At 41.7% G+C, this 254,830-nt stretch overlaps 4 protein-coding genes, 2 long non-coding RNA genes and 2 other non-coding genes across 17 annotated transcripts; 6 read left to right on the top strand and 2 right to left on the bottom strand.

Annotated features, from left to right (window-relative positions):
• Positions 1–106,858: 106,858 nt before the first annotated feature.
• LOC144060178 (uncharacterized) lies at positions 106,859–202,343 on the bottom strand. 3 transcript variants are annotated; one of them, XR_013295865.1, is made up of 6 exons: positions 202,227–202,342; positions 181,406–181,529; positions 180,870–180,980; positions 158,255–158,402; positions 130,637–130,742; positions 106,859–107,059 (listed from the first exon to the last, which is right to left on the bottom strand). It is a non-coding gene; the product is annotated as an uncharacterized LOC144060178 (long non-coding RNA). The 3 variants fall into 3 exon arrangements; XR_013295863.1 differs by lacking the exon at positions 181,406–181,529 and having other exon boundaries at positions 202,227–202,343; XR_013295864.1 differs by lacking the exons at positions 106,859–107,059; positions 181,406–181,529 and adding an exon at positions 124,493–125,232 and having other exon boundaries at positions 202,227–202,343.
• Positions 114,079–215,010, top strand: tmeff2a (transmembrane protein with EGF-like and two follistatin-like domains 2a). The gene is made up of 10 exons (XM_077579427.1): positions 114,079–114,808; positions 124,695–124,804; positions 146,878–147,007; positions 160,783–160,809; positions 189,246–189,342; positions 202,242–202,390; positions 208,457–208,504; positions 209,548–209,656; positions 213,375–213,533; positions 214,526–215,010. The coding sequence occupies exons 1-10, from the start codon at positions 114,628–114,630 to the stop codon at positions 214,620–214,622; spliced, it is 1,107 nt and encodes a 368-aa protein (XP_077435553.1). The 5' UTR covers positions 114,079–114,627; the 3' UTR covers positions 214,623–215,010.
• Positions 210,224–237,968, bottom strand: LOC144060177 (uncharacterized). Of its 4 annotated transcripts, none has more exons than XR_013295862.1 (7): positions 237,671–237,968; positions 235,542–235,606; positions 230,515–230,628; positions 227,879–227,951; positions 217,160–217,309; positions 211,111–211,232; positions 210,224–210,510 (listed from the first exon to the last, which is right to left on the bottom strand). It is a non-coding gene; the product is annotated as an uncharacterized LOC144060177 (long non-coding RNA). The 4 variants fall into 4 exon arrangements; XR_013295860.1 differs by having other exon boundaries at positions 230,524–230,628; XR_013295859.1 differs by lacking the exon at positions 217,160–217,309 and having other exon boundaries at positions 223,405–227,951; positions 230,524–230,628.
• Positions 216,273–216,354, top strand: trnas-aga (transfer RNA serine (anticodon AGA)). Its single transcript has one exon. It is a non-coding gene; the product is annotated as a tRNA-Ser (tRNA).
• On the top strand, positions 221,152–236,774 carry cavin2a (caveolae associated protein 2a). Its single transcript, XM_077579426.1, has 2 exons — positions 221,152–221,888; positions 233,597–236,774. The coding sequence occupies exons 1-2, from the start codon at positions 221,334–221,336 to the stop codon at positions 234,410–234,412; spliced, it is 1,371 nt and encodes a 456-aa protein (XP_077435552.1). The 5' UTR covers positions 221,152–221,333; the 3' UTR covers positions 234,413–236,774.
• On the top strand, positions 237,963–238,044 carry trnas-cga (transfer RNA serine (anticodon CGA)). Its single transcript has one exon. It is a non-coding gene; the product is annotated as a tRNA-Ser (tRNA).
• Positions 238,045–238,386: 342 nt separating this feature from the next.
• On the top strand, positions 238,387–242,552 carry LOC144060816 (SOSS complex subunit B2-like). Of its 2 annotated transcripts, XM_077580672.1 has the most exons (7): positions 238,387–239,044; positions 239,149–239,264; positions 240,293–240,431; positions 240,527–240,598; positions 241,059–241,140; positions 241,387–241,456; positions 241,740–242,552. In XM_077580672.1, the coding sequence occupies exons 2-7, from the start codon at positions 239,171–239,173 to the stop codon at positions 241,946–241,948; spliced, it is 666 nt and encodes a 221-aa protein (XP_077436798.1). In that variant the 5' UTR covers positions 238,387–239,044; positions 239,149–239,170; the 3' UTR covers positions 241,949–242,552. The 2 variants fall into 2 exon arrangements, with proteins under 2 accessions (XP_077436798.1, XP_077436797.1); XM_077580671.1 differs by having other exon boundaries at positions 238,387–239,264.
• Positions 242,553–243,221: 669 nt separating this feature from the next.
• Positions 243,222–247,612, top strand: cxcr1 (chemokine (C-X-C motif) receptor 1). Of its 4 annotated transcripts, none has more exons than XM_077580056.1 (4): positions 243,222–243,493; positions 244,545–244,587; positions 244,674–244,841; positions 245,690–247,612. In XM_077580056.1, the coding sequence occupies exons 3-4, from the start codon at positions 244,835–244,837 to the stop codon at positions 246,760–246,762; spliced, it is 1,080 nt and encodes a 359-aa protein (XP_077436182.1). In that variant the 5' UTR covers positions 243,222–243,493; positions 244,545–244,587; positions 244,674–244,834; the 3' UTR covers positions 246,763–247,612. The 4 variants fall into 4 exon arrangements, with proteins under 4 accessions (XP_077436182.1, XP_077436183.1, XP_077436180.1 ...); XM_077580055.1 differs by lacking the exon at positions 243,222–243,493 and adding an exon at positions 244,102–244,121; XM_077580054.1 differs by lacking the exon at positions 243,222–243,493 and having other exon boundaries at positions 243,667–244,587.
• Positions 247,613–254,830: the final 7,218 nt, after the last annotated feature.

Here is a 254,830-nt window from a genome sequence, read left to right as displayed (position 1 = left end):
TTATTTTATTAAAAAACAAAAAACAAAACAAAAATCAAATTTGACTTATAACAACCTCTCAGAACCTATTGTGTTTGTAAATTGAGGACTACCTGTATACAGTATCACACATGGTTTCATGGCACAACACAGAAATAACACATAATAAGTCAAATTGCAGCCATTAATGGCTAAACCTCTGGCAACAAAAGTGAGTGCACCCCTAGGTGAAATGTCCACATTGAGCACAGTTAGTCATTTTCCCCTCCGCAGTGTCATGTGACTCATTTGTGTTACAAAGTCTCAAGTGTGACTAGGGAGCAAAATCTTGACACTTTGGCTAGTTTCACTTAGGGGTGCACTGTACTCACTTTTGTTGCCAGACTAAGAGTGCAGTGAACATCTTTTTTAAGTACTTTGTTTTTACACAAGTATTTGCACTTCTACTTTAAGTAGAGTAACGAGTACCTTTGTCACCTCTGCCTAACTCTTCATATTCCCGGGATAAGAGATAAAAACCCGAGCGCTGGCTTTTTCCAAACGAGAAGAGGCCGCCAGCGTTGACGACGAGGCACACGAGACAGAACATGGAAAGCGTGAGCTGCGCGGAAAAGGTGAATTTCAGCCCTCAAAGTGTTTACATAATCACAAGATGACTTCAACAGATTTTTATTTCTGACCTTATTAAAAAAAAAGTTCAAGCGCGGCCCGGGGACCTTGTGCAGCTGGCGCACTCGGCTTTTTACGGCTCGTGCGCAACAACACAAGACTTGAATTTTCATGCACGTCCACGCCGGCCTCAGATAATCTGACAGCCTCCTCCAAGAAAGCCCTCCAACGACATCTGATGCCAACCACTCACACGCGCACACTTTTCTGCTGCAAACGATCAAAGTTGCCGGGAGAAAAGGAATTCATACGGAACTAAAAGATGCTGCTGACGCACAAAATAACTCAATTGGAAGCATCGAGTTGAAATTGAAGAGCCCAAAACATGCTTATTAACTCATTCACTGAAGCAACCATTTTCACTGAAGCAACCCCCTTCACTCACGGCCGTTTTACTGGATTTGGACTGATTTTCATCTTATCAGCAGGCCTGATAACGATCCCCATCTTTAGCATCAGGTGCGTTGGCGGGCGGAAACATCTCAAACCTGAAAATAGCATTTAAAACAAAAAGTTACACAGTTGTAAATACATTGAAATTTATTTAAATACATTTGAAATACTGTACTTGCAAATAATTTTAAACTATGTATTAAATACATTCAAACATATTTGCAAATACATTTAAATGTACGTACGTTCAAATGTATTTGCAACAAAACATATAAATACATTCTATTTTAAGTATCACCATGCTCCCAAAGACGTATTTATACGTTTAAAAAATTAAATAAAATAAAAAATGTTTTTTTTGTTTAATGCTATAGCAACAGAATGCTTCGATGCAGGTTCTGACCTGAAGAGGACACTTACATCAAGGGTAGTTATTACAAAAACGGCCAGCAGGTGGCAGCAGAGTATAAGAGATCAACCAGGGCCATGTTGCAAAAAAGCTGTTTTCCCCAGTTTTCACAAGATTTGTGAACAATGAAGAAACTTAGCTATATTCTAATGCTCATTGCTGCAAAATGGAAACAGATAGAAATGTAGAAGAAAGAAGAGACTCAGATCTTTCTTTTGGTAAATTCTATGTTTTTATAACAATAGAACACAATATTCTGTGGGCCTTGCAAAATCAGTCCAAATCCAATAAACCAGTCAGGAGCGAAGGGGGTTGCTTCAGTGAAAAGGGCTGCTAGTGAATGAGTTAAATATGTTTGAACGTACTTGCAATTATGTTGAAACGTTTTTGCAAATATGTTTACATTTATTTGCAACTATGTTTAAAGTTTATTTGCCAGTAAAAAAAAAAAAAAAAAAGCCCTCCACAAACGAAGGCAATCGTGTATAAAAAAAATTGTTGTCATCGCTTTGCCAGCACTTCACCTCTGTTTACAAAGAGCCTGTTGAACAGTGCGATGACTCATCGTTTAACTCCATCCCTAATGTGAGCAAATGCGTTGCGACAAACAGAACTGCGAGTTCAACTGGCATCAAGAGAAGAAGCAAAGTGAGGGCCGCGAGCGACGACGTATTCGTCCTTCAGCGCCATCAGTTGAGACGTTTCATGATGCGCTGAGGACTCGCCAACGGTGCGTATAATCCAGCTCGTCTGCGTAGCAAGACTGAAATCCCAGCGTGTCCGCGTGGCGCGATGATCGTTTATAGCAGAGATGTTGCAGGCCGCGTCTCATTAAATATTCATGGCGGATCGTTGGACATTCATATGCTGTCAGACTGTGAGCTCCCTCCACTCAGCCATTTGTTCAATCTTTGAACAGAAGGTCAAAACTCCCAAATAACAGCCAGCAGATGTGATTACCGTGCGCGCGTGGCTCACGTCGAGCTCGTATTCGCATTTTAGCATTTGAAGTGCTGCGCGCTTTTCATCTCCGCTGTGAACCCTCGCCGATATGCGCTTTGCTCATCAGACACTCGACGGCTACTATTATTTTATTTTCATTAATGCCCTAAGATGTCGATTAGGAAATTAGTCATAACTGTTCATTAAATATTTTTCAAGTGATGCATGCCAGGAAGAAGCTAGGTTTATTAGCTTGATAGTGGAAGCGATGGAGATGTGTGTGTTTTCCCCCCACAATCAAAATTAATAGCCAATCATTCTCTTAAACAGTTACATTTTAACCATTGTGTTGTAAAATGACATTGAAATGAGAATACAGATTTTGGCAGGTCCGGGTATCGATTCCAATTTCCTCAATCGATTCGATTTTGATTCACAGGAGTTCAGTTCGATTCGATTGGCTTCACTTCAGTCCGATATCGATTTTTTATTATGGAACATCAATTCTTCTTAAATGTCAAGGACATGATCAAAACTCCACAAATATTAAGTTCCAAAGTAAATTTTGCAGTAACTTGTCAAAGGATTTAGTTTATTAAGGAAAGTAAAACGTGATGAGATGAAAATATTTTCATAATTCTAATTCAATAATTGTAAATAGAAATGTAAAATATTCGGAATTGTCTTAAAGTGCGGTTGTTCATAAATGAATGAAAATACTTTTAAATTCACATGAACCCTAAATTTAAGGAAAACAGTGATACAAAAAAAAATAATAAATAAAAATCGGCCTTTAAAATTCTATTTTCAGTTAGTTTCTAGCAGCTAGTTTCTAGCAGCTAGTTTCTAGCAGCTAGTTTCTAGCAGCTAGTTTCTAGCAGCTAGTTTCTAGCAGCTAGTTTCTAGCAGCTAGTTTCTAGCAGCTAGTTTCTAGCAGCTAGTTTCTAGCAGCTAGTTTCTAGCAGCTAGTTTCTAGCAGCTAGTTTCTAGCAGCTAGTTTCTAGCAGCTAGTTTCTAGCAGCTAGTTTCTAGCAGCTAGTTGCTAGCAGCTAGTTGCTAGCAGCTAGACTGACGACAGCTGGCAGACCACTTTTCCAAACCAGTTTGGAAGACAAAGACGAATGGTGGCCATCAATTACCACCAACAGTGAAAAAGCGTAAGTAATGGAGGGCATTTGCCTAAACAGCGAGTCATGCAATATAGAAAAGGCACTTGGAAACAATGATGATTGACAAGCTAACACAACACGGCAGCTTGCGCAATTCCGCGGTTCTTCTAAATCAAACTATTAAGTGTTCAACTTGCGAAGATTTTGCTCAAGCTGCAGGCTCGCGCCTCTAAAAATAAACTTAATTAGACAAAGGATGTTAAGCACACAATTGCAACTGCAAAAAAAAAAAAAAAGCACACATAAAAGAAGGCCTTGTGCATTTAACATGAAAGAGTTTGCAAAAACAAACCCCCCAGGTTCTTTTTTAACACTCGCCAGTCGTCTGCTTGGAAACAAGTTGATGTTGACCCACATTGCTTATGAGATAAATCACTTTCCTTCAGCACCAATTTGGGCCTGCAGACCCGAGGCCGGTCGCAGCCTCCACAAGAGATTGACCGCATGTAGGCCAGAACCTTTGAGCATCTCTCTTGCCTGTCGAGGTCGCAGAAGACCAGCACAGATGGAAGAAAAAAAGAAAAAAGAAAAAAAAAAACACTTTCTGCTTTTGGACCGATGGCGAGTCCAAGCTTTGTTACTATGACGACCAGGGACCGAGTCCTTTGCGACGCCAGCAGCTTCTCCTGTGTGCAAGGAAAGTGAATGCCCCAAAAGACAATGCTATGGAGCTCCGAGAGTGACATTGGAGGGGGGGGGGGGGTGCTAATTTGCATTCCCTCGCAATGATTGCGAGATAACACAAAATTTTAATGCAAGGTGATGCTTTTTTTTTTTTTTTTTTTTAACGAGTTGATGAACTTCCGGGTCATCTTCGGTGTGACCAAAAGCGACGAAGATGGAGCGTCTACAGCAGTGGAAAAGCTTCATTGAATTTTATTTTGAAAATGTGCATATCTATGCTATGGTGCCGTGCGTTCGAGTATCCAAACGGACCCGGAAGTACATAAAGGCGTCAAAATAAAGAAATAAAAAAGGCGTCCACTCGCAATTTTTTTAGATTCAATACTCAAAATATTGCGAGGGAACGCAAATAATTTTTCTCCCCCTACCATGTCACCTTAGGGGCTCCGTAAGAAGCAACATTGGATATAAAAAGTCTACACACCCCTGTTCAAATGTCAGTCTTGTGATATAAGAAAATGAGAAAAAAAAAAGGAATCCCGTCATTGTGACGAAAACAACTCAAATGGGGAAAAACAAATTAAAAATCAACAAAAGAGATAATGTGGTTGCACAAGTGTACACACCCTTTTATAATTGAAGACATTTCTGTGTTCAGAATTAAAGTGGTAGTTCTGGCACATACAGGGAGTACTAGCTGCGGAATGTTGGGTTTGCACACATTCAAACCCATATTAAATGGAAATCAGCACACACCTGCCACCTGTTAAGTGCCTGTGATTAACCCCAAATAAAGTTCAGATGTTCTAGTAGGCTATTCCTGACATATTTGCAGCCACATCGTGCAGAGAAAATCTTGGGTCTTTTTCAAATTGATGAGCCCTATTTGTAAAATTCCCACCGTGGCGTTGAGAAAGAAAGCAGCAGCCTCTCTTAGCGTTTTCTCCACTTGTCACACGCCGCACACACACGCACACACACGACATACACGCACACGCACGCGAGCACCATATTGGCAGCAGGTCCTCTCTGCCCACCACTTGCAATGCGGCTCAACAATAACAGATGCGTGTCCTCACATTCCACATTCATTATTTCAAGTGATTCACACAACAGCGGCACGAATAGACAATTGTGACGATTGGCACATAGCAAGCAAAAAAAAAATAAGAATAATAAAAAGTGCCAGCGATCGTTGATTGTGGCGCCGCTCAGCTTTTTGCCTTGAGGACGGAATGACATTTGGAAGCGTGGCCGCCTTCCTTCTGCCAGCGGAGTTATTAAGTGCCACTTTTGGAGACGGGCCGTTTGCTCGGAAAGGCCGTCGAATTTGCGCCAGATCGGGAAAGCAAATACTTCGAATTCGGACTTTCTTGCAGACTCGAGTCAGACTTAAGTTGCTCATTTTGGGAATTGGGACTTGCTTGGCTAAAACTGACCAACGGTACAGTTTGACTGAGTCTGTGTTGATTCTCAAATATGCTCTGACACCATATTTATAATTTCACTCAGCCGAAAATGTACACTTTTAAAACTGCTGGGCCAAAAACAACCCACTATGGGTGAAAAATCCAATTGATGGCAATAACCCAAGTTATTGGATTGGTCCAGTTTTCAACCCAGCAGGTGTTCACCCTTAAAACTCAACAAATAAGCCAATTTTAGTATACATAAAAAAAAAAAAAAAAGGACCAACTCGCTACGTCAATGTGACCCAACTTTTTGGGTTGTTTTCTATCAAAATAACCCAATTTATCAGGTTGTTTTGTCCAAAAAAAATAGTCGTTTAGGACAAAACAACCCAAAAAGTTGGGCCAAATTGACCCAAGTATCGGGCTGGTCCAAATTTTGACTGAAATTGTGTTACATTTGACCCAACATTTTTTTTTACAGTGTACCGCTTATCAGATGCCAGATTTGTTCAGCCAACAAGGATCACTGCAGCTCTGCTTACCTCTTTTGGTTTTGACAGGATAACAGACCATTAAAACAAAAAGTCACATTTCCATATTTAAGTAAGGATGTCTCTATATTATTGAAAATTTGACTTGCTTTTTAAGATCAAAAGTGAAAAAAGTGAAGAAAAAAAACTATTTGGCTCAATTTTAAGCGAGCGCTACAATTGAAACTGCCTGTGTGACTGCCGGTTGCATCATTCCGGCATTATCTCGCAGATATTTAAGATGATGATTGTGACGTCTGCGAGAACACGAACAATCTCACAGATTGTATTTGCAACCGATTAAACGGTTCGTTTGGTTTATCTGGTAAGGAGCTTCCGTGGTTTGATGGAACATTGTGTTGATTTGCTCAAAATTCGAACCCCAGACTTCAGAACTTGTTCACTGTACTGCCGCCATTGAAAAACAATATATATATATATATATATATATAAATATTTACCTTCAAAAAGTCTTGAGTTGCTTTCATTCAGGCTGCTAAGCTCTACTTTCATATCTTTTCAACTTTGGATGCTTGCTTGCTTGAAACTGACAGGCAGAAAAAAAGACTTCAACAAATGGTTGTATGTGACACGCCCAATTATGGTCAACAGCACATTTTCAATGAAAAATCAGCTGCTCGCTGGCGTCTCTGATTGAAGTCGGCAAAGCAGCCATCTTTTATGGAAATGGGGCAAAGTTGATTGTGACCCGCGGGCCCCGTTTGTCAGCGGCCCTTCGTCACGTTCTGCCAGTTTGATTGGACGCGTCACACCAGGGCTGTGCACACTATTGATTTTTTAAACCAGACAAATGGCCCAAATATTTTGTAAAAAAAATAAGAAAAAGAAATGTGTACATAAAATGTGTCATATCGTAAGCTAATACAAATTTCATTAGAATGAATGAAGTGCATTTCTCAGACAGGCGTGCAAAAGGGTCTTGCCCAGCTTGTAAAACACTATAATGACAAACAGATGCCTGTAGATGGCGACGTTGAGATGAGGATTGATTAGGGGGCACGTCCAGTGTGAGGAAGGGAAAATCCAACACGGTGGAAGTCAGACAAGTTTAGAGCAAGCTCACACTTAATGTCTGCTATAAATAAGCGTATGGTGAGAAAAGATGTTCATGGAGTGAATGACGAACACGCTGTAAAAAAAAAAAAAAAGCCACTGACATTCAACTCGAGCCATCCAATGAGTATACGTCATGACACTGCTTTTTTTTTTTTTGTTGCCCTCAAAAGGTTAAAAATGTTAACATCAAAGCCACACTTTTTTTCACACAAAGCTTTTTTATTTCTTTCTGCATTTTGGTCAGAAACTACAATAACAATGAATCGGCCTAAAGAGTTCCGTGCTACACTTCCAGAGTACTTGCCAATAAACTATTTCTACATTTCAGAAAGAAATCCCCCCTCATTGAAACGCAGCCTACTTTGCAGCCCCTTTTCAATTTCAACGATGAGTTTAAAGAGGCCGGAAAAGCGAATTGACTTTCAGTTAAGGTCAAGAGCGTAAATGAAACGAAACATGACCCAAATAAGGACAGCCAAACATTCTGATGAGAAGGACAGGGCAAATCCATGAAAAGTCGTTTTTTTGGGGGTCTAAATTATCATCTCAAGTGAGGCACACATCAAGGTGAACCAGAGTTCAATCTGATGGCGAATCAAAGCAGGATGTCAGTCGGGGGAGTTTTTGCTCGCCTTCCTTGGCAGCCACTTGCATGAATAACATCCCTCACATGATTAGTGGATTCGCTCGAAATTTAGTATGCTGGGGAAAAAAAGCAGCATTTTACACAAATGACAGTTACTATATATTCATTTATTTATTTAAAATATTGATTTTAAAATGCACAGGTACAAAATAAGGGATGTTCAATACCTGATACCAGAGCGAATACTCAACTCTTGAGTAGTCAGCGATACCAATACCACCAGTACTTTTGATACATTAAATAAAAGAATAAAATAAAATGAAAAATTATTTCAAAGATAAAACATATTTCTCCCCCTTGTTGCCGATTTCAGCCGATATCGAGAGTACCGATATCTTGAAATAAGGCCGGGTATCGGCCCGATACGATACCTGACCTCCGTACTCACTCATCCCTATTATGGGTGCGCCAAAGAAGTAATTGAGAAGTGTTGGGCTAAATCCACATCATATGGTTTATGGACGCCATTTTGTCAAGCAGGGTCCCCGTTGTCGTTGTTTATTTCATGTTTAAAAGACATGAATCAAGTTTTTAACTTTCGTTGGCACGTTATTCCAAACCTAAGAGCCCTACTAGGTTTCTATTCAATCAGCATTTCTTGAATGTATTCCGGACCCAAGCCATTATCTTACACATATTTAGCTCCAGATTGCCTTGCGCACAACGCTATCCCTTTTTCCAGTTGTTAAAATTCAAAATATTCGATTTTCCCCGAGACCAAAGTGATGACGCACGCCGCAGTCTCCGTCTCCGTGTTTACAGGTTAACTTTGTGATTAAATGCGAGCCCGCTGCGGATGAGTGTGTCCTAGTTTTTGGGCAGCGGAACATTTTTAAAGCAGCACAACATGCGGCTTCAGTGGGAGAGCTTTCACGCTGTGTCTGCCTCTCACCTTTTTAAATGAAAGGAAATGAGACTTCCATTACTGTCTGCGGCAGCACCTGCTGCTCACGCAATCGCTGTAATCCAAAGATGTCAACAACTGACACCTCAATCACGTTCACCATCTCCCTGGGAAAATTGCCCCGTCCACCTCAGGAAAGCGACAAGAAAGCTGTTTTTGGCTCAGCTATTTTTCACCGGCTTAATGCTTAGGTGCATTCGGGGCCCCGCCGAGTGCGTTACGCCCGTTAGACAGATTTGATGCTATTAGAAGATGGCCCATAATTAGAATATCGACTCTGAAGTGGAGGTGGCAGCTTTTCAAATATCTTCCAAACGAAACCTCAGTCAGTATTATAGAAAAATGCTTGCCTTGAGGCAGCAGTGCTTTTGGGGTCGCCGCAGCTCGAGCTAAAATTAAATAAATAAATACATAAAAAATAAACACATTTTTTACTTATATATACAATTATAAATAAATATAAATATACACAGGTGGCAAATTCAGGTCCAGAAAGTAAAAACCCTGCCACAGTTTGGCTTTAGCCCCTAATGCTAGCTAGCTAGCTCCCTAGCAGGTATCTGAATAGATGACTGGATAGCCGATGAACTTTTGAAGCTGCGAGGCCGCCATATTGCTCCACCCAAGAAACATTTCTCGGCATACATTGACCTTATCAATTTTTTTTACTTATATATACAATTATAAATAAATATAAATATACACAGGTGGCAAATTCAGGTCCAGAAAGTAAAAACCCTGCCACAGTTTGGCTTTAGCCCCTAATGCTAGCTAGCTAGCTAGCTCCCTAGCAGGTATCTGAATAGATGACTGGATAGCCGATGAACTTTTGAAGCTGCGAGGCCGCCATATTGCTCCACCCAAGAAACATTTCTCGGCATACATTGACATGATCAAAATTGGAGGACATTTGAGGCAGTACTTAGTAGAAACAGCAGATGTTTTACATTTGTTAAACATAAACAAGAGGACTTCAGCCATTTTACAACTTGCCTTAAACACGTCTATAAATGATATGTTTAATGATGTTTACAGGAGGTAACCTGCTGTATATATATTTTTTTAAATTAAATAATTATAACTGTAATTCAACAAAATATGCCAAATCTAATACTTGGGTCTAAGGAACGGAGCGATAAAAGAGAAAGGGGGTATTCGAAACAGAATTATTATTATTTTTTACTTGTTAAAAAATAGTGACCACCCCGCCACAAGCCCCCGAACCCCGCCCCTATATCAACTGCCTACGAGCTGATTATGTCTAATGTGTACGTATACCGTATAGTTTATAAAGTAGTCTGCTCACGAGATGGGAGGAGCAAGATGACCGCCCTGCCGCTTCAACGGCTTGCACGGTTAATTTAATTACATTAAATTGACATAGTTAATTAATGTAACATTTCATTTTTTTCTCATGACATTAAAAATTTTTTTAAAAAAAGAGTTTGTTATTTTAACTTTATTTCATCACCTTGGAGGACGACCAGGGATGCATGAATGGAAATGGAGCACTCCGAACTGCTGTTAGACGTTCCTTTTGGAAACGTATTCGCCGGTTCTTAATAATTCATTAACGCTAATGCAAACTGCTGATAAATGGTACTATGGCTAATTCATTATTATTTTAATATGAGCTGAAATTGAATAGATGTGTATAATTTGGGGAGTGTTCTATTTTCAGTTTCAATGCTTTGGCCAGTGAGGAAAATTCCGTGGGCATTAAAGATGTTAATAGGAAATGGAAAAGTGAGCCCCCCCCCCCCCCCCCACCAATCTTTCTACATTTCAGGATCAAATATAGACTCACTGAGAGTCATTTGTATTATTTTCTGATACATGAGGTGCAATTACCATCTCTCTCGCCTTGAGCTTACAGGTCTCCAAAGTAAATGATATTGATTCAAAACTCATCAAGTGCAAGAAATCCCCCCCGCCCGCCCGCCATCACGTTTTTATCCGGCTAATCCTTGAAATCATCATCATCCAACGTTGACGTTTGCGTAATTTAGCGTCGCGTATATCATCTTATGATGAGGATTCATCCGGAAAAATTAACAAGTAGGAGCTTGTCGAAATATTAGCTCTGGAATTGACACACAAAATGGCTGCTACAAAGCAATATGGCCGACTTCCTCTGCAATTTCAGTCATGATTCCTTGAGAGATTTTTATTTTTTTATGTCAACTTCTGAACCAATGACAAGACCAGGAATTCACTCACAAAATGGCTGCTTCAAACCAAAATGGCCGACCTTCTGTTCAATTCTGGGCTTGAGCATCCTGTAATGTTTATCTAATTTATTGTTGATGGGTAAACTGGAGGGCTGATTTTGAAATGGCTGCTTCAGACAAAATGGCAGACTTTCTTTTCAATTTGGAGTACGGGTTTGCGAGAGTTTTTTTCGTGTGTGACTTTTTTTCCTCTCCAACTTTGGATCTGAATTGTAATACGAGACCTGGAATTCCCTCAAAATGGTGGACTTCCATTTGAATTCCAGCCACGGTTCTCTTTTCCAATCCATCCAAGGTGAGCTTGTTTGGACGTGTGTTGCATCTGTTGTTGTCCAACACGGGTCTTGCTCCCATTTGGTTGCGCTCCCTCAGTGCTTCCAGATGTTTCCGTCTGCCACAGTGATCAGTCGGCGGTGATCGATCGGCCGCAAACCTTCATTCCTTTAGCACGGCAGACTTCCTGACAGGAAGTAGCAGGAAAACACGGGAGTTATTAATGGCATTAATTAAGACTCTGTGCCGATGGAATAAAAGTCTCATTAATGTCATTACTAACTCCAATGTTTTCCTGCTACTTTACGGCAAATGACTGCAAAAAATGTCATCAACTACCTGTACTACACATCGCTTGATGTTGCTTGTCTTAATTGTGATAAAAATGTGTTTTGGAGTACTTAAAGGGACCAAAAAAATGTGTCTGAACATTCTGGACTGCATTACGGTTTGCCAGCTTAAGCATCTCAAATTCTTTAAAAATTCAGCCCATGCCATAAAACACAAAACTTTTAAGAAGTCAACTCTACAAAATGAGAGCGTGACTAAATGCCACGTGTGTGACAGATTAAATCGGCGTCTCCTACTAGCAGACGTGTAAAGATGCAATAAGTGCTTGCACCTCGTTTAATATGCCTCCTTTGTTAAACTGGAAGAGGTGGTGACCAGGATATGGAGGGTCCGAGAATTTTTCCTACCTTTTGTTTTGGTTCTTGCAGAGTGCAACTCCCCAAGAGTGGGTAAGGGGGTACCAATATTTTTTTTTTCAGCAGCCCTAACTGTCAGAGGTGGCAAATTCAGGTTCACAATGTAAAAACCCTGCCACAGTTTGGCTTTAATCCACTGTGCTAGCTAGCTAGCAGGTAAACAATCACCCGGGGAGCTAGCTGGGTAGCGCGTAAGCTAGCACCTGGGGATAAAGCCAAACTGTGGTAAGGTTTTGACTTTCTGGACCTGGATTTGCCACCTCTGATGACTGCTGTATAGAAATGCGTGACCAGCTCCTGTAGCAGGCTATCGTTGTTTGCTAATGCATAACAGGTGGTTAATATAGATATTTTTCAGGTAAGAGATTTCACAGGAAAAAAAACACAAGTAGCTGAATTTACAAACAGTGACTCATGAGGCGGTTGGATTCAACATGGCGTGATTCCGACAAATATAGAAGAGTTGCATGGCAGCAGAATGCTTCATCTTCGTATCTATAAGTGACAGTTAGCAGCCTTTGGCCCATCCTTAGTTACGTACGGTTCCGGTTAATTGGGGCCTGTGTGCAGTTCACCCGTCGAGCCTCTCGGCGTCTCCGAGCCTATAGCCAGGTGCGGGGGCAAGAATATCGCTCACGCATTAGGGAGCAGGACGGGGACATGATGCATGTCGACGAGGCAGAAAACACACGGTAGTCGCTAGCAATGCCGAGCGGCTCAGTCGGGCTCCGTCAAGTGAAGCAAAAACAACTTGACAACCTGTAGATATTTATAGCAGGGGAGATGATGTCAAAGTCCACCCGCAGTCCAAGAGCCTCGGTGGCCTCTGTGTTAAACTCGGGCTAATTAAGATGATGCTTGTCGCTTTGGATCACCTTCTTAGTTCTTTTGTCTCAGGGAGCTGCTGCGGTATTCAAGGGTGACGGATTGTCACGCTTCAGCGCAGTCGTGACAAGTGACGAGGAGGATGACGGAATGCTGCTGGAATAGCAGTCGGAGAGCAAAGACCTTCTAGCAAGTGTTCTCATCTTCCAACCTCCCCACAATATTGTGATAATTATCGTATCGTGATGTTTGGAAATCGTTACAACCCAACCGAGAAGGTGCCTCTACATTTTGTGCCACGGTTTTGTTACATAGAAGAATAAGGTGGAACCAAAAGTAGAGAAGCAGGATTGTTGCCCCCCCCCAATGTTCACATAAAAACAAAACAAAACCCAAAAAACACCAAATTAATGAATCCCCCCCCCCATTTCGATAATTCGATAATGTATGCCGAGAAACATTTCTTGGGTGGAGCAATATGGCGGCCTCGCAGCTTCAAAAGTCTATCGGCTATCCAGTCATCTATTCAGATACCTGCTAGGGAGCTAGCTATCTAGCATTAGGGGCTAAAGCCAAACCGTGTGTCCAAAAGAAAACGCTGAGGACGTTTAACAGCTGTAATGTATATGCCAAGTCTGGAGTGGCGCTGTAGCGCAGCCACAGGGACTTAACGGAAAGCGTAGAAGAAGAATCTGCGAAGAAGGCCAACCACTGATCTGAACAGCCGACTTTTGAAGCCGCGAGGCCGCCATATTACTCCTCCCAAGAAACGTTTCTCGGCATACGATCCTATACATTTACAGTTTAGATATATATACATATATATGTATATACGTATCTACTTGCGAGATGGGAGTAGTAAGATGGCCGCCTTTTCGCTTCAACGGTTTGCACGGGCACGTATGGGCTATCGGCTGTCCATACAGATTAGTGAGACAAACACAGGAGAATTGACAATGGTGGGTGATTCAAGTACAACAACAATCACGCAAAATATTTTGCTGCAAAACAACTACGACGCGGCTAACCGCTATTGTTGACAGACTGGCGTCACACGAGAATTGGAGCATACGTCATCAAACTGGAGGAGTATCTCGCTGAGGGTGTCAACATTGGAACATACGGGGCATGTTTTTGAACTCCACCCTGGAGCCCGGGTTCCAAAAGTGATCGGTTTGAAGCTCCGAAACGGCGCTGCAGTGTAGACGGGGCTTATGTACAAACATACTGATGAGCTAACGAGGCACACCTGGCCAAGCAGTGACTGGGAGGGAGCTTATTGGTCGACACAAGGAGCAGGCTGGGAAGAACAGGTGAAAATGAAATCTTAACGATTAGACACAACATGAAAAAAAGGAGATTTAAAAACATGAAATAAAATAAAATCTCATTAAAAAAAAAAAGTCAATAAAAAAAAACTGCAGCAGACAAAATTCAGGTGAAACGCATCTGTGTGAAATAAAAGTGTGAAAAAATTGGTCTTGAAATGAAGCGAAGAAGCAAAGTATTGCCGTTTTTGAGCAAGGGAAGAAGAAGAAGAAAAAAAAATGCCAACAGTGGACTTTTAATAGCGACTCCCATCGGGACGCTGTGACAAGCTGTCAAAACAACTCTCTTGATACGGGACGCTGGCTTAAAAGTTTGGAAAGTCGGACTTTTTGAGTGCCGTGAATACTTTAATCGAGATTTTGAAGGCAAATCGGAGTGCTACTTGTCTTTTTCTTAGTTTAAATGTTTGAAGTGTTTCTCTTTTACCAGCAGACAGAACGTAGAAAGGGTTTCTTTTGCAAAGTGATCTTGTTGAATGAACAAGCATGACAGAATTCTTATTATCAGATGGAATTTGCTGAATTTAACCTTTTTTGTCCTAAGGCAATTGAGAACAGATTCTCATTTCAACGCTGACCTGGCTGCAGACAGAAACAAAAATACAAATAAATACATCTACGCACTGTACATATACACAAAACATAAAGAATTATTTTTCGTGTTTCTAGGACGGGTTGTGACTGTGAAGACAAATTCCTTGTGGATTTTTGGCCAGTAAATCAGATCGTGATGGCATTTGTGCAGATGAATGATTTTTTTTCTAGGCTGCAAAGGAAGCCACACGAACGCGCCAGTGTTCCCGCCTCAGTTTTTACGGGCAAGCTATAGAAGAGCATCCCGCAGAGACGGCCGTCACAGATGGTTGCTTTAACAGCAGGTGAGTCAATTCCTCAAAGCAAACAGGCCAAACGTCATGTTCGGGCCACCATGTTTAAAACATCACTTTTTAGACACATGTACTTCTGTTTGTCACGCTCGGTGGCTTTTCAGGAAAATCGGCATTGCCTAATGACATATAACATAAAAGACTAATCCATCTAACCACTGACAATATTTATTATATCAGAATTGGTTTGATTTTTTTTTTTCAATGAACACATTGAAGATTAAATTCTCTTTTTTATTTTTTATATTTAGGGTTGTTTATTGTAATGTGTTATCATATAAGTAATTGAAATGCAATTGAAAGTAATGACGTGTGTAATGCAAAAATAAATAATTTTATTTTCATTTTTTTTAAATAATATATATATATATTTTTTTTTTACAGGAGAGCTCAGTATTGTTCATTCGATTTGACATCATCATTGCTCTCCTTTTTTTAAATTTTATTTTATTATTTTTTTTAAATAATAAATTAACTAGCATACAACATTTTCTAATTTAAAAAAAATGATGTACAAAAGCGTAATGTTGTGCAATGTACAAAAAAGTATTTTTTTTGGCCTTTGTTTTGTTTTATTGTATTTTCTAACACAAATATATATATATATACATATATATATTGATAATGTATATAATAATAATTTTTTTATTCAGCTCAAACCTGATTTAAATGAAGATCACGCGTGTGTGTGCCAAGCCCGTCTCCGTCTCCCCGGCACAATTGCATCAGGTAAGGCATCCAGGCTAAAAGCCACCATGGCCCCCCCACTGATTGGCTGCCATGTAGATTTTTCTTCCGTAATGAACAAAGCGTCTCTGAACGCACACTAAAGGTTGAGACAACAAGAACTGTTGAAAGCAAACTTATGATGACATTACTCATTTGCCTGGCGAGCGCTTCAGTATGACTTCCACTGCGCCTCAGAAATGAGAGCACAGGACAGGGCAGACACAAAAGGGGCACGAGGCGGTTGGGGGGGGGGGGGGTTGCTTTGACTCGCGCGAGCGGAATAACAAACAGCCTCCCGGAAGAGAGTAAGTCGAACGTGAAGGGCAGAGTGAATTAGAGTTAAGATAAAGACAAGTGGGAGCTACTCTGCAATTGTACAAATGTTCCCGTCCGTCAGTGGCACAAGTAAGTAAAAACAACACACGTCTCCTGGAGACGCTTGACAAATGGGCGGGACAAGACAAATCTAAGTGGATTGTCTGCAGTGACGGAGCGCCATCGTTGAAGGCTACTCGCCATCCATTTTACGAAACTTGTTCAGGGTCGCCAAGATCCGGAGCTCAATCTCTGTTGGCTTTGGGCTAAAAGATAAACTACACCCTGGACTGGTCGCCTGTTAATCACAGGGCTACATTAATAATTCAGATTGAAAACAAAGCCTTGAATGTGTACGCTGAGTTTCAGAAAAAGACGACACTGACATGATTTTAGCAGGGTGTAAGCTAGAAGCTGACATTTTTCCAGGAATCTCACGGGTCCCGGAATTTCCTTTAATCACGGGATTGGGACGGGACAGAATAAAAACTTCACAGGAGCAGACGGCTGCGGGATGAATTGAATATCCGTTCAGGAAAAAACCTTGGACAGATACAAACCTGTGCAGCCATTTGTGTTTTTCTTTCCATACGCTGTTTTTATTATTATTATTATTTTTTTTTTATGATGCAGTTGACCTCCATAATGAGAGCGGTTCAGGAGCGGGAGTAATTCTGAATGTGAGCGGGACGGGAGTCGTTTTCACCAGGAGTGCAATGGGACAGGATTTTTGCTGTGGGAGTGCTACAGGAGTGAAAATCCACAAAAAAAACAGAAAACTAGTCAATGGAATCACCAGGCAGGCTAACAATTATTTTGTCTTCTACTGCCACGCTTGCTTTCTATTTTCTGGCATTGTGGACGCCACGTGGCACTGTGCTGCCTATTACTGGTCATTCTCGGTACTGCGACAGACATCTGCTTTTGACAGACCTCCCATTGGTGGAAAAAAAAAAACGAAGATAGAAAAAAAAAAATCACTCAGGGCCACTAAAACTTAAAAACTGTTCATAACAAGTACAAACATTTGGAAAGAAATGAGAGCAAAAGTACTAGGAAGGAAAACAAAGCTTGTGAAAGGTGTAACGCAAGACCCCTAAAACAACTTTTACGCATCACTAACAACCTCCAGAAGCAAAACACTCATTAGAGACAGAATAGGAAGGCCAGGCTGTAATTTAAGGCTTTGGGAGTCGTCTTCTTAGTCTTGCTCTGTTTGTTTTGTCGAGAAAGCTTAATTGTGCCGGAGACAGCTGCAAATATATTATCCTACTGTACAAAACTACAACTCCACGTAAACTACAATTGACAAACAAGCTGTTTGATCTTTTCAAAACTAATTAGGACATACTAAAACGAAGCAATCAAGGCCACCACATGCTGACCTTTTGGGTGATTTTCGAGTCACTTGGAAATGCAGATGGAGGTCGACTGACGGTTTGCAAAAATGAAAAATGTTGAAGCCAACGGGAACGGCGCTGACATTCAGTCTTCCGGTGGGAGAAAATAGGACGTTGCAAAATAGAAAGCTTTTAGCATATTGTAAATACACATTCACTGATGCAGTATTTTCTAACATCCTACTCGGCCACAATACATTTTCAGTATTTTAAATGCATCATGTAAAGAAGATATTTATAATTGATCTGACTTTTGACATTTGATTCTTAGTCAAAAAGGACCAAAAACTGCATAAATGAATGAATAAATAAATAAATGACTAAAAGTGAAAATAAAAATGGATATAATATAATATATATATAATATAAATGGAAATAAAAACAATTAGTTATTGATTGATATTTAATTCTATTTATTTTTGTATTTATTTTTACATTTATTTTTAGAATCTCGTTTTTTATTTTTCTATTTACTTATATACATAATTAATTTTTTATTTCCATTTATATATTTTTGTATTTATTTTTATATTTATTTTTAGAATCTCGTTTTTTATTTTTCTATTTACTTATATACATAATTAATCTTTTATTTCCATTTATATATTTTTGTATTTATTTTTATATTTATTTTTAGAATCTCGTTTTTTATTTTTCTATTTACTTATATACATAATTTATTTTTTATTTCCATTTATATATTTTTGTATTTATTTTTACATTCATTTTTAGAATCTCGTTTTTTATTTTTCTATTTACTTATATACATAATTTATTTTTTATTTCCATTTATATATTTTTGTATTGAATTTTTAATTCTATTTTTTCATAGGTTTTTATTTTCGCTTTTAATCATTCATTTATTTATTCATTTATTTTAAATGTTGTCACTTTTGGTCCTCCGTAGTTACAAGCATTGCGTTGTCTCCCCGGCGCCCCCACAGAAAAATTTCTGGCTATGCCCCACCACCCTCTACAATAAACACAGTCCTCGCATCAAGAGCAGATAACTGAAAAATCCATTTATGTACAGTAGCAAAGTAGTTGCAACCACTGCATATACATTTTCAGCAAGTTTGTCCGCATGAATGAACAAGTCATATGAAGACTATTAAAGCCTCTCTCGGAGGGTTGCGCGTTATCTTGAAGCTGATTAGCGCCTGGCTCAGTTAGCTCAGAGTTGTCAAGTGGAGCAAACGAGCGCCTGAGATGCAGAAACGAATTAAGAGCTGGCAACAAACAGCGTCAGATTAATTGGAGATCCCATTCAAGTGTATGAAGAACAATCGTGATGTACAAAAAATTACCCTCAGACCCTTTGACACAATTGAAGAAACTGCAAAAGCGTTTACAGAATTTTTTAACATGTTCAAAAAAAATGTGCTCGACCATTAAAACTTTTGCCGATCATCTGACGAAAAAACAATATCCGCTACCCTCACAAACGTACGCCGCTCAGTGGGATACGGCTTTTAAGTGCGTTCTTGTTCTTTTCCTCTACTTGAGCTACATAATACAGTTTAGAATAAAAAAAAACCATCAGCATTACTTTGTGCTCACCGACAACCTCGGCTAATATGTTGGTTGTTATCTGATGATTGACAGCAAAGGTGTCATTTTCACTGAACTGAGGCTGATTAATGCATGTGCTTGGAAAAGGTGTGTTTAAATGACTCATTCAACTAGGAACGAACACGCACACACACAGACATTTTCAGACTTTAAATACACCCAGGCAGCCTACAGCCAAGTGTGAACAGATGGATATACAGTATATCATTTGCAATAACTACCATGAAAGTTTTCAAATACGGACTTGAGCACCAAACAACCCGATGCAACAATTCATTTAGCTCTTGAAATAAATGGGACAATAAAATTGCCATTGAAAAGTAAAAGCTTTACTTCAGCACTTTAACTATTAGCTTCTTTAATGGACATTATTACGACACTTGATTACAAAAGCTAATTGGCGCTTTTAAAGCCTTCCGGGTGTATCCAGAGTAACAATGGCGGTAAAGCCATTAAAGCCAGATTCACCTTAATTGTCACTTGCATAATTTGTGGTGAGCGGATCCCAAAAGAAACGAGCTCTCCCTCCTTTAAGGGCTCTTTTTTTGTGACGCAAATCCAGCGCTTGGTGTGTCTTTACGAAGAGGCGGGGGTTTGCAATTTCATAGACGTGCACCAGCTGGCGTATTTAAAAAAAAAAGAGAAAAAGTCAAAGTCTGGCATGGAGACGTCTCTGTGCGCAAAAGAACGCGGCAATCTGGTCGTCATGGTGACGGGTGTGGCAACAGACCACATAAGTGGGTACCCTCATTAAATCAAAATTTCATAGAAAATCACTGTAGTTGTAAGTTGAATGTTAATATCGACATGAACAAAAGCTATCGGCCATGCGAAGGAACTGCTGCACTTTGTAACACAACAACATCACAACATAACTGACATTGGGCTGAAAAAAAAGTTCACGGAAATACAGAGAATGGAAACACAAAGACGTTTTATGTTGAAAATTGAGATTGAAAACCCAATTTTTCGAAAACTGAGGATCTGCTGCCTGTACGCACTATGTATTATTTTTTATTTTTTTTTTCCGCAGACTTCATTATTGCATCCATGAAGTCCATCAAGGTTCACCTCAATTCACGGCCACAACTCAAACATTATTAGTTTCCTGCTGTCTATCTTAAGGTCATTGCAGGCAGCTGAGCATTAATCAAGCAATTCCACAGAATTGTCATCCGGATCTAATGAGATCAGCAGCATTGTATTAAACTGCTCGTCAGGGCATGCGAGCAAATCGAATGCATTGTTATGTTGGAGCCTCATGTAAAGACGGGGACGTCTTTCAAAAGTCATTTTACAACATCAACGCACTGCGCTTTGTATATTTTTTGTGCAGTATAACGTGACCTTGTTTCATTGTGTTCCACTTGAGGGCAATTGTTATTTTTCTCCAACTTGTGAGAACATCCTGTGACATGATGGAAAATCACAAAAAAACCTGTTCAACGGGCATGAGTAGAACCAATCGGGCAGATGGAACGGACGGGCGGGCTACCGACAGCAACACGATTACGAAACGCTCATGCTCCCAATGTAGCAGCCGTGGCTAGCTAACGTTAGCTTGTTTACGGTGCTAGCTTAATGGGGTTAGCGCAGCTTGCGTATTTGTTGACGCTGTGACTATTTATCACGTGCTTTTAAAATGACATTAAGACTGACGGTGTTTGAGACTCAAGCTGCACGTCAGTGTTTGAGGTTGACTCTGAATATCGACCAATGGTCTAACCTCCTCATAAATCACATTTTAATGGAAAAAATATCTGCCTCAAATAAAAACCAAATATCAAAATTTATAGAAACATGGTCTACGTATATAGAATTTTTTAACCTAATTCTGGTTACTTAAATTCTGTCTGTTAGCGAGAGCCACCACATCGTGATAACTTACATTGATGTTTCTGCATTTGGCAATTTATTATTATATTATATTATTAGTATTGGGATTTTTTTTAATGGGCTTTAGGTGAACTGATGAATACACACACACTCGCACGCATGCACGCACACACACACGCACATACACATACTCACCCACATACAAAAAAAAAAATATATATATATATATATATATATGTGTGTATATTTATATATATGTATATATATTTAAAAAAATAATAATAAAAAAAAAACATTTATTAAATTTTTTAAATTTATTTGTTTTTTTAAAAAAGGAGAGCAATGATGATGTCAAATCGAATGAACAATACTGAGCTCTCCTGGAAAAAAAAAAAAAAAAAGACTGACGGTGTTTTGAGACTCAAGCTGCACGTCAGTGTTTGAGGTGCGGGATGATGATTGCATTGAGGCTAAAAACTCCCTCTATGGAACACTCGGTACTTTTACTCTTTTCAGTCTTTTTTTTTTTCACAAGTATCTGTATGTTGAATTCAATATGGATTATAAGTACTTTTGCCATTGTCATGGTTTAATTGAGGACCCTTTGCAGCATTCACAGTTGGAACATCGAGTTTCAGCTTGTCAGCAGCACAAACTCCATCATTAGCTTCTTTTCAATAGAAAGGTCAAGGGTATTAATGGGCATTGCTCCCAAAATATGATTTTTATCACTCTTAACAAGCAGGCAAATTTTTTTTTTCATCCGATAAGAAACGCAATCTGGAAAGCCCAGAATTGGATCCAATGAAGGAGTTGCCAGGATGGCCGCGATAAGCAGTTGGACAAATGCACACAATGTACCATGTTATTACCTCCATAATGGCTACGAAGCTCATCAGCGCTATCACATTTGTTTCTGCCAGGCCACACGGCGAGATAACGTGACTCCTTAATGAATCCCCCGTGCCATGTACTTCACTCCAAATCCTCCTTTACGGTTTTCAGTTTCCGCCCGCGCCGGCAAATTGAATTATTACGCAGGAGATATGGTCAGGGTGACTTTAAAAAGCCTAGCGAGTTTGCTACTTGTCAGGAAGTACTTTCTGAAAAGTTGTCAGACTTGCACAAAACTGCTCTGGGGTTACTAATTAAAAGTGCGATGGAAGTCGGCGTGATGACGGCATTCGGCATCATTTTGCTTTCCCGTGTTGAGACTTGACACAACCACATTTTGAATTCCGGAAAAAGTTGTGCCAAGCACTTGGAAAGCCAAAACGGCGCCTGTCAAGATTTCAACATTGGTCACCTGCTTAATGAGTCAACAAGGTTGTCAAGTCAGATTAACGGTAGGTCATCTTTCATCCCGCGATTGGGGAACTTCAGGTCGTTACAGCAAAGTGAGCAGTCGACGCTCACAAGGATAAGATTAAAAACGTTTGTTTACAATGTACAACTGTTTGAAATTTTTAGTAAATTGACTTTCATCAATGAATCTGGTGTAGTATTTTCCCAACCTACTCAGAGCATTGACTCGATTGCAACTGGACTGTTGTGATTTTGCCTCTCATCTACATTGTGGACGGAGGAGAGTGACGGTTTATTTCACTTGTGCTCTTTACTGTATTTGAAGGTCAATTTGAAGTTACTGCGATTCGAGTTTGGCTTGTAGCATAGTTTCTGTCGTACCGTGATAAGTGTTGAAATTGGTGTGCGTTATATCAATAAAGTTGTCGTTATCGCACAGGTTTCAGTACTGCACGTAACATTTTTAACCTCACAAGCCAGATTGATAATTGTGAGTCACTCGAGGGAGTTCTTCACAATCTGGTATTTCACTCGGCAGACCCGTTCGGGAAAGGCGGGACTTGCTGTACAATACTTGGAGCTGATTGGACGATGCGGCATCTTTGCACGTTTGTTTTGACCAATCTAGGCAATGGATGAAACTTCCGTCTCGTTTTAGGGAGGGGGGAGTGGGGAAGCACGGATATGTTGACCAGATAAAAATGCACGCAGCGCCTCTCGCTGTTCAAATTCAACAAGGAAACGGTGAGTAAATCTGCGAAAACAAAACCAATTGCAGCATCCACTCGTCTGTCTTATTGGTTCCGTCCTGCCCTAAATAACGCCGGTTTGGTCAGACCTCACAAAGGTCAGTGGGAGCGGTACAAGATGTATTCTGAGTTTGTGAACTCACAAATAGCGCGAGAATTCAGCTCGCTGGCAAGGTTATAACATTTTGGAGACAGAGATTTGGGCTGCCCTCGTCCCTCGTGGTGCTGCTGGTATGAATATTTTAAGATTAGCTAGGATAGAAATAGCCCAAGCTAACTAGGCTAACTGCTATTCTCATCTACAAGCAGCTAATTTTTGTACTCTTGGCCCTTTCGCTTTGGACAAATTCAGCAGAAATATGTACATTTGTGAATATTGAACGGCACTGTAATAGGGAACGCAATAAAGCGCTGTTTAAAGCGGTAATTGCAAACGTTCTTGATACTCGCCCTTTATCGACTTCTCAAGTGTCTCAATCTCATTGTTGTCAGTAATTCAGAGATCACAGACATTCACCTCCGTCGGCGTGCCGATGACCGTCATCACCTCCGTTTGTGGCGCTATTACCGCCTGTCAGGGAAACCGGGCCGGGCCGGGCCGGGGGGGGGGCCGTGGCGGCTGGCGCACAATCGTTGCCTAATTGCTTTATCGGAGACTTTTGTCTAAAGGCTTGAAAATTGAGTTTGAGTGTCAGGCAAGCGAGGGGGGTGGAATCATAAATTGAAAGGGATAAGGGAAGAGAGATTCAATTTGCACACAGCCCTTGTCAGAAAAGCTTACTTGAGCGGCTGCTCGGTGTCCAGATGAGACAAGTGAAAGAAAAGGAGATAACAACGTTACAACAGGAACAAACACATCTCCGTCTAAAAGGGCCTGCTGACGAGAGTAATCGAATCGCCGCCGCTGGCATGTCTCAACAGCACGCAGATGCCGGCTCCCAAACGGATGCTAGCGCCCGTCACCGTGGTTACGCCACATCAAACTTTGATTCAAATTGAGGTTTCAACAGTTTGAAGTCAAATCGATAACTTTTTGACGGTATTACCGTATTCATTTTTTTCCCTTCATTTGAATGCCTCCATGGTAACATTCACTGCATTTTTTTTCCTTTCATAAAATTCTCAATTGGTGCTTTTATTATCCATCATCCATACTTGAGTGCAATGAGTTCTTCCCTGTGACCGTGATTGTTGAAGAGGGCATCAAGACTCCGGGATGCCCCGTACCGCTGCACAGAACGCGTCTTCAGCAAGGCTGAACCGTCCTTCAAGTAAGTCTTTAATGCTTGCTTTAGAGGGGGGGGGGGGGGGGGGGTTGGGTCCTCCTGTTCAGCGTCCATAAAAAGCGCTGAGTGGCTTTTTACAGGTACTTGCTGGAGGTGCTCGGATATTTTCACACATTTACGCAGTCGGGATGGAAATAGTGCGCGGCCCGGTTGTCATTTATATCAGCCGGTGAGTGCACTTCCACCCGTCCTCACCAATTCGTCGGCGATTACTTGACAGCAGCGATGCTTCCTGACATTTTTGCCTCAGCTAATCTGAGCCTCACTGCCTCTCTTTACATTATATACAGTACATGGGCTGGCCACATGTGGATATGTTTTTGCTTAACCAATTGGCTATTAAAAAAAATCAAAATGCAGAGTAATGTAAGATGACCGTGTTGTAGCATTTTTACAGTTGTAACTATTAATACGTATACAATTTAGTGCTGTCAAAGGTAAAACGTTAAGTAATTAATTAATGACAAAAACAAGGTCGCATTAGTCATGTATTAACACAGATTAATCACGTTATTCATTTGGACCGCAAATGATCCTTTAGCTGACAGCGTATGGTTACGTTCAAGGTAGCACAGGTTGCATTTAAGCAATAAATCTAAAACTAAAACTACATGAATTTAAGTAAAGCCTTTAATAAATGACATTCAGAATTTTTTTGGGGGCAAACTATTGGGTCATTTTTTTTTTTTCCTTTTTAAATGATGCGAGTAATTAACTGATTAGAAAATGAGGAGGAAGCGCGTGCGCAGTGGATCCAAATCTTTGAAGACGTCCTCATAATATTGAATATCGAAAAAACACATAACAGGCGCTCTTTAAATTTGGCGGGAAAACTGTTGCCCAAAAAAAAAAAGCCTTTTTAATGAAGCGATTAATCGTGATTAATCAAAAATGATAACGTGATTAATCTGATTAAAACAGCTCCAATACAATTATGAAGATTTTGGGCTGGCCTACAAAAAGTGGTGGGTTATCTATTTAGTATAATTTATTAAAAAATTTTGTTCCATTTATTTTATTTTTTACAGTTTTTTCCTTCACGTCAATTTTTTTTTCCCCAAGCAAAATCTGACTTGAGCCGCTCGATGAGGAGAAAATTTCACCCCAAAAATTTACTTGTGATCGATTCAATTCCCTCACAAGGAAATGACTTCCATCAATGAAAAGATTCAAGAATGTTTTCCATAGAGGAAGAAAGTGTGTCGGTTTGCTTCTCGTATGAAGACGTCCAATCTGTACAAACGGCTCAATCAATAATCAATGGAATCCTTCCTCAATAAGTAATGATCCTCTGACACTCAACCTTTTTTCTTTTCCTTGAGACTAAAAGATTCCTTCTGCTTTTAACAGCTGGCTCCCAGAAAAGGAGCGCAAGGTGAGAGCCGGTGGGCTCGTCATCCTCTTTGACATTCAAGAGCTTGCAGACGGCCACGTTCCCTTCACACTTATTCTTCACTGACAGCTCGGACTGACAAGTATGATTCTTAAAGTGGCCTGACCTTTGCCACTCGGACACTTCTAACACCGGCAGAAATAACCACCGGCACAGAAAGGTGCTCATTTATTGATGCCGTCCCTTCTTGTGTGATGCTTTTGTTTAATCAATGCAAATGTGATTCTTGGCGACGCGTTGCTCGCCATCTTTCTCGCAATGCCATAAGCCGGTCGGACGGGATCGCTTGTTGTCGTGTCGGATAAGCGTCAGCCGCTGGATTTGAAATTAGGCGAGCCTGTCACATTCAGCCATTTTTAACATTTAAACTGCAGACGTGAATGGACACTCGCACTCGCCAACACACAATCATTTCCCAGGAGGAATTTGTCAAAGTATCAGCCCTGGAATTTTTCGGGCACGGGACCTTGAGGCTTTTTTTGTGCATCCCAATATGATAGACATGCCCACCCATTTTCACCCAAAAACGTATAAATACGTTCTATTTTAAATATTACCATGGTTCCAAATACGTTTTTCATGTTTTTTTTATGCTAGGGCATACAGAAGGCATCGATGCAGCCTCTGAACTGAAGAGAACGCTTAAAGCAATGGTAGTTATTACAAAAATGGCCAGCAGGTGACTGGAGAGTATAAGAGATCAACCAGGTCCATGTTGCAAAAAGCTAATTTACCCACAGTTTTAAACATATATGTGAATAATGATGAAACTTAGCTATATTCTGATGGTAATTGCTGCAAAACATATAATAATATATATATATATATATATATATATATATATATATATATATAATATATACATATAAATATACGTTTTTTTTTCCTAATGAAAGAAGAGACTCTAATCTTTCTTTTGGTAGGTTTCATGTTTTTATAGCAATAGAACACAATATTCTGTGGGCCTTGCAAAATCAGGCAAAATCCAGCAAAACAGCCAGGAGCGAAGGAGGTTGCTTCAGTGAAAAATGTTTTTTTTTTTTTTTTACATTTTAAGGGTAATTCTGTGCATTTTTATTTCTGTGAGCAAAAAAAAAGAAGAGGAAAATCAACGATACCCACTTGCGACTGTATACGACTGTATCGTAATTTGAGTTTCACATTTGCTTGCGGCCTCCTGATGGATCCCCTCACCCCAGTGAGTAACGAGGTTCGGGTGAGAGGCCCCTGACGAGTAATTATTTTCATTTGGATGACAGCGCGGGCTTGCTCCGTACTCGGCTCGGCCCATTGTGACAGCTCGCTATCTTGCGCCGACGGTAATGGGCGTCAGGTTCTCATTATATGCGCCGGCGGTGGCACGACGGCAAGACAGCCTGGAAATAACCGGAACATTTCGCTATCCCCGCGTCAACGCTGGAGAAGTGCAAAATAAATAAAGTTCACCGCTGGTCAGGAAAAGTTTACTGTGCCGGGTTTGGAATCATTTGACAACACGGATTAGCAAGTGGAATTAGATGAAGAAGTGTCGTATCGACGGAAGCTGCCTTTGTTGATTTGTCAAAGTCTGCGGCCTTTGAGAGAACAAAATCAGTCAGTCGGTCCCCAAGCTACAACTTGCACGGGTCCAAAAACAATGTCTACTATTTCTTTCATTCCTCTTAATGTTATTTTTTCGTCTCCCTGAATTCAATCCTAACCTCCGAAATCCAGCAAGCTCTTTCTTCGCATTCAAACCCTTTTTCTTCTTCTGCTGCTGCTGCTGCTTCCCCGCTGTTGTCGGCAAAACCGGCTGGCACGCCACCAGTTAGCAGCTAATGGGCCCCGGACATTTATGGCTTACTCGACGGCCCCGTGGCAACTAAGGTAGCATGTAAAAAATAAAAAATGCCATTAAGCTAATGCAAATTCTGCCGGAGGGCGGCGAAGAATGCCCTGACACTTTTCATTGGCATCATTATCGGCGGCGCGGCGCATGTCGTGAGGGAAGGCAGAAGCTCTTTCATGCAACCGGAGCCTTTCCACAGGACCCGGTAATGGCTTGCGAGTGGGAGGTGTGGCCTACTCGCGCCTTGACGTCTCTTTCACGTTGTCACGGAAAACACGGCTGGAATATCAAATCATGACGTTGGACTGTGTGCTACGATTGCTGCCGTTGGAAATGAAAACAAGCGAGAGAGGCAGCAGTTCATTGATCAATCTACAACTAATCAATTATGAAATTGTCAATTATCAACAAACATTTTGGTAATTGATTCATCATTTAGAGCCATTGTGTCTTTGTTTCTGAAAAGTGAAACAATTGAGGAACTTTGATTGGAAAATGCACTTTTTTCACCTATTTAATATACGATAACCGGCACCGTCACCGGCACCGTCATGGTACCGTACGCTAAACGGCAGAAATGGACAAATATTTCCTTACCTGCTGCACATCCTGTAAGAAAATGGAAGACTTTAGCAGCACTCCGTTGAAATGATACGCATCCCTGAATTGCTGGCTGCTCATTTGTTACTGCTTGAATTGCAGCTTTGCATCTCATCAATTATCCAGCGGCGGGAAATGTCACAATAATAAGCATTGTCTGACTGCCGGAACAAGACTTTGTCATTACTTTCCAGCGGCGTGCTTATCATGCCATGCATTAGTCACAAAGCATCTCACGTGAAGGTCTTTGTTTATTAATTCCTTTTTTTTTTACACATCACACGAACAGGTTCAAGCAATGCAATCAATAATGTTAAAAAAAATTAAATAGAAATGTGAAACTTGTCATTCTTCACGAGCTAAATGTCATCAGCTCAAAAAGACATGGACGAATAATGACTATAAAAGTTCCATGTTGGGCACCAAATGGTAAATGTTTGATTCACGCTTCATTAGCTTCTTCTGTTCTGGTTGCGATTTTGTGAGTTTATCCGGCGACCCGTCGCCCGGCGTCCCAAAGTCATCAATGGCGAGCAAACGACATAAAACGCTTTGAATGGGTGGCGTGCAGTCGCCGAGTGCGCACGGCAGAGCAGATGGAGCGCGGCAGATGATACGTCGACGGCCACGCGAGACCCGACTTGGACCCGGGCTCAAAGTCAACACAACTGCGCTTCCAAATGGAACATTTGATTGCGCCTGCGAAAGCTTTTGGTGTGTTGTACGAAAACCCCAGACATGACACAAGGGGATTTTTTTTTTTTAAATACAGAAATGTAACTTGAAAACAAAATGCTAATTTGTGGCCACAAAATACCGTTTAGGTTCTGCTTTGCTGGCCCGAACACTGTCAGAAGCGTAAAGATGCATTTACAACGCGCTCAAAACGTTGATCTTTTATTTCCACAAGTCTTTTGTCATCATTTCATTGTTTGCATCTTGGTTGTGCAGCTTCCAGTCATTGGCGGGTTACAGTTTTTTTTGGGTGTGTTTTTTTTGTCCAATGAGATTTGAGCTTTTGTGTTGCCATTAGGGATATAACAAAAAAACAATTGGAATCAGAAAATGGTTTTCCTACCGCATGAATCGAGAATTGTATCAAATCGTCTTATGTGAAAGTGTTGCAGCACATATAAAACAGTTTGACGTTGCGGATGTTTTGTTGTTGCTTTTTTTAATTGAATGAACTTTGGAGAGCTTTTACATGTAGTTGCATATGAACAAATATGAAAAAAGCTGCAGCTCTACCATATTCAATCGAATCACAATCCCACTGAATCAAACTAAACGGAATCGTTGCATTTTTAAAATCGGTACGGGTACATCCTTGAATAGTATCATACCCAAAGTATCGAGAATTGCATCGAACTCTGTTGTCTGATTGGTTTAGCTAAGTAGTGTGCTGTGTTTATCGCTCTCATTGGCCCATCTTTAAAGGGACACCATCAATTATTATCGTCAAGAAAAACGGAACTTTATGAGGCTAGATCAAGCATTGGTGTGGCTGACCCGCTTTGTTTCAACCTTGAATTGGAATTTTTTGGGGCACTTTCAAAGTAGCTTAAGCAGACGTACGGGAGCAAAACAATGCGATGTGCTGTGTCTGCATCAGCAACAGTGGCAAAATATATTTTATATTTTATTGAAACTTATTGTATTGATACATATGGATTGTCAATTGCTATATTGTAGTGTCGAGGTTTGGAGTTTTTTTTGGAGGCAATGTACAGTATATCGGAACGCTTGATTCAAAGGATGCTCAAGGTGGGTTACAGGTGTCATATCAAAGCGATTCTTTCATGCTTTTTGATCAAATATTGATGAAGATAATTCCTTTTCATTCATTAGTTAACTGTTGATTCCGTCGTGTTGACACAAGCGCTGATAAAATATCCAGCAGGCTGCGACTCAGCTTTGCACGGATCGCTTTCCAGCTGAAAAAGTAATTAAGGGAAGAATAATTTGGCTGATTTGAATGCTTATCATCAAGAGCCAGGTCAACAAATCCCGTTTTTTTGCATATGCTCACGGGCTTCCTCTGAGGACTTGAAGTTTTGAAGGCAATAATTCAAATATCTTCTTTTTTTCTGTAGGAAGCTCTTCATTGTAATTGTAATTTCGGCATTTCAGCTTGCGGAATCAGAGCCCAAAAAAAGTACAAATACTGCCAACTAAGAGTGTAGCAATTAAAGCATTAATGGACTTCAGTAAATCCATGATCCAACTCACCGTCACAAGACTGGACACAAAACTTACAGGAATACCCCTGGAATACTCAAAAGGAACTTTGCCAAATAAAAATAGTCACTATGTGCACTTCTAAACGTCAAGCGCATTTTTGTTATTTGAGCGTTCAAACCAAAATAGGAATGAAACAACATCCGTTCATCAATTTTCAACACCACATGTCCTGTTCAGGGTCGCAGAGCAGAAAGGAATGTAATCAAATTTGATAAATGACTGTAAAATTATTATTTTTTTCTCCTCAAATCGGGACAAGTACAGGACAAAAGCTGCTTTTCAAGGCTGTTTTGTACACGGGTGCATATTATTCACAGGATTTTACTGTGATCGACATTTATATATTCAATCTTTATTCATCGTCGTCAGCCGACTTGCACTGCTTCCACCAAAAACACAAACAGAAATAAGCAAATTTATAAATACACCGGCAATGTTGGCAACGTTGCCATATGGATGTTATATTGAGCAACTTTGGTCGCTTTTCAAAAAGGGACATGTTAACTCTTTGACTGCCATGGACGTTAAAAGGCGTCAAGTAAAAACCTATGGAGGGCCGCCAATGACGTTAAAAGACGTCATCCAATTTTTAATTATTATTTTTTTTTTTGGAAACGGGTGGAGGAAAGCCTTGGCCAGCTGTGGTGAAAGTTTCAAGCAGATCTAGTTAGCCTAATGACTATTTTTGGCCCCTAGATGGCAGCAATGACTCTTGTTTGACAAGATTGGGTAGGCGTCAGTAGAAGACGTGAGGCGGAGCTAGAGGGGACAATGGCTGGGGAAGGGAAGAGAACATGGCGACCGGTTGCAAGCAGCTCAGGCTCGAGCCGTTTTTTTTCAAAGACGAAAAGCATCGACCAACGCTAAAGAGCACATTGATGACGACGATGATCATCATCGATGATGATGATGATGGTGACTCCAAGGTTGACGCTGAAGTTGCAAGCGTTGACGCGGCGGCTATGACGACGTCATAAAGGTTCACCGGCTAGCGATGCTAACGCCGGAAAACGCGGAGCACAACTGAGCACGCTCAGGCGGACGCTCAGGCGGACGTTCAATCGGACGACGAAGAGTGCCCCGAGTCCAATGCATATTCATCGGAGGAGTGGGTACAGTCTGCTACTTGCTATTCCCCGGAAAAAAAGGCCGTCAAAAAAGTGTAACGTCTGCACGCGAAACGGACAATCGAAGTGAAACGTATCTGTTGTGCAAATCCTGCTGCGTCTCCTTGCACGCATGGGAGCGTTACAAAAAGAAAAACTGTATTTGAAACATCCACATAATTGTAAATAGTACCACAGTTGCACACATTTGTAAATAGTTTGCGAAATTGTTTTGTCAAATTGTTACACTGTTGAATGGAAATAAACGTATTTTGCAATCTAAAAACACTTTTTCATTGTTGGTGAAAGCGTTTTACAGAAGTAAAGCACTATTTAGGTGTTTGTGGCATCATTCATGGACAAAAAGAAGTGTAGAATTCACTAGAGTGCATGAAATAACATCGTTTCACAAAAAGCTCTTTTTCTCCGCTTTTTGTTTCAAAACAGAGCATTTGGGTGAAACTAACCATTTTCTATTGTTGATTACTGAAGAATAAGGTAGAAACAAACTTTTTTTCTGCTGAAAGATGAGAGTTCAATCTTTCATTTGGTAGTATGTGTGTTTCCATAGTCCAAACACAACATTTTCTGTGGACCTTGAAAGATCAGTCAAAATGCTTAAATGGGCTGGCACTGGCGACGTCCCGTTTCTGAAAACGTCCGGCAGTCAAAGAGTTAAAAGATGCGGTGACCATTTAAACGTTGCAAAAGCATTTATTCACGTTGGAACTTTGGAAAAAAGTTTGTCCGAAGAAAGAGTTCTGTTTGCCCAACAAGTTTGCATAAGCGGGCTTCGTGGCGAGTAATATTTGTCTGATCTGATTGTCGTCACTTATTTGACTGCTCACTAGTTTCCGTATCCGTGTCGCACAGCAGTTGATCAGCTCCCCTGCCGGCCCTCGTTTCTGCTCCATCAATTCTTAAGTAATGACCAAGCTCTGCCATTTGTTTCATAGCTACTAAGCCTTCCATCGGTGAGCCTTCCCTCCTTGCGTGCTGATAAATATGTATGAATATTTATTTATTTTGTGCGTAGAATGAAATGGTCCAGATCGCTGTATCGGCGTCAACAAAACCTTTGAAAGGCCATCAAGTTTTCTTTTGGCTGCATTAAGGAAAGGATGATTCAATGGAGGAAAAAAGAAAGATGTTCTGAGCTTTGATGCTACACACTTGGAGCTTCAAAGCGCAACGTATACGCGGCCTGCCGATGGAAAAACGTGGCGAGAACGTGATAATGAATGCAGTGTGGGTTGAGCTTTCCATCCGCCTTTTGACTCTTGCCAGCGTTTCCTCCTCCGCTTCAAATGAACTCTTTCTCACATCTTATTGCTTTGATTTCACCACCTCTTTAAAAATAAGAAACCTAAAAAATAACAAATAAAATCACATCTTTCCTGGTCAATGGCTCACCATTGGTTGAACAATCAGGTGACTCTCCGAGACCAAAGCAAAGATGCCGAAGCGTTATTGCAGTCAGCAGCTGGACGCGATCCTGATACATATTTACTGTAATTTATGAGCGGCCATAACATGGCCATAAAAGTTTAGTAGTGTCAGTTGTGCGTGGCCCCGCAAATGGCTTCTGCATTATCCTGTAGCGACAGTATGACAATTATTGGTTTGGCACGGCTGCGATTGACTGCTAATCGCTCGCCTCCTAAATCTATGAAAAATATCTCATAAAAGTTTCAGAAATGACATAAATCTACTAGAAAACTCTGTATCAAATTAAGTACTCTCGAAAAGTTACTTTAATTCATAAAGTTAACTCAACCTAAAAGTTACTTTCCTAAAGCGCCTGAAATACACCCGAAAAATGACACAAACTATTACTAAATACTGAAATACTATCTAAATGTTAATTTAGTGGTCCTAAATCTACTGAAATAATTCCGAAAAGTTGCATAAACATCCCCAAATCAACGGAAATGCTCCCTAATTCTAATGCAACATTCAGAAATCAATCAAATCACGGCCTAAATTATATCAATAAATACGCCTCGATCGAGTAAATCTTACTACTAAATCTACTCAAACGCTATCTAAAAGGTAATGAAACGTGCCTATGCTTCTTAGAAACTTAAAAGCTCCTAAAGCTACTGAAATGCTCCCTCAAAAAGGTTCAAGTACGACTCAGGTCAAATGGCAAAGCCCGGCTTTCAAAGCATTTCATTTATTAAAAAAATAATAATTATGTAAGTAGATTGGATTTATGGTTATTTAAGCTTTAGAGGTTAGGGCAGCAGTTAGTGTGGTTATGGGTGCTTGTTTTGTTTTTTGTTTATTGCGTAAACAATGGATGCTATCCAGATTTGTATTTTTCGGGGGAGAAAAAAGAACGGGCAAAAACAGTGATGGCAAAAAAAAACAACAACAAAAGAAAACTACCTTAAACGTAATCAAATTCTCATAAAGCTACCAAAATACTCCCTAAAAGTAAAAATAGTAAATACTACTTCATTTACTGATATACTCCCAAAACAACTACCAAAATGCAGCCCAAGACGACACCATAATGGCTCCTAAATCTACTGTAACACTCCGTCGAATTTCACATATGGAAAGAAGCCCGAAGTCTGCTGACGTCCTCTCGAAGCTGACGGCAATAAAATGGAAGGATGACTTCCAATCGCAAATCAGAGTTTGTCTTTCTCAGATGACTGCTTCATTATCTCCGTTCATTTTCTTGCCCGGTAAATAATTGACATGACTGAACATGACTTCATGGAAAGGCGCATCCACAGCACGTGTTCATTTGCGCGCGGCGTCACATCCAAACGCCATCTGAACATCAAATAAGAAGAACGAATATGTGCAGGTACTTAAACGGAGCCCATCTGCGCCAAAAGCAATCCAGCAGATTACTGCATACCGAAAAGTCATTAGGATCCTCATCTCGGCATAAATTCAAGTCGGATTGCGGGGGCACCCCTCGGGCGGACTTAGATTACACGGGACCTCCGTCCTGTGAAATCCCCAAACCAATATCCCGTTCTAATTCGAGGTCTGGCAATGCGAGATCGACATTCTCCGAGCGTGACGCCTCTCGCGTAACCTTTCCGTGCTGATAATTAGAAACTAAGATGCTGTAGGAGAACAAAGCAAATTGCCAAAAAGGGGCACAGCGTGGCTGTACATGACTTTTCAAATTACAATAAGACATTTAACAAGCTCTGCGTGCGGGATGATGGAAGCATAATTATAGCACACATTATGCAGATTTCTGTTTGATACTGGCATGTTTAATAATGACATTTTACATCAGAGGATGTTGGCTGCATAACATTTTACAACTGGAGTATAAAATGATTCTGCCCTGGAATCCGCTCAAATTGATGCTATAAATCAAAATGGCCGACCTGCTGTTCAATGTCAGGCATGGGTCCATGAAAGTTTTTGTTTTTTCATACTATGTTTGAAATGTCCACCCAATTTCATGTCCATCAGTGAAACTGGTGCCTGGTAATGATATTTACCTTTTTTTTTTTTTTTTAACAAAATACAATCACTGGAAATCATTTAAAATGGCTGCTTGAAACCAAAATATCCGTCTGTTTCAGGCATGGGACCTTCATCCTTTTTCATGCATTCCGTTATATCCACCCAATTCCATTTACAAGTATACTGTATTTTTGAAACTGGTGTTCGGGGTGTATTTATTTATTTTTAACCCTATAAGAGCCCAGGAATCCACACAAAATGGCTGTCTCAAACAAAAACGTGTGCCTACCCGTTCAATTACAGTCGCGGGTCTTTGAGACTTTTGCATGCAGAATGGTATGTCCTTGACAGAATGGTATGCCCAATTCCAAGTATATTGGTGAAACTAGTGTTTGCCCCCCCCCAACATGCTAGTAATGTATGAGCCCAAGAAATCACCCAAAATGGTCGCCTCAACCAAAATGAGTGATTTGCTGTTCAATTTCAGGCATGGGTCCTTGAGACATTTTCATGCGTATTGATGATGATGATGCTAATAGTTGACACAACAGATTCAGGGTCACTCAGGAGCACTTCATTTAAAAACAACAACAACGCAGCGTTGGCGGTCATGTGATCGCAAAGTCTGGAATCGCAATTCCAATCCAAAAACGATCAATCGTTCAGCCCTAGTATTAACAAACAACCGTCAGTCACTTATCACATGGCTTAGCCCCCGTTAGCCCCTCAAGCTAACCTTTCCTCTGTTGAAATTCTTTTGACCAATTAGAGAAGCGAGTGACGTCACATGGTGCGTTGTGACACATTTTGGTACACGACAATTTGTGACGTCTGTCATTTGTTGCGAACATTTCTGCGTGTCTATCCGAGCGATTGTCACTACAGGAAGTGCTTTAGCGTTTCATCTGCGTCTGTAAGCGCAACATAGCACAGCTTAGTTGGAGACTTGGTGGGGAATGTGACTGCAAAGCCCAGACCCCCCTCTGTTCTTCAGCCTTGATCTCGGTTCTGGCACCACAAACTGGCGGTTTGTGTCAATGTGAAGCGATGTAAGCGGCAAGAAAGTAGTCAAAAAGACGAAGGCAGCCGGTTAGCAACTTGTAGGCAAAAACTTCAAATGAATCCTAATCTACACTTTTTATTTGCTGTACACAATTAAATGTGTCCTCTTATTTTCTGTCCACGTCCTCCTTTCGTGCATTCTCGATCCTCCCCTGCCAGTCCTTACCATTGACTTTCTAGTGACAGTCTTTCATCCTTTAATTCCGCTGGGGAAAAGGTAAAGCATCAAAGCACAGCATGGCGGAAGCTTTGTTTCTCTGTGTTCTCATTCATTCGCGTATAATCATCCACAGTGACAGCGGCGATGATTTCTAATTTTTTCCGTCATTCCTTTGACAGCACAGGAATAGCCGCAAATGCAAATTCAAAAGCCCGTCTTTGTTGCGCGGCGAACTCCTTCGTCTTTTAGCATCTTTCTCATCTCCATCGCGACCAAAATGAATGAGGGGGCTGGAATCTTTGCAGCATGAAGAGATGAAGCGAATCCCTTTTAATTGCCGTGATTAGAGCGGAGCAAACGGTTGGCAATAGAGGGCAGTGGAACACAACCAGCCACTTTCAAAGTTAGAAAAAGGAAAATCTGCCCCAGACCGTCCAGTTTTGACAGTCAACACAAATTGTGGATCCGTGCTCCGAATTGAACAGGAAGTCAGCCATTTTGTCATACTTTTGAATAAAATGGAAAGTAGTCCCACCGATTGGTGGATGTAGATCATAGCAGGGCACACAAAAAAGTCTAAACAAAAAATCCCTGCCTGAAATGGAACAGGAAGATGGTCATTTTGGTTTGAAGCAGCCATTTTAAGGGAATTCCAGATCTCATACTTGTTCATAAAATGGAAACCAGTTTCACTGATCGTAAATACATTGGGTGGAAGTGTCTATCATAGCAGGCCATACAAAAAAAAAATCCATGCCTGAAATTGAACACGAAGATGGACATTTTGGTTTGAAGCAGCCATTTCAGTCCAACGAGGGAAATTGTCCAGATGAGCCCCAGTCAGACCAATGCGGGTATGCTAGCTAGATGGGCTACGCTAAATTGCTCATCGTGAAAGTACGCATTCATCACTGCTTGCTGATTAAAGGTTACATTTACAATCAATACATTGGAGATTCTGAAAATGGATGGAGGCTGCTTTTTAAATTTCATTTCTTGTTTGCCCACAAAAGTCATTTGATCATAATGAATATTGGTTGCCATGTTATTAATGTTGGATCCACAAAGTGCGGTCAAAGAAAGAAACAGTCCCGTCCCCCCCCCCCCCCCCCCCTGAATCACTCACTATGCATGAGAGGTAAAATGTGACACCTGCTGGCATAACTTTCTGCTCGGGCTCCCCCAGGACCATCAATCAGCGTCAGACAGCCGATGCATCAAGGTGCCCTAACAGTCCAACCCTCTCGTGACACAAAAGGCTGATGTGGGCGGATCACGTATCTCGCCGCGACGTCTTTGTTTCAGCCGCCAATATTCTCCTTCAAATTGCTCACTTGTGTGTGGTTGTCCTTTTATAGCAGTTTAAAAATATTCTCAGTCAGGAACGGCTGCAAGACGGCGGCTGCGTGGATGTTGACAACTTTCACCGAGAAAAGTGTGCTTGGTGTCAGTCATAGTTCAATAAAAGATACTTGTATTTTTTTGTTTTTATTTTTTCTTAGTACAACACATCATTTAGTCCTACCCCTGAGATGAAAGTATTAATACATAACCAGTGAAAACAAATTATTGTTGTCATTATTTTAGGAGGGTGTCAAAAAGATACATTTAAAAAAGAAAATGTCATAAAATTGATGATGATTATAATAATGCATTCAATGAAGTCATTTCTACATTGATTCAATGCACGCTGTTATTCATATTCATGAAGGAAATACTGTTTTAGGCATCCACGGACTTTGCGAATGTGTCTGCCTGCCCCCGCTTCAAATCCACCAAAATCCTGTTACAGCACCTGCGCCACAACTTAGACCTACTCCGAGCTGGTCTAAGGTGTAGTCTATTTTCAGTCGGCACGTCTGCAAAATTTCGAACTACACTTACACCGGCATGAATATCAAGATGCTCCAGTTTCTGATTGAACAAAAAAAATATCCACATGAAAACGCTAAAATAAGAATAAATACGAAAACAGAGCCCTTTGACTTCAATATCATAATACTTCAATTGTTTTTTTCTTGAAAAAAAAATACACTTTCGTTAACCTAAATAGGACTTAATTCTCAGAAAGACACCATTTTTTTCTTCTAAAAGCTATGAATCTGTTGTTGTAACATTGCAACTTGGTTTCCTGGAAAATAACTACTTGCCGTTTGATGTTATTGTTGTGTGCTATCAAAGTGGCAAAAAATAAATAAATTAAATTAAATATAAAAAAAAACCCTCCTTGGCGTTGTATACAATATACATTTTCTTTCAAAATGTATGCACGCGATTCAATTCTAATTAAATAAATGTTTGACGGTAATATAGGAAAAATAGGCGAGCAAAAGGGAGGTGGAAAAATGAACATGGGCTGAGATAGAAGTCAACGAGTGTGTTTTCCATCAGCGTCAACCTTGCCAAGCAATTTGGGCCTCCATTTCAGAGGCCTAATGGGAGATGGACAGTGATGGACAGCGCGTGTAGGTTACTTATTAATCTGCTGGAGGCAATTGGAGAACCTCTATCGACCTGCACTTAATTAAATAAGGCTTTTTCCGAAACGGCATTATTCTCCCTCAACTCACTCTGCGCTCCCCCCCCCCCACCCATCCCCAATCCCCATCCTGGCATGCTCTTTGGGATTAGAGCACAAAATATAAGTCAGTGCGAAATGATGATGGATATTTGCCACACGTGAACTAAGTGAGCCAATCTGTGAGCGAGGACTGATAAACCATCAGTCTTTTTTGCAAGAAGGCTTTCGGGAAATGAGGACTAAAGCACGATTAGCATTTCCACAATGCTAAGCAGCCGATGTTGCGTTCCTAGCCGGCAATTAAAGATCGTCTTGATTAATTAAAATGACATATGCATGAATATTAGACGTAGGCTAAGATGATTTATGACGGGCGGCACTGATGATTTAGTGGTTTCATTTGCCTGACTTCCCTACAGGTAGCGTGGGGTCACTTCCTGCTTAGTTACAGTACAAATGGCTGCCTGTGATTGGATGGCGTGGTGATGAACCAATTGACCCGGGTAACATCTTAAATGGTTAGTAATGCGGTAAAACATTTGTATTATCGGTAATACCGTATTTGGCGTACAGGTAAGTAATAGGGACCAAACCCTAGCCTGGCAAGAAAGTGGGTCAGGACAGGCGTCCATTAACGGCGAAAACAGGCTGGCCAGTCAAATTGGTCAGCTTTGTGAGCAACGTCACGCTGTTCGAATATCAAAACTGAGTGACTCATGACACCACGAATCTTCAAGCTTTCCCCGCAACAATCACATAAGTCACTCACTATAATGTCTCTCTTCGGCCATGTTGGATTTTTACTCCGTCTCCGCAAAAAAACAAAACAAAAAAAGACTTCAACGAGTGGCTTTTCTGACGTCACGTCCGCTCTTCGCTCATTGGTTCATTCCGCTGTCTGTTAGCTGAGGTTTGCCCCGCCTCAGAAATGCGACTGACAGGGCGGTTGACTCACTCGCGGCTTTGCCAGGAACTAAGTCTGGATTTCCAGGCTAACCAAACCCTATTGGAAGTGTTGGTATGACATTTTCATCTTGTTTCAGGGCAAAGTCTACCTTTTGCCAGTCATCTGATCAGACCGGCTCCAGCTTCCAAAATCTGGAGCCGTTTTTTTTTTTTCCCACCATGTGGAGTTTCAACCAAAACCACTCAAAAGCTGCCTTGTGAGTCTACAGAAAGCGATGCTATCACTGACTCAGAGCACAAAATGATAAATGGGAGCGCTGGTCCAAATGTTCTTTATTTGCTGCCTCTCTCATAAGCCTGATTACTCCATGTCAAGAGCTATGGGCTTTCTTTGCCTTTTTCTAAGGCCACAGTGTAGACAGGCAATTTGTTTCTTCTTGGTCACTACACTATGTGACTTCACATCAGGGACGCACATGTATTTTATTTACACCATTTCTACGGTCCGTCCGTCCGTCTTCTTCCGCTTATCCGGGGTGGGGTCGCGGGGGCAGCAGCTTTAGCAGGGAAGCCCAGACTTCCCTCTCCCCAGCCACTTCAGCCAGCTCATCCGACGGGACCCCAAGGCGTTCCCAGGACAGCCGAGAGACATAGTCTCTCCAGCGTGTCCTGGGTCGTCCCCGGGGCCTCCTGCCGGTAGGACATGCCCGGAACACCTCCCCAGGGAAGCGTCCAGGAGGCATCCGAACCAGATGCCCGAGCCACCTCAACTGGTTCCTCTCAACGTGGAGGAGCAGCGACTCGACGCTGAGTCCCTCTCGGATGACCGAGCTTCTCACCCTATCTCTAAGGGAGAGCCCATTTCTACGGTGTCGCTAAATTACTGTAAAATAACTCAAACGTTGACTGTTTTCAAGACACGTTTTGCAGTGTTACAATAAGACATGCATTCATTTATATTTGCAGAAAATAAGTCGTAATGTTATGTGGAAAAATATTTGATTTGTTAGGCATGGGCAAGTAGTGGTCCCAGGCCTGTTTACATGCGGCGATGAACCGGATTCAAGTGCACCACTTGGTGGAAACCATCGTTGGGATGTCACGGCCACCAATTTCTCCTTCTGCATGGCCGACGTGCAATGAGACTTTTTTCATGTCTTGCGGGTTAACAAATTCCTTCATCATGGTTTTGTGAATGAAGTGATATTGCAAAAAGTGCTTTGACTACCTCGAGGGTCAACAATAAAAATAAAAAAGTCCATTTCAAGTAGTAATGTGGCGGTTGACTTCCAAAACCAGTTGTGTATTGTGTAAGCATGTCGGCGTATCTGGGGCGGAAAGACCACCCGATAATAACAGGAGATGCTGAAAGCAAGACACCCCCCCCCGCCCCCCGCCTCCTCCCATCACTATCGCCATTGACACCACTAACGAATTCCTTTGGGTGCGAGAGGCTCACTCAACCTCTCACTCCGTGGATCCATTACCTCCACATTAACTATGCAAGACAAGGAACGTCGAGGGAATATACTCTGTTATGTTTTTACTATTACTTGGATACAGACTACTCATAGGTATATTCAGTCTTCAGGTGAAATTTCAGGATGAAACTTAAAATGCATTCAACTAATTTTCAGCTCAAGAAGAGACACATACTCTGCATAAGTGTGGAAAAAAAAAACACTCAATTTGAGCGTGAGGAGTCTTAACCTATCCGACTTCCAACTTGTTAGTTTTTCCTCTCCCTCGTAATTGACGTGACGGACTGAGATTCTCCGCCTAACGAACTCAATTTTCTACTTAAAAGCTGTGCTGATCTCATATCCACAGTGATGCAACACTGCCATCTACTGGTATCTTTGAGTCATTCTAGTGGTTTAAAAACCTAAATTTGACAGAAAAACTGTGCAAAAAAAAAACTAAGTACTGTCGGAGGCTTTAAATTTGGATCCCAATTGACAAACATAACCGTCTTACAGACGTGAGTTAACTCTTTGACTGCCAAAAACGTTAAATAACGTTTAGTAAAATCCTATGGGGGAGTGTCAAAGACGTTAAAAGACGTTTTTTTTTTTCAAAACAGAGGTGAAACTAACCATTTTCTATTGTTGATTACTGAAAAACGGAATAAGGTAGAAACAAACTTTTTTTTCTGATGAAAGATGAGAGTCCAAACTTTCATTTGGTAGTATGTGTGTTTCCATAGTCCAAACACAACATTTTCTGTGGACCTTGAAAGATCAGTCAAAAATGCTTAAATCGGCTGGCACCCACGGCATCCCTTTTCTGAAAACGTCTGGCAGTCAAAGAGTTAATATTGGCATTTATAAACTTTTTGAGTGCCAAGGGATTCCATTTCTCAATATTTTTACCAGGACTTGGTCACTGTCCAACACTAATAGCGATTTACTGTATTTTGGAAGGTGTGCAAACATACGTAACACATAATGCAACATTTAGTGATGGGACATGTGTGTAATGTAGATGTGGAAATATTAATATCCGGAGCCTGGGCAATATTAGTCACACCCAGGCCGTCGCCGTTCTATCAAAATCCAACAGAGCATTTGAGATGTTATGCAATGAAATGGGAGATGCTGACGTAATGCAATAAAGGCATTAGTGGACCATTAGAGGGGCATTTCCTGGCTTGGGAGGGCCACACAGAGCCTTGTTTAGCCTGATACAGAGCCACCCGGTTAACTTTTATTTATGGCATCAAGATGTCAAAGCACTTAGAGGCGCAATAGCACTCGGCCCTGAAAGCAGCTGTCCAATCGGAATCCTCCAGGGCTCCGTTTTAGGGCTTGGTCCTGTCTCCCCCCCCCCCCCCCCCCCCGTTTCATAGCCTTTCAACAAAGGATAGAAAGAAGTTAAGATAGTTTACTAACGTTTTGTTACAGGAGTACGTTTGGTGAATTGATTGACAACTGATGTCATTTAAGGCATTTAGGCGGGTGCAATTATTGGACGATAAACTTGCAAATTTTGCAAGTAGGGTTGCGGTGGTCACTTGAACTGAGTAGCAAATTGGCCGTTGAATGCCGAATCGGAATTTTCCCATTTGAGTCAGAATGCGTCATAGCATGTTTGAGGCAATCCGGGATGTACGTGCGCAGAAGCTACATATGCGCTACATTTGAGAGGATGCCTGGAAATACTTGTTGTGAAGCAATAGTTGGCCGTCTACTCTGTCTTCAGGAAGACGCGGTAACCACTCAGACACCGTTTCTGTCCTCCAATAACTGATTGTTATCAGGCTTGTGCAGAGCTCGCTGATGAGCTGATTATAAGAATCAGGTGCGTTGGAGAACAGAAACGACTCGGCAGGTTTGGGGAAGCCTGAAAAGAAGACGCTGATGACGTCTAACGGCTGTAATGTATACGCCAAGTCTGGAGTGGCGCTGTAGCGCAGCCACGGGGAGTTAACGGAAAGCGTAGAAGAAGAATCAGCCAGGAAGACAAACACTTTTCTTCCTAACTTGAAAACAACACGAAAAAGACAAACACAGGAGACGTGACGATGGCGAGTGATTCAAGTACAACACCGCTTGTTGAACGTAGGAATAAAGAAGCAAAAATATTTTGCTGCAAAAGCATACGCAAGCCAAGGAGGCAGCGCAAAACGACGACTATCCGCCATTGTTGTTGACCGACTGACAGTTCGCACGCAGTCAATTCTTTCTGTCCCTTTTGAGTTTTGTTTTTCTCCTCATCATGCCATCCTAAACTCCCCCATCGATGCCGATGCTAAATGTCCTCTAGCCAAAATCACTGACCCTCTGATTCGTACGCGTGAAGCTGATCCGTGTGTACACCCCAGGCCATATCGAACACTTACTAAAACACACATCACCGTGCTCAAATGTCACCGTCCTAAGCAGGGTCCTGTCAATACCTTACTGACCTTTCCCTGTGTTTACTTTTGTAGAATATCAGGCGAGATCTCGTTGCAGCCCGGTGGAAGGAAATACAGCGCGTACAGCAAGCAGGGGAGGTGCGAATATGACAAGTAGCCTGGGCAGAAAGCTACTTTCAACTCGAGTCAGACAATGAATGTCTCTCCATTGGCAGCTTTGGGGACACATGTTTAGTTTTGCTGTCTTTATGAAGCATTTCTATTGTTTTAAGTTCATTTGGGTTTGGCTTAGCAACTTAAGCAGAAGACGAGAGAGACCAAAAATTGCGTGAAAACGAAGTGGAGAAACGAGTGTACAGACGCTCCCCTACTTACAAACATTCGTGTTACGAACAACGGTACATACGAACATGTCTGCGCGCATGTCAAAAAATGTTCGGAAAGAGATGCTGTAAGTTAGATTTTGTATTGCGCACCTTTTTCCGAGTACTGTAGTGCTTCTTTCCGCCGCTAATACCGCCGCTTGGCGCTGTGAGAGCTCACCCAGCATTGGAGGCTCAGCAACGTGTCGAGGAGGAGGAAGAAGAAGAAACGCCCGTCGCTCATAGATAAAGCCATCGCACTCTTCCAGCAGCAAGACCCAAATATTGAACGTTGCACAAAGGTTGCAAATCAATCGAATGATGCCATGCAGTGCTACCGCATCATTTATGATGAAAAAAGAAGAAAACTGTGCAATCGTCGTTAGATCGCTTCTTTCGGCCAGTTTCTAGTAAATCCTCCAAGGAAGATACTCATCAACCCTCATCTTCTTCTCCGCGACCCTCAACTTCTTCCTACATTGAAGTTACGGAGGAGGAAGTAACTTTTGAAGCCCATTCCAGCGACGACGAAGAACCTCTCATGATATAAAATCCTCCTCTTCCTCCTCCTCCATCAAATCCTTAAGCATCGAGTACATCTTCCAAAAGTAAGTTAAACTTCATTTTATTTATCTTATTACGTACATGTACATACTGTGTGTGTCTCTCGCTCTCTCTCTCTCTAACATACGTAGTACAGTACTGTACGTATTCTCTTTAAACATAAATTATAATACAAAATATGGCACTGAAGCAACTTACGAACAAATTCACCTTACGAACGATCGCTCGGAACGTAACTCGTTCGTAAGTTGGGGAGCGTCTGTATTCAAGTTAGGCGTGCTTATCGGGTGGCAACGCAAGATGGCCGCCAGTGGCTTCGCTTATTCTTACGGTGAGTAGGCGGCATTAGCAGTCCAGGTTCTCATATCTGTCCGTGAATGGAGAAGACGTAAAAGGTAGGTTGCGCTGCTGTTCACCACCCGCTGGGACGCAAACCGTAAAGTTATATAAGAGTGTGTTTGATGTCTCAATCACGTACTTGATGAGATCAAAAGTTGCTCTGTCTTTTCACCAGCGCGAACAGGTTGGCAGACAGATTGCCTCGGGCCACATAGTAGCACGTTTTATTTTGTAATCCTCATAAATTGCTTTTAATGCTCCAAAGTACCCTTTAAATTAAGATGAATCTCATTCGACATGAGGGACTTTTCACTCAGTAAGCGGTTTCAACACTTAAAAAAAAAAAAATGCAGATTAAATGCTGGAAAAGTCTAAATTAAAGATGTTAATTCTGCAATTGAAAAGCACATTAAGTTTCAGACGAGAACACCAACGAAGGAGGAGCAAAGGATCAGAAGAAACAAGTTAGGATCAAGTAGTAAGACAAAGTTCCGTGCAAAGCGAACCGTCATCAACGATGACTCCTGATCTTTACCTTTTGAATCCTCGTTCAGACGCCGACCACGATTCCTTATTTGAGGTTCCGTAGAGTTGACATCCCTCCCCCGCGCAAAAGACTTCCAAACATGGCCTGCGACCAAATGACCTTATTGCACATGAATGTGGTCAAAACCAAATCCAAAGATAAACTCGGAGAGGAACTGAGGGGGGAGGACGCGAAACAAGTCTGTTGCTTGAAATGACATTTCAAAAAAAAAAAAAGTGCCTTTTACTGAAGAGAGGCTTTTGGCTTTTGTCTGTCTGACTCCTGTACCAGGAAGGCTTGGTTGTTAGAGTGCTGCAGTGACGTTTTATCCTCCAACTCTACAGCCAGAGTGTTTTCTGTCACACCCCTGACCGATTGGCTCTTCGTCCCAAAGGGCTCCGTTTGGTCAGCCTTTGGCTGCTGCGGTGATTTCAAACTTTTCTATTTATGAACGATGAAAAGCTGTTATTTGCACCCTTTCTCAGTTTCACACTTTGATACAATCCTGTCATGTTGAGCTACAATTTCTTGAACTTGACGGCGTTTCATCTGTTCTGACGTACGCTGTCAACTGTGAGGCTTCAGATGGCTTGCCAGATCATGTTTGGAAATACTGTAAATAATAAATGATACATAATATCGACTCCAAATCAGGACGTACTTGCTCACTTTTGGCTGTCGTAGCAAAGGGGCTAAAAGAACCGAGCATAATCCATTTTAGACTAAGGCTGTAACAAAATGCCAAAGGGTACAAAATCATGAACACTCTCCGGATGCACTGTAGGAATAACTTTTGAAAAGTAGGACACAAAAATACTTTTGTTCTCTTGCTTCCCAATTTCTCACAGGAGCCATTTTTCTTTACACGCACCCGACAATGCGACGCCGAAGTTCCAGCAAGGTAGGAATATCCTTTTCTGGTTAATTGAGAGCGACTGACGCTGGAGAAAGCGTGACAGACAAGATTAAGCGGCAAACACCGGCAGAGACGACGACGAAAATGTTGCTCGCTGTCCACATGTGCAGGAAATCGAGAGGAAAATCTGGATCGGTGCTAATATGAAGGATCCCCTGAATTAAAATGAGCCTCATTTCACATTTGGTGACTTGAAGAAGACTGAAACTGAGGCAGTTTTATGTGTTTGTTCACATTTGTTCCAACAAAATGGCCGTCCATGGTGAGTAGGAAAACAATCAGCTGCTCCCAAGATTGCTGCTTTGTTGTCCTAAAAGCGGTCAAAACAACACAGGTGACCTTCAGGATGACTTCTTTAAGACTTGACATTTAGCAAATGTTAAAGATTTGACATTCAATGTCACACTTGTGTGCCCCCACTTTTGTGTCTGAAAGACTTTAGTCATTAGCGAACTGCTTTAAAAGTGGAAGATTGTGTCACGATAACGTTGAAAAAGTCAACAGCGGTCCGAACAAAAAGCTTTTGCTGAACATGGAAACACGCTTTCATTCATTTTCCATCAGAAAAGAATTTCATTGGCGATGACCAGAAATGGTCATGAACAAAAATGACGGTTGGACATCCAAGAAGACGTTGTTGCCCTCTAGTAGGGACTTGCGACGACATAATCTCTAACTTCATTTAATAACAGAAATGAGAAGTAAGAGCTCGAAAGCGCAAGTGAAAGTAACGGCTAAAAGGTTCTGGGAAGTTCATTCGGAGCGCAAAGTTCCATTTCACATTCTGCCTTTTATGCCAGTTCATCGCGACGGCTCTCACCTTCTCGTGCCCTTCATGCCTGGGAAGACGTTACGTGCGCGTCCCCGGTGAGCGCCGAGTTACTGTAAGTGGACGAAGCCCCGCCGAGATTTGCTTCCGTCTCCATTTGAATGCAAATCAAGTCCGAGTGCTGGCATTCAAGTTGAATATCAACCGGCGGTCCGACACCTGGCGCGGCCTCGTTGCTCGCCTGCACTGCGTCAAGCACAAGATACTTGACCCTGATCGTTGCCGCCGCTAATTAGTGACAATTTGCCTCCACTTTCCTCATTGTTAAAAGTGCCGTTAAGTGCTGGCGGCGGCCTGCGAAGGGCGAGCTGCAAACTCAATTCATTTATTTTTACGATCAAAGACGTAATTAAATCGCAGATCATCCCCAAAAAGCGAAAGGCACGCTAAACGCTCAAAGCAATTAAACAAAAAAAAAAAAAACCGATGAGACGCCGGGGATTTTTTAGAAAGGACCTTCAACTGTTGATTAAAAATGCTGGGGGGAAAAAATAGACGATTTTTATATATTTTATTTGCTTTGAATGGATAAAGAGAAATATACTAGATGGGAATTTACAATCGGGAATTGAAATGGCGTTCGTGGCTAAACGAGTAAATTCAATTCCAAATCCTGTCCTGTCATTTCTAGCTTGCATCCCCCGAGATCTGTGCCGGTACTTTACATTTTGAAAATATAACTGGCACAAGTCATTTTCAAAACCCTGCAAAACGTTTTATTTGTAAAGAAAATGTAACAAATAAAAAGACATCAAGTGCGTCAACAAGTTCACTCGCAAACATGTTCTCGTGAAGTGATTAGCGTTTCATATTTTGCAAAATTCCCCCAGCTGAGTTTCTCCTGGAACGTTTCCAGAAGGCTTTTTGGAAATGGACCAGAAATGCTCCACGCTTTGGAACCCGACTAATACTCGTCTGTGCTTCCCTGTTTGCAATCTGAACCAATTAGGAGAAAACGTGCACCCAGCAGACACCGTAAATGAGGGTCTTCGTTCCCGCAGGATTCCGCGCAACATATTTTGAAGCCGTTTGGACCAAAGTTCTCCAGGAGATATCTGACGGGCTTCACCTATCTGGGAAGCCATCCAAGCGCTCGGAGATTCTTCTTCTTCTGCCAATGTTGCATCTCCAGTCATTCAACGGACTCCCTTCAAAGCATTTGTTCACTATATATATATATATATGTTACAGAGTCATGTATCTTTTTTTGTTTTGTCTTTTTAACACCAAATCTGTTTTGAGGAATCAAGGTTGAGAAAGTGGAAAAGAGCAGCAAGTGGAATCGGTCCCTTTACGATGCCACTTAAGTGGCCCCTGACAAGAATGTCTTGGCGAGCCGTGGGGGCAGACACGGAGCGATCCATTTTCACCCTGAGAGCCTCGGGCCTCTTTCGGGACCAAAAGTGACATGAAAACAGAGAGGCTCGGTATTGCAACACTTTGGAAATGGCTCTGGGTGACGAGAGTATTGACATCACTCCCCAATAACAACACAACCTTACACACCTTTTCCGATCCGCTCTTGTGTGTGTGTGTCTTTGGTGGCTGCGATCGCCATCCAACCGACCAAGAGTTGTCTGACATTACCGATGACATTTGATGAAATTGACACTTGATGACATTGAAAAGGAGAAGACGGAGAGTGGACGATAATACTATACAATGCCCGGTTTGTCCCGGGATTCATCCTAAAAAAATCGGAGAGAAAAAAAGGTGCTTTGCAAAGAGTTGTGTTCAGATACGAGCAGCAGTCGTCGCGTTACCACGCGGATAACTTTAAACGCGTCATCCCGCAAATCAACTGTTAGGGCCGCTGCACGCTGTGCGATGCTTCCGAATGCGATTATGACCCGAGCATCGCAAACAAATAACAGTTGGCCACTCGGCCCCACGACATTGGGCCATTCAACATACACGCGTGTTCTGAGGATCCTCATTCAATGAATCGATTTGATTTGTTTGAACAGGTCAAAAGCAAACGGTTGCATTTTTTAGTCATTCAATCAGTAATTTCATAACAATTCAAAATTTTAAAAAATAAAATAAAAAAAATAGGTACTGTACTGTAAAAAAAAAAAAAAAAAACCCGAGTGTGACATTGATTTGTGTTGGTCATCTTTCTGCCACTAGATGGCATAATTGCGTTTGTAAGACCATGGTGACAGCTCAGTGCATTTTTTTTCTTCATATCAAGAGCTGACTAATTTTTAACATAAAGTATTTCGTGAAATTCTGCACATTTACCCCCCCCCCCACAAATATATGCATTGTTATTTCATTTATTACTGCTAAATTGTGTGTTCTAGTGACTCCTTTGAATGCTGGAAGTTCTCAGACGCGGCAATGACTGTAAAGTGACACGGCTTTACGGCAAGCCTCACCCCGGGATTGCGCCGCATGCGAAAAGATGAAGTGTCAGACAAGGAAGACACGTGTTGCTACAGAAAGAGGACGTGAGTGAGAATAAAGACAAAAAAAAAGGATTTACAGAAAGGTGGTGCTTGTTCACATTGTACACGCCTCATCTCTATTTTCACCACAAGCTTCACTACTTCATCCAAAGACACATTTCAAACTGTAAATATGATTAAGTATCGCAAAACACAATATGTTGTCTTTCTGTTGCTTGCCGACGTGCACTGGGCAGCTGCGTCTCGACTTGAAACCAGAAAACTGAGATTTATTTGCCCGTGTGAAAGCTTTTGATCGGCTATAATTTGCGTCATATTCATATTTTGAATCATTGCATAACCAGTGGCCAAGACTAAGCCACTGTGAAACGACACATATTTTGCCAGCGAACGGCCTTTATTACAGACTCGAGGTCCAGGAATAAACAGGCAAGATGCAGAAAATCATCCGTGATGACCGGCGCAATCAATCGGGTTTTCATTGGAGGGCGGCACATATTCTAAATGTAACAGCTGATGTGATGCAAACATTGCTGCGGGGTCCGCTGCTGACCAATCACCCGCTTGGAGGTCAGCAGCAGACGTATTCCGTCTGCGAGGCACGGCAGGCGGAATCGGCGAACGTAGCGGCGGAATCGGCGAACGTAGCGGCGGTTCGACGCCTCGGGCCGCGTTTAAGTAAATCGCAGCCATCTGCTGAATTCACAAAGGTTGTTTTTTTCTCTCTTGGAAAGCAAGGAATCACAATTTGGCAAAGTGTGGCGGCGCATCGCTGGCAAACATGCGAGACTTTCTGCATCTCCGCGTGTGGGCGCTTCACAACGACGGCCGCGTGACATCGACGTTGCTTTTCTGTCAAAACATTTGATTTTTTTTTCAAGTCAACGGTTCAATCTTTGGCACTTTGCTACGTTCCTAAATACATTTGGCTTCGGGATGCGGCTCAATGTTGTCAGAGGGAAAAGTGTAGCAGAATGTGCAGCATATTTCAATACGCAGAATGTGTGCAAACAAAATACTCTGGTTTCAGGCATGCTCACCCACACACACTCGCACCCCCGCGCACATGCAAATGAAGCCTTTGCTCAAAAATGCCTTTGGAAGTGGCATAGCAACAGCAAAATGTTTTCGGATGATGATGATGATGATGATGTTACACATTGATTACTTTGCTTTTGTGTGCCGCTGGTGGCGTTCCCGTCAGCCGCCAATTGCTTATCTTCAATGCAAAGCGACGCCAAAAAGCATCAAGCGCAAATCCTTCCGCGCAATGAAAAGCCCGCTCTCGGAACGTGTTGAAATAAGCCAACGTGTGTCGTTCGAAACGAGCTCAATGATGCCAAAAGGTTGTTCTCGCTTGCACTCAGTCAACTAACTCTCCCGTGACGGATGAAGACATTTTAAGACTCGACCGAGTGCCTTAGAGCCAAAAATAGTGTACACACGTGAGTTTCTGTACAAAGCCAAGCTTGTTTTTCATCCAGCCGTCCAGTTTCGACAGCGCGTGTCCTCATTACGGTCGCAGGTCAGCTGGAATCGATCCGTCTGAATTTGTCACATGAGGTGTGGACGTACGAACCAAACGCAGACAAAGACAGTCTTCACATCCAAAAATACAAAATAACAACACAGAGCAGGGATCAGAACAGCTTACATGGAAGGGCGGGGAGGGGGAGGGGGGGGGGGGGGCTAGGAAACCTCCACATGTTGAGAGAAACCTTGAGAGAAGCTTGACAAAAGTGTCCCTGAGAAACTCAAGCTAGGGAAAGGAGCAATTCCATACGATAGAATAAAGGCCTATATGATCAAATACCAAATAAGAGCGACTGTTACAGGACCATAGCAACTGAAATCATCATCACAAGGAACATAGCAACTGCAAAATAAGAGTGACGAGACAAAAAAAGCATGACAAACAACAACACGATGACATCATGACCCAACCCAAAACAAAGCCATAACTGAATGTGGGTGCGAGGTTCTTAAGATTTTAGATTTTTTATTCCGCCTTGTTCACAAACAGTGCGTTTGACACACAAATCTGTGATTTTTCAATATGTTCTCACATGAATCTGTTTGACTACATTTGGAACCGCCTCAAACTATGCTAACGTACAAAAATAATCGTCTCTTTACCAAGACATGCAAATATTGAAACTACAATAACGTAGAAAGCGGCCAGCAGCTAACGGCTTGACTAAATAAAATGGACGCGGCCGTCTTCATTTCTCCAACAACAAAATGGGAGTGCGGCGTTCACTCGTTCATTGCAAGAATTTGACACATGCTGAACTTGTACACAGACAAAGAAAATGTCTTTTTCTAAGTTCACCATTGATGAAATCATCGTTTCCACTTTATTTATTTATTTATTTTTTTTTCTCTGAGAGCTCAGTATTGTTCATTCGGTAATTTGACCGATTTGACATGACATCATCATTGCTCTCTTTTTTTTTTTTGTATGTGAGTGAGTATGAGTATGTGCGCGTGCGTGTGCGTATTCATTAGTTCACCTAAAACCTATTAAAAAAATCCCATACCGTTCACCTAAACCGAACACTTCCAGCCAGAGTCGTGAGGCCGTCACGAGACCCGAGGAAGGACCAAAGAAAGGAAAGTGAAATCCAGCACCGACCAGACACCAGGCCACCAACCCGAGTCCTTCACCAACCCCAGAAACATCCAAATTCCAACAAATCAGGGAGACCTCAAGAGACTGAGGAAAAGAAGGAAGGACGGACGAAGCAGATTCCACTTTCCACTTTCCCGTAAAATCTCACCTTCGGTAGATTAAGACAAATTCCCACGATAGTGAGTCACGCGTCCAACGCACCTGTTGGTGATTTGGCAGGCTTTTTTTTTTTTTGCCATTTAAAAATGTCACAAATGTGGAAAAACAAGCACAGCATTTGTTATCTTAACATCACGAACTCAAAAAGAGTCCACTTTTCCTTCGATGGCGACGTTTCATTGTTGTCCGGATTATGAAACGTTCTCCCGTTGTGAAATTTCCCATCGGCGGCGTGAATGTGTGAACGCTTGTTTTTGTCTTGCTGCCCCGCGATTGGCTGGCGGCCACTCCAGACCCGACACGGCATCTGAAACGAATCATCTCGTCCACTGGGCTTTGCCTTCGATGCGTGGCGGGTCGAAATTTCCCAGCAAACTGAAAAAAAAACGGGTCGGCGCTGTGAAAACACAGCAGTTACAATAAAACATGCTTTCTTTGTCCAAAGTGTTTGCAGATCGCGTTACATTCAAATTCTTTATTAAGTAGTGTGCATCCAAACAAGGTTTTTTTTTTTTTTTTTTTTCTCCCCGGACAGCGATGATGCGCGTGTGAGCAATTTTTACGGTGGCTGTGAAACGGCCTCATTAAAAGTACATGATGCAATTGAGATCCGATGTTTGTAAGAGGCCACATTAGCGTCGCCACGAGGGAGCCATCCATTGTCGGGCCGCGTGGCGCGTGTGGCAGGAACACAAAGTGGCGCCGGCACATGAAGCGCGCGCATCGACGGCCGCTTCATCATTCGCCTCCTGCGCGATTAACATTCACATTTTTCAGCGTTGCTCCTCCGCACAGATTTTGCAAATTAACAGATCAAAGGGCAGACTTGTGAAATCCCAGCTTAACCTGTGGGCTGTTTGCAACCTTTTCCTTTTTTTTTTTTTTTTCCTTTTCCATGAGGGCAAATGCTCTTTTCGTTTTTTTTTTTTTTGAAAGCACTAATATGCATAATTTCTCCTTAAAATAACAGCTTTAATGTTTTTCGGGGAGGTTTGTTTGGGGCTCCAGTTGCTTAAAAACTTGGCTGCTCATCAAAACGTGCAAAAGGTTGCCAACTAAGTCATGTGGATAAAATCTCTTTATGGGTGTAAAAAAAAAATACAAATGAAGGTGAATTCACCAAAGCCCAAAAGTAAACTGGATGTCAGCCATTTTATGTGAATTCCCGAAAGAAAAGAAAAAAAAAAAATCAGCCCCCAACATCCATCGCACGAATTGCCAAGAAGTTGATGGAAGATTCTCGTCTCAAAAAGTCTGAAGGAGGAAGATTCATACCCGAGATGGAAAAGGATATCAACCATCTTGGTCCCACTCGAAAAACAGTTGGGCCAAAATTAACCCAAAATGGCTCAAAAAGCGACAGACCCAACTTTTTTGAGTTATTTAATTAACCCCAAAATGTTGGGTCAAATGAAGAATCCACAAATCAACCCTAGGTTAAATGAATAACCAAATGCAAAACACCCACCAAAATTGGGTTGATTTCTGGGTTATTCATTCAATTTGACCCAACTGTTTTGAGCGTTGAACGCCAAATTATGAATCTTTTTTTTTTTCTCCTGCCAAATGTGGGTGTCGTTTGGCAGCTTCCCCGTTAAAAAAAAAGAGATGCGACGACTCCTTCAGCTTTAATTGTTCTTGGAGTCGGTGCACTCTTTGTCATCTTGAGTTTGCTGTGATCTCACACGATGCGGGAGATATTCGAAGACGAGCAGCCCGGGCCAGCGTCGGCCGCCGCTCGTCCATCAAAGCAAAACGACTCAAAGTCCAAAAGAAGAAGAAAGGCTGGCGCCAAAGTCGGGCCATCAGTCAGCGGCCGCATTTGTTTACAACCGCGCTGCCAGAACACCCGCTATGCCTTCTCATCATCTCACACACACACGCACACGCACACACACACACACACACACGCACACACACACACACGCACACACACACACACACACTCTTGCATCTTCCCTTTTGAAAGTGCGCTGGCACGGAGACCATAGAGTGCCTCGTTGTCAGCCAGCAATACATACACATCACCAGAAATCGATGGAAGGGTGAAGAGGGGGATTTATTATGATGATTTTATTTCTTTGGGGTTCGGGCGTGAAACGATCGTGGCTTCTGGCGTGGCCACTCGAAGTGCCTCGTTGTTGCGGCGTGGAAAAGTCCTGTGACAAAACGGTGCATGCCGGCCACAAGAGGATTTACACGGATGTATTTTCAGTATTCAGACATGTACAGTATTGATTTTTCCAGGTGTTGTTCCTGCTAATTGAATGTCTGATGAGCAGGACGCACTTCAGCGGCTTCATTTCTTATGATTTTCTAGCCTCATCCTAAAAATTCAAAAAAGGAATTTATATTGTAAATTAGACATGAAATAATTTTGATAATAGTTTCTTTATTTTCTCAGTTTAAATTTTAAAATCCCCCCCCCCCCCTTTAAAAAAAACACCCCATGTCGCTACTTTACATATCATCTCAATTAATCAAGACTTCAAGCACCATCGACTGACCCGCTTTCTGTTTGCATCATTTTTAAATTGAGCCGTCATTTCTTAAGAAATGTAATGAAAGATCGTTGTTTTCAAAACGCTGGCGTCGGGACAAAAACCGTGTACTTCTGAATCTGTCACTTTTCAAGACACCCCAAAAACGGCGTTTTTGTTCAACCATTAACTTTGCATCAAAGACAACACGCCATTTGGTTATGTATTTCTGGACTAAAGTCTTAGAAAAACTTTCCGCTATTTTGGACTGTAGGATACCTTTATCTCCAAACTTGTGTTTGCTAGGTGACCTAACAACAACTGACTTACCACATAAACAATTTCAATCTACACTCGTAGCCCTTACTATCGCAAAAAAAACAATTCTTGTTAACTGGAAAAATAAACAAACTCTGAATATCGACCAATGGTCTAACCTCCTCATAAATCACATTTTAATGGAAAAAAATATCTGCCTCAAATAAAAACCAAATATCAAAATTTATAGAAACATGGTCAACGTATATAGAATTTTTTAACCTAATTCCGGTTACTTAATTCTGTCTGTTAGCGAGAGCCACTACATCGTGATAACTTACATTGATGTTTCTGCATCTGGCAATTTATTATTATATTATATTATTAGTATGGGATTTTTTTTTAATGGGCTTTAGGTGAACTGATGAATACACACACACTCACACGCATGCACGCACACACACACGCACATACACATACTTACCCACATACAACAAAAAAAAATAAAAAAAAAATATATATATGTGTGTATATGTATATATATGCATATATATTTAAAAATAATAATAATAATAATAATAAAACATTTATTAATTTTTTTAAATTTATTAGTTTTTTTAAAAAAAGGAGAGCAATGATGATGTCAAATCGAATGAACAATACTGAGCTCTCCTGGAAAGAAAAAAACAAAACAAAAAAAACACGCCATTTGCAACACTTTAGATTGGGCGATCATTTGTAAAAAATGAAACCCACACTTGGACTGAACCAACAGTCGCCGAGAGATTTTTGAAAAAATATGAAATTTGCCAAATTGTGACTTATGAGGTTTTGGCCCGATGTCAGCAAAATGTAATGAAGACTAGCAGGAAAGCGATTTGAATCGGAAAATCGGTTTTGATTGACAAGATGTGAGTGGATTGAACCGAGTTGTCTTTATATGCGATGCACAAGTCAAGATGACTGAACAACATACTTAAGTACAGTAAGCAAGTATTTGTACTTAGTTACTTGGCATGACTTTCGACCTGCCGGCATTTCCGTTGGTAGCCTCAACTTGTGTTGCGCAAGCTGGAAGGCCAGCGCTGCTCTTTGTTGAGCTCAACGTGACGTGAGCGGCCAAACGCTGCCGGCCATCCACTCCTCGACTCCGCCTCTTCGCTCGCATTACTGCCCACTCGCGCCACATCCTTTCTTCTTTGTGTGTGTGTGTGTGTTCGCACAAGTGTGCGTAGACAAACTCCCGTCATTGTTGCTGGCCGAGTTACCCGAAAAATGCGTTTGCAAATGTGCTATTTGATGTTTGTGCGAGACAATCAAAAGCCTCTTTTATTAGCTGCACCTGTGGTGAGCGCAGCTTGCAATTTTGGCAAACGGGCTCGTGTTTGCCGCAACATATGTGTGATCTTGCCGCTTGGTTATTGTCTCCCAGCAAAAATTGCGATTCTTCTCCGAGCCGTTTGTGTGGCGACGCCCGCCGTCGATAAAAGAGGACCAATCAATGAAATGGTGATTTTTTTTGTTCATGTATTCCGTTTGGCTTTGATTTGCTGAATCCATTGACATTCTCACATAATGGAGCTGAATGTGAAATGAGGAGAAAGGCAAGAAAGGCGAGAAGTCTTCGGTTGCGACCTGTTTTTGATTTCTGTTTATTTTTCGAGATGGGGGGGGGGGGGTCGTGAAGACGAGGGAAGTCTTTCAAGCAACAGCAAAGTCTCCCGGCGGGGCCTGCGGGCTTTCAGGGGAGCCGCTGGCATTTCCAGATGCTTACCAAGACAAACAAGACTGGGATTCACCACCTTGCAATCATTTCTTTTCTTTTTGTTTTGCGGCGCCACCTTTACGTTTGCGGTTTGCCGCATTTTTGATTTATTGATTCTACCTTCACCTTCATGAACCGCTTTGTATTGTGCAAAACAAACTCATGGCTGAGAATGCAGCATTTTTCTCATGATTGCAAAAAATGCTTCCGCCTGTTATTTACTCGCGCGTTCATTCATTGCCGGTCGTTTCAACAACATTTTGACGGAACTTTCAAGAACCGCAGAATCGTGTTCTGGCACCGAAACCTACCAAAAGAAAGGTTACGTTCTCTTACCAGAAAAAAAAAAAGATTTCTAGATTTGATTCTCTTTAGTACAAAAGCATAGAACTGCCAATGTGGAGCGTTTTCGAACATGTACGTTTTTTTGTGCATCCAATGGAACCGAATCTGTCCACTTTGAAATACATCGAGATACGTATTGAATCGTCATTTATTGGCGAGCGATATCGTGGAAGGAAAAGGCACGTTTACCGTACTGACAAGTTCATTCAAATGTAAAATGACAACAAAAAAGTCACCGCATCTCGCGCTCTCGAGCCGAAACCAAATGGAATCAAATCGTAATTCCACTCAGACAAACCGAATCGAAGCGTTCCACTTTCAAATCCAACCGCCATTGAATCATTTTGCCCGCCACGTATTGGAAACTTTTGTGGAGGGATGGATGCACGCCACTACTATATTTTTTAAATAAGTTTGAATGTTCTTGCAAATACGCTTAAATGCACTCATTTGCAATTATTTTATTTTATTATATTTGATTATGAGAGAAATACCAACCCAAGATCACCTTTTTTTTTTAATACTTAATTTATGAACATATTTGTATAAAGTAGGCCAAAAGCCCCAAAAAGCTTCTTCTTTTTTTTCTTTTTTTTCTTTTTAGCACGTAGAGTCGTCTAAAAGCGGCTTCCCCAGACAACAAAGCATTTTCCAAAGCAAGTCTTTTCTTGACCATGTTGACATTTTTACAAGACTCCCGTCAGTAACGCAGGCGGTGTCGTGATTAATCGGCGCACGCCAAACACTATAAGACCGAAAACTGTTCAATGTGTTTTTGTGGGGTCTATTACAGAGAGAACATGTGTCAAGATTTGGAAAAATGAAACCCTTTTACGTGGCAAGCGGGTCTCAGTCGCCGCGTGACTCTAAAGCGAGCTCGGACGAAGCCTGGAGGGCGAACGGAAATCCAAACCCAATTTGTGCCATGTAAAACATTCATGGCTGATATGAAATTGTATTTGTCTGCTTGATTTAAATAGGGGAGGGGCTGCATTGGTGGGGTGGGGGAGGGGGGAGGGGGGGTTAATCTGATAGCATAATCAGAGGTGGACAGCTTCCAGGCCTTGACAACCGGCAAGCTGTCTTTACAGCTGGAGATGAAGACCACCAGTGAAATGGGAAACGGCTGAAAATGAAGTGTGTGTGTGTGTGTGTGTGTGAGTGTGTGAGTGTGTGTGTGTGTTTGACAGTTTGGTCAGCGAGAGATAAGGCCTCAAGGACGACAAGATGAAGCCAGATGTGTGCAAAGTGCGTTGACTGACAGCCTGAGGGACGAGTTTTCACTTTTCATCCGTCCATTTGAAGTCGCGTTAGCCCAAAAAATGGGGAATTTCTTCACTTCACTTCATGCCAGCGATAAGAAAAATAAATAAATAAATAAATAAATCGTACCGAGATGGGAAATCTGATGAGCCATACATCTGTGGCCGGTAAACTCAAAAATAGATTACGATATGGCGACACGTCATGACATACTGTATAACACCTTTTATTAAGAATAAAAAAGTCAAAATAAAAAATAAACAAATAAATTCTCCCAATCTTCAATTTGTGCTCTATGTATCATATAAATCTTGACATCCCTGCATGAATAAGCTTTTTAAATGCATATTTTTACATCCAATTTTCAGAGAACAAAAGTTTATTTAAAAAAAATAATATAGACCTTTTTTTTAAAGAATCAAGTAGTATTATAAAAATAATATTGAAATAAGTGTGTTCAAATGACTTATTTATCTTGACAAAAAATATTCTTGTACATTTTATCCCTGAAGATTTAGATTTTGTTCTCCTAGTTACATTTTTCTTCTCAGTCTTTTGACTCAACATGAAACTCATCATTATTTGAATGTTTTATGACATCTGCTGTATTTTGTCTTATTAATTTATTGTTTTAACCGTCTTTGTTGTTGTACGACTGGTTTTTATTTCATGTACAGCACTTTTTATTTAGCAATGCTTGTTTGAAAGCACAAAGCATAAAGTTGAGTTGAGTTCTTTTGCACTAAACAGATTTGATAACTGCTTTTTTTCCTCATAAACAGACGCACGTGCGCCTGTCATAAAAACGGAGTTCGTGCCAGGTCAAGTCAAGTTGACCATGTTTGGGAATTTGCCAGACTGTGCCGAGCCCTTCTGAGACAATAGAGTGGATAAAAGCAGGTCTAAGTTGTGGCGCAGATGATGATAAAATGACAAGAGATGGCAACGGTCCCAAAATGTTTGTTAGCAAGCTGTGGTGATGTTGTGCAATCGTCGCCGAGCACAAGCGGCGGCTGATGTCGAGGACGTCCCCCAACACCCGCCTGGGAGCGCCCCGGTCCATCCACCAAGCATGTCTTTGGTTTTCCCCTGCCTCCGACATGCCCCTCCTTTTCCTTCTTATTACATGACCGGCTCCAAAACAGATGGCAGAAAGGAAATTGTGGAGAAAGAATTTCAGGGGTGAGCGAGCGAGAGCGAGCGAGGAAGAAAGCCGCCGGGACGTGACTTCACGGGGGAAGAAAGGAAGGTAGATGCAAGCCGGGGGTAGGTGGGGGGGGGGGGGTGCTGCGGGGGTTCTCCCTTGGCACGCAGCAGCTGTCTGCTGCTGCGACTCACTTGAAACTGTGACTGTTTATGAACAACATCATCCATGCAGGAACCCGGATTGCATTGATTTCAAGTCTCGTAACCTAACGCGCTTTTAGAAGATGCTTTTTTTTGTGCGCAACTGCTGTAATCATCTCAAGAGAATCGCAGACAATGTCGAACTCAACGGTGAACTTTTGCCTTGATACGCTTTGCTCAAATCAAACTCACGTGACTGCAAACAGAAGTTTGGCAAATGAGCGCCACAGACATGCTAACCAACGAACGGCTGGACATCGCACGTCGTCACAGGCAGGAAAAGTCCTGACCAAAAACAACGACAGAGACAAAAACACGTTCATTGTTATTATTGCACACTTCTGAAAAGAAGAATATTGCAGTTGCTATTTTCCTTAATAAATTAAATCTCGCCTCCGATAGTAAAACGGAGTTTCTCTACCCATGACTTGGAGCCAAGTTGGGTGAAGATCTGACATTTTCAAGCAACTACAAGGAAGCAGCATTATGTTTGCGTTCATAAAAATTCTAAATCTGAATTTTTCAAGAAATTCTCATCATCTATTCATGGCAAAATATGATCAATGCAGCAAATGTGGGATGAGTGCCACTCGTGCGTACGTGGAGTTTAAAAATAGCATTTTTTTTTTTTAATTCGGAACATTTCATTTCAAATACTTTTAATTTGAATGAATATCTAATTTCAAAAAATGTGGTGCCATATGTGGTCCTTTCCTGCAGGTGTTGCCTACAGGTGTTGGCCACTCAGGGAGGTCTACGCTTTCTTTTCTTTTTCTTTTTTTTTAAATGAAACATCTGCTGCTCATGTGGAATTTCACAAAACAGCAGCATGAGAGGCACCAAAATCAAACCACTGGGACTTAATTAGCAACAATACCTTGTGACTTCAACAGCATTTTCATCAGCTTGTGCTGGCAGGAGCAAAATAACGAAACGGTGATGTCAGCACATGTATGTTGAAAGTTCACAACTTCACGTGGATGCAGTCGGCGGGTTCCGCGCACGCGTCCTGGCCGTTTGCATCATGAAATACATTTGGTCAAATTTGGAACGCGTTGAATTTTTCTGACTATTAAAAGTGTCGATGGTGAGCCATCAAAAGGACGGAAACTTGTGCGCTCTTGCAACCTTTTGCCATTCCTGGGCCAACTTTCTACTGTCTTGAAGTTGATGTAGAAAAAAGTGACCTTGTGGGAAGGGGGACTTGTGGAGCAAGAGGTCAAGAAACGTGCTGCGCTAAAAGTCAAGAAGCACAAAGAAGAAAAAAACAAAAAAAAAATCATAAAAAACGCAGACTGAAGACTGCAAGTTTGTTTGCCCTGGCAGCTTCCCGTAATTGACCCTCAGCCAGAGGATGTCACTCACAGCACAACGACTTCTCGCCGGCACTCATGACAGTTGCAGTCTGGCTTCCTAGTAATTAACAATGTCACTCTACCAGTATATACTGTCAAGACTTTCAAAATGTTTGTGAGCAATAGACAGACTACGGCTGAAAACAACAAAATCTTGTTGCTTGTGGTTACACCGCCGAAGGGGTTTAGTATTTTTCTCAATGTATTAAACAACAAAAATAAACCAGGAATCAAAATGAATCAAGAAGAACAAAAGGATCATAAGACAGAGAAGATCACAAGACATAGACTGGACGGACCGAACGTCAACATCATCAGGTGTGGAGGAGACTCTTCAAGTTATGTGGGAAATATTTGCTTATTTAGCAAAACATCATGGCTAGCCTGCTAGCTCACGTTAGCGCTACAGCAGGCTAGCCACTTTAGCGTCAAAACGATCGAGCTACCCTTTGTGTGAATTTCCACCACCTCCATTTTTAAATCAACTATGTTGCCATTCTGTGTCCCTCCCTTGCACACGTAAAAGCTTCTTTTCGTCTGACACGTCACACATTCCAACTGCTGGGGTCACCGATGTTCCTGGACCACCAGGGCTCTGCAAATTCATTTGCCATCGAGTCATCTCTTTGACATGTTGTCAACTATTAACTCTTTTTTTTTGGAATCAAGAGCCAAAACGTGGCCTATTAAGTGCTCCATTTGTTTAAATGTATTCTAGATGTAAAAGTTCTTAAAAGCTTGTCACAAAGAATCCTTCTTCATCATCACCCTTCCATCTTTTCTCTCATTCTGTGGGAGGGGCGGGGCCTAACCAAGCCACTACTGTATATACTTTACTATGTGTACAATTTAAAAACAGTAATAACGTACAAGTGTATGCAAAACTATTCCTGCGCAAAAGTTACTTAGTTGTTTACAACGTAGCAAGAACAAAAGAACAATGTTGAATAGCTCAACACATTAACATATGTTGCACTTCCTTTTAAAAAGTAGCATTCTGTTGAAAGTTTCCACACTCTAAATGTCAAATCCAATGGCTGTTGAATAATAATTTTAGACCTTTTTACTAACACAAAGATTCACTTTTTGTTCTCTGCATAATCATCAGTTGATAATGATTTTTTTTTTGGCTGCATTCTGAGTGAGTAAAAAGAAAAAAAAAAATCCTTTTGTGTATTTGTTGTTTTATCAATTCCTCATCACGCGGCGTATTCGGCGCCGTAGCCAGTGCGGCCAAATTAAAGGCAAACGTATTATAAATTCCTGTCACTTCCTCCCTGATTGGTGAGGAAATTGCAAACAAACTCCCAAAGTGCATATTTACCTGCCGCCGCCGTGACAGGTGCTCATAAATCACACTTATCTCCCGCCGGTGGGCGGCACACATTGCTTTTGTCCTTTACACAATGATGGCCTCCCCCCAATGATGGCTGCAGACAGCAGGATATGCGAGGGAAGGTGGCCGCTGGGGGCCGAGACACGTCACTCACTGCATTCCACACGCACACACATTGCACAGCTGCTGCAAACTCGCAACATCGTCCCACCTGTCTGCGCTCATCCAACGCACATTTGGACAATCCTGCTTATTTTCCTTCCTCAATGCCTTTGTTGGTCCTGTCACGACGGGATTGCGGCGGTGTTGAGCTGCGGCTCCAGCAGAGGCAGTAAATGAAAAAGCAAGGAAGTGCGTTTGCGTAGAGTGCTTCGCTTGATAACGTGATGCGGCTTTGAGCAATCGAGGTGGAAATTCCGTGGGAACGTCACAATGCACGTCTTGCACTCAACATTGTGGCATAAAAGATGGGTACAAATAGAAGTACGGAAGCGTATTGCATTCACTTGAAAAAAAAAAAGTCCTGTTTTTCTGACTAATTTTTTTGGGGGAGCGTTGTTTTTTTGAATATATATATATTTTTTTTTACAAATTTTTTTTCCCTGTTTTTCTGATTTTTTTTTTGACAGAAAAAAAAATCTGTAAAACTGAAAAAAATATTCAGAAAAACAAAAAGAAAAAAATACTCAAAAATACAAAGCAACCCAAAAAATAAGTCAGAAAAACAGAGAAAAATAATAGAAATAATAGAAATAACAGAAAAAAAAATTATTTAAAAAAACAGGGGAAAAAAATATTCCAAAAAACAACGCTTCCCCCAAAAAAATTGTCAGAAAAACAGGACTTTTTATTTTCAAGTGAATGCAATACGCTTCCGTATAGAAGGACTGATTCAAGTAAAAAAAAAAAAAAAAACAGACTGTAATTGAGTTTGAAGATAAAAATGATTAATTTTTTTACTCTCAGTTATATATTCCAAATTATTAACCAAAACAATTCGTACCACTATCAGGCCTCTGTTCTCACAATAATGCAGTGGACAGACACTAATGAATGTTTTTCCGAGTATGTGGCAAATAGACGTACAAATATGTCGCCATCTTGTGTAAGAAAAAGAAAAACAGCACCAGACACACAAATACAGTTTTTTTCATGTAGAATTGGAAATAATTTTGTCATATAAGATAAGGCATGACTCCTTCTTGTGATTTAGTGAAGAGGTCAGCCCGTAGATTATTCAGAAGCTCCAAAATTGTATTGCTAAATAGATGAAATGTCAAAAGAATAGTTTTTTTTTCCTGCCATTTCAACAATGTCAACATAACATGCCCACCGGCTCTCGTTTTGCCTGCACTACGTTGGCACTATCAATCAACCAACCAAATTGCACATGCAAGACAAAATTTTGAGAGAAAAAAAAAGAAACATTTTGTGTGTTCCACAGACATAATCCTCGGTGGGCTCGCGAGGAGATCAGCTTTCACTTCTGACTGCACGCACGATCCAGTCAAAGACCCTGTAAACGGCTCTTACAGGAAAATTGCCGTTGGAAAGGTAGCAAGAAGGTGTCGTGCTTTTGATCATCCACTTCATAGTGCTTTGATTGTAAGGAATTACGCGTCCTTTGCTTTTAAGCCAGCATGTGGGAGGTACTCTTCACGATGACACCCTGAGTTGCACTTATGCAAATTGGATCATACTTCATAATAAATAAATAAATAAAAAACACCTGAAGATGTCTATTTCGGTCTCCTTGGATTTTGAATAGTGTCGCTCTACTTCCCTTGTCAAATGGTTGTGGTAGCTAGGCCTTTGTCATAGTTAGGTATCACAAATGTAGAGTATTATTATTATTATTAGTCAGTTAAACGATCAATAAATCAATAGTAGACTGTAAACCTGACATCCAGTCCAGATCTGGATTGGGATCCTGGGTCCTTTCTAATGAATCCAGAGCGACATTGTAGAGTGGGCTGCAGCCTTCTGGTTAATGTTTACGGCTCATTGGAGTATCCTGTAAATATATATACAGTATGTACATGAAAAAATATCAACCAATCGTGTGCTTTGTTGCAAACGTCTCCTACGTGATATGCCAGTCAAGAGGTTTTTGAACTCTAAGGCACATTTTCGGTATGTGTGTTTTTTTTTTCTACAACTCTCGCAGGATCTCTTGACTTTACTTGTCAGCAGAAACTTTGCTCTAAACACCAACACAACGATACTGAAATGAAACAAACAAGACGTGTTTTAACTAAAAAATAACCTTCAACTTTAATTTGAGGTATTTAAATCCCGATGAGATAAAATTGCAGGAATTTTCAGACAACAGGGGCCGGCTAGCCGCATGCTAGCCGCATGCTAGCCGCATGCTAGCCGCATGCTAGCCGCATAAATCTTCGGGTTCAGCAAAGTTAAGCAAAGGGCTGCAAATCTTTATCAAACTAATCCTTTAGTAAAGTTATACCTCAAACTTGAGTGCAATGTGTGGCGCAAGTGAAACATCGTCGTCAATTTGTCTTTCTTTCGCTAACACTTAAATGCTGAATTGTTTTCCTCAACCTGCAATCTTTCATACAAGACATATTTGTCATTCTCTACACATAGACTGGATTTCCCGTCAGCCCTCGGCCCTCGTTAGGGTTCCATTTTTTTCTTACAGCATCTTCCTCCTGTGGCTGTGACCTTTGCCCCCGTTTTCCCAGCAGTGGTGACGCTGATGGCTGACCTGATGAGGTTTGGGTCTCTCACGGCTGACTGCGTGCGTCCTCACAGATGTGTCCTTTGCTGTCCTGCTGCATATGACACGAACCTCCACCGTCGACTGATGTCGCACACGGGTTTGCTCGGATGACCCCCATTTCCGGCTATGCTTCATTTGATTGTTTCTCCTTCTTGAGTCAGACGCGGCTTCATTACTCTGCAGTGGCTAACAGAGCTACCCATTTATTTTCCGGACAACTTTTTGACTTTTATTCTCTAAATCTGAAAGCTAATATGAACTTTCTACTCCTTACTTTGTCAAGATAGACTTTCATCTTCACGTAGTTTCATTCTTTTGCTCTGCCCCGGTTGTCGTGGTAACAGAATCTGTTCTCGCTATTGGCCCAACAAAAAATCCGTTGGCGTGGCCAATCAGTCACTTGCAAGAAATGATGGTCTAAGTATTTTTTTTTTTAAAGCAAGATGACCAAACCCAAGAACAATTGGAAGGTGATGACGTTTGTGCTTTTTATCGACTCTAAAACTAAAACGTGGTAAGTCACTCCAACAAAAGAAGCAATCATGAAAAAAAAAGACACTAATGAGATCTGCTCCTATCCCACCCAAAGTTGAACTTTGATGTGATATTAGCATTTGCCTGTGGTGGCGCGCGAGCGTAATCTGATGAATTGAGAAGATTTGCAACTCAGCTGAGAAGTAAACATCCATTGGCGTCAACACAAGACTACTTAAAAACCAGATTATCTCACAAAATATCCTTTTGGATTATGATTTACACATCAAGCCCAAGGTCATCTCGGGCCAGTAATCGTCGACTATAAATGATTTAATGTTGAACAAATGCAAGGGTACCTGCGTTGAATAATCTCTGTAACAAAACAGGCTAACTGTAGCTCCGCCCCTATTTGCAAAGCAAGATGTATTACTTCACCAAAGCTCTTTAGAGCAATTATTGTCTTATTTTCCGGATAGCCACGATATTTTAGGCCGTTTCAGAAAATAGTTAAAAACACAAGAAAGTGAGTTTGGAATTAGGAAACCAAGAAAATGCCAAAGTGCTTTACAAATACTGGAACTACGCTGGTGCCTTGACTTAACTGATTCTGTTGCCATGCTCGTATGTTCGAAATGCTCGTATCTTGAATCATCGAAAGAGTTGACGCTACATAAATGAAACAACAACATGAAAACAGAACAAAATCCAATCAAAACAAAGTCAACAAAAACACGGCTCATGACATAAATGTCAACATTAAGCGGCAGTAAACAGTTGAAACGGCTCGTTTAGAAAAAATAAAATGCTGTTTGTTGTGACGTGTGCTGCCGCCATCTAACGTTAACTTGCTAGCTGGTTAAAGTACTGACTGGCGCGTTATAGACGGTTGCAAATGGGAAATCTACAAGAGGTAGAAAGGTGGCCTTTTTGGAAAATAGAAGACGTGGCGTGATTTGGAAAAAAAGAAGTAGCGTGGCTGCGAAGCCTGTTGGCCGCCAGTAGATTCTGTGTAAGAGGGCGGAATTAAATTGCTCGCACAATTGCAACGCCCTCATCTTTTTCCCTCTGTTGTCTCCTCTGGAGCAGGCAAGACAAGCAGCCGGCAGCAGAAGCGCAAGGTAACCTTTCTCTAATTGATGTCTGCGTGCGCCCGGCGCGGCGGGTTGCCGGCTGGCGGGGGAGTCGGCAGGCGCCCGGGCTGAAGCTTGCGGCTGCGTTTGACATGGATGGGGGGGGGGGGGGGGGTGAAACCATACTGCGGCGCCACCTCAATCACTTGTTCGTGGAATCGACACATTGCTATGTATAGATGTGGGATTAACACCTTACAGTAGTCATCAATCCATTTGAAAACAAAAGGTTGAGGTTCTAGTTTGCCTGGCGCTCCTTCACCATTCGTCAATGTCATGTAATGGCGGCAATAGTACAAGGTGGAGGTGGCTTGGGATGGTCGAGGCCAGAGGTGGGGAGAGTAGCCGCAAAATGTACTCAAGTACAGTACGAAGTATTCAGTGAAAAACTACAAGCAGTGATTAGCTTGAATTGAAACTATAAATTTGTTTACAAGAACCTTCTTTGTTTGTACTTACAAAAACAGCACAAAGGCTCACGGGTGGAGATGACATCACTGTTTTCGTTGTTATTGTCACAAATATTTGTCGCTCCATTCCAAACAGTCCAGTATTTTGCACAAAAAAAAGGAAACGATGGATAAAAATAAAAGTAGCAAGCGGAATGCAGCTCAGTGTCAGGAAGTGCAAACAACAAAATACGTTGCGGTAAAACTAATCGGACAAATTCTTTAATTGCATGTAACGGCAGAGGGTGGCTGTTCCGTCAGTACTGATGGACTGCGCGTCAGTCTGTCACACGTTCTTCTGAGAAATGATCAATAATAAGAAACTTAAAAAAATTCAAAATAAAGACGGACTAAGCACTGACGGAAGTGTTTTTTTGTCTGTCACTAGCATTGTCACTAACCGGGTCAAGTCAGGACGGACCTCTCCGTCCGTTACTGCCGAATGGCCGTTTTGTTGACAGACTGACGGAATGCTCAGCTTTGTCGGTCGGTCCTAGAATAGTTGTGAGGAAGTGATAAAGAAAGTGCGCTTGAAATCAAACGACGGAAGGGTGCCAAATTGCCCACCTCTGTGTAACGGCGTAAATATAACACGTTACGACCTGCTGCAGTCACAAGACTTGACTTGGGTCGGACCGTAGTGCTTGATTTGAAGATTTAGGACTTGCTTGGAGGGAGCACCAAGATTTTATCATTTGGATTTAAGGAATACATTTTGGACAAAATTGTGGAAAACAACCGATTCTTAACAATTAAATGGTAAACGGACTGCACTGGTTGTGTTGATGAAATCTGTCCACAGCGACAAATAAAGTTTTGTGAAAAGAATCAGAGTGCTTTATAGTGTGGAAAACTATTTACAACCACCACTTAAGGTCACCAGATCAACTAACACTTAGCTTTCCCTTCTACTGCTACTACTCGTATTTTTAGGAAGTCCTTGAAAAAGTATCTCCTGTAAGAGAAAAATGATTTGGAAGCGTCGTCCTCGCGTGCAAGAAGCGACTCTTCAAACCAATAACAATGATGACCTTCATTCTTTAGAAATGTGTAATAAGTTTAATTAGGTATCGATGGTTTTCCTTTCTGTTTACGCAAATGACCATCAAGCAAAGTATTCTGCCACCGAACAATATACCGAGACCCGACGACACCATATTGCGAGAGTAAATCTGATCACGCGGCCGTGCGTAATTATCCGGGAACAAAAGCGCCATCATTTGTCCTCAGATCCTCAAGCGTCCGTTTGATTTTCCGACAGCGGCCGACGCCGGCAACAAACAACAAACAGCTTCCCGGGATGCTCATTACCTGTTCAATGATCTCATAAATGTCACGCGCCGCGGCTTTTGCTCTTCTTTATGTGACATCTGCAGGTAGCGCCGACTGCCCGCATTTAATCGTAACGTAACCCCCTCAGGTCCTATTAAACCCGCGGCCGACGGGCGCTAAAAATAACTGCCCTGGTAGCAACTGAAATGGGGAATTGCGGCAAATTGGAAATTTGTTTCATGGGTTCATGCAAAAAGCACAAGACATGAAACAAATGATGAGCAAATCAATACGAATGTCACACAAAGAACAAAAGACAAATATCTCGATTGATGGAGTGCAAAACAATTCACAGATGAAAGGATTTTAAAATCCAGCAATTTGATTCGGTTCATTAACCCCCCCTCCCCAAAAAATCGGATTCAAATCAGTTTTTGTTGCACTCTTGTAATTTGAAACCATCCACGAGGAATCCAGCCAGAACTGGGCGGTCGCCGAGGGCGGCATCTAGTGGAGGGGGAGCCAAATTAAAGGGGGGGGGGGTGAATTTTTGTCTTTTTTTTAAATGTTGGGTCATTGTGGACAGTCATCCAGCAGGTGAAAGCAAACAAGATGGCCTCTCCTCAGGCACGGGTCCAAACCGAGTCCAGTCTATCTTCAAACCCGCTGCCCGAGGCTCTCGCATGGTCTGCCTTTGATAAGGTGATAATTGTTGCGCTGCGTAGCCCGAAGGCGTTTAGTCCTCGTCTGACACGTTTCGTCTTTCGTTCTTTTTTGTTGGATTCTTGCAAATATCGCTTTGACAAGGTTGTGACTTAACAGATAAGAAAGAACTTCCAACAAACACACATTTTGTTTGTACATATAAAGCCAAAAAACAAAACCGTATTTCACTACAATACTCTGCTGTGATTTTCAACTCTTTGAGGGATTAGAAAAAGCTTTTCCTCCCACACATTTGGGTCAAAATAAAAATAACTTTCAAGTCAAGATTATCATGAGAGCAAAAATAAATAAATACATAAAAATCTTCGCATTTCTCAACATTTTCATTCTTTGTCTTTTGAAGTCGTGTACGCGCATCATCGGGCCAATTTCACTTCTGATGCAAGTTAGAGAAGGCCCGATTATCGGATGTCCCTTAACGATCATCCTGACCGATTGTCCTGTGGTGTGTGTGTGCAAAATGTGTGCATCTTAAGCGTTTCCACCCCAAAATGGTGCCAAAAGCTGTAAATATGAAACCTTTTCAATATTATGCCGGTGAGCGTGTGGAGCGACGCATTTCCCAGATTTCTTCTTCTTTGTATTTGCTCCTGTCTGGATGCCCTGTTGCACCATGCTGCCCCTCACAGGTCAGTCTTGGTAGCACGACAGACATGTTGCTGCTCAACTGGAGTTCTTCTGTGTGGTGTGTGAAATTTACAAGACGTGTTTATTTTCCGGTTACAGAGACTTAAAAATCCGAACTGTGCATTTGGACCTTGAGCAAAAATCCATGCCGGGACTTACAAGGCAGTCGCGGCTTAAGTGCGAAAGTCAGATTGAGCTGTTGTGAAAAGTGGCGAGCAGATGTGGCCTGTGATAGCGACACATCAGCAGCGTTGTCTTTCTCCGCAGCGACACTATTGGATTCTCGAATGCCGGCAGAAAGAAAAAAAAACAACAACTCATTGCCTGACCTTTATCGACGCGTTTGGAGGAGACGCCGACCAGCGTGCGCAGTCCCTCGTTACAAGCGCATAATTATCGCGAATTGATCGGCCTCCCTTGGCTTTTTCTCTCCCTTGATGTGGACCAAAGCGTCGAGAGTGACGCCTGTCGCGCAAAGCAACGGCAGACGGTTTTATTAGCCGTGTTGTGCCGCCGGAGAGCAGAGGGAAGGTGAAAAAAAGAAGAAGAAAGAGATCGATTGTAATTCACACAGCTGAGATGTCAATCACAAGCCATATTGATTGGCTTTATTAGAATATCAGTGGCTTGGCTCGTATGGATTTTGTTTTGTTGTCATTGTTTTGGAGGGGAACTCGTCTAACACGTACAATAAAGATACTGCTATAAAAAAATAAACGTTAAATAACGTTTAGTAAAATCCTATGGAGTGCCAAAGACGTTAAAAGACGTTTTTTCAAAACAGAGGTGAAACTAACCATTTTCTATTGTTGATTACTGAAAAACGGAATAAGGTAGAAACAAACTTTTTTTTTCTGATGAAAGATGAGAGTCCAATCTTTCATTTGGTAGTATGTGTGTTTCCATAGTCCAAACACATACTTTTCTGTGGACCTTGAAAGATCAGTCAAAAATGCTTAAATCGGTTGGCACCCACGGCATTCCTTTTCTGAAAACGTCTGGCAGTCAAAGAGTTAAGATATCAATGGGCAGCTCAGTGAACTAGCGGGCAGCAGTGATCACATTATTATTATATTTTTTTTGAGCATGCGCAAATGAGACTTTTTCATTTTTGCAATTGGCCTATTAATTAAAACCCCTCAGCCGTTATTGTGACCACTTTTGGGCTTTTTGTTGGTTCTGACAAAGCCCTTTCAAAATAAAATACTGCCCACGGGTTAAAACGTTGAACAATTAAAGCACGAAACAAAAGTTTATTTGTCATTTTTATGATTTATTATTATGTCTGCAGTGCATGATCTCCGTTCAGCATTTTTTCCTCATGTCACCAAGTATGCGTGTGCGCAAGTCAATAACCCGTTCCATCGCATTTAAATACTTTTAAATGTATTTACAAATTTGAACATATTTGCCAGTCTAAAATGTTTAAGCCACATTAGTCGTTCCACGCCTCCGTAATTGAGAGAATGCAAGTGGAAACACTTAATTTTTAACGAGTTGCTTTAATATTGTGCTTTTGTTTTTTTTTTGTTTTTTTTCCTTATCATAAAAGGTGCCAGTCATTATTTGTTCAAATTACATAACAGCACACTAAATAAGGACGCACTTGAAATTTGGCAGGATTGTTGGCAACACTCTTGTGTTCAAGATTTTTCTTTTCACTTGAAAGGGACTTTAAGTTATTGATATTGGCAATTTGAAAAAAAAAAAAAAAAACATTAAGAAGGATTAAAAAGTGCTCCAAATGTTCTCTCATCTTGTTTTCGTGCTTTATCTTATCGCCTCATGAACGACGAAGCAAGTTAATTGCAAGGCTCAGCGACGGGAACGCCGCGTGCGCGCCAGCTGCTACCAAAAGATTGAAACGCCGCCTTGAAGTTGGCGTCGCGACACGTCTTTATCAAACGACTCCCTCAAATGGCGACATTGATGTCTCAAATCGGCAATTTTTCCCATCAGCCCTTTGACCCGCTCGCCCGCGGTTCAAACGGCCTCTGACCTCGCCTCTTATAATTTCATGGCGGCTGTCACACGCCGGCTGACTTGGGGTCAAATTGTCGCTTTGGTGCAGAAATGGGAGTCGAATGAGCCGAAAGTGAGTGCGTTGCGTCGCCGAACGATCGATCGATCAAGGCCCGAGCGCGTGAACGCGCCTGATGAGCCGTGACGACTCGTTCGCGTGGAGCTTTTTATTGTTGCCAGCGCAGATGCGGACGGACCCAAACGGGGCGCTTAACCCAACGCGCATCCTTCAACACGTACTTATTTCGCTTTTTTTTTTTCTTTCTCTTTCTCTCTTCTTTAACCGTTGTGAAGCAGGAGTGGCAAACTAAATTTGTACATTTTACAAAATGGGATTAGGGATTAGGATTGGATCATAAATTAGGGATGGTTCCTTAGCGGAAGGTATTATTTTAAAAAATACATACATATTACATTTCCGGTCCTAAATCAGTGGAGTTGATTTGTTTTTATGAGATGCTACGATGTGTGATCATTTTTCAGCAGCAACAATTTCCATGCGACATAAAAGTGGAATAAAGCTTTATCACCAGATGTTGAACAAACAGTTGAGGTGGAATGTGAGTCATAAAAGCGAAACTTGAAAACAGCTGTTAAGAGTGCGGCGCCGTCACACTTTAGTGAGTGTGATTTCAAAATTCCTCACCATGGTAACGGTTCCCATAGCAACGTGTCATACACTATTTGAGCATCGTTGTTACGGTTGTTGCACTGATATTACAATATTATGCTCATGTTTTCTGTTGACTTCTCATTCCGCGTTGATGATGTGCGCGGTCTCGTTTAAGGTTATGGCTTCGATGTTGACGATATTGTTGACCTCAATTGGTTCGCCGACAACAATTGCCTTCGCACAAAGATTTTTTGCAAATACTTCCTCAAGGACATTCGATGATGTGCAGTTGAGAAATGTTGTTGTCATCGTGTCTTTGACTGCAATTAGATATCAAAATGTAATTAAAGCTGCAAGCGGTGATGAACGGGCCCCGAGCTCCGACCTTGGAAAGCTGATTTATTGGACTTTTGTGCTTTATGGTGACTCATCAAAATTCTCTGCCCACGAGCAATGGCGGGAACTCATCATCTGTCTCGTGTGAGCTTGGAATTTGCTTGCAATGCGACACAATCTTGAGTACAACAAGTTTGTCTTTGAACCCGAGTTGGAATAGTTTGGGGATTTTCATTTTGAGTTTTGGTTTTTACATTTTGTTAGTTTTAATTAGTTTTCAGTTGTGGTTCTGTTGCTTTTTATTAGAAAATGCTTAGTTTTAGTTTAGTTTTATTTTTTTTGTGCAATATTTAATGGTAAAATGAAAAAAAAGTAGCACATTTCTGACCTAGCGTTGCATTTTGGCTGAGTTAAATAAAAAAAAAAAATCAGGCGAGCTGAGACATCGGAGCCAAAAGTCAAGCAGGCAAAATTGTGGCGCGTGAACGAGGTCGTCTGAAGGTGCTTTTCTATTGGCTGCTGCTCGATGACGTCACTTCTGTGCGACTAAAACGAAGGACATTTTTACCATAGTTATAATTAGTTTTGTAAGCATAAAATGTACTGTATGTTTCAGTTAGTTTTCTTTTTTTTTTTAAAGCATTTTCGTTTTTATTTTATTTCAGTAACGGAATCGTTTTTTGAATTTTAGTGTTAGTTTTTTCATTAACTAAAATAACCTTGGCCTCAACACCCTAAAAATGTCCCCTTCAAAACAAAAACATATTTTCAGGCATGGCTTCTTGAGACTTTGTTGTGGGTCTTCTCATGATACTCGTCTACCAAATTATGTTGAAGTGAAACTGCGTTGGGAGTTTAGTTAAAAAATAAACCAGATTTATCTTTCATGGCATTAAACTTTGCTGCCACACGTAACGTGTCAAGTATTTGAGGCTAACATTTGTGAGCAATCATAAAAATCTCTCGGTCATGTTTTTGTGTCATCTTCAGCCGAGGTCGGCCATTTTGGCCACTTTCTGTGAACGGTGGCGTTTGTCACGCCGGAGTGCTTTCAGCGGCCGATCCGAGTTCCTCAGGTACTCGCTGAAGCAGCTCATTATCTGCCGTTAGCTTCTTCTTCCTGTGCTACGCCGCGTCCTTGGAGACTCGCCTAGTACGGATAATCCGAGGGTGATAATGAGCTCGCTCGGCGCTCGCTCGGCCCTTGGACACGGTGTTTAGGAAGACATCAATTCAACGGAAACCGCAACAGGAAGTGACAACTTCTTTTACAGTGTGGCTTTTTCAGACTTTTTTCCTACGTCTATTCATGCCGGACCAAATTTCATGTTGACAAGGAAAACTGCATTCGGAGGATGAATTTTCTTTAAGTACCAAGAGTCACAAGTGAGATTATTTCTTTAATGTCACAACCGATTAAACTCTTTCACTGCCATTGACGGAACTATTCACTGAATGGAATCCAACCATTTACGGCTACCGTCGAATATTTGACGAAGATCTCGCCCAGCTTGTCCATGAAATTGAGGTTTGCTAACCAGTCTAATGACTAACAGATGCTGGTCGGTGGCAGAAATGCAACGGAAAAATGCGTAATATATGGAATAGAAGAGAAACAGCTGGCCAAATCTGCGGAAAAAAAGAATACACAGAAGAAAAACAAAAACCTTGAATTTGGCATTTGAAAGTGGTTCCTGTGAAACTGTGAATGAAGGCTGATATTCTGACACGCCTTGAACATATTTGATTCGGCCTCTTTGGCACGCATAATTAGCTGACTTTGAGCTTGGCTGCTGTATTCTCTGTGATCTCTCCTCTAGCTATGCCCTTTCTTATCTTTGACACACTTACTAGTTGAATCCAGTTATGACCATGGCGTTATATGGGCTAGGCAAAGTCCCCCCCCCCCAAAAAATTTTTTTTTAAAATAAAATAAAATTCATAGCATTAGGTTTGCTGAGTGGGATGCAAGGCAAGATGGCGACCGCACATACAAATAGTTCTGGCACTCAAAAGACGAAGATTCGTAGCAAACATAACATCCTTTCAAATATTCGGGTGAGAAAAAGGGTAACCCAGGGGTCCTACTCAGGTTTTTAAAACCCCAAATAAGAGCCAAATATTGCCAGTATTTGTGTTCTGAAACCAATCCTAGTCAGTCATGCAAATATTGTGACGCCTGTTTGACGGCGACGCGAACGTTCGGATGAAATTTGGCATGTTGAACGCTTTCAGGTTGGGAGACGGAAGGCTGATGCGGCGCGTCTGATGAAGACGGCGGGTAAGCATCACCTCCACCCGCGTCTTCCTTCGACACCGCAAAAGCTCATTACGGAAACAAATGCGCTACACTTCTTTTCAATGAAGGCCGTATCATTGGCAGCAGATGATCCCATGAAAGCTCCCATCAGTCCAATTAAAATGCTTCCAGCCTTGTTTTTGCCGGCCTAATCACACAACCATTATTGCTTTTTTGTAGCTTTATTATTATTATTATTTTTTTGCTGAGTACTTGCCTGTCCCATTAATGTGTAAATCTTTAATCTCTCTATGGTTATTGCTGTTTTCAGAGTGCTTTATTTCAAGCTCGTGTACAGGGACTGACAGTTTTATAACCCAATAGCAATTCCCGCAAAAAGAATCACGGGCACCAAATATTGGCATAAACAATGTAAAAGATGATAAATAGCGCTGATCTTGGAGTTATTATTTTCTCAAATCTGTTCACTGCTACTTGATTGCCTTTGTATCAGAGGGGGAAACTTTAGGAAGCAAAATCTTCTTTGTTTACTTTCTAGGAGCCACAACTTCGAAATGTGAAATATCATATCGATATGTAGGATAGTATTTGTGAACTACCGTCGATTAGAAGACAAAATGAACGTTGCGGCGGCAATGAACGGGATCTCACACCCTCATTTTTTTATGGCCAATCCTCAAAACGATCATCATATATGTCATGTATACGACGTACGACGCTTTTGGGTTAATCCAATGTGACCCCCCCTGAAATATAATGCATTGCAATTATTGAATTCATTATTAATCCCCCTTTTCTGTGGCGTTATGTGGGTCGAAACATCACACGTAATGAAAAAAAATGGCATGATTTCTTTAGATTTTGCTTTCAGTGTGAATGTTGGCGCTGCCGTCTCAGTGAATCCATTTGCAATGAATCTTCCTGCATTATGCTTGATTACATAATGCAATCCAATAAACTCATATGAAGTTGTTGGCTACGGCAGGAGTGTGTAAACGGATATAAAATGGGAGTCATGGCAGACGAGGAGGAATATATTATTTCAATTATTCTATGGCTCTTTTATCCAAGTTGATGTTTCGCTACACATCTCTCGATTGTAAGAAATACATCACAGCCCTTAAACAGGAAAAAAGTTTCTTATCGTCATCAATGCTGCCTTCCTAAATGTGCTGCGATGATTATGCTTTTATGGTGGTCACAAATCCTGGCAGACCAAAACTCAAAAGAAGTCCAGAAGCAAGCGAGGTGCAAGGTAACACAGGGAATACATTCGCAATAAAAATGACACGTCAGCAATATTGAACCAACAAAGTCTGACTAAAACCGGGGAAATAAATACAAGCAGACTGACGAGACAACGAGATGCACCTGGACAAGCAAGGAAGCCGATTGGTCGAAACCAGGAAGAGGGCTGACGAGGACGGCTGGAAACGGAAACCTAACGAGCAAGACGAGGGACGCAGATAAAACATCCAAAAAACATGAAACAAACTTAAAAGGAATGAAAACAATGTCAACGAATGCATTTTTGCCGTTGAATGTGTGTGGTCGTTTTCTTTTCCAGTATGAAGAAAAAGATGATAAAATGCAGTGCAAAAAACCTCCATGGCCGCTTGACTTTGTGTCTCCTCAGGGCCGTCGCCTCCTGCTGTCGCGTCCCCTCATTATACCGCATCCGCCGCGTACATTTGCTCATGAAAATACATTGTTCACTTCTCCTTCCACAAAATGCAGGCGGGATTTGAATAAAACATGATTTTAGTGGCACGTTGCCGCCGACAATTCCATCGGAACGGGGAGGAGAAGAAAGTGCCTCCTACTGTTTGTGTAGACCATCTGGGGCGGCTCTTTGCCTCAAGTGGCAATGGCTCGAATCTATACGGACACCGGTGCGAGACCAAGAATATTTTACAATATATTGAAAATCTCAGCATTCCCGCAACCAAAAGGCATTAAAAAAGGGGTTTCTCACAATTATCCTTGATTTGTCAGATAGAAAGTGTCAAAACAAATCAAGAAATTGCAGACTGGCAAATGAAGATGAGAGTAAACGCCGTCGACCTTGAATGCACGAGTTGGCTGACAATTCAGTTGTGAATATTCGTACACTTTGCAGAATCCAATTCTATAAACTGCCACAAATAATCAAGATAAATCACATACACAAGCTGCCTGCTAGCAAAGTTGACCCTGCTGCGTCTGAATTTATTCTGCAAAAAGGAATGCAGTTGAGTGAAGTGAATTTAGAAGGATTTACATGATTTGGTCTGAAAGAAGGTTCACGGGCTGGTCAACTGCGGCGGGTTTCTCGCATCCTCTGCGGCTTGATTAAGAAATCGCAGCAACTGCATCGGCGCTCCAGTGATTAATATTCAGTGACCCGCCTTTCGCAAAAACAAACATGAAAGCTGACGGTTTGATTTAAACAGCATCTGCAGTTGTAATTACTGCTCTAAATCCAAGTTGCCGTCACAATCAGATTGTGATGTTTTCAGTCCTCTTGACAACAAATCAGCCCATCCTGCCACTGAACCTTGATGACAAGAGCGAGGCCCGAGACCTGCCATTGATGAGGTGGCCAGCGGGGCCATCGGGTCAAAGTGGGGGGCGACAGCAGCAGGCCGTAACCTTCGCTGGCTTTTTTTAAAAGCTTGATTACATTTAATCCCCCACTCGGAGAAGAAAACTTTTCGCTCCATCAGGCTGACGACGTCGGGGCACCGGAGGTGGAACTTCACTTTTACTTCTGGGAAGGTCACAGAAAACAAAAACTTTCTCCGACTTGTAGGAAAATCTGCTTTGGTCTTCAAGTCTGATTGTCGGGATTTTCATGTTGACAATAATTTTGGTTAAGGATGTTCGATACTTTTCTCATTTCTAGCTAGGGATCGTAAAACGGCCAAACAAGCGTGGCTGATGGTATGTTGTGTGATTCCTTTATTAGTGTAATCTCTTTATTCTAAGTCGAGCAAATGCAATATGAATTTACGTGTATAACAGAGCGTATGGTGTTCCACTGGGTTCAATTCTAGGGCTTCTGCTGTTTTCATTGTATGTGTTGCCGCTTGGTTCCAGGGTTGTTTTAAGGTGCTTTATAAATATAGAGCAGAGTTGACTGATGGAAGCCAGCGTCCTAACTGCATAATTTGAAAACCAAGTTGAGCATTTTGGCAACCGTAAGGAACACTTCCTAAAGCAGCATGATGGGGAATACAAGAACACACTTCCTAAATTCAAGGTGAAGAGAGCCAGATTCGCTTAAAAGGCTACACTCCCTGTTCATTTTGTTCACAAGGAAACTCTATACCTATGTCTTGAATTTGGAAAAATAAATACATTCTTTTTTTTTTTTAATTAATTGAAGAAGGTTTCAATGAATGCGTTTAGGAAACGAGCGGGGTTCAGTCCCTCCAACAAGGCTAAGAACCACTGCTGTAAAGTGAAAACAAATGTCTTGTAAAGTTGCCATATCACAAAAAAAAGTGTCAACAAACCCTGCTAAATTTGAATAATTAAAAAAAAAATCACCAATCATATAAAATCATGAAAAATCCCGCTTTGTCTCCACTCTTCAACGTCATGGGCGTGTCCACCGAAAGCACTGAAAACATGCCCCGTTCAACTGCCAATAAAATATTGCTAGTCCGAAAGAAAAAAAAAGACACATCGCTCTCGCATATGTCTCCACATGACGTACGCACACTCGCTGCTGACAATGAGGCGCTCTAAAACCACCACACCAGTCGTGGATAGGCTCCAACACAAAATCAACCCAGAGAAGTAAAAGTAGTACAGAGAATGGATAATGTATTTAGAAACACATTTCTGAATTCTCTTTACATGAGAGTAGTAATAATTATATTGCGGAAATAACACTACGATGAACCGTGAATGAATGTTTACAGTAATAAATGACTTACTTCGTTTTTTTTTTTAAATTTTTTTAAAGGATGTGAGTTGAATATTCAATCGTCATTCAAAAGCGATGCTTTTGGAAAAACGGTCGGCTATAAAATTAGAATAGTTGGAAATGTAATTAAGGGAACAACTGGTGGGGCTTTTCAAAGGTCATATTAATTACAAGAACAACCTGAGGGAAAACGACGGCGGGTCAGCCGTGCACACAAATGAACACGCTCGCAGACTGCCAAAGCCGCCAATTGAGGACCCGGTCTGCATCATTAAACAGTCAGCAAGCGCATTTTCGTTCGGGGTTCAACCTTATTTCCCTGACAGCTGTTTATTAAAAAAGACATTTGACTAATTGGCATAGCTAGCTTAGTATTTATCTGTTTGAGTCGTTCCGCTGATGTGAGGAGAATCCAACTTCGTCTTGCCGGCATTACGAGCCCGCTGGTGATTATTGCTCTTGCTGTCATAGAAGGAGGATCAATAGAAAGGAGAGAGTCATCAATACCGGCGTTTACCTGCCAAGCCGCTCATTACGATGCTCCCCTTGCTGGTGATGCTCACCTAAAATTTAACCCGGAGCCCCCGCATGGAGAATTAACACACTTCCCGCAGACAGGTATTGAACGCCACGCAAATCCAATCAAAGTGACTTTTAATCCATCTATTTGATCTGCCGTTTGTCCTCATCGGGGTTGCAGGGCTGCTGCAGCCTATCACGGCTGACCTTTAGTGAGGGGAGCAGGATCAACATGGACCCGTTGCCAGTCAACATATGTTTTTAATTAAAAAAAATGTATCAATAAAAGACAATAAAAGTTTCTACCAGTGTTTTGGCACGCATGCGATTTTTTAAATTTAGTTTTTAACAAACACTCAGTGTTATTATAGTTAGTTTTTATTTTGTTTTTTAAATTTGGTTTTAATTAGTTTCAAGATTCATTTTTTTTTAATGTGGATTACTTGTGTGCAATATTTAATAAACGCCGTAATAAAATAAAAAGTAACACATTTCTTACCTAGCGTTGCATTTCGGGTTGAGTTGAATGAAAAATCAGGCGAGCCGAGACATTGGAGCCAAAAGTCAAGCAGGCAAAATGCTGGCCTTCCTCGGAGCGAGGTCATCTGAAGGTGCTTTTCTATTGGCTGCTGCTAGATGACCTCACTTCTGTGCGACACACTTTCAAGCCTCCTTATTCCGGTTAATATCAAAATAAATACGCTTGAAATCACATTCAATATCATTCCCAAAGGCTCATGCATTAAATGAATTACCAAAGACTAAAACGAAGGACATTTTTGCTTTCAGTTCGTTTTGTAAACAGAAAATGTAGTTTCAGTTAGTTTTCGTTTTCATTTTATTTCATTAGCGAAATCGTTAGTTTTCGTCATTTAAAATAATCTTGTCTCTCACATGGCTGAAGTAACTAAAAACTGTGGCGATCCTCAAAGGGGGTGATTTTAAATGAAATATTAAAGAAATTAAACTTTTTACAATTCTGTTTGGCAAAATGTGATGGCTCATAAAAAAAAAATTCAGAATAGCCTGATCAGAAGCATAACTCTTTGACTGCCAAAAACGTTAAATAATGTTTAGTAAAATCCTATGGAGGAGTGCCAAAGACGTTAAAAGACGTTTTTTTCAAAACAGAGGTGAAACTAACCATTTTCTATTGTTGATTACTGAAAAACGGAATAAGGTAGAAACAAACTTTTTTTTCTGATGAAAGATGGGAGTCCAATCTTTCATTTGGTAGTATGTGTGTTTCCATAGTCCAAACACATCATTTTCTGTGGACCTTGAAAGATCAGTCAAAAATGCTTAAATCGGCTGGCACCCACGGCATCCATTTTATGAAAACGTCTGGCAGTCAAAGAGTTAATGTTAAAAAATGAAATAGCCTAATAAAAAAATATAAATTGATTGTTAAAATTAATAAAGCGACCATGAGGAAAATGTTTGTGTTAATTGTAGATGTATCTGTGACTTCTTTTTCATACCTCACACTGTGCCTCAGCATTTTGTTCTTTAATAATGTTGCAACATTTCAACTTCAGGAAATGAAATCAATCTTAAACCAAGAGTTTCTTTGAAATTGACCATGAATGTCTTGACAAAGTGCAGGAGATTCAAACCCAGAATCTCTCCGTTCTGAGGCAGACTCGCTAACCACTAGTCCCAATATTTCTACATTGAAAGACTAGTTTGTGGTTAATGGTAGAATCCGCGATCAAGCGTGTGGTGTGAAATTTTCAAAGGCCAACTGTGTCACATGACTTGACACAGTGATTGGCTGAAATAAGTGTAGCATAACGAGTCAAAGGGCCGGATTAATAATATACAAGGTGGCATCTGCCCTCTCCTTGAGCACGGCGACGGTGGTAATGATCAACAGGATTGATGGGCCCCCAGGATCTCATTTTGATTGCATATAATGAATCACGCGCTATCGGCGCTATTGTTGTGCTATAATGAAGAGCTGGACTGTAAATGCGCAGGCAGGCCGCGGCGCCCTCGCAGATTAATAGATCACAGCCAGCTCGACTCCATTTTCAAAGTCGTAATGAGCTGTCACGTTCGTCCGGCCGCCGCACGCAAAGTGTTATAGCGGAACTTGCTGTGTGTGTGTTTAATGCGTGGGGAGTCTGACGACGCTGACGAGAGGAAGAGTGACAGTCAACGGCCATCTGGAGGTTAAAATCATTTAATGAGCGCTATTGATAATAATTAGACCAGCAGCAGGCTCTCCGGTGCTGTAAGTAATGGATTGCCTAATAGTTTTCCTTTCCTTGTTCAAGAAACATCTGTCAACATTTAGCTGCCGTTTGGCTCAAATTTGACGTTTTACAGCAAGAAAAGAAACACCCTCCATTTTGTCAGTCTTCACCCTGAAAGTTGGGGACTTGGTGACCCCAAAATACATAAAAATGAAAAATAGTCAATGTCATTCTTTTGTTTAACTCCAACAACGTTTCTGTACATTCAATTTGTATGTGCTGGAAACAGTCCCAACAACGTTCGGTTTCCATCCAATTGTTTCAAAAATTTTAAGTGAATTGACTGAAAATGCGCAAAACGGACATGCGACTTGCGCCCGTTTTCATCTGTTCTTCTTTTCCGAATATTGAGAGGGGACTCCGCCGCTGTAGGAGACGGTATACACCATGAACTCTGCTCCCAAAAACGTATAAATATGTTCTAGTTTAAATGTTGTGTCCCAAAGATGCATTTATATGTTTTTTAAATATCCGGTCAAAACGCACGACTTGTATCTGGTCTTGCCAGCGGTTATTCGCAAAACCAAATTTAGCATTTTCCGATACGCTTCAAAATCCACCCCCTCTAAGCGTATCAACTTTTTGAGCGAATTGTGGGCGCTTTTTCTAATTTCTGCCGTTTCCATTCAGTTTTATATTTGCATTTCTTGAAAATTCCAATAGAAAAGGGTGGATGGAAACCCAACTAGTTTCCACAACAAAGAAACAAGTTCCCGTAGAAGCTTGCGCCTGCTGGCTCTTGTGTGGGAAGCTAAAAACGGAAAAATACCACAAGAATAATCATAGATACGAAATAAGTCATATTGCGTCGGCATCTGCATCAAAGCCTTCCGTATGCTCTAGCATAAAAAAAAACTACGTCTTTGGGAGCATGGTAATATTTAAAATAGAACGTATTTATATGATTTTTGGAGCAAATAAGTGAAGGAATTAACTGTTGAACTCCTTCCTATTGAATTTCATATTCTCATCTACATCGAATCCCTTTCAGGCCTCTGTTTTTGTCATACCAGAACGAGAGCTACTTCCTGCTTCCGTATCGAAGTATCATGGGAAATGTAGTCCTACTAGCCTAATGCTGCGGTCCGACCGAACGCGAGCTGAGCATTTCTGGCAGCGCAAGCTAAATGACGCCGTTAGCTAACAATAGATGCCGGGTTGGAGGTGTGAAAAATACAAGGAGAAAAGCAGTGGCCTTAAGATTGAACCTTGTGGAACAAAGGATGGACCGGTTTCATAGGAAATGGTTGGATGGATGTTATTGTCAAAGGTTGTGAAGGATAGCTAAAAAAACGGATCTGCATCATTCCATTTTCACCACAAAGAAAGGGGAGGGGTCAAGGTGTTGAAGCCCCCCCCCCACTCAAAGTCTGACTCCTTGGCTTATCCATGAAGCGGATTGTATTTGACTTGAGCCCCTCGATGTGGTGTCTTTCTCCTTGACCGTTTCATCGCGTCCCCTTGACCCCCCCCCGTCTCTGCCCTTAATGTTTGCTCATTAATGAAATGACTTCAAAGGATATTTGACATTAGTTTGCGTCTCTGGATTTGGTCCTGAGTGCCATTCGTGCATTTGGACGCTGCCTCTTCATCACACTCAGGTGAAAGTAGAAGTACTGATTCGGAAATGTACAAAAGTGGAAATGAATTTTCGACTGTGAATTACACACAACACCCGTTTTGGATACCCAATGAAAAACTTCTGTGTCCTCAAAGTGGTTCTGTGACCACCTGAAATGATTTGGGCTGAAGCTACAAGGATGAAAACGATGTCCTCCAAAGTAGACGGGCGACGACCATCATGACATTTGAAAGTAAGATTGAAACAGACAGCAAAGACGGAGGACGGCCCCCCGTTAAGGAGTGCGTCGTCTTGTGGTGACTGTGCTGTGTTCCGTGTTGAACAATCGGAAGCTCTTTAAGCATTGATCGTCCTCAAGACATCTGGCAGTGGGTGGAAACGGTACTCATTGTCGTTTGCGTATTTCCACATCTGGAAGCAAACGGTCAGTTTGTTGTTGTTGTTTTTTGAGGGTGTGTGTGATTAAAATGGCTGCAATTTGTACATGTAAATACATGCACTTAAGTATTATAGAGATTTTCCCTGATGGATTTTGATGAGAAGCCAAGGGACAACTCGCCTTTCCCCCCTCATCCGTCATACAACGCAATTAATTGACTCGATGCTTAATTTCTTCTTATTGCATCAGCATGAAATACGACGACGATTCTTACATCAAACTCGGCTATCGTTGCTATTAAATTGGGCGCCGGGTACCAAAATTCCAATTACGCATTCCTTGTTTTCACCCTGATCAAGACGGAATCATTTCACCTGCCACAAAACGTGTTTACAAAGCAATGGCATCATTTTGACACGTGCTAAAGTCTCATGAAATTGAACGGGAAGTTCGACATTTTGGTTTGAAGAAAGAGTTGCTGAGGCTTGCACTTTGAACTCCTACAAGGGAATTTGTACAAAATGAGCCTCAGTTGGAAGCAGGCAGGAGGAAAATAAATTGACGAATAGATTACACAAAATTTGTCAAAAAAAACAAACATGAGTGATGTAACATGCTATAATTAGTAGTGCCTTGAGATACAAGTGATCTGACTTACGAGTGTTTCAAGATGAGCCAAGATTGAGCGCATACTTACAGTATATGAATGAATCGATTTGTGTTTTTGGGCTCTTTCTGTAATGCCCTAAAATGCCACCAAAGCCTGAAATATTAGAAAAGTAGTAATTGGTGTCACGGATGGATGTTAAAACTGTTATAAAAATCTTCGTATGTCAGACTTGGCCTGACTTGGTTTTAAGTTTGACATCTACGATATGTGGTTGCTTTGGCCATAAAAGGCGAAAGGCTTGTGCATCGAATTTTGGTATCTTGATGAAAGCGACGTCTCCTGAAAAATATCTGAGTAAGACAAAACACATTCCATTTATTTTTGGAGAAACTCTTGAGACTTTTAGGAACCGGAATTATGCAGGGTTTGGGCTGACTGAAATGTAAATGATCAACTCTTACCAATACTGGAAAAGCAGCGGGAGACTTGCAGGTGAGCAAACGTTCCTGAATTTCTGTTTAACGTTAAGTGGAGCCAAGCGTCTATTGGCTCCCGTTTCATTTTTAGCAGACGGGAGATGCAGGCCAAAGGATGAGTTCAAGTGGTGAGCTAAAGTTAGTCCTGTTCCAGCGTGGCGTAGGACCATCAAAAGGGTCCTCCAGAACCATCTATAAATACCATTTTAGCAGACTGCTTTGTGTTCCAAATGAGTGTAGGCAGCTGCGCGGGAAAAAAACGAAAAATGTCTTCTATCCCCTTACAGCGAATTTGCATGTCAAAGCGCGGCGTGTTTTGATATCATTAGAGTGTTTGAAGTAGGCGAGTGTGACAGGATTATTTGATAAACAAATCAATGGGACTTTAAATCTGATGTCAAGTATTCCTGAGTTTTGTTGGTCTTAAGTGTCGCTTGCAGTGAGAATTTGCATCACAACAGCCGGCCTCACAAAGCTCAAACAAAAGCGCTGATTAGAATTCCGCTGGCAGGAGCCAATTTAGCCAGCGATCATGCTGTATAAAATCAACACTTCATGCAGGATTCATCAGGCGGCGTCGCTAAAGCCGTTGAGTCGCCGTGCTGGAATTCAATATGATTGTAGGAGGGATTACAACGTGACGGGAAGAATACGGATGCTCCGATGGTCCCGTATGCACACAATGCAATATTTCACATCATTCAACAACGCGACACATTCACACACTTGCTTGGAAATTCTGCATTGGAAGCGCTACGCTGTGAAACATACGGGGAGTCGGCCATTTTGAGTGGGAAGGGGACGTTTTCATGGATTTCCACAAGTCCCACCTGAATCCGAACGCCAACAATTTTAAAGCAGGTAGATTAGATTGGGGTTCTTCAAGTTTTGGGGTCTAGCTAAGGACCACTGCTTACTGTAGACATGGGTAAGGTCTCGGGTCACCAGATGTCTCCACAGTCCCGCTTTTGAGCCCTGTGCCGGAGGTCCAGTCTCATTGTTTTGTCACACTTTTACGCAGGTCCCGTCCCAGCGTCCTTTATTTTAATTTTTTTTGTAAATGTCCAGTTGTTATAGTTATATAAACCAATGAACTAATTCACTCGCAGCCCTTTTCACTGAAGCAACCCCCTTCACTCCCTGCTGTTGTCCTGGATTTTGAATGATTTAGCAAGGCCCACAGAATATTGTGTTCTATTGCTATCAAAACATGAAACCTACCAAAAGAAAGATTAGAGTCACTTCTTTCATCAGGAAAAAAAAAGTCTATTTTTATCTGTTTCCGTTTTGCAGCAATTAGCATTAGAATATAACTAAGTTTCATCATTATTCACAAACTTGTTGAAAACACTGTCAAAAAGAGCTCTTATACTCTGCTGCCACCTGTTGGCCGTTTTTGTAATAACTACCATTGCTTCGTGCCTTTTTTTTTCCAGTTCAGAGGCTGCATCAAAGCCTTCCGTATGCTCTAGCATAAAAAAAACTACGTCTTTGGGAGCATGGTAATATTTAAAATAGAACGTATTTATACGATATTTGGAGCAAATAAGTGAAGGAATTAACAGTTGAACTCCTTCCTACTGACTTTCATATTCTCATCTACATCGAATCCCTTTCAGGCCTCTGTTTTTGTCATACCAGAACGAGAGCTACTTCCTGCTTCCGTATCTAAGTATCATGGGAAATGTAGTCCTACTAGCCTAACGCTGCGGTCTGACCGAACGCGAGCTGAGCATTTCTGGCAGCGCAAGCTAAATGACGCCGTTAGCTAACAATGGATGCCGGCTTGGAGCAAAAAACTTTGGATGATGGTGAGTGCATTGCATTGCAAGACGGCATCTAACATTAGCTAAAGTAATAAGACAACCGCCAGTCACGAGATTGACCAGCGATTGAATTAGTTAGAAATAGTCCCTGGTGAGAATTTATTGTATGCGTATATGATTTTCGGCAAAAATCTGAAATTCTTCCAAAATGTCAATTTCAAGTTCAGGAAAATCCTCCGAACGAACACTGAACACGAGTTTAACAAACCATGACCGTCTCCGTAACATTACCTGACAGGAATGTGTATACCGTAATGATAAGGGGAATGGCGGGGTTGGGGGTGCGGGGGTCAACCTGCAGGTGATAGCGCGGCAATAAAATGATTGGAAAATTTGTAGCCGCGGAGGAGTGGAGATTGAGAGCGGCTGGAGTCCCGGCGGGGAACAGTTGGAGGAAGCTGATTGGAGGCAAGGTCGGAAGGCGTGCGGAGTCGTTCGGGGGCCGCAGGACACCGCGGGACGCAGCGGGACACCGCAGGGTTCGTGAGGGAATGAGAGCACCAGTGGAAAACAGTCTTGGTGTTCTCAAATCTAAATGTTCCGTATACTGTTCAAAAGGTTGGCATCACTTACAAATGTCCTTTTTCAAAGCACTGTTTTTTTTTTTGTTTTTTTTTTCAATGGAGGTAACACGGGCTCGATGTGAGAAAAACTCTTCGCAGAGGACAAATCATATATGCCAGTGTTATTTCGGTATATCGCTATTTCGTGGTTCACCTTTCATGGCCTCGCCGAATTTCATTTGAGAACATAACTTTACATATCGCAGGCTCACCTTTCGCTATTTTGTTGCTTTTCTTGCTAGTTTTCTTCCTTCTAAGTCTGACAAGTCACAAAAAAATGTGGATTTCAGTTTTTTTGTTGGGGCGATTCTTTCACAAAAAACAAGACAATGAACGTAAGAGCTTGTCACCGCAAATATGACGTCGCCCCAAGGTTGGTTTGTTTGGAAATAGGCTGCGAGCGCGCTGCTTCGCTCAGACCCTTCACAAACTCAGAACATTGTTCAAATGTTTCGTTGGGTTCTTGACAGCGCCGCAAAATCAACAACAATAAGCATGTTTGCAAATAGCGAGGATGGGCAACGTGCGACTCGCCGCCGGGCAAACGTGAGCAAGCAAAGTGTGCGTCAGGCACAGATGAGACAGATGGGCCGAGTTGGACGGCAGCCACGGAAGGGCCCGCAGGTGAGGGAGCCGCCCGCGTGCAGCGCGAGAGGCGGCCCTCCGCTAATTGACGGCTGTAGAACAAATTTGTACGCCGAGGCTGGAGGTGCTCGCATCGGGGACGTGACCGGCGCAAAACCTCGTACACGTTTCTGACTATGAAGACCTGACGTTCCTGATGTGCTCTGTCAGGCATTAACGTTCTCTCACAAATGTTCTGTCACTTGCGCTGGTCATGGCCGTGAGCGAGAGCGAGCTGACTTTTGATGAGAGAAGAACCTGGATTGGTCGCCAGTCAATCATTTCCAGCAACTATTCATGCTCAAATTCACATTATGGACAATTTTGCCTTTCATGAGGCTAACTTTTCTGGATTCAATCCCAGCTGATCTTTTTGTTGTATAGTTGCATGGCTTCTCCATACCATGACAACGAGGCGCTCTAAAGTGGCCACGCCGCTGCAATGTTAGACTTTTTGAAAAACATTGCATCTCCTCGCTATAGGACTAGGACTGGGTATTGATTCTAATTTCCTCAATCGATCCCGTTTCAATTCACAAGAGTTCAGTTCGATTCAATTTAAATTTTTTCCCCAATTCAATCTGATTCACTTCAATTCAATCCAATATTAATTAATTATGGCACATCAATTCTTATCGAATCGAATCTAATTCAATAATTGTAAAAATAAATTTAAAAAAATCTGAATTGTCTAAGTGCAATGAGTCAAGTCTTTCATAAATGTAAGAAAATTCTTGTAAATTCATGAGAACGGTAAATTTTAAGCAAACAGTAAGATCCCCCCAAAAAATTTGGGCCTTTAAATTTTTATTTTCCTAAGAATTTAGGGGGGGAAAAAGAGATATATAAAAAAATCGATTTGATTATTTGATTATTTTTTTTCTTAACCCCGCCCTATATAGTACATTTTCTCTGTGTGATAGGTGCACACGCATGGCAAGGACAACAAGGCACTCTAAAGCAGCCATACCAGTCAACAGGCATTTTCGGGCAGTATGCAGATCACAATTGTGCCAGATAACCGCTGATGCGAACAAGGCACTCAAGATGGTGGGCGAGGAGCAATTTATGGCTCATTTAAGCCACACCCCCTGAAAAATTCTGAAAAACTATAAATATTTGCAAACAAGTATGATATTTCGAAACAAACCTCTAAATTCACTTCACAGCGCCAATCTTAACCCCCCCCCTGCAGGAATGTGACGCTCGAAAAAGCGCTTTGACCTTTGAGTGTATCGAGCAGGCGGCCGGCCGGGTTCGACGTTCGTGACGGAAGGTTGCAAAAGGCAGGCCGAGCGCCTCGTTCTCATGTTGCGCTCGTGGCTTTTTACGCTCCAACGGAGGGTGTGGAATCCGGCCACACAAGGCGCATCCATCATTCTCGCCTCCATCATCATCATCATCTTCATCATCATCATCATCATCCACGCTGTCGCCCAAAGGGGAGAAGACGTTCTCAATGCAATTTGAAAATGTCTGTCAGCTCGTCTTGTGCGCCGATGCTCGCTCGCTCGCTCGCTCGCTCGCTGTGTGCTCCAAGTAAAGATATTTGAAATCATTGGATCACAAATTCTAACTAACGAATGTATCAACCAGTAATATTGTTGTGGCCAAAGTGGACAGATTTGGGGTGTTTTTTTCCACAAATTACCGTAAACCAATTTCTTTGGTTGTTTTCTCAAAAACAACCCAATTTTTGCTTATTTTATGCAAAATAACCCAGAAGGTTGGCTCAAATTAACCCAACTCGTGGATATTTCCATTATTGAACCAAATTGTGTTGTTTTTGACTGAACTGTTTTTAGAAAATAAAAAATATTCTTACCCAATCCGGGTAAAAAAGTGACTGATCCACGACTTGGGTCAATTTCACCCAACTTTCTTAAACATTTTAACCAAATGTTGGGGTTGTTTTACATTACACAAGCCCCATTTTGGGGGTTTGTTGGGTCAGATTAACCCAAGTAGCGGGTCGGTCCACTTTTGATTGGGTTACTTTTTGGACCCGACTGTTTTTTTAGCATGAATGGCAGCAATTTTGTCAGAGCAAGAAATGTTTGTGGTCGTCTTGTTGGAAAGGTGCTTTTGGGGAAAAGTGCTGAGTTACGGCCCAAGTGATTCCAGATAAGGAGCACTTTCAAAGAAGAGTGTGGCCATCCCTCGCGGGCTGATTGCCAATAAACTGAGAAGAGAGCACGGAAAGGCGCAAGCACAATTATTTTGACGTGACTCTACAAAGATCGCTCGTAAGCGGTCCGTCCGTTGCAGTATTTAGAAGCACAACAAACGTCGTGATCCGCCTTCTTGTGTTTTTACCGATTCGGCATCCGCGCCGCTCTCATGAATCCCGTTCCACATCGGCCCGCGTTCATAATGTGCCGAAAAGAGTAACCACGGACATTTCAGGGCTAATTAAATGGATATTAGCCACAGAAATCGCTTACATTTCCCCCCCGAGAAGACCATTATCGTCTCGCAGCTGATCAATAGGCAATTTATAATAAACCAACAAGTGCGAGCAGAGAGGAGGCCAAGCCGGGAGATAAGGAGTCGGCGAAATGTAAATGTGAACAAGAAGAGAAGGAGAGGCTGCAAATTTGGTGGTGATTTTTTATTTTTTTTTGAAGAGCCCGAAGCTCCGGCAAGGCGGGCACGCGTAATATATTGGCTCCCTGAAAACAAGCTTGCGAAAAAAAGGGCTGTCAGAGGAGAGCGCCTCCGGAGGGCTGATTACACGCTCGTCTCCACACCTGAGCCTCCCCCGAGTCGCCAGCGGCAGCACGCACAAATCTACAATATTTAGTACGGCCCTCCTTTATGGCGGGGGGGCTACGTTGCGGACCGCCTTCACAATACATGAAATCAACAAAAGTAGCGAGCAAGTACGGATTGTATTATTTCCAGCCCTTTTAAAGACGCGCGCATATACTTGTACTGCCGGAATTCTTTTTGTCGGCTTCCGGTTGGCAAGCTGACTTTGTACATTTTGTGGGCGTGCCAAGGCGTGCTTGGCTTGTTGAGGGATGCGGAAGTGAGTGAATGAAGACCTGCAAGTGGCTGGCTGTTAATTAGCGTTAGCATTAGCCACTGTGTGTGTAGCGCGTCGGTGTCAATGACAGGTCGGCTAACCATGTGCGCATTTTGTTTGGAGTTTGGAGTCTGAATCGTAGCAAAATCCCACCACACGGCAAATCATTCATAATATGAATACTTCTGACATTTTGTTCATCTTTGCTGTGAGAACACGCAGCGTTCACTTGCTCATTTGACAACCGACCAATTTTTAGAGGCTACTAAAGTTTTTTTTTTTTTTTTCTGGAGAGCTCAGTATTGTTCATTCGGTAATTTTAACAATTTGACATGTCATCATCATTGCTCTAATTTTTTTCCCCTTTTTTTTTTCTAGGCTAGAGGCTACTAAAGTTGATAAAAATGAGCGAGTTTAAAGTAGCATAATTAAGACAAGAACATTTTGTTGTTGTAGAAACCCTTGGGAGTATGTGAGCAATGATGGCACCTTTGATGACAAATGAAAACTGTAGCGGCATCCATCTTGTCAGCCTGAAATTCTCCAACAGGTGTTGGCACGAATGTAAAAAGCGGCCACAAGACTTGTTGTTGGTAAACGCCGCCGTCTTCTGCCGCTGCACATTTTGTTCACCTTTTATCATCATTTCCTTCACCCGCTTCTCAGCTTACGTGAATTCAACTTTAATGAAGCAAATACTTCCAGCCGACACGATAGCGCGCGCGCACGTACGCACACGCGCGCGCGCTATCTGTTCCGGTGTTGGAAATGTTCTCTGAAGTTTATTCTCCTGGAAAGCAATTATATCAGAGCAGCAAATTAGCCAGCACTCGGGGCTGGGGCGCTCATCACCAGGGGAGAAGAAGAGGCCATTACAGAACTCTGGGCTGATAATAGCGCCAACGTATTTCGCAGGAATGCGCAGACCATTCCTTCATCTCTCGTTATGACTGCAGCAGGTATTATCTTAGATAATCATCGTATGGCCCTCATCAATTGTCCTTTAAGAAATAGATATGTTATTCTCTTCTGTTATTGTTTCGGGTGTTTAAGCATGTTCGAATGTGCCTTATGATAAATGAAAATATTAAAGGAATACATCTTGTCCGTGAAATTTCGTTTCATAAACACTGTATTGGCTAAAAGATCTCTGTAGGTGGCAGCGTTGAATCGTTGGGATTTGAGATGAGCTCAGCAACAACAATATTAGCATCAAAGTCATTTGTTAGCATCGACCAACGCAGTCGCTTCTACCAATATGGATGTGTTCGTTTTTAACATATATCAAATCGCATCAAGTTAGCTTCTAAAACATTAGCAAGTTAGCTTCCAAGAATACCGGAAGATCAATAAGGCTAGTGTTTTCCACCAATATTATCATTAGCATTAGCTGCTCGGTATTCATTTGGCTGCTGCTAGCTGCAAATACTTTTAGTTAGCTGCTAGCATTCATTTAGCTGCTGTTTGTTATGATTGTATGATTGATAATGTTTTAATGAGTTGAGTTGAGAAGCTTGTTCTCCCCATTTTATGGTCAGAAACGTGTGTTTATTTTAAATGTATTTATTTTCCGTATTTATTTTACTTATTGTATTTTAGTATTTTTGTTTTTATTCTTATAGTTGGTTTTACAATATTTAATGAGTATGATAGTGTGCAGATGTCAATGTACAGCACTTTGGAAACGCTTGTTTATAAAAAAAAAATTATATCTATTATACATTTATATTTATAAAATGTGGATTTTAGAGTGCCTTGTTGTCTGCCATGAGTGCAGTTACGTGTAGGCATAACAAAGATGCTAGACAAAGTAGCATCTATTTTTCCATGTTGTAATAAAAGTATTTGATTGACAGTTGTGAGTGGGCGTGGTTTCAGCACATTTAGCGGCTTGATTTTTTCACGGTTTTCAAGCCTGATTTTTATAGAACTGCTGATATTTGAATCCTTCAAATTCGGCAGGTTGGATACCAACGCTATTATCTGCGGCATGTCCAGTGTAGTAGACATTTATTTTCACTTTTCAGGGACTTTGAATACTTCGAGGGCATCCGACATGCAAGCAAGAGTGGAAGTCCATTCCAAGTTTTGAGTTAATCACACACGACAATTTAATCAATGACGATATACGGCTACATTTAGCCCCACTCACCTTTTCTTCGTCTACTGCGTCACCATAAAAGGAACATTTCCTTGGGGTGTTGAAAAGCTGGAAGCTTTGTAACAAAGTTTGGAAAATCATAAAAGAAAGTTTGTTCAATTACACTCAAAGGTTACCTGAATTTAGCCTTTAATGAGGTTATAAAGTAGCTGACTGTAATCACTCGCAGTATCTTGCAAAAAAAAAAAAAAGATGAGTTGAATTTTTGCTCTTGACTTTTGCCTTTTTTGAATATTTGATTTTGGTCCCAGAGAGGAAATACATCAATCCATTGTGACGCCCGACTGAATATTTCTGTGAAAGCAAAAGTGGACGGAAGGAGCCCTTTGCTTCATCAAGCGTCATCTGATGGTACTCGCGGCAACGTGAACGTTGAACGCTTTCAATTATCCTGGTCTTTGTTGTTGCATGTTGATCATGTTATTCCAAGTGAATGATGGCTTTTAATGCAATGAACGCCGACCCGGTGCTGCTGTTTAAAAAGGAGCCGCTATTAAGCGACTCCACTTTTTAAAAAACTGATTTTTTTATGAAAAAGCAAGCCGAGTGATCCTTTCAATTACGATTTCAATTATGCAACGAGTGTTAGCCGGAACGCGACGCGTTGCACAACACGCTGCCGTTAATGGGTCGCGGATGTTTGATCACATTTGTGTTTTGTCTTCATATTCAAGCTGCTTGGCAAAGTTAACGACCTGCTAATATGCGCGTTTTGGATTCCATCTGTGAACGCTGCCACCACATCATGAGGCTGGGACATTGGGATTTTCTGGGGATGTTGCAGAAATGATCATTTGAAATGCACGGCTGTTATTTCAGAAGTGTGCATCAAGCGGGTCGCCTTTTGCAAATTGCAGATGATAGTAATGAAAAGAATAAACTTTTTTTTATTTTTTTTTTATTAAACATATTTAACTGCTTGGTCTGAAATCATTATCCGCCAATTGCCCTAAAACATTTCAATCCCGCTTTTTACTAATATAGCGAGGTCGGAGTGGTCAAGCTCTTATGCTTATCAGTTGCCTGCGTTTTGTTGCGACTAATATTTATTAATGCTTCAACAAATACATCAGTCACAAAAAAAAAAAAATGCATATATATATATATAATTTTACCCGAATATTTTTTTTTCTAGCTTTTTTGGTTATTCGTTGTATTCTGTTGTTCTGTTCTGGTGCTACGGACCCGAGCAAACTACGTTGTCATCGTTTATTTGAGGATATCCGCAGCTCGTCTTCACAATTCTCGCTACTGAGTGAGATCTTGTCGGGGTCGACGGGCTTCAATTTATGACGTCACAACAATCGCACCCCGGCTGTCAAAGCCCCGCAAGGCGTCACACACGCGCCCGCAGTCGACCAAAAAACGACCAAAAGCGTCGAAAAGCCAAAAAAGGGGAAAATCAAAGAGGTTTTTCAATCAAGTAAATCAAATCACGTTATCTGTTACCGTTACAACAAAGCTACCGCATATCAGCAAAACAGTTAAGGTATTATTCCTTTCAAAATAAGACAAATACCCCAAAGTAGTGAAAAGATCAGCTCAAAAATGGAACCTGTGAAGAGAAAAAGGAAGACAGCTTCAATTTTTTTTGAAACCTGAGCTATCTTCTAACTGTCATGAGAAAACAGCCCACATCTGTCTGATGCAGTCCAGTTATTTTTCAGGGAACTCAAATAAAATGTGAAGCACACCAATCGATAGTGTTGCTTCTTCTCCTCCACTCGCTTCTCTCTCTCTCTCTTTTTTTCTCTCTCTCTCCCTCCTTCAAGGCACTTTTAAATGTAGGCGAAGTCTCACATAAACCGTCGCTTGAAAGTCAGTCAAACCTTGCTGGAGGCAAAGAAGCTGTCGGAGTGTTTGGCAAAAAGGTGAGCAGATATTACGTTCCTCTCTGAGACTAAAAAAAAACAAAACAAAATAAAAACAATATATCGCAAAAGTTCTTGAAGGTTTTCGGTTTTCATTGAGACGCCGTTTTGTGTATTTGTTTGCAATCGACTCCCCCCCCCCCCCCCCCGTCCTCCTCAATGGTGGAGTGGCATCACATGACCGGCCTAAGTGCCGCAGCGCCTCGAACAAAGTGGAGCATTGTGTACAAAAAAATCAAAAATACATCAACAAACTGCAGCTGGGCTTGAAGAATACGAAGCAAATCATTATTATTTGTTCAAAAGCGTACACGACTGCTATTTTCCCTCTCTTTCTTTTTTTGGGGGAATTCACTACAACAACAAATGGATTGTGCGGACAAGAAGGTCTTTGTAAGCAACTCATTGCCTCGCTAAATATAAAAGACACGTTCTGTATCATGCAAGTGGGCGGCCGCTGGTGGTCTTCAAACCACTAATTGCCCGTGAATTACGTGTTGGACTTTTTAAAAACATTCTTTGACAACAACGCCGGCTGCCCGTTCATTCAGTCCAAAAGTGTCAGGGGAGAAAATGTGAAAGGATTTGAGTTGTCGTTTGATATGTTCCCGGCGTGTGTGTGCGTGTGTGTGGACTGACGAAGGCAATCATTTCCCTTTTAAACTTGAACAAGCTCGCTGTGTCGACTTGAAACTTGAGTGAGTCACGAGGTACTTTCTTCTCCCGCAGGCCACTTTGGATTTCATATAATGTCGCAGCACAATCAGCCAAGTCATTAACCGGAATAAAGACGGCCAAATATACTTTGTCCTCACGTAAATGTGACATTTTTTTAGTTACAACGGAAATAGTTGATGCTTAGCAAATTCCAGGTCGTAAACCATCCAAACAAATGACTTTTGCAAAGGAATTTAAGATGGCGTTGACGTCCCTGAAAAGTTACATAGTAAAATTGCATCTGATCTCGATCATAAAAGTCGAGCTTTGTGAAACCAAAGAGGCAGGAAATACCTTAAAAGAAATACTCTTTAGTCCGCGTTGCGTTTCCGCATTTAGAAATCCTCGTCGGTCGCCTTCACTTGTGAAGGTGTCAGAAAAGTCAAAGGAGGACCTTTTGACATTCTTCACATTCAGCCTCGAATCACATGCTGTTTAGCGCAAAAAAAAAAAAAAAAACTAATTACATTTGGAATCCAATTATGGGAGTGGTAATGAAATTTCCAAATGGGGAAACTTGTAATCTGCTCATTGAGGTATTTAATTACGAGTGGGTCTGTGCATTGGAGATACGTTGCACCTTTTTCAATAGGTGTGATGTTTCTTGTAGGTAAATTACACTTGCGCAGTTTTTCACTTTTCTTTTTATGTGGTCATGTTTGCAAAAGATATATATATATATATATATATATATCCCCTAATATATATATATATATATTAGGGGTGTGAATTGCCTAGTACCTGGCGATTCAATTTGTATCACGATTCATAGGTCACGATTCGATTCGGTAACGATTAATCCGGATACGAATCTATAAATTGATTATTGCGATTTTTTTTTCTTCTCAAATTTAGAAATGTCTAATCAGTAAACTTGTACATGTAAGATTTATATGAAAATGTATTCATCTGAAAATTCAGGCTTGTAACTGAGCCAAACAGGTTGCAGTCTGTTTCATGTTTGAACAGCACTGAAATCAAATATTAAGGCTTAACGTTCCATTAATATAACAATTCTTCCATGCTTAATTAATGTGTGAATCCTAACCCTAAGTAAGACGCTTTGTTGAATATTCCCATAAAAAATTGATGTTTAAAAATCGATTCGGCCGCATAGCGAATCGATTCGAGAATTGCGCGCTGTAATATCGCAATATATTGCCGAATCGATTTTTTCTAACACCCCTAATGTATATATATATATATGCAAAAATGTATTGAAAATAAATGTTGATGTCTTTTAAACTTAAGAGCGGGCCCATTTGACCTCAACCGTGCATACAACAGGAAAGTAAAGCACGACCTCATCATCCTTTTGAGCCTCTTTGCCAAAGCCGCATTCAGTTCCAGTTTTTAATTACCGTCCTCTTCCCCAATGGCGAGCCAAATCACGGCGCGAGCCGAATGAAGTGGGCCTAACCTATTAGTGGGCCGTGCTGCTGGAGCAAACGCCATTAGCAGCCGCTTCGTTGCAACAGGAGGCCTGGAGGTCCGCGTGATCGCTCGCTCACAGATGAGAAGATTTAAGAAGCATTTCAGCTCCTGAGCCAAACCATACAATCATTACCTTAAAGGAGGCCGAGGAAAATGATGTAGCCGCCGTGTCCTCGGGGGCCACAATTGAATTGCTCCGGCTGAGACGTTGCCGGAAATTTAAATCAAGCTGACAAAACGGCTAACGTGTTAGTTTGCTTACGGGCAGGAATGATTGGGAAGCTTTTGTTTATTACCGCGTAATGATGCAATCCAGATCCAGCTGCGCATTTTCCAATTGCTAACAAACATGCTAATAGGCCCACCTCTCTTCCAGTTGATATCATTATATCATTCAGTCCAGTAAAAAAGCACAAATTATAGTAATAAATGGATTTAAACCACACGTTTACAAACGTAAGCATCTTAATCTGAGCGTGTTTTAAGCGTTAAAAGTCGAACGAACGCCAGCACTTGTTGACCATAAACAAACATTTCATTCACAAAAGAAGACTGAGCTGGATGTTGAGGTGAGGGTCTGTGCGGGAATGGAAAATACATTCCAGCTTGAAGAAGTCAATATTTTTTAAGTATATGGATGGACGGGAAAAGCCGCTAAAGAAAATGATGACGAAGCAAATGCGTTTATCAGCGTCAAACTGCATTCTTCTTTTTCCTATTGAATCAAAATGGAGAGAAAAACAAAATAACATAATAGTCTAGCTTTGCCTCTTGTTATTCTAAGGAAAATGTGTAAATATTACTGTGGTTATGTTGCTGGTAACCGTCTTGATGGCGGAACCCGAGTAGTGAACACAAACAACATATTTCGCAAGTCGCTGTATTTGCAATTTTTTCAAACTTGATGTCCAACATGTCCTCCTTTAGCCACAATTTTTGTACAAAAAAAAACATACAACATTTCCCAAAATGAGGTCAAATATTCTTTCAAACCTTGATTGTAGCCTAAATCGTTTTTGCGATTCTTCAGAATGTGATATCAATCTATCGATTGATGGCCGATTAGCAAGGATCTTTTGTCGCCGCGTCTTCCGGACGATTGGTTCTCGATCGATCAATCTGCCGTAACGACGGGCGCGTGCTTGCTCCTAGCATGCGCACTTTGAGCGCTTGTAGCATGTAAGCTAACCTAAAAGCTAACCTAAAAACCTTTAAGGTTCCCCATTTAACCACCTGACCTGTAGCAGTTAGCAATTAGCAGTTAGCACGAAGCCACTCTTTCTTGTTGAAAAATCCAAAAGCTAAATGATCATCGTCACCATCTAGCGACCAGAGGCCAAAGTTGGAATCGAACCCGGTGCATGTCAGGTGAGACATGGACAGAAAGTGAAGGCACCAAACAGTCTGTTGCCAGATTTAGTTTGTGGCGTCGTCGGTTGTGATGTGCAAAACAAACAAAAGGCAAACGTGTCACATTTTGAATGCGGGCGTCTCCTTTCAGCGTTTACACTCACTAAATCGCTCGTGTAAAAATAAATGTATCACACATTTGCTCACGCATCCTAAGCCAATTAGCGCCTTTGCGATCAACATGTGAGGTAAGCATGAAAGCATCGAGTGAGGAAATGATTTGGGAGGGGGCCGTCCGTCTCCCCGGAAGGGTCTCGCAGTCAACTTCAATTCTCAGCCAAGTTGTTCAGAAGCCATGACATGAGTCAGGTGTGCTTTTTTTTTTCCCTCCCCTTTCTTGCCTTTAATCATTTATTCAGCTTGGCTTTTCTGATCTGATGCGGTGATATTTATAGGTCCCGAACCAGCATCTCTGGATTGGATTCAAAGCTATGACTTCCCTGAGAAATCAAATCCGGGAGAAGCTATTTCAGCGATGACATCAAAAAAAAAAAAGGCAGACATTTGCAGGCTCCTGAAATGATTTTCCTGTTTACATCGTGACTTTCACATGCAGCATTGTCAAGCATTGAGTTGCGACGCAGCCATCTTGGGAAGTGCGGATTGACAAACATCACCAAAAAAGGCTGCTGCATAAAAGTAACCGTTAAAGTAACTGTGGGAAGAAGAAAAAACACCGCTCAGTGGGTGAGAGGGGGAGGGCGGGGGGGGGCAGCCCATTAATTGACTGAGCTTCCAGAAATGTCAGAGGAAGGACTCGCTGGCCTAACCTTTGGACAAGAAAAAGGCCAGCGACGTGTCATTTCTACTGAATGCAGCAATTACTTGAAAACATTTTGGAATCGCGTGTTTAATGATTGCTTTAATTGGGGACGTGCATTCGTCGACGCCACGTAAAGTGAGTGTGCGCATTTACTTTACTTTACTTTGTGCGCTCTACACACATCAAACCTTTTCTTCAAAAAACTCAACAGATGTTAAAAATACAGATTTTCAAACGTAAACGGGGGAAACGCTTCAAGTCAAAGTCAAGTCTTCGGGCCGACTACTGGTTTGACGTCGTACCGTGGTTTCAAAAAGTCCGTTTCAATACCTGCCATTGCTGACTGCCATCGGTAACGGTGAGGGGACTTCCAAGCAGGGCAAAATAGGATTGGCGGCTTGCAGGAGTGCAGTTTGACCTTAATGGTCTCCATTTCGCTTGCTCTCCTCCTCCTCAGTGAGCAGAGAGGGGAGGGGTGGGAAGTTACGAGATGAATCTGTGCACACGGGGATATCATCTTTCTCTTTTGAATAATGTGGATTGTCCTTTTAAAAAAAAAAAAAAAAAGTGCCAGCGGGTACTAGTTAGGACAACATGAGTAGCTCATGAGTCTGTTCTAAAAATAGCCCACCAGTAATAGGACACTGTGACTTACTAAGAAGAATTAAAACCGAAGAAAAAAAAAGTTTTTATTCATTTAAACGTAACACGGTACACATTTCTTCTGTACCAAATATTCTATATTTTATTGAACGACAAAGTAGATTGTGTTGAATGGGAAAAGACAATCTTATTATTTACCCAAATATTTCAAAAAAGGTCATTTCAGAGCTGCCATTTTAATACCGTGCTACGTTAATATTTTTACGGCGATGTTTTTGATCCTGATTATCATCCCGCCAGAAGGTAAGATCAGCCCAAGCCTCGTCAAATATTTGGTACGTTTTAGCCAAGCAAGTCCTAAAAATGGCCACGACGGCTTTTTCTTGTTCTTTTCTCAACATACTTTTCACAGGACATCCTGCGGGAAACTCGCAAATGTCGCGTCCTATCGGAACCAATCGTATGGCTGTTTGATTAATGTTCAAGTTGTGTTTATTTATTGATTCTTTGCCTCCATGCTTGCCCGATACGACGTGGCCGTGTCTGCCCCGCTTTGGAACCAGAGACACGATGTAATGATGACAAAGAAAAAGGATGAACGAATGAGTGAAGAGTGCGGAGGTTGTGTTATCCGATGTACGCAGGCGGCGCACAGCAAACAGATCGGATTCATTTGTTTGCTCGACTGCCTCGTTTTACAACAACGCAACAATCATTTATTAAATGAACGGCCTCCTTTTTTTTTGGGGGGCCGTTTCATCAGAGAACAGCCACGGCAGAGAAGGCCGAGCAAAGACGTTACGAATAAGCAAAGGAAGAAATTTCAATGTGAAGAGTAAATAGAGAGAAAAATAGCTGACGATTGTTTCATTTAGTCAAAAAGATGGAAAAACTCGATTGCAGTCGACTTAAAGTCATGGTATCATGCCAATGATAATCGTTTGCTCTTCCGGGACGTTGATGAACGAGGAACATCTGCACCTCACCCATTCGTCTTCCTCCCCAACATTCAGTGACGGACGGCCCGACCCCGTGCACAACTCGTCAAATAACGGCCATGTTGAAGCACCCCAAATCAATTACCAGGACATGCTAATTGCCTTTCGTAAGGACAAGCAGAAAAGGGGAACTTTCATGCTTTGAAAGGACCATTTGGTTAAGGACGGCGTTTCAGCCGTGACGCCAAATTACTGCTGTACATTTCCAGAGATTCTCTGGCGGGCTTATATCCACCCCCCCCCCCACCCCCAAAAGGAATTGCAAACACAAAAGAGTTCAAACGCAAAAGTGAGCCACAAAAGCTGAATCAAGGAAACTGGACTGTTCTTTTGTGTTGAATAGATTTCACATGTCAGCCAAAAGGCTTCTTCAGCTCGAAAATTGCGGCGTGAATTGTTTATACCTCAGTGGGTGTCTTCCTTGGGGCTGATCAACAATCGGGTGCTGCGGTTTAGTCAATTGACCGTCCTGCATACCAATCGGATGTTGACTCCATTTGGGGCAAAACGGCTCAAGTTGGGGCCGCTGGTCCCGTTGAATGAGGTGGTCGTTGGGAGAGAGACGTCCGGACATTGTTACAGGCAGAAGATCGTGAGGCCTCAAACCTCGGCCTTTTAGACCGATTATCGGTGCCGATATTCAGCATTATGACGGATATCAGCATCGGCCATTTTGAAGAATCTTACGGCCGATAACAGATCCATTTTTAAAAAAATGTTCAAAAAAAAAAAAAGTCTGAACTAATAATTACAATTTTCAGATATGCTTCTGAAGCGGTTAGAAAAAACCCTCTTCAAGCTTCTGTTTTAGTTTGAAATTAAAACAAAAGATCAGTCAAATTGGAATACTACCTTAAACATTGTTCAATAAACATGTTTAAAATAAATAATAGATAAGAGCTAGAGTTTGTATTTTTTTTTTTCATGCTAATATTTTCATCTTTAGTGAAAAATAAATATCAGCTTTAAATATCGGTTATCGGCATCCTTGACTACTAATAATCGGCATCGGCCCTGAAATCAACCACATGAGCGTTCCTCCCTACCAGAATTTGGACGAAGTTGCCCTTGAAAGAATGTTGCTTCTTCAAAGACAGAATACTGACTTGGCTCTGCCCGTAAGAGACACCCAGAATGTTTGTGATCTTGTATTCCGTCTTCAGGCCTTCCTCCGTCCGCCGATTCCTCCGCATTCCCTTCCTACCTTTCTTGCTTATTCTGGCGTCACCCGGCACGCGATTGTTGTCGCTGCCCCCCGATGACCGCCCTGGCATTTCTGGTGATATTTTATTATGACATGCATCCACTTGGAGCAATAATGCATGACATTTTTCTCATCGCTCATTTTTGTTGCTTGATGCCGCACACTAATCGATTCATCCTATAGCTGATCCATCAAGGGCTTGACATTTACAAATACAAGTCTACACAATGCCGCGCTGTAAAAGTGGTGGACAGAAGGTTTATGGAAAAACAACAATGCACTAAATAAATGTCAGGAGGGAGAGAACGAGCCCAGTGGAGGGCGCACATAGCCCAGACTTTCTGTACTTGAGATATGAGTGGCCTGCTTTACCAGGATGTTTTGCTTTGACTTGTGAGCATTCATTTGGCTTAAGTGAAGCGTATTGTGGCTCTGAACACAAGTCAATGGATAGCGAATGCAAACGCAATGTATGGAAGGTAGTTTTGATTTGTTTTGTGTGCGATTTTGTTTTGCTTTTTAATTCGCTAACTTCAGGCTAATCAGCACCAATCAATGAAACAACAGCAGTGTGGGAGCACTTTGCCTCCGAGGAATAATGCAAGCAAGCGGAAGCTTCGAATTGATACGCCGATTGCCACGGAGGTGCCGGAGGTCCGCTTCACATGAACTCACACTTCCTTTTTGATTGCTCGCTGCCACTAAATGACAGACGTCGTAAATGTTACCATTTGAGGTCCTGTGGATATAAAGACAGAACGGTCGCCATTGTTGCGCAATGGCCTTGTTTGGAATATATTAAGATGTGGTGAAACACTTGAGCGTTGGATGTGTGTGTGTGTGTGTGTAAAATGCGTATTTGCACATTGAAGCGCAAAAGCCATATGCGACGGAATGCCTGCTGTCACACTTGTCGCTTGTTGTGGGCGGATGGATGACTCACTGCTACTTCACACAACGGCGCACACTTTGTTGTTTTTCATATGCTGGCTATCGTTAGAATAAGCATTTATACGAAGCAACAAAGAATTTCTACGGCCAATCAAACAGAAGGTGAAACTCTGGAATGCATGCCCGACTCCAATCAGACGAAGCGACATGCTTCAAGCCTGCGGAGCATGTTGGACGAAGTTCCGAAATGGATTTATTTATGGAGCACTTTAAATCAACCCTTGCTGCATATAAAGCGCTGTAACTGGAGTACGCATTTGTCATACGGTAAAAAGAGTTCAAAACAATAAATGAATAACAGGAAAATAGAGAGAGAGAGAGAAAAGCAAGGGCCCCAAAACGGAACCCTGAGGAACACCGTACGACAGTGGGGCAGAGCGACACTCGGGGCAACAAACGCTAACACAAAAAGTTCTGTCACAAATGCAAAGAAAAAAGCAAGGGCCCCAAAACTGAACCTTGTGGAACACCCCAGGAAAATGGGGCTGAGCGGGACTCGGAGTAACGAAGGCTAACACAAAAAAGGTTCTGTTTGCCACGTAAGATCTAAACCACTCTCGCGCTTCCGTTTTGTTGTTCCGTTAGCAACGTTACTGTGACGCCGCATGTGCACGCTCAGCGACATTTTTATTAGCACGGGTTGTGCTACAAAATGGCGCACGATGCTCTCACGGCGAGGCAAACAGCGCCATCATTCAAGACCAACCAGTCGGTCATGTTGGAGTTCTTAAAACATTTGCAAATGAAGCGGCTTCCTGCCACTGTCAGATTCAGAGAAATGAATCCGTTGCTAACAAGCTAATTTGATGCTCGTAATGTCTTATTTACTGGACTGACAAAATCAAGCCTTGCCGGACTACAAGTTCATTTGAAAGGCAGTTGCACACATTGTCACTGGCAAACCAAAAACAAAAAAACAAAAATATTGCACCGGTTGATTGATTGATTTTAAAATCATGTTCTGGCTTTTTTGGTGGCGGGCCGAACATTTGGGATGTGAATAGCACAAGTCCTCCAACACGATGCGACCATATTTGGTCATTTTGCCATGCATGGAAATGTCCAACTCGAGCGGAAGCCATGACAGTTTCCTTCTGCACATGACGTCAATTCCAAAAACACTTTTGGGAATTCATCGTCATTCTGGGATGGGATCGTAACGGTTGAGGCTCCAGAAAGAAAAAGGAAAAGAAAAAAAAAGGAAGAGGCTCGGGGAGGTTGTGGGATGTTTGACGATACAAAACATGTAGTCAACACTAAAACAATTACGGGCCTGTGAGCTCAGTCAGATAGACGACCCGGGTTTGAGTCCCAGTAACTCCCGTTATGGTTCAGTTGACTATTTATTTTTGCTATCTACATGGCCGACAGGGGGCGCTAAACTACAACACATAACAATTTCAAAATGACCTAAAATGAGGTCGTATTTTGTCGGAGGACTGTTTCGAATACCACCGCTATTAACATAAACAATTTGGCAAAATAATTTACAGAAACGCAATCTCACAATGAGTTGCAGAGAAAGATTTTCATTTCTCACGTTTGAATTAAGAGCATTTTTACTAACGCAAGAAACATGCTTAAGTCTTTCTCTTCCTCCTTAAAACTCCAAAGCTCGTCACTGCGACAGCATTTGCAGCACTCTTTAAACGCTCGTATTTCACGATCAGCCACTTAGTAAATATTTCAGGCTTCCTTTTACTTTGCGATGTTTGACTGATCGCTGCTCAAAATTTTTTTCCCCTCAACTGCATGATCTACTGAATTTTTCAACACGCGAGGATCATTCTTCCGTGTTTTTTCGCGGCAAAAGTGGGATGGCTTGACTGTAAGTGCCGCCTTGCAAGCTGACTTTCGCCGGCACCGCAGGCGATCACCCTCGGGGTAAATCTATTAGTTCCCACGTGTGGGTAGGAAGGGGGGTGGGGGGGGGCACTTCATTCCTTCCAGCATCCGTTCAGCTGGAAGCACTTTTTCTACGTTTCATTGACTTGTGCAGCAAAAGGGTTGAACAATATTTTTTTTTTTTGGGGGGGGTGGACGACTCGTGAAGCTACAAGCTCTGGTTAAGGAGATACATGCCTATGCAACGATTCAACATTTTGAACACTTTGAACATGTGATTGCCATTACATGCTCATTGTAGGCTTTCTTATTGGAAAATCTGTGGGAAAACATGCTTGATAATCGATAAATGTGAAATTGTTTCCAGCCATTTTGCTTAGCTTAGAATCATCCACATGCTTTGATTTCGGTGTAACTACAGTCAGTAGTAAATCGTTTAGAAATGATACACAATTGTATAAAATATAAGAGTCGAATTATTATTCTATTGAAATATTATTATTATTATTACGAAAATAATGCTGCCGTGTACAGTAGTTGAAAGTGAAGCAGCCTCTGTAGTGTGTCGCATTGAACTGATCAGAAGGCAAGAAGTGGCTTTTATTTTCAAAATTCTTTTTTTTTTCCTCTCGTGATATTGTGTACTTTTTGATCATTAGGTTTTGTTCAATCATTATACAAAATTAAAAACTAGCATGTGCTATTTCGTCCTTTCTCACATGGAACTCGTTGAGGATCAAATTCCTTACATTTTGAAACGATACGACTAAACTAAACCCTCTTGTGAGCGGATATCATATTGTCTTCAGGCTCAGTAACATTAGATAAGGAACTTGGCGGATTTTTTTTTTGGGGGGGGGGGGCATGAGTGCAGGACTTTGAAGTTACACAACAGACGAAAAACAAGCACTTTGAAAGTACAGCAGCTCCTCAAGCGGGGCAAAAACTCCTCCGCACATGAGGCAGGAATCTTATGAGTGCTTCCACAAGTGCCTCTGAGTGATTACTCAAGTACTCAAAGTTTGCTGATTAAACGGCCGTGTATTATACGCAGAGGAGGGCAGTGCGTTTCGGACCCGTGACCTCATCTACCTCTCCGCAGCACCATCCTGCCATAAAATACTGTCGAACAATTCGACATAGCCTCAAAGTCCAGTTTCTCTTGAAAATGAATTTGGAATCAGATCCAAGACTGTGTTTCCATATAAATCCAACTTTAGTCCACATTTGAACTCATTCACTGCCATTGACGGTGATAGATATTATAACATTTTTAATTTTTCATTTCATATATTAACCATTGTTACACATTATTAACATTTTAATTCCTTATATTAACCTTGTCGAGATGTTGTGTCCTGTGCAGAGCAGATGGTGTTGATTTCGGTATAATCTGACCTTAAGCTGGGACATACTATTTAGTCTAAAAAAGTTCCTTCTCAGCGTTTTGTGCGAAAACACATTTGGTCCTTGAGAACAGAATCTGTTTCGAACACGCACTCCTGACTCTGTTTTCGCCATCGCTCATGGAAAAGTACCCAGAGAGTATGTTTTGTCTACAAATGAAAGAGAGGCGGTCGGTTTTAACTATAAGAAGCCATTTTACACGCGGAAGACACACATTTCGACGCTCTGAATCCCACCTGTTTAAGTGATGAATTAGAGGCTGTTTGAGTGTCCAGAGATCTCTGTTAGATTAAAAATCATTTTTGCAAAGGTGTTTTTTCTTACATTAAATCTGTCTTCAAATTTTGGAACACGCAAAGAGGAAATTTATTTTCATTCCTCAACAACGGCTATAGACGTCATAAATTCATTTGAATTATTTCTATTAGCTTAACATTTTTTTCCACTTTTTTTCCACCAACAAGAGTATGAAAACCTAGAAAAAAAAATTCGGGTACATTTAGAACAGATATAAAATTTGTGATTAATCGTAAGTTAACTAGTGAAGTCATGTGATTAATTACGATTAAAAAATGTAATCAGCTGACACCCCTAATTTTTAATAATCATTTTTTTATATATGTAAATCAATAAAATTATTGTAATATTTTTTTTAATTATTTATTTTATTTATTTAAAGAAAAGGTTATTAAAAATTAGGGGCATCAGGCGATTACCATTTTTAATCGTAATTAATCGCATGACTTTACTACTATTAACTCACGATTAATCACAAATTTTATATCTGTTCTAATACAAAAAAAAATCGAGGTTTTCATACTCTTGCTAACAAAAGTGGGAAAAATGTTAATAGAAATAGTTCAAATGATTTTTTGTTGTCTATAGCCGTCAATGGCAGTAAATGAGTTAAGTTCAACCTGGTCCAGCTTCCAAATCCTTTTGCGACGCCGCAGTCAGGCCACATTCTTCAGACTCTTTTTCAGAAATGACAACTCACAAGACTGACGTGCTTGTGTAATTTCCCACTTGACGGCGAGGACAGCATCTCCAGAGGCCAACTACGACACACAAGCAATTAAAAAGTCAGCAGCTCCATAACGTGCCCGCTTTCAAAAGTTCTCCATTACACCACATCGGACTCGTGTCGGAGCGAGAACTATTTGCAACACTTACTTGATATGTTGTAGCGTGTTGTGCTGGCTTATATCTCATTATTTCCCAGCCATTAAATACAGTCAAATAGAACAATCTTGTTTGTTGACTAAACGCGATTTGTTGGCTACACGGAGCCAGTAAATTGTAAAACTCCTTTTGAAGCAGACAATAGAAGAAAATAGTTCTCCGCCCGGCTGGCCTTGATCTTCCCAGCACAGAAATGCTTTCATTGTAAATAAATGCTGCACATGAACACACAAATAGTTCACGATAATAGAATGAAATTTGAGAATCCAGAATGCTCTGTACCCTTTTTAGGTAAACATCGTTTGATCTTTTCGAAACTGTTCGGCGTCGTCTTGATCTCATGATGTCAAAGTGTTAAGAGCACGATGACGAGGATTGCTTTCATCTCAATTCGAATTGAACCAGGATTTTACTTTTTAAGGTGGATTATTGGGGGGGATATTATACACAGGATTTTACGGTATGACTAGTATAGCAATTGGTGTCAAGGAAGTACATTTGTGAGTGGGCGTTATTGACAGTTTTCACCAAACTGTGGATTTTATTTTTAAAAATGAAATCATCGGTATTATAAAGGGAGTCCTTAAGTTACGGATGAGTTCTGTTCCTACGCTGATGATGTAACCCGAATTTCTACCTAAGTCGGCGTTCACCGTTACAGTCGATACAGGGAGTCCTCAAGTTACGGCGGAGTTGCGTTCCTACGCTGTCGATGTCAACCGAATTTCAACATAAGTCTAGCAGAGTTCACCGTTGAAGTCGATATTTACATTAAAATACTTTGTACAGTCATTTTAAACAACATATTTGCGCTACCCGCAAGAGCCGGAACCGATATTTTGTGTTTCCGCACAGACGGACGAGGGAGACGGGAGAGGCACGGGCGTCATAAAGTGGAAACGTCTGAGGTTGCGTACGTCTCGAGGGCTCCCTCGATTGTTTATTGTAATTGTTAACAAATAGTTTGTAATATATTTAAGATCAAACTCAAATTCGGCACGATTACTGTGTAAACATTTTTAGTGGGGTGTCAATTACTTGCAATTTTTGCTGCGTGGAATTAACAGTATCACACTATTATAATATTTTTCAATATTACGGGACAAGCTTGGAAGTCGCCGTGCGGGAGGCTAACGGCTTGCTCTCAAACACTTGCCCATCAATTATTGACCAAACTAATCAGGCAGCAGGTCACATATGCCAACATATGTTCAAACTCGGGCACGCGCGCCAACGTTTTGTCTTCGACGCATGCTGCCAATCAACACATGGTACTCATGCACACACATGTTCTACGTGCACTCTAACCTTTCAACTTTTGGCCATTAGTGATAAATGCCAGGAAATGGTTCCCGTGACACAGGACAGACGTTTATATATTTTTTTATTTTTTTATTTTTTTTTGATGATGATTTATGAATGCATTAGTGAAATGATGAGGTAGAAAATCAATGGTGAGATACGTGATAGGGGCTTGAGTGTTACGCCAGAATGTTCTCTCAGGAGACGGTGTACATTTCAGCAAGTCCGAAATGTAATTAGCCTTTTGCCTGGGGTCAGGCTAGGTTGGGGTCCAGCCCCGCCCACACTTTGCACGCTTCGTCATGTCAATCATGCAAAAAAGTCACAAACTGGAAGAACGGATGGCAAACTTACAGTTGGGCAGAAAAGTCAACATTTTCTTGTTGTTCGCACTTTTTGAAATATTCCGACGTCGCGCGTCAAGCGCTAACGTCCGGATGGCGCAGCAGACCGACGGGAACGTCTTCTTGTAAAGTTTGCAAAAACATACAAATGACAAGTCACCGGTCCACTTGGGACACACATTCCGATTCATTTCTACTTCCAGGATTGTGTTACTAGGAAAGAAAAACAACGTGTGCTGAATGAAAACAAGATGTTATATCCGTACGCGGGTTCAAGCGCGGGTGCGACAAACGTGGGAGATTGCAACCGCGACGTACCCCAAAGTCTGCCGTCAAACAAATCAAAAGGGAGCTGAAAAATATCAATCTGTCTTGACAAGACTTCTACCTGCTAAATATATTCACTAAGCAAAGCCCGCAAGCGTTTCTTGAAAAGGAGAAATGACGGCAATTTCGTTCACAAATGCTTTTTTGATGCGGACTTATTGACTTTTTTACTTACATCAGTTTCTTGAGATATTTTCATTTTTGTTTTTAATTTTGACCTCTAAAAGCTTGTCCAAGATGGATTGGATCATGTGTTGTGATTTATAAATAGTACGTTCCAGAAAAAAAAATTCTGCCTGTTGCCGAACCAAACGTTTCACGAACGTAACTCACCGAGCGCCGAAGGTTTGCAAGCGTTTGTGAACCTAGTGAAGGTTGTTTTTACATCAGGGTTCGTTCAAGGTTGGAAAAGGTCACAAAATCGTTTGCAAACAGTTTTCTGTTGTTGCCAAGAAAATTTTGAACATGTTCAAAGAGTTTTGCCACAAACATGTTCCAAATTTCTTGCCGACTTTTGTATTTCACAAAACGGCCAGTCCGTTTCCAGGCCGGTCTGACCTGTCACAAATCGTAACATTCCCAACAAAACCACATAAACAACACGAAGCTTATTTCCGGTGAAAATAACGCCGCTTGCCTGTCTTTGCCTTTTCACCGTTTTGTTTTATTGATCTTGCCACGACTGGACTTTGGCCGTTTGTCTACAACCGCGAGCAGCTTTGCTTCAACAATGAGAACAAGGAACAGAAATGTTGTCAATCGTTAACCAAAACAAAAAAACAAACGAGGATAAAAGCCGCACTAATTAGCATTTTGTCTTGTGTGAATGACTTTAGTATTTATGAAGGTATCGAGTTGCGTCTGCCGGGAAGCAGCGCGGCTGTTCATGCGCTCACTTCATCTGTGTCAAGCGCATACAAACTTTTTAGCCGCTTCACAAACTAAGCAGCAGCTGCACTTGCGCGAGGGTTCGGGTCAGGTCTAGTGGAGATAATGATCACATTTAGATTGCAAGGTATGCGTTGGCAAAGCGGACCTGTGTAGGAGCCGGGTCACGCAAAGTTGCCATTGTTTGTGTTTTTGGACTCGCTATTATTTGGCTGTGGCTATTCTGACCTCAAGTCAAGAAAACAAAAATCATGTTAAGAATGCTGTTGATGAATACACCATGACTCATCCATCTGTTTTCTCCAAGTTTTTGTTTGTGTTCAGGGATTCTGGTCACTCTGTCGGAAAATTAAGCAAGTTTGCTTGTGTTGAAGAATTAAACGACCCAAAAACGATTGTCTATATAACATGGGTTTAAGGATTGTGTCCATGCGAGATGCATGTGTTGATGCTTTATGATCCTTTCTGTTTTAGGTGTTTTGTCTCCATCTTGTAGCATCTATATGCAATTACAAACCCCATCCAGAGGGTGGCGTCAATTATTTGTGGATTTACACTGTCAATTAAACTCCTTCACTCTCAGCCATTTTCACTGAAGCAACCCCCTTCGCTCCCGGCTGTTTTACTTGGCCCAAAGAATACTGTGTTATTATAAAAACATGGACGCTACTAAAAGAAAGATTAGAGTCTCTTCATTCATCAGGGAAAAAAAAGTATATTTGTATGTGTTTCCGTTTTGCATTTTCATCATCATTCACAAACCTGCTTAAAACTGTGGGGAAAAGAGCTTTTTGCAACATGGCCCTGGTTGATCTCTTATACTCTGCTGTCACATGCTGGACATTTATTGTAATAACTATTAGTACTTTAAGCGACCTCTTCAGGTCAGAGGCTAAATCAAAGCCTTCTGTATACCCTAGCATAACAACCCCCCCACCCCCTCCATAAAAACTGTATAAATACATTTTTGGGACCATGGCAATATTTATAATAGAAGGTTTTTATACGGGGAGCAAATGACTTAAGAAATAAGAAAAACAATTGATTGATCATATTTTGTCATTGTTGTTCGTATTACGCCACAAAGAACAAAATAATTTTGAGCCTTGTGTCCCTATTTCGTTTTAATAGCCTACCTGGTTTACTGCCCTATGGGAGTCATTTTGTACTAAGAACACTTTTTCAAACCTGACCCAAAATGGCCTTCAATGGAGCAAATACAAGACTCGGTAAAATAATAGGTACGAGTTATGTTAAACACACACAACAAGGAAAAGCATTGTGCATAAACGTGTGTGTGTGTGTGACACTTGTCTGCCGCGGATGGAACGCTACGACCCCCCCCCCCCCCCCCCCCCTGTTGCTGCCATAAATGACGACGGGCCGTTTTTGTGAAATCACCTGTGAGAAGCCAACATGAGTCAAAAGGCTCATTTGTTGACGGCCCACTTGCACTTTTCTTAGTTGGCATCATGAGGTTAAGTGTCTTTTAGCTGTGACGGGCCTGAACACACAAGCCCTTTGTGTCTTTTATGTAAGGGCTTGCACATGCGCATGGCGGATCATTTCCTCAGTTAGAAAATAAAATAAATAATTGCTCGCAGATGGATTTTGGACTCAACCTATTTTTTATTTGTGCTGTCAGCTTTTTAGGGCTTTGCTGGTCAAAAGCACGTTATTAGCCACATCCTGTCCTTCGTGACAGCAGTCGATTCTGTCCTCCCCGCCCAAAAAACACGGCCGCTACTATTTTTCAATCGAATCACGAATGGCACACGTGTTGTTTCAAAGTAAGCCAATTATGCGAGGCCACGCTGGATGAATGGATTTCAACAGCCATTTTTTTGTGGGTTATTTTTCCAAAAAATGCCCCTCGGCCGCTTATAATGGCAGTCGGCGCGTTTTGTTTCTTAGTGGTCATCCCTTGACATAAACAGCTGCCACCCATCAAGGCCTGATGAAGGGATCCTTCAAGCTCAAACTGCGATTGGCACAAAGACAACATCGAATGGGAGGGATCTAAAAAAAAAAAAAGTTTTTTTTTTTTTAAAATCATGCTTTAAAAAAAAAACATTTTTTTTTAAAATCACGCTTTAGAAAAAAAAAAGATTTTTTTTTTAAATCACGCTTTTATTGTCTTGTTTTTTGTTAAATCAGAAACAACAAAATAGAAGGGGGTGCAACAAAAATCAGTTTCAATTGGAAAATCATCTTTTGATTTAGTGCATCGAATTGAACCATATCGAGATGCATATCTTTGTCTGTCTAATTGTAGAGCGATATCGGAGAAGGAAATTGCACATTTACAATACGGACAACTTGTGTAAAATGCAACGAAAAAGTCACCGTATCGCCCTCTCCAACTGAGCTGTACCATATCCAATGTAACCCGGGGGGGGAAATGACATAAAACTCATTGAAAATAAAAGTAATAAACGTTTGATTTCAGAAACTGCCATTTGCATTTTGCAGCAGCTACAGTTTTTTTTAAAATTGATGTGAAAATGATGGACTTGCCAGTTTTTGAACCAAATCATTTCCTTGAAGTCGTCTGCTTTTGCAATGAAGTGACATCTTTGTCATAATTTGACTCAATCCCCTAAAATGGAGAGGTCGGCTTTTGTTTTTAAACTCTTCACACAAAAAAAACAACAACAACAAAACACATAACTTCAAATAAAAAACAAAACAAAGCAAAGATGTTGGTTTGCTGTTTCTTTGGTTTACAGACAGCTCAAGCTTTTGTGAAGGTTATTGAAGGTCAAGAAAGTAAAAAAAAAACCTCCCTCCAATCATGGTCAAAATATGTTTCATGCTTCTGTTCAGCAAATGTTTACCCTGATGATGTCTCAATGATGTTTCCCCTCCGAGCAATTTGTGGTTGCGCTTCCAGTTTGAGAAAAAGATACAACAAAAGCGTCTTTTTGTTTGTGTGCGCCATGAGGAATCAGCTGCAAAGTCTGGCAAACCTTTGAAATATCAAAAAGGAGCAACAAGACGCTGCTGAGAGAAAAGTTCACCATTTGGATTTGCACGAAATCTTCAGTGGCCTGCGATTGGACTGGCAACCGACCCAGGGACCCTCGCCTGGCAAATGTTGTCCGCTTTCCACTGGGGGGCGCTGATGAGACATTTTCTCTACATCATGCATGCTCCACCAATGCCCAGATGAGTACAAAGAGCCCCGACTGTTTTACTGTGACTGCACCTATCAGCTTTTGTCTTCCCTTGATAGTGGAGTGTGTGAACCCGCATACTCCACAGTTTCTTTGGGGTTGACGTCACGCGCCTTCCCACGGAGTAGCGGACATGACACTTAAAATCGCGCACGCGCTCGCGCGCGCACCGTGAACGAGCCTGACACAGATGCTGCATTTACACTTTGGGCCAGAGGTGGCAGCCACGAGTAAAAAGGTGACAAACTACAAAAGATCCTTTAAAACAGCTAGGTCAAAATTAACGCAATTTGGTGACAAATTTAACCCACCCACTACTTGACAACTACTTTCTGGGGGGTTTGTGCAAAACAAACCTTTTTTTTGTGTGTGTGTGTGTGTGTGCGTGTATAAAATAATCCCAGAACTTGTGTTGTTTGAAACAAAACAATCTAAAGTTTGGCCAAATAGACCCAAGTAGCAGCTCGGTCCAATTTTTGACCAAAATTGGGTTCTTTTTGACCAAGTAGTTTTAAGGATTGTATGGGTTTAAGAAATTAACATTTTTGACTTTGTAGGAGCCACTACAGATGTTTTTTTTTCTTCTTCTTGATGTGATTGTCATGTTGTGGAACCTTCAAATAGAAACATGTTCATCAAGATACTGCTGGAAACTAATCATGTCCGTCTATGACTCCCTCAAACTTGAATATGATATCTATTTGTTAAAAATGACTGTTATTACCACCCACATTGTCCACGTGATGAGAGAGAGAGAGAGAGAGAGAGAGAGAGAGAGAGAGAGAGAGAGAAAGAGAGAGAGAGAGAGAGAGAGAGAGAAAGAGAGAGAGAGAGAGAGACAGAGAAAGAGAGAGAGCTGCAATATTGAGCCACCAAACTCCGAACGCATGCACCCAGGCAGCATCCAGGCAGGACAGCAGCGTTTTTCTTCCACCCGTGGATTTTATTGTTATTATGATTATGACATTACTGCGTTGGGATTCTCGCCTCTGAATTGCGTCGCCTCTTTTATTTGTGTGGGTTCGATCTCCTCCACCCACCTCTCCTCCCCCCGACCCTCATTTCCCGCGAGCATCAACCTTCCTCGGATAACTTTTCCATCCTGAAGCGAACCTCCCCGATCCATTCCCCCGTCGCAGGTGGTTGATCTCTGGGCAACAAAAAAAAAAAAAGGAAAGAAAGAAAGAAAGAAAAGAAGGGTCTCTTTGATGGGGCGCGCGGCATCGTTTGGAAAATGCTCCGCAGTCGGCGTGTGAGCGCCCCGCGGAAGCAGCCGGGTTCGGAGTGGCCGTCGTCGGCGCGCGTCTCTCGGCGGTGCCGCCGCCGAAGCGACAGCGACAGCGGCCAGTGAGCGGCCAGTGAGCGGCGGCGGCGGCGGCGGCGGCGGCGGCGGCGGCGGCGGCGGCGATGGAGGCTCCTCCGGCCGCGGTGGCGCAGCTCGGGCGGCCGCGTCGCTGGAGCGGCGTCACCGGAGGCTGGTTTCGGATCACGCTGCTCTCCTTCCTCGCCACTTTGCCGGTGGAGCAACTGCGCGCCTTCCCGTCTTCCCTCAGCGACTGCCAGACGCCCACCGGCTGGAACTGCTCGGGTGAGGTTCGGCGCATACATTACAAGTTGGGGGTGCGAATAGACGGGCTGGGGATGTGCATCATGCATCCTGGCGTTTGGGAAAGGCGCATGCATGATGCTTTAGTTGGGGATGGGAGAGACATCATGTCTTGCATTTGTCTGCCGTCATTTCACACTGCTCTTTTGTTGTGGGTCAAATTGACCCGGAAAAATGTCTTGGTGATTTCATTTCTGAGATTTTCGGAGCTTTTGATGGGCGTATGGAGGACGGTGGGTTCATACATAGCCTACTGATGTTTTCTTTTCTTCCCTATTGATTAAAAAATGCTGGTCACATACAGCCTACCTATAAGAGCATTTTTAGTGTATGCAAACAATTAATAAAAGGGGGTCACATTGACTCATGAGCATTTTTGTTGTAGCCTATCAAAAGAAACAACTGTTAAAAGCATGAAAGAAAAAAATTAACAGTGGGTCAAATTGAGCCCTGAACGCTGTTGGTGTAGTAACGTCACCAATTAGCAAACGGTCACATTGATCCATTCACATTTTTGTTGTGCAAAACAAACCCATTTACTGGGTCACATTGACCCATAAGAAACAAATATAAAGTATGGAGAAATAAAGTAACAGTGGGTCAAATTGACCCATGAGCATTTTTGCTGTATTAAATTATCAATTAGCAACAGGTCACATTGATCCATTGTGGGTCAGTCACAATGACCCATCATTTTTTTTCTCTGTGCAAAAGAAACAAATTAATTGTGTCAAACTGACCTATTAGCATGCTGTTTAAAATAATACTAGCATTGGGTCACATTGACCCATAAGCATTTTTTTGGGTGTAGCCCTATTAAGAAACTAGAGTATGGAAAGACATTAACAATGGGTCAAACTGACCCATGAATATTTTGGAGTATTAAAGTAACCATTTAGGCACAGGTCACATTGACCCATTGACATTTTTGCTGTATAGAAGAAATAGCAGTGGGTCACAATGACCCGTGAAAATGTTTACTGTGCAAAATAATCAAATTAACTGGGTCACAATGACCCATGAGCATTTTTGTTGTAACCTAGCAAACAAACTAGTGTACAGGAACACACTAACAGCGGGTCAAATTGACCCATGAGCATTTTGGGAAGCATTTAGGCACAGGTCACATTGACATTTTTGCTGTATGGAACAAATAGCAGTGGGTCACATTGACCCATGAGCATATTTGCTGTATGAAATAAATAACTGGCAGTGGGTCACATTGACCCGTGAGTATTTTTGGTTTATTTAAGTAACAAATTAGCAACATGTCGCATTGACCCAAGAGCATTTTTTTCCCGTACGCAAGAAACAAATTAAGAGCGGGTCACATCGACCCATGAGCATTTTTAGCCTAGCACTATTCCAGTGTGCTTGGAGAGTAATAATTTGCAGGCGGCGCGCGGTTGTATATTTCCCCTGTTGGCCGTCCGAGTCTGGCCGAAGCCTTAAAATAGCCCCCGGCCAATTACACGCCACGCCACTATTGATATTATAGCTCATAAGTGGCGCACGTCAATATGAGTGGATGACTTGCAGCCAGAATCGGAACATTTCCTTCTCCCCCGTGCAGGACTGATTGTTATCCCAGCGCATGAGTGCTGGACATCCAAGTGCAAAAGCTCGTAATTGGATCTGGAAAGTGAGGAAGGATGCTGGGAGATCAAATAGCAGATGTGCCCATTTGAGAACGAGATGAGCAGTTCCTTTTTTTTTTAATCATTTTCGGTGAAGAAAGTTTCTTTTCTTACACGGCTTGTCCTCATCAGCACACAGATTTTTTTTTTCTTTTTCTGCCGATTGTGATCAGTGCTAATGATTTGTGGGTAATGAGTGTCGATAATGCTGCACATCCTGCCCAAATGCACGCTTGCCACCCTCCTCACTTCCTTTCACACTCTCGTGTGCATTGAGACAAAAGCTTTTATCCGACACGCCTTGCGCAGGCTTAAGTGCAGACGCTGGGAACAAAGCGTGCGTTGGTTCGCTCCCTCGCATCGGGTGCAGGCAGAAGAGTTCATTAAATGAATCAAAATGCATTGTGGTAAAATTACCGAATGATCAATTCTGAGCTCGCCAGAAAAATAAAAAAAATAAAAAATAAAAAATAAAAAAATAAAATTCCATTGTGCTGCATTTTAAATGCATTTTTAAATATAAAATAAAAAAACAAAAAAACTTTGAGTGGCGCTCATCTGTCTTGCTTCTGATTGGGCCTCATTTGGGTAAATTCCCAAGTATGATTCAGCCAATCCAAAATGGACGGACGACTTCCTGTTCAATTTCAAACATGGGTCCTTGAGACTTTTTCATACATTTTGTCATAACATGACAGATGCCCACACAATTTCGTGTTGATTAAAAGAACCGGTTAAAGCCCTTTTCGCACTGCACTTATTCAGCGTGAAAGAGTCACGCAGCAAAACAGCGGCCAGCGTGCCCATTTTGGAAAGTGCTGACGTAGCATACCAGGAAGTAAAAACAGAGATTTTGCTGCTGGCACCTCGACAAGTTGTAGCTTTGACTTTTCTCATTGTAAGGAGGACGAGGAGACAAGCAGCAGAGAAAAATAGGCAAATTAAAAACAAAATCATGCTACTAGTTTATATATAAATCTGGAAAAAAAAGCCCCAAAATGGAATGACTTCACCAGCTCCTCCCCCTATTGGAGGCGCTTGTCTGACGTCACACCGCCAACCGCTCTTCATTCCAACAGTTCGAGACGCCAAGCATTCAAATATTTAGCATTCAGCATTCAGCGTTCCCACGCAATTCATAAAGCACATGGATTATCTTCGTATTTAATCATCCACCGCCATCCAACCATCCAACCTGAACTGCTCATGCTAAGACATTTGCAAAATTCTGCCTTCAGCGACTCGTTTCCAGCATCAATTAATTCCTTCCACTTGGCAGCAGAAACGAGCCGACGCATTCTGGCTTGTAAACATTTCAGTTGTTGGAAAAGTCCGTCTCTTTTGTGAAACTCGTCGCGAGCAAGAGCAAAGGGGCGAGGAGCGCTTTTTTGGAGTGTACGCCTTCCAACACCAATTACTCGATTGGGCTCTCCTTTTGGATCCGACTCTGGAGATGTTGTGCGACTCTTGCAGCAAAATGCTCCAATATGTCCACAAGCTGGTCATTAACTGTGGACCACTGCGCGGCGCTGGTCGTTTAGCGCATGGATTCATTAGCGCCGTCTCGCAAAACAGCTGCCTTCTGCTGCTACAATCAATGCTAATGAGTGTGGCGAGAACGGGCGGAAATATGAAAACTTGCCGGTTGCTTTCAATCACTTGTTTGAAGAGTGTCACGTGAGTTGCTGGTGCGTGACATACGCCAAGCATCGTTCTCTCTCTCTCTTACTCCCTCATGCTTCCGCCATGTTGGCCATTTTTTGATAGCACTACATTAGGGTCCCATCGAAACAATAAGCAGAAGAATATTCTCCAAAACGATTTCACAGCCTTGCACGATTGATTTCTAACCACCCCACTTAAGCTCATTCGCTCGCAGCCTTTCACGCTGCCAGCCTTATCCGGTGACATCACAACTTACTTTATTCAACCGAAGCAACGTCTCAAAGCAAAGTGAACCGAATAACCGTACACGTGACAATGGCTGCCATCGGCTGGCATCCAGTCCAGGGTCCCGAAGCCAGCTGGGATAGGCTCCAGCACCCCCCCGCCATCCTTGTGAGGAAAAGCGGTTAAGAAAATGGATGGATGGCATTTTTAGAAACCCAAAAGATAACTTGTTTTCTGTTTAATTGATCTTGCCTAACTACTGGAAATTCCAAAACACGCACCAAATATGGGTTTGAAGAACATTGGACATGTCATTGGACAGTAACGATGACGGTGATGATATATAATTTGCTGCCATGTTATTAGGGGGAAAAAAAATGTTCAGTTCATAGGAGAGGTCAAAAAAGGAAGTCTGGCTTTGCTGCTTGTTGGCCTTTCATCATTCATTTACTGCACTTAATAATTTATCAGCGCAATGCTGAAACGTCGCTTGTGAAATTCCAGGTAGGTCGGCGGAAGATGCATTTGGCTGACAAGCGCTCTCTTTTAGACAAGTAAGTGCTTCTCTTGCCATCTTAATCGTCGGCATATAAACATCGGCGTTTGAATATTTGATGTTTGTCGGCTTGTTTTCTTGAATTATTCAACTTACGGTAACTTCCTCCCGCGGCGGGGAGGTGGGGAGCGTAAATTTGCCGGCCTCATGACGCAGCAACCGGCAGCTGATTAGAAAAAAAAGGCCAACAATGATTTGGCGCTTGTTTAAGTGCTACTTAAAATGGACACCTGCTGTTGCACAACCACGGCAACTAATCACCAACAATGGTCTCATTTGTGTCACCACTGGAGTTGCTCGTACCTGACAAATGAAAGCATAAAACTTTACAACTTTGCCAATTGAAAATGCCTTTTTAAGCCGCATGCATACAGTAAGTAACAAGCTCATTTGAAATGAGAGGAAGCTTTCAATGCTAGAATTCAGATTGTGTTCACTTTGACTTGGTGGATAATGGAACCAAAAAATTGCTATTTGCAAAAGTACTGGGACACAGGCCAGTAAATACAATGATTGAGATGAGATGAGTTTTGTTGCAAAAAGGTAGATATGTCATTTTAATCCAAGTTTTCATTTTTACTTTCAAAACTTTTTCATTCAATTATTTTACAAGTAGAGAGAAAAAAATGCTTTTTTAAGGGTCATTTTGGAGGGTCGTGTTAAACACGGGTGCAGGCTGTAGTCACGGAATTTGACGTTAGTTTGTTTGAAAAGTAATAAACACAGTGATCCCATTTTTGGGTATCATTTTGTGCAGTGCACTATTTGAAAGATTGTCTTCGCGTTCCCCCTGCAAAGTGATGGATAACACAAGCCGAACCCACGTCAAGCTTCACACAGCAACCAGTTTTGTGCTCCCGTGAGGTCATCGTTGATTTCACGCTCCGCTAGCGTAGCTCATATGTCTCTGTCTTCACATTCTTCAGCGTCCTCCTGTATTTGAATGAAACGCGAGACGCGCAACCTGACACCTCTCATGTTGTTTTTCTGCCGCTTACAAATTGCTGCCACCTTTTTTGTACTCCCAAGGAAACGATGAACCGGACTTTATGCCGGCAACCGCGCAAAACTGATGTGAGAGATAAGACGTACTCGAGAGATATCAATTTGTTTGTGAACTTTTATTTGCACATATTAGCTGAATTTGAAAACATTCACCGATTTGGGGTTTATATATACTTAAATAATATAACCACCGTATTTTTACCATATAACCGTACCATACCATATATATATATATACAACCCGTTTTTTTTTTGTTAAAGTGTATCCTTGGCGCCTGTGCCGTGCTATTTTTTTGTAACTACTTTAGTGGCAAACAAGACAAACTCTCAACCCTAAAGCGCCTTCTATCACCTGACCCAAACCCGGAACTTTACTAAATTCAACCATCCATGGACTTTACCCTCTGCTGCGGACATGTTGTACTGCATGCATCTAACTGAAATATGTGAAGGATATCTTTTGACCACAACTTTTGAACCCAGTGGCCTCGACACACCAACGGTGACGCCCCAATTTCAAGGCTCCTGAAAATGCTGGACGAATGCCGTGTTTAAACTAGTGGGGCCGCACACTGTAGAATATATTATTGTCAAGATTTTTTATTTGATTTGACTTCCCTCGCCAGTCAATTACAGGGCGCTTTTTGACTTACACATCGGTTAAATGAGAATACAATCAATGTTTTTCCTAATTTGTAGTCAAGAAGTATGCGTGCATTCAGTAAGCTGTTACCAAAATCAACGATTTTGTCATCATTTCCTACTCACAATATTCCCCCAGCCAGAGTTTTTACACACGGCGGTGAAATCAATGCAATTGCCGTAGCACATTTGGAGTTGTTGACGTGCGCGCCCCGCGCGGCAGTCGAGCCTCCCTTACTGCGTTGATGAATCACATTTGATTATGAAGTGGATGCGCTTGCCAGGCGATGTATAATCATGTAAGGGAAGGCCCGGGTGGCAGCAGGCTGCCGCGCTGTGCGCGCAACATCAAACCCTTTGACAGGTACAATAACTAAACGCGAGGCTACAGCATTAGGGAAGAAGACTGATGCTCAGCATCGGAGATTTTGCGGGCCCTTTCCGCAAATGCGTGTTCTGTATAGGACGGAGTTGCCGAGTCTTTATTGAGCCAAGTCCCGCCACCAAACCAAAAAGCTACAAAAAGTACACGCGATCCACTGTTCATTGTGGACGTTACATTCAGGACCCACCGGCAATTGTTGTTTTACAGAGAGACTATAAGAGAAAACATTTTTTAAAACGATTGTACGCAAACCCATTTCTAACAATAAAAAAATGTTTAGAAAAAATGTTTTTTTTTGTCTGGTTTTGGTTTTACTGTACCTTCGGAAGTTTGTTTTTTATTCCAACCTCCCCGCCAGGTGCAACCTGGGTATTAATGGAAAATAAAAAAAAGACCCAATAAATCCATACTATAAGGCTGCAGCTATTGAATATACAGCATTTTAATAATTCAGTATCCTATTAAAAATTCTATCAAATAATCAAGTATTCGAATAAAATGTACAGGACTGCATTTCCTATGATTCTTAGAAACAAAAGCAGAAAGTACTTCTAGTGCCGGTCAATGCGAGACCCACGACTCAAAAAAACAAGACTGTCCCACCCAAATGAGACATCTGGTCACCCTAAACAAGAGAAAATAAGATTATTAACCGTTTACTTTTTTTAGCTTTTTTATTGAGCATCGCAGCAAGCTTGTCTTGAAAACATCAGCAAGTACGATTCGTTAGTCTCAGCGGGCGGCCATGTTGGGTTGTGGGACGAAATGACGTAAGAACCACAGTCCCGCTTTTGTCTGCTCATTTAAGTAAGCGTCATTTGTTAAAAATAAAAGAGGCAGTTAACTGCAACTGTCAGGCTGTTAGCATTAAAGCGCACACACACACATGACGAGCGCTCCCTTGCTAGCTGTTAGCAGCTAGCTGTTACTTTTACATCGTTTTGTAAAGGAGTTGAATCAATGCCGCTACTTTTGCCAGATTATTATTTTTTTCAACACAAGCATCCGTGCTCTAAGTACAGTAGTAAGTGTGAGTACATTTGCAGCCACTGCTCAAATGTGGTTATTTATTTGATTAAAAAAAAATTTGTATTAGCGCTGCCCAATTGTTTAGTAGCATTTCCACGCAGCCAACCAGCTGATGGCCCTTAATAGTGGACATCATGCGTCTACTTTTTGAGATGTCCTCCATGGGTCCTCAATGAGTTGAGAGCTTGGTCTCGTCCCAGACACTCCAAGCACCTCTTAAGTCTGCGCTCTTGACTCAGCGACTATATTTGCTCCGAGAGCTCGCACTTTATGGTCATTTACGGCCCTGGCAAATTGCAGGTTGATTTCACCATCGGTCTGCCCTGCTGCGCGTTTATGACTGCTTGGTTGTCATGAGTAGGAGTTTTTTTTTTTTTTTTTTTTTTTTTTTCAAGTGGTGTGAGCCGCGGTTATAGTAGAAGGAGGCACAGAGGACTCTTAATATCTATTGTCCAAAGAAATCTCTAAAAAGAAAATGGCTGATCACCATATTACTTGTTAGCCGGCCCGCATCAATGTTCCCGTGAGCTGCGACGGATCTCAAGCAGCTGCAATTATAAAGCTTAAATTGCTGTGTTGTATATCTTGGCAAATATTGTATTTACATAGGATTTAAATTCATTATCAGAACAATGCGTTAATGTATCGTAAGCAATCATGAATGATGGTCAATTTATATGACTTAGAGTCAATGGACACATTTGAGCTGACTATTTCAGCTTTTATTTCGCGCATCTACATCAGATACAAATAGCACTGTTTGGAAGGAAACTTTATTTAAATTTTTTACAAAGATTCAATTTATTAAAGTCTGTGAAGTGAAAATAAATCACCACGCCCAACTTTCAATCGAATATCACTTCTGCAAGCCGTAAAAAAAAAATTGCTGTTAAGTCGTCAAGCATCTTTCTTGTGCCTTCACATGGTGGCATGCAAAAAAAAAAAAAAAAAAAAAAAGCCGCTTGAAGAGTTCCCACTGGAGTTTGTTGCTGATATCATTAAGAGTCGTTTTATGGTCTTTCTTGAAAGTTGAATGTTTCTGCTGCTTTTACTTAAAGTACTTTGTGTTTTCTCGTGGACCTCCCAAATGGTCAATGGCCAATATTTGTGCATTGGCCTTTTGAGAATTCTTGGTTGCCTGCAAAAAAAAAAAAAAAAGTTCCTATTGCTTCACTGACTCAATAACTGAAGAATTCCAAACCTCCTCTGGCACATGAATTGGCCACTGGCGTCCTCCTGTCTCTAGATTTAGACGACAGCGTCATAAAAACGCTTGGCGGTGTTCTGTGTTGTTGATGTTTGCGTCCATATTATACAAACGTCGTTCAAACTGCAAGTATGGAAATTGACCATTGATGTGGTTTGATTTTTGTTCGTGTCTTCGAATATGTTTACAGTATGTCAAAAAAAAAACGTGCTTTCAAAGTATGTGAGAAGGTCATTTTATGGCTTAAACTAAACATTTCTATCTGTAAAGTATGTTGTAAAATAATCAATACTATAATGCATTTGCTTTTTGGCAGCCATTTGTGAATTCACGTTCAAATTTATAGATGCGAGTGGAACGACTTTTCCACTCTTCCATTTACAACCTGTTTCTGAACTGGAGCTGTCTTGTCGTCTAATTGAAACGCGCAGACAACATGCAAAGAGCGCAATCTCATTTCAACGATATCTCCCAAAAAGCGCAGCATAAACAAACACGGTTTCATCTCCTTTCTGCAGGAACGACGCGACATCTCAGGAGGATCGCGACAATCCCTTTAGGTTCTCATCAAGCCAATATTAATCAAACAAACGCACACAATATAGATAATGGATTTGCTTTTGAAGTACAAAAGCAAAAGTAATTACAACATGGCTTTTTCTCGGAAGGATTTTCTGACGAGCTTCTGTAAAGCGGCAGTGCATCATATCCCGTATCTCTTGTAGCCATTATTTGCTGCTTGAACAATAGTGCTCGCACCCACGCGCGCACACGCACGCATACAAAATCCGTGTGAGAGCAATCAGTCCAGGTCGTCCAATCGCCTCAAGCTCTCGAGCTCATGCAGTCTGACTCGGACTCGTGTTGCTCTTTGATTTGATTCGAGATGCTTTGATGGAGTCTTTCGAGATTTGCCGTGGCCGCGTGAATCACATTTTTACCCCCCCCCCCACCCCCACCCGAGACTGCTGCCCCCAACTCAGTTTTGTTGTATGCAAGCAAACACAAAGTATTTAATAAGGATTCATCTGAAAAATATGACAAGATATTTTATTTGAATTCTGTGACCCCCACGATAATGGCTGACGTTTTCATATTTTTTTTTTACATTTATGTACTTTACAGTAGTTGTACACATGTAACATTGGTTTCATTATTTATTGCAGTACACATAAATCTATAGGCTACAATAACTTTGTATGTTGACATTCATCAGACCACAAATTGTGAAAATCCATTATATATTTTTTTAAGTTAATCGGCTGATTTATCGATACTTTTTCTGTCTAGCTCAAAAAAAAATCCCTATCCCTCATGTCAAGTACAGAAAAATACTAAAATAGCCACCAAAGCTCAGCAAAGTCAGAAGAGGCCAGTCAATGTGATTTTTTTTTTCTTCTGCATACGCCAGTTGTAAGACCAAACTCGAGTCTTGGGATATGAAGCAGAATTTGTAGCGCTTAATAGCAAAAGGAAGTTACGCTTACGCTTGCTTCTCGTTGAATTTGATCTTTCCAGGTTTTGATGACCGAGACACGGACCTGTTTTTGTGCGACACCAACACGTGCAAGTTTGACGCCGAGTGCCTACGAATTGGGAACATGGTGACTTGCATTTGTGACTTCAAGGTAAGATCCCGAAACAAGCCTGCTACTATTTTCTTTGGCTTACTTTTTCCCTTTTTGGAGGGACCAGCAGCATGTTTTGCCACTTTGTTATGTCTTCAGTGGTCAATCTATATATTTTTTTCGGGGTGATTCATGCTAAAATTCTGCTAAAACCGTATGAAACTCCCAATGAGTTGAGTTGTGTCTCATGGGGGGGATCGTTCATCTACGTAAGGGAAGTGCTGCCATGTTGGGCCAAATCGTCATCGGCTGCAGACCGGAAGGAAGTGATGTCACAGATGCTGTTGCGTCTGGCCCCGCTGCTCTTAAATTGTGACGGCTGACATGATTGTTGAGGCTGATGGATTTAATCATTCCATCCCATGTGCTGAGATGGAAAACACGCGTCGGCCATCAGAGGAAGAGTAAAAGCGTTGGACATCAACTTCCTGATGCAAATGAAATACACAAAACAAATGCAGATTGACTCACAATTCTACAAATGCTTGTAGATGACGACATTTGTCATTACTGTCCGTCTTGTGTCTATATTTAATAAGTGTAAGTGCGTCTTACACGGGTGCGCCGGTAACACGACCCCCTCCGTTCAATCATTTGACCCGCTGATTTATGTTATCAAAAGTCCTGCAACAGTCTTCAATATTTTACATACACTCCCCCTTGTTATCTAACGTGGCCCGTCCGTCCACTTTAAAAATCAGAGTATTCGGAAGCCGCACGCCGCATATAAATCGAATTTGGTGCGATTCAAACAACAGAAAGAAGAAAAAAAAATCAATCTTTCTGAGCTGAGCCTGTGAGTTGGGAGTACCGCGACCTGAAATCAGCCGGATCGAAAGCCATCGTCCCGATTGGAAATAATTAGCCCTCGGAAAGCAAAGCGCGGGTTTTAAATGAGGCCCGTTTATGGCTTCTTGTGAACCCCCGTGTCGCCGCCACGGACCGCCGTACTCTGCCGCAGTCGTAAACAACCTTGACACTGATGAGGCCGAAGACTGAAAGGAGCTCGTTAATAACATAAATCCTAGAAACGGTGCTATTCTTGATAATGGCTCGTACTTAACTTTATGACCAGAACTATAAAAAAAAAAAAAAAAAGTCAGCAAGCTCGTCGCTGAGTATTGATTGGCACAACGTTTGCATTTGAGACATGCAATGCATGCCTTGATATGAATGAAGACGCCAAGTTCTGTTGATGTGACACATTTTCTCATCTTGTTTTTTTTTTTGTTCATTATCCGCACGTCAGTACGACGAGGCACGTCGACACCCCGTTGGTCACCTGCTTTCTATCGCGCTTTCATATTTGAGATCAAAGATCGAAATGAGATGAGCACTGGAGAAGAATGACATTACAGCGCCATTTGTCTTCAGGTGGTCTCAGGCAATCAGCAGACCGTACGAGAATGTAGAAGTTAAAACCACCGCTTCATGGAAAACACAAGTGGATATCTTTATTCTTTACATCAAATCATGTGGGACCTTTTTTTTCTTTTCTTTTTTTTTGCTAGCCAGTGTTGGAAATAATCAGCATGGCATATAAATAGGTCCAGGCTGTATTTCCTCAAGTCAACACTTTACTCACAACTGTCAGATAAAATATTCCATTCCAGCTACTGCAGAGATGAAACGGTAGGAAGATTTCAAACTAGGATTACCGTGAACCAAAATGATCACGTTATCGGTATCAGTGAGACACAAATCATTTTGAATATGCATAAACGTTTTGCACATTCAGACTTGGAAATGGCAGCAATTGAAATGAATTTCCCTGCATGCCAGGTCCCAAGTTAGTCATGTGACAATGCTCTCTTTCTTATTGGTCACAAGAAGGTTAACAGGTTGGTAGTTAGTTGTTCGGACTGGCGGCTGATAAATTGCAATCGACCAAAAGTGCTGTCAACTGACTTTGTGCGAGAGGCGGAGTTCAAGCTTGGCGGATTTGATCTTCGGCTATCCTACTGAAAATGATATCAAATAATCCAGTATTGGGAATAAAATAAAATATATCTATAATTTTTTGCTTGTTTAAAGAACAATTATAAATACAGAACCAAAAACACATCTCCACTTAACTCATTCACTGCCATCAATTCATTTAACTATTTCTATTAGTTTCACATTTTTTTCTCCATTTTTGTTAGCAAGAGAATGAAAACCTAGAGTTTTTTTTATTGTACATTTAGAACAGATATAAAAAATTGTGATTAATCGTGAGTTAATTAGTGAAGTCATGCATTACAATTAAACATTTTAATAGCCTGATGCCACTAATTTTAAATATTTTTTTCTTTTCTTTTTTAATCTTTTATTTTTTATTAACTAGTGAAGTCATGTGATTAATTACAATTAAATCCTTTAATCGCATGACGCCCCTAATTTTCTTTTTATTTTTTTATTTTTTTAAATATTTTCTTTTTTAAAAAAAATTATAAAAATTAACTAGTGAAGTCATGTGATTAATTACAATTAAAACTTTTAATCGCATGACGCCCCTAATTTTTTTTATATTTTTTTCTTTTTTTTTTATATTTTCTTTTTTAAAAATTTTATAAAAATTAACTAGTGAAGACATGCGATTAACTACAACTAGAAATTTTAATCGCCTGACGCCCCTAATTTTTAATAATCTTTTTTTTTATACCTTTTTTTTTAAAGAAAATAAAAGATTATTAAAAATTAGGGGCATCAGGCGATTACATTTTTTAATCGTAATTAATTGCATGACTTCACTAGTTAACTCATGATCAATTTAAAAAATGATATCTGTTCTAAATGCACAATATTTTTTTCTGAAGGTTTTCATACTCTTGTCAACAAAAGTAGAAAAAAATGTTAAACTAATAGAAACGGTTCAAATGAATTTTTGACGTCTATAGCCGTCAATGGCAGTGAATGAGTTAATAATGACCAATTGGGTTTCATTTGTAGATAATCAGATTTTTTTTTACATTTTAATTTGCTTAGTAGCTCACTGTTAATAAGATTTTAGACAAATCCCTCACCATAAAGTGACGTCATAAGTACAGAAGTAATAATAATAATAATAATAATACATCATATTTATATGGCACTTATTTGTATATATTTGTATTTTTTAAGGCAACGGCAACTCTGTCAGCTCAGCTTGCACGGGGCACTTGCTTAGCGGCTAGCTGCTAGCCGCTAACGCTGAAGCCGCTAATAAACACTGGCAACAGATGCCATAGTCAAGTCAGCTATTAATTACTCGGGGACTTGTTGTCCCCCAACATGTACACAGTAGAAAAGCAACCATTCGCATCTACGGACAGGCATGAGTCTTCGGTTAAACGAGTTAAGACATTTTCAGAAATGAATTGAATTGAGAAAAGCAGGGAGAGAACTGACAAATTCCATATGGGAAGGGACCTTCCGACTTGGATGTCGTTTGACAGTACCGACCACTAATTGGAAAATTGAGCCGGCTACAACACGGCAAAAATAACGAATACAAAGAGGAGCCGCTGCCAGAGTCGTTTACTCTCAGAGACGCTAAACACACTATTAACTAGAATAAAACAATCCGCGCAATGCTAACCATTTCATATTTTATCCATGAGCCGTTTCATCCCTAATATCTACTATTAGCTTGTTCCATATTGTGAATTAATCTATGGATGCGTGTGGCCCTTTTCTTTTTGCAAGAACAAATTGAGAGGACGAGACATGCGAGGGAGTCGCTGAGGAGAAAGTGAGTTTGATGTGCCGCAATCAATGGAGGTCATTCACTGCAAAGATGAATTCGATTCACCTCGCACGGATTCCCACCACACTTTCTCCCCCTCCAGTCAAACCGCGATCTTGTGTCCTCTTAATTTGGGGGTTCTCAAACTTTCAGGGTCCACGCAAACCTTACAGACGTCAAATGTTTCCATGTACCGCTCACAATGCTAATAATACGAATCAAACGTAACACGTGACGAGTTCAAAGACAAAAGCAGATGATCTCCATTTTATGTGATTTCCGGGTCAAAGCTAATCATTTGTTATTTAGGGCATTATACATTCATCGAGAATAAGCAATTCAAAGGTTAGTTTTGATGTTTAAAAGTCTTTCAATGAGGTCCTTGGTGTTATTTTGCAAAAGCAGAAAATTCCAAGAAAATGTTGACCTTTCTGTAACATTACACTGAAATGGTGACTACAAGTATTAAATGAGCATTTTATTCAGGTGAGTCTACTAAAAGTAAACTACCGTCTGTTGACTCACCTTTCATTTATAGTCATCCTTAATCGTAACCCTTCAAAGTCACTCTTCTATCTTCTCTGTATTAAAATACGTTTGGCGCTTGTCGTTTTCAATAAAGTTGACTTAAAAAAGAAGTCATACTCTTTATAAGAAAGACGACATATTTTGTTGGAATAAAAAGGTCATCCTAATCTTATGAGAAACTTGCATTTTTCAATTAACATGAAGTTGCATTATTACGATGTCAGTCAAATTTGAACAAGAGACTTAAAAAAAATACAGCTTTATTCTCGTAAGATGCCATTATCCGTTTAAATTTTTTTTTTTTTATTGATGTCAGGATTTCCTATTTTGGGTGGTGATGATGATACATCCCAAACATTGGTGAGCATTTCAAATGCCCAAAGGTAGGGAGGACCCTTTAATTCTGAGAATTCACATTCCAGTTGTTTTTAAAACAGTCACTGGGAAATTGTCTTTTTTTTTTAGGTTTTATTTGTACATGAAAAATAATGAAGTTATCAAATTAATTCTGGACAAAATGTTAACGTTTCACTGCTGAAAATGGCTCAATAAATCAAGTATCCCTTTAAACAGGAAGTGAAGGAGGCAACTTGAAGATCATGTAGAAAAAAGCGCGGCCACATGTAATGAAAAGTTAAAGACGACCAAGAGTGGCAAAGAACGAAATATTGGACTATAATGAACTGAATTATGTTTGTTTGTGTACGTTTAAATTGCTAGTAAACGAGGACAAGCTTTTAACAAGTACATTTCCAATGTTTGCTGCACGGAACAATGAATGCTCTTTTTTTTTTATGCATATGCTGAGTGTTTTTGTACATTTCCACAAACGAGCACATTCCCTAAATTTGAATGGCATACATGCATGCATGCGACGCTTTGGCTGCTGGGCAGATTAGCCCATTTTAATTTATGTAAACCCTCTCGACTTTGCAGTCAGGGAAAGTTGAATGGGAGCTTCTTTTAAACATGGCTGCGCGTGTGCTGGCTGACATCCGAATACGCGTTGGGCTTCTTAATCTGCACCGGGCTGAGCCACGCTTGCGTTTCCACAGATCTACGAGATAACGCAATGTTTTGGGGCGCATGTGTTGTTCCGCTGTGGCCGCCATTTCCCTCTGAGGTCTCAAATTATTTCCTGAAAGCTTTGTAACGTTGGGCTCGCGAGGGCCGAAGCTCTCTGCACTTCAAAGAGCTCATGTTGCTTGACGCGATGTTGACGGTGCGAGCGGAAGGCCAGCATGTCCTTCATATTTCATTGAACAAAGGCGTCGAGGGAAAAAAAAAAAAAAACTTGACTACGTATGATGCACAAAAGCTCACAATATTAAAAAACAAAACAAGAAAGAAATCCGCACAAAGCCGGTGGGTTTATGACACCTCATTTGAAATAATAAAACAGCTCCTATTAAAGCGTTTCACACAAGCCGAGCTGATGGGGAGAGCAGCTTCTGACGCAGACCTCACTCCATACATTTGCATTCATTTATCATCTTTTTATCGGGACTGAGTGTTTGTGTAGCGGCAAATTTACGACCTGGGTTAGGCCCGTAAAAATGTCTCGGCACGGAACGGCGAGGAGCCTGGCAAACACTCACCTCGGATGACTTTGTGTTGCTTTGACACCGTACAGCTTGAGGAAGTGTTGCTTGAAAGTGGCAGATCTTTGCCCAGCCGAGCTGCCGAGTCAGGGGCGGAGACACTCTGTGGGGGAGCAGTTGTTTTGTAAGTTCAGCTAATTGTGACACCACAATGGGGAGAAATTCAGACGCAGCGGCTACGTTTACATGCAGTCAATATTCAGGTTGAGGTCAACATTTCGTTTTCTGCAACATTCGGAATAATCTGTTTATGCGCGAGCGGACAAGTTACTCCCTCCCGTATGCATATCGATACCCGATGTAAAGGGTGATGATGTCCTGGTCATTGTGAGAAATAAGCGGAAAACAAAAGGATCTTCCCACTTTATGGGAAACATTTAAAAAGTCTATATTTCATATATATGTCTAACAGCCTTGGCGATATGATCTTGTTTCATAACAAAGCTTAGTCACATCTGAAATCCTCCTTCCAAATGAAACAACCATTCGTTAAACAACATTTTCTTTTCACACTGCTCTGTTATGTTGAACTTCCTAAAAAAGATCACCAACGATAGAATTAAAAAGAATGTAAATAATTAAAACAAGTTTTGCTTGAATTCATTGGACATGGGGACAGTATACGACACGCATACGGATATTCTTCGACAACCCGAGACGGTCGCACCTCTTCAGCGAGCCGCAGCATGTTGCTCATTCTTCAAAAAGGAAGTATCTGTGTGAAGCTTCAGCGTTTGTGTTCAAATATCCAAACCTTAAAGAGTGATGCTCTGCGACATCCACGCTATTTGTTAGCATGTCAACGACGTTCTGCGTTGTTAGCGTTATGCTAAACGGACTTGTGGCTGTTTTAAATACATGTATAGGTAATTATCTTTGTTTGATGCTTACTTTGAGAGTAAACTTCAAGTGGGAGGGGCAACTGGCAGTTTGAAGCAACTTGTTTTTCTTTTCTTTCTTTTTTCCCCCCCCAGATGAATTACTCACAAGCTGCCAAACTGTTGCCTGTTGTGAGGCGACTTGATTTGACTCCACTTCCACCATGGAGCGCTTGTTTCTAAAATTCTTACTCACAAGTCAAAGCAATAATCATCCCAAAGAGGTTTTTATCTCGACTCACTCTTAAGTCTGCTTGTGTCTCAAGGCAGCGCTGTAATTAAAATCAAGAATCAAGTTATGTAAAACCGGTTTTGTTTTCAACATCGTGTGTTCATTTATTAAGCTTCAAGGAGCTCATCAGCAGTTTAATTAGCTTTCGTTAGAATATGTTCATACAGGCAATAAAAAAACAATTTTCCATAATATGTCCCTTCATCTTAATCTTTGCTACAACAACATTCAAAGTCAAGAATGAGGACTGTAAAAGCCTGTTTGTTTTGTCTTTGACATCCCACAATCATTTTAAAAACGCCTCAAGAAGCTAATCAAGTGTTGTTTTATTGGATTTAGTTGACTACGCAGAACATGATTGAACAAAGCAAGTGAATGCATTTGAGAGGCGTTGAGTCGACTCATAAATCACGGTGTACTGTTTGTCGAGGCGAGATGAGTGGTCAGCGCAGTGAGTCGTTTCTCATCAGCGGAGGCCTTCTGGCAGATCGCTGTCTTCTCACTGCTTCCTCCCGCTGTTGATTGTACAATTATCATTACTTGGCTCTTTGATTAAACCCTTTCTCCCGTGATTAATCCATTCTATAAATTACTCGGTGAAAATTCCACTCCGGAGCCAAACAAGCAAGTCAGGATCTAGAATCAGCAAACACATCAGTTCTGTGTGGAATTTTTTTTTTTTCAAGGATTAAGTTGCCAAAAGCTTTTGGTTTTTTGAGATACAAGCTGCCGTTTGGCCATTTTTTTTACTTTGACCTGTGACCAATAATTTGAAATGCAAGCATTCGATGGTGGCTGTGTACTCAACTCACTTCACACAAGCAGCAGTTTGGCACAAATTGTTCAAAAACAAGCTTGAAGCGTTTTCCCCCCCCCCCCCACTTACAGTTGAAGTTTACTCCTATCAAACTAAACGGAAAAGAGAAAGAATTACCGGTTGCCTATACACACACAAAAGAGTCCCAAGAACCCATGCAAACTGAACAGGAAGTCGGCCATTTTTGTTTGAGGCAGACATTTAGGGTGAATCCCAGGTTGTGGTTGTGCACTTATTCTTTGAACTCTTATTAGGTAATGCACCCAAATGAGCCTCCACCAGAAGCAGGTGCCCTAGACAGATGGCCAACGCTAAATCCTAATACATTTTTGCCGACGCCATCTAATGTGGGCGGAGCATGGCAACAAAGTCAGATCATTTAGATAGATCGAAGATTGGCCAGGAAAAACAGGTGCGTGAGGTCCCTGTTCATCACTGCTTGCCTTGCGGCTTTCATTCTAATTATTGTCCAGTGATGGATCGAGCCGACGACAAAGACGGAGAAGGTGGAGAAAATTGCGCCTCTCCTGAAAGATCCAGCAAGTGTGTCAGCTCCTCGGTGACTCTGAGCCAGGCTGTCAGACACCATTACAGAAAAGCTCGTCTCCCGTGACTTGGCCGGGGAGATTCCGTAGGGACGAGCGGCCCGGGTCCTAATCAAGAGAAGACTGCCAAAGCCGTCAAACGGCAAAGGCGCATGCCAGACAACCTCCTACCGTCTGTCTCCCCCATTACTCCCAACCTGTCTTTTCCTCCGCCTCACTCGAACAAACGGCTCATCCTTGCCGGTCTCTGGTGCTCGTCTGCTGCGACTTTGTCTTTGCAACCGTTGTGATCAGTGTTTGGAAACAAGACGCCATCGAGTAAGAGTTTGTCACTTAGCCGGACAACACTTCCAATTCCTCTGTCGAGGGAATAGGGCTTGGCTTAAGCTCCACGACGGGATCCATTGAGGCACAGTGTTTGTCTTTTTTGGTTGATGTGCGCTGTATAACAAAGTCAGAAATAATTGGAACTGAAAGAAGAGTGAGATGAATATTGTTGCTGACCATTGTGTCAAAAAGAATTCCCTTGGTGGGGCATAATTTGTTTCCCGCTGGGAAGAAGGCTGAAGGCCAAGCCTCAGAAATACCGCTATTACAACTTTTATTTAAGAAACATGAACATTTTCCATTTCTTGCCAAAGCACTTCAAAACAAGAAGAAGCATTGAAAGAGAGCAAATTTACGCCAAGGCAGTCTAGTGTTCTCCTTAATACCCGTAATATCCATAATCCTGTTGACAGGAAGGAAAAGCTAACACTTTTTTCCCACCATGTTTAATTGATTTTGCCCTGTTTAATGGTCTATTTGTAGGCCAGCACATGTGTACATTCATCCATGTCCTCATTAGGGTCACAAGCGAGCTGGAGACGATCCCAGCTGACTTTGGAAAGAAAAGCAGGATACAACCTGGAATGGTTGCCAGCCAATCGCGGGGCACACATAGAAAAAACATATTTCATACTCACATTGGACTATTCTTCAAGAGAGGTCAATTAACGAGGACCAAATTAGGACCGGAATTGAGGCAGACCTAAGCCAAAATACAACAACACTAGTGCCAGTCTAGGAACAGGCTAGGACCCGACTGGTGCCACACTCAGAACCGACTCGAACCTGAATCTAATCGTACTAGTGCCAGTCTAGACGCAGACTAGTACCAAACTATAACCAATGTAGAACCAGACTAGTACAAGACTAGAAGAAACTAGTTCCAAGCGAGGACCTGGCTAGGACTGGATAAGAACAAGTTAGGACCAGACTAGGAACAGAGAAGAATCAGACAAAGGCCAGTCAAGTATTAGGCAATGACCATACTAATCTATTATTCATTTCCTGAACCACTTATCCTCAAACCAGATTAACACTAGATTGGTGCAAGAGTAGAACCAGAATAGTTAGAAACTACAAATCAGATTAGAATTTGGCTATAGGACCAGGTTAGAACAAAAATTGTGCAGACTAGAATGAGACACGTACCAGACTAGAACAAGTCTGCAGCCACAGTAGTACCGGACGGATCATTGGCTTTATTGATTTCACTTAACATGTAACTAAATGAAGTCTTGCCATGCATGTTTTGGCATACGGGAGGATCTGAACACCAAACCTTAGACTGAGAGGCAGACGTTCTAATTACGAGCTCGTCGCGCTGCATTGTTGTTTGTCAGTGCTTTCATGGAGCTCACATAGACATGCACCAGTTCCTGCAATCCATCTGAAGCTCAGACTGTCCTAACAGCTCATTTAGACCGCAGTGACTGCTCCCCACCTAAATTACACATCCAGACGGCCACCTTCCTTCTTTATGCATATCTGCCCGTCCATCACATTTTGTCTTACTGGATCATGTACTTAAAGAACTTCCCTAACTTTTTTAGCTATTGGCGAGTTGGTGGTGTACCCCCTCTGGCTTTCCTTCCATAAAGGTGATTTTCACAGTTGACGACGGTCTGACCTTTCTGATGTGAAATGTCCTCCATATTCGTTTCTAAATGAAGACATTGTGTTAAACATTGAACACAATTTCTTCGGTTATGGCCGAAATGAATTCTGTGAGGTCGTGGTGTCCTTGCTAGCCTGATAGGCCAGATGGTTAGTTCCATAAAACAGTTTCACAAATCGGCTGAGGAAAGAACTGAGAGGAGCTCTTTTAATAAGGACGATGGTTTGTTTTGGAAATTTATATTTGAAGCCAATTAGAAAAACAAATGAAAAGCCAAATAAACAGTTATTTGTTTTCAGTGGAAATCATTAGTAGCACAGATCCATTAGCTGCTGCCTCATAACTTCCTGGACCAATTTTTACAAATCCAGCTGCATTGCAAAGTTTGTGTCCTTGAACTTTAATCAGTTTTAAATGGACATTATTTCGAGGTTAATGGAGTACCTCGAAGGCTTTTACAAGACTGAGACAGATGGACATCCAGTCTTAAAAAAAAAATAAAACACCTCTGGCTACAGCTGTGGCCAAACTGGAGGTGTGTTGAAATGTGAGCATTACGATCCTCGTGAATGGAGGATTTACTGCTTGCTTCATGCGTTATACTGCACATAGTTACCTAATACACGGGGGAGTGAGTTAAAATTAATGACGGTAGAAAGGTGGAGATCATCTCAACTCAACTCAGAAGGAATGTCATTTGGTATTTCTTTAAGGTTGCCAGGGCAGAAGAAATAATCAGTGGGGATGCAGATTTTTGATTGGAATTACACTGCACGGTTCAAGTGACACAATTCAGATTTTTCTACTTCCAAGTGGAGCAGTTGACGTGGCCTCTTCCAAATTTCCATACAATGTGAATTGTAATTTGAACTTTTGCTGGTTATTTCATGTGTTTGGTATATGTCATCACAACTGTACCAAATGTATCACCTGAAAAAAAAAAAACAGGATTGGATGAAATTAGAATTAGACACTTGGACCTGCAGTGGAATTCCAGCCTATGTGGGAATGACTGAATTTCGGAGGTGGGAATTCTGTCCGTACTGACGGATAGTACATCAGTCCATTACTGATAGCCACCCATTTTGCTGGCAAATGATGTAAAACTTCGGAAAAAAACTGCTGGACTAAGCACTGACGGAAGCGGGTTTTTGTCTGTCACCGGAATCGTCACTAAGTACTGACGGACGTTCTCAGTCAGTCACTGATGGACTCCCATTTCGCTGTCGACCAATGCCAAGTTCAGTCCGAATCTGAAGTATCGCGACGCGCTGTGGTAAATGGTGGTCGTGTTATTACTTTGGCTGCTAAATGCTGTTTTGGTTGAAACGTCACCAGCTGAACAAGTCAACTGTACTCACCAAATACGCCAACTTCCTCCCTCCCCATTTTCTAAGTCTTTCCTTTCGTTTATTTTTTACATTGTCGCAGCCGGTAAAGGAAGCTGGCTGTGTTGTATACCTAGCGATGGCGGAAGCGCGGTGAAAATAACAGTGGCGGACTGACAATGACACATTTGGTCGGCTACAAATAATGACGGACTGACGATGACGGGCAGGTGGTCCGGCCGCCGGCAAATGACAAATGATAGACCGGCAAAAATTACTGACGCGCCCACCTCTGCTGTATTGATAGTTCAAACGGAGCGAAGGGTCAAAGCCGAACTCCAAAAAGCCTCCCGAGCAGCCAATCGGCCATGCGCCAATCAGAGGCCTCTAGGACACGAGGGTCCATCTCATGTCTTGAGCCACAGGTGATCTCTGCCACCACCAGAAGCCCAGAGACGTCTTTGTGTCAGCGTTGATAAAGCCGCAGCTTTGATAAGTGCGATGAGGCGTAAGTGAAGCTTGTGCCTCGGGGGGGTGTCCGGCCAACTCAAGAGGACTCGTAGCGTGGAATAGCAAACGGCGTCGTTGAGAAGGAGCACACCGAGGGGCTCATCAGAAGTAGAACGTGCTGGGGCGGTGCCGCCTCCAATCCTCCGAGGCCAGCCCCAGTTTTATGGAGATATTTATTATTGATAGAGGTGGATGATAGCCATGGGAGGAATTGCATAATCTCGAGCCGCCTAATGGCTCCAGGAAATGGATCAGGCTGTCAGTCAGGCTGCTGTGTGCATAAGGAACATGTGTGAGTGAATCTCTGTGTATGTGTTTGGCTGAAGCTTGTGAAATGATACAGTTCTGGCAGCAACAGATGGAGCCAGTCACTCAACAGTGCTTGATATGCCACTCGGCTCATTATTTAGTGTAAAAATATGAATGTGATCGTGTTTGTGAAGAACTCAAAGGATGTTAAGGGCCACGGTTGTCCTCCCAGGAAGGGAAAAGTAAATGTCATTGGCGTCGTGCGCGAAGAGGAGGCTCGAGTGCAATTGTGCTTTCGGTCAAACGGTCAAAACGGAGATTTGATAGCCTTTATGGCTCAAATTTCTATTCCTCCAGATTGTGTTTTATCACACCCAAAAGTATTTGTTTAACAGTATATGTCAGTCCTTCTTCTCTAACTGGAGTCAAGTGACTACATCCTGGACTGGTCGCCAGTGATAGTTTAAACCAGTTCGATTTCCCCCCCCCCTTTGGCCACTTAAAGAATAACAGGAGGCAAGCGTAACTTGCAAATTCTTCAACTTTCATTTATCAAACACACTCAGCCAGTTGTTGCGGGGCAGGTTTCGAGAGTGGTCGTCTCCCAGCATGAAGGTTGTAGGTTCGATCCCCAACCCTTGTGGCCATGTTAAAGTGTCCTTGAGCAAGATACTGAACCCACAGTTGCTCTTTATGCTGCATCATTAGTAGGTAAAATCAGCGGTCCTTTTCCAATATGAAGAACACAGAAAACGGTCTTGTGTACTCGCCAAATACAGAGAAGTCTTCCTATGAACACACTCGAGAATGATCTTCCTAAGAAGCTATGCGTACTTGTTAATTTCCCCTCGGGAGTCCTCATCAACCAAAAGTTCGGATTATGAGGGCATTTTTGGAAAGAAAATTCTAACCCTGTAAGAGCTCCCTGGACGAAAGAACTTTATGAAAAGCAGTTCTCGGGTGCAAAGGGGTCCCACAGCGTGAGTATTTATGCAACACACGACGCAATTAATTTCCAAGTGAAAAGATGAGCGCACACTGAACTGAAACATGAAATGACATCCTCTTGGCCAGCTTCATTAAAAGGCAACCGGTTGGAGTTCATCTCATCCCCGTGTGTGTTCTTTCCGTCTCAAAGATCCATTTCAAGGAAGCATCCAAAGGTCACTTGGGGTCTTTGTGTACCGCTTAGGGATCAGTGCCTTCCCATCCTCTCCAAAGAGTTTTTTTCTGCAACGTCGGGAAATGCCAAAGTTGTTGAAATTCTTTCTATATGCCACACATGCTGATGCAGCGATAGCAGTGCAGCCGAGCATTTCATTCCCCCCGTTTTATGTCAGGGTAAAGCCTGGGAAGCTTGAGCGGGAAAGTTCCCAAGAGTGTCCTTCAGCTGAATAAAATCTCTTTTCAGCAGTTCTGAGCCACTGGCTCTTCATGTGTAGGAGGATCGCGAGCTGGCACACATGCACAATGAGATGTAGACCAGTTTTGTTTTCAATCCACCTTTTATTTTCTTTTGGAGCTTTTGCTCGTGTCACTTTGGACGTTTGAATTCGCGTTAGCATTTAGCGACATTTGCATCTCACCTGAGCTATCAGACGGAAATAAAGAGGTTATTATGTAGTGAAAAGTTGATGAAAATGAAACTGAAGCACGTATGGGTTTGTCGATCGGGGTGTAGACTTTCGCTCTCATTCCGTGTATTTTTGAGAGGCTTCGCGTTAAAAAGCATTCGCCGCATATGCGGAAGCACTTGGCGAAAGGTGGGCGTCTTCAACGACGGGAAGTGACGGAGACGTCGATTGTTAGTGGCTGAAGCACACGGCGTAGCAGGCCATCATAATGAAATCCGAATGATAACGACATTTATTGGAATACGCCTTTTGAATAACACAACAAAAGTCCTCGTTTCTGGTTTCATGGACTGTCTTGTGTTTTGTTCAGCATCTCGTCTCCCCGCCGCGTCTAAAATTCCCCCCCAGTTTGAAGCCAAAAGCTTGGCTCCACAGCAAAGTTTGCGCAAATGCGCCACTCGCTGTCGGCGCCTCGCCCCACCGTTGCCGGGATAATTATGGATGTGTGCTAATGAGCTCCGAGTCTCCAGCAGCTTGTTGTTTGAGGCGCATACCCACAGATTAGTCAAACATGGGAGTCATGTGAACGTCTTGCGGGCGCGTGGCTGTTTATTAGAAGAAGTCCAGACTGTTGTGATCTTCCTGATTGGATGGATATTTGTGTGCTCACAGCAGCGTTGTGGTTGCGACGCTTTGCTTGCTAAGACGGCTGCTCTGCATTGGTTGTAAAAGCGCTCTGTCATCAAAATCCTTTGAATTTGCCGTGCAACTGGCTGGCGACCATTCCAGGGTGTGCACGGCCTCTTGCTGTCAAGTCAGCTGGGATTGGCTCCAACTCATCCACGACACTAAGAAGAAGCTATAGAAAAATGGACGGCTAGATGGATTGAATGAGCTCCAAATTGTGAAAACAATTGGCAGGAAAATTGCTTGCCTGGCTGGCTTTGTCCTTCCATGATACACAAAATGTAGTGGCAATGTTTTCCTCAAATCACTATGTTCAATCGATTTGTAATAACAAGGCTCGGATTAACATCGGTTTCACATCGCAGTTTGCAGGTATTTTGCGCCTCCTTTATTACCTTTCGTTTACTTTTGCGGTAGCGCTGTTAACTTTTGAGTTTTGAGGGCTCCTGTTCCAAATCTGAAATAAGCACTTTTTGCTTTCTTAAATGAGCTCAAATGCTTATATCTTTACAGTTGCTAGGCTAACAGCAAGATAGCTTAACTCTTTGACTGCCAGACGTTTTCAGAAAAGGGATGCCGTGGGTGCCAGCCGATTTAAGCATTTTTGACTGATCTTTCAAGGTCCACAGAAAATTATTTGTTTGTTTGGACTATGGAAACACACATACTACCAAATGAAAGATTGGACTCTCATCTTTCATCAAAAAAAAAAAAAAGTTTGTTTCTACCTTATTCCGTTTTTCAGTAATCAACAATAGAAAATGGTTAGTTTCACCTCTGTTTTGAAAAAAAAAAAACCCGTCTTTTAACGTCTTTGGCACTCCTCCATAGGATTTTACTAAACGTTATTTAACGTTTTTGGCAGTCAAAGAGTTTTAATGAGAACAAAAACACACAAGTAGGAAGAATAAGAACGTTTGGGGGTTTAAAACCTTGAAAGTCGGCCAATTGTTGGAGGGAGGTTCGGTTGGACGGGCGGCTAACTGATTCGTGTTCTAGCTTACCGAGTCGGATATGTTGTCATGTTTGCTTTTGCAGCCGTTTCGCTGAGCTCCAACCTCCCAAATGCGCACACTGCTTGGCTCCGCCACACATGGTCACGCTCCCATTTTACGGTGTTGTTCTTTCTTGCTATACCAAAATTCCCTAAATGCCAAAATGATGTTGATCAAAATAATGTTTGCAGAACTTTAGCCTGAAATGAAGCAGGAAGTCAGCCATTTTGGTCTGAAGCAACCATCCCTCATCTACTTTGTTAAAAAGGTACAAACAAAACCAAAAAAAAACAAAGCGCTCCAGACACCAGTTCACTGATTAACATGAAATTGGGTGGACATGTCCATCATAACAGAATGCATAAAAACATCTGAGAATGAACAGCAGCTCAGCCTGTTTATGGCCAATTGCAGCTTTATTTCCCATTCCTAATAGCACTTCGGGTTTTACCTTCATCTCTCTTAATCCAGCGTTTACTCCCTTGTGATTTTCCTTTTGCATTCATTTTACACATAACTGATTTTTTTTCCCCCCTCCTTTCTTCAGTCCTGTCAGGCTGGTGGTTGGTCAGAAACACAAGAACCGCATCAGTGATGGGTCCGGTAACATCTTTGTTATGGTGATTGTCACTTGTCATACGAGTGAATTTGATGCTTTGGTTGGATCCGTGTGCATTGTATGAAGAGAAACGACAGGTCTTGGGCACAATCAATTCTCTGAATATTCCCCATGCCAACTTGTTAAGGGAAGGTAGACCCACAGCAGCCCCTGCAGGAGACTTGATGAAGAATTCAAATGACATAATTCATGCAAAAGGATCCGACATGGAGTATGAGCGTGCCTCAAGGATATACAACAAAGCGCAGCATAGCCTCGCTAGTGACGCCAGCAGCTGAGTTCATGCATCTTCTTCACCTGCCATGTTCTTCGAGAAGTAGCCATGCGCTTGGCCGGGTTTTGTCACGGCAAAAGTGCGGATCGATGTGCATGTGTGTGACTTGTGCGGTTCCTAAGCCAGCAGGCACATAAGGCCGTGCCATATGGCCCAGGCCAATAACCCCCACTTCCCTGTCTGGAGAGAATTATGGAAGATCAAATTCTCCTGCCCTCTGTTGATCGCCCCCCCCCCCCCCCCCCCCCGCCATCTAATTCCCCACAACATCGCTGAAGAAGTGCAACATCACTGCATGCAAAAATTGTGTAAGCCAAAGTTAAATTGCAATCTGGTGTTGTGTGAATGTGGAATGTGCTATGTTAACTCTTTGACTGCCAAAAACGTTAAATAACGTTTAGTAAAATCCTATGGAGGAGTGCCAAAGACGTTAAAATACGTTTTTTTCTCAAAACAGGTGAAACTAACCATTTTCTATTGTTGATTACTGAAAAACGGAATAAGGTAGAAACAAACTTTTTTTTCTGATGAAAGATGAGAGTCCAATCTTTCATTTGGTAGTATGTGTGTTTCCATAGTCCAAACACATAATTTTTTGTGGACCTTGAAAGATCAGTCAAAAATGCTTAAATCGGCTGGCACCCACGGCATCCCTTTTCTGAAAACGTCTGGCAGTCAAAGAGTTAAGTATGCCTTAGTAGTAATAGTGGTAATATAAATATTTTCTTTAAGATTAAAATTCCACATGATGATTATCATGACCAAAGTGATCACAATTGTTAGTAAGGCAATGCAGCCTTGTTGTTATTTATCAAATTAATCAATAGTTATTGATAATCGATGAATCTTTTAGATTGTTTTACTTTACAACATTTTTTTTTGCATATTACAATTTGTTATGAACCAAACCACCAACTGAATAGTAATCAGTTTATTTTTGTGTAATTTCTGCAGTCATTTTGAAAAAAAAATTGTTTAAATAAAAGGGACTGATATCACAACTTTTTTTTATCCAATTAATCAATTAATCAACAAAATAATAAACAGAGTAATTGATTATTGAAATAATTGTTAGAGCCCAAATTAAAAGTACCTTTAAAAGCATTCACAAACAAAAGAGTTACAGACATTTTAAGAATGACATGACTTATGAGTTTGTTTGTTTTTCATCGATTTTTTTGCTTTGACTTGCGAGTACAGAATTGAGACACCAGCGCTGTATTGTGACCGTGAACTCAATTTGTTTCGCTGTTATAAATGAGGGTTCAAAAATAACTCTATTATGCTACAAGAATGCTACGGTTAAAATCAGGTTAAGTAAAGAGCAGGATGGTTGATCTGATTGTCCTACGGTCGCATCAGTCAAAAAAGACGTGCTACATCAATATGCTATCGTCATTCTGTAAAACCAAATGGATGGAAACAACTTGAGGTAAAAAAAAATATATATAGGCTGACATTTCTTTGAAAGGGTGATTTGGTGATTGAACATCCAGGGTCTGTCGCATCCATTCTGCGCTGATCAGATCACATACGAGACTCAAGTCAACTCCAAAGTGCTCGCTTGACAAGCAGCCGTTGTCTCGTTCTTGAAACCATTTGGGAGAAGCGTGTGGAGAACCTTCCCATCACAAAACTCTCATTTTAACCATAAAGGCTATCAGATGACGAGACTGAAAGAAATCAATGTTCTGTAAGCCATCAAGAAAAATGCAGCAATCAAAGACTCCAGCGCTTCTGACACACACTATTACACGGACACCTTTGTTTCTATTTTCGTATTGTTTGCAGATACTACAGTGGGGCCCGTTTGCAGAACACAGACAAGGAGAACAAAGCCCGGGATGGGAACAAAGGGCAGCCTAATGAATACTGTGATAACAAGGTCAATGGTATTTGCGAGAATTGGCGGAGAGCAGGGCAAGGGCACGCGTGCAGGCACACTTTTGTCTATGGCGGGAGAGTGCGAGATGGGCAGAGCTGGCGGGAATTTGCATATACGTACGACAACAATACCAGATCGGACTGAGCCAGCAGCATTCGGGGCAATCAACACAAGTGAATAACAAAAAAAAAAAAAAAAAAAAAAACAGCCCGAAAGAATGCAGATCACAGATTCACATCATGAGTGAAAACGATTATAACCCTAACCCTAACCCTAACCCTAACCCTAACCCTAACCCTAACCCTAACCCTAAACCCTAACCCTAACCCTAACCCTAACCCTAAATGAAATGAAGTTATCTGTATTACGATGATATTGTTAAATGATTGTGTTGTAAAAGTGAAGTCACTTCACTCATCCCTCAGAGTCTCTGGCCAAAGCCACGGCTCGCACTTACGTGTGCTAAAGGTAGCGTCGACGTTAGCCGCAGCTGCTTACGATCAGAATACGGAACCATAAAGAAGGTACGCACGAAAGTACTTTATTAAAATAAAGCGAGTAAGAATAATAAACAACAGCAACAAAAGGTTGATGCGGAAAACAATCGGCAGCCAAACCGAAACATTTAAGTAAAGTAAAGGAATGTTACGTAACCTGTATTTTTTGGTGAGGGACGTCTCTGGACACGGTAAACAACATGTCAGAGTGCGGCTCACACATGAGCAAGCCTCCGCCTGAAACGATATCACGGCACTTCTCCTTGGGCACGTTGCGAGCCAAATCCCAGCGTAGATCAAGGGATGAGGCGGCGGCGGGGGGGGATTTATAGAAATATCTCTTTTGCAAACGAAGACGGTGTTAAAAGACTGGCGCGGGGTTGTGTTGGGCATCTTTCCCCGGCGTTGCATCACGCCTGGCATAAGCGCCGGTCTCGAGGTTAAGAGCGTCCCGAGCCAGATGGGCGAGCGAGCGCGTGAGCCGGCGGAGGTGGGCAAGCGAGGCCCGCTCTAAGCTCTTCCCAGCGTCTTTGTGGGCTTGCCACGTCTTTCGTTCTTCTGCGCTCTCCTTTTGAGCCCAATCGCGATCTGGTTCTGTGGCCCCGTTTCTTCATCTTCGCGATGTTCTGTTTTTTGTTCCCCCTGCATGCCTCGGGCCTCCTGGTGCTTTATTTATCGTGCCAAGTTGGTTGAGCCAGATTCTCTTTCACTCTTTCTTTCTGGCCTCCTGTAGCACACATTTGATATTCCCTTTTACTTTCATTGGCCTCCGTTCTTCTGCCTCGCTTCCCTCTGACTTTGCTCCCCTCAGCCCAATTTTGCTCGGCGTTTCTTTTTTACGTTGTACTTGTCTCCCCTCCAGCCGGGCGCCTTCCTGCATCCAGTGGCTTTGATCAGACGCAAGTGTGTTGTTTGGCTTTCCCTCCTTCCACTCCTCCCACTGCTTTTAGAGTCTTTTGTTGTGCAGTTCATCTCGTCTTTTCCTGCCACCGCGCCGCTTGAAAACCGTGTTCGCAATTGATCGTTATGATGCTCCGGGGGTTTTGAATCGATGCTTATGTTTGCCTTTCCCCTTCGTGTCCCCGTCGTGTGCACGCAAGCGGGTTTATTTGTGTGATGGCTAATCTGATCTATAGTATATGCCAACCATTGACTTTCTGCAAAATAATGCAATTCAGACTGTAAAATATGTCATGTATTTAGAATTTGGATGTGATGTATTTAGGGTTTAAAATGATGAACCGTATCACCGTTTTGAGTTGTAATGACCGTTTATATTATATTTAGCATCTCCGAGACTAAACGGCTGTTGCTGGCTCGTCTTTGTATTCTGTAGAGGTGGGAATAAGTCACGAGCAAGTCCCAAGTCGCTGCGTGTGTGTGTGTGTGTGTGTGTGTGTGAAGGGGGAGGGTCCTCCACTGAATTTTAAGCAAGTGAGCCAAGTCATTACTTGAGTTGAGCAGGTCAAAAGTCAAGACGTACAATTTTGCTTAGTTACGACATATATTCACACGCTCACCAATTCGCACCCACTATGTTTAGATGCCGTCAATATTCGGGCTGAGGTAAAAATTCCGGGGTGTGAAACATTTGGGATAACCCGTTTACATGCATGAACCGACAGCTACGCCCGTATCGGAATACTGTACTCCCATCTAGAACGTGCCGCACGGACAAAGTCATGGCACAAATAGACGCCATTTCCGCTTCTTACTTTCTACCGTCAGTAAAATTCACTATGTTTGCATATCTCTGAATGTGCATTTCCGGTGGGCCTCAAGTGGACTGACCTCTATGGTTGGGTGGCATTTCATTGAAAGGAAACAAAATATCAGGAAACCATTTTCTTTCCAAATTATGTTCGGAAAAAACTCGACAGTATTTCAGTGTCCAAAAGTCCAGAACAAATCTTTTTACTAGCCAAATTATAATCCGGGGAGAAAAAGACAAGACAATTTAGCCCCAAGATAACAGATTTCAGGTCAATACCTCGGAGGTTTAACAGACCCGAAAGTGACGAAAAAGACAATCCAGAGCCTCATTCCTGTGGGGACCCTCCAATGAGTCTTCATCTTCCAGCGACGTCACAGCCAGAGAGTTTAATTCACTGTGATATTCTTCAGTGCGTTACATTTAATCATGCCACGGCCCCTGACCGTGAAGTTGCATTTTTCTCTTAAACCGCTGATAACCATTCTAATCCTGGGAAACGGCCTGGAATATTTTTCTGCTGACTGATCACGTTTGCTATTTATGCAGCATTGCCGTGTCAGATCAATATCAAATCATATTAATATCTTGCCTGTGAGAATTTTCCACCCACATATAAAATAGGAAAAACAAAACAGAGATGTAGAACGGTGCCATCAATCATATGAAAAATCTCAAGTTTCCACGGAGGCAACAGCCCGTGTGGGGAAATGAAAGGAACGATCTCCTATATAGCGAGTCACTTAACCTAAAACTGCTCCAGTGGAGCAACGTTAGGAGAATGAGATACTGACATAACTGCCCGCTTCACTGCGTCTATACTGTCCAGTTCTGTCCTGTCCTATTTGCTACGTCCCGTGTCCCTGCCCTATCGGATGTCGTGCTATCTGGCTCGACTATTCCTGTCCTGTCCTCACCCGCCCAGTCCTGCCTCATCCTATGTTGTGTCCCTTCTTCACGAGATTACTCAATACTTCAGTTCTGTCCGATACCATTATGTCCTGTCCTGTATTTGCTGCTCATTGCACCATTTCCTCACGAAAAAAAAATTCATTTAATTAAGCCAGGCCTCACTCAATAAGATCTGCATGTTCTAACCCTTCGGCCCCCGTTGAAAACAGTGTTGGAAAGGGGACAGCTGATCTGCAACATTTTTGTTTTAGAATCTTTGCTTGCTTAAAAGAATAAGAGCTGACGGACCATGTGATATGTGCAAACCTTCAAACTAACTAACAAATGTTGTGTCTTGTGACCCTCAAGTAGCCTTTAAGAACTCTTGTATGTTCTAATTGAATCCATTGCAAGAGCTGTATTAAAAGTTGCCTTTTAAAAAGACAACAAACGCCAAATTTTGTGCTGCTTGACAGTATGTGCACAAATTTTGCTAGTCTGCTCAAGTCATGCTCCTTTCTGTTTACCTCTTTTTGTTGTGAAATTAAGATGACCTTATCAGGCCTACGACATCATTTCTCGTTTTTTTGTCCTGTCCCTCCAGTGCAACAACGACTATGCTGCAGTTTGCGGCTCCAACAATCAAAACTACCAGAATGAGTGTTATCTGCGGAGAGACGCCTGCAAGCAACAGTCTGAAATACTTATTCTGTCGGAGGGTGCCTGTCCTGTGGGTAAGTACAGTTATAGTAGTTTTACGGCTCGTTCAGTTCATGTAAGCAAGAAGTCCAACATACGGACACGATCGTACAATTCGCCAACGCATCTCATGACGTGCCAAAATAAGCCCGTTGAAGTTTGAAAAAGCAAGCATGCCGAAAAGACAAAGAACAGGACATTTTGCTGACAAGAACCAAGTGAAAACATACAGCTGACCTATGCAGAAACAATGAGACCATGAGAACTTTGTTTGTGACCAGCGTATTGCATTCTAATTTGAATTCTGCATAGTCCTTGAAGGCTACGAGGCCAAATAAAATCACCATAGCTCAGACTCCGGCAAATGAAAATAATCATCCTTAGTGTAACTTTGTAGAAAATCACAACCTGAGTCCGTTTCCACTTGGAGTGAAAACGGGAAATTAGCCCTCAAGTAGCAGAGCCTCACGCAAGAGTGGCTAACACCACAAGTCGACTAAACATTCTTTAAAAGCTTGAATACATTATAGCCAACTTGAATTAAGGTCGCTTGCTTGAAATCATATCCCTAATAATTGCACGTTGTGAAAATTGAAATTAATCCGTTTGTGTATTCAGCAACCTGATTGAAAACAAACTGTTTTAATTGAAAATGTGTTATTCTGTCATTTATACTTCCAGATTTGTAATATAGATGAATGCTTTTTTGAAAAGTCCCACCACTATCAAATATTTCATTGTCATACATTTGTAGTTAATTCCGTGAGACCTTGTAGGCATGAAAAATAACTTTTGGTTGCTAATGCTCATAAAACGTGGGAAAAGTACAGCAGGTTGATTGATGGCTCTGAGAAGATTCCAAGATAATGACGGCAACATGTATGTGTTAATTGGATTGCAGTCGACAGTTCCATTTAATTGAACACGCTTAAAAAGACTGAAAGTGCCATTAGACCTCCTTGAAAGCTTACGCATACAATTCGGCCATTCACTCGTTTTCAAGTTTCCCCGTGTTGAAGGCTGTTTTAGAATATCTTGACTGATGTTTCAAGACCTAAATACTTTTTTGTTCTCTGACAACATAAACACCTGCCAAAACAAAGTCAACTCTCTACGTTACCAGGAAAAAAAGGAAGTTTGTTTTCAAGCTTTTTCTATTTATCACTAATCAGCAGTCAGAAAATAGGATGGTGTGAAAGGTTGTTTGTGACCTGTGATTGGCTGTCGACCAGTTTGGGGTGTAAACCAGCGCCCGCCCAAAGTCACCTGGGATAGGCTCCAGCACCCTTACAACTCTGGTGAAAAGAAAAGGTATGGAGAAAAAAATGCATGAGGCGGTTGTGCAAATTGAAACAATTTGCCCTGAGAAATCCTTTGCAACTGGAAGATCCCTGGTCTAGAATATAAATTCCCTGCAATTAGTTGGTGACCAGTCCAGGGTTTAAGTTACCTCCCACCCAAAAGTTTGCTGGGATAAGCTAAGCTAGGAATGTAAGAGGTACAGAAAATGGACGGATGGTATTGGCCAGCCATTAACTCATTCACTGCCATTGACAGCTATAGACGTAAAAAATTCATTTGAACTATTTTTATGAGGTTAACATTTTTTTCCATTTTTGTTAACGAGAGTATGAAAGCCTAGAATTTTTAGAATATATTTTTTTTGTACAATTAGAACAGATATAATATATATATAATATATATATATATGTGTGTATATGTGTATATATATATATATATATATATATATATATATATATGTGTGTGTATATGTGTATATATACATATGTATATGTATTTAAAAAAAAAAAAAAAAAAACATTAAATTTTTTTAATTGATTTGTTGGATTTAAAAAAAAAAAAAAAAAAAAGGAGCGCAATGATGATGTCAAATCGAATGAACAATACTGAGCTCTCCTGTAAAAAAAAAAAAAAAAAAAAAAAGAACAGATATAAAATTTGTGATTAATCGTGAGTTAACTAGTGAAGTCATGCGATTAATTACGATTACAAATGTGCCCCTGATGCCCCTAATTTTTAATAATTTTTTCTTAAAAAAAAAAGAAGCATTTATTTATTTATTTATTTTTAATAGTGTTTTTTTTTAAAGAAAAGATTATTAAAAAATTAGGGGCGTCGGGCAATTACAATTTTTAAACGTAATTAATCGCATGACTTTACTAGTTAACTCACGATTAATCACAAATTGTATATCTGTTCTAATACAAAACAATTCTATGTTTTCATACTTTTGTTAACAAAAGTGGGACAAAATGTTAAACTAATAGAAATAGTTCAAATGAATTTTTGACGTCTATCGCCGTCAATGGCAGTGAATGAGTTAATATATCCCCATTTTATGTTCCAATGTTTGGCAAACGCTCAACTTGGCAAAAAGGAGAATAAAAAAAACACAAACAATTTGCTGAGATCATTGCAAAGCATTATCTAATTAAGGCTCTTCGGGATTCTGGATGTAGGCTTGGCCTTGGGATGAAACCCCGATTTGCCATTGGTGGGTATAAACCCCGGTGGTACGTCTCAACGCTGGTTTCACGCTTGGAACGCAATCCCTCAAGTACGCAGTCCATCCTCTTGAATATGCCAGCGCTTTGCTGTAAAATGAGTCCATCGGCTGACAAAGCGACGGCGGCCGCTTCTGAGGCACACGTGAGTCACTGCCGAAGCTTCCGCCGTTGCTGCCGACGTAAAGTGTGCGTGTGCTGACACGGATGGGTCAGTAACAAGGAAGCGGGTTAACAGGTCCCGAGGAAACGACTATCGAGGGAGGGGGGGAAGCCGCCTTTGAGCTCCTAATGCAGTGTTGAACAATCATGTTTTTATGGGTCAGCGGCGGAACAAACAGCCTTTGACTGTATCTCCAGGCGCACCGTCGGGTCTGGCGTTACACGTAGACGCGCATGGCATTTCAATAAGGACGCCGGGGAGGAATGACTTGCCTCAAAGAAGGTTATTTCCAGTCTAATCAAAGCAGTTCATAAAAGTGGGCACAAAGCTGAAATGTATCACGATATGTTCTCGTTCCTAATGTGATTGATAACATCAGATTACTCAGTGGAGTCCAGCGAAATCAAAGAACAACGTGCGAGTTCGTGGGCAGATGTCAGCTATTACTTTACTGGGCCAAACGTTTACAATGATTCCAAATTCTTTTACGAAATGTCGCTGCGAGCCGCCGTAAAAGGCCCTCGCAACCCTGCCTACATTGGGGTACTGGCACATTGGGGTACTAGCACACTTTGGGTTACGGACACATAGGAGAAAAGAACCTTCCAAAATATGGGCAGAACTTTTTGCCAGGCCTTGTGTGTGTGTGCAACGTTTACACCCTCAATAATGCAACACTTTTCTTTGCAAGCAGCGCATCGCCACGGCAACAGTGTGCAAAGAAATAAAAAGCTTTCAATACCTTTAAGTCTTAAAGATTTTTGGGGATGAAACACCCAAAGATTGAAAGCCAACAGATACATTTCTGAGGAGGTGAACATATAATAGGGCAAAAATTATGCCAAATTTTAAAAATAAAATCAAGGGCAGGGTTCACCAATTGTCGCGGTCCGGAGTCCTGCAGGTTTTAGATGTTTTTGCCCACTAGCACACCTGATTCATATAATCAGCTCATCAGCATGCCTGATAACGATCTTGATCTTTAGCATCAGGTGTGTTGGTAGGCGAAAACATCTAAACCTGCAGGAATCCGGACCCCGAGGACCAGAATCTGTGAACACTGGTTTAGGGTTTGACTTGTTTGCAGGTCTTGGGTAGTTTCATATGTCTGTAAGACTTCCATAGCTCAAAACCTGAATTCACAGATTCACTTGACAAATATATTTGACGGGAACAGTAAATAAATGGCCGGATTCCAGTTGGCAATTTTAACATCCAAGTTAGTCAATACGTTGATAACAACATGACCGAGCAACAAATTCTGTTCTTGTTGATTTAAATCCTAAAAATAAAAAATAAAAATAATGATTTGACTGGTTCTTAACTCATTCACTGCCATTGACGGCGATAGACGTCAAAAATTCATTTGAACTATTTCTATTAGTTTTGTTAACAAGAGTAGGAAAACCTTTTTTTTTTTTATTGTACATATAGAACAGATATAAAATGTGTGATTAATTGTGAGTATACTAGTAAAGTCATGCAATTAATTACGATTAAAAATAAATAAATTTTAATTGTAATTAATTGCATGACTTCAATAGTTAACTCACAATTAATCACATATTTTATATCTGTTCTAATAGAACAATAAAAAAATATTAGGTTTTCATACTCTTGTTAACAAAAGTGGAAAAAAAATGTTAAACTAATAGAAATAGATCAAATGAATTTTTGACGTCTATAGCCGTCAATGGCAGTGAATGAGTTAATAAGCTTAATAACAGCACAATTCCTCAGCAGATTGCAATATATCCAAATGCGACACCTCTGCTATGGATCGTAATCACTGTCTGGGTCATTAGAAGATAATATTGCTGACAAATTTGGCTCCTGAGGCTTAATTTCCTGTTGGCATCCATCACATCCGTTAATAGCTCACCATTCGAAGGCATTCTCAAGATGCTTGAAATGTGATTGTTTGAAGAGACCCACAAGGACAAGTTTTATCTTGCTCGATTGTGATTATAAATGTGTGGAATTCCTACCACAAGCTCCTTATGTCAGCGAGTGTTAAACACAAGTCGCTGATGTGGAAAAGCCTGGCAGACAGTTCACACTTGCACAAGTCGGCCCCCCCCCCCTCACGACTCGGCCATTCAGTCAGCACGGCCGGCTTAACCAAATGTGGAATATGTTAAAGTCACTCCAACGGCAGCACATTACGCCGGCTAACCGTGCGGCTTATCCACTTTCCCGCACCTGTGCTGCGCCGAAGCCTTCCGTGTTTGCTCTGTTTCTTTTCCTCCCCCTCAATTCTCGCCGGCCTCCTTTCCCATTGCCTTCATCTAAAATCCCATTAGTGGCAGCAGTGCAGAATGGAATGGATGGATGTCAGCTCGACAGTGCCAATACTTGTTTACAGGCTTTGCTGGGAAATATCATGAAAGCCTCGTCCCCAGCCGCTTGTATCGAGATACCTGAATATACAGCGTGGATGTTGATGTGTGATTTTTTTGTGTGTGTGTGTGTGTGCGCATATGTCCATGTAGCTTCAGTAGTCCATAATTGGCTGTTTCACTGATTGATAGTTGTAACTGCAAACAGGAGCCCAAGCAGATATAACTAGTTTCCATACATACGCATTGATTGATTCGCTTGATACATCCATTTCTAAATATAAGACTACTAATATTGCTTTTTAGAGCATTTTTTATGTATCACTATGTACGGAAATACGCACTACCTTTGGTACGAGCGTGTTTAACTGCATTGCGGCCATTCAGAATATCGGACAGACTTTCGGTCATTATAGGTGATTTTATCACCGGTTTTCAGTCGGCGCATGCACTAAACACATAAATGTGCCGATTGCACCAGAGCAATCTAAACAAGCGGTTTAATTTTAAAATGGAACGATTCGAATCGGATTACGATTTGATTCAATATGGTATGGTTCAGTTCGACCGCGTATGATGCGATTCCTTTTTTTGTTGTCATTTTACATACATTGAAATAAACTTGTCAGTACAGTAAAATTGTCATTTCTAAGACATATCTCACCAAGAAAAGATGATTCGATATGTATCTCAATATATTTCAAAGTGGAACTGGAGAGTGTGTGTGTGTGTGTGTTCAAGACCTGAAAGTTTATGAAAGGCAGCCCGTGTGCCCGGACTGCATTGTAAAATCATGAATGCCGTGACTGCATCATTGCATTATGTCGTATGTTACGTAGTGCAACGTAGTCTCATATAGTACACAAAGTCATAAATATGTATTGAGGTGTCCATGTAATATGTCTCTGGAGCCCAATTGAAAAGTCATTTTCTTGCAATGCACAGTCGGACCAACTCTGTGCACCGGAGGTAAAACATACATGGAAATGATGGCGGGTTCACATTGCAATGCATATATGAAAGAAAACATGGGCAAGCACAGTTATTATTTTTTTTTCAAAAATATGTTCCACCATTTTAGCAAATGTATGTCAAATTGAATGGGAGGCTGCCGTGCACAATGGAAGCAGACAGCAGTATAATGAGTACCAGACTTTCTCATTTGTGTCACGGAAATAATCAAAATTTCATTGTAAAAGCCTCCAACAGCTTTTTCCCCCCTGCAAACATGCGTATTTGTTGATAGTGTTAACATTGTTAACATTTTTAATTCTTTATTTTATATTTTAACCATGTTGAATTTAGTTATGGATGTGTAGAGCAGGTGAAAATAATGTTAAACTCAATATAACTCGACCTTAACCTATCTGTTATCTTGTTTCGTCTAAATTCCCTTTCCCTGGTCCTGCTTGAGAAAGTGCAAGCTGGCATATTGAGATTCTGTTTTGGGAAGAAAGTTCAATCTGACATATTGAGATTCTGTTTTGGGAAGAAAGTGCAAGCTGGCATACTGAGAACCTGTTTTGTCTAAATGTGAAAGATCAACATAGCATACTGTGAGAATGTAATCTGATTTTCGTATTTGATGGGAGGAGAAGAGGCGTTTTTCTGTACAAACTGATTGTAATAAAGGGCTGTGTCTCCTCGGGGGAGGGACACACATTCTTGGATGACACTGCTTTGGTGATATTCAATTGTGTGACCAGAGATCTCTGTAATAAATCAATCCTTGCAAGGACCCTCTTCACAAGAATCTCATCTTTGATTTATTTGAACACGCAAAAGTTTATCATTTATAAATTAAGCCTTCAATAGGTAACTTTTTCTTAGTGGAAACGTTTGGCAATTCCTCAGTTTCTATTCAAAGCAACTGCATTGGTACATATTCTACTTTGTTTGAAAAGGAATGGTCGTGACATGAGCGTGTACCGTCAGCTCCATCAAGATCGGGTCGGTCACCTGAATACTCTCAAACTAAATCTGCAGTTTGTTTCATTTCAAATCCATTGTGGTGTTGTTCAGCGCCAAATAGATGAGAATTGTGTCCATGTCCCAATATTTATGGACCCGACTCCGTTTGGGAGATCCTTTCTTTCTCCAAATCATCTCACCAGTCATTATTTAGGCTGGCCTCTGTACTTGGTGGGGAAATTCCCGCCTGGCCTTCCTATTCGTCTTGCAAATGAGTCTCTTGTTGTAGCATCTGCACTTCACGCCCTCTGGAGATTGTTGCGGATGTCTTAAACAGTCGTTTCAGTGTCTTTCTTTACAACGCTCAAATTGTTTGGCTGGTCAGCTGCTGTTTTCCTTGGCCGACATCTGTTACTTAGTACACCAGTGGGGTCTAGTTCTTCTTCAAGACATTGTTGTGTTGTGGTTTGTGCAACACCTCCAATTGATTTTTCCACATTTGGTTGTTTTGCGAGCAGCTTGGTGAGCTAGCGGTTCGCACGTCTGCCTCACAGTCGAGAGATTCTAAATTTGAAATCACAACACCCCTGTGTGGAGTTTGTGTGGTCTTCCCTTGCTTGCGTAGGTTTTCTCAGGGTACTCCCGCTTTCTCCCACATCAAAGACATACGCTTTTAGAATTGTTTCGTTGAGTGTGTACCTTTTATGAGAATATAGCCCAATTTATCCCAGAGCATAAAAGGCATCTTTTCGAGATGAGAAAGAAATATTTCAAAAATAACGTATGATTATCCAGTGGTGTGCACGTCGGTTAAAATTCATCCTTCGTCAGCGGCCAGCCAGCCTGTCAGTCAGCTGGTCACTCCCCGTCATTGTTATTTTAACCGCGCTACCGTCATCACTAAATTAAAGTTCGCCACCGCTATTTACGACCCTCAGTAGAAACTGTTTACAAGGATAACAGCACACAATTGTATTTATTAAGAAACAGTTTGCACCAATTTACACACAAAATTATAAATTCTTAAATCATTATTGCTTTTCTCCAAACTGCCCTTCAAGTTATGGACGGTTCGGGTGACGGCCAAAAATCACTTTTGCCTGTTCTTATACCATCAAACGTCAGTCCACCAATCGTTACTGATCGTTACTGACTGCCTGTTGGTACTGACTGTCTGTCCCACCACTGATCACTTCACCTAATCCTAACCCTAACCCATCTTTTCCAGACGAGAAGATATATTATTTCAAAAATAAAGTTGCATAAGTATTATAGAGTATTTCCAATAAGGCTATATTGGATATAGATATTTGTTGAGGGCTGAACCGGTGAGAACTCTGACGCGTGTTGTAGCACTAAAAAAAATAAAAATAAAAAATGCCCGGTCGTGTGGTCAAAAACTATTTAATTCAATAAAGTCCAATCCTTTCCAATTATGTCCAAAAGGCAACGGCCACGTCAAAAAACTGTTTGCCTCCAAGGTTCACACACACCTGACGCTCATCACCCTGGGCTTCATTTAATTATTTCCTGGGGGCACAAACAGGTCTCCAACGCATAAAATTGGTCTGGTTCTAAAAGATTGTAAAATAACAGTTTAAGTACCATGAAACAAAACATTATAGTTAATTGGAAAAGTCACCGTTCTTTAGATTGTCCCGCAGCTGCTGCTCTTTGGCTTCTCTCCCACCAAACGGGAATGATGTCAAGGCAGGCAGCTTATATAGCGTCTAACTGGTGATTAGTTGATTGAAAACAGGTGCTGTTTGGCATGGTGTGTTCAGGTACCGGTGGGAGTGTGGGAAAAAAAACACTACTGAGGCAAAAAGTGTTCTTAACCCTGGTTACACCACCATGCGGTCAAACCCAGGAAAGGAAAAACAAAGAACACTGTAATATGGCTCCAACAAGTACGATTATCCAGTGGTTTGCACGTCAGTAAACATTCATCCTTCGCCAGCAGTCGAAATAACCGCGCTACCGTCATCACTAAATTACAGCTCGTCACCGCTTTGGACCCTCAGTAAAAACTGTTTACAAAGATAACAGCACACAATTGTATTTATTTATAAACAGTTTGGACCAATTTACACACAAAATATTAATTCTTATATTATTATTGCTCCTCCTCTCCAAACTGCCCCTCAAGTTAGTGACGGTTCAGGTGACGGCCAAAAATCGCTTTTGCCTGTGCTTACACCATTAGCGCCCGTCGGTACTGATTGTCTGCCCACCACTGTGATTATGTGTCAAAAATGCATTTATTCCCTCGTTAATTTTCTTCAGCAAGATCTTTCATCCTGACAGACAAACGAAATCCTTGTTTTACAAGGAATGCAACTTTTGCAACAATTTTTTAAACTCATTCAGTGCCAGCCATTTTCAGATCGTACATTACCCTACCATGTAAATAACAACGTACCTGGCTGGGATTCAATGTCTGGAGATTCTTAACTCTTTGACTGCCAGACGTTTTCAAAAACGGGTTGTCGCCAGTGCCAGCCGATTTAAGCATTTTGAGTGATCTTTCAAGGTCCAAAGAAAATGTTGTGTTTGGACTATGGAAACACACATCCAACCAAATGAAAGATTGGACTCTCATCTTTCATCAGAAAAAAAAAGTTTGTTTCTACCTTATTCTGTTCTTCAGTAATCAACAATAGAAAATGGTTACTTTCACCGAAATTCTCTGTTTTGAAACAAAAAACGGAGAAAAAGAGCTTTTTGTGAAACGATGTTATTTCATGCACTCTAGTGAATTGTACACTTCTTTTTGTCCATGAATGATGCCACAAACACCTAAATAGTGCTTTACTTCTGTAAAACGCTTTCACCAACAATGAAAAAGTGTTTTTTGATTGCAAAATGCGTTTATTTCCATTCAACAGTGTAACAATTTGACAAAACAATTTCGCAAACTATTTACAAATGTGTGCAACTGTGGTACTACTTACAATTATGTGGATGTTTCAAATACAGTTTTTCTTTTTGTAACGCTCTCCTGCGTGCAAGGAGACGCCAGGACTCGCACACAGTTTACTTTCACTTTCGCATTGGTCCGTTTTGCGTGCAAACGTTACACTTTCTTGACGGCCTTTTTTTCCGGGGAATAAAAAGCAAGTAGCAGACTGTACACACTTCCTCCGATGAATATGCATTGGACTCGGGGCACTCTCCGTCGTCCGATCGAACGTCCGCCTGTGCGTGCTCGGTTGCGCTCCGCGTTACGACACCGTCATAGCCGCCGCGTCAGCGGTTCCAATTTCGCCGTCAAGCTCGGATTCACCATCATCATCATCGTCATCAATGTACTCTTTTAGCGTTGGTCGATGCCTTTCGTCTTGTAAGTGTAGAGCTGCTTGCAAACGCTCGCCATTGCCCGTTCCCTCCTCCATCTAGCTCCATCTAACGTCTTCTACTGCCGCGTCAATGCTTTCCAACCACGGAGTCACCCTCATCTTCATCATCGATGATGATCATCGTCATCAACAATGTGTTCTTTTAGCGATGCTTTTGGTCTTTGAAAAAAACGTCTCGGGCGTGAGCTCCTCGCGACCGGCCGCCATTTTTCCTTTGTTTTCCATTCTGATCTCCTGCTCAACGCTCTAGCTCCGCCTCTACTGACGCCCACCCAATCTTGTCAAAAGAGAGTCATCGCTGCTCTCTAGGGGCCAAAAATAGTCATTAGGCTCACGAGACCTGCTTAAAACTTTCAGGAGAGCTCCGCAAGCCTTCCCAGCACCCGTTTCAAAAAAAAAAAAAAAAAAAAAATGGGAGGACGTCTTTTAACGTCTTTGGCGCTCCTCCGTAGGTTTTTGCAGAACGTCATTTAACGTCTTTGGCAGTAAAAGAGTTAAAAGACATGGAAATACAACTGTGGCATTGAAGAAGTTCACTTATACAATATAAATATGGAAAATGATTTTGCAGACTCTTGGGCAGTTTGTCAAAATGAAGACGTCACCCGTCAAGCTCTTCACGTCAGGCGAAACGTTGTACTCCACTGCTTTGACACGCTGCAGTTGATCTGCAGTTCTATAAGCCCGCCCGCCCGCCCGCCCGCCACCGTTTGCACGGAGCTGACACAATATCCTCCAAGGGTCCTCCGAGACGCGGCACACGGTCCCCGGCCTTGCACTTTACGCCGCAGCTCGCATTACAGTGGCTGTGCCTCAAAGTGCTCATCAGTGTCCCTTTCACAGCCATACAGTTTTGTGCTCAAAGTGTTTTCAGGGGGCTTTAGTGAGATTTAGTGCTAAGAAGTCATGGAGAGAGAGAGAGAGAGAGAGAGAGAGAGAGAGTAGTTGACTGACTAAAACATTGAGTGGACACAACGAGACTTACCAGGGGGAGGCCACAAAAGGTCCACAGTTGGAGGTGTTGTTATCAGTCAAGCTCTGAAGATGCTCGTGAGCGCAACCGCATCTCACTATTATCCTCTTAGCTCTCATGCTCGGCCTGTTTCTTTTCAAGTCCGGCCTCCATCTTGGATCTGTTGTACAGATATATCAGTCACACACTTCATCCTCATCATTTACTAGCCCGAAGTAGAAGTTCAGGGTCAATCTGGACTAATGGGACCACATGAGTTTTTCTTCATTGTTCCCAAGTCGAGTCTTTATGCTCTTCGGAAAGTGGAATCCTTTTGTCCCATTAGTCTCACTAACTGATTTTCTTCGGTCAGTGAGTCACAACCACTGTGTTGTGGCCAAGTAGTGAGAGATCATTAATTTTCCAGTTTCACTTGATTGGGCTGAAAAGAATGTATTTACTACAACTAATGCATTCGGTCAACGATGCTTTAGTGGTACAATTACAGTCATCGATGCAGCACGGTGTGTGTTCGGTTCCCACACAGCGGCCGTGTAAATGTGAGCGTCTTCACATTTTGGCGGTATGACAATGTTGAGCAAAGTCTTGCAGTTTCATAGAATCATGAGATTGCAATTATAGCGTGAAAATGTATCTTTGGAAATGTTTGGGTGAATAATTGTTTTCATTGCCATAAGCCTAACCCAAACATCAGAGAATATTTCGTGCATTAGTAAATGGAAAAAGTAAATAAATAATAGATTTTTTTCCCGATCAGAATCAAAATGCAGGACAGCAGTAAAAGGTCTTAAAAAAAACAACAAAAAAAACAATTATACTGCTGGTGAAAAGTTTGATCGGTTTTGAAACTGTGACATCTTAAAACCACGGTATACATTGAAACCGATAACCGGTCATGCCTAGTCTCTGTATGTGTGCCCCGGGACTGACTGGTGACCAGTCGAGGGTTGAAGTGGTCCACATATCACCCCGAGTCACCTGAGACGGGTTCCAGTTCACCCGTAACCCTGAACAAGATAAGCAAACAAATAATGTGTCTTTTGTTCAGCAGTAGTTAACCTATTTCCATTCATACAGAAAAGGTCGAAAGCCACGGATTCCTCTCAGTACATCATCAGCTTTATGTTCAACTCAACAGGCTACATTTCACGCCGAGGAAGAGTAAATTGAGACAAGATCATCATTATCTCAGTAGATTCAATAAAGGTTGTGACACTGTTGTAGGCAACACAGTATAATCTCAATCTCTCCCGTCGTCTTCTTTGTCACTTCCTTATTGTGGAGTAATAATGCACTGATGCTTCACAGCCATCCTTCCTGATTTTAATGATGTGTTTTATCCCCTTTGTCATTCTTGTTGTTTTGATGCAAGCAAATTGTGACGATGGCATCTGTCTTCTTGTTTTGGAAGTAAGACGCAATTCCCGAAATTTAGTTTGGGGTAATTTGATTACAGCCGACAGATCGTTGCAGTCACTAAAATTCAAGCAAGACTTTTTTTTTCCTTGCCTTGTACTCCGTCTGAATTCCTTAGCATGTTGCAGTGAGGTGGCGAACACATCAAATGAAATGATGCAACTTTGCCCAAACGTTAAAATGGAATCGGAGTTTATGACATGTGCCTGGGAAAACTACTTTACAGCATACCTTACGTCAAACGAACCGAGATCCTGCAGGTTTGCTTGCTACTGCTCAGTCAGGAGAAGCATGTAAGATAAAACGCATAGTAACATATACAAGTAGAGTAACTATATAGCATATACATGAAAATCATACTAACAGAGTATGTTAAATTTGGATAATATCCACAATGCTATTTCTTTGCCTTTGAATTATTTTCAACATAGAGTGCTGAGGTTTCATTCTTACTTTTGACATCTTTACAATAAATGTTTTCAAAATGATATTATGTCTGTTTTTGTTTGTTGTTTTGTTTCCGTATTGCATGAAAATTCATTTTAGCTGTTAACAATTTATAAAGTGTTGTTGATTTTATTTTATTTTTTTCCAAATGAAAGATCTTACAATGTTTTTTGTATGTGTAACTAGATTTTTTTTTTTTGGGGGGGGGGGGGGGTACATCCATTACATTAAAGAAATACTAATGTAATATAAACCTAGTAGGTCTCTGAGGTCTGCAGACTCAGGTCAACTAATGAATCCCGGGTGTTCAAAGCAAACACGGTGAAGCGGCATTTAGCTGTTATGCTGCACGCAAATGAAATAAGCTGTCAGCTCCGAGTGTAAATGCTTTTAATTCCAGGTTCAAAACCATACTCGTTTCCCGTACCCTTGATTAAGGTGTTTCAAAGCATTTTGAAAATCATGTTCTCCAAAATCTTGAGCTTGCACTTAAATAAAGGTGCTTTCCTTTATGTGACTAATATTGTGATCACACCAATAATTTTAAAGATTTTTTTCAAATGTTCATATTCTTTCATAATTAACTCACTTAATTGCTTCTATAGAAGAGTTCTGATATTTTCTTGAAAATGACGTGGGTCTGCTTACTAACTCGTGTCGTTTGTCTTCACTTACAGAAGCTGGCTCGGGATCAGGAGATGATGGTAAGATTGCTCATGCCTTTATTCTCCCACTGCTCTAATCCCACACACACATTTTTTTTTTTTTTTTTTTTAACAAGTGTCTTGCTCTGTGCTCACTGCTCACTGAAGCTATAGTTCATACAGCCGAGTTGCACTTACGGCCCCCAGCAGCATGTAAACCACCACTGTAAACGGTAAATCACATGCATTTATAAAGTGTTGAACTGGGACAGTTTTTAACATCCCTTTTTGCTGTAAAGCTTTCAACTCGACAACTCTAACTACTGGTGAATAACGTCTATATCGCTCTTCAAAATTGTATGCCAGGGGATCGGAAACCAGCTTGGGGTCAACAGAATCATTTCTTTTTTTAAGTGCAAATTTACATATGGGGACCAATAAAACAAATATAATAACTCCTCCCTGCATTAGCTTTGGGCTAATTAAAATATATGATTGTGATGTAGCATCACATTAATGGGATTGTGCGGGTTGTGGTATTCATGGTGAGCAGGGAGTGAAAGCACGAGTGACTTGAACTTTTCAAACAATTGAATGTCTGGTAGATTGCTTACATTCAAAGTTCTGCATTTGTCATTGGCCACCAAAAAATGAGCTCAAAAGATGTCATTGGGAAAATGATGAGGCATTTGCCGATGGTGTCAAATAATTTGTTGATGATTAAGTCTGATTAAGTCTTCGTCATTTCAGAAGGGTAACTAATCATCTGAAAGCCTCGCTTATTACTAATGTGCCATTCAACTAAAGCCCTCGATTTGTTGGCTAATCGACAAAAAAAAAAAAAAAAAAAAAAAAGAGCGAGCTGCTCCTGAAGTCGAAGTTGGCCGCGCACAGTCAATCATCGAGCCCACCTGTCTGCGTGTTTGCACGTGTGCATATATTTGCGCTTGTCCATCTCTTGCTGCCCCTTCTGTGTGTTTACGATTCCTTCATTATGTGCCGAAGCGCTTTCGTTGGCGCCTCGGCGAGCGTATGAGGCCGAGATTGGAAAAGAGATTATGACCCTCCCTCCCCAAAAAAAAGACGGCTGATGAAAGAGTAGAAATGAAACTAGTGCTTGATCAACCAGGAAAAGAGAGAGGAGAGAGCATTGACAAGAAAGAGCACAGGGCGGCTTGTCGTGGACAAAAGCAAATGGCCTGAGGAAAATGGCAAAAATAGATAACAGAAGTGAGGAAACAGGCAGCGAGAGATGAGGAAGAGAAGCGGGAGACAGCGATAAGAAAGCGAAGTGAGGCAACGGCAGATAACCGAGGACAAGACAATGTGGCCTCGGAACACAATACGTACATTTGTTATTCTGTACAGTACTTGCTGGAGATGCATCCGGCGGAGATGCGCGACAGTCGTGCGGCGAATGAAAATAATTCCCTTTGCTGCCCTTTTCATATCTACCCGAGAAATGAAGTTGCTTGTGATGTTAAGAAAATAGCCTGTAAAGTGATTTTTTATTTCAATTCAAGACATAAGTGGAGGGATTACTGGTGAACAGCGAGAGTTGCCTTTTCAGCGAATCTGGCTCTCTTCACCTCAAATTCAGAACGCGTTCGTGCTCCTGTGTTCCCATCTCAACGCAGTTTGAGGAAATGTTCCTTTCGGACGCCATTGCTATTTCCGTTTATTGCTATTGCCGAGCAATGTGAAACTACCATAAAGAAAGCAAAGGTAAGCCTCGTAGCGTTCCTAAAGAAACAACATGCGATGGGGAGAGTCAACCTCCCTCGCGCCGTGCTCTCGTCATTCAAGAGTTTTGATCGTCCCTTTAGGAACGCTACGGCGGCTTAACTTGCTTTCTTTATAGTCGTTTCACATTGCTCGGCAGAGAGCGAGCTGCCATTAGACGTCGCTACGCACTGAATGCGTTGCGACGTAAATAACAATGGCAGCGTGCGTTCAACTGGAAATGATTTTTGAAAAATAATTCTTATAGTTATGTTAGTTACAACCAAATAAATAATGTAGAGAAAATTAAAACAACCACGACTTCTTAAGATGGAACCCAATGAAAACAGCAGAGGCCCCAGAATTGAACCCTGTGGAACACCGTACGTTCCGTTATACATGTGTATTCATATTCCACATATTTGTCTGACCACTTTCTTTCTTTTTTTTTGCTTGACATAGTATGACAGGTTACAATAATAAAGAAATCACATGACGTACAGCCCAGCTCATCAAATTCTCTGCAGCACAAATAGGCCAAGCAAAGTAGAATGATCACCTGCAGCCAATGATCATCACAAAATCATTTGAGTCAGGTGTGTGTCTTATTGACCTCCACCAAACCTCTGCGGTTCGACCAAACCCAGGTTAAGGTACAGCACTTGGGGGCCTGGCATGAGTCATAAAGGTGAGAAAGGTAGAAACTCCAAGATGGCAAGTTCAAGAGTTTGAGTTTGCCAGTGAAATAGAAGCCAATCTTTAGTCCCAAAAGTGAATTTAGGTGCGGATGCGTTGAGATGGCAAAGGTGCGAAAGGAGATCAGAGCCGCTGTTGTTTTATGTGCGGGGTGAGAAGGTGGAGAAGGTTAAAGAAAGCGCTTGTAAAAAAGCGGGCAGGGCTGGCGCTGAAGAAAGCAACATGAACGGGCCATCCAAGGATAAAATCAAACGCATTTTAACGGCCAATGATAAATCTGCACGCATAAAGATCTGGTCAGCTGCGTAGCTGCCATGTTTATTGGCTGGATGCTTTATGTGTGTGTGTGTGTGTGTGTGTGTGTGTGTGTGTGTCCAAAGTGCAAGCAACACGTACACAATGCACAACACATTCATGCTTGCGAGCGTGCACGCTGCTTTGTGTTTGGTATGTTTTTTTTAATCGGATCTAGAGGAACATAAGTCAGCTGTGCAGGGAAATGGCCTTAAGCCGTGTGTCTGGTCACATGATCCCTTTAGTAAGCATCAGACATTTGTCCAAATCAAATTTTTTGTCCCAGTCTATTTTAAGGAAGTGGCTGAAAGGCCATTGCTAATAGCTCGCTAATACACTTTTTTTTATTGCTTGGCGCTTGAGATTCAATGACGTCAGATTTTTCGTATTCGACATTATTAAAGCGATGAATGTTGACTCGACATCGACTAATCGATGATGCAATTTATACAAAAGCTCCCTGAATGACTCTGGCGATTAATCGTCTTCATGTTAGGAACGCCGTGGCGGCGTGGTCAAGTCGACTATTTGGTTCAAACCCTACATTGCACATGCAGACTATCCCAACTACATCTATTTTCAGTGATGGGAGGATGTTTTTTTTTTTATTATTTTTTTACATGATCGTAAATAACCATCATTTTGAATATGAAATCATTTTTAGTCTGAAGTCTCGGACCCTGAGCCCGTTTCTTTGGCAGGACTTCACTGGCTCTTCATACATTCACTTTTGTTTCAGAAAGTAAAAAGCATGCTCTATTGGGTTTAGATCAGATCACTGACTTGACCATTGAAAAATCCTTGGCAATTTATTATTATATTATATTATTAGTATGGGATTTTTTTTAATGGGCTTTAGGTGAACTGATGAATACACACACGCTCGCACGCACGCACGCACACACACACACACACGCACATACACACACTCACCCACATACAAAAAAAAAATATATATATATATATACATATATATATGTGTATATGTATATATATATTTGTATATATATTTAAAAAAAAAACATTCATTAAATTTTTTTAATTTAAAAAAAAAAAAAAAGGAGAGCAATGATGATGTCAAATCGAATGAACAATACTGAGCTCTCCTGAGGAAAAAAAAAAGGAAGAAAAATCCTTCCGTTTTCTATAGTGCTGGTTTTCATCAGTGTTGCAGGTGTGCTGGAGCCTATCCCACCTGACTGCGGGTTACACTCTGGACTGGTCGACAACCTAAATCATTCAAATTCACACGTAAGGACAACTTAGTTTAACTCTTTGACTGCCAAAAACGTTAAATAACGTTTAGTAAAATCCTATGGAGGAGTGCCAAAGACGTTAAAAGACGTTTTTTTTTTCAAAACAGAGGTGAAACTAACCATTTTCTATTGTTGATTACTGAAAAACGGAATAAGGTAGAAACAAACTTTTTTTTCTGATGAAAGATGAGAGTCCAATCTTTCATTTGGTAGTATGTGTGTTTCCATAGTCCAAACACATAATTTTCTGTGGACCTTGAAAGATCAGTCAAAAATGCTTAAATCGGCTGGCACCCACGGCATCCCTTTTCTGAAAACGTCTGGCAGTCAAAGAGTTAAGAGTCTTGAATGAACTAAAGATGGCCACCACGTACGGGGAGATCATGCAAACTCAACAAAGGAAGCCCTAAGTTACATTTCAAGGTTTGAACTTCTCAACCGTGAGGCGTTTGATGCTAACAACAATTCCACCATACGGCTGGCCAATCAGTGGATGATGGCAGAGTTCTTTCTTGGGGAATGCAAGTGAAAACACATCAACAGAAGTCAGGAATGTCGTTGAGAAAATTGATGTGCCAGAGTCAAAATGTACAGTAAAAAAAGATTTGGTTTTGAGAAGCCAGAAAAACACCCCCAATGTACTGGAATCCTATTCGCTGAAATTTCAATCCAAATGTCGGGCAGCAAAAAAACTCAAAAGCCAAATGAAGTCAAATGAGTGGTTATGGTTCAGGTGCAGTGGATAGTTTAGCGTTAGCGATTGTATTGATGGGTTGACAGATGGTCGGCTGTGACTAACAACTAGTGAATGTCATCGACGAGCTACCCGTCCACCCACCTAACATCGAACCACCAACCTTTCAGCCATCCACCGTGTAAAAAAATCCCTCTATTTGTCATCAGAAGTCAAACAACACCAACAATTCTTCCCACCCACCAAACCTTCTGCAACACCCGCCACTGATTCATAGCGGTGACTTCTTGGCAAGTTCCGCCTACTTGTTCATCTTGTAACTTGTGCAAGCGAACGTTCAATAACTCTTGCTTTCAGTCAGTCCACTTGCTTTCAAGATGATATATTTTCTTTCATTTGTTGGATCCATTGTACATGTTCATCACTTGAACTCACATGCAGAGCCGTCTTGACTATGTGGAACTTTCAATTCAACTGTGCACTAATCAATTCGTCATCTGATAAAATAAAGTCGAAAAAAAATCTGACGGTTTAAAGATCCGTATATAAAGGAATATAATTCATCACTAATAGTGTGCCACTGTTGTGTCCTGGGCTTTACGTGATCCACTGTAAAAAATTTACATAACAGTCCGTCCTAGGGGGAATTTCTTTTCTCTTTTTTTTCTTTTTTAGACTGCAGCCAAGAGGTGAAAAAAATAAAATGGGGCAACCGAGACTCTGGCAATTCAGCAGGATGTAAAAACAGGATTGCGGTTTATACCCAAAGTCACATTCAAAAAGGGAACTACGGCCTTAATGCATTCATTTGCTTCACTTAAACTGAACGGATCTCCCTTTGGTTGTTTGTGCCTTTTCAAGTGAAATATGTTGCGAAAATCCTTGCGTCCCCAATCGAAGGGAGGTGCGAGGCAGCAGGTAACGAGTGCCTTTGAATCCCGCCGTGCCGTCGGAGGGCTGCTGGCACTCAAGTGACCTATTTCACGGCACTCTTTCCAACGCTAACTCTTATCTAAATGAAGCAATTTGTCAAGGTCAAAACAGTGTCCAATAACTTATCATAGCCATTTTCTGTCTGAAAGGGACTTTCATTAATCTGTTAAGAACAGGACAAGAGCAGGGTAATTACTCTTATTTATTACATCTCCTGAATGGCTGTCACTCTTTTGCGCCTTTTTAATTGTTTCTCATTCGAGGCTAATCTCTACATTGACGACAAACATGATTACAATGTCTATCACGTGGGCAACATCAAGCGTGCAAAGTCAGCACGCGCCGCCTGTTGTTTTCACCTTTTCTCTTCTTTAAAGGTTGACTAATAAAAAGATAAACAGTAGACCTAATTGAAATACAATAGCATGATTGGGGTAATTAATCTAATGATCAGAACCCTCCGACATTATGGATCTGCAAGCACTTCATTTATTTGAATTAATTAACTGTGCTGCACTTGTCAATCCAATAGAAATTGATCGCGCTTTGTTGGGGTGCGCGGCAGTGCGGGGAAATGAGCCGACTGTACGTTGGCACACTTCAAGTCTTTTGCCGGCTCAAGAGCATCAGCCGTTTTCGGACCATTTTTTTTCAACAATTATTTTTGTATTCGCCCACATTTTTACAATATTTTTCGCAATGAGCCCAGATTGTGGTAACGAGCATTTTCACTGGTGGATGCAGCACTTCATACACTACACTGTGCAGCATGTGGTACATGGCAAGGATATTTTAGTTAACGGAAACTAACAAAAAAAACTAAAACTAACTAATTATAGCAAAAACGTCCTTCGTTTCAGCCCTTGTTATTTAATTTATTACATGAACCTTTGGGGATGATTTTAAAGACGTTTGAAAGTGTGTCACACAGAGGTGATGTCATCTAGCAGCAGCCAATGGATAATAATAATACGTAATATGTCGCCTTTCACAATTATTCATGCTGTACTGCACTGACAGTTTTTAAGAGTTCAGGAGAGACGGTGACCTCATTTATCTTGTCTGACTGTGAAACTATTGGAGCAAGAATAGATTAGGAAAGAAATATCTGGATGACCTACGGTTCCTCTGATGATTGTTTCGTCCCATGACGGCCCCCAAAACCCCCTCCGACCACACGCCCACTCCCCACGCACCACCATTCCCGCTGCGATGGCTTCTACAATAACGAGTCGCTGCCCCAGTCACCTTGCTATTGCCATGGTAACCAAGTTAGAGGTTTATGGAAGTGAGTAATCTTGCCACTTTGTGGCCTCACGATAAGGTTCACCACTGCCAGGCCACCCACTTGTCTGTGTGTATTTACGTGTGTGTCCTATTTGGTCATTTGATGCCACGTGTCTTCTAACGCACGCACGCACAGAACCTGAATCTTGCCAATATGTTCCGCCCTAATAGGCAGGTGAAAGCCGAAGGGCAGATCGGCTCCCAGCCTCATTTCGAAAGCCTGAGCCTCACTGAAGTTGACATTCTGTGCCGATATCCGCAAGTTTAAAGAGGAGCTCCACCGTACTGATGGGAGCAGTTTGGGATGGCGAGGGGAAAAGTTGTATTTCTTCAAAGTTGTTGTTTTTCTTTTCTTTTACCCTGTGTTAGTTTACAGTGAAGAAAATGACCGCTTTTGCCATATCTCCTTTTCTTGTCAAGGCCGAGGAAACTGTGGAAGGATGTTTACGGTGAAATTGCTGCTCATTTTATGTTCTTGGAACCAGTGGGAGTGCATTTGCTTTAGTGCTTTTTGTATTGTTCATATGTTAGCCACAGCTATTAGCAAGTGTGTGTGGGGACCAGGGTTATAATAGTTTGGGAATTTTCATTTTAGTTCGTTTTTATTTCGTTTCGTTTTTTTAAATGTACTTAGTTTGAATTAGTTTTCAAGGTGGTTCTGTTCATTTTTATTAGTTTTTTTTTTATGCTCAGTTTTAGTTTAGTTTTAGTTGTTTTTGTAATGTGTATTACTTGTGCGCAATATTTAATACAGACCATGGTAAAATGAAAAAAAGTAACACATTTCTTACATAGCGTTGCATTTTGGCTGAAAAATCAGGGGTCCATTTCACAAAGCATGTTCAACAAGCACCGAGACTGAACCCTGAACAGCTAGTTGACATGCCCTGAGATAGGAAACTCTGCGTTTTCCGTTCCAGGACAGCTGATTTGAGGTAGTTATATCAACGCAGAGTAGTTTCGCCTGGCGTTGCCACTACACTAAAAAGTCCACATGTTGAAAATTGTTCCCAAGTTGAAGTGAATGAGATGAAAACTCGGAAAAACAGGAATTTAAGGCCCAATCCCATGACTTCCTCTTCATAAAAAAAATCCCTCTAGGAATTGGGAACGTACTATGGCTATCCAATCCGCTACGTCTTTACCTCGAGCAGCCGCAGCTGCATGCCGGTTGTGACGCAACGGACGAGACAATAGCGAGCGTTTACCAAAACACACAACTGTGCCAATTTCTGCCAAAGTATAGAACATTCGATAAAACCATCATTACTAATGACATTCAATAAATATTAGTACACTTACATTTACGCGTCTCCTGCATTTAGTTATTTCCTTTTATTTATTTATTTTATTTTTATTTTTTTGCATTTAGTTATTTCCTTTTATTTATTTATTTTATTTTTATTTTTTTGCATTTAGTTATTTCCTTTTATTTATTTATTTTATTTTTATTTTTTTGCATTTAGTTATTTCCTGGTGTCGCCATTGCTTCTGCCTGTGTTACCGAGGGGGTGTGACTGTAGTAAGGGAGAACCTAAGGAGGTCGGGATCTATCTTCGTAAAAAGGGACCTGCAGCCCTCATCTCTAACCCTCCCCCGCTACATTTTACGGAGAATTGGGAAACTCCGTTGTCCGCGTGAACGCGCATTTATAAAGGGGAGGGACAAGAGGATGGGTAAGAAGGGGCAGTATTGGGATTGGGCCTAAATGTTGGAAATGAATGAGGAACGTTGGGGTAAAAAATGTAGAATTATATGGAATGTACCCAGTAATTGGTTGTGGTGATGCGGGTTCGCTCCTCTGTGTCGAGAGAAATGTTGCCGTCTTTTACTTGCAATTACAGCACCTACCCCCGGTATATTTTATTTTTGTCTGTATGGTTTGTGTGCCTATGAAAGCCCTGGAAATGTGTCAGCAAGGTTAAATGAAAAGGTTGGAAATACCTTTCATAGTTGGAAAGTCATGGAATCGTTTAGTTATGTGGCCCTCAAACACAGAAGTTGGCCCACCCTCTGATGGATCAGGTTTAATGCGAGCCCTATAGATTCTATAGAGTAGGCATTAAAGCCGATCCCCCTCACAGAGCATACGTTCATGTGAAAGGTTTGGCAGATAAGCCTTTATTTTGGCTCGGGGATAATGTTGTAATCTGGACCGAGGGGGTTGGGATCTGAGAGTGAAATCATAAGATCCCTTCATCTATACATGCTCGCTCCCTCTCGGCGGGGACGCATCCAATCATGCCGCTCTGAAATTATTATTAGCATTTCCATCGCCTCGTTGGAGCGGGCGCTCAGCGGGCCTCGCAATGAAATGAATGCAGACACTAGCCGGCGTGAGAAGGGAATCGAAGTGCATCAGAGCTATGAGTGGAGCTGGATGAAGAGCGGGACGGTGAGCCTGATGAGAACGGCGGGGTCACCTTTGGGCCAGACCTCCATCTCACCGGCATTAGGGATTTTATCGTCAGATATATATTTTTGTCATCTTGAAAATAATGCGGCAGAGGTGAGGTGGGAAAGATTGCTTTGCCCCGCAGAAAGAAGGACGGGGCTGACGAATATTGGCCGCGAGAGATGGGAGGATATGACCTTTTGCTGTAATGGCAGGATTTGACTGGGATTTAGAGAGGGAGCGCGGGAAATGCCTGGCCACTTAAGGTTTTTAGACATGCTACGTGTGTGTGTGTGTGTGTGTGGGCAGTTGTTATGTGGGGCTTCGCAAAACTTACAGGGGAGACAATTTGCAAAGGAGCCCCTCATAATATTAAATAAATACACAGTAAATGCTGCAGAGTAAATTTGACTCTATACAGACTCAGTTTTAGAGTAGGCAAATATTTACACTTGGATGAGAGTAAAATAAAGAATTGAAAATAAATAAAAGGCTTGAGAAACAAACTCACAACCTTTAGCTTGGGAGCCTGCCACACATCTCCAAGAGACATTGTTTTTAGAAGTCAGGAAGATTCCAGCTGACACGAGCGATATACTAACACACAGCAAGAGCCTGTGCGGCTCAGGCAGTAGATCAGCAGTTTCCCAAGCTGAAGGTCGTAAGTTCACTCCTCAACCCTTGAGTGACTTGTATTTATTTTTTTCAATTCTTTATTTTACTCTCTTCAGGGATGTGATTTGACCAAAGTGAAATTATCTGAAAATTTAGCCGGGGGTCTGGGGGCCGCTGGCACCCAGCTAGGTCCAGGGCAGTGCCCTGGTGGGGGGACACGGGGGGCAAAGCCCCCTGGAGCTCATGGGTTTTCCGTGTTTTTAAGTACTTTCAATGCACTCACATGACAAAGAAATAGACAAAACAACAGCATAAATTTTCAATGTATATTGAACTATCCCATATAAAATGGCAGTTTTAGTCAACTCAAAATCAGTCACATTCAAAAACATTGGACTGCCTTTGCTTTTAAAAACTATCACTGAGAATATCATCATATCTAACTAATGTGATTACTAAGTTAACACATAAATAATGTTGAAGAGTTCAAATTTCATGACCAAATGAAAATAACTCATATTAGAGCATACCACAAATGTCTTTGTTATAGCAGAAGATGTTATCTGTCGGAGTCATGTGCATACACGATGAACTACAACAAAAAAAAACAAAAAAAAAAATTTTTTTTTTTGGGGGGGAAATAAAAAAAGCGGAATTCCACGAATTAGCGGAAAAATCACATCTCTGTCTCTTCTAAGTGTAAATATTACTGTAAAACTGAGTCAGAATTTACAGTGCAGCTAAATTAATTAACATTCCTACCATGTTGTCTGTGTCAGGTGGAAACCTACTAGGTACAAAATTGGTCAAATTCCGATTTTTTTTGCATTGGTAGTCCCCACGTAGGTCCGTTATTTATATTTTACAAAGTGACCGCACCGCTCCAATCCTTTTATTCTGGAATCTATGCCTTCATACTCTGAAAAATAGGACAATATCCGCCTTTTGTTCTCAAAATAATCATATTTAGAGTAGTCCCAATTCGTTCACGTGATCGGAAATCTGGGCCGATCACGTGATTTTCAGCTGATCAGTATCAGTTTTTGAATTTTCTGAATTTCTTACGTCAAGAATAAAACATTTTGCTGACTTTATTTGACAAACTGCTGACTTACAGCCATATAAAGAGTTATCAACCTTATACCTTTATTCAAATTTGCTAATTAAGCTAATTAAGACGATTTGGGTGTGTTCTTTTTGTCTTTATAATTAATGCATTGCCAAGGTATCGGATCGAAACTCAGCATCGACTCAGACTTGGACTTAGATGTAAATATTGTGATGGTGACATCTTTTATATATAAAAAAAAAGGAAAACTTTTTTAATGTCGTACATGACAAGGTTTAATTTAACCACTTTTCAAATGCTACAAAATCACGTGGCAGTCGTTCTTGTTTTGTTTTCTTTCTATGACCTAAATGCTCTCGACTGGCTCTGAATCAGCTTGAAACAGGCCCGTGTTTTTCTTACTTCAAGTGCATATGAGCTTTTCTCTTTGGAGACGTTTCTCTTAAGGGACGTTCAACAGCGTTGCGCTCAATGTGTGCTCAAACATCTGAAGGCTGTATATTTACGGCTTTCAATACTCATCGGAGTGGCTTGAATTTTTAATGTCACAAGAATATGTGTGGTTAGAATATGAGAGCGTAGAGCTCTCACTTCTCAATGGGATTTGTAGTAGAAAGGCAGTCGAATGAAATGGGAGGGTTGTGAGTTTACTCGAACAAACAAGTAACCCAAGGTCATCTCAAAATCATGCTAACAAATGCAACAACAACAATCAAGAGATGGAAGAGAAAAGAATATGAAACTATTAAAAGCTAAATGCCCTCCAGCGGGATCAGGGATTTTCCTGATTAATATTTATGCGAAGGCGTTTAACGTCATTTTTACAGAACTTGACCAGTGATGAAATTAGCAACAAGAAATCTTTTTGGAATTAATTAAAGAAGCGAATATTAATGCTAATTTTGATGGAAAACATCAGCAAAGTCCCCTCTCAATATTTCAGTAAATTTGCTTTAAAAATTCCAAACATTTGGAAGGAGACCCGACTAATGTTTCTTCTATATGCGCCCTGCGTTTGACTAGCGACCAGTCTTTTTGGAAATTCTTGTTCACATCAGTCCTCATTTCCCCCTGTTGTGGTTTCTGTGCAAGTGAATAGATATGATGTCCTCGGAGTTGAACTTGTTTATACTGAGAAGAAAACAGTCGAGGAAGCAAGCAAAGGAAGAGGCAATGCTCCTGCAGTGAAAGCTTACTCTGCCGGTTGGGGGGAGCACAAACAAACAAGGACAGCTGACTGTTTTTTTTTTTATTGTGTTTGATTTTTCCCTTCCTGCTCCTGTGCACGGACTTTAAAAAGCACAAGTTTAGTGTGTTTTACTTTTGACTTAACAGACTCCATCAGCTGCTTCAACTATCACAAGAGCTGCAGGAAATGGAAAATCATTATTGGCCTTCCATTTTGGCTGCGTGCTTCATTTCTCTGTTGGAAAATTGCCATTGCTCATTTTTCTCGTCCACAGCCTTGAGGAACAGAAAGATTTGTTCCAAGAGCAGTCTTGTCTAATGAAGTGGCAGAATGCAGTCAGAGGTTTTTATTCAGGGCCTAATATGGAACTTCAGCACTTCCATAACGCAAATCTGCAAAGAGATTGATCTTCGACCCGACACAATGTTGACCTCCGGGATTGCTCTTCTGAAAAGACAAAAGACGGCTGGTATCCGGCTTGAGATGGAAATACGTTCGGTATACCATTGACTAAAGGGATCAAAATGATCAGTAATTGGTATTATGGCAATATGTTTTGTGTTGTTGTTTTTTTTAACATTGTAAACAGCAGCAAACAAAATCATTTCTGGTTTACAAGAATGTAAACAGGAAGGTTTGCTGTGCAAAAAAAAAAAAAAAAGATATGAAAATAAAACCGCAGAAATAAACACAATGTGGAATACAATTATCTTTCTTTGATCACAAAAAAAATATCTGGACAACAGGTCACAAACAGATCGCCGAGCGCAATTGCGATATTTAAACGGCCCTTACACAGTAGAAGCAAATGACGTATTGTGACACTTTTGACTGTGACTAGCATACAAAAGCTCTCAGAAAATCCTGCCTAAAAGTTGTTGTGCGGTTCCATGTTTTTCCCACGCACCCTGGATGTCGGAGAAAATGTGAGAAGGCAGTGAAAGAGTGGAACCGTGCGGTTCAAAATGGAGGCTAACCAAGACCACAGTGTAGTGAACGCTTCCTTTGTCCAATTCTTTTCAAGAGCTCGCATTCGCTGACCGCCATTTTGACTTGCGATGCGCCGTGTGATGTAAGCTCGTAGCTTGACGGCTGGATAACCTCTTCGATCGCATAACGCCTGTTGATGGTTCTTGGGTTATTCCGTGCCGTATCAGCCAGTGGGTTTGAAAAGCAGATTTCGATTTAAATGAAACTCGGTAGACTTCTTGATCGTTACGACGCAACACAAAATCTCAAATTTTAACAAACTTTTTCATGAGTAAAACTTAAAAGTCTTAGGGAGGATTTTTTGTTTGTTTAGCAGCAATAAGGAGTAAAAAGTATAACCACCCTCAGATAATGTTAGGACAAGGAGCTGCAGTCAATCGTCTGTTGTTTCCTTTCAAGAGTCAAGACGCTAAACGGGAAATGCTTAATGCAACCACTATACACAGCAAACATCCGATTTTTCCTTTCGCAATGGGATGCAACATTATGCACAATATTAAAGAGTAGTGCTATTCTTATATATTTTTAATCACATTGCAAACATTGTTTTGGGGGTCTTGGGGGGAGGCTGTGAGGGATTAATGATTCATTTTGATGGGGAAAGATGACCACAGAATGAATTGAATTCAACGTATCTCAAGGCACCATTTGTGACAAATGCACTTTGCTGTCAAGTCAAGTCAATGGGGAGTTTTAATGCTGTTAAGGAAGCAAAATGTGGCGAATCCGAATGTGACTCCGGATCACAACAAATAAGTAGGGAATCCTTTGGCGCGTACGAAATGCATGGAGTAAAAGTTACCCAAAAAAACAACATGTTTATCTTGCGCCCTCCAGCTTTCCGTCCTTGCACCCTGCCCGCCGTTTGTGTGCACAGGATTTGCCAGCAGCTCCCCTGCTCGCGTCCTCCTCCTTGCTTTGAGCTGAAATCCCGCCGCCATTCATCCAGCGTGGGGTGGTCCGAGGCGCCTCTCCAGCACTCAGTGGCGTGAGATTGGCCCCCTCGGGCTGGCGGCGAGATAAAGTGTGGCATGGAGAGGCTTAAGCCAGCAACCGGCTGACGGCAGTCAAGTTGGGAGCGCATGGCTGTGGCTCACAGGTGGACATTTTCGTAGAATGCATGCGTAGTGGAGCAAGCAGGTGACGGGGACAGAAGGTGCGAGGGCTTGCCAAATTGTGTGTTTGTTGACGGAGAGTGAGCACGTCTTGGAGGGCGTTAAGGAGAATCTGTTCAAAGACTTTTTAACTCCGGTGAAATTCCTTTTCTTTCCCCCCCAATTATAATGCACCTCTATTGCGAGTGGGAAGGAATTGAGCCCTGTCGTGAATTATGAAAAACGAGAGTGACGAACTAACCGCAATTCTTTTTCGTAATGGGCTATATTAATTTTGGCAAGAACCACAGATTCGACTGACTTTTGTTTTGGGTGATGAAAATGATGGTTGCCACTCGTTTTGTTACATGTGTAAGCGCCATAAGGATGCACATGGAAATATTTTCCCAGGTCGTGTGTGGGGTTGCTTACCATGACGGCGTATTAGGCCCCGTATAAATCTATATATATTTTTTTAGAGGACGGGTTCATATTTTGAGAAGAAAAAAATTCAGAAACTTACGAGAAATACATGCAGCGTAGCTATCGTCTAATGTGAGGATTCGTCGGTGGTTAGTGGAACACTGTTTATAAAATGAAAAGGCAGGATTGAGATTCATTCTTAATTTAAACTTTACTCGTCATACACAGCAGCTTAACTCTTTGACTGCCAAAACCGCTAAATAACGTTTAGTAAAACCCTATGGATGAGTGCCAAAGACGTTAAAAGACGTTTTTTTTTTTTTTCAAAACAGAGGTGAAACTAACCATTTTCTATTGTTGATTACTGAAAAACGGAATAAGGTAGAAACAAACTTTTTTTTTTTGATGAAAGATGAGAGTCCAATCTTTCATTTGGTAGTATGTGTGTTTCCATAGTCCAAACACATAATTTTCTGTGGACCTTGAAAGATCAGTCAAAAATGCTTAAATCGGCTGGCACCCACGGCATCCCTTTTCTGAAAACGTCTGGCAGTCAAAGAGTTAAGCAACAACACTTCCTGATCCCCTATGAGCTGACGAAACACTAACCAATCAGAAGCTAGCATACTTTAGGTAAATGCAAGTGAATGACGGAGAGCAGCAGATTCGACACATCAACTTAGCTACTTGTACAAAAAAAAAAAAAAAAGTTAACTTAAATGCTTGATCCTCAGGGTGTGGACCTTTGCAAAGCTTTGTCTTTGTTACTGGCAGCACGCAACACTTCAAAGTGTGAATGCTTAACATGATAAAGTTAAAGCCATTACTATCTCTTTATTTGAAAACCCGAACAAAAAGTATTGCAACAAACATCCGAGTGGTACGCTACAAGTTTTTTTTTCTTTATAAAGTGGCAGATTTGCAAGTTTCTTTCTAGAATATTGCTCCCGCCCTCTAAATATATATATATATATATATTTATACGTGGCCCTAATACGCCATCGTAGCTTACACTTTGAAAATGGGTTAAGATGTTAGAAGTTGTTGTGTGTGTACCAGCTTTGTTTACGGTGAGATTTTAGGGATTTTCTGAATATGTTGAATATAAAAAGTAGCACCCATGTTTTCTAATATTGCCAAACATACTGTCGTCTACTGGCCACATGATTGCTTCGGGTAGTTAGAATTCAGTGCTAGCTGCTGTAAAAATAAAGCAACATTTTCTCCATTGCTAGTGAATGGCTATTCAAACCGTCTGCTTGCTCAATAATCGAGTGTAAAAGCATATATTAAAAAAATAAATAAATGGGTAAAGTGGAAAAAACTCTGAAACGAAAAATCAATTCAAATCACTTTCTTTGTCAAAATGTCCTTCAAGATTCAGTTCATCTTTCGTTTTTGTAATATGACATCACTGTGACTGTAAAAATGGTTTTTCATCTGACTTGAGGCTTTCTATTGGTGCTAGCATGTAATTTCCTGCTGGAGGATTTGCGTAGCGTCATTCTGTTTTGTGTGAGACGGTTTCGCCACCACAAATTCATGTAACCTCGTTGAGTTTGTCTTCATGTCATTTGCCATCGGCTCAAATGCAGACCTGCCCGTTCTCGTGCGTGATAGACTCCGACGTTCATTACATTTATAGGACCGAAAGATAATCCCTAATATTGTGAAAAAGGCTGTGCTGGCAAGTCTGTGGTTGTCGTTATTATCGGAAAGATCCATTCCATCACGAGGACACAAATCTTAATCAGCTCTTGCGCATTTGCACAAGACATTTAAAAAGTCATTTCAGACCCTTTTTTTCTCTCTTTTTTATTGTTGCCATGAATCCGATGCTACTTTAATGCAGCAATAAGAAACACTAGAATGTGATCTTTTTTTTTTATTTGCGGCGCAGCGCAGGCCACGGCTGTCAACTTGAGGTATGTACCGAGGACAGTCAAGTGGCTCGCAGCCATACTTGCCATTTAGCTCTTTCCAATTGATATCCTTCACCAGGCGATTACTTATTCATTTTGTCATTATTCCACACCCTTCAACCAGCTGCAAAAAGGTGACCTAGTCACAACTTCCTGTGAAAATGCCCTGCGCTACGTATTCAGCTAGCACAAACCACAGCATTGTATACGAATTGTGTCGACAATAATTGGTGACCTCATTGTGCGGCGTAAATCACCTGCAACATTATCATAACGACTCGAAACGTCACACAGTGGATTTAAATATGTATTCATTGTGCTCGTGACACACTCAACAGGGTATGTGGTCATGGAAAAGGGGCTTTATTGAACCGTCATCGATGAGATGTATTGCACTCACGATTAATTGACATAGTTAATAATAGCGTTAACAATGAGATATTCTGTAAACCAGCGGCGCTCAAGTTGGGTCCCCGAGAGCCCCTATCCAGCCTGTTTGCCTTGTTTCCCTCCTGCAGCACAGCTGAATCTAATGATCAGCTCATCAGCAAGCTTTGCAGAAGCCTGATAACGATCCTGATCATGAATCAGGGTTTTTTTGTTTTTTTTGTTTTTTTTCATAATTGGATTACTTTTGATCCAACTGTTTTTAGAGTGAAGGAAGTCAAAAATGTGGATAAACGATTAAGTGCTGGGAAGTTTTTATATTTCATCCCCGTAAAGAGCTTTCCGGTTGCCTTTTTCTAACATCGAGGAATTCTGACGATTTCTACCGATGGTATGGATGAATATTGCTTCTCGCGCATGCGCAGAAGCTATGTAGCAGTTAGCGTCATGGATGGTTTGTTGCAGTGTATATTTCTGTCATTTTGCCAGAGAGTTAAATTCCTCACCGTAATCGGTTATATTGCTCTCCCTGTTCTATTGTACACTTGTACCCAGTGTCCTGACAATATACTTTGCTAGAACACAGCTGGCAGAACGCATGATCTTGAGTACGATCTTGTGAATTAGCCAAGTACGGTCTTCCTAATATCATAATCGAGAACATTCTTCCGAGTCTCTTTGTAAATTGCTGCGTCGTTGTTAACATCCCAGCCCGACTGATGTATTTCCGCGATAGCAACACCAAATACATCTTGGGGTATTTTCGTAGCCGAGCATTGACAAGTATCCTACCGATGCATTCTTGGTTTAAGCTAGCACCATCCGGGTACTTCACACGTTTGCTTTATATATACTTTCAATTGGAACAGGACTTGGGCCGCAACTATGATGTTTCACGAGGTCACAAGGACAAAAGAATGGACAAGAATGCATCTGGAGAAACGACTTTGGGCCGGAAGTGATTTGGGTTGAATTGGTTAACACTAAATGATGTGTTCTTGTTTAATCATCACTAGATTTAGCTCCATACCTTTGAGATGTGCACATTAGTTTTGTAAAGCCAAGGCTTAAGATATGTTCGACATTGCTTCCAAGGTACCCAGTCAAAGGTGTACAAGATAGATAAATATAGAACGGAGAATGTTTGTTACCCTGTGCACATTTCAGCATATGCTCGGCATTGATTGGGATGGAGATTTCTCAGGAAATCGACCAAGACTAGCGAGTGCCAGCTCACAGGGAAAATGAATTGAATTTCAAATGCACTGACGGAAGATAGGAAATACAAAACTAACCCATCTTTTTCCACTCTTTGTCTGTAATGCCTGTCTAATGACTGACTAGTCATTTTTCGGATTCATGTAAATACACAAAAAGTACGACATGGCTTAAAACCAATAAATAACTCAGCCACAGGGTCATTACCAAGTTCTCAAAAACTGCCATTACTCGCTCTCACTTTGAAGGTGTAGTCATGAAAGTTTTCTTCTTTTTTCTTCAACGCAACATGCTCGCCTTTCCCGGCACTCTGGCTGACTGTAGATACGTGCCTGAATTGAAGGGCAGCCGCCGAGCCATTCAGGCGAAAAGAGAAACATAATGCAGAGACTAATCCTCGCAAAGCTGGGAAAAAGGTTTTTAAAGCCATAATTCCTTCCTTTTAATCCATTCAGCAAGGGTTTGACCCGGGCTTGAAGACCCCGTACACAGGCTGGTTAGCAGCTCCTCGCTCACTATCATGTTTCTCTTAACCTGGCAGCGGCTGGGCCCAAACTATGGTAGGATTTGCCGAGAGACTTTGGATCATTGTGGATCATCATTATCACATCGTTTACATGGTTGTGGGTACGATGCGAAGCCAACTGAGGATTCAAGTGACTGTATTGCTGACTGTATTACCACAATCTGAATAATCACAATCACAGATAATTGATGTGTCATATTTTGCTCATCTGGATCAATGGCTGACAACTCAAAGATGAAGTGGCCACATTTTCAAAAGCAAGGGACTTTTTAAACTGTTTGTTATTTTACTAAACTTGTACAGGGGCCAACACCCAGCCGCTGAAGGCAATCCCAAGCTTAGATATAAAAAAAAAAAAATGGATTGGCTGTGTCAAGAAGGGCATCCGGCATTAAAAGAAAAAAACGGTGCCAAACAAATCATGTGAGTGACTCAGCCTGGCGCCACCATGATGGAGCTAGCCCAAAGTCGCAAGCAAACTTGTACGGTGGGTCCTCGATTTACTGTTTGGACATCTGCTCGTGCAGAAGGCTTCATGATATCTGTGAAGGTAAACCTCGTCATATCGGGTTTCAAAGGCCATATAAACACATGCAAAAATACGAATATGCTCTGGTTTGGATTTTTAAGAACCCGAATAAGGCCCCTGGTTCATCCCTTTTTCAACCTGAATACTTGGGTCACATAAACGCATATGGAGCTGTCTCCATTGAGGAGAACGTTGGTTTGTGTTCTGTGAATGCTCCACAAAAGGAATCTTGGTCGACAATACAGGAAGTACTTGTATGCCTGGCAGCCATCTTAACGTTGCCACTGGCTCAGCGAGGCTAACTTGAATACATTGATTTACCGGCGGCATTTTCACATTATTTTCTGTCAAAAAAAATGCCATAAATGCGTCTTCATAAGTGTGCATTTGGCACGCGACCCACTGGAAATACACAAGCAGAGGCGAAACATGGCGATGCAGCACAGCAGCACACGTTTGGAGCAAGAAGGAAACTCACTCATTTTTTGTGTGGCGAGTGACATCATGAATATAATGTGTTTTATTGACCATAGAAAATAAATGCGAAAATAAATCAGGATATGTATACGGGAGTAAATCTGTCCGTTGGGCCATGTTATCCCGAATGTTTCATGAAAGGGAATTTTGACCTTAACCCGAATATTGACTGCATGTAAACATAGACATGATCCTCATTCGCATATTCGGAAATAATGCCAAGGACTATCACAGAAGGAGGAAATACGGTATGCTTGCTATTATAGTTTTCCGTATTCATATACAGGAAGTCCTCGAGCTACGTCGTTTTGACTTTACGGCGCCCATGCCTCATATCCTTTTTTCGTTGATTTCCGACAGTAATCACGACATTTGAAAGACATTATTTATAGTTGTGTTGTTACCTTTAGCAACGGACGTCCATCGAGCAGGTCGGCTCGCCATCAGGCGCGTCACATTTCCATGTTTACGTTTGAATTGGCTCCGCTCCGCCGTCCGTCAGCTTGCATGAATGTCTGTGCGGAAACACAAAATATTGGTTACGGCTTTTCCGGGTCGCGCAAATATGTTTTTTAAAATGACTATACAAAGTATTTTGATGTAAATACGGTGAAATCCGACTTAAGTCGAAATTCGGGTTACATTGCCAGCGAAGGAACGTATCTCCGCCGCCGCAACTTGAGGACTCCCTGTACTGCACTGTAAACAAATTCATCTATTGGTTATCAATACTTCCGAAATGAGGTCTTTTCACCTCCACTTTCAGCTTTTCTTGACACTGAAAAGCTGCTTCATTTATTAGGTTTCAATGTCAGGCCTGTGCACTAAATTGTCCGCATGGTGATTTAAAAAAAAAAAAAAAAAGTTATTTATTTTTATATCCAGCACACACCAAGTCCCGATGATATCATTATTTATGTCAGTCGTTATTCTTTAGTACCTAATTCATTTTGCCATTTGCGTCACTGGAACAACTGCCCTTGGCTCACTTTTTGGACGAGGCCGCCTTCTCCTCATTTAGCCCGGCGGCTGACAAATGACTTTGTGAGCAGTGATATGGTCTCCTGCAGGAACAAAAAGAATAGAAATTGAATCCTGGTCTCTCGCAGCAGTCTCATCTGTCATCTTTTTCAATATTGATATATATTATAGATTCCCCCCCCCTTCAGTTGTGTTGTGTTCTCTTGCCCTGTGGGATCCGCCGCTTGGGGGCACTGACCTGTTGATCGTGTCACTTTGATTGATGGGCAGCATTGTTTAATTGTCAGCGCGCTCTTCTTTGAATGGAGCCCGGCCGAGTTTGGCGTATGGGGGGGCGGCGGTATGATGCAAATGGAATGCAACTTTGGCCATTGATTCGGCATCGTCAAGCGAGGCCATTATCAGCCCGTGGGCTCGTGTTTTTCTTCCCAGATCATCTTTCGCAGATCGCGTGTCACTTTACGGGAAGATAACATCCCCGGGTAACGTTTATCCTAGCTGCCTTATAGACACAAGTTCACCTCAGTGGTTTGTGCGTGGTTCTGAGGGACGTTCATTGTTAAGGAGGTTTTCACGCGGCTTCCGGTTGAACGGCTACAATGCAAAAAACGCAATTCAAGAATAAATAAAGTCTTCATGAATCAAACTTTTACCAAGCAGACTCTCGCAAATGACAGTGCAAGTCAATGTTCTTTGTGAGAACATTGGAAAAATGGCCACATGATACTTGAGAACATGAAAAAATACCAATTTGAAAATACAGATAGAATCGTTGCTTAGTCACACTTTGCTATTCACAAATTCGCTTTGTGGAAACTATCCCAACTCTCTAATGTTTTTTTAACTACTCGTCATCCATTTTTTATATTATAAAGTAAATGTCAACGATCCCACACTGGCATATACAAAGAACCTAATTAGTTGCTCACAATTTACTGGGAGTGTGATGTCATGTATTCAGTGTGAAAACAGTAGCAACTTTCAAAGCTAGCCTGGTAGATAGTATGCCATGTACGGTTAACACAGGGATGTGATTTGACCAAAGTGAAATTATCTGAAAATTTAGCCGGGGGTCTGGGGGCCGCTGGCACCCAGCTAGGTCCAGGGTGGGGGGACAAGGGGGGCAGAGCCCCCCGGAGCTCATGGGTTTTCCATGTTTTTAAGTACTTTCAATGCACTCACATGACAAAGAAATAGACAAAACAACAGCATAAATTTTCAATGTATATTGAACTATCCCATATAAAATGGCAGTTTTAGTCAACTCAAAATCAGTCACATTCAAAAACATTGGACTGCCTTTGCTTTTAAAAACTATCACTGAGAATATCATCATATCTAACTAATGTGATTACTAAGTTAATACATAAATAACGTTGAAGAGTTCAAATTTCATGAACAAATAATTGTATCATGACCAAATGAAAAGTAACTCATATTAGAGCATACCACAAATGTCTTTGTTATAGCAGAAGATGTTATCTGTCGGAGTCATGTGCATACACAATGAACTACAAAAAAAAAATAATAATAAATAAAAAAAAAAATCGAATTTTTTTTTTGGGGGGGGAGATAAAAAAAGCGGAATTCCGCGAATTAGCGGAAAAATCACATCCCTGTTAACAGCTTTTTTCCCCACAAGCTGTCGAAGCTGGCTTTTTCCCAGCTTTTCCGCCAGTGGGCCCATCCGGCAGGAGATTGTCGTTGAGACGGTAATTTGCCAGGTTGGGGACGGTTTGTCAGCCGAGTTGCACGTTTGAAGTTTACCGCCCAAGCTGTCCATGCCGCTTTGCGTCCTCAGCAATTGTCATTATTGTGTTAATGACCATAATTTGGGGAAAGCTGCAAACGCAGTGTGAACGCATGTTCTGAGTGGCACAGCCAGATTTACTGTACGTAGATTATCTTTTACTTTTGCCACTTATCTCCATGAGTGTAGCGTGAACGTGGCCTTCTGTTGCCAGCGTCTCCGAGACCCCACACAGCTATCGTACGCGATTCATCACTCATCCCTCTCCTCACGGTGGTTCTCCCCAGTGAGTTCCCAACCAAGGTCGCAGTAATGTTTTTTTTTTTTTTGTGTGTGTTTCCCAGAGCTGTTTGAGCCTTCATTCATCATTTGTATAAGGCCTGTTCCGTAGTGCTCCAGTTCTTTGGCCTATGTTTAGGCTTGCTTTTATGGTTCCTGTCGAAAATTTCACTCTAACGAATGACGTGAATTTGAATGAGCACAATGGTCCAGACAGTGTCTTCTGCTGAGGCATGCAATGAGTGAGGGTGCGGGATTTTAAGGCCATTCATGCAGAAGCGCATTTGCGAGGTCACACACAAGAGTTTGTGATGCATAAAATTGTCCACTTTTTTTCCAGCGACTATCATATTTGTTGGACTGGATTTTGGTTGATTGAAGTAATTCAGATAATGGCAGCGTAAACAGAAAAGAAAAATGCACAGAATGTGAATGTTATTATTCGCATGCTTCTTCCAAATGTGTTGTGTTTCATTGTAAATTGGCACTTGGACTGCGGTGTTGTGTGCAGTGTATGCTTTTGCTGTAGTTTACATTTGAGTGTTTATCTGTGTTGTTTGAGCAGACACGGATATCCGATCTGTGCCTTCACAGATTTGATCAACATTTGGATCACTCTGGGCTCATTCTGATCTGAAGATATCTGATTCAATGCAGTTCATTCATGCCGTCACGAAACATATCCACTCAATTGAACTTATTGACTACCCTGGATGTTTAGATTTGTCAAGTGGAATCTAGCCATTTACAGACATGGACAAATATTCACGTCAGGGATGTTTTTCAATGGGGAGGTGCGGAGAAGGGTCTCTCTCAGTTTGCCTGTGAAATTACGGTCATGGCTGACGGATGCCTATACATGGCGGTGATGCATCACCTTGGATTTGTGATCAGTTCAGCTTTGAGTAGAAGGTGAAGATTAGGCAGCGAATATGTGCTCGTCACATTGATTATGAGGGAGAGAAATGACAACACGTTGGATCAAAGCACTGCACACTCGAGCAGAATATGGAAGTGTGGCACAAGCTGAGCATGCATGGTGGTAGGTAGAAGAAAGTGTGTGTTGTGATCATGAGAAAGATGGAGTGAATGAGGGAGGCCATGTAAAAGAAATGAACACAATATTCTGTGGGTCTTGAAAGATGAGGCAAAATGCTCTAACATGGCTGACAACTTTTGGAACTCAACGAGTTAAGAGCAAATCGTCTCACTTGAACCATGCAATGTAAAATAAAATCGAAAAAGGCTTGGGCGCATGGCAATCGGAAGCACGAAGAACTTTTTGAACTGTATGCATCGAGATCGACAGAAAATAATATTTGTAAAAGCCACATGAAATTTCTTTCCAAACCTCTTTTAGGAATTGTATCTGGATTTAGGGCAGCACGGTGGCTGACTGGTTAGCACGTCCGCCTCCCAGTGCTCAGGACATGAGATCGAGTCCGGGCTTCGGCCTTCCTGGGTGGAGTTTGCATGTTCTCCCCGTGCTTGCGTGGGTTTTCACCGGGTACTCCGGTTTCCTCCCACATTCCAAAGGCATGCATGGCAGGTTAATCGAACACTCCAAATTGTCCATAGGTGTGATTGTGAGTATGGTTGTTTGTCTCTGTGTGCCCTGTGATTGGCTGGCAACCAGTTCAGGGTGTACCCTGCCTACTGCCCGAAGCCAGCTGGGATAGGCTCCAGCACCCCCGCGACCCTTGTGAGGAAAAGCGGTCAAGAAAATGGATGGATGGATCTGGATTTAGTCTAGCATCAAGATAGTATTTGTCTAATCCGTGTTGGTCATTTGCTTGCTTTGGCCACTTGTGTCATGTTGTAGGTTTTCCCAAGGTTACGCAAAACCCCTCGTGCAAGTCAAACAAAGCCCAGAGGTGACGGCATTACGCCTCGAATGTTCCAACACTGAGTGTCTTTTCATGCACGCTTGATACTCGCAGCATGACCAAAGCCCGAACGGCAGTCAGGGGATTAGACGCTCTTTAAGCACCACAGGTTTCCTCCTCGCCACCTCTGTGTCTGATTACCATTTTCTGCTCATCTGTCCTTTGAATGTTTATCCACCTCATCTCCTCTAATCTCATGTCATGTCACCCTAATCTCATTTTCTGTCTTCTCAAGCAACTTGATCACAACTTAAGTTTTTGTTTTTGTCTTTTTTTTTTTTTACGTGTTGTTTTTAAAAGAAAACGAAGCGACGTGAACGAGATGGAGGTGGGGCAGGTGCAGGCACGGATCAATACGACATGATGTCGCGCTCGTGTGTGTGAATGTTATTGTGAGAGCACTATCAGGGCTAATCATGTCGGTCATTATCCAGCGTGTCTCTTGATTCTGGGGATTTAGCAGATGTAAGAACAAGGGGGATGAGACTAAGGGGGATTTGAGGAGTGCGGAACAATGCTGGACCGTCTCACCAGTGGTAATTGTTCAGGTAGTACGGAGATGTAAGGAAGAGAGTGAGGATGAGTTTGCTGTGCTGCTATGGGTAGCATGGAAAGGATAACGTCGGGTTTCTATCACCCATTAGCCTCAGACGTTCATACACGTAAAGATAATCGGGCTGTGTTTATCCTATTGTTACCCCTTCCTGACCAAGGACGCCAAACGCCAAACTGTTTTATAAGATTATTTTATAAGATTATCCTCTTTGAGGTGTGTTAAGGGAGAACTTGTCCAGATGATGATCATCTGATACAGGTCAAAGCAGACGCCTCCCAACTCATGACGATTTGAAATGTGAATGTAGTCAATCAAAAAGTACTCCAACTGAGGAACAAGGAAACGGTTGTGAATAATAAACAAACGTCCTACCTGATGTTGTATCTTATGTAAGCAGGTTCACTAGATCACTGGTTCTCAACCACAGCCCTTGAGTACCCCTATCCAGCCTGCATTTCATGTCTCCCTCAGCCAACACAGCTGAGGATCATTATCAGGCTGATCGTTTGAAAAACCTGTTGGCTGTGCGAGACATGGAAAACAGGCTGGATAGGCGTACTCGAGAACCGCGGTTGAGAACCACAGCACTAGATGGCAGGAAGTATTTTACGAGATCCTGAACCACCATCAAATCATCGTTTTAACACACGGCCCCATGTTACAATGATCTGTATGCAATTCCTAGAAGCTGAAACTTCGCTGTTCTTGCATCGAGCATGTATGGGGCGCTCTGGATCTGCGTATAGGAATGCGCTGGGTGCTTCAGTTCCTGACAATAGCCAGAAAGTTCTCAGGAGGGCCTGAAAGTTCTTGGGGAACTTTTGCCGGTCCTGTCCAGTTTTCTTGAATGCCCGCTTTACTAACAAGAACTAACAGAGATCTGTTTAAGTTGAACTATTTAATGGATGCCAAATAGACAAGAGTACATGGCTATGGAGCTTTTTTTCTACCTTGGTGCAATCTATTCAAAATGGTTGCTCGTTCCGAAAGGATCTCCAATCTCAGCCGTGCTCATGTGACAGTGTGGGACTCGACGGTCTTACCTGGATTCAACTATTAAGTGTGCCATAGATAAGGAAAGCCAAGCAAGATAGAGGTTACAGCAATATAACGGACTAACTCAAATCATCTAATTATGCGTGCCTACACTCAAACAGGCCCAAGCCAAGATTTGAACACAGAGCCTCGACTGTGAAGCATTGACACTAACCACTCAACCACCGTGCCACTGCCAAACAAAAAGTGAAATGAATGAAAAATTTACTTTGACCTTTTGAATTCCAAGTCAAAGCCAAATTAATCCGATGGTGGAAAATCAGGTCGCACACACACACACACACACACACACACACACACACACACCACTCCCACCAAGAGTTCTTTCTCCTTCATCCCGTGCGTGTCACAAGGGATCACAAGAAATAACACAAGTTTCAAAAGGGGAAAATGAAAGAGGCGAGACGAGGGAGGAATGCACCACGACGGCGACGTGGGCGTCCGCGTGTCAGGGAGATTAAATACACGACACGAGAAAATGATGCCAAGTTCCGCCCCTTCACCGTCTTTTCTGTAGTCCCCCCCCTGTGAGTTTAAAAATAGAACGCGTCTGAGGAGGAGTGGGCCCGCAAGGAAGGTGTGCAGAGACTGGCAAGAGTCGTATGCGCTGGGAGAATGCAATTTGAGATCATCCAAATTGCCTTTTCTTTCAGCTAGACCCCCCGTCGCCCCCCCCCCCCCCCCCCCTCCTCAGCCACTTGCGAATCCTCATATGCACTGGCAGAGTCCCTAAGCCAGTGTAAGCCTGACGCCAGTAACCACACTGTGAGAAAATCAGCAGGATGGAATAAAAGAGGCAGTCCAAAAAGATCAGCGGGATTTAGAGAGTGATAGATGAGCGTCGGGCAAGGGGAGGGGAGTGCCAAACGGGCTCGGAGAGAACGGATGAAGGAGATATCTTTTTGTATGTAAACCTACCCTATCTTTGATGGGGAGTGTGAGAACAAACATGTTCCCGCTGTCTAGTACTGATATTCAGGTTCATGACGCGCCTAGAGATTTGGTGCATTGCATTTGACCAGGAAGCGTTTCAGAATCGGAATCAGCTGTATTGGCCTGTAAGTACCAAAAAACACACAAAGAATTTGTCTCCGGCGTGTGAGCCACACTCGTGGTAGCAAGCAACATAGGTACGTACGTAAGGTACCGACACATAAGTACAGATTGTAAGGGTTCCATTAGTGCTGTAGTAGTGCCCAATGATCGTTGTGCAAATGATGCAAAGAGTCATCGAGCAAAGATATTTTTTTATTTTTGTTTATATACCGTCACAAAGTGTTGCTACCATCAACAACACGCTGTCGTCCTGAAACCTCGTTCAATTGCTAATTAAGAGCGCTAAAAGAGACTTAACTCTTTGACTGCCAGACGTTTTCAGAAAAGGGATGCCGTGGGTGCCAGCCGATTTTAAGCATTTTGACTGATATTTCAAGGTCCATAGAAAATTATGTGTTTGGACTATGGAAACACACATACTACCAAATGAAAGATTGGACTCTCATCTTTCATCAGAAAAAAATGTTTGTTTCTACCTTATTCCGTTTTTCAGTAATCAACAATAGAAAATGGTTAGTTTCACCTCTGTTTTGAAGCAAACGTCTTTTAACGTCTTTGGCACTCCTCCATAGAATTTTACTAAACGTTATTTAACGTTTTTGGCAGTCAAAGAGTTAATTATGATGACATTGTATTTCATGGCACCTGCTGCTAGCATTTAGCGGCAGCTCCAGCTATAGCGGCTAGCAGTGCTCAAGTACCCCTTATAGGCTGACTAGAGCCGTCGGGCTACTTTTCAAAGGCCGTACTTATTTGGTGTTGTGACTCTTGTTTTGGGTAGGAATAGACTTTGACCAATGTACAACGGACCCTTTAAGGCAAACATTTGCATTCCAGGAGGCTGCCCGATATTTTATTTGTTAGGTTTTGCAAAATATATTTTCCCAAAAAGCTTTGCTATTTAGTGATGCCCAACCATTTAGGAATCTGCTTCAATCTGGGGCTGATTTGGGCAAACCCTAGAATTCAACCAAAATGGCTGCGTCGCACCAAATGGACCACTTCTTGTTTGTAAAACTTCAAATAAAAGAATACAACATCTAGCTAAGCTTCACCTTAAGTGATGATGGTGATACGTTCCGTTTTCACTTCTGCTATCATAACCATTTCTCTTTTGTCTGATAAGCACAGCTACCATTGTTAAAAAAAAAAAAAGACCACTATATGAACGTTTCTGCAAGGGAGATTGAGTTTTCTTGACATTTCTTGTTTTCAGGAGGAGAGGGTTCAGCGGAAGCGGGTCAGAAGGAAACATCCACCTGTGACATTTGCCAGTTTGGGGCAGAGTGTGACGTGGACGCAGAGGACGTTTGGTAAGTTGCCTTGCAAAGAGATGAAATGAATTGATACTGTAATTATCGTTAACACCGTTTTTAGCCTCTGTGACAGCAAATGGCTCCACTTTATAGTTGCAATAATATCGGCAGCTCACAGAATGAAGGCACAGTGACGTGAAACAAATATTTGCCTCCTTCCTGATTCACACTTACATGTTTCACATTAGCAAAACAATTTTGATAGCTGACAAAGACAACCCAAGGAAATACAAAATGATGGGGTGGTAAAAAAGTGATTGTCCCCATTGTTAAAATCTTGAGTTAACGGTGATTACTTACCACCGTTTTGACATGCTGAGCTCAAAGTCAGAAGACGGGAAAGCAGGCAACAAGATCTCAAAAAGTAATCCATCAGGCCACCATCCAAGGAAATTCAAGAAATATAGTGTAGTATAGTACAAATATTTTATTTATTTTTTAAAAGGTCACAAAGCCATTTCCAAGGTCCAGCAAATCACGGTCAGAGCCATTTTCCGCAGGACAAAACTGTAGAACACCGGTGAATCGAAAGCACTTTAAGAGCGCACGGACGACTCATCCAGGAGGTCACAAAAGAACCCAGAATCACGTTGAAAGAACCACAGGCAATGCTGACCTCAGCTAAGGTCAGCGTTCATGACTCAACCATAAGAAAGATGCAAAAATGCCATCCATTGGACTGTTACGCCACTGAGTAAAATGATTTTGATACTGCATTTTAGAGTTGTCTTTGTGAGATATTAAAATAGGTTTTAATGATCTTGAAAACATTTACATGATGATCCATTTAATTATTACAGGTACCGACTAAGGCCAATTTATTTTTTTCGCATTTATTCACATCACTCACGAGAAAAACATCTTCCCGTCTACAGTATAGACCAATGAGAGAAGAGATTGTTGTTGTTTTACGAACTTATCATTCTTTTAGCACTGCTGTGATAATACATTTTGTTCACTTTAACTCTTTGACTGCCAAAAACGTTAAATAACGTTTAGTAAAATCCTATGGAGTACCAAAGACGTTAAAAGACGTTTGTTTCAAAACAGAGGTGAAACTAACCATTTTCTATTGTTGATTACTGAAAAACGGAATAAGGTAGAAACAACTTTTTTTTTCTGATGAAAGATGAGAGTCCAATCTTTCATTTGGTAGTACGTGTGTTTCCATAGTCCAAACACATCATTTTCTGTGGACCTTGAAAGATCAGTCAAAATGCTTAAATCGGCTGGCACCCACGGCATCCCTTTTCTGAAAACGTCTGGCAGTCAAAGAGTTAATTGTGATACTTACTTCTCATAAAGAATTAATTAATAACATGGAAAGACCTCCATTTTTTATAGCTCTTCGTCCATCATCCGCCGCCAATATTCCCACTTGGGATTGTAATTTGAAGGTCTTAGGCGAGTACGATCTTAGATGAGAAATTTTCATTTTTCAGCACACTCTCGCCACTGAACATCCGCTGAGGTTTGGTGCACGGCTGACCATTTCATTTAACCTCAATTACTATTGCGGAGCACAGAGAGAAAGCAGCGTTTCGCTCATTCTGGAAATCCAATTACCGTCCTTACAGGACTTGCCAATGTCAGGCCAAAATGAATTTGGCTCACACAAAGAAAAGTAGTTCAACCAGGATGCATCCATACATTCTGACGTCTTTGTTTTTCTTTGAGTACCAAATGGCTGCCATTTATCAACTAATCCGCGTGCATTAGCAGAGAAACGATAGCGGCAACAGCCCGAGGGCTCTGCATGCAAAACATGCGTCTGCAACACTCCACTAGCTGGATGTTCAGCTTGAATACTTGCCAGAACTAGACAGTATGACAACTCCGTATTTGCATCTAAAGAAGGCTACACACATAGCGATTACATGTAGCATTTTGAACCGTTTAAATATGAAAGACTCAACACATAAAGAAGGAAATTTACAAAAAGAGCAATTGATTTCTTAAGCACATGACCTATTCTGGTGCCTACATTGCGCTTCTCACGAATAATGTTCTATGTGTGCGTGCTATTTAAGTCAAGCGTTTAGGGCAAGTGACACCCTTCAAAATGTCTTGGCGGACTTGGAGAACCACTCAAAATTGCGTCCCGTGCCAACGCAGTAGTGGATGTTTTTAACTGAAACGTGTCAGCCAATCGGTCATAAATGGCAGATTTGTGAAGTGGAGTGAAGCAAGAGGTGGACCCACATGAAGGGTAAGATGAAAAGGCAAACACGGCACTGTGACGAATCAAAACACTAGACTATAAATCCAAAAAACAAGATTCAGTACCAAAGAAACACAAGGAATAAACTCACAACAAAAGGAAACATAACATGACGGGATTAATGTGACGCAGGACAGCAACAACAAACTGACAGAGACTGAAATAAACCAGGCTACTGATGCTGCATTCGAGGAAGGTGGGAAATGTGCCTTTTTCCCTGAGAGCATGACTCATCCAATAGCTTGATGCAAGGGAAACATAATACACCGCGAGTCCGTGAATAACCGGAATGCTCGGCATCAAATGCACCGTGAGTCTTGTTGCATGTACTGAACTCTTGTTAGTGCAGCCCACTATTCCAAATGCGCCGTTTATTGAGAATTCACAAGGGTCCGGTGTCAAAACAAACAACACCATATGGTGCACTTGGTGGGTGTTTAACACAAGAGCAAAGACAATCCAAACCATCATGCACCTCATTAAAATACGCGAGTGTTGTAGTTAAGACGACGCCAACCGTTATGGAGACCAAACAGCATTGAAACCAAAACAAGACTTAAGAATTTTGGAGATTGACACCGTGACAAGACCAAGGCTGTATGTGTTAAAAGAAAAATCACCAAAAACAACTGACAAAGTAGCCAGTATCTTTGTGTTTATTACATTTGCAACAAAAACTAATTGGGTGATGTTGTTTTTGAAATAGTACACGGAGAAGGTAGCGCCGGACACGAGACCATGATCCAGAACAAAAACAATAAAATACACGATTGACACAATCAAAAGGATGTATTTTAGTAAACCTTATTGTAATGCGGAAACCACAAGTGCCCTTCATTTTCCCCAAAGTCCCCCAAAACCACCGCCCCGATGTTTTCCGCTGAGAATATTTGTGCTTAATATTCAGACATAATTCCAAGCCGAGAACCCGTCATTTTCATTAGTAAGCAGTCGTCCGGCGTGCTTGTGTGCATTAAAACAAAATCATCTTGATTAAAATGGCAGGTTCTTCCAATCAGACAGCAGTTGGTTCCAATCATACCAGCTGCTGGTTAATCAATCAAGTAGAGAGAAATCATTGTAATGACAAAGCGGGTGATCCCGCACCAATGGATTTATGCGTCATTCTTGTTTTTATTGAAACGATCAAAAACAATTAACAGTTGTAAAAGCTTTTGAGACGCGCACGCGTAACAAAGTACCTGCGCAATCAAACTGTCTTGAGAAATCAGCTGAGTTTTGTCAGTGTTCTTGTAATCAATAGTGGGATGCTCAGAGACATTAGAAGCACGATTAACTTTTTGGACAAGTTGATCATAGGAATGTTGGGTAATTAATGTGCAATCACGCAAATCTACAGTAATTGACACAAAATATCAACATGATGTTCTGTGTACTTGGCCAGGACCCGAAAGGTAGTCATCAGTTACCCGGTTTGAGTCCGAGTCCATCTGAGTCTGCTGTGTCTCCTGAGATCCGCTTGTCTTTTGAAGAGACTTCCAAGGAACATTTGCTGACTTTAGTCGGAAGAGGGCTCAAAATCAGTCCGACTATCCGAAAGTGTGTACCAGGTTTTAGACCTTGGGGGTATAATGTCCCTCTTTACATACACGGCTTTTTATCCTGCGATGGAAATGCAAGCCCAGTCCAGGTTTCAAACTACACGGTGGCAGACAGTTGATCGCATTTATCCGCATGATCTCAGATTGGCAGTGGTGCTCCCAAAAAATAAAGAAGTGAGACTTGTGTCAAATCATCTTCGGAAGGCATACCAGGGATCAATCTATTGTGCGCTTGATGGTTTGTAATGACGGCAGTGAGCAGTATAGGACAGAAACAGCCTGCAGGTGACCCATTTTTCCCGCCTGCACCTGTAGACATTTGGGATGATTGGATTGCCTTCCCTCAGCAAAAGACGGCTGGCAGTGCGACCCGATGCCAGATAAGCAGCCGAAATGGATGGATGGATAGCCTGGGGACACTTTTCTGACAACTTATTTTGCCCTAGTTCTATCAGAGCTATATTTAGCTCAGTTAGTATTTCATCCCTGCGAGACAGTTGTGAAATGAACCCAAAATCAGGCCCATTTTGATTCTGACAAGACAAAGACGCTGACGAATGCAACGTTGACAGGCCTCCAGTGAATTCAAATCTCAAACGTATTGAGCTCAATCAAAGAAATTAAGGAAGAAAGGAATTTGATTAAATTATTATTAGAACGTCAAAAGTGAAGCCGGTGTGAATGTTGGTGTGACTGGTTTGTCTACTTGTGCCTTGTGTTTGACTTGTGACCAGTCCAGGGTAGATATGGGCCGGTATTATATTCTGACGGTAGTGCGGTTCCACAGTGTCATGCTGTTGCAATTACAGCTCTAATATGTATGATTTTGAAATGTTTGGGTAAAAAAACATCATCTGTTAGCCATGCTAGTTAGCAGCCTCATAGCAAGTCTATAGTATTTATTTTTAGAACAGGGGTGGTCAAACTCGGTCCTCGAGGGCCGGAGTCCTGCAGGTTGTGGATGTTTCCCTTCCTCCAACACAGCTGATGTTTGATCAGCTCATGAGCAAGCTATGCATAAGCCTTGCTGGAAGAGGGAAACCTCCAAAACCTGCAGGACTCTGGCCCTTGAGGACCGAGGCCAGAAGTGGCAAATCCAGGTACAGAAAATAAAAACCCTGCAACAGTTCTGTTTGTGTCTACTCAACCGGAAAAAAGCTTGACTGGGAGCACCTGTGGCTAAAGCCAAACTGTGGCAGGGTTTTTCCTGTCTGGACCTGGATTTGCCACCTCCGGGTATGGATATCTATCTGATACCGGCCTCATTTCACGGTTATGTTTAAAAATGACTACGCACAACTGTTTGAAAAAATAATACATGTATAGAACTGAAAACATTGTTAGTTTCCTTGCAGTATTTCTCTCATTTCATACTGTAAAACTCAGAGGTTAAACAAGTTACATGTTAAAGTTCCTCTTTCATAAATTCGACAACTCTCATCTGTTGAACTTTTTAAGTTCATAGATAGTTTCTGCCTGCATCTTGTTTGAGGGTTCAGGAATTGCCTCACAAAGAAATACCAGTATCTCCCTTATGGATGCTCATTTTAAAGATGTTCTAAAGATCCTCAGTATGGTTGAGGTCAGGGGATGAGTGAGTTTGAAGCTAAAACTTCAGTGATATAGGCAGCGTAGGATGGTGCGTTGTTGCGTGATCATTATTTTACTGTGCAGAGTAAGGTCCGTCGTTTTATATACGAAGGCAGGAGATGGTAAGTTAGGAAGTCCACATCTTTTGCAGAGGTCACTTTGACACCCTCAGGCACCCTAAAGTGGCCTGCCTGCTCATTATTCCGGCACTGGAGACGTTCTTGACACTCCAGAGGCACCAACAGCTTCAAATAGCTGCTTGCTGCCCATTAGTGGCTTTTTAACAGCTGCTCTCTTAATATGATACATTTGCCGGAGAGAAACGTTCCTTAATGCGGTTTGAAGTGAATGAAGCTGTCTGAGTTTGCCGTCTGAGTCACAGAAACATTAGCGCAACATTTTGCAGTACGATGAGTTCCTTGAATTTGACAGTGTTTTTGTTCCTCCGCGTGGGATCAGACTTCTCTGTTCTTTTCACCGACAGGAAAAAACTTTTTCCCCCTTTAAGCCTGAAAACTGTGACTTGCTTCATAATGTACAACAACTTCATACAAAAGTAACGGTCATGAAAAGTTATCATTAAACCTGTCAGAGATTTCCATCGGTGATCCCAAAAGATCCGAGATACTCCAACTCAAATATTTAATCAACTTAAGTCCTGTACACGTGATCATTTGAACACAGTAGACCAGGGATGGGCAAACTCGGTCTTCAGGGCACAAAGTCCTGCAGGTTTTGGAGGTTTCCCTCTTCCGACACAAGCTGATTCCAATCAACAGGCTCGTTATCAGAGCTTACTGATGAACTGAGCATATTCCAGCTGTGTTGGAGAAAAGAAACATCCAAGACCTGCAGGACTCCAGCCCCCGAGGACCGAGTTTGCCCACCACTGCAGTAGACTGTAATGTAACGATATTACTTTTTTTGTAGGGTTAATTTAATCCGCGTTGAGAACAACCGGACCCCCACCCCTTTGAGTTTGACCATCTTCCCCAGTCCTGGTCCTCGAGGGCCGGAGTCCTGCAGGTTTTCAAGATCATTATCAGGGTTGCTGATGAGCTGATTATATGAATCAGGTGTGTTGGAGGACGGAAACATCGCAAACCTGCAGGACCAGGATCGGGCAAGTCTGATCTAGATGTTGGTTGCGATGAGCTTTCGGCACTATCCTTGTATGCATGCAGCCCCCTGTCAGACGAGCACTCCACTCCGGGGACCGGCCGTAAGCAAAAATGAACAATTTACCTCAAGGATCAATAGTGAAAAGCCATTTAGGTCCATTTGTGGCGTTAAACTGTAATTACACACAAAGAGGTCTGCTTTTCGAGAAGGAGCGTTTGGTGAATGTACAGTGAAGCTTGGGGATTCTTGCTTCGGGAGCGTGGGCTAGTTCAGACGTTCCGAAAATAGCTGGAGAGGTTGTCAAAGGCGCCCTTTTTGTGCCGTCATTGCCAAAAGAATTTGAAAAGAAAAGCACAAAGGCAATTCAATGTTGCACCAGCAGCAGAGAGCCTTCAGCACTTGACTGACCTGAATAGTTTTCCAACGGCTTTTTCTGTCTTTTGAGTTAGAGAAAAAATAATGACTGCGATTGACTGGCAACCACTCCGGGGGGTACCCCACTTCTCTCACCGAGAGCTGGCTGGGATAGGGTTCCAGGTCAAGCCATAATTATAATGGGGACAAACAACGTAGAAAATTAATGAATGATTATTTGCTAAAGATGAACACAGTCTTCATCAGTGTGCAACTTTATTTTGTATCAAAAGAAGAGCTAGAATTGCACAATTGAAAAACGCTTGGTAGCGCCACCATTTAAGTACTATTGCAAGGTTGTACTGACAGTTTTATCAAATATGACAAAAGGTGATTTTTTTTTCTTTCTATTACAAAAATCAAAACAAATCAAGGGTTAGCCTTGATTTTTAATTTTTTTTTATTTACTGAACTGTTCACTGTCTGCCAAAGTGCCATTAATTGTCAAGAGAATTGAGTTGAGTTCCCTGCCTCCAAACAGTCTTCGTATCGCAAATTTACACTCGCAAGTCAAAGCAAACAAATCAGGCTGCTATCTCAAACTCGTAAGTCGGGTCACGCGTAACTCAACACAACCATGTATGTGAATTGTGACTTGGTTCTTTAATTTCGCACTTGAAGGATGGCCAGGGTAACTCCGCAGACCGTCTATTCGTACACAAGCAATTCAAACGTCTGCTTTTTAACTTGGCAATGTTCCACTTTTGAGACAAATACCGATATATGTCACGTTTCGCCATCCAGCTGGAGGGGGGGAAAAAATACTTTTGGGCGGCCCAGTCCGCGAATAAAGTGGCTTTTACGATCTGAAGCCAGCAGACAGTCTGGGGGGGGGGGGGGGGGCAGGGGGTTGGGGGAGGTTGGGAGCTTGCTTTGATGGGAGTGAAATAATCGTAGGCAACTAATCAATACAACACATCCTGCTAAGACCCTCTCCTCAGAGACATGTCTCACACACACACACAAACACACACCTGGACCGCCGTGTACACAAGTTCACACACGTTCACACGCGTTCACACACACCATTAACTTCCATGTAGTGCTTTGTTTCTCCCTGGTGTGTGTGTGTGTGCGAACCCAAAAAAAAACCAAAAAAACAGCCTCACCCCACAAGACCGAGGTGTGTGTTGCACACATTTCTCCAGCGAGCGTGCGTGTTTGTGTGTGCAAGAAGCATTAGGATGTGTTGACGCAATGCAGTCTGGTGCTCTAGTGCCTGTTGTAGGGAAAGTGAGAGTGGCCATTAAAAATGTATGTAGGCCAGACATCAGCCGCTGACCAACCGCCGCCTCTCGGGAAGAAGACGGACGGACGGACGGACGGACGGACATTCTGAGCGAGAGCTCGGAGGCGTCGTGTTTCACACTCGCTCGCTCTCGGAGATTTGGACGATAAACGCGCCGGAATCCCAAATCCTGTCTTGGGGCTAATTTGAGACGGAATCTCTTTTATATATGTTCATTATATATTCTTGACACCATGGCAACCACTTTATCTCCCGTGCTTCAGATTTGACTACTTCTGCCTCCACGCTCGTACAACACCATTAGATTTTGATACTCAGTTTAAGGATTTGGACTTTTTTTTATATATATATTTTTTGTAATCGCAAATGATGCTTTGAGCAGAATCATCTGTTCATCCATCATCACTATGTTGAAGATGTTTAAAAGAGACATATTATTTATTTATTTTGGGTACAGACGCTCCCCACCTTACGAACGAGTTACGTTCCGGACGATCGTTCGTAAGGTGAATTTGTTCGTAAGTTGCTTCGGTGCTATATTTTGTATTATAATTTATGTTTAAAGCCTATATAAGTATATTGAAGGTTTATATAAGTATGTTTAAGGCTTGTACAAGTAACCTGCATTGGTTTGTACTGAACAAAAACTTTTAATAAAATGGAGAGAATACGTACAGTACTGTACTGTACTACGTATGTTAGAGAGAGAGAGCGAGACACACACACACAGTATGTACATGTATATAATAAGATAAATAAAATGAAGTTGAACTTACTTTTGGAAGATGTACTCAATGCTTAAGGAGATGATGGAGGAGGAGGAAGAGGAGGATTTTATATCATGAGAGATTCTTCGTCGTCGCTGGAATCGGCTTCAAAAGTTATTTCCTGCTTCATGGGGACCGGCGTTTTCTTCCTCCTCCTCCTCGCCACGTTGCTCAGCCTCCACTGAGCTCTCACAGCGCCAATCGTCGGTATTAGCGGCGGAAAGAAGCACTACGCGCAATACAAAATCGAACTTACAGCATTTCTTTCCGAACATTTTTCGACATACTGTACGCGCAGAAATGTTCGTATGTACCGTTGTTCGCAACTCGAATGTTCGTAAGTAGGGGAGCGTCTGTATATTTTTTAAAATGACGTTGGGGCTGTACGCCTGTACACGTAAGCTAACTGGAAACAGTGGTGTTTTCTGCAGAGGGGGTCTTTGGGGGTGGGATGGGGGGGGGACTTGCTTATTATCTGCGAGACGCGTAAGAAAACCGCAGCAATTCTGCTTTTCTTGACTTGCACTGATCCATCATCGCAAGGCGATCCTGCCATCCTTTGCTGCACGGCATTTCAATCAACATCAGCATGAGCTGTATCATCAAGGCCGATTGTGAAGGTGCCTGCCTGGGGATATTTGTCTGTGTGTGCGTGTGTGTGTGTGTGTGTGTGTGTGTGTGTGTGTGTGTTGCGCTTGTAAGACAGCCGAATGTTGGCGCTTTAGCGAGAGCCGGGAGAAAATGAAAAGACTGAGAATAATGACAGATTTATAATTACAGTGTCTGGCATCTGCCTGGGGGAGGTTATCTGCTAAGTTAGTCCTAATAAAAGCTGACACCCAACGGCGGGCCACACCGCGTGCGCTTGTGTACACGCAAATGTGCACGCTCAATGTGTGTTTATTGCACACACTTCATCGTGGAGGTGTTGTTGATAAGCTTCCTGTTAGCTTGTCAAATTGGCACATTTTCTTGTCATTTTTTGTCCTGATTGAGGTCAGAGGTGAGCTGGAGCAAATTTTGCCAGACTTGCTGGGTACACCCTGGACTGGAGTTCAACTGCAGCATTTACACTTTGGGACAATTTTGTCCTCAATGAAGCTGAGACGCATGTTTTTGGAAGGCAGGAAAAATAGGCAAATTCCACAGTGGAGCTGAGATTCAAAGCTAGAACCTCTGAACTGTGAGACGGATGAGCGATCCACTAGCTCACTGTGCTACTCCACATGAACCCAAGTCAAAAATAATAATAATAATAATAATAATAATAACAACAAGACAGTAGTTTTTCAGTATCAAACTTAAATGAGTGGAATTAACTTGTTTTTTTCAAAGCAATTTTTTTTTTGATTCCTCTATTATTGCTTGTACTAACCAATGGAACTGCTACTGACGTTTGGCTCCATTTGACCAATCAAATGAAGCCAAGCAGTCACATGACTGCACACCAAGTGTTTAATTTCCATGGAAGTGGGTCAAAACATCAGAGAAAAGAACAGTTATGTAACATGCCTCGTCCCGCCTATTGTGCTGTTTCATGAGTGGAAACAGCAACAAAAGTTAATTGTACACTATTTCTTGAGGCCGAATTACACTTAAATTTGTTTTTTGTTTTTTCTATACAAATGAAATCTATTGTGCTTTCAGTAATTTGCACTTTCCCATTTTATATTCTTGTGTAGTTGACGTGAAAAGCGTTGATTTGAAAAATGAATAAAAAGTGACTCAAGTACAGATGAAATCAAATCAACGCATTTTTACTTTGACGTGTATGATTCTAAAGTAACAGTACTCTTACTTGAATATATTTATTTATAGAAGCATGTTGACGCATGATGTATGCATTAAGCATTATTTGAAATGTTTCGTGGACGATGATGATGTGAAGAATGTTCTTGAGGATTATTTTCAGCTCTGACATTTTTTAAATAATGAGAAGAACCTCAGGTCAAATTGAGCCAGGACCATTATTATTATTATTATTATTATTATTATTACATGAGAGGATTAAGACCTGCAAAAAATTCTACATTATCAATGTTGTCACTGGGTGAAAACCTTGAAGCAATTGTCTCCCATTTGGTGAGAAAGCAAAATTGTATGCAGAGAAGACGAGCACGGATGCGCCGAGTGCCCGAGGCTGAGAAGAAGCCATTTGAGTTCTTTATTCAAATGTGTAGGGAAGCAAACATTTAGTTGCATAAAGTGCACGTTAATATGCAATTGCCTATAAGGACTAAATTAAAAAATGACAAATTGAATTAGTCTGTCTCGTGGGAATTTTAGTACAACATAGAATGTTAAAGCCTGCTAATTAAAACCTTGTAGGATGTTCTTTAACAGGAAAAAAAGGTCTTTATTACAAACATGTCTCTCTTTTTTTTATTTAATAAACGCTCCTTTTTTGTTACGGGTCAAATGAATCAATTTAAAAAAAAAAAATAACTTCATGGGGAATAGTTAACTCGTTCACTCGCAGCCCTTTTCACTGAAGCAACCCCCTTCGCTCCCGGCTGTTTTACTGGATTTGGACTGATTTTGCAAGACCCACAGAATATTGTGTTCTGTTGCTATAAAAACATGGAACCTACCAAAAGAAAGATTAGAGTCTTTTTTTTCATCAGGAAGAAAAAGTATATTTGCATCCATTTCCGTTTTGCAGCAATTAACATTAGAATATAGTTTTATCATTATTCACAAATCTGTTTAAAACAGTGGGGGAAAGAGCTTTTTGCAACATGCCCCTGCTTGATCTCTTATACTCTGCTGCCACCTGCTGGCCGTTTTTGTAATAACTACCATTGCTTCAAGCATTCTCTTCAGTTATGAGGCTGCATCAAAGCCTTCTGTATGACCTAGCATAAAAAAACATATAAATACGTCTTTGGGGATAAGGTAATATTTAAAATAGAACATATTTATACATTTTTGGGAGCAAAGGAGTTAGAGTTGTACAGAGTATGGACCTTTTTTTTGCTTGTCTTAATAAGGGTGGTCAACATATACAAGAAAGATGGTTGACATGTACATGTCAGTGTTCTTTTGGGGTTATTTGGACCCTTGGCTCCTTTTAGCTGCATAAAACAAATATATTGAGATATTAAGTTTTTAGGCAGTCAGAAAAGTAACTTAGAAGTATCTTGGATACAAATTCAATTTATAATCATTTTATGGTGGTTTAAATTATTGGATCAAAAGTGATAAGAAGGTTGCAAGAGTGTTAAACATTTACACTTTTTTTTCTAGATATGCTTAAAAGTCATTTTCTGATCACTCATCTGTATTTTCTAGTGATGACTTTTTCAAAACAGGCTTGATTTATTTTTTGGACTTTTTAGTGTACACAAGTATCTGTAACTGTACTTGGTACTTTTGAACGTCACCATCAGCAGTTGGATGGTTGCCGCAGGTGACACAATTGATGGCGCCGGCGCCACCACCGGAAAGGCAGCCCGCCCACTGCGGCCGGCGTGTGCATTATACTCGTTGAGCTTCATCAAGATAGTGTCAGGCGTGGAAGGACGTAAGGAGATGCTAAACAAACTCTTTGGGATAATGGCATGCTAATGCTACGATGTTATCAGCAGCCAAGTTAGTACTTTTTTTTATTGGATTCGGGGTTGTTTTCAAGACGCAGCCAAATGTGCCGTTTTCTTATCTCTTTGTTTCTATTGTGACGCTCTTTTATCGGAGCAGCCTTCTGTGCAGCCTGTCTATTTTTTTGTGTGCAAAGTTTCATCTATTTGGCTATTGTGTCAAACTGAATTTGAATTTCAACGGGATGACAACGCACGGCCCCGATATCCTCGCCGTGTAAAAGATTGAATGTGTCTTTTCCATCGAGTGCATTTTTTTTTTTTTTCTAACCACCATTAACCCTTCAGTCCTTTTGAGTCGGCATCTCGCGGATGCTGTCCATGCATTATTGTGACACAAGCAGCAGTTGTGCAACTGACCTGTTTTTGTTGCAGGTGCGTGTGCAACATCGACTGTTCCCACATCAGCTTCAATCCGGTGTGCGCCTCCGATGGCCGTTCCTATGACAACCCCTGCCAGGTGAAGGAGGCCTCCTGTCAGAAGCAGGAACGCATCGAGGTCAAGCACTTGGGACACTGCCAAGGTCAGACTCAATATTGGAGCCACATTCCAACATGTCACCAATTATTTCAGTCTTCTGTGTTTTTTTCCCCCAAAAAATGATGAGTCATTTTTTGGGGGAATTCGGTCTGCTACTTGTCGGGGGTTTGAATTGAAAATGGAACGTTCCATCAAACATTTCTCGTTAAATCCCAATTACAAGCAGTATATCGTCGCTGTGGGCCGGAATCTTCACATCGCCTTAATGATTGGCCCTATTGAGTATTTTTAGAATCTATCAATTATTCAGTCGATTCATTTTAATTTTGCATTAAGCATTTTCTTTTCCTGATTACTGTTTAGTAACCAGTGATATGTGTTTATTTCGTACTTCATAAAAAGGGGAATTGATGTTGTACTATGTTACCGGTTCAGTCATTGTTTTCCAAAGTAAAAACAAATGTTTGAAAATCAGTCTTCTTTCATCAAGGACTACAGAAATCAGTGAGCTGTTGATATGCTAAAATCAGAGGATTTGGACCCTTTTAAATAGCAAAATGGCTCCAAACGATCACTCAATTATTGAAAGCGATTCATTTTGACAGCTCTAGTTTAAAGAAATCAAAAGTGCAGCATCGCTCAAGAACAATCATTCGACAGCATCGCCCCAAAATTGTCTTCAATCGCTAATTTCATGAGATACAGAAAATATTTCATTACACTGTATTTAGTTAGAGTCAAATCAGTCTGCCAGTGGGGGCGCGTGTGACCCTCGTGAACGTGTTTGCTTTGCCACGCAAGAATAAAGTGTAATTGCGCATCCACTACAGTAGGTGGCAGTGGCGCTCTCATTGCCAGGGAGAGCGCAAGTATTCGCTCCTCTGCACAGGTGTACTTGCAACAATTTCACAGACAAATGATACTATTTATAGTTGCGTCAGAGAGTTGGGGGGGGGGGGCGCAAAATATTTTCTTCTTCCTGGAGTGGCGATAACAAAAAATAATTGAGAAGCACTGGGTTAGACAGACGCAGATGTCTGCACAGCGAGCACAGCCCATCAAAGTCTGCGCTCGTGAAAAGGCCCAGACAAGAAAAGACTTTCAGCATCACTTTCCTTCTTTAAAAAAAAAAAAAACTTTAAGAGCCATGAGTGATGAATTTAAAAAAAAAAAAAAAAAGATTAAAGAGGGTAATGGGCAGAAATGAATCTACACATTTGAGGCTGAAATAGGTTTTAACAAAAGCCGCCTACTCCAATGTATCTAACGTAACAATTTGTCTAAAGAGAATTGAGAGATTTGATCTTGAGCTATTTTCAACACTTACAAATACAAATTGTATTTTTGGGTGCTCAAACGGTCATTTAAGTTGATAAATTATTGGCATTATCGCAACATTTGTTAGCGCAACACAAAGCTAGCAAGTTGTAGATGTGAAATGTGGGAAAGTCAGCAAAACTGAAAATATCTAGTTTGAAGTTTGGCAACTTGAAATTTTGAGTTCCCCCCATTTTTTCTTACATTTATGGTTAATAATTTCAAAAAACAACAAATGAAAATTGTCCCCTTACTTGAGTTATTTACTTATTTTTAGTTACTCTTTTTGTTTTGAGTTTAGTTTTTTTTACATTTAGTTAGTTGTAATTAGTTATCAGGGTGGTTCTGTTAGTTTTTATGAGTTTTAGTTATTTAAACAATGCTTAGTGTTAATATGGTTTTAGTTAGTTTCAGTATTAATTTTATTTTTTTTGTTAATTATAAGTGTACCATAAATATATGGCATTTCTTACCTAACGTTGGATTTCTGACGTGTTAAATGAAAAAGCAGGCGAGTCGAGCCATCGCAGCCAAAAGTCAAGCAGGCAAAATTGCCGTCATCTGAAGGTGCTTTTCTATTGGCTGCTGCTCGATGACATCACTTCTGTGTGACACACTTTCAAACGTATTTATACCGGTTAATATTGAAACAAATAATATGCTTAAATTAATAACGGTACCAAAGACTAAAACGAAGGAGATTTTTGTTATAATTATAGTTAGTTAGCTTTGTAAAGTTTCAGTTAGTTTTCGTTTTTTAAAAAGCGTTTTCATCTTTATTTTATTTCGTTATTGAAATCGTTTTGTTTTTTCGTTAGTTTTCGATAACTAGTAAAATAACCTTGGTTTTAAATCACATTTATCAATGAAAGTGTTCCTCCCTTTTGTCTTTAATACAACTTTTTTTGCCCACCAATTGTACTCGATTAAATATTTATCCAGCGTTGCAGCTGATGTCGAGCGCTTACACGAGAGAGGCAAAAGAGGAGTCGAGGTGCTTCCTATATTGAGTGATTTGTCTGATTGTTCTAGCGATTTTTTTTCTCTCCAACAAAGCGACTTTAATTCCAGCAAAGAAACAGACAAGAAGTCAGTCAAGAACGTGTCACATTGCCCGGCGTGTCCATGTATTGCACAATATGTGCCGCTTATCAGAAGCCAAATCGAACCGAAGCTCGCCCATTTATGAGATGCTCCTAAATTCCTGTCAGCTTTTTATACGTCGACAAAGTGTCCATTGTGATCGAGAAGTTAAGATTCCTTGAACCCCTCAAGTGGAACAGCGACTCAATAACAAGCACCATCTGTTGGCGACACGCATTTGTGAGACGGATGCAACGCGTGAATTCTCATTGAAAGTTGCCCTTCAAAATACATCTTTTTCCCTCGCAAGCCTATTACAAAAGATGCGGAGAAAAAAAACATGGTATACCCCAGAGCCTCCTGCGGGTTCTGCTGCCAACTTGAAAAACATGTCGGCGTCACAAAAATGAGTGGATGCCGTCAAGCGGCAACTGCTGTGCGGGAAGATTTCATCAAATAGTCAGCGTGACCGAGCACAATCTGCCGATGGACTCGGAGATTGTAAAAACAACGTTCAGCCATCATTTTGTCTTCTTCATTGGGCCCCTGGGCCCCGCCCCCCCCACATGATTTTTTGGCAAGTGAAGCCAAATACAACCTGGACTGGTCACCGGTTAATCGCAGGGCCTTGAAAGCAGTGATGTCCAAACTATGGCCCGGGGACCTTTAGAGCATGTATAAAAAAAAAAAATTGAATTTGAAGCGGCTGTGACACACCCGACAACTGATCAATTTGACTTGTACATCTTTTATAGGTATGAAAACAAAACAATTTCAACCGCATTTCTCTTTTTCGTTAAATGAATAAATAAATATCGATATTTCTGTTTCAGAAGCAAAAACGTTTTCCACCACTTTCTGCAGCCTGCATCAAGTTCTGATTTGTGAACATATCACATTAATGATAAACTAAGTAGAGTAAGATCTTCAATCCATGCCTGCCCTGACCTCTCCCCTTTCAAAAAAGAACTCAAAATCGATCTGTTCAAAGTCGCTTTTAATGTCTAATGTTTAATATTATGAAGGTTTAGTTTTTTATTATTGTAATAATTCTATGTTTTGGACTTTTTTTTTAAGCTTTTTTTGTACTGATTTTATTAACGTCCTCGATCTTTTTGGGACTTTCTGTGAAGTGTCTAAGTGCCTTGAAAATCGCTATACAAAATAAACGTATTATTATTATTAAGTAGACACTGCTTTTTTTGTCATCTTAATACCGATTACACTTGCTTTGATTCTGAATGTGGACATCTGCTCAGGGCGGGGGCATATCTACAGTTTTCTAGTGGGAGACAGGTTTGTGGGGCGCCCCAAAATCATGAATCATCCCAATGTATTATTATTATTATTGTTTATAATTTAAAAAATGAAAAAAAAAATGAAAAAAGAAGAGTCCCAAATAGTTTGCCTTATCTTCAACAGGTGTTAAAAATAGCTATAAAAATAAAAAACAACAACAAAAATAATTATAATAGATTAAGATTTGATTGAGTGGTTTTAGCATGTTTAATAAATAACAATATGATCAACAATAATGTCAACGTGACCCCTGCATCCTTCGATTTCTCTGTATGCAGCTGTCCACGGGAAAAGTTTGGACAGCGCTGATTTAGAGGAAAGACATTTAGAGGACACAAGGAACAGAGCTCGCCAGAGCAGGAGAAAAAAAATTTGTTGCTGGCTTTCAAGGACCAAAAAAGTTCCAAGCAAATAATCGCTCATCTAAACTCTTTTCTGCCAAATGCCGGCATCGGTCGAGTCCTGATGGAAATGATTATTTTATTTTGAGTATTTTGCATGTATTTGGTAGGTTGGAATGATCATTTCTATCTTAACGCGGTAGCCTCGATGGGTGAAGTGAAGAAAAGCAGCTAAAGACTCCCGCCTCGCCCGCCTCGCCCACCTCGCCCGCCTCGCCCGCCTCGCAGCTACTGCACCTTCCGTCCGCATTGACAACACGTTTGCTCTAATCACATTACGGGAACGTTTGCAAAGATAATCTGCCGCCCCCAACATACAGTTAGCCGGCGTATAGTCACAGCATTACGCAATGTTAATTACCTTTTAGTCTAATGTCTTCCATTTGGATTCAGTGTTTGTTTGTTAATGTTCCAGGCACGGAGATATTTTATTAATCAGCCTGCTTAAAACCCATAAAGTGACTCATTTCTTTTTTTTCCCTGCTAATCCATGTGGCTGAAGATAAAGATGTGATGGTCTTGTTTTGTTTATTTTCCTGCCGCATTGGAATTTGTCTGCATTCCGGCTCACTCACTTACGCGCCGGTTGGAATTGGCGCAAGGTGCCGTCGTGTGTGCAGAAAGCGCATCAGCCGCTGTCACAATTCAGCAAAGGTGCTGAAATCACAACGTTGCCTTTTCATGTGCGAACGGACGTGTCGCCTCGGCGGGGCACTTAGGGACAATTGATTGCAGATTCCAGACGAGAGCTTGAAGAAGTAATTGGGGACAACGCAATCAGTCCTAACTTGCTTTGGGACCAGAAGAGACGGCGGGCTTGCCACATACGCGACCCGCTTTGGGACAGAATAAGCAGATTGATGGCGGTGTACTTTATGCAATTTGTTTCAATCTGGAGAAGTGGCAAGAGAAACAAATGACTTCGCCTCACTCGGGACAGCCAGAAATTCGAATCGGGCAAAACTTGTAATTAAAGCTGCAAATGGCGATGAACAGGCCCTCGCGCCCGACTTTTCATTGCGATTCCTCAAAATGATCCTACAACTCGTCGTTTTAGCCCAATTCAAACAAGTCGCCAAACAATGCCGTGAATTTGTTTCTCAACCCCTGAGCGACTTTTTTTTTTTTCATTTCTTTATTTGATCCCACTCTAAATAGAGGCACATTTACACGACAGAAGTTTTTCCATGTTCATACTGTGCCCCCTCCCCCTTAAGAGGAACAGAGATTGAGTTTTGGTTAACTTCCTCTCCTTTCTTTCTTTTTTTTTCATCCAAGAAACTTGGGGCGCTGAATGACGACCTGCCAGTCTTCCCGTTCTGTGTTCCCCTGTTGGTCATTGTCGTTCACATGTTTCATGTTTCTTGTATTGGTTGTGCCTTTCTAAGGATCAATAAAGCAATGCAGCGCACGCAGTGGATCCAAACACCAAAACGGGCCGACATCTTGACCAAGCAATCTTAGTCATCTTAAACGGATGTCATAGAAAGACACAATTTGAGTCTGATATTACGAGCGTAAATAAATAATCCCGAACTTGAATCAGCCAACACATTTCTTGCTTTCTTTTTTTCTCTCCATGACTGCAAAAGTGCAGAAAAGACGTTGGCAAAGTCACAGTGGGAACACAAACTGCTGGTGATAATGAGTGGGAAGGGGCTTTTTTTTTTTGCTATTGTGAAGTGAAGCAATTTTCCAAGCAGCACCAACAAAAAATAACAATTCTCTCTTATCTTCTGTACCTCCAGACTGCTCTCTTTTCCACCTTTGTACAGTATAATGGAGAAGAAAAAAAAAGAGATGGTGGCCACTTTTCCAGTCGAATACAATGTGCACATTTATATGCATTAAGTGGCAGGTGCGTTTGGCTCCTGCGCACTTTTGAAGAGCTGAAATCACATTGAATTTTCTTGACTTGCCACTGTGGATTTTGTTCAAACGCGGATCTCCTAATGGCCGGGTGAAAGGTTTTGGCCTCGGATCAATGTCTCTCTCTGGCCTTTTTCCAGATGGGAACAAAGGCGCAGATGGACATTTCGCACCCACCGACATCACAGGTAAGTGCAGACATTACATGCCACAATGTCATGTGCAATACACGTGTTATGACACATGTTAAGAATGGGTTTTACCTGTGTGACATAAGTTACATATGCATGAAGCATGAAATTCATAACATGTGTTACATGCGTGTTACATGCATTACACATGTTACATGTGTTTTGCATTACATGCGTCATATGTATTACATTTGTTAAACATGCATTGCACATGTGCTACACCTGCGTTGAATGTGTTCCATATGTACAAAACACGTAACAAGCATTACGCAAATGTTACATGTCCATTACATGTGCATGAAGAGACTTAACAGTTTTTAAAAATGCCTCACATACGCGATCAACATGTTACACATTACAGACGTTGCACTTGTAATGCATGCGTTGCATGTGTTACACCCACAGCATGCATTACACGTTAAACACGCATTGCACATGCTACACCTGTGTTACATGTTCCATATGTCCTACACACACAGCGTGCGCAGCATACAAACGTTACATATTCATTGCACATGCATGACGAGCACAAACAGGTGTTCCAGTGCATGTTTGTTAACTCTTTGACTGCCAAAAACGTTAAATAACGTTTAGTGAAATCCTATGGAGGAGTGCCAAAGACGTTAAAAGACGTTTGTTTCAAAACAGAGGTGAAACTAAGCATTTTCTATTGTTGATTACTGAAAAACGGAATAAGGTAGAAACAAACTTTTTTTTCTGATGAAAGATGGGAGTCCAATCTTTCATTTGGTAGTATGTGTGTTTCCATAGTCCAAACACATAATTTTCTGTGGACCTTGAAAGATCAGTCAAAAATGCTTAAATCGGCTGGCACCCACGGCATCCCTTTTCTGAAAACGTCTGGCAGTCAAAGAGTTAAAGAGATGGCCATCATGTCAAGACAGGCATTCCAGGTGCTACAAGTGCAATGCATGTGTTGGATGGATGAGTGGATGAATGAATGGATGGATGGATGGATGGTCGGGTGTTATGAACACATTTGTGTGTTTCATGCCCCGCTTTGCATTTTCTCTTGTCAGGAAACGGGCAGGCAGATGGCCTGTACACCCCCTGTCCAGATCTGTACAAGAACTATTGCGTACATGGAGAGTGTCAGTTCCCCAGCATACCTGCCCAGCCCTCATGCAGGTACACACTCACACACACACACACACACACACACACACACACACACACACACACACACACACTAACTAACAACACGTTGTGGCTATGTGGAAGGTCCGTGTCGCAAAAAGAAGAGCGGCCGCCTATTTGTCCTTCACAGCAGCATTGCGTCGTCTGCCGCTTGTGCCATTTTGCAGTAGTCAATTTTAGGACGCATATGGGAATTGCAAGATAAGAGATTTGATTAATCCTAAAGAGAAAAGAAAAACAAAACGGTTGTGCTCATGTAAATAGACAATGAAAACAGTTGAGAGTGAATGTAATGACTCTCTGCATTATGTAACGACATTACACAGAATGGCTAATGTTGTATCGGAGGGACAATAATGTGGTGTCGTCCCGTCTTCAACAAGCAATTATTGGCCGCCGCGTTGTTGATGCCGCTGACGTCGGCGTCGCTGCTGACACAAAAAAAGAATTTGCAATCCACACGTTCAAAAGTCTTGGGTCAGTAGCCAAGCACGTTTTCATGCCTTTGCTTGTTTTGCCTCAGCCGTTGCCCAAAATAAAAACACGAAACAACCGGATTTGGAATTGTAAGAAGACTTCCTCGGGTGCCTTCTTTTCTTTCTTGGGGAAATCCATTCGTGGAGCAAAAGAGCCTCACGCGCACACACATAATGCACCGGCAAATCATGCTGGCGCCGGCGGACACACTTTCACTTGGATGATTCAGCTTGGATGTTGGATGTTGGCTATTCTTGCGCTTGGCTTTTGTTTTCTCTTGCAAGCAAGTTTGACTTACCTGCGAGGTTTTGTTTGTCGCCCGAGGAGAATGCGGTGCCACTCCATTCCTAGATCCACTTTCTGTTGAGCTGCAAAGGGAGATGGGAAAAAGACAAAATATCCTCAAGGAGACAGATTATGGATTTTTTTTCCCCCCACAATTTTTTACTAAAAAGTTGAAATGCCCCATTTCTTGTTCGGCTGAAATGAGCATGTTTTGAGGGGGCGGTCCTATCTCATGTAAATCAGTGACTATAAGCCCCGCCCCGCAAACACTTACCATGAGATACAAGTGGGGGTCACATCCAACTCATTTCTCAAGTTAGCGCTAATATGTGCATACCTCTTTGACTGCCAGACGTTTTCAGAAAAGGGATGCCGTGGGTGCCAGCCGATTTAAGCATTTTTGACTGATCTTTCAAGGTCCATAGAAAATTATGTTTTTGGACTATGGAAACACACATACTACCAAATGAAAGATTGGACTCTCATCTTTCATCAGAACAAAAAGTTTGTTTCTACCTTATTCCGTTTTTCAGTAATCAACAATAGAAAATGGTTAGTTTCACCTCTGTTTTAAAAAAAAACGTATTTTAACGTCTTTGGCACTCCTCCATAGGATTTTACTAAACGTTATTTAACGTTTTTGGCAGTCAAAGAGTTAAAAAATACACTGCAGGTCTGCTTACCTTTTGGCTTTGTTATGAGTGTTTCCTGCAGTGTAGCCGGGCCGTAGCTTGAAAGCGGCGGATCTTTGCCCAGGCTAGCTTGCAAGTCATGGGCGGAGAAAGTCTCTGTAGGGGTTGGGATTCTGAAAATATGACAAATTGTGGCATCGCATTTCAATAAAATTATTTGTCCATACCCATTTTCAGAAATGAGAATGAGAATCATTCGATACAAGCAGGTAATAAGTACAATTCTTATATGATATGATAAAATGACCTTTATTAAAATGTCATCTTTTGAGTGCAGTTTGTAGTGTTTGGTCCTCATTAGTGCATAAAGACAAAATCCATTCTTGGCACCAACAGTGACACAGGCACTAATGAGTCTGCGTGCACATTATTCTCTCTCTGGCCTCCACAAAATTCACTTGAATGCAGACAGCAGAGACGTCGCGTTTGCATAAAAGCACAATGAGGAACGAATGCGCCAGCACAACAAGGAGCACACAGAGGGAATGTGTAATTGTACGGCTAAGACTTCCATCATTTACAGCCTGATAGCGCAGCCGCCAGAGGGTCTGGGTATCTCTCTCAACTGCTATCTCGCTCCCTTTTTTTCTTCCTTGCTGGTCTCGATTGGCTTTTTGCTGTTGCTGTTGGCAGGGCTGGATGTTCAAAGATCTTTGCTGCCCCCTACTGGCCGCCTGAATAACAGCTTGTATCCAAATGCGAAGACCTCCCCCAAAAGACGGCGAGGTTGAAATGCTGGCCTGACTCTGAGATGGAGGCTGAACTGTGACCGCGTGCATTTTGTAGCAAACAAGGATAGGCCGCTGTTTGCTGGTAACAATCTCCCCCGAGACAGCGAGAAGGCGGCTCGTGCAAGACGAGATTGCCTGGCAGAGAGAGGCAGACAGGCAGAACGATAAAAGGTGGGCCATTAAGCTCCTCTCTGAGGATAGAGATCATCCAGACTCGCCTCTCTTGTCTGTCGGGCTGTCAGTCTGTCTTGCCGTATCTGATGCTATCTGAGGACTGAGAACTGAGACACAAGATGGTCGCCTTTCTTCATATTTTCTAGAGGAGCCGCTGTCGGGTTGCGCAACATGTCACGTGTTAAACGAGGAGCTACAAAAGCGAGCTGACAAGAATCAGAAATCATGTCCGTTTTCAAACTTCAGTAGATGTCAGTCTTTGTTTTCATCCCTAATTCATCAACATAATCCAAATTCTTACCTCATTTGGAACACACGTAGTTGAATTAACATCACAATTACAGTAAATAATTGAATGAGAAACACTTCCAGGCCTCAAATATCCAGATGAAAAACAGTGACAAATAACAGCGCAAATGATTTCATGTATTTATTGTGCTCGGAAGAAGCTGCCAAGACATGATGAGAAAGTGATTTACATGACATTTCTCAATCATAACCAAGCGTGGGACTGTCATTTTTTTTTGGAAACGTATTTGCAAATACTACGTTTGAACGTTGCTAGTAGGCTAAATGCTCAAAACTTAGCATTTCTTCCCATAAGTCTTGTGCATACCCAGTGGCGTCATGTCGACCAGATTTACAACAAAACACACAAAAAACTAGCAAGCAATTTCACAGATCCAATAGATGGTACAAAATGCTTGTCATTGGGAAAAATGACGATATCTTACGATGGATTACTGTAATGTATGAATTGTGCTAGCCTCAATTTCGTTTACATCTGCATCGAACCGTCAATTATTTCCCTCACCCGCAAATATATACCCATGAACGTTAATGCTAGTCCCGACCGTAGTGACCTTCAGCCTACGTTTTGATCTACAGTTCAATGGCGGCTGTCGCTCTCGCTCAAACAGTTGACCGGCACGATTATGCGCGCTCATTCCTTGTCTTACATTGATTATATTCCTCAGAATAAGGAATTAGAATGAGCAGAGGGACCAAACCAGCAGAGAAATATGAATGTTTTTTTTTCTGCTTCTTTGTGATATGTGTTTGCTCGTCCTTGTCGCGGAACGCAAACAAGGCCAGCTCAAAACGATTCAAATAAATGAGACATATTTCACATTTTAAAATGATCACTTGTATCTTTTAACATTGATAAGTTTCAGGTTTTAACATGATAAATGTCACATTATAATGTGGTAATTGACCACATTTTAACGTGAAACTCATCACGTTAAAGCATGACATTGATCCCGTTGGAACGTGATGTTGTCGATTTTTCTTTTCTTGTGAGGCACTAAACGAGGGCCGTGTGTGTGTTCTCTCGCCTTTGCGTGGCAGCTGCCACTCAGGTTTCAGCGGACCCCAGTGCGACACCAAAGAGTACAACGTGCTCTACGTGGTCCCGGGCTCTGGCAAGCTGCACTACGTTCTCATCGCCTCCATCATCGGAGCCCTGCAGGTGGTCATCATCTGCGTGGTGGTGCTCTGCATTACAAGGTGCGCTCGCTCGCTCGCACAGGACGCACGCAGCCTTTTAAATGAGCAGAGGCGGGGGACTCCGGTCGCGCCGGGGACGTCGCCGCTCTGAAAGGTCACCTTGTTTATGTTGGGAGCGCAGATGCAGCGCATCCACATCTGATCCCCAGCATTCTGCTGCCGCCTGACAATTTATTGCACCTCGTAACAAGTGCGCCAAATAAGATGAGCACTTGTGAAGTGTCAGGGGGGTGGCAGGGTGAAAGCAGTAAAGAGGGGAAATATATCACCCCAAAAAATAACAGTGAGTACAGCGAGAACATCATCATAACGAGCCTGCTTGCCCACTGACTTTCAATACACTGCAAAGGAGAGACACTTGTCCTTTTTAAAGTGCCTGCACTTGTTTAAGGGAACAAATTCAGAATCTCATTTAAAAAAAAAATTTTTTTTTTTGATCTATAAATATTTATATATTTATTAGGGGTGTTAGAAAAAATCAATTCGGCAATATATCGCAATATTACATTGCGCAATTCTCGAATCGATTCAATATGCGGCCAAATCAATTTTTAAACGTACATTTTTTATAGGAATATTCAACAAAACGTCTTATTTAGGGTTAGGATTTACACATTAAGCATAGAAAAATGTTATATTAATGGAACATTAAGCCGCCTTAATATTTTATTTCAGTGCTGTTCAAACATGAAACAGACTGCAACCTGAATTTTCAGATAAATGAATACATTTTCATACAAATCTTACAGTGTACATGTGCAAGTTTACTGATTAGTATTTTCTAAATTTAAAAATCGCAATAATCAATTTATAGATTCGTATCGGGATTAATTGGTATCGAATCGAATCTTGACCTATATCGAATTGCCAGGTACTAGGCAATTCACACCCCTAATATATATATATATATATATATATATATATATATATATATATATATATATATCCAACATCCAACCCTCATATCCTTTTTCTATTCTTTCCCCACACAGAAAGTGCCCTCGCTCCAACAGGATCAACCGGCAGAAGCAAAACAATGTCCACTTCAGCTCCGAGAACACCATGCGCGCCTCCACTCGACTTATCTGAGCCCGTCGGACGCAATGGCCGTCCGCTCTACGGAAGGCGTGTCTTGTTAAATGTGCCCCACACTTTGTAGAGCAGCCCCCCAAAAATGTAGGACCTGCTTCCCCCTCGCGGCCGCTACGAACTTCCAGGAATGCCCACGGAGGACGAGGGGGTGCGAGCAAAGACCGAGCTGGCGCGCTAAGTCGACGGCGAGACTCACACACGGGGAATGTTGTCAGCGTCACTTTAAAAGTCTTGCCAGAGAGCATCATGAGAACTTGGGGAGGGGGAATGGCAAGTGGGGGGGGTTGAGAATCCTGAATGTGAGTATGTACGTGTGAGTGTAAATTAGATGTGTGAGTTTTGGTAGATACGGGTTAGCGGTGTCTGTCATTTGTAGGCGAGGGGGCAAAGCAAATTGGGGGGGGGGGTAGTGCAAAGCAGGGTAAGGGGGCTTTAATTGAGGTTTTTCTTTATTCCCGTTGGGGTGGGGGGGGGGGGGGTGGCTATACACGTGATGCCTTGCACCTTGTGTTATAGGAGACCCTTGAGAGGTCACGATGTTATTCTAGAGCTCTCTTCTTTGGTTGTGACAATGACTTCAGCTACTGTATCTTGGGTTCCGTTTCCATGAGTTATTACTACGTTGTCTTGATGGGGTCATTTTTTTCTGTAAATGTAAATAAATAATTTATATCACAAAACGTAAAACTGTGGCTCTTTACTTTCATGTTGTCAGAAGTTACACGTACACATTTTGCACCTATGTCGATATGATTTCATCATATGATTTCATTTGCATCCCATTTCCAAATCAGTAACTAGCTATAAAAGGCCTCCTCAGAATTCAAATATAGCCACGCCCCCTACCCATGTACAATGCTTGCCGACTTCCATCGATGACGCTGACAGGTTAATTAAAAAAAAAAAAAAAGGTTACGGCCATAAAATGGGGAGCATTAAAGGCACATTGTGTAACAAGTAACCACTAGATGTCGCTATAGCATAGAATGCAGCCGAGAAGCACTTACGTCACAGCGGCTCAGAGAGATCACACACACACACACCGCAAGCCTACCACCAAGTCGTAGTTTGCGTTTACATCCCTAGTAAGCGGCGGTTGACTCTTTGAGTCCGACACCCGATGCAAGCGTCACCCGGGCTAACTACATTGGCAAAGTTGTCCTTTGAGCATCTGTAGCAGGAAGATGGCGGCGAAACATGTCAGCCTCTTCTAAGGTGAAACTCCAGCCATGTAATATAATTAGTGATTACTAGACCTACGATTATATTTTGAAAAATGTATGTCGATGTGATGGAACATTCTTTTTTGCATATTATAGTGTGTTTTTTTATTGAATGATTAATTAACCACTAGATTGTGGTTAAAAAAAAATACACACCGTGGCTTTAAGATGTGTGACATTTAGTCATATAAAATACATTAAATCACTACTAAGTTTTTCAGGGGGAGGTGAGTTTCAGAACAAAAACCAAATAGAACACAAGAGCCAATGCATGAATTCAAGCCACAGATGCAAAAAGAAGACAAGATCTATTGTAAATTTTATCCCACGTCCCTTTAAGAAATGTTCACGTGCAATATGGGACGCGGTCTGTTGAGAAGTGCACAATACTATAAAGTGCTCATTTTACACACCGTTGACAACAGTTGTCGTGGCCGAGTGGTTAAGGCGATGGACTAGAAATCCATTGGGGTCTCCCCGCGCAGGTTCGAATCCTGCCGACAACGTTCCTTTTATTACTAGAACTTTATTTAAAATTGTTAATTTGTTAATTGTTCACTAGACTTATAAACTAGTGATTGTTAAAATAAACCTTTTTAACGCTAAACTCGAAACCCTTTTTTTTTGTTGTTGTTGGGGCGAGCTGGGCTCGAACCCGCTCCCTCCGGTGTGAGCCTGCTGCACTCTGCTGTTCGCGCCAAAGTAAACACAAACGGGCCAATCGGCGCGTGACTAAATCAAACGTGAGCGCAAAGCTCAAATCAGCGCATGACTTCTTACCCGCTTGGGCCAATCACATCGTGAGCCGCTGTCTTATTTGACACCAATCAATCTGCACGTCCCCGGAAGAAACTCGCGAAGGAAAAAGTCATTAAACAACAACTGTGGACTACTTTTACTTTTACAAGCAGTGAATTAAACATATTCTCCTGTTTTAACGGCCAAATGTGTTAGATATCGGCTGCATGTTGTTGTTGTGTATGTGTGGTCCTCATACGTTTCCCACATTTGATCTTAAATGCAAAGTGCCCGAGGCCAGGGAGGAATTTAGGAAGGAAAGCATCCAGGAATGTGTGCCGATCTACTCTCATCTGACCTCCAGGAATGTGCGTGCGTGTTACTGATAATGGGTGCTGCTGCGACCTCTTCAGTTCTAACACGCACACGCCAAGACACGTGACACATTCATGAACACTGTCCGCTAATGTTGTGGTTTATTTCATATACTTGTCCATCTACATTACTGGTAATCATGTTTTAAAATGAGAAATAATATATATATATATATTTTTTATTATTACGTAAACATACCGTGTCTTTTTTCTTTTTTTGCTCAGCAGGACATCAATCCGACAGTCATCCGGCATCTGCATAGCCGTGGAAGGAAATACCGTGTTTTCTTACGATGAAACCCAAGGACAGCAGATACAATGAAAACAGCAAAGGCCCTACAATTGAACCCTGTGGAACACCATAGTCTCATTAGCCAGGAGGATGTCATTAAAAAAAAAAAAATCAACAGGGCTGAATTTGACTCTGATTTCAACTGCATGTGCAACACGTTCTCCAGAAATGTTAAAGTATAAAGATTCTTGGAAATAGGTCTATGCGTCTTATTTCATTTTATTTATTGGTACTCCATACCTTGAAAACTATCGTGAAGAATGAATGGCCAGTAGAGGCCACATATTGATTTTGCCATCAACAAAGTGTGAGCCATTCATTAGCGGGAAAAGATTGGCCCCTTTTAGTTGTAGAATTGATGCTTTGGCACTTGCAGAGAGCGAGCGCGTCGTGGCAAAGCAACAAATAACACAGCAATGAACAACAAAGCTTTCCTCGTCGCAAAGTGCTCTATAAGCTTTATATGATTGATACGAGGCGAGCTTGGCAAGGCCACCTTTAAGTGAACATTTGTCCCGAGTCTGACGCACGCTGTGTTGTGAAGAGGTCATTTGGAGATTGGTCGCCGTCAGCTTTTGCTTCCGGTCGTCCGTTTTACCCCACACAGGAGCTTTTGATTTAGCGAGGAAAAGTTGGCGTCCTCCCTGCACGCTGCACGCGGCGGAGAGGAGACATCCGGCTTGAGCCGGTTCAACAAATCAAACAAGGGCCGTGGTTAGCATGTCTGTCTAATATGTTTCCAGCCAATTGTTTCCATTTTTTTAAGCGAATTGACTGAAAATGCGCAAAACGGACAGGCGACTTACGCCCGTTTCCTTCTGTTCTTCTTTAAGGACTATTGAGAGGGGACTCCGCCGCTGTAGGTGGCGCTATACACCATGATGTGATCCACCAGTAATTTAAATAACACCAGGAAGCAACTGCGCCGTGCGATGACGTCCTATGAGTTTGCTTTTGTAATTCTTGATAAACCGTATCGTTTCTTTGTTGTTTTCCAATTAAAATAGCATTCATTAATACTCGCTTCTTTAATTAGTTCCAAAGAGATTTCTGTTTCGCCGTCTCCCCAAACGTACCTTACTTTCTCGTCCAACATTGCTTTGCGACTACAAACGTACGTGACGTAATATCCGGTCAAAACCTGCGACGTGTATCCGGTCTCGCCAGCGGTTATTTACAATTGCGTAAAAACGTTTTATTTATTTTTTTGGGGGGGGGGGAATTTGGGGCCCTTTTCGAATTTCTGGCGTTTCCATTCAGTGTTATTTTTGCATTTCTTGAAAGTTCAAATAAAAATGGGTGGATGGAAACCCAATTTATGGTTCCCGATGGCACTAGGTTGTCTCCAAGGACCACATAGGTAGCATGTTCTTAAAAAAAAAAATTGTTCAAGTGATACTTTTAATAAGGTGTTGCAAATTGCAATTTATGTCCATCCAGTCAAACAAAATAATATTAAAGATGATTTGAGAGAATTAAGTGGTGACAGGTGTGTTAGTTTATTTAAAGGCTCTTGAGGGTTAGGTATAGTGTCTGCTTTAATTTTAAGTCAATTGAATTACAATTTATTACAGTCCATCTCTGCAATATCAGAATAAGGCTTTGCACTTTCATCTCTTTGCCTCTAGAGGGCACACGACACACACTCAGGGAGAATAATCGTCAAGTAACCTTTGAGTCCATGGGAAATCTTTCATAAAATGATTTCATCATATACATACATATACAGCATAGTAAACGTTCGGAAACGTGATCATACTGGAGCGGGTGGGAAGAACATGGAGGAAAGGGAGGAAAGAGAGGAAAGGGGGGGGACAGTGGGAAGAATGACAGGATGGGAGCATCACGGCCACCCTCCGTCCCAAGTGAGCAATGGTGGGAAAAATGTCAAGAGGTCACACTTTTATGTTTTGAAAAGTGATCTTAACGAGAGAAGAATTCAAGATGAAGGTCAGGCAAAGAGCAAGCTGCAGATGAGGCTTGGAAAATCTGTGACAGATGTGTTACACAAACGCAAAAGAACCGACCCTAGTACAGTATTTTCAAAACTGTATATACTCATGATTGGCGGCCAGGCCAGGTAAAAATCCACCATTTTTACACTGTCGAAAACACTCATCTATAGCCTGTTTTTCCTCTGCTTCGCCCCCCCCCCCCCCTCTCCTGCTTGGATGATGTAATCTCAGGCTGTTTCGGTGGCGGATTCTCAATGCAAAATTAAAATGAATCCGATTAGTCGATTAATCGTTTCTAAAAATATTGGATAGTGTCAGCACTAGTTTCAAATACAGTTTGTCTACCTAAAACGTCTTCTCTTTTGGTGTTATAGTTCAGGTTTTTCCTTTTGCCCTGATGTATCAGTATGTCCATTGTGCTATTGCTTGGAAAAAAACAGCAATTGTGTGAAACCTTTGCAGTGCCGGTGACAAAAAGGCCAGGATAGCCTGTCTGGCCACAGATGAGCTCATTGTTGGGACAGGGATTTCCACATTTCCATGTCAGAGTGCCCCGTGACTGACACACAGCTCTCACAACGAGGAGAGGGGGGAAGGGAGGGGGGCACAGGACACACACTTTGGAACATCAACAGAAGCACAAAGGCAAGTGAAGTGCAGCAAGAAAATAAGACAGCATTTATCCAGCACTTGGGGGGGCAGGGAAACAAAGTCTTCATTGATTTCCTCAAAAACTTGATTTTACAATTAGAGAGGAGCAAGTACCGATGCCGATACCAGCTCCCAAAAATGTATAAATAAGTTTTATTTTAAATATTGCCATGGTCACAAAAACTTATTTAGACATGTTTTATGTTTTTTTTTATGCTAGAGCATACAGAAGGCTTTGATGCAGCCTCTGACCTGAAGAGGTTGCTTAAAGCGATGGTAGTTATGCACTAATATGTATATTAGATTAAAATTATTTGTGATTATTATGATAAAAATTTATTAGCTAATGAATCAAACAAGTCTCCGAGATTAATCACATTGTTTTACACAGTAAACAGAGTAAAATTAAGGTAAAGAAAGTAAAAAACAAAAGTCCCTCAAGGAACAAACCCACAACTTCAACTTAGTCTCCGAGCCATGCAGTGTGTTTGTATATTGCTGGTGTCAGCTGGACTCTTCGTTAACGCCAATGTTTTTGGTCTCCTTTTGGACCAAATCAAACATGGGAGTGGCTTAGCTCAGGTGGTAGAGTGGCAGTCTCCCAAGCTGAAGGTTGTGAGTTTGTTCCTCATCCCTTGTGTACATTTTTTTTTTTTTTTTTTTTAAATAAACTAGTCAAATTTAGTCAAAATCTCTCCTTGCACATTTGACTTAATTAGTTTTTTTGAGTGAAAAATGCTTAATAGTTTTTTTTTCATGGGATAGGCAAATTCTCTCATACACACAAAAAATACTTATTATATTTTACTCTCTTTCAAATGTAAATTTGACTCTGTAGAATAAAATCGACTATTTCGAGTAAAATTTACTCTACGTTCTACTTCCACAAAGCTTGTAAAATCTTGGAATGAAAATGTTGGGTCTCATCATAATAGACATGCCTTGCAAAGTTCACGTTGACAAGTCGGAACTGCTTCAAGGCCAAATTTAGGGAAATGAAAATTCTGCGACTTCCAGACTTCAATTTCCACTTTGAAGATTTCCAGTCCGGGGGAAAGCTTCCAAAATGATTCAATGTGTAGATGTGCTTGACTTTAGAATTAAAACAAGGAAGAGAAAACAAAGCAATTTGGCAACCTAATTAGCACACAAATGCTAAACTGGAGTGGTTGGTCTTACATGATCAACAGGACCAGGAAGGACACGCAACACGATTGCCTTCTGTCGGCAGGGCAAGGCCTGCAGGTTGCCATGGTGACCAAGCCCCTCCCTTTGGCTCGCGGGGGAGGTGTTTTGAAAGTTCACAGCATGTTTGTGCTTGTGCGTGCGGAAAGAGAGAGAGCGAGCGAGACCGAGCGAGACCGAGTGGGGCGTGGGTGCCGACTGCCGAGCCAAGCCACTGGCAAAAAGTTCACTCAAGGAGCTCCTCACGTCCGTCTGTCTGTCTGTCCACCGAGCAAAGCACCTGCGCAGGCATGGAAGCAGAGCCCCCCCACCCCGAGACCAGCAGCGTGACGGGCAGCACCCACACCGTCCAGGAGCCCGAACCCGAGAACCCCGAGCTCCTCATCCCGAGCTTCAGCCCGTCGTCCGCCCCGTCGTCCCCGACCGGGACCGGCACCCTGGCCCGGCTGGGTTTGAAGAGTCCCACCAGCCCCACCTCGGCCGGCGCCGCCCCGGGCAGCCCGGTGGACCGCGGCCAGGTGAGCGCCATCACCGTGGTGGCGCTGCTGGACAAGCTGGTCAACATGATGGAGGCGGTGCAGGACAACCAGCGGCGCATGGAGCAGAAGCAGGCCGACCTGGAGGGCGCCGTGCGGCTGGTGCAGGGCGACGTCAGCCGCCTGACCAAGACGCACGCGGGCACCTCCAACAGCGTGTGCAAGCTGCTGGAGCGCTCGCGCAAAGTCAGCGGCCACCTGAAGGAGGTGCGCGAGCGCTTGGACAAGCAGGCCGGGCAGGTGAAGAAGCTGGAGGCCAACCACAGCCACCTGCTCAAGAGGAACCACTTCAAGGTCCTCATCTTCCAGGTGAGCGTCTAAGGCAAGGCCAGGTCTGATAGAAAAGGCGGGCTTTGGCGCCACTTTGGTAGCGCTAATAAAAAAAAAACTATGTTCAAGTAAGAGGTGGAGCTTCTCTTAACCGGACCAGGGCTGGACTGGCTATCTGGCATACAGGGCAGGCGCCTGGTGGGCTGATGCAGTGGTTTTTAAGTATTACTTTCCTACATTTTACCCTAAGAGACTGGCCCAGTCCGGTCATACATTTTCAATGTAGATAGCAAACTGAAACATGATCAACAAACATCCGTGGCAGAACCACATGTTAGGCAAGATCGGGCCGGGCCCAAGTCAAAATGCCAGATGTTTTTGTGCCAGCCCAGGCCTGAGCCAGACCAAAGTGCTGTCTCATATAAAAGTAGTGCTTTGGTGCCACCTCATTGCAACTAAAAACAACTATGTTAAAGTACGACTTCTAGACAGGCGAACGCACTGCCTAATATAAAAGTAGAGCTTTGATGCCATTTTGTTGCTGAGGAACAGGAGTAGCACAGTCCAAAACACTGTATAATATAAAAGTAGTGCTTTGGTGCAATTTTGTAGCATCTACAGGCAATTAATCAACTTCTTTTTTTGGGGGGGTGTCATACATTGTCAAATCAGTTTTTCCCATTCAAATAGTTTGAAATTAATGATTGAAATTAATTTAATCTGTTCCAACCCCCCTCAAAAAAGTTCTTAAAATTGTGCAAAACAAAACAAAACGGAATGTTGAAAATATTTCAAAGTGTAATTACTGGTCTAATTAACTCATTTGCTTCCAAAAACGTATAAATACATTCTATTTAAAATATTACCATGGTCCCAAAAATGTATTTCTCCATAGCGGGTTGTGAATCAGTGGACTGCAAAGCTTTGCACAGATACGACACTTGACACGCGGTTGCGCCTCTTTGCATCGAAATTTGACTGCAGTGGAGTGCAGGTGTTTTTGTCTTCCAGTCCAACTTGGCACCGGCGCGAAACAAATTGCACCCGAGCAACATTTAATGTCCTTCCGAACTTGTTGAGCAGGAACCCGTCGAGCTGAACTGGCTAATGAGCGCGACAGTCGTCTCAAACACACCGACCACTAAAACAATATTTACAGCGTATGCTTGTTGTAAACATTTGTGAGGGATTTGGACCGAGCCCTGCCACAAATAACCAAAACATGTGAGTAACTTAAGCACAACTCCAAAACAATATTAGGGCTGGGCAAGAAATGGAATCATTTGGATGAACTCGTCATTTTATAATTCAACGATTTGAAAATGAGCTAAATTGTGAAATCGAGGTGTGTATAAATAAATACACTCGTTACAACTGATTTAAAATCAGTATACATTATTATTGTCTGCACAAGATTTCTTTTTGAATGTATCTAAACTTTGAAAAATATTTTTTGGGGTGTTTATGACTTTGATTTTAATCGTAAATTGTCCATAACCTCACATTTGTGTGGCTCTCAACCGCATGTTAGCATCTGCTTAGCATGTGAGCTCACCTGTATCTTCCCGCCGTCTTCCATGTGAGCGGAGGGTAAGAAAAAAAGGTGTGTCTGGGAATGGAGTGTCGCGGGATAATAGACGGGAGCTCTCGGGCTCCGAGCGGATCCGCTTTCACCCCCCGCAGCTATTCAGACGGTTGGCTTTCAGGCAGCTTTGCCATTTCAACCGCCGTTCGGGGTAACTGGAGATGGCTGCCGAATGAGACAAACGAGCTCCACTTTGACTGTTCCAAAAATGGGCAACGGGAAAGAAAAAAATGTCCTTGTGCAATATCTTGATAAAAACGAGTATTTTTTTAAAAAAAATTTATGGACCTGTATACAACTAGTCGAGTCTCTTCATTTACATGATTTTCCACCCATGACTTGTTGGCTAGGCCGGCTGAAGATTTGCCAAGTTCAAGCTGCTATCCGAAAGCGCTTTCATGACGGTGTTGGCGGCTTCTGACTCAGCACATACTTGAATGTTCAACTAGTTGTCGATGCGAAGGCCAGGACGCTATTTGCGTTTGTCCACGTGTCTGCCGCATGCGCCACATGCACGACAACACACCCACGACACGAGCAAAGCAAGTGTAATTCGGTGAATACAATTCAATTCTTGATACTACAATTTAAGGGTGCTCGGTTATGAAGAAAATATTCATCACAATTATTTCGGTAATAATTGAAATCTTGAAATCATTTATTTTTTGGTACAAAAAAGAAAATGATTCAACGTAAAAATTATTAAGACAAATAAAATTCTTTGAAACGATAATTATGCAAGTTCCTTTTGGATGAAAAAAATATTAAATTAGTTTCGTCGCTTTCGTTTTCTTTTTTAATTGGGTGGGAAAATACAGTGCCTTGGCTGCACCCCCGGTTGTCATGGTAACATACCCGACATTTTAAATGAGATTGAGCCATTTCAACCACGATGTGACAAGTGGATGTTAAGAGTTGTGTTGTTTTTATCCTTCGTGTATTTCATTCAATAATGCCAGAGAACATTTTTTTTGGAAGACCCCTGGGAACTTTTTCAAATGAAAAATTCTTGCGTCCTACAAGGTTTCTGACCGATAAACTTGCACTCAACCCAACATATGGTGTGGACTTGAAAATACCTGAATGAGCTCCCATTTTTCTTCCCATGCATAAATGTGTGCGGTTTGAGCAAGTGCACACAAGTGCGTGCCCAGGAAGGGAAGCGGGATGCGAGCGTGGTTGATATTGTTGACACAGCCGGAGCCGCTGAGAGCTCGCAACCATCTTGGTTATCTGGTTTCCCAGGTACCAAGGCTCTGTTGTTCAGGTGCAGCAGGTGCCAAGGGCGCGAGGCGGCAGTTTCTTTTGTTTGCTGGCGGCCAAGGATCAATTGGATTGAATTGAGAAAGGGAGCGACTGCTGCTTTTCACTGACTCATGTTTGCTGCCTTTCAATTTATGACTCGGTTATTGTGTAGCAGGGGCGGGAAAACTTTTTCGTACTGAAAAACGGAGGCACGGGTCAGGGCGTTCGTATATGAGGTCAAATAAAATGAATATGTCAACGTAGTTCAGTGTTATAATCAAATTTTTATTCATTTTGTCATGATTATGTAATGAATATTTATTAATATTGTTCAAATGTACAGTAATACTTTTCAAAATAGTACTCAGTTAATCAAATAAATAAACCACTTTGTCAAACGTGATGTAATTTATATTGATATGATGATAATGATTAACCAATTGCTAAATACAATGAATAAACCTGAAATGTAGATGCATCTTGTAATTTTATTATTACTCAAAAATGATTCCGCAAATTAAACTATTGAACAGATTGGGCTGTATATTTTCCGATAGTGTTGTTCCGATACAGTTTTTTGGCCCCCGATGCCGATACCATACCAATACCTAAGTTTTTTTTTCCTCAACATGAAAAAGCTGTCCTGACATTGGCCCTCCCGTGCCTCGCATGAAAAATAGATTCATGCTTAGGAAACCTCGACTTTGTCTTAGCAATTAGCGCCATACTGCTAATCGACAGTTATGGTATATTTCCTAAAAAGGGTGTGTTTCGTAGGCCAGGTGTGCGTGTGTGGGCGCGCTTGGTGACATGTGTGAGCGTGCAATTGTGCGTGTTACCCAATCACTATTATCCTGATGTTTTGGGTCAGGCGTATGCAGTTACAGAGTTGTAAATGAGACTTGGCACGCCTTAGGGTGAAGATTTAAGCTGGGAAGTGGGAGTGGGCGGGTGTGGGGAGGCGGTGTCGTTTTTACATCCCTTTTTTGCCCTCCAGTCTGCTGCTCAGCTTTTATTACTGTCGTTTTTAGTTTGCAATTTGTTTTCGGGCCACATCTCCAGAAGGAACACCTGACTTTGAAATAGTGCATTGGATGAGCGGTGTCAAATGTACGGCCTACGGAAGTCCAATTGCAGTTGAGAGGCTGCATTAAAAAGCTTTCTGTATGCTCTAGCATAATATATATATTTTTTTAACTTTTTTTTTTTTTTTTTTTTTTAACGCATAAATACGTCTTTGGGACACGTGAAACATTTAAAATAGAACATATTTACACGTTTTTGGGAACAAATGAGTTGAACGACCCTTCGAGCCGACTTTTTCAACAAAGGGAAAAGTTGCAGAGCTCACTAACCACATTTACATGCAGTCAATATTCAAGTAAAGGTCAAAATTTCGGTTTGTGAAACATTCAGCATCATCCGGCATTTACATGCGTCTAAATATCCTGATATCCAAAGGGTTGCATTCCAGACACACGGACTTATACACACGAATATATGCGTGTACTTTATTTATATGCACTGTAAAGACAGAAAATAATGTGAAAACGCCGCAAATAAATCAAAGTATTCAAGTTAGGCTCGCTTAGGTAGAGGCAACGACATAAGATGGCCGCAGAACATCCGAGTAGTTCAGAGCAAGATTCCTTGCAAATGGAACACAAACCAATGATCCGTTCAAAAGGACCCTGATCACGTTTATATTTATATTCGGGTTAGAAAAGGTATACCTCAGGCGTCTTATTCAGATTTTTGAAAACCCGAAAAAGAGCGTATTAAGGTTTTTGCACGTGTACTTGGCCTTTTGAAAGGGTTAGTGACTTCATGTAAACGTACTGACTGACTGCACACAGCAAAAATGGAGGAGGAGTCACGTCACTTTGCCTGCAACTGGCCACGCCCACTCGGTATTCGCATGGCACAGAACCACTCCCTCCTTAAACCTTCAATCCGTGTGACAAGTACGTTTTTGGTTGAGGGGTCCTGAAGCAACACGCAATCACAAGCCACACGCTACGGCAACTTTGAAAACGCCCCCCCGGCCGGCCGCACACCAAAGGATGAAATTGCCCTCGCCGCCTTTCTGCCCGAGGGGGCCCGCCCTCTGCCGCTCTGCAAAATGGATCGAGAACACTCGTCGGGCTGTACGTGTCCGCTGAAGTGGAAAGACAGAGGGCCCTGTTATGTGCAAACCGCCACCGGTGCGGTGTTGACCGACTGCGGGGAAAAAATGACAATGCTCTCTTGCTGCTTTAATGCATTGGCTTGCATAACGAGGACTAATGAGGGCCTTAATTGCTGCCGCTCTTCATTTTTTGTTTGCTGGTGATGGAGACTACACGCACACACAAACGCACACATTTCTTCCACACTAAATGTGACCCATAACCTTTACAAGTGAAATGTTTGAGAGGGCAAGTAAACATATGCAAGTGAGAGCATGTGGTTGCACAAGTGTGCACACCCACTTTCTGTATATTTTGGATGTACTGTAGCTGTGTTCAGAAGAAACATTCAAATTCATGTTAAATAGTGAGTATAATTGAGTTTTTGGGCTGACGCTGACAAGTATTTGAAACAGTCAGATGATCACCTCCAGGCTATTCATTTGGGAACCAAATTCTTCTGGTTTTTATACGCTTCAATCCGCCGAACATCAGAGTCGGTTTTCTGCGCACGCTGTAGAGTTTGGTGGTGGAAAAATAAAACCTAACCATGTTAGTAACATAATCGAATCGACTTCGCTAAAGCGTCAACCTTAATTGCAGCCCAATGAAACGTATACAACACAATTGACTTGATCATGCTTGTCATTAATACAGATGCGTTAACGATGAAAGATGAGCGACAAATGGACTTATATCTCTTTAGCTGAGTACTAAATACAGGGAAGCTTTGCTGACTAGTAATTCCAACAGCATTGTTGGGTACCACACCCGTTTTTTTTTCAACGCTTCACTTTGAGCTGCTTCAACAAGATCGGACTGGAAAACGAGCTGCAAACAAGTCACTGATGAAATTGCAGTAAAAGTTCTTTCTTGTATTTGATACGAAGAGGAGACGACACATTATGCGTGTTTTTGAAATGTAATCAGTTTTGGCGGGAAGTTCTGTCTCCAACTTGGGTCAACAAACTTGACTATCTAGACTAGAGCGAGGACGTACACGTCAAAAGAAGGTAACAAGCTGAACCTACCACACTCAGGCCAATGGGTGTTTGTGACCAGGACGATCCAGGCTAGGATTTTGCCACACCGGACACTCAAAGTCTGAAAAGACAGACATTTGCACTTATGGAATCATTGATTCAAAAAACGTTATTTATAACAATGGGCAGAGAGCATGTTGCAACATGGCCCTGGTTGATCTCCTACTCTGCTGCCACCTGCTGGCCATTTTTTTTTTGGGTAATAATTACCATTGCTTTAAGCGACCTCTTCAGGTTAGACGCTGCACCAAAGCCTTTTGTATGCTCTCGGAGCAAACTCTCACGGGACATCCCAAAACAGGACTTGCATTACAACTAATGAGTCCCCCGCCACGCAATTTCAAACTTTCATTGTGTAATGAGAAATGCGTGAGAAGAAGCGAGCGAAAGGCACCCGAATCGTAATTTCAACGTGACACGGGGGAGCTCTCACATACACTATCGAAAAACAAACACTTGCGCACATGGTAAGGAAAGCAAGAATGGGTCCCCCGGCCAAGATAAACATGTTACCATCTGGCTGAGCTCTGCTCGTGAAATTACTGTAATGACACTTGGGGCAATTCAATTAAAGGATAGGCGATTTGTTTGTTTTTTCTGAATGGAGGTTTGAATACGACCACATCTACAGCTAACGCTAAGGATAGCTGCTATGTTTACCATTCCATCAGTCATTGACACTTGAACAAACAAGGGTGCCAACAGGTGCATTCACCTCACCAGCCTCACCCTGGAGCTGCTTTGCACCTTGATGAGTCAAAGCTGAGACGTGCAGTAAGAAAGTCCAACATCCATGCAAAGTCTGAAACGGGCCACAAGCGAAATCTCCACGGTCCAATTTCCAAGCAAATGAGTCAGATGCTGACTGTTCGATTGGAACATTTCCTGGGACGGTTTGACCCGAGGCTCTTTTAATCATTCAAGTGTCCGGAATGGAAAAAACAAAAACAAAAAACGGTAATGTCATTATTGACTAACCATTTCAATGAAGATTTAGTGCTTGATGACTCGTTGTGGCTCGTTGATGAACCCTCCTGATAGATACGTTTCTTTTTTTTTCTTTCTTTTTTTTGGTTTTCTTCTCCTGATAGATATGTTTCTAAGGAACAGCAATAATGTTCCTGGGTCTATTTGACTCGGGCATGTTTAATTCAGAAAACATTTTAGAAACAAAGAAAAATCCCTCAAAATCGTCTTTATATTTTAAGAACGTACCAAATACAACTTACTTAAACAAATGTGTCATGTTTAGTGCATGTGTGTGTGTGTGTGTGTGTATTTTTTGGGTCAATTTGAGCCACAACATAACAGGAGTGCTGAATCGTGAATCATCAGAAGAAGTTCAACTTTACACCGATCCGATGTGACCGGCTGGATCGGGATCGAATGAGATTTAGCATTTTATGAAAAATCCGTGATCAGATAGAATGTCATCATCTGCCTGATCAATCAAAGGCATCATTGATCGGCTCCACAAAATAAGACATTAGATGTTACGTTTAATTATCAGCATTTTTTCTTCTTCTCAATTTTCCATGTATTTCAATTGACGTCACTTATGTGCAGGTTTTCGCTATTAACAGGCCGGGCCAGTCCTTAACGCCCGCGAATGGCAGCGGTTGAACGAATCGGTTATTGGTTTTTCTAACTCGTGCTGATCAGTGGTCGGCCGAAAAATCCTGATATAAGTCATTAATAATAAGTCATTAATATTATGTGCTATTCAGAAACAATACTGTAGCTATAAAAACAGTCCAAAATGAAGCTTGGAGTTGACAATGTCGGAAAAAAAATGTTTCGGAAAATATGCCACTTTTACAAGGACAACAAAACAAAATTGCATATTCAAAGATAAGAAGGTCTTAGCTCTTAAAAACAAGCGGTAAGTAAGTATTCATCCTGTGGGGGAACTACCAAGGTGACATACTGCACATATTTTGCATGTTAAGCCACTAAACACATAATGACACCATGCCTGAATGTGTCAATTACACGCTTGACATTTTGGCACACAAAGATTCCTTGGTTTGAGACGTATATTTAAAAAAAATAATAATAATCTCTTCTTAATTTCAAATGACATGCATGGCTGTCCGAAAATAAAATTCTGTGTCCATTGCATCCTTCTCCATCCTCTCGTATGCTGGTTTAGACACATTGTCTCTCTGCCAGTACTTTGGGCTTTGTGAGAAATCTCCCATCTAAATGCCGCTAACACAGCCATGACATCCTAGACAGGAAATGAGAAAACAAAAAGCATTCCAGTTCGCATTTCCACCCCCCCCCCCCCCACCACCACCAAAAAAAGCCACCCACTCAAATAAAACATGTCAGATATCAAGTTATCTGTGGACGCTCTTGCGCAACAGCCACTTTATGCAGTAAACATGATGACAATTTGTGGTGGCCTTATCAAAAATGTGCTCACTACAAACAATGCTACTTGATTACATTCAGTGATTTGAATGGAATTGACGCTATATTTTGAGGCGCATTGAAAGAAAACAGCTCAAACAGATTGGCAGACACACAATAACAGGAACCGTCAAGGAATGTCTTCATTCCTCACTTTTTTCTTGAATCCATGATGCAGAATATTTGCATTGCCTGGACTGTTGACTTACAGGACGTACCGTATCAGATGATTCCATTTCCTTTCCCTCTCTTCCGCTTTCCTTCCAACTGTCCACTGATGCGCAGCGAGCACGTTGGGATGACCTTGAAAAAGACTTCCTGCGCTGTGAACAGGATGCATGAACATGACATACAGTATATGCTGATAAGGCGTATTTTCTCAATCACTTTAGGTCAGTTCTGCTTTTCACTGATTGGATAGCTATCTGAGCACATTGTTTGTCAAAACAATTCCCACTTGTCTGAATAATATACAAAGTTTCTAACATTCTTCTGTGAAAACACACAAAGGATGAAGAAGCCAAATGCGGAAGTTAAGTAGTTGCGTTTTAACATCATTAGAAAAAAGAAAAAAAATGTTTTAAACACACACAAATTCGCCAAACATCCATGCTGCAGCTCTGCTTACCTTTTGGGTTGACATAATTGTGCTTCCACGTAGTTATTAAGTTTTACTGAGAATTGAGGATCTTCAGACAGCCTAGCTTCCAAATCACGTGTGAGATTACAGACACATTTAGTAAAACAGACAAATAAACATTTAAAAGTCCACTTTCCTGTTAGTCTGTCAGCCGCCGCCTTAGACCGGCCCACTAAAAACACTGAAAGTTGTGTCAAATTGAGCCAAGTTATCAGGTCGGTCCAATTTTTGACCCAGATTGGGTTGTTTTTGACCCAGCAGTTTCAAGAGTACCTCTGCCAGTCAGACAGCCACAGATAAGTTGAAGTCTTTGTTGATGACTTGAGAGTCGTTTGGTATAACGCTGCACTTTGGTCTTAGACCACCTGCTGTCATTTCCATATGTCCCTTTTTAAGTATGAAATGTGTGGGAGTGCCTGTTTCACGCCACTCTCACCTTTTTCTATATGAGAAACTGAGTTGGTTCTTAACCTGAAAATCTGGCTTCCTGTTGTTTTTTTTCTCTTGTGTAAACAGGTGCGTCCTTTTGCTGTTTTCTTTTGTCGTTACATAGTGCAATATTGTGCCATGACTTCCTTGTGCCCGACTGCCCACTTGACAATGTTTCTATTAGAGTCTAACATAGGCATTTTATGGTGAAATAAACGTTTTAAAGATTCCCCATAATCCCACAATCGCTACACATAATCTGTAGCAGTAAATATTTACAGACTCATTTAAAGTATAAAAAAATAAGTGCATCATTCCCCATAATCCAGATAGGAACATATTCAGTCAAAATGGAACATCTGAGTTCTTTCAGTCCAACTCAACTCTGTCCTGTCCTGTCCTATCCTGCCCAGCCCTGATCTCTTCGGTTTGAATGGTACAAGATTATATAAGCGTTTGCTTACTTGGTTTAACTTGCTATTCATGCAAACAACACGTCTGCGGCACAAATCTTGCTCAAAAATCTTTGCAGCGCATTACATAACAAGCGTGGTTGCGAAACAACAAACGTGTTGTCACATGAAATTATCTTTGTTTGGTTTCATTCCAATTTGATGTACATTTCTCTTTGATCTAAGCGTTTCCAAAAATGCCCGACGTCTGCTCATTACTACAACGAGACAAAAGAGGCATGCATTGCCTTGTCAGGTCGCATCTCATCCCGAGTGACTGATGAATATTTGTTTAGAGGGTCAATTAAAATGCTGAACTTCCAGTGCCAGACCGTACCGTGGCAAACCTGCTACCAACAATACAGTACAAGAATAAAATATGTAACCACATTAAAATGATGTATCATTAACATAACTTTTAACCTGAATGTATATTTTTATTTATTTATTTTATTAGTTTGCCTGTCCCCGTGGCTGTTGGGGAAATCTGCTACAAAAACAACAATGTGTATTTCGTAGCTGTTGACAGAGTTGTATTCACTTAAATCGATCAGTCATCATTGATCTTTACCACACTAGACCCATTTTTTGTGTGTCATCTTACATGCCAATCAAGCAATTTATTGAAAGAGAAAAAGCCACTTTGAAGGGTTTCATGGTTGTCTTTTTACACAGTTAATTTAGTTTGGTCGTTTACAGTCGCTCGAGATTACGTCTGAAGCAAGAGACTTCCAGATCATCTGGTCCACCCGGTCTTTGAGTTGGGGTTAATAACAGGTGCATTGAACGTTTCTTTAAGAACCTTTGGCATCCTGTCACTTTAAGCACTCTTAGAATGTCTTGCGAGCTGCCCTGCATTCTCGGAAAGGCAGTCATTCTTCCGCGCACCAACAACTATTTCTTTATGTTTGATGACCGCCATAAGGTTACTTGTCCTTCCTTTTGTTTTAGGAGTTTTGCATGCATGGTTATATTGATTTACAGAGCGACATGGAGATAAAAGAGACTGATTGAAGGGGGTTACTATGGATACTAGTTGTTTGTCATTTGACATTCCATGGGTTTATGATTCCAAAGGAATCTTGATCTCAATTTACTTCCAGATCATTTGAACCGAGGTGATAACGCAGTCATCCATTTGTATTGGTCAAACATGGCAACAAGTTCTACAATTGAGGAAAAAAACACATATCCAAGACTTTTGGGTTTTACTCCCATTTTCAATCAATTGAGTGAGAATATGATTTCCTGAACGCAGTCTAAGTGCTTGAGCGTTGTTTTTGTTGTAGTTTTGTACATCTGCGGACACAGGGTTGGACGGGTAGCTGAAATATTTGGATGGGAAAAAACAAACAAAACAAAATACCCAAAGGATTAAGAATTGTACCCGTTTTGTTACAATGAGTAGCCATGAAAAATGTAAAGGATCTTCGGGGCAGCACCGCATTCTCAAGTGTGCAGATTTGTGTATGTCTGATGCTAACGTTGTTCCGAGGCTGCAAATCCAGGTCCAGAAAGTAAAAACCGTGCCACAGATTGGCTTTAGCCACAGCTGCTTCTACCCAACTGGCAGGTAAACAAAACTCTTACCTGCCTGGATTTGCCACCTCAGACGCTGTTGGCAAATTCTAATTGGCGTATTCAAAACTCAGTACGCTCTGCTAACCTTTGACATGATCATTTTTTAGAAAACCACCAGGATACTATTCAGTCAGACATATTTTGAAAATCTTGAGCATGTTCTAACCATTTCCATTTTTTCCTCAACAGGAAGACAATGAGATACCCGCCAGTGTGTTGGTCAAGGATTCGCTCAAGACTCCACAACCGAGCCAGTACGACGCAGAGTCCACACAGCCCAACATGTCCATTGCCAGCTCCGTTGACGGTCTCCAGACGATCAGCCTTTCCTCAGACGAGGATCTCGCCCTCGAAAGAGCAGAGGCAGAACTGCTGGAGTACGGGGCTGCAGGAGGAAGCGCCCATTCGTTTGAGCGAAGGTCTGACAAGTTCAAGCGCTCCAGTCTGAAGAAGGTCGACAGCATCAAGAAGGCCTTCTCGCGCCAGAGTATCGAAAAGAAGATGGCGCAGATCACCACCAAGATTGTGCCGCCGGAAAAGCGTGAAAAGATCATAAAGACCCTCAGTCCGACCCACCCCAAGAGCCCTTCTGATAAAAGCTCCACGTTCAAGGTGTCTCCCATGACGTTCAACGTCAAGAAAGTGAGAGATGGCGAGATTCCTTCGCAAGACCTGGCCCCGGGGCAAGAGGCCCACGTGGAGATCGCCGCACTGGAATGTGCAGCATTGGACGAGGAAGCTGCGCACGAGAGTCAACAAATGCTGAGTCAGTCCAGCGCGGACGGCGTGAAGGCGGAGCTGGCAATCAACGGAGACACACCGAGTATCCAGTGCGAAATAAACAGCAATCGTTCTGCTGGTCTCGCCGTCCCCGAGCGTGACGACGACGTGGGTGAGGATAAAGATGAGGAGGAAGACGGAGAAGCAGACGAGGACCACAAAAATGAAGACAAGCAGTCCATGACAGCAGCTACAGAAACAGTTGCTGTAAAGCAAATGTCTTAATTACTGCTTTTTGTTTTCCTGCATTCACCCGCTAGGAGTCAAATGTTTCTCTGTAGTAAAAAGTAGTAGAGTAGGTCCAAATAGACTTCTTTGGACCAACTGTACTACTTTCCTTTTTAGCTAGGGTTTGGTCACCATTTTTGTGGCCTATTGGGAAGTTTCAGTAAGAGCAAAAAAAATGTAGGTTACATCAAAAGAAAAGGGTGAATTTGTGAATAGCGAACTAAGAATAGGCGGGGATTTAACATAGTAAAAAGAGAAATAAAAGAAGCTAGCATAACGCTTTGTACTGTACAGCACGGTTGCAGAATCGTCTCGCCGTTTCAGTTGTGGTGAATGTGACTCATTCGTTGTGTCCACCAACAGCCCAAGAATCAGGTCACTTCCTAATTAGATATCGTTTCACATCACTACCACGGAGTCCGCAAATTGGTTAATGACCACACACACTGACTTACGACTGTAAATATTAACATTTACATTTGTCAGGCCCAACCACAGAATACAATAATCGGTCAGGATAACCTTTAGAGACATCCGATAATTGGACCTTTGCTGACTTTGATGGGAATCTGACTCAAAATGTGCCCACTTTATGGTTACGTTGAAGTTGAAATAATAAGTGAGGCTTCTTGAAAAGAGCGCCATCAGCTGGTGCTCGCAACTTGGACAGCAGCACATCTCCTAGGCACCGGTCCAGGTATCTCCCTCTCGCTGGGCTCGTCTGTCACTCTACTGAAAAACAGCCTTTGTTCTGGTTTCTCTCTTTTTTTCCCCCAATCTGAGAACAAGTAAATCTTTGGCAACAAAACTATTGTGGTGGTGGTATGTTGCCAGGTTATGCAAGAGCAGGAATGGGGATCCAGGGGTTGCTTTTCGAGGCTCTTTATGCTGTTTTCTAGGCAATATGTGCCCAATTTTACACTACTGGTCTCAAGACCTATCAAGGTGCCTATGCAGTATCGTTACATAAACTAGTAGAGCAACTAATTGGTTGTCAATAGATGAATGCTGTAATCACACACTGACACTTCTTAACCATGGAAAATAGAATATTGAAAACAAGTATATGTACTGAGTGATGACATGCTACTGGGTAGTTTCAAATGTTAAATCATTCTTTTTTTACCTTATCTTTCTACTGACTGCCTCTCCTCCGGTGACATGCAGCAGCATACTTCAGTCCTGCAGCGTCTGCAACGTGCACAAGCTGGTATGAGTAATTGCACTCCTGAAGGAATGGATTCCTGTGATTTTTGGAGATAAGGCAATGGTAAAACATGCATTTTTTCTCTCTCTCCTTCTCTGCTGCTGGGTTTTTTGAAATTGAACATTTTGTAAACGTTTTCAATAAATTGTTTTACTCAAGCTCCCATGCAAGTTTCCAAATATGTAAATTTTACTTTTAACATAGCACCTGGCTAAGTTTACTTGCAGATGGGGGGGTATTCATCTTTGGTAAAGTGTCTGCAACATGACAAATTGTATTTCCCCAAAAACAATAAATTGTTGGGCCTTGCTTTTTTAGGTTTGTGGGCTGCGTTTAAATGAGTCAGTGGTGGCTTCGCATGCTGCTCTGGAAGGAGCCTGAATGAATTTGTTACCGGTCACTTTTTAAAAAAATATATAGTTTCAAGCGGTTTGAAACGTGACCCAGCAGTCATGGTAATGAAAGCATGAGAAAGAACCACCCACCCAAAACGAAGCAATTTCAACCAGAGAGTGACGAGAGGATGCTGAATTCTTTATCCCTTATATATTTTGACCGAACAATGTCAGAATTTTGATTAAGACACCTGGGAACTGTGTTAATTTGTGAAAAAATGCACAGTATGTCTCCTTAAACCTGTATTTCTGTTTGCTCAACTGATATTATATGGGATTAAATAAAGTTTAGACGTGTAGCAACACACTGTATTATCATTTTTTTCTAATGAATTTCATTATAGTTAAGCATGATTTGTCTTTTTTCTCTTCTTAGAATAATGATTCAACTAAAATGTAACACTTTGCTCTGTCCAATCGGTGTGGTCCAGTGGTTTGAATCTTACAGAAAGTAAGATATTCTGTGCTTCTCATCCTTGGTTTAACTTTTCTGTCAATTGCCTTTGTTTGAAGAAAAAGAAAAAGAATGTTGCTTATTCCGTTAAAAATAGTTATAAAAAGTTGAAAACAAGGTAGTGATGTTTCTTTTCTACCATCACTGTACAGTAGTTAAGCGAGCAGGAAACCACATCAACCAAAGATATTTTCCCTCACTCTAGCAGTGTGTTCTCTCTTTTCTGCTAACATCTTGTAAACCTACAAGAATAATATTTCAAACTGTAGCGTTGTATGCGTCAATAAAGAAATAAAACACCCACTGTTCATTTGTCATCTTTGGACTCTTTTCAGGTTAAGTGAAGGGTGTTGCTTTTCACCAACAGGGATCAGACTGACGTAAATCATCAATGCAGCACTATAACAGGCACTGACAAGTTGAACAACTAAAACTATTTAATATCCCTTAAGGTTTGTCATGCCTTATTAATTTAGCAGTTTGCATGTGTATCCCTGGTGAAAGTGTATGCGTTTTAGGGTTCACACAACCCAACGCACCCCTGTAGATATATGTATATGTATAATTTAGTAGAAACTAGTTACATAAAATTAGCTAAAAACAGGAATATCAGTTTCAAGATCAACATGAAATTGTGTGGACATGATATCTATCATAACAAGATGCATGAAAAAGTCTCACTAATCAATGACCGAAAATGAACAGGAAGTCGCACATTTTGTTTTGAATCAGCCATTTTCAGGGCTTGTACTTTGTTAATTCACTCAAACTGGGGAATTCTGCCAAATGAGACCAAATCCGAAGCTGTTAAACTAGACATTTGGGTGAGGTTACATTATAACAGATTTTCGCCTGCGTCATCAAATGCGACGGGAGCATGGTAGCAAAGTTTGATCATTTCCAGGATTCTCGAAGTTAAAAAATAAATAATAATAATACCCCCAGACCAGCTTCAACTATTAATATGAAACATAGTAGACATTTCATATAACAGGACGCACGAAACATTATCTAGTGTAACTATATGGAGTAATCCAGGACTCGTACGTTTGGCCGACTTTTAACGAGGGAATTTGCCCCAAATCGATGTTACATCATGGCATAATTAAGTTCGACGGTATTCCCTGCAGAAGCAACATTTGTTATCTGGTTGTTAAACTCATTTGAATGTGATTTAATAACTGAAGAACCGGTCTGACCTGTATATACGCCACAGGAACACGGTTTAAACAGCCAGCGAGACCAGGTCGTCAAGAGGTAGGTGGCTTTTTTTTTCGCGGTGCTTGCCTCCCTCTTGTGTCCGCGTCACGACAACGCCTCCTGTACATGTTGGAACATGATATTCTGCTTCCACTGAATACTGTGCGTTTATTCCAGTTAGTGGTGTTTAAATTCGGTCCTCGAGGGCCAGAGTCTTACAGGTCTTGAATGTACCCCTTTGCCAGCAAAACCAAAGCTTGTAAATAAAAAAGTCATCGGAACTGGAGTATCGTCACGGTGGCCGAGAGGTTAAGGCGTTGGACTCGAAATCCAATGGGGTTTCCCCGCACAGGTTCGAATCCTGTTCGTGACGTTTTCATCTTTTATGTTGTATTAAAATACGTAACTGATTATGTACACGCTTTGTCGTTTCAGGCGAACGTTTACGTTGTGTCGACATGTACTGTCCTGTGGTTCGGAAGCGTTCGGAATTCAGTGTGTAAGAACCAACCACATCAGTTATTTTCTACAAACACATATATGCTATCAATTTATTTTTGCGCTTGCTATGAAATATTTTATAACCCTTTAACCGAAGTAACATCCGATCAGTCGATTGAACATGATGAGGAAAAGCACATGTGGTAACTTAAAACCCCCTGTGAATGAGGACAATGGAACTGTCCGAAGTGTATAAATACCCGACAGCGTCTCTATGACGTACGACGTCCTGACTGAGGCATACTAGTGGAAGCACGGCAGTCTGTGGCTTACCCCAAAAAAAACTTGCTTAGCTGTCCAGCTGCGTATTTTGTACATATTTATCTAATAATGACAACTTAGCGAGGGTACTTATTCGAACTACTGTCAACTTTAGCCGGCTGCTCATTTATAGAGATACACATCGATCAGTCGCACTATTGTGTTGGTTACACTAAAAGGCAACACAAAGGAAATGCATTCGGTTGGTGTTGTATAAATTATAACATTCGTCTTTTTTTTTTAAACAGTGAGGCTTTACAGTTCATTTAAACTCAACTACGAGCCTAAACGGCAACGATTTTTGACCCGGGATTTTTCAGCCCGGTAGTTACATTTTTAATGTATGGCGATTGCGTTGCTAAATCATAGTAATTAACTTTTCTTCTTTTTTTTTAACCTAAATCCTCTCATATATGACGAAACCAGCTGTCATTGTAACTCTCGCCATGTAAAGTAACTCGACAAAAAAAATGTAAAGTAGCTAACGAGCTAACTGTCCTTGTTAGCCAGATAGCGGCTAGGTAGCATTAGCACCAGAGCTAGTCGCCATTCTTGCTCGGAGGCTGTTTTCTAGCTCTTGTGACCAACGTGTGTGATTTAACTTCAAAAAGGTAATTGTGTACATAAACAAGCGCCGTGACTGCTTGGTTGTTTCCCAAGCTAACATGCTAGAGCGGCTAGTGCTAACGTAGCCGGGTTCGTCGTCTTCGGTTAGTTTGTTGGCAGCGACACGGACAATGGCAGCAGCCTCGGCCGAGGCGGTGTTCTTGATTAAAGACGTCAAGCCCGGCTCGAAAAATCTCAATATTGTATTCATCGTTTTGGAAATAGGTAAGTGTTGTTAGCCCACACGGTGGCTCTTGAATGTCCTTTTGCTCAGACGGACCGCGTGTGCTTAAAGGGACAGGCGCGTTTTGAGGGCTTCATGTCGAGTCCTCGTTTTACGACGCGAACGTTACTCGAATTTGTACACATGTCGCAAGGTGGTCATGTGATTATAGTACACGTTTGTGCGAAAAACACTTGTAGGCTAGCAAAGCGGCAAGGGTGGCTGTAACTTAATACCGCGCCGTAGTCTATTACAAACGTACGCTAACGCAGTAGTAAAATTATTATTACATTGTGTGGGGAAAACAATTGAGGCCATAAATGAAATCAGTAACGTTGCATTCTTATGCCGCCATGCACTCGAAACATTTATATTGCATTAAATGTGCGTAATAAAAAAAAAAAGATCTTGAATATGAAAGAACCGTAAAAACATGTTCGAGATGTAATCATATGCTATTAAAATTATGCAAAATATTTGTAAGGGGAAAAAAGCAAACAACAATAAAAACATGATGCCTTGCTGTGTTGTGCACTATTCATAACCCCAAAATTAGATTACGATAAGTATTTGCATGAACACTTATGGGCCATTAACAGTCAAATAAACAACAGGAAGTATAGTAGTAACTTGGTGAAACTTGTTGTGCCACGTGACCACATTCTTACACCACTGTGCAAACTAAGTGATTTTTGTAACATTTAAATAAAAAAAATATTTGTATGGAAAACACTCCCACCCATAAACAAATGAAAAACAGTAAATGTGGCAGTAACCGAGTGTGCTTTCTTGTGATGACGTGCTGTTATGTAAATAATTGCGTCGCTTGTAACATCTTTAGCGTATTGAATAAACACCTTTAGGTCATAAAGTAAAATGTCACAAATGGAAAAACTTGGGTACGGTGCTACTGCTAACATGACGGTGTATTCTCATTCCATTGTGCCGTTCATAACCTTGAAACATTGTATGACGTGGCTGCCAAAGAGCAAAGATCCCACGCACCCTTGTCATGCTTTTGTTGTACTAGGACGAGTGACCAAGACCAAAGACGGTCATGAAGTGCGATCGTGCAAGGTGGCGGACAAAAGCGGCAGCATCGCCATCTCCGTTTGGGATGAGCTGGGCAGCCTCATTCAGCCTGGGGATATTATCAAACTCACCAGAGGGTAAGCATGGACGCGCTCCCTAAAATCCTGGCGGGGTCAGAAAAAGCACAAGATGTCTACAAATGCCGTTGTAAACGCATGGCTTGTATGTTTAGATATGCGTCCATATGGAAAGGCTGCCTGACGCTTTACACTGGAAGAGGCGGTGATCTGCAGAAGATCGGAGAGTGAGTAACATTCGTCGTATACACGGAAAAACAGTCATAAGTATTTTTTAAATTGAAGTAATATGAGAACAAAGTTGTGTACTTTAAGAATAAATGGTCTGATTAGTCGTAAATATTCTGAGAAATGATTAGCATTGTAGCACTTTGACAAATGTATAACCAAAGATTTCCCTTCTTTTTTTTTTTTTGTGCAGCCCAACTACTCCATTTATGTCTATTGGAATCTTGACATTTGAGCACATAAATGTCAAGCTACATAAACATATTTTTATAATAAAAGCAATTTCAGGCTTACTCTTCTTTTGTTTTGATATTCTTTGTCTTGCACTGTGAAGTTCAAAACAATCGACTGCAAATTTGACTGCCTCATTTCGAGACGGCTTTTATAGACTCTTTGAAAGCAATCTTTTCTTGACTTTTGAATGCGACCTTTAAAAGCGTGTCTCCTTCTCCCATCCAGATTTTGCATGGTCTATTCGGAAGTGCCCAATTTCAGCGAGGCAAATCCGGAGCTGCTCACAACAAACCAGCAAAACAAGTCGGTGAGTGCTCGTGCAGCCTCATCCAGCTTGACACCAAGTAAACACATGAGAGTTTAAATACCATTTGCCTTTGAGGGATTATAAGTGGGATCATGAAAAAAAAATGATACTGTTATAAAATGTGTTATTTCATTTAATTAGTAACTTCTCCTGCTCGAGTTTGCAATATTGGGGTTAAGTTGATAAAGAAACTAAACACTGCAGTGCAGAGGATTTGAAAGTTGCTATTTTCACTTTGACCAACAGGGGAAACCTGACCAGAATCAGCGCGGGAACTCTCCACCCAATCAGAATTCAGGTACATCAGCTGCACCAGGTAAGTCATGGATCATTTCCGTTTTATGTAGCTTCCACATCGTTTGTTATACATCTGCTTAAAGGAGATATAGTATGTCCCCCTCCCCACCACAACTTGGTCTTAATAATGTCACATTACGCTATTGTCAAAATACCACAAGGATCAACAAGTTACACCAATTACTACTTTCTTATCATCCAGGGTTTTGCGTCATCGTACCAAAACAGCACAAAAATATGTTATGCTGAGAGCGTGTTTGAAGAAAAAAAAAAACATCTCAAATCTCTTTTTTACCCTTCAGGTAATGGTTCCATGCCGCCATTTTCCTCCAACAGCGGCGGCGGCGGCGGACCTGCGCCGGGCGGCGCCCGCGACTCTTCATTCGGGCGGCCAAATGGCCGATCGCCCGGGAATGGAGCGGCTCAGTCTGCGGCCGGACCCCCGTCTGCCGCCGCCAAGTCGTCAGTTAGCATTAGCAATGGCAGGGACCCGCGACGTGCCAAAAGATGAAATGGGGGCTCTCCGCATTTAACTCAACAGTCACATGTAGAGTAGCTGCATCCTTCTTTTAACACGGATTAGATTGTGTCTCTTGTGTCCCTTACGAATCTGTGGTTGCACTGTTGGAACTCCTTGACTCGAGGAGGGGTCGACTCCAGTCCCCATTAGGAACCCGTTTAATGTTAGCATAAGCGACAACCTCGCTGTAAAATTCTGCCGTATTGTACACTCTACTTGAACACTTGGTGCACTTTCTTCGCTTCATTTCCAATTGAGGAAAATGTTCTATCATAAATCCATCGAGCAGAATTTAGTCTACCCAGCTCCTCAGGTTGACCACACAGCCAAACTTGATCCGAATTGACAGCGAAGCGGGGCATCGTTAGTTGTGGAGTCTTACCAAGGGTAAGTTGATTCGGTTGAATTTTGGGTCCCCACTTCTAACTCTTGCTTGCCGCAATTGTACCATCTTTCTAGTGGGACCACTACAAGCTTGGCAAAGACAGTTCACCAACTAAATTTGGCAACAATGTTTTTTTTGGGTTTCTTTTTTAATAAACATGACCCCAACAACCAAATGGAGATTTGCTTCCTGTTGATGGCCCAAACCTCAGTGAGTGTGTACTTTGTGAACCACTTCACTTTTAAGCAATGTATTTCCTCAATGTTTCTACATAACCATTTGTTGCACCAAGCACCTCACATATTGACTCTTAGGATTGCCCAATTTTGTCTCCCCTATGCAATGTGATTCACTTTTTCATTTCAGTTGAATTTTATGTACTCCCAAAAGCTGCTTTTACGCCACAGGTCCACGTGTAGTTCATATCCAGACTTTTTTTCCCTCTCTGGCTGTTTTCATGTACTATACATTTCATTTACTGACGGAACACATAAAAACATGAGTATACGTTACTGATTCGTGTGTATGTTTACTCAAAAGGAGTGGGGCAGGACAAAATATGCGCTCACCATCATTGGTGACTTAAATGCTCCCACGAACTACTTGGACGATTGGGTGAGCAAATGCAGCGCACCTTCCCTTGGGCGTGCAATGCGCGATAATATGGTGCGCTCGATTCGCTCACCCTTATGTCCAATACTGAGCCTCATCTAATTCTGGGCCACAATGTAGACTTTTGTACGCATTTGAAGCACATGTGAACGACAAAAGGTTCCCTCATGTTTAAGACGGAGTTCTACTGTGTAGTGTTTTGAAGTTTTGCCCAATCAACTTACTCAGCACCCCAGCCAAAACATTAGGCACATATGCATCGCAATTCACCTGGAATACACTTTTGTGCGCCTGAATCCGATTCTCATTACATTGCAATTGGTGGCGATGAGTGATGTGTGAAGCACATGAGGAGCGAGGACGGAAATCTGACGTCCGACTCGTGTCACCACATGTGTCAGTCATGAGCTACACGGGAAACTTCCTCAACCTCGGTGGTCAGCCTGGAATCATGTGCTGGTATTTCGGTTTCACTATGTGTTGACACTGCAGGGTCCCGGATGTCCACATGTCGCTCGCAGAAAGACGGAAATCGTGATGTAATACAACTTCGCCTCCCAAAAAAGAAAAATATACCCTTTGAGCTACACACGGCAGGGAAAACTTGCTTTTTAATGAAACTGTAGGTCATTGCATAAAATGAGTCGGTGTAACCAAAAGAGAAGGCGTCCTGCAGCGCCTCTTTGTTTAGACCAAACTTCTATCACCTGCGACCCGTTGGTCGTCAGATTCCCCAAAGAAGGGACAGGAGAAAAGATAAAATTAAAATACATTTGAGCAGTTTTTACCGGCATCTGATTTTAAAACTTGTTATTCATCAATTTGTTGTGTAGCTGATCATAGTTCATACTGTACATTTATTTGTGTTCACAGCCCGTGACAAAAGTGAGTTTGACTTTTCCCAAAATGCACCATTTCCCCCCCAGCAGGTGTATTCTGCTGAATGTGTTTTCGTTGTCCTGAAATTCAACCACTAAAACGCATTCAGAAGCACACCACAGAAGAATAGGAAGAAAACAAATGCAATTTCAATCATGGACGTGAAATTGGGCGGCTGTTTCTATTACAAGAGCACGCATGAAAATGTCTCAAGGCCCATGCCTGGAATTGAACAGGAAGTCAGCCATTTTGGTTTGACTCTGATATTTTGGACGCATTACTAGGCTCGTAAGTTAGAGAGAGAAAGAAAATCAGCCCCGTGACACCAGTTGTACTACTTAAGACTGAATTTGTGGACATGACTGTCAAAAAGGGATGCACGAAAAAGTCAGTCATTTTGGGCATTTTATTTATTTATTAACTGTGCCATCTAATGTGGGTGGAGCATGGCAACAAAAAGGTGGTGCAAGGACAATATTTGTCTGCATCTCTCATTTCTGAGTATTTGTTCATTCGGTGTTTGTATGAATTATTGAACATTTGATACACTCCCGTTTCTCTTTCATGTCCACAAATGTTGTGATGGTGTATGTGCATCTCATGACAACATATGTGAACCGCTTTTCAAAGGGGAAGTCCTCTTTAGTTTTGTGGGTGGAAGACAAGCAAGCATCCAACCATCTGATTGAGTAATATCACAAAACTTTTCAGCAAAGCACAAAGAAGACAAGCTGAGGACCAACAACAAACATGAGTAAGTCACCATTTTTTTAATGCTTGGATATCAGTGACCTGACATATTATTTCAACAATCCTAAAGTACAGCATTTTGGTTGTTAGCATGTGAAATCAGAATTGATTTACCCAAATGGAAAGAGTTGGTCGGAAGCAAGAAAATGCAGCACTGGTGATGGGAGGAGTGTCGAGAAAGGCAAATTTCTTGTTCCTTATCTTCTTGGGACATACTTTAGCGCTTCGCCTGCTGCACGGGAGCCACCAGAATGACTGGCAAGTATTCACGTCCTTCAAATGATGGAATGAAATTGAAACCACACTTTTTGCTGCTTTTAAACTTAGAGTGAAAGGCAGTTCTTATTGCATGCAGTTTGAAAGAAACACATTTTTCCATTTTCTGTGTTTTAAAAGTGGCCAGCTTACAACAATTTGCTCTTGTTTCGGTTCTGAATGTTGAGACGCGATTTGGTCGCTGTTCAGCGCAAGGGTGGATCTAGTCTAGTGGGCTAGAGGGCCGAGACCACCCCAAAATCTTGAAACTCTAAACATTAGACAAACATTAAACATCTATTAGTTACTGTTTGTAGCAGTTTTTCAAAAAATAACTTGAAACTATAAACAATCAATGATTGATTGATCGCCTGAAGTCAAAGAGTTTCAAAGCAGCCCTTGCGTCCTTCCGTTTTTCTGTATGCAGTTCTGTATGAAAACGTTTGGACAGCCCTGCTTTAAGTTGACTGAAGAGAGTGACTCCGTTTACATGCAGTCAATATCCGGGTTAAGGTCAAAAGTCTGTTTCCTGAAACATTCAGGTTAACCTGTTTACGTGAACAGACAGGGGTTAGAAAAGGGTCTTATTCAGACTTTTCGAAATCCGAATGTTTGGTTTTTGAAAGTTATAGACTCCATAGTCCGTGTGAGTGGTTGTTTATTGACTGGCAACCAGTCCAGGGTGAACGCCAGTTCTTTTGCCGAAAAGAAAGCATCTAAATTTTCGATATGTGTGTCCGTACATGCCTCACAATGAACCGATAACCATAGCAGAAGTCAGCTGGGATAGGTACAGAAAACGGACAGATGGATGACAATTGAGTGTGAATTTTTCTCAATCTCACCCTCAGATCTAAGCTCCGTGGTGTCCTACACCATCGACTTCGGCTCAGCGTACGATGAACTCAACTTCACTTATAACGACACCGACTTCATCATCAACCCCGACACGCAACCCTGCAGCCCGTTTACCATCCCGTACGCCGCTGCGGTTTTTATCAGCATCTTTTACATCGTCATCTTCCTTTTGGCCATTCCCGGAAATGTGGTGGTTGGCCTGGTGATCGGTCTGAGCAAGCATGCGCTGCCCCCTTCGGACCTTTACCTCCTGCACCTGGCCGTGGCCGACATCCTGCTGGCGATCACGCTCCCGTTCTGGGCCACCTCCGTCTCCAAGGGGTGGGTGTTTGGAGACTGGCTGTGCAAAATCATCACCATGGTCCAAGAGCTCAGCTTCTACTCCAGCATCCTCTTCCTGACTTGCATCAGCATGGACCGCTACATGGTCATCGTCCGAGCCATGGAGACCCGCAGGTCTAACCGCCAGCTGCTGAGCTGGGGAATCTGCGCCGCGGTCTGGACCGTCGGAGCGCTCCTGTCCTTGCCGGGACTGCTGTACTCGTCTTTCTCCTCCTCCGGCCACATGGTGTGCGCCGAGTACTACGACCCGGGCAGCGCCGACGAGTGGCGCCTGGCCACCAGAGTCCTCCGCCACTCTCTGGGTTTCGTCATCCCGCTGGCCGTCATGCTTCCCTGCTACGGCGTCACCATCCAGCGCCTCCTTCGCATCCGCGGCGGCTTCCAGAGGCAGCGGGCCATGCGGGTGATTGTGTTTGTGGTGGTGGCGTTCCTGCTGTGCTGGACGCCGTACCACATCGCGGTGATGACGGACACCTTCTTCCGCGCCAGGATAGTGCAGTACGGCTGCCCCGCCAGGATGGCGGTGGATCAGGCCGTGTTGGCCACCCACAGCCTGGGCCTGCTGCACAGTTGCGTCAACCCGGTGCTGTACGCTTTTGTGGGAGAGAAGTTCAGGAGGAGGTTGCAGCAGCTGATGAGGAAGATGGGCGTCCTGGAGAGGACGTCCGTGTCCAGGACCAGCAGGTCTTCGCTCACGTCCGACGCCACGTCTACGTTCATGTAAACAACTCAAAGGACACCTTCTTTGGAAAATCAACAAACTTTGTATTTTGTCAATTTTCTATGATTTCAATATCTGGCATCGTCTTTCTTGGGTTTTAACTCATTCAAACCCCAAAAACGTGTAAATACGTTTTTTAATACTTTGTCCTTCACTCCCAAAAACGCATTCATACGTTTTTTTGTTCTTTTTTAATGCAAGAGCATACAGAAGGCTTTGATGCACAATCCATATTCTCCTTCACGTAAGAGGAAAATGTATTTCTCAAGTTTTGCAACACGTTAGCACATGTCACCATTATGACAAAACAGGATGTTTTGTACCGCCTCAAGACAAAATGATCTCTGTTCTTTTTTTTTTTCCTTTTGGTGAAATAGGGTGACTTTGAGTTTTAAGTTAGCAATTTAAATACACTGATCATTGATTGGACGATTAACATCAAAGGCATTTTACCGCCCCCTATAGGGCAACCACGTGAACTAAATGATGATGAGCTGACTTGATTTTATCCTGTCAGTTTTTATTAGGCCCCATATATTAGGAGAAAGACAACAAACTTTGCAATTTAAACCCCTCATGCATGCCTTTTGTGCGCACGCGTGTGCGTGCTGCAGTTTAGCGTATGAAATGATGTTCAGGCTGACTGAAATGTTACTATGACAACCGGGAAATGGAAATAGACTTGTCAATATGTGATGTACTGATACCCAATATATGAACACCTACATGTCAATGTAACATGCTACCATGTTTATAACAATGCATGACCACCCTCCAGTTGTTTACCAATTATGCAGACATTCAAAAGTAGGATGTTGTTTACAGATGCTAAAAATAAAAATTCAAAGCTAAATGTGCTGTGACAAACATTTTGCTTTCCCCTTGAGCTGTAAAACATTTGAGAAAGACAGAAAGCATGTCAAGGCTTCATCTTAATTAAAACGACCGCATAACTTTGCTTTTGACAATGGTATTATAGTTCGCAAAAAGTCATGAAATAACAAAAAACTACTAAAAACGAACAAACTGGCTCTAAAATTAATTAAAACTAACTGAATTTAAAAACTAAAAGAAAACTAAAGACAAAACAAAAAATAAAAACTAATGTTAATGAAAATAGAAAACTATTATCACCCTGGCCTGATGAAGCCCGTTTAGCTTAATGCTAAAAAACATGCTAATGGTGCCCTTGGCGAAGTAGTACTCTTCTTCTTTGTTTCTGCCTGACTGTAGGATACTGCCTCCTAGTGGCTGAGGCGGGCACACCAGAAGGAGCAGCACAATCAACTGGATTACAGCATTAAATCATAATGCATAAATTGTTTCATTCTTTACATTATATTTACTTAATTATAATATTACTCTGTTTAAAAAAAATAAAGTACAATATGATAAAGTGCAAGTTTTCCTTATTAAAAAAAATTATAACATTTTTGTTTCTTTTTTGATGGCATGGCCTTAGTGAGTCAATGGCAATTCCATTCATTTAAATGGGGAAAGACTTTAGTACGTTATTTGTCCCCTTATTTTTTTGTGTTGTTTTATAATTCTGCTGAACATTATTACATATTTAATAACATAACTTAATAACGTCCTTAAATGTGATAGCTGTCCTGTACCCACCACCCCTCTGCTCTGCCAAGTTTGGGTTGTCGCACCACCTCACACGTTCTACTGACCCCAGGCCGGCTAAAAATGACAACGTGGGTGGGACCCTCGCTGGTGGCAGCTGCCATTGTAAGGCTTGCTGGGCCCATGACGGTCATTTCCACCAACAAACTGGCAGAGGTGGCGGCGGTGCCGTTGGGGAGATCATGCACGGGGTGGATTAGCTCATGGGAAAAGGAAGGCGGGGGGGAGGGGGCCAGCGTCCAACCCACTGGACAGCGGCTTGATACTCAGCACCAGAAACCAAGTGAGACTTGCAGACTTTCGAAGGAAAACTGTCAGAAGATTCAAAGTGACGGGGAATGGTGACCGAGAGCTCAAGAGCAGGACAAGAAGAAAAAAGCACAGTCGTCACTTTGAAGAGGCAGAAGTCGAAGGAGCTGTTAATGCAACATGATCCAAGGGGTCTCGCACTAAATATACCACTGTGTCACCGAGTGGCACCTCGCGGCACCTCGCTCCTTCTCCTCAATCACCAGGTAACGTTTTTTTTGTTTTTGGTTGACTTCAACAGCAAGGACATTTGAGAGACTTTCATGATCTGACCTTCCAAAAATGGGACTAAAGGTGTCTCCAAATTCTACACTTTAGTGTGTGTCACGGCCATACTGTACAATCACTGTATTGAAGTAACAATGAAAGAAGGCGACACGTCCCTCAAGAAGGGGGCAAATGAAGCTCCCCCGAGTCCCGTCGTCCCACCCAAACGCTCCAAAGGCAGCCCGGAGGCCAGAGGACCGGCTCATCCCACCCCGACTCCGCCGGTTTTCATGAGAAAAATGCGGAATGCCGCCGTGGGGACGGGCTGCGACATCCGGCTTAAGGTGACCGTTTGTGGAGACCCCCAACCTTCCCTGTACTGGTACCACAACGACGAGCTCCTCAACATGGAAAACCAGGAATACGGAGGCCTCTGGATTAGGGATTGCAAACCCAGTGATGCGGGTCTCTACACCTGCATTGCCAATAACCACCTGGGGGAGGCCCGCAGCAGTGCTGTCCTGGCAGTCTTGGATCTGGGGGAAGGTGAGACGCACTTTGAGTATTCGCGCCACGTGGGTGTCATCCGTATTGTAAATGTACGTTTGACCGTATTACATGAAACATCATCTTCAAATATTCAGTAAACAGTGGTGTCAATTCCATATCTAAGAAAGTAAAAACCCTGTCAGTTTGGCTTTAGTCACAGGTGCTTCTACTCAAGGACTCGTTAACCTGCGGAGGAGCTCGTTTACCTCCCAGTTGAGTAGAAACACCTGTGGCTAAAGCCAAACTGGGGCAGGGTTTCAATAAAAAATGTCAAACCAAAATGGCCAACTTCCTGGTCAATTTTGGTCATGGGTTCTTGAGACTTTCTCATGTGTCCTGTTATGAGTCAATTTCGTGTCGCTCGGCAATTCTCTTTTCAAATTTTCAGAGAATCCTCCAAATGTTAACTGAACTTTGTCACCATGCAGAGGTGCCAAATCCAAGTCAAGGAAGCAGAAACCCTGTCACCGTTTGGCTTTAGCCGCTCAACCGGCAGGTGAACGAGTTCTGTGGCACAGTTTCTACTTTCTGAACCTGGATTTGACATCTGTGGCCATGTTCCGCTTACATTGAAAGACATGGATTTCAATCTTTTACAATTCAGCGTCAACCATCTGTTCACGATCTCTGCTTTTGCTTAGGGCTGGTTTGGTCAAATTCCCAAGTCATTTGTCAAGTACAAGTCCTGGAATTTGCCCAAAATGGCGGCTTCAAACCAAATTGAACGACTTTTTAATCCATTTCAGGCATAGTCCTTGAGAATTTTTCATCAAATTTGTTGTTGTCCAGGGCAATGTTTTCTTAACTTTCTGTAGGTGCTAAGGATTTTTTTTTTCCATTATTCATACGGACAATGTGGTACATCGTGATTTCTTAGAGTCCACTCCACATAAAAAAACGAGACAACAAAAATATCTTTCACTCTCCAGATCATTTGAGACTCTCAGTATCAAACTGGGGTTCACGGACCAAAGATTGGGCTTCACATATTGTCACGTATCATCAATTTAACATCTCTGCATGCGCGTTTATTCACTGTTGTGGTTCTTGAGATCGGTCTTGGTCTCTTAACCACTTTTTAAGGGTCTTGGTCTCATCTCGGAATCAAAGGCATTTTTAACTTGTTCTTGTCTTAGTCTTGGACTGGGCGGACTGTGGATTTTTGATCAAGACCGGTACTACTGTGATGAGTGAAAAACGCAGAATGCAGCTGCTCACATGCTGCCTTCCCAGTGGCGCCAAGAGTGCTACCCTGCACCCAGAGAGTGGTTGAAGACAGGAGTCGGCAAACCCGTCCGTAATTAAGTTTAAGGAGGTAATTTGTTAGCGAAAACACTCTGCCAGTCCAGTCCGTCAGGCAGTAGGAGACAGAAAAGGTTCTAGCAAGATGCGTTGGTTTGACGGGGGATATAAACATTGCCATTCACATTTCGTGTACCGTTGATAATCAGCTACTCAAGAGTGGTACCTTATCAACTCTTTTTGTCTGAAGTTTGCGGTTTACTAGCGCTACGTTTGGCTTTTCGTGAGGTGGTGGTTATTGACTGGCTAATGTTGACGTTAGCTAGCTGTGTGGGTTAGCTAGTTGATTAGCCTGCTACTGAGCTGTGTTGTAAGCAAAACACAAGTTTTACTACAACACGCTGGTGCGTTCCGAAACGAGAGTGGAGTGCACTTTGCCTCTCCGAACGTTCGCACTCTCAGTGTTGTGTACCGACTTCAGAGCATGTTTACGAACGTGCCCAGTTAGATTACGTAACATTGTCAAAAGCACTGCAGAATGGAGAATTATCCATCGTCTTATGTGAGATGTGTGCATCGTTTTTTTTCCAGCATGAAATATCCAAGAAGTAATTTGATCAAAATATTGTATAACTAAATGCATCTTTTAAAAGGTCCTGCTGTTTGAATTCAGCGGTGCCCTGCAACCTTCTTTGCGCCAGAGACGGCAGGCGAGTCACTTTCACGTAAAAACACTGATTAAAAGTTGAACTCACCATTGTGCCATTACGATGTCTGTCGTTGTAACAGTGAGTTGAAGCGTTAAATGTCTGCAATCTTAGCGGTGAAAATAGTCGGTCTGCGCCAAACCTTTTTTTCCAGTTACCGGTAATAATAAGGTATGTTGATGTTGACGACATTGGCATAATGTGGTAGGGACACTTTCCTGCCTACCTGACTTGTGGATTTGTCACTGACAGATTTGAGTGGTGAGAACTAATCGCTTTTGTAAAGTGGCGCTTCTCTTTTAGCAGCTAGGTTGTTAGTGGGAAAAGTGCATATCAGTTAGCCATGATGGATTTCATTCCAATTCCTTTGAAATGTTCAAGTCAATAATTCCTATGACTTTTCGGACGTACACGTTACCTGGCATTCGAATTATTAATGGAAGGGGTCCTTGCATAAAATTTTGACCTGTGAGACCCCAAAAAGTTTAAAACTCCCCGGCATACAGTAAGCGCTCGCTCTGATTGAAGTGTTCCGCAGTGACAAGTCTGGCCAATGCATTTCTCATTGACTCTCTCAGCAGGAAAAACAGGTCTCATTTGAAAAGTGAATCTCTTTTACAAAGTCATGCTGAGCGCTGCAGAACAACAGCAAAGTGCTGGAGCTGATACGCACTTGTGCACTTTGGTCCGAGCCAAGCCATTCGTCAAAGCAGCAGCTCTGACACTGTCACAAAACGCAATTTAGTGCTACACTTCCCAAGATATTTTGCTGATCAGCGTATGCTCGGCAGTGACATCATCAAAACCCAAAAGCAATACTTATCATGACATGCTTCTTGAATATATTGCATATATTGAAAAGCTACCAGCATTCACACTTACATTCACACCAATTGACAATTTTAGAGTCCATTTTTTTTAGTGAGAGAAGCGGGGGACACACTGGTCTGATCACCAGTCAGTCACACGACACATTTAGACAAACAACACTTCGCACTTACACTCACTCACACCAAAGCAGCTATTTAATAGCGCGATAAGTCGGAAAGACGACGATTGTATGCTGCAAACGTACAGCTCAGTTTCAGCCGTCAAGGATACAAACATAATGCCATCCATTTTCTTTTTGCTTGGCAGCAAAAGACGTAAAATGAGCGACGAAACAACATCTTGGTTGAAGTCATCAACAAGCCCCCACCACCCTTGACATCAAAGTGGGACAATCGGTCTCAAAATTTCCTCCACTTTAACCTTCAGTTTGATTGAGGAGGCGAATGATTTGCCGTGCGCGTGGTCTGCAGCTGTCCCATCACTCAACCATACTGCCCAAACATTTCTCTCTCTCTCTCTCCCACTTCCAAAATGTCTCTCTTGGCTACCCCCGCGTCCACCGACTCTCCAGTTATTTATATAGTGGAATGTGCCAGGCCTTAGATTTTTGGGATGTTCGCAGGCCGGCGTCTCTCCTGTTACACAGGAAGACATCAGCGCTAATTTTATCCCTGCCCAGTACAACTCTTTCTCCCTTCTGCTTCTCAGTATATTCAGTTCAATTCTTCAATCGATTTCCCACCTGGTGAGATATTTACGGCGATCCGCGCCAGTCCAACTTCAAATTGGCAAAGCTTTGTCTATATTTATAAGATCGCATTGTCATGTCATTGGCGCCGGCTATTTTTACACACGAGTGGAATTTGAAGTCGTATGTGATCAGAGGAGTCATTAGTCTAGGTCATACCTGGACCGCCTTGCAATGGGAAATATAGGTTGGATGCAGAGACTGGCAGGCTAAATATCAGATTCCAAGGCTGAAATGTTAAGAATCTCCGAGGTCTCACAAGAAGGTCGTGGAAATTCAAATGATAAGAAATATTTAAACCTGCAAACTTTTTCATGGCCAATCTTTGAAATGATCATTGTTGGAATTTATTTCTATATTAATATAAACTCAAGTTAATAATGTGACTCCAATTTGTGACCATACCAAACTATCACCCATCCAACAATAGCGTGCTCGTTCTGCAATAGAAAGGTATCAGGAAGCCGGCATTTTCACACACGAGTGGATTTATTCCTAACACTCAAATCTAATACAAAACAGCTGAGGTCCCGGGTCCCTATCAATACAATTCTATATAGTATTTAAATGACACAGAAACAAAGGCATCCTGACATTATTCTATTGGCTACGTGTTTTCTGCAGTTTAACTTTAGCTTGCTTTTCATTGGCCGATCTTCATCCGCAGCGTCACTGGATGGCTTCTCCTGTTTTGTACTTTTCCCCCCCGGTGTAAAACAAATGGGATTTACAACACACTTTGAGCTTATCGCGGCTCTGCATCTCCCCTTGCAATTAGCATCCTTTGTTCTGAAACATTCCATTCCTGCAACCCCCACTTGCATCACACTTCCTGTATTTCACCCCCATTCACACAAACTCTTATATTCCTTTATCATCAACCTTTTAGGCCATAGAATTGAATAGTGAGTTGTGCAATTTAGCGCCGGTCGTCCATCCTTCCTGTTGCCATGACGGTCATGGGTCCTTGAGACTTTTTCATGTGCTGTCGTGATAGACATTTTATTGACAGTGCAGGTTAAAACTGGCGCATCAATTTTCATGCAGGTGCAGGCCTTGTTCAACATGTTTGGGAATTTAACAAACAAGCAAAAAAAAAAAGGAAATGGCTATTGCCATGCTGGGCATTTTGGCATACCGAGGGACCCGACAATTTGGTGGCTGAAAGACTGAGTCTAAGTATTAGCACAAGGAGTGTAATGCAATTTTGGTGAAATTAATTGAGGTGCAAGTAGACATATCGTGAGCTCTGCGGACATGTGTGGTGGCTATCATCATATTTCATTCAGAAATAACCCACAACCCATTAAGAACACAGACTCGAAAACTTCAAAAACCTCCTCAAAACCCCAGGTGGGTTTTTCAAAAGGGCTTTTCCTTAATCTCATTGTCTTTTGTTGTCATTTATATTCTCTGCTGTGTAGAGCGTCTTAGAGTGTCCAAAAAAAAAGTGTTATGTAAAGTCTATGAATTATTATTATTATTATTATTATTCATAAATATGATAACCAGAGTTTTGAAATCCAAGTCCAGAAAGTCAAGGCATCGCCACCGTTTGGCTTTACTCAACCAGCAGGTAAACGAGCTTCCCGGGAGTGGGTTGAGTAGAAAGAGGAGAAATTCTGGACTTTGATGTCCCAACCTGAAGCTCATTATCTTGAGAAATAATTGCTGTTTTACATAAAAATCCCTGGACACTTGTTTATATCGTGACACATACCGTCATTGTACTTTGAACTTTTGATAGCGCTTGCGGGAGATGCGTGCTTGGCCATGGTGAAAATGTCAGCGTTGCTCTGGGCCATGATGGCGCCTCTCCAGCGCGGTTGGACGCCAGCCTCAACAT

The sequence above is a fragment of the Vanacampus margaritifer genome, chromosome 11 (assembly GCF_051991255.1).
Source record: "Vanacampus margaritifer isolate UIUO_Vmar chromosome 11, RoL_Vmar_1.0, whole genome shotgun sequence".
In the NCBI taxonomy this organism is placed as follows: Eukaryota; Metazoa; Chordata; class Actinopteri; order Syngnathiformes; family Syngnathidae; genus Vanacampus; species Vanacampus margaritifer.
This window is presented reverse-complemented; position numbering and strand designations above follow the sequence as displayed.

Coding starts and splice junctions, on each gene's coding strand:
- tmeff2a (XM_077579427.1), top strand. CDS start 114,628: ATGGAGGCTCCTCCGGCCGCGGTGGCGCAGCTCGGGCGGCCGCGTCGC. Junction 189,343..202,241: donor GTGGACGCAGAGGACGTTTG/GTAAGTTGCCTT, acceptor TTTTTGTTGCAG/GTGCGTGTGCAACATCGACT. Junction 213,534..214,525: donor GTGGTGCTCTGCATTACAAG/GTGCGCTCGCTC, acceptor TTCCCCACACAG/AAAGTGCCCTCGCTCCAACA.
- cavin2a (XM_077579426.1), top strand. CDS start 221,334: ATGGAAGCAGAGCCCCCCCACCCCGAGACCAGCAGCGTGACGGGCAGC. Junction 221,889..233,596: donor TCAAGGTCCTCATCTTCCAG/GTGAGCGTCTAA, acceptor TTTCCTCAACAG/GAAGACAATGAGATACCCGC.
- LOC144060816 (XM_077580672.1), top strand. CDS start 239,171: ATGGCAGCAGCCTCGGCCGAGGCGGTGTTCTTGATTAAAGACGTCAAG. Junction 240,432..240,526: donor ATTATCAAACTCACCAGAGG/GTAAGCATGGAC, acceptor TTGTATGTTTAG/ATATGCGTCCATATGGAAAG. Junction 240,599..241,058: donor GATCTGCAGAAGATCGGAGA/GTGAGTAACATT, acceptor TCTCCCATCCAG/ATTTTGCATGGTCTATTCGG.